Genomic DNA, 234,408 nt, shown 5'->3' on the forward strand with positions numbered 1-234,408 from the left:
TATGTTTAAATGTATTGTATTTGCGTCTAAAATTCGCAAGAAATAAAAGGCTTTTTTATTTTTATTTTTATTTTATTTTATTTATTCCTGCTCCATTCCTCCGAAAACTGTCGTGGCTCTTTTGGAGGTACATACCTTTGAAACGGTAGGTATAAGATTTTTAATTTGTGTTCTGTCTAATCTTAATCTTCAAAAATGAATAAAAAAGAAATTCGCGAAATTTACTGTATATTTTATAGTTTTTGTCCCCCTGTAATTTTTTTTTCCTAAACAATATTCAAACAGAAAAAACGCATCAATAAAATATATTTTTATCTCAACATATCCATTCATATATGCTGTCCTTGTTTGTTTAAATAATCGGCCACATTACAATATACTTTAGAGAACATTACTTTTGCCTACCTACATTATATTATTAAATTAACTTTGGAAACTTTAATCACTTTTAAGCTATACCACTTATTCTAGCTCTAGCGTATAAGTCAGGCAAACAATCAGTGTCAAACAGGATTGTACTAAGTAGATAGAATATGTACTAACGTGAACATTTCACGTAAATATAACCATCCAAAAATAGAAACATATTGCTCACGCGAAATATATTAATTTAGCAAAGTTACAGCTCTAACAGAAACGAAAAACAGAAAATAATCTCGAAACAGAATAACATTCAAGACACGTTCCTCTCACAACTATTAAACGTGTAGCCAGATGTACAGCGAGGATATAGGGTAGCGAAAACATGTATATTCTTTTACGAGTTGGTTTTAGAGCATACTAACTATCGAGTAAAAATAAATAAAGACAAAAACGTAGATCGTCCTAAAAGGCAAAAAAAAAATGTTACAGTTACGTACAACTAGTTGCGCGATTTCACTAATAACACGCATAATTTCCGATCTAGTGGAAGTGTCGGCATGAAAAGTTGGTAGCTCTCTACGTACCAAGCTTCATGACAATCAGCTTTTTGGGTGAGTATAAAAAACATTCATCTAAACAAACTTTTGCATTTATAATAATAGTAGAAAAAGATATTTTTAGTTCCATGCCCAAAAAATGTACTCATAAGTCATTTTAGACACAAGTAGGACCTAACTACTAAGGCTTCACTGCCGCTACCTGCTATATAGCCGCACTGCTGCTATTTCTCTAGCCATCTATAACAGCAACATGACTTGGAAACCATAATACGTATCAATGTGACTTTTCACTTTTATAGAATATGTAGGCATTGTAAAGCAGAACTGAAAACACTTAATGCAACACTTATTTTTTACTTCAAATCTATATTTATTAATTCACAATACATACTTTTAACTAGGTACATTGAATAAGTTATCATACTAATCACTTATACGCCACTTATTGAGTAACAACGTTAGCCACACAATTATTAAACAATAACTGCCTCTTCACTTACAAATTATCATATTTATAGGACAACAATCCCGCCAATAGATCACAAAGATAGCGAATATTAAATCAGATTATTAGTATTAACTAATTGAAAGATTGTGTCATCATCATCTTTATGCTCTTCCGGTACTTTAACAAAAAATAATAACAAGAACACTACAATCTTATAAAATGACAATCGATACAATCTTATAAAATTGTTAGAAACATAACTTTGAATAATATTAGTATTTATTGGGTAACTACCCTGCAAAACAGATAATGAAGATGGCGACTGACTAATCAAAATGAATATTAACTATCCGGTAGATGGTGTCGACATCTTTGGACTGTTCCGGTATAAAACGAATAAACAATAAGAATAGTATCGATACAAATACCAATATTTTGAAAATTGTTAGAATTACAAATTTAAATGCTAACATTCGCTTTTTTTTTTCAATCCCAACTAATGTGGTGACTCTCAGCGACCATAGACTAGTACCAATAACAGATCAAGGACTGATAGCACCCTGAGATACGCAATATTATGTTGTCATGGACATAATAATTATATTAGTTAATATTAATATATTACGTCCATGGTTGTGTTACAGTATAATTTATAAGTCGTCAAATAATAAAATTAAAAATAAAAAAGCTTATAAATTAAAGGTCCCACTTAAATAAACATCGTGGTAGTTCGGTGTTTAAAATTATATATTTTTAAAGACAGTTTATATAATAATTTAAGGTGTTTACACATTTAAATTATTTGTTCTGTTTATTTTATGCAATTAATCAGAATCGATCCGAAAATAAGAATTTATTTGGTTTTAGTTACACCTAGTTTTCATGCAGATGTATGTAGAATAAAATAATTTTGTAGGAAGGTTGTATAGGGTCGTTTGAAAAAAAAAAACAAAGTAATCATTAGTCCGAAACTTTTGAACTTTGAATCATTTTTATCCAACTTCAAAAAAAGGAGAAGGTCCTCAATTCGATTGTATTTTTTATACATATGTTATACCTCAAAACTTTTGACTGGGTGGACCGATTCGAGGTTTTTTTTAATCGAAAGGTGGTGCATGTCATGGTACCATTTAAATTTAATCGAGATCTAACAAGTACTTTTCGAGTTATAATGTAACGTATACACATGACTACTTTTTCATCGATTCCCGCTCGGGATGGATATTTGTATTTTTACAAATATTTCTTTCCGGTTTGGATGTCTGTCTGATGTGTGGGTTTCCCCAACGTACCTTGGAGAGCACGTTAAGCTGTCGGTTCCAATTGTTATCGCATACACCTGATAGCGATCTTTACTCATAGTATGGGACATATCCGCTAACCCGCAGAGGAGCAGAGAGATTAAGTTAAGATCCTTATCCTACATGGAGAATGAGGCCTATGCCAGTAGTGAGATATTACAGGCTAAATCTTATGAACATAATTATCTCCTAGGTAAGATCTTTTAGTCACATTTAGCGTAACTACATAATAATCCGGTATGAACTTCTAACAAATAGATATTATTACTGGATCCACACAATGTATAAACCGAGTCACTTCTGAGCACTTCTTCTTTGGAACAAACTGAATTAGGGACGTTTTTCTCCATCTAACACTCCCCCGCTCTAAGGAGCGACGAAGTGTTGAATTATTGGCGTTACTTTATTTTATAAAACGATTTCGCCTGAAAGAATGAGATTTCTGTTTTTTTTTTTTTTTTTTTGTAAGCATCTCTCATCCTTAGTATAGCTTTGTGTCGTATTGATGTAGATATATCGAACTTCGATTACTTCATTCGATAGTGTAGATAGAAGAATTAATCTTAAGACTTAACGTCATGTGTTGAATTAATTGATGAATGAAAATCTGTTGACATAACCAGTTAAACCAAACATGACCAGTTTAGCTTAAAATTTTCCAGTTTTAATTTTTAAAAAATTCACAAAAAAAGTTAATAGATATGTATATGTATACTCATTATATATTATACTAGCTGACCCGGCGAACTTCGTATCGCCTAACACAAACTTTATCGTATGGTATTAAAGTTCAAATTGACTTTTAAGTATTATCACAAATCTTTTGTATGAGAGTATAGAAAAGTGTTGTTTTTAGACTTTTTCAGGAAATTTAATTATTTTTTTTTAGAATTTTTCTCTCCGTAAGAACCATCCTCGTACTTCAAGGAATATTTAAAAAAAAGAATTAGCGAAATCGGTCTAACCGTTCTCGAGTTTTGCGCTTAGCAACACATTCAGCGACTCATTTTTATATTATAGATTATACATAAACAATAGTTATTATGATTTTGTGTGACTGATACAATCGTTAAAAGCCGAAATATGGATTGCTTTTTCATTTTTAACGAGGCGTAGTTTTCAACATTTTGAATGTAATACTATCAGTTCAGTTCAGCTCAGCCTATTGCAGTTCACTGCTGGACACAGGCCTCCCCAAGTTCGCGCCAGACATCCCGGTTTTCCGCAGTCCTCATCCAACCTACATCGGCAATCTTATAATTATGTCTTTATTTTAATTCAGATTATAGAGTACATAATTTTTATTTAATTGTATGTGATTTTTATATTGTATGTTTCCCAAATAAATAAATAAATAAATAAATATAATAAATTTTAGATACTGGATAACTTTTGGGAAAAAAATATTAAAAAAATTTATTGTAAGAAAAAGTAGGTACCTAGCAGCTATTTATTCATAGTTGACATACGGAATCCATCTTGAGCGATGTGTTTGTTTCCCTGATGGTTAATGATAATAGAAACCCTGCGTCTTCACTCACATAAAAACTTATTATTTTACAAAGAGATGCTAACCTCTAGTAGTACCAATTAACTAATGAGTCAAATTTGATTAGTATTCAAAAATGATAAACTTCCATACAATTTCATCCCTTGTTTCATGTCTCTGTAAGATCTGTAAGAGTAGAACAATCGCTGGAATACTTGTTTGCTCATTGTTAATCAGAAGACCAATAATACATTTTCATGTGTCTTACTTCAAAAATGATGGACTTTCCATACAAACTTGCAAGAGTCCTTAGACCTTGCAAGTTTGTTTTTATATTTGAATTCGTTTAAATAATTGAGCTAATTTGTTAGACTCATTCTGCATGAAACCTTTCGTGAGTACGCCTTTAATAATAAAATGATAACTAACTGACGAATATAACTAAAGAACTGCGTATTGAAAAGAGTTAGTTTCCCCGTAGAATGTTATTTATTGCAAATTATAGCCGTGCTTACACGCTCGTTGTACGGTCATGCAGTATAACCATTCCAGAGTACTTCATATATTAAGATATAGTTTTTCAAATTTCAAAAAGGCCTAGGATTTTTTTTTGACATGGAACCAGATCTATTACACCTACTGAATCCCCCATTTGAAGGAACGTAGTAGTCGAACGTCCTATATAATAATATTATATATATAATATTAAATATTAAATTATAGGTTATAACTATTTTTAGATATATATTTTATTTACTTAAATACGCTGCAATATGTGAAAAGTGAAATAAAAAAATTTATTACGATTTTACATAAATCAATTAACATTTACCTATAGGTACCTAATAACTAAAACAAAAAGTAGATGTTTTATCTTTTTTTTTCCAAAACTACACTTGTTTTTTCTTAACAAGGAACATTTATTTAGATAATAGCTCTGAGTCTATAAAATACACATTTAGGGACTTTGAGATTTTTTTAATAATATAAGATTATTTTTGACCTACTGGTTAGAAATAAATTACGCTTTTCAGCCTTTAGTGGAAATTCCACCATTAAGAAAACATAATGAGACTGAATTTTTAAAATTAAATTGGGAGCTCTGGCATTTTTTAAATAGAAGTGTAAAAGTTGTATATTTTTAGTCTTCGAAAGGAGAATGTATTCCGTTTTTTAGAAATCCGAAAATTGTTTGGCGGGTAATTTGTGAGTATTTCTTTTTCATTAGTTTCCTGCAAGTAATATTGAGGCAAATCGTAAATTCGGACGGCAAGCACTCACATAAACAGACATTGTACACATCCCTACCGGAATTAATAAAACCTTACTGAAACATCAAAGAGTGTTTGTTCAACGTCGAATTTAATTATGTCAAACTATACAATTACAGAATATTCTAACATGTATTGAGTGCATGAGAATGCTTATCTTTACTAGGTAAATAAAAAAATCTATTTCAAAAATAACTCTCAAAAATACAATAGGAAAAATAATGTCCAAAATAATATTTATAACTATCAAATAATCAGATATATAGAGAGATGATTTTTTGATATCATAATATAATAACTAAATTTAAAATGAGTTCTACATTCAAGGCCCAAATCTGAAATAATATCACTAAATAAATAAATGAATTCTAGCCCCAAAATATGTTCTATATTTTAAATCTAAATGTTTTTATTACACAAATTGTAGTGTGACGCCGCGTTGGCGCAACGGTTACAGCCATGGATCGTTCCACTATGTGGATTTTATTTTATATTTCGTTGTTTGTTTGTGTCAAAATTGAAACAGAACACCTGCTATGTAATGTTTAAAACAGAAAAATGCATTTAGAAGAATAGATTCATTTTTATGGTGTTTTGAACACACATGACCGTACCGTACCTGTTGCGCTGGCGGTTGTGGGTTCGATCTCCGCACATGACAAACATTTGTATTGGCCATACAGGTGTTTGCCGTGGTCTGGGTATTTGTGCAGTCCTTGTGGGTCTCCCCACCGTGCCTTGGAGAGCACGTTAAGTCGTCGTCCCGGTTGTTATCATGTACACCTGATAGCGATCGTTACTCATATTAGGGAACATATCCGCCAACCCGTATTGGAGCAGCGTGGTGGATTAAGCTCTGATCCTTCTCCTACATGGGGAAAGAGGCCTATGCCCAGTAGTGGGATATTACAGGCTGAAGCGAAAGCGTAAATTGTAGTAACTTATCTAACAAAAAACATTAAAAAATTATAATCAGTTTGTAAATAGGCAACATTTCAGTGCTGTAAAGCTTAGATGATTGTTATCGGCTACTACTATATAGGTAGGAATTTATACCTTACGTGTATTCTTATAGAAGTCCTAAGAATTTCTTCTACGCTCCATACTTACGTGATAATTGGTACGTTCCACTAAGCATCCGCAATAATTGTAACATTTGTAATCTCTGTATCGATCCATCTAAGGCCCATGATCGTCGCGAGTAGTATTGCAACACTTCAGGAAATGTGTCTAACGATTTTTGAGGGAGCTTAATTATAACAGCTTATAAAGGTCCATCCATAACAATGAAATAGTAGCTGATCATCAGCTGCTGATGATACGTGTTAGATACTAGATTAGATACTTCACTAGCTACTATCTCATTTTCAATTTGTAAATCTTCTTGATTTTCCGTTTCATCTTTATTCTTGAAATCGTAAATATTGTGATGGAATTTTTTTTAATAGTCATTTGTCACATTGAACTCAAAACAATTTTTAATATCTGATGTTGTGTGCAACCGGAGTGTTTTTACATTCGTTTGCTTTTTTCACACGAAATACGAAGATCAGAATTTGCAGTTTAACATCTTATGGTTCTGCTATCATACGATACATTATTTTAAGTATAAGCTTGGTTTATAATTAGTTATAAATTAATAATCCCTACTTTTTCTACATACGCATCAGAAAACAAAAAACAAAAATCAAAATGGTTTCGAAATATTGTATAGTAACCTTAAAAATAAACCTAAAATTATGTTTAATTATGAAAACATTAATAAAAACAATAACAAAATGTATCTTTGCAAAAAGAATTATCGAAATAATTAACAAAATGATAATGTATAAACTAAACAATTCCACGAAACGTCATTGTCATACGTCAATTCTGAAATTTCCTATATAGTTCTGTGTGACTGTTCTTCTGACAGAAGACTTCTGTTGACTAGTTTGTGTTCATGTGTTGTGTTTGTAAGAAACTTCGCCTCGAAATTTCAGGTAATAAAGTTTTAATAAATTTATTGACCATACAATATTCCTATTTATATACATTTCAAACAGTAACCATGATGTGCTATCTGTTTAAAAAATAATAAAGTGGTGCAAAACATATGAATTGTGAAAAACATACCTAATAGTCAAATTTCTTGAAATCCTTATATATTACCTATATATTTTATATTGAAGTTCTTTGTAGTAATAGTTATATTTCCCCTTTTTATAATTCAAGGTTAATCTAATTTTAAAAAATGTCTAACAATAAGCTTATTTTTAATTTCCTCTTCCTATCAAGGTATTTCCCTTAAACATGGCTTTACCATAGTATGACGCATGTCCATTTTTTTATTGCATTATACAATAACAAACAATTACACTGAGAGGGCTTTCATAAAATGATTAAATTTTTAGTGAAATTCTATATAAATTGTACAACATGGAACTATAACAAGGAGTTCAGGCAAGAAATTTGATAGAGTATGTTATTCTAATAAAATTTTCAAATTTTATTAGAATTTAAAAATAGTTCTTAAAACTCTAAATATTCCAATTGTAATGCTGGTGAAAACTTCTTAATTTCTGTCTTAGTTGTCACATTCCATTCTACTAATAGTTGCTAGGTACTAAAAAGGCAAACTGGAAATATTATTGGCACAAAATTTAATGTACCCTATATATTTAATAGAGAGGAGAAGACATAGGAACCAAAAATAGAACCTATATCTTATTCTGATATGTCTATTGGATTCCAAGTTGTGTAGTTATATTTGCAGATAATATGAATATTTTTGCTTTTCAAAAATAATTCCTATTCACTCTTACTGAAAGTTTATATAAAATAATACTTGCAGGTTATTGTTAAAATCAGAGACCCGTGCTATATATCTTAACTAATTTTATAATTATTTGTATGTGATAATATGTTGAAGTGGTCAGTCACAGCTACTGTCTGTTGCAATAAAATTTTGTATATTTAGTTCCTGCGTACAATTGATTGCTTTAATTTGAGTGTGTTTATGTTTCTATTATATTTTCCTGGACCGCTGCAGATCAGTACTGAGGACTGTTGAGTGTGAGGTATACTGTTTAATATTTTATTTCATATTGTGGAAAAGAAACTTATTATAAAATTTCTTTTTGAGTTAGTAAGACTCCTTGACTATTGTAATTTTTTTATGAATTTAAATTAATTTTCTGACATTTTTTCTTCAAATTAAAAGACAAACAGTAGTTTCCTATTTTTCCTAATCAAACGATGTAAACTATTAAGTAGTAATAAAATATAATTTTTAAATGCTTTCACACTATTTTAGTTGAGAATTAGTATTAAACAATGTGTTAACACAGAGAATACAAAAAAATTAGCTTATAGACTACAAGAGATCTTATCATTCAAAATCATATAAATATTTTTTTTTTTTTAGTGAAACAAAAATGTTCTAATCTCTACCCATTAAAAAATAGACACCTAGGCGAAGGCTTAATAATTATGTAAAGTTTCAATTCCCATTTTAACTTTAGTTTTTAATTTATCATAATCGTAAACCATTCGTTGTCTGTTGTGTATGTGAGCTTTTTACATGCACTAAAAATACATCCCGTCTTGCGCTTTGCTGAAATAGTTACTGCCTATGTGCTATCTATGCTACTTTTAATCAACTTCAAAAAAGACTGAGATTCAATTTGACTTCTTTTTAATATACATAATATTCGTGGATAACTTCGTTGTTTATGAACCGATTTTGATAAGTCTTTTTTTGTTGGAAAGAAGATATCCCAAGGGTGGTACCATGATAAGGAAACGAGGATCTGAATATTGAATTTCAGAGAAATCGAGGGGAACCCTCGAAAATCGTAGTGACGACTAGTGCGTTTGTTAATTTTTTCCGTCTACTTACATTATAGCCACATACACAATATAGCCACCCCCTCTCTTCCCGTGGGTGTCGTAAGAGGCGACTAAGGGATAACACAGTTTCACTACTACTTTGGAACTTACAAAGCTGACCGATGGCGGGATAACCATCCAACTGCTGGCTTTGAAATACACAGACCGAAGACAGGCAGCAGCGTCTTCGGTGTGACAAAGCCAGCCCTGCGGTCATCAACCCGCCTAACCAGCGTGGTGACTATGGGTAAAACGAGTTCACGCCATTTTTGGGGTGAACTTGTGGAGGCCTATGTCCAGCAGTGGACTGTGATAGGCTGAAATGATGATGATGATGACGATGACGACTTATCGATGTAATTGAAGTCGTTTTTTTTTTTTCGTTTGGTTGCAAACACAATTATTTTTGTATAAAGTACATTCTTTTATTTACGTTCAAGCCATAATCTTCGTAAAAAGTAGAAAATTGCCATTTAGATGACTACACATATTATTATAGATTATTCAACTTGTCATGATGTAACAGATTCAGGTGGTCCACCACGCTTCTCCAATGCGTGTTAGCGGATATATTCCCTACTATGAGTAACGATCGCTATCAGGTGTACACGATAACAACCGGGACCGACGACTTAACGTGCTCTCCGAGGCACGGTGGGGAGACCTACAAGAACTGCACAAACACCAAGACCACGGCAAACACCTGTATGGCCAATACAAATGTTTATCATGTGCGGGGATCGAACCCGCAACCGCCAGCGCAACAGATACAATCCATGGCTGTAACCGTTGCGCCAACGCGACGTCCCCTTAAGGAACATACAAAAAAATAAATTAGCCAAATTGGTCGAGCCATTCTCGAGTTATGCGCTTAGCAACATTCATTTTTATTTATATAGATCTTCTACCTTAATGGAAGATTCCCTCCTTACTTTTTAGAACCAAAGAAAATATACGAGTACGTTTATGCAAGTTGTAGAATTCTCGGTCCATCTCAACAAGACAGCGAATTACCGGTTATAAAAACGTCTGGCTTTGAGACGGGGCGCTTCCTTTTGAGTGCAGTTAAAGCCGACTGCCCGATACAATGATTGTGGCATTTTGCCAGCAACAGCTTGCTAATATCGTAGTAGAATCAAATAGATATAAGTTACGTTTTGCCAAAATGCTCAAAATGTTTTACAATGAAATAAGACTGCGTATGATTGAACGATGCGGAAGTTTCATGGAATTGGATGACGTAAACTCTTATATATATATTTATAGAGTTTGAAAACAATACATTGCATGTACAAATATGTTGATAATTATTGCTAATGAGTTTATGACTTAAGTGTTGATACATCTGTGAGGATTTATACGCAATTAATTAGCTACTATAATACATATAATATATAATAGAAAACGTCGTAAAGCCTTATTAAATCTTCTCAATAATTTCTAACATAATATTTAGTCATAAATTATCATATTTAATGAATAGAATTTTTAGTCAAATATAAAAAATCTATCCAGTAAGTATATTATTATCTTTTTCTTATTTTTTTCTTTCAAAATCTGGTCAGTTTTAACATACTGAAAAATAAATCAAAACAACGCTAAACACAGCAGCAACAATGTTTTATCTATTGGTTATTTAATATTTACAGATCTTGGTCGTTATCAGAAACAAAAAAAAAAGAAAACAATATAAAATTCTTCCAAGCCACATTACGTGTTACAATTATCGGTCTGCAGTTTCCTTATAAATCGTCGTTTCTCAAGGATGTTTACGTCCACATTGAACGAGTTAACCTAACAACCGGTTTAGTAATTCTTATCTTGTGATATAAATATAAATGCCAAAAAAAATTATTTCTTTCAATTTTGTGATGACAACATATAAAACAACCAAATGCCTTTTAAATCCGTTCTAATCTTAATTAGTTTCATTTTTCATATAATGTTTCAATGAATTTCTATTTGTGAACACAAAAAACAGAATATAACATTCTAAAGACTAGTTGGTTAGCATCAGTTCTTACTAATCCGTATTAGTTTTAAAATTAAAAGATTTCTTATCTATTAATCACAGTTCCATGTAAAGTACATCAAATAGTATAAATTATTCTTTCATCCCTCGTAAATTCGTTATATCAATATAGTTCTACTGTCTAAAAATAAAGTTTTACGATTTAATCAATATACTAGTATCTTGGTTTTTCAGTTTCTAAGATTGCGTCGTTAGGTTTACGATGTCATAAAATTCGAACTTGTAAACGAACTGAGTACAATGATCTCTTATTAAACGTTCTAATTTTTATGTTAAAGACATCTTTCAACCAATATACAAAGAAACTAGGTACTGTATTAATAGATGTAATACTTTTTAACCGACTTCCAAAAAAGGAGGAGGTTCTCAATTCGACTGTATTTTTTTTTTTTTTTTTTTTTTTTTTTTATGTATGTTACATCAGAACTTTTGACCGGGTAGACCGATTTCGACAAATTTTGTTTTAATCGAAAGGTGGTGTGTGCCAATTGGTCCCATTTAAATTTATTTGAGATCTAACAACTACTTTTCGAGTTATATCTAATAATGCGTTTTTACTTGACGCTTTTTTCGTCGACCTACGTTGTATTATACCGCATAACGTTCTACTGGATGTACCGATTTTGATAATTCTTTTTTCGTTGGAAAGGGGACATCCCTAGTTTAGTACCGTGATAAGGAAACCAGGATCTGATGATGGGATCCCAGAGAAATCGAGGGAAACTCTCGAAAATCCGTAATAACTTTTTACTGGGTGTACCGATTTTGATAACTTTTAATTTAATCGAAAGCTGGTGTTTATCATGTGGTCACCTATAAATTTTATCGAGATCTGATAACTACTTTTTGAGTAATCTTTGATAACGCGTAGTTGCTTGACTATTTTTTCGTCGATCTACGTTGTATTACTTGTCGATGTAATTGAAGTCGGTTTTTTTTTTCGTTTGCGAGCAAACACAATTATTTCGATAAAATTTTGATGTACTTATCCATTGATAAAAAGGAAGAATCCGTAAAATATAATGCTAGCTAAAAGCGTGTAAGTGGATTAATTAACGTGATACGAATTAGCAAAGTATTTATGTACCTACGCAGACGACATGATTGTTTCTATTATATTCGTCCAAAAACATTAACAATGCCCAAAATTATCTTCAAAAATATTTCGAAAATATAACTAAATGGGCACACGACCCGACCGATGGTAGAATAATAAGGTTTACAAAAACTAATATTACGCATTTTTGTTCACCATATAGCATATTTCATAAACATAATGATACGAACATTGTGGGGTATTCTTACGATTGCCTCCATAACAATAAAGTCGGAAGTCAGTGCACAAAATAGAAGAAATAGAAAAATAAAGGTACCTTGGCTAATTTGTGGTAAACTCAGATCGATTTTGGGTAGATTCTTTCATTTAAGCGGTTTTGTTAGTAAAAAGGTGTTGTATGTTCTTTATCATGCACCTGCTGACACATTGATTAGCTATGACATAAGTAGCTATGCACTTATATTTAAAACGTAATTGGACTATATAAAACAATTGCAAATTAGGCTTTGCTTCAGTCTGAAATATTCCACTGCTGGATATAGGCCTCTTTCCCCATGTAGGAGAAAGATCAGAGCTTAATCCAATAGGTACGGGTTGGCGGATAATTCCTTAGCATGAGTAACGATCGCTATCAGGTGTACATGATAACAACCGGGACCGACGGCTTAACGTGCTCTCCGAGGCACAGTGGGGAGACCCACAAGGACTGCACTAACACCCAGACCACGGTAAACACCTCTATAGCCAATACAAATGTTTGTCATGTGCGGGGATCAAACCCGCAACCGCCAGCGCAACAGCCGCAAACCAGTGCTGTGACCGTTGCTCCAACGCGGTATCTTAAAATTAGGCATATGAAATATTTAATAAGTAAAAAAATAAAACCTTACACTCAATAGTTATGAGAAACTATTTAATGTTTGTGAAATACTACCGGGCCATCTTAAAGTATCTTGTAGTTATTGAACAATTCCATAGAAAAGTATAGTAAAGTAGAAAGAGAGTAAATAATTATTATGGACAGAGAACTTGGCAATACATAACACCTTTAATATATAACATTGCACAAAACTATCTTCATTTTGACATTAGCTATGAATGTCTTGTTCACGAGGCTGAAGTTTGCGGGTAGATCTTGATGGTATTAGCAGTGTCCATACTGAACACAGCACAAAATTTAGTACACATAGTAATGTTGTTTTAGAAATATCAGAAACCTAAATACTTACCAAATAATTTGGATGTTGTTTTTAGAAACAACTTTTTTACATTTCGAGTAGCGTTTTCTTATTCTTATAAACAGTATTATTCGTAATGAAAACATATATTAACTGCTTATTTCTAAATATTTTTGATAATATTTATATAAAAGCAGCGAAGTAAGATAATATTTCATTCTTCCTTAAAACTCGTATTTTTAGGCATCGGTAATTAATAACCAGAAAATTTAAAAAATCACGTAATTTAATGACGTTGTTATCTAAATACGTCAACGGATAAGCGGAGCCCTGACTCACTTATTATTTTAAGAACATAGAAACAAAAACGCAACGTTTTTACTTGCCTTTTACATCTTCCATCTTATTTTATTGATTAGCTTTTCTTTTACCATCCCTTTATATTTTTCCCGGAAGTGTTGCTCTAATTACCAACATACAAAGAGAACTCTTTTAACTATTAAAGGTAGGAAAATATACAGGTCATTGACGCGACAAGAGGTATAGAGGAAGTAATATAGAGGGTGACAGACGGGCCGTTAACAGGGCCGTTACAGCTTCAAGTGATATATGAGCTGCGAAGTGGCTTGGTGCCTGTCACTTCAGTTCCGCTACCGCACCGCGCCTGCAAAAAGATAAAAAGGATTCCGAAATTCGTTTCACAAGTGGGCTGGCGGAAATGGATAGGAATTTACCGGGTACGGCTTTTTATGTCGGTCAATAGATCCAACGTTTCGCTATCCAATCTCAACTCTATATCGAGTAATGTCCCTCGCTTAATTTCTGCTATCTTAACTCATCAAGCGAAGTAAATGAAATAGGTACGGTTCTATGGTTGTCGGAAATGATGATAATATGTTTAGTTTGATAATAATGTGAACTGTCGATTCCTGAAATACTAGGTAGTACAAAAGTTTTTTTTTTCTGATAATAAAATGAAAATAAAAGGCTAAGGAAATGTTTTAGCTCGGAAAAGGAAAAAGGAAAAATAAAATATAATTTGTCAGCCAAGTGTCACGTTATAAATGACACCGCAGCATGTAGAGGCTTAAGTTGCCAAGATTTCATCCCTCAACCGACGTTCAACTTAATAGTTTGCGACTTTCTGATTTAACAATACTTTTAGATATATTTTTATGTAATTAAATTCTTAAATCTTTTATAAATTTATTTCGTTTTAGAACAAATTATGTAGAAATATATAGAGCTATAGATATATATTTTACGCATGACCACACCTCGCCGTACCTTCCATTGACCTACGACATGACCTCGCCCCAAGCGACCTAAACCCAACCCAATGATTTAAGTTTATATTACCGCTACTTCACGTTACAGAATAGATTTTCTTTCTACGAACTTGATTCTCATTTAACATTTTTATTACAGTCCTCACTAGTCGTACATTAACCTAAAAACCAATGAATGGATTAACCTCGAAACTTTCATCATTCATCATTACAGCCTATACAGTCCACTGCTGGACATAGGCCTCCACAAGTTTACGCCAAAAATAACATGAACTCATGTGTTTTGCCCATAGTCACCACGCTGGGCAGGCGGGTTGGTGACCGCAGTATTGGCTTTGTTGCACCGAAGACGCTGCTGCCCGTCTTCGGTCTGTGTATTTCAAAGCCAGCAGTTGGATGGTTATCCCGCCATCGGTCGGCTTCTTAAGTTCCAAGATGAAGATGAAGTGAAGAAACTTTAATTTTTGTATACTTTTTAAAACTAAATGAATTTTATGCAGGAAAAATAATATATACTACCAATGTTTTCTTGGTGCGATGGTATGGGAAGGTAGAAATGTAACTTTTTTTAAAATACTGGTCCAAATAATATAGCTCTCTAACAGACAAAAAAAAAACGAGTGTGCTTTAGACCACACGACTGAAGATATCCACCCAAACACGAATATCCACCCAAACACCCATCGATTTTTTTTAATTTTATATTTTTTATCAATATTTGAAAGCAATTACTCTAATACTGACATAAATGCTGTCTATACTTGCAATATTGTCCAACAGACTAAATTCCTCGGCGCGGATTATGAAATACTTTTCGTCTGGATTCAATAAAGAGAACTTGTACCATAATCCATGGAACGTTTACTTACGGGAACAGTAGTTGGTAACGAGGTTATATGGAACAGTTTCGAGGAAATTGCTCCGGAAATGTTGCTGGGTGTCATAAAGTTTCTAGCTGAGATGGACGTGTACAGAGTTGGAATACCTGCATATGTCGGACTATTCAGTCTTGTGTGTTCTTCCTCTAACTTTGTTAGAACTTTTTCTCCATTGTTATAAGTTTCTAAGCATACTACTAACAAAGGAACACGCTGTTCGTCTATTTGAGCGACATCTGTCTCTGATTGTAGTTTACTATGCAATTTATTGTCATTTGTTTGACAACAGTTGATGTACCTACACTATATGAACTTGTAAGTCTGTTTCACTAGTTGTGCATAACGCTATTTGACGTATGATGATGTCTAACAAATAAAAGTTTTTGATTTATTATTCTTTTTCACCATCGAATTCCACTATATTTATGAGATATTTCTATTTGCAATTATGTATCAAAAACTTGTATTTCATTAATTGAGGTGAAACAAGTCCTAATGTCCTATTCTACCTGCTGTAAAAGTTTAATCGTAACTTATTCGTAGGAACACCTTTAGACACATCTGATGTAACAAGCCCTAAACCTACTATACTTAATAATTATATAAATATATTGATTATTTGCCTAAATATGGCTCACTTTATCTTACACATAATTTGATATAAAAGAGAAGACATTAAATTTAAGTAAAACCGAAATCCTTTTAGCGACAACAAGTAGTCTACTTACCTTTATTTTCTTATAATGTTATTATACATTTATAGCCTGGGCGTACCCACGGTGGGGCAAGATGGAGCATTTGCCCCAACTTGACTCGACACTATAAAATAAGATTAGATGGCTTAGATTTTAATAAAAAAATTTTGGTAGATCTAGCCAACACCTCCACAAGCTTTTATTAAAGTAGAGTAGACAGTAAAAGTAAATAAAAAGTTGCAGTAAATAAACAGCATTTTTAATTTTCTACTACTTATCGAATTATGACATGTATTTGTTTTGTCCCACCAATACCCACGTGGCGCTAATCTACTTGGTATATTACATTTTTTAATATCATATCAAAAATCGACCGTTCCAGCGGGTATCAAACCTGCATCTCCAGCTGAACGTGTCGGTGCTCTAGCCAATTAAGCTATAGTACGATGTACCCGCAAGATAGAAATTTTTGATATGATGATTTTATATTCGGTTCTAAGCGACTGTGGCTGAAACGGTCGATTTTTGATATGATATTAAAATATGTTTTGAATTCCCTAATGTGTGGGTAACACAAAAATAAAATCTTACGAATAGTTTTACATGTTATTTGCCGGCAGTTTACTAAATTATAAATTGTATCTTGTTTTACAGATTAATATCCATGAACACAAATATGGACTGGGGGACGGTTTTACTAGTGCTCGCTGTAGCATTTCACGTAGACGGCTTCTCAAGTAAGTGTCAGGTAGTGAAACGAACGAAATATTTCATATGACAACAATGAGAAACTTCAAATTCGGTTTTATATTTTAAGTAAATTGACAATAGCGTACCATTTTTATTTTCAAAAACACTTAACATACTTATGTATACACACCCATATACTCTACAAAAGTATAATCTGACAACAGAATCTTAATAATGCTCACACTTATAATTTAAATTAATTATGGTCGAAATTCGATCACTAGCCGACTACTAGTTTTTATAAATACATACACAGAAGAAGCTCAGTTACAGAGCGGATGAAATATTTCCTGTTATTACCTTCCTTACATTGCGACGTAATTTTACTCGCTTGTGACCTCTGGCACGACCTTCACGATAAAATAGAATAGGACTCCCACAATCAAATATATCGTTCGCTTAATTAATAAATGATATAACTTACAACCTGCTGAGGGTGCTTTAATGAAATGAAATTACGTTCAATACAAATTAACTGATAAAATAACGTTATTATCGCGCTTACTAGAAACATATATTTTTCTTCGTCAAATGATATAAGGTCAATAGATTACCGAGAACATGACTCGATATCATTATTTCGATGATAGGTCTTTGTTTTGAACTAAATCATGCTTATTTATTGTTATGAATAAGTATAAACATCGTTTGTGTTATTGCTCAACTTGTTTTGATATTACTTCAATAATTTTATTAACAACTTCAATACAACTTTATATACTTATATTACTCTTATATACTTTGGATTTTACATGATATAAAATTTATAATAGCACACACCCATAGCCAACAATAGGAAACCTTTTTCAGGAGTCCAGAATCGCAAAACAAAAATAAACGATAATGAACTTATGGATGAAACATACAATAACTTGTCATAAACGGGTGTCGAACACGCAAACACTAGCGCAACAGTCAAATGTTTAGATCACTACGCCTATTTTTCACCTTATCTTATAAATAACAGCGTGACTCCATTAAAAACGTCTGAGAAGTGTAATTTTGATACTCGGTCACGTATTCATACATATTCCTATAAGATGTCACCGCCTAATGCTCTCGTAAACCACTACTATACTGCTCTTCAGTGATAACAAAACAATAAGCTATGATTTCATCTTATGGTGCTTTTTATACTCTTTTATTACCTCTAAAGTCGCACTCGCCGAGTCGCAAACATATCCTACCCTCACATACGACTTTTCATACATTTAGCTTAAAATATTTTCATGAGTGAATTTTATTTTTACTGATACAAATTTTACTGTCCATAACATTTTTAGGGCTCTCAACAAAAATGGTAAAAAGGAGTGCCATAGTACCGACTCAGTACTATAAATTTCGTTACGTGTATGTACTTACTGTATGTTTCAGATTTAAAAAAAAATAATTAAAAAACAAATAAACAAACGCCTCACACCTAACGGCCCCCACTAGTCTAGAATGCAAATCCCGTATCGAGGGTTTAGAGATACACATAATATTACAGGCACAATCGCCTAGACCACAACTAACGTTTACATGGCCTGTCCAATCTACGAATATATAAGAATGTCGTGTGTAAAGATAGAACCCACAACCGTTAGTGAATTAGGCAATTGTACTTACCACTTCGCCCACGCGTGATCAACAAAGACAAACAAACAATAGAAATAATAAATCGACTAAAAAGTTGTTGGAATAGATGCTAACGATTTACATGCATGACAAACTACGAACTGTTATCGCTATCTACATAATTATGTTATTTAAAATGATTTTCAAATAAAATACAATTTTATATTGTACAGTTCAATACACATAGGGCATTTGGAAGTTCAGCAAGCCTGCACAAGGAATTTATTCAATATCTGACTGTACGGCCACAACAATATTGCTTTTATAGAGTATCTCCATATGTAGCGTATTAAAGTGACAATGAAATAAATAAAACTGTTGTAAAAATTACATTAAGAAACCTTTTAAAGAAATTATATGCGACGGGATTAATAAAGAGTATAAATATACGTATATGCCACTAACTAATTATTATTTTTATTTATCTAATAATTTGCCTGTATAAATTTTATACCTCTCTATTTCCGTAGGTTTTATAGAAAACGAAGTTTTGTTATAGATTTTACTTCATTTGTATCCCACCTGCTTCTAGGTTAACTTTAGTTTACTGCGATTGGCCATTCTAAATTAGGCACTTTAAAATATGATATAACTTTTATATGTACGCATATGTATTTAGTAAAAAGCGGTTATTTTAATATTACAAACAGGCACTCCAATTTTATTTAATTGTATAGAAACTTTTTCTGTTGGGCTGTGCCGCTGTCAGGTGAAACATTAACTAATACTCCATGTTTTGCAATTCACAATTGTTATTCTATGTTGAATTAATGATATAACAAGATGTTTATCTAAGCGTTATTGAGACAATACCTAATATTTTGTGTTAATAATTCATTACGTTTATCGAGAGTTTCCTATTGTTTCGATACACGGTAATTATGTATTCACACTATAATATTGCCTAAACTAAGTGATCTCCATTGTACTTCAAGGTAACTCTACCTAAATTGGGACGTGTAAATATATAGACATATGGGAAATAGATTTGTTCATTTTGTAATTACGTGCGTATAAATTATCCAATTATACCTATATGACAAACATATTAGGTATAACATTTAGATTAACAAAAATTACTGGTTATTTCGTTCGGTTCAAGAATTTGTTACAGTTTCTATATAGTCTTTGCCATTTTGCATTCATTTTTCAATTAATCATGAAACAAAGATATTAAATATTTGAAAAAAGTAATTGCCCTATCATGAATAACGATCATGATTAATTGATTATTGTTCGTTACTACAGTACCATTATTATTATTATTTGATGGTGTTATTATAACAACTGATCTAGTAATATATATCTACTAGCAGAGCCGGTAGACGTTGCCCTACCGAAACCAACGCCACCTACCGGGTTCAATTGTATTTTTAAACTATCTATGAAAACATTGAAATGAACACAATGATTTCAACCAAAATCTAATCAAAATCAAAATTAAAATAACTTGATTCAAATGGGCTTCAAAAGCACCTTAGAAGCGTCATCTTACAAATTAAAATTTTAATTATCGTTTAAAGTGAAGGTAGAACCGAATCGGAATGTAGATTCTGCACAGAAGAATCGGCAAAAAAACTCAGCAGTTACTCTTTTTTTTAAAATAAACTGTGTTGTAAGACAAAATCGGTGCCGCTGCTTAAGAGAGATACGAGTAGATTAGCTAGATTTCACCTAGCAATCACTCGTACAGAAGAATTATATTATAATTATATATAGATAAAAATTTCTGGGAAAAATAAAAAATTCCAACCGTCACTAACCGTCCGTGAATCACCAGTGCTTTGACGTTAAGAGTTATATCACACACATCAGCCTATCGTAGTCCACAGCTGGACATAGGCTTCCACAAGTTCGCGCCAAAAATGGAGTGAACTCATGTGTTTTGCCCATAGTCAGACGCTGGGCAGGCGGGTTGGTGACCGCAGGGCTGTCTTTGTAGCACCGAAGACGCTGCTGCCCGTCTTCGGTCTGTGTATTTCAAAGCCAGCAGTTGGATGGTTGTCCCGCCATCGGTCGGTTTTTTAAGTTCCAAGGTGGTAGTGGAACTGTGTTATCCCTTAGTCGCCTCTTACGACACCCACGGAAAGGGAGGGGGTGGCTATATTCTTTGCTGCCGTAACCACACAGCCTTAAGTTATATGAGTGTTATATGTATATTTTAATATAGGCGCTGCGGGCACGCGGTTTCACCCGCGTTGATTTGAGGACAAAAAAGCCTTCCTTCTTCTTAAATCATACCTAACCTTCCTTTTTAAATAGTTTAAATTTTTTCATTGTGAATGCCTACTTATTTTATATATTTATTAAACTCACTACATTCAATTGATAAAAGATCATTAAATTTACCATGAATCTATATATTATACGATTACTGTATTTATATATTAGTGTGTATGTAAATGTTTATATTTATTTATTTTTTTATTGCGTACGTATGTGTATAATGTATATATAATTATTATATATTCTATTTTTTTTTTATTTTTTTATTTAAATCTATATACCACCAGCCCATCTGAAAAGCAATATCCCTTTCATTATCAGGTTGTCTGAAAGAGATTGCTTTTTAGCAATAAGATCGCCTGGTTGTACAATTTGTTACTATAATTGCTTATAATTTTAATTTTATTCTTTATTTAAATGTGCAATAAAGTATATTATTATTATTATTAATGCCGGTAGAGCAAGCAATTATCTATAAAATATAAATAATTTATGTGGACTAATTGTGAGGTTTTTTTTCTAAAAAGGGACACAAACATCTTAATCTGAGCGTATTAATATATATGATGAAAACGTCATCAAATCTATTGCAAGTATATAATCTTGTATATTCAAAAAATCTTTTCCTTTTAGAACCCTCTACATCCTTTCAAACAGTCACGTATTTCGGAATATAAAAGACGGGAAACAGAAAAAAAAAATTCTCACGAAAGTCCTTTTTCGGGTCCCGTAATTTTTACTTTATACTTTTATTTATATAAATTAATGTAGGTATATATAACTTTTTATTAACTTATATATAACTTTTACAAAATGTAAAGAAGCAGATCTCCCAAGTTCCACATTGTTTTGATTTGTAACATCGTAATATTTATTTTTTTCTCTTTTTTTCTGGCTTTTAAAAGGTAATAAAAGCTTAATACTATATATACCTATATTAATATTATTATTATACGAAATAGAGATCAAATGTCATACGGATCTGCAAACTTACAAAAAGCAGAAAACCTTGTAGTTTCTGGTTTAGTAATTATGGGTGTATTTATTATGATTAGTTAAAATGACATAAGTTATTTTTATTACTTTACTAGAGTACGGCCGAACATGTAAGGACATTGGATGCCTAAACAGTGAAGTGTGCGTGCTAGCCGAAGATCCCTGCTCATTCGGACGCAGTTCTAATTGTGGGACATACCCGACATGTAAAAAGAAGTCGCAGGTTGTTGCAAGTGAAGGTAATATATAAATTTATCGATTTAAATTTAACAAATGACTCGTTTTTTAACCGACTTCCAAAAAAGGAGGAGGTTCTCAATTCGACTATATATTTTTTTTTTTTTTTTATGTATGTTACATCAGAACTTTTGACTGGGTGGAGCGATTTCGACAAATTTTCTTTTAATCGAGAGGTGGTGTGTGCCAATTGGTCCCATTTAAATTTATTTGAGATCTAACAACTACTTTTCGAGCTATATCTAATAATGCGTTTTTACTTGACGCTTTTTTCGTCGACCTACGTTGTATTATACCGCATAACTTTCTACTGGATGTACCGATTTTGATAATTCTTTTTTTGTTGGAAAGGAGATATCCCAAGTTTAGTACCATGATAAGGAAACCAGGATTTGATGATGGGATCCCAGAGAAATTGAGGGAACTTCTTGAAAATCCGCAATAACTTTTTATTAGGTGTACTGATTTTAATGATTTTTAATTTAATCGAAAGCCGATGTTTATCATGTGGTCACATTTAAATTTCATCGAGATCTGATAACTACTTTTTGAGTAATCTTTGATAATGCGTTGTTACTTGACTATTTTTTCGTCGATCTACGTTGTATTACTCGTCGATGTAATTGAAGTCGGTTTTTTTTTTCGTTTGCAAGCAAACACAATTATTAATTGTCGTTATCAATATCCTATGGAAAAAAATCTCATCAAACATAGACAAATGCAGACCAAATTCTCATACAGGGTTATGAGAGTCTATGAGATCTGATAGATTAGTAATAGTAGTTTAGTAATACTAAACACATAGACGCCGCGTTGGCGCAACGGTTACAGCCATGGATTTACCTTGTTTGCGGGTTCGATCCCCGCACATGACAAACATTTTTATTGGCCATACAGGTGTTTGTCGTGGTCTGGGTGTTTGTGCAGTCCTTGTGGGTCTCCCCACCGTGCCTCGGAGAGCACGTTAAGCCGTCGGTCCCGGTTGTTGTCATGTACACCTGATAGCGATCGTTACTCGTAGTAGGGAATATATCCGCCGACTCGCATTGGAGCAGCGTGGTGAATTAAACTCTGATCCTTCTCCTACATGGGCGAAGAGGCCTATGCCCAGTTGTGGGATATTACAGGCTGAAGCGTAAACACATCGTACGTTTTATTTTTTCGTTTTAACTCAAAATAAAACTTTATGAAACCTTTTACGAAACTTATTTTTTTAATTAACATTCAAAATAGTTTTCACTGACTGAAACAATTCATTTCAAACAAAAAAAAATCTTTTTTACTTGACTATAAATTAGTTATTATTGATCACACTCGTATGATAAAAACTTAATTTCAAGAAATCTAAAAATATTTTTCAGGTTCACACTCAGAACCAGCACGACCATCCGTCCCCAAACCTGTACCAAACACTCCCACACGTGACTATGACTCAGCCCCTAATTACCCTGCGCCTGCACCCCCCACTAACACCCACAGCGGTTCTCCATATGGTAGTAGATCACCATACGACAACTCCCCCTATGGAAGCAATGGCGGAAGTTCTCCTTATGGCGGAAGCTCTCCTTATGGCGGAAATTCTCCATACGGCGGAAGCTCTTCCTACGGTGGAAACTCTCCTTATGGCGGAAGCTCTTCTCATGGCGGTTCAACTTTTGGTGGCAACTCTCCTTATGGCGGCTCCCCGTACGGTGGTGGAAATTCACCATACGGAGGAACACCTAGCAGAGGAAGCCCTTACGGAGGCGGCTCGAATCCTTACAGCCCAAGCACTAATGGTGGATTCGGAGGCTCTGGTGGAAAAAGTCCATTTGACAGCATTTTAAATACGTTGAACAACTTCGCTAACGGCCACGGCAGTGGAACAGGAACAGGCACAGGCACAAGCACAGGCACTTCTGGAAACAGTCTATCCAACATCTTCGGAAACCTTCTCGGTAATTTATCTAAAAGTGGAAGCCTTAATGGATTGTTCAACTCACGACCCATTATGGAAAATCCAAGTTATTCCTTATACAGCTCTAATTCGAGAAGTTCTAATTCTCAAAATTATCCATCAGGAAACAGCCCTCAACCTGCCTACCAACAGCCGAACTATAATAAGAATTATGGACAAAACTATGGTCGCAATGGAGCCACAACTCGAAAGCCAGTCCATTATGGCTGGAATGTTAGGTAAAAGCACTTCAACAAGTATTGCTTAGTGGTGTGGCTACGGGCTTCAAGTAGTTTTTATAACTTATTTAATGCTTGCATGTAATACTTCTTTAAGTGCACTGTCTTAAAGTACTCACCAAAAAACTTATAGTAATTTTACATTTGAATAAATGTTAGTTTTATTAATTTTAATTTGCTGCTATAACGCATATTATAATTTTCTTTTCAAAACTAACACATTAATAAGGCTGGTTTAAGACAAATAATGTTTCAACGTAATAAACATTTTATTTTAAATTATTCTTCTTAAGTTTCTTTTTTACTAACCGGCTATTTGTATTAAACGCCGTAGAATATATAAATAACTGTTTAAAATGTGATCAAACAAAGATTTTAACTATCTGAATTTTGTTTTAAGAATTGAGTTTGTAAATATTTGCATGCATCATTGTTCCGCATTTATAATTTTTTGCAATGTTTCCTGTTTACTTTTACTGTAATATTATTTTATTATTTTTTTAATCCTTGTATAGTGTAAAGTGTATCTTTTATTATTCCATAAAAAATTAGTTTGACAACTTTGCGAATGCTTTGAAACTTTTTTTATATATTTCGAAATGTTAGATGCTTATGTATTGTATAGATTTAATAGAGTTAACGTAATCAGAAACTACAGAAGCTAGTTTGTGATTTTTTTTAAAGTTTATTTGTAGTTATAATGCTTATAATGTAGCAACACAATACTTTGTAATAAAAACATGTTAATACTCAAAAGCAATGTAAACATACTCGAATGATTTCCTAATTTGTGCTATTATTTACTGTTTTATATTATTTCTCATTTCAGCATCACAGTGATTTTCACGTACCTGGTACAACTGTACGTCCAGAACATTATAAGGAATTAATATATAATTGTTATTAATGTTTTTTTTAAGGTGCTTTAACAGATGTAACTTTATTTATACGTTACCGCAAAACCATTATTGCTTAAATAAAATGTATTTCTTATGTCTTTCGTTTTTGTTCTATTTATTTTTATTATCTTATACTATTAAACGAGCAATTCTTGTATATATATATATATATAATCTGAATCTCGGAAACGGCTCCAACGATTTCCATAAAATTTAGTATATAGGAGGTTTCGGGGGAGATAAATCCATCTAACTAGGATTCATTTTTAGAAAATGACGTTTTATCCCTGTTTTTAGGGAGTGAAAAAATAGCTACAATATCGTTAGAATACGAAGGTAAATTTCGCAACTGTCATTAAAGTTGTAATAGCTCGGTGGGAAATCGGCCGGTCGGGATCAACCGAGGAGATCATGGTTCAAATCCCAATGTCCCTGATCAATTATTTTTTTCCTTTTTTTTAATTGCACTCGTTATTTTAAAAAAAAATATTATTCATATTTTATAAATATGTAATTCGAATTTAAATATGAATTCCAAAAAACACGATTTACTAAAAATACCGAGCTAGGCTCGGTCACCCAGGTACTTATTATTAAAGGACAAAAGGTTTAAATTATTAAAGCTTTATTAACTGAGCTAGGACACAACGAGAAACATCTTAATCAAAATCTGGAGCAGCCTGACTAGGGAAGTACATCGACTTTACAGAAGATCACAGTTAAATAATACTTCTTTCAAGCGGTGTTGTGTTCCTTTGGTGAGTAAAGTGACCAGAGCTCCTGGGGATGATTGGGGGTAGGGTCGGCAACACGCTTGTGATGCTTCTGGTATTGCAGGTGTCCATAAACTATGGTAACTGCTTGCCATCAGGTGAGCCGTAAGCTTGTTTGCCGACCTAGTAGTATAAAAAAAAGTTAGATTTCACTAGAAGTGTTTATTCAGATCCTTATAAAGTACCTAAGTGTAAAGTATGTGACAAACAATAAATACATACTATTAAACTTAGGGAGTCTTTTATAATATTACATTAATATTTTATAGACACATTAGGATACAATTTTTTTACATCCATGTAAAAACACATTACAAAGTACAATGGGTACATTTATAACAAACTATATTTATAAAAAATTTAAATAATTAAAAAAATAGTAAAAATTGACATTTTTATTATACTCTCGATAACAATAAATGCAAAACTTTAGTCAATAAATAAAATAACATTTACAATATCTAATGGAACAAGAACTGAGCATTATCAACAATACGTCTATATATACATAGTATCTAGCGTACAAGAGACAGTATATGCATGGAAATAAATGAGTTGAAATTTAAAACCTGAATTGTAATTTTATTCTCTATTTAAACAATATCTCCAATCGCTATTGGCAGTTACAGTGGACATGTACATCTATTACATCGAAAACGCTACTGTGCTAGAGGCTAGAGACTACAGGGAAATTTTGAAAAATTGTTGCTGTTACAAAAACCCTAGAAATATATCTATAAGTTCACGTTAAACGTATGACAGTAAAAATAATTTCAATGTACTAACTCTTAAAAAAGTTTCTGTCTGTATTTGACATAATATCATAAAAGCAGTTAAATAAAATTTCCCCTCTGGAATGATTTTTAAAATAAGATTAGTTTGTGACCTATTATCTTATTAGTTTTCTTTCATTTTTGACTCGATAACAATTTTAGTTCCTTCTAAAACCACTTATGGCGCTAGTGTAGCGCTTAAGATATATTTTATAATTTGAAGTCTTGAAGTTAAATGAATACTATAAAAATTATTGTCTTTTTAATCAGTTTGTCACAGTTAGTGACTAGAAAACCTTAGCCAATTTATGACACTCATAATCTCTAACCTCAACAAATATGATTAATCACACGTAACTTATTACAATCAGTTGAGTCTCTATGTGATATCATATACATAGAACGATTACCGCATTTTTCTACTTGTTTAGCAAAGTAGGATAATAAATATGACTTACACCCCAACCACAGACAATCCCTTCTAAAAATTACCTAACAAAATCAGTCCTCATTCCCAATAATAGTATCTAATTCTATTTAACGCAATTGAACTAATGTTAAATTGACCAACATAAATCATAATCTGTCTTCACTCCTTGACTTCTGTTCTTATAGCCTTTTGCGTTTTTGGCCTAAGCATTGCACGAACTTTACTTAATATCAATCCAGTTACCAAGAAAGCCAGCCATACTCCATACCAGTAGTGATAAACAGAGGAGTAATATATCCAAATACGGTCAAACGTTAATAGAAGGAATGCAGCTGCTTGGTAAGACTCAGAGTGCGATCGTAAGAACCACATTATAAAGCCAATAATCTTCTTTTTCTGTAATATTACATTAACAATGAACAAATTAATATTATTATCCTTTAGTCATGTTACAAAGTATAGCGCTAGAGGAAAATAAGAGTTAATACAAGATAGTATATATAATATAAGATAGGATTATTTTAATAGCTGTTAGTTTTAATTTTAAATTTCAAAAATGTTTCTTTTTAACTGACGCCAAGAAAAGAGGAGGTTCAAATCAACTGTATAGGTCGTTCGGCACCTAACTACAGTCCTTCAAGTGGGGAGTTCCAAAAAACCGATTTTGATGATAATGTTTTACTGGTGCTTGTCATGTGGTCTCATTCAAATTTGATCAAGATCTGACGAGCACTTTTGATCAACTTAAAGAATGTACATATGTTGCCCGAAGCTTATAATTTAACAATAGAAAATTATAAATTTAATAATGTGAACCTTGTTTCTCACACATACAATTAGTTTTACATATAAAGGCGAAAACTTACCAAACCAGTAGCCTCCTTATAATATAACTTGTAATATATATCCTCAGCCATTAAATAGAATGGGCAGAAATATATACAGAAGAAGTAACCAGCATGGAATCCATGCCATATTACTGATACAAACAGTGCAGCATGGACCCTAAAAAACAATATTATTTAAACTACTTTTATTTGCGTCATAATTGGTTTTGTCATGTTTAATTTTTTTTTTTTTTTTTTCATTACAAGATTATAAAAGGACATCATACTACAAGTAACTTATCAAAAAAGTCTTAATCAAAAGTAATTTAAGGTTATTAAAAAACATACACATAACATGAACTCAGACCACTGCTAATTTAAAAAGAAAAAGTAGACTTACTTCAAACTCTTTACAGGGAATCTCTTATAAACAACCATAGCAACCCAATATTGCACAGCCTTATTCCAAACTTTCATTGAATCCCTTAAAGTGACAACCGTCTCACAACCCCATACATCCATTGACTCAACAGTTTTAAAGTCGTATTCTGTCATTTTAGCTTCATCGTCAGACCTAAAAAGTACTTTTAAATTATGTCACAAAAATATACAGTACAAAATTTATTTACGTGCATTCATCAACAAAAATTACTATTAACCTTTCAGCACATAGTAACTTTTAAAATATGGGATTTAATATTTAATATTATAATAAAAACACTTATAAAACATGTAGTTTGTACATATCTGTATGTACAATGTTCATGTATATAATATGTGCTGGCTTAAACATATATATTATTTATTAAGGTATTAAAAATGTATTTGCATAATATCACTAACATCTTTTTTAATTTCAAGTAACCAACTGTAGGACCGTGACCAGTTCTATTTTTTCCCTGTACTGGATAAGCGCCAAGACCTGCCGATGTACACACACTCTCCGCAAGAGTCATGCCCGCGTAAATTCGTTGACGGAATGCAGCAAATAACACCCATGGATACATCATTCTGTACAAAAAGTGCCTGTTGTTGTGTTCTTCAGTCAAAATATACTAAAAATTTACATAAATTTTAATTAATTAATTTTCATATACTAAGCACTTTACTTGAAATAAAAAATATAATTTGCTAAGTATTACATATTTATTTATTAAAAAGTAATATACGCAAAAACGAGATAAAATTCTAGTTACAAAATTTTAATAATTAATTTTCATATACTAAACACTTTACTTGAAATAAAAAATATAATTAGCTAAGTATTACATATTTATTTATTAAAAAGTAATATACGCAAAAACGAGATAAAAGTCTAGTTACAAAATTAATAACACAAAATTTTATACATAAAAAAGTAATTTACCTCAAGAGGCCATATATTTGAAAATGCTAGATACAAAGATATATATAGTGGAACTATTTTCAATGTATTTATTGTGAAGCCGAAACAATCCACATGTTTATTAAAGGGCAAATAGAAGTAGTCATCAAAAGTACGGTATCTGTAATAGGGTCCTGTAAAAAAAATCTCGTCATTCATCATCATCATCATCATTTCAGCCTATTGCAGTCCGCTGCTGGACATAGGCCTCCACAAGAACTCATGTGTGTTGCCCATAGTCACCACGCTGGGCAGGCGGGTTGGTGACCGCAGGGCTAGCTTTGTCGCACCAAAGACGCTCTGCCCGTCTTCGGCCTGCGTATTTCAAAGCCAGCAGTTGGATGGTTATCCCGCCACCAGTCGGCTTTTTAAGTTCCAAGGTGGTAGCGGAACTGTGTTATCCCTTAGTCGCCTCTTACGACACCCCACAGGAAGAGAGGAGGTGGCTATATTCTTTGATGCCGTAGCCACACAGCATGAAGAAAATCTATTATGTTATTAATCCATACCATATATCAAATTATTTTCTTTTTCAGTTTACTGCCAATATTAGATAAAAGACATGCTATTAAATTTCTTTAATGTTTACAATTGTAAATATATTGTTATTATACAATTTGTTTAGTTCAAATAAATTGAAAACTTTGAATTCATTTTATTCAAATTTCAATATTTGTACTTTTACTGTTTTATGTAAGCACAACACGGTATCAAATTTAATTTTATATAAAATAAAATTTTGCAAATATCTTATAATATATGATCATTTAATTTTTATCATACAGAATTATATTTTATAGGAAATAGTTGACCTGTTAGCAAACCAATATAGTTGAATGTGTAATGAAACAGGTCAATAAATTCAGGATTAATCAGTTCAACAAACTCATCATCTCGTTCCATATCTGAATTAGTTTTTGTCTCAGAAGCTTCAGTTTCCTTTTTCTTAGCATTTGAAATCGCCAACCATGAACCATTAATTTCAAAGGCAACTCCGACCACTCTTAATACAATAATCATTTCAATTAAGTTTGTTTGGCCTGAAGGTGGTGGTAATCCAAACTTTTCTCCAATTCGAAATACAAAGAGATATCCAAACATAAAGAAAAATGTAGTGACATGACAACGTCTGTAAGAAAGAAATATTTTTAATAACATTAAAAGTAATAATAGCAATAGAGAAAGAAATCATTGTTATTACTTAATTAATACATAATTATAAAAATCTGATTTTTAACCGACTTCCAAAAAAGGAGGAGGTTCTCAATTCGACTGTATTTTTTTATTTTATTTTTTATGTATGTTACATCAGAACTTTTGACCGTGTGGACCGATTTCGATAATCGACAATTTTATTTTAATCGAAAGGTGGTGTGTGCCAATTGGTTCCATTTAAATTTATTTGAGATCTAACAACTACTTTTCGAGTTATATCTGATAATGCGTTTTTACTTGACACTTTTTTCGTCGACCTACATTGTATTATACCACATAACTTTCTACTGGATGTACCGATTTTGATAATTCTTTTTTTGTTGGAAAGGAGATATCCCAAGTTTAGTACCATGATAAGGAAACCAGGATCTGATGATGAGATCCCAGAGAAATCGAGGGAAACTCTTGAAAATGCGTAATAACTTTTTACTGGGTGTACCGATTTTGATAATTCTTTTATTGTTGGAAAGAAGATATCCATAGTTTAGTACCATGATAAGAAAACCAGGATCTAATGATGGGATCCCAGAAAAATCGAGGGAACTTCTTGAAAATCCGCAATAACTTTTTACTGGGTGTACCGATTTTGACAATTTTTAATTTAATCGAAAGCTCATGTTTGTCATGTGGTCACATATAAATTTTATTGAGATCTGATAACTACTTTTTGAGTAATTTTTGATAACGCGTAGTTACTCGACTATTTTTGCGTCGATCTACGTTGTATTACTCGTCGATGTAATTGAAGTCGGTTTTTTTTCCGTTTGCGAGTAAACACAATTATGTAGGATATTAAAGTATATTAAAACTACTACATACTTACTTAATAGTGTCTGATTTTATAATAGTTATTCCCAATAAACCTGACATAATAGGATGGAGAGCACTGTTGCCTGACACTATAATGATTAACAAAATACCCAGAACTGAGCCAGCCCATTTTTTCGCTTCGACAGTGTCCAATTTTCTATAATAAGGCCCTATGAAAACACTGAAGAGTAGTAAAGACAAGTATACAATGTCGTTTAAATTTTTAGTAATAAACGCCAACATTTTAAACGCAACCAAGTAACGTGACCGTAATATAATAAGTTTTCACGTCTCACAAGCGTTTTTTTTTTTAATAATTCATTTTAACATCAAATCAATAACACCTGTAACTCTTGTAGGGTTGTATTGTTATATATTATTGTATAATTGTATATTAGTTATCACAGGCATATATATTCCTCTTATATGCTGGGTTATAATTTCCTTATAATATTTATTCTACTCTATGGTTATAATAGTTATATTACTTTTCTCTATGGTTGTATCATTTGTATAACTCAAAGATAGGCTTGTTAAAAAAGTATCGATATATCGATATATTGATATTTTTATCTAATATATCGATATTTTTAGCCAATATATTTTGATCCGATAAATCGATACAAAGTATCCAATATCGAAAATTGTATCAAAAAATATATTTATTTCTTTTTATTTTTGTAACTAAATACCTTTTTATTCTCTTTGTAACTAAATACTGACAGCGGAGCATGTAAAGAGCAAAATTTTTCTATTTTCTCCACTGAACAAAGACCAGTTTGCCCAATACAAATTTTTTTTTTTAAATATTAGTTAGAACCTTTTTAGTTTTTAATATTTTTGTAATTATTGCCTAATAAAAAGGAATACTTATAAAAATACTTCATTTTTATTGCGACTTTTGTACATTCAAATAATTTACATTTTATATTAAAATTACTATAAATAATATTGCGCTAAATCACAGACATATAAGAGAAATACACTCTTATTTATTTTAAAAGCGCAAAAACTTTTGAAATTCGACCTATATATCGATATTTTTTTTCACTTCCGGCATCACTATTCAAAGATGAAATAGCTGACCAAAAAGTGTATAATAATAAAATACGGGAGTCGGGGCTGACTAACTGTAACTATTTAAATTAACTTAATATTTTGATTATTTCGACTAAGTTAAGGTTGCACATAACACTATGGAGCTATAATGTATAATACTTTGGTATAATAAAACAGTGCATCCATGAGTGCAGGCCTATTGCTAAAAAAGTTTTTCACTTCAGTCGTGTGGTCTAAACCTCTAAAGTACACTAGTTTTTTTTTTTTTTTTTTTTTAATGTATATCGTTAGCTGCTCCTTTTTTTACTTGATCTATGGTTAGCTGTGTACTGGAAAAAAACCTATATTTAAAAAAAAAATCAGAAGAAAAATAAAGTTACTTCAGACTTGGCTTCGGCCTTTTGATATATCAAAATGAAACTTACAAATTCAAACTAGGCTGTATGGATTATAATCCTTTGCCTTTCCCTATTGGGGATAAATTTTAAAACAACAACAACAACTATATTAAAAATTCAGGCTTCGGCCTGACTATTAAGAGCCATTTCACAATTTTACGCTCTGCAAGTTTAGGTAAATTTGGTCGCATCGCGCGAGTCGTACGAGCCGCGCGATCTTTGTGCTAGTACGTATAGTGTGACAACCAAAAGACCATCGTGATCATTTTCTGATGTATAATAAAAATTATAACTATGGTATAAAATGTTTTTTACATAATTAATTTGTTAAAAATTTCAAGTATGTTATATAACAACAGTCAATAAATTTAAAATAAAATTAAAAAAATCAATTTTATGAAACAATTTTTTTAAATTGATTTAGTTTTTTCAGTTTACGAATGAATCTAATATTTACGATATGAATATTTATTTATTTATTTTATTTTATACTTTATTGTACACCACAAATATATTACAAACAAAGCATAAAGATAGTTACAGACAGTGAAGTACAATGGGCGGACTTATGGCTAATTAGCCATTTCTTCCAGACAACCCATAAAATAAAATAGCATTTTATGACATCGACACCGACAAACATATTAATTAACAAATAACAAGACAAACAGATTGAAATGCCTATTTGTATTGATAGTGTGAGAAAAGAAAATTAAATTATACATTTGTTTACAGAAATTATCATTATATTATTTTACAGTCATTTTCGTAATATGTTTATTTTATTTATATTTTATTATGAAAGTATCAAATGCGTTTTATCCGCTATAACGACAGGCGCTTGGCGCGTGTGAGCGAAAGAGACGGCTGCGCAGAATTTGGCGTGGACCTTACCCTAGCGCTCGACTGATTTACCGGGCTTGATGCGTGGCAATATATACTATCTTTTTATTATTTAATATAAAATGTATTAAAAATAATTACGTCTTTTAATTATTTTTTTTGTATTCCTTAATGATGTAAGTTTACTTTGATGAAGATAGTTCGTTAAAATTTCTTAGTTTTCTAAGAGAAATATCGCTTTTAAAATTGTACTTATTTGGAAAATATTCGTAACTTTAAATTTTTTTTATCGTTTAATAGAGATACAAATGGAATAAAAATCTATGATAGTGGACAACAAAATTATATTCCACATATTATGATATTTTTTTAAAATGGTTTCAACGTAGAGGTTATTGAAAAGTAGGACTTCAAAGTATACATTGCGACCGGTTACCCAGGGAGGAGGCTGATGAAAAGGTTAATAATTTTATACACATAATATAAATCAAAATTCTGATCTGACTATGGACTACAACAAAGGTTGCTCTATTATATTTCAAGAATATAAATTACATTCTAAGATTTTTATTTTTGTGTTACCCAATATCGCTGGAGCGGTCAATTTTTGATATGATATTCAAAAAAAAAAAAAATGTTTAGAATTCCTAATGTGGGTAACACAAAAATAAAAATCTTAGATATTAAAAATAGCACGGTGTCGTCTCCTGTCAAAGATTTTCATTGTAATATGAAACTTTGAATAGTTACGGGTTTCTGTAAAGAGCTCACTATAGACGGCGCCACGGTTCGCTTAAACCGAAAATTAAAAATTATCATATCGAAAATTTCGCTCGAGCGGGTGCATCGTTCCATAGCTTAATTGGCTAGAGCGCCGACACGGCAAGTCGGAGACGCGGGTTCGAACCCCGCTGGAGCGGTCAATTTTTGATATGATATTCAAAAAAAAAAAAAAAATTACATTATTGCATCCAACACTGAGATTAACGACGTCAAAATATTACAATTTCGCGGATTGTTACCGATTTTTGTGAAATGGCTCTTAAAGACTTGGTTCGCCTATCATTTATAGACAAAGAAGAGTAGACGAAAATATAAAATTTCAGACTTGGCTTCGGCCTTACTTTACCAGTCATCGAATCAGAAGAAAAATAAAGTCACTTCAGACTTGGCTCCGGCCTTTTGATATGTCAGAACGAAACAAATTTAAATTAGGCTGTATGGATTATAGTCCTTTGCCTTTCCCTATTGGGGATAAATTTTAAAACAACAACAACAACTATATTAAAAAAAAATTCATGCAAAAAAATCAAAGAGTATATAAGTAAAGAGGTGTCACTCCATAGACACGGTCGAGCTCCGGGTTCAAGGTTTTGCTATACTTCAAGTACCAACTTTGTGGTTGAGCTCTATTTTTTTCGTTAAATTGGTAATAATGAAGCATAGTGTTGTTACTGTTATCCTACCGGAAATCGATAATAGTGTGGAAAAAGGTCGATAAATTAGTCGATAAAATTATCGATACTTTTTGAGTACAGGGTTCTTAATTTTATAAATTTTATTTAAAATAAAAGGTTTTTTGTATATATATAATGTATATTTAAAACTTCTTGGTATATACTACACTACTACTAAATTTCTTGGTACTACTACACTTAACCAGCGAAAAAAAATCTACATTTTAAACAAAAATGAAGGTAATTGTTACAATTAAACATTACAAACATATTATTTTGCCCTGATCACTAGTGTCTCGGTAGACATCACCTATCTATTATGTCATCGGCTTTATAAAATAAATATTACAACAAATTATTTAACCTAATGTTCCTAGTGTAGGCAGAGAGGAAAAAAAGCCGGACAAAACTCTCGGCAGTCTTTTCAAATTTAAAGTTGTTATACAAAAAAGTTACATTATTGAAGGCATGTCGATCACAACAGCTAACAAACAAATTTTATATTTTCGCAAGCATACTGCGATACATCCCACAGCTCTCAGCACATTCTAGGCCTCTTTCTTCAAGTAGAAGAAGGATCGGAGCTTAATCCACCATTACAAAACAAATTAAATAGTAATTATCAAACAATAACAAACACTTTTACAAAACAAATTAAATAATAACAACTATTAATTATCAAACAATAACAAACAAAATTATTTAAAACATAAAAACATGTTAACAAAACAAATTCTTAATTATTAAGATATTAATTAATATTTAATTATAACATAGATGATTTACAAACATAACATAAACTTCTTTATAAATCAAATTAAAATAAATAAATATAATATCTTATAACATAGATGATTTACAAGCATAAACTTATTTACAAAACAAATTAAAATAAATAAATATAATATAATATCTTATAACATAGATGATTTACAAGCATAACATAAACTTATTTATAAAACAAATTAAAATCAATAAATATGAATAAATATAATATAAATCTTATAACATAGATGATTTACAAACATAACATAAACTTCTTTATAAAACAAATTAAAATAAATAAATATAAATAAATAAATCTTTTTTTTTTCTTTTTCTTTGATATGTATTATTTCTGTTTTTGGTGTACAATAAAGTGTATTATTATTATTATTATTATCTTATAACATACACACAGTCATATATTCCTATGTTAAGCAACTTAATGCTTGTGTTACAGGTAACAACTGACTGTACATTTTTTGAAATAAATAAACAGAAATAATATATATATATAAATATATAAATACACGTAGTACATTCAATCTCAGGCGGGAATCGAACCTGCAACCCGTGGAACAGTAAGTAACAATAACAAAAAAGATGATTTAAAAGCATAACAAACATTTACAAAACAAATTAAATAGTTTCTAATAGTAATTGTCAGCCAATAACAAAAAAGATGATTTTAAAGCATAAAAAAAATATTAACAAAACAAATTAAATAGTAACAAATAGTAATTATCCAAAATTAACAAACAACATGATTTAACACTTAACGTAGCATAGTCACAAAAAAATCAACTCTTAAAAAGTGATACAAATGAAATGATCTCGCAAAACAGTAATTATCAATCAATAACAACCAAGACGATGAATTTGACCCATAACATATTCACAAAAATCTAAAATTTTTAATATACAGTAAATAACAAACAAACATAACATAAACATATTTACAGATATTATCTAAGTAAAAACAATTCTGAAAAGCATTATATAATGATCCTAGGCATACAGATAAAAAACATAACGATTTACAAACATAATAAGAACATATTTAGAGTAATCTTCTAAATTCTTATTTTTGTATTATTAAATGTTTGTAGTAGGTAATTCCATAAAGTACTACCGATTTTAAAAATTCTTTCACGGGATGCTACAATTCCATGTACGCCATTTAATGGTATGTGGATAAACGAACAGCGGATTATGGGAGAAAACGAAATAGCGAAAATCGCGTAATCTATGTGGGCGAAGCCACAGCGGAATTATTTTTTTTTGGTTCTAAGCTAAAATATACACATTTAAAAACTTGAAAAACAAAAAACATTGCAAAGACATTAGATGTCAAGAAGAACTGCCACTATGGATGTTTTCTACAAACATTGTTTTATAGTACTGACAATATAAATATTCAACAAGAATCATAAAAGTTGTTATCTAAGCTTTGTCTTGATCACATTATTCTAATTGTATATTTTTGTCTTTACATGATTTTCTAATGAATAATAAACAAAGATTATGAATTAATTGATTTGTTTTTTTCTATAAAATGCTCATTACTTAATTGCAAACTAGTCTACTGCTTTATATTTTTAATTTGTAAGTCCTGAGATATAATAGCTTTGAAATGAATTTGGCTCTTGTTTATGAAATGACATAAAGGTGTAGAAGGAAAGCACAATGAGCTCGAATCTTTCCACCATTCTTTAAAACTAATATAATTGTTTAAGTCGTCTACTGGTTTATCAACTTTTAACGAATCTTTACATTACTGACATTTCGTTCTATCTAATAATTTTGCAGCTAAATAAACACTAACATATACTACTGGCTGCTCCAAAAAGTTACATAAATCATTTTCATATAAAAAGAAATCAATTTCATTGGGCAGAGACAAAACAGGATAAACTATCTCATCAACAACTTGAATGTCATCATTATTATTTCTATTAGGCATGTCAGTGCGGACCCCGCTAATATTGTTATAAGCTACAAACAATTTATTAGTGTCTTCCTCACAGTTCGCATTTCGACTGCCAAAGGCTTTAAGCTTAATTTAGTTTGAGTCAAATGACTCAGCAGGATCTTCTCACGTTCAGTTAATGTAGAATCTGAAATTTAAAAAAAAATCCTGTTATTATATATACATTTTTTGTGTATGTACGTATTACGTACATACATACGTTGAAAGTATACAATATTATGTATAATGTGATTTATTCCTTTAATTTCATAAATTTTTACTTAAATATAATATTATAAAATAATTTATTGCTTTTATTATATTAAGATACATTTATTATTTTTATTTCAATATTAAACAATGCTAATATTGATATATTTTATTAGTGATCGTTACAGTTTAATATGTATTTAATTTTGGTTTAAATAATAACACAAGTATACGACAAAGGAATGCCCATTGCATGATACAATTGGAATCATTGAATGTAATTATTATTTTTTCCCTTTTTCTTCAATTTACTTGAAATATTATAACAATAAAATATTTTGGTCACGCAAAAAAGGCGCATCAAGACGTCGAGTTGCGGAAAATAGCCCGTGTACAACAACAACAATAAAATATACGTATTTGATTACTAAGGAAAGAGCTATATCAAATTATTTTGTCATTCTATTTTTTAAACTATACTATACTTTAATAGTATAATATCGAAATATATATATAAATGTATAAAATATAGATAAATGAAACTATGTTAAACATTAATGTTAATGCATATTTAACAAAACTAAGCAAACTTTTGATTTATAAAATGTAAATTATTCAAGCAGTATAATTAAAAATTTATTTGACTCTCATATGCTTGATATTAGTCAAATGTGTACCGGGCTATTCATAGGTATAATGAAATAAATAATTTTCCCATAGAAAGAGTGTGTGCTTCTATTAATAACTGGCCTCAACTTTTAAGGGTATTGCAGCCAATGGAGACCAAAAAATTAATACATAAAAATGTTTTAGTTGCTTGTAATTATCTATGTAGTAACATATACAGTTAGAGAAACATTTTATATAATAAAGTGAACTTGTGTCATAAAATTAAATGCTAATTAGCTATATGCTTATAGTAGACATGTTACTGGTTAATGTTTTATGTAATCAAAAATGTGAAATTTTCATTTGTTATTCTTACCTAGTGTTTTTTCAAAAGTAAGTCCTTGTGGTGCCTGCGAAGTAGAGGGCAAAGGGAGAAAGCTGTATTCAGCATCTGAAAAATAGTAGTACAATATCTAAATATATCTAGTATCTATTACTTGTTAATTTTTTTTACATTTTCCATTATTTACTCACACTTAAATTATCTGAATTTTATTTTCTACTAGCTTCTACCCGCAACTTTGTCCACGTGGAATAGTTCCTTTGGGCTAGCTGGGGAAGGTCTCAGAAGGAAAAAATCCGATTTTGAAACATTCTTCATTGGTGGTCCACTCTTATTGGTCTTTGCGTGATAATATATAGCCTATAGCCCTAGCCTTCCTTGATAAATGGGCTATCAAATACTGAAAAAAAATTCAAATTGGTCCAGTAAGTCCAGAGATTAGCGCGTTCAAGAAAACAAACTTCAGCTTTATAGTAATAGTATAGATTTGATATGAAATTATTTTTATTTTAAAATTAAAGTTAATGATTACTTATCTTGTTATATAGAAAATGAAAATGATTAGTTTCCGAAGGTTATTCATAATCATTTTATAGAAAATTATTATTATAATCATTTTATAAAACTAAAAATCTTATACTGCATTGGATCATTTGTATCATATGTTGTGAATCGTTGCATATATGTGTTAAAAGATATTAAAGATTCTCAGAAAGTGTTTTACATATATCTCTCATTTTATCAGTGATATGTATATCAATCAGCCTTAGATATCTGATATCTAAGGGCCAATATTATCTAGGTAAATGTATAAATAATAAATTAAATATATGTCAGATGATTTTTTAGAACATTGACTAACTATAATCTATTATATGATATTTATTACAACTGAGATTGTACTGCCATTATCAGTACAAAATATATTTAAAAATTATCTTTTTCTATACAGTACAATTGTGAACATTTGTATGACTTTTATATAATCTCATCTTTATTTCTTTTTAAATTTCCAGTACATACTTAGTAAGACAGAGTTTTTGAAACAACAAGACATTGTTTCCAAGAAAACTTTTTGTCACTTATTAAAAATGTATAAGACTTGCAACAGCAAGTTATTAAAATTATAAGTAAGTTCATTTAATTAACAATAAAAATCTTAATTTTATCCATCATTAAAAATATATTACATAACCAAACATGAACTAACAAGATGCTGTACCTCTTAAAAACACTTGTTACTTCTAACAACATAACATAAATAAATATAATATAATAAAGTAGTTTACTCACTTTTAGATAAAATATTTTCATTTCATTGCACATTCTCTGAATTTGTTATATCTTGAAAACTAGAAAATAAAAAAGAATTTATCATAAACATCAATTAGCATATTATCATCATTACAGCCTATACAGTCCACTGCTGGACATAGGCCTCCACAAGTTTACGCCAAAAATAACGTGAACTCATGTGTTTTGCCCATAGTCACCACGCTGGGCAGGCGGGTTGGTGACCGCAGTACTGGCTTTGTCGCACCGAAGACGCTGCTGCCCGTCTTCGGCCTGTGTATTTCAAAGCCAGCAGTTGGATGGTTATCCCGCCATCGGTCGGCTTCTTAAGTTCCAAGGTGGTAGTGGAACCTTGTTATCCCTTAGTAGCCTCTTACGACACCCACGGGAAGAGAGGGGGTGGCTAAATTCTTTAGTGCCGTAGCCACACAGCATATTATGAACCAGAAATAAGGCTAGACAAACAGCTAAACAAAAACATCGAGAAAAAATAATTGTAATGTAATTTATAATTATCATAAACATATAAAAAAAATTTGCACCTTTCAAGACTTGAGATTTTTCTTTTTCTTCACCATATAAAGGAAAATCTACCAAAAGACTGTCATCCAATGGTTGTGGCAAATTTAATGTTGGAATAGCATTTTTAATTAATCTATTGCCCTTTGTATTAAAATACTTTTTTTCAAAGTGATATCCACACAAATATTTAATTTCATGCAATTTTTTAACGGGTATGTAAGCAGTCTTCATTCCCAACTGCTTTGACCCAAGAACGACACCTGAGAGTAGAATTTTAATCGTCAATTTAAATTAAAAGTTTAAATTTTACATAGTCTACAACTAGTTTTCTAGTATACATAAGTATGTATAATACTTTAATGTTACTTTATTACTACAGTTAGCTATTTACTGTTATAAAGATTTTAAGTAGAATTTATTTAAATATTGTATTGTTCTATTGTTAACACCACAGAGCATAGAAATATTTACACTAACCGATCAAGTGGAAACTTCTTCAAAAATACATTGGCTCCAGTCCAGGGGTCCTCTTTAGACCACAAATAGTACATTTTTGATATCTCACATTACGTTTCACTGTATTTTCTAAAGGAATGAAAACAGAAAAATATAGTATAAGTAATAAAAATATAGGTATAACTATAAAATACTATTATTTTCTGTTGATATAGATATTAAGAACTTATTTTCAAAAGCAAAATTACTTCGTTCGACCAAAAAGACCAATGATTCAGGTTTAAATACAAACCCATAGTAAATCCCTAGAAGCGACGAATAATATTCTCACAATAAAGTATTAGGGCTCAGAAAATATATATGCAGAAAAAACTAAAAATCCGAAATTCCGGGCGTGGTTACTCGGTGGTTGCAATATAATATGGCGGTTAGGAAATAATTGTTCGAGTCAAAATTTGACAATTACGACGTTTCCGACGTTTAAATTTTTTCATTTTGACGTACAATTTTGCCAATTTATATAAAAATTCAAGTTTGGTATACAAAGTATAGCAAAAAAAGTGTCGCCCTACTGAAAAAAATAAGCATCTTAAATTGCAGACCTGGCTATGTGATTATGAACAATGTCTAATAATTCTATCAAGATGAAGTGCAATTTAAATGAGGATGTTAAAAAAGACATAATAAAAAATCTTAACATTAAAATTGGTAGTGATATAAATAACTTGGGGAATTTGAGTGAAATAGAAAATGATTTATTAAATAAAAGAGAACATCTTGAAAATTGCGTGAGTAATATTAAATTTATATTATTTGGACTCTATTCGATATCAGTGAATAATTTTGTAATTTAAATAATTTAGTTGCATGCTGCAAGTGATGAGGCGCCGAAAAATATAACTTCTGCTATCAGAACAGCTGAATTAAGCTTAATGCAAATAGAGAAATTAAAAGAAAAAAAATCATTACTAGTGGAGAAAGTAAACAGCTTTCTAATTAAAACAGATCCATTAATGGCAGAACTTGATAAAAGATTTTCAATCATTCATAGATTGGAGGATGTTAATGCATATTTTCAGTCATATGTTAAACTTGAAGAACTGAGGTGGGTATAAGCATATTAAATCAACAATATTTTTTTTTTACGCCATTGAAATACAAAATATATTCACATGTACTGTACAAAATAGTAAATATTGTTTTTGTTAAAATTTGAAAGATTTTGTTTGTGTATATAATTTTGTAATAAGAATTTAATTAGATGACTATGTTTCATTATTTTACCAAAAACTTCTTTCTAATGTTTTCAAAACAACTTTTTTATATCCTCTGTACTTTTCAGTTTACTGTTCTAGCCATAAAGATACTCGGTTAATCTTTCTTCTGTTATTTTTTCTTATTTACTTTCTGACTGGTTAATGATAAAGACAGTGCATGCCTCCAATTAAACTGTAAAAGGTTTATTTACAGAACTTTATAGAACTCATGAAAACCAATGTTTGTATTTACATTTAATATAATGTTATTTATTAACAGTAACCAAATGAGGCAATGCAAAGATGACGAAGAACTAGTATCGCTTTATGAAGAAATGGTGGAAATGTGCAAACAGCGATATAAACCGAATTGGACTGCTTATGTCAAATCGTACACACATTACTGGCACAATATTTTGAAAGATAATCTTATAAGGTGTGTTGCTTGTATGTATTTTTATTGGTTATTTCAAAAAAAAAATTAATTGCTTTCTTAAATACTTGAACTAATTACAAATAAAATAGAAAACTGCAATATAGAAACTTTCATCTATAAACAAGAATAATTAAGAATAATTTGATTTTACCTCTGTTCATTAAAACTTTAAAGTTTTTTATAACATAGCAGGTAACTGGTGTGTTATGATTTATTTTAAATATTTACTTTTAGACACTATGAAGACATACTTAAGGCATTAAAGTGGCCGTTCACTTCATCTGCAGAAAGTACACCAATTCCAAAAGAAGTATTAAATAAATTTAATAATCTCACAAGATATCTATTTTTAATACAGGAACCAATAGACGTTTGTAGTGAATCGGTTTCAGGTGATTCAACCCCAGGTATAGTCAATTTAAATAATTATATACACTTCATATCTTTTAAGAGCAATCTTTATAAGTAACTTTGGTAGCCTATTTTTTCTCTAACGAAGGCTGTTTGTCTCCTAACCTATTGGGAAGACATCTCCCTATTATGCTAACATACTCGTAATACATAATTAGTCCCTAAAATTTAAATTATAAAATCAAAATGTTTTGTTGTTTAGAACAAAATCCCTGTCTACCAGTAAAAGTCTTATTACAACCTTTGAAAAAACGATTTATATTCCACTTTACGGGGTCCCGACAGACTGCTAGAATTGATAGACCAGAGTGGTTTCTTACTCAGACTTTAACGTGGATAAAAGATCACCAGAAATTCATAATGAATAATGTTCAACTAATAGCCAAGAAGCTCGAGATGCGAAACATTAATGCTGTGGTGGGTTTTACTAAAACACTTTATATAAATTTTTATTTTGTAATTGTGTACTTATTTTATTTATTTATTGAACACTTATTTAGTTCTGTTAGCCACACTTTTGTAGCTAGTATATTACATTAGTAGTTAATATTCTTCTTCAGCCTATCACAGTCCACTGCTGGACATAAGCTTCCACAAGTCCGCGCCAAAAATAGCGTGGACTCGCGTGTTGCTCATAGTCACCATGCTGGGCAGGCGGGTTGGTGACCGCAGGGCTGGCTTTGTCGCACCGAAGATGCTATAATTAATATTATTACTAACATTTTATTTTATTAATAATACATTTATTTTTTAATTTTACTTAGTGCTTAAAAAGTTTAATATTATTTCCTTTAGACATGGAATTATGTGGTGTTTAAATTCTAAGAAAACAAAAATTTTAGGATCAGTTTAACGCAGGATTGATAGCTTTAGCAACTGAAAGACTTCACACTGTCTTAGCAATCTATCACACACAAGGTGCAAAAGGGGAAATAGTTGATGTGGACGCAGCGTTCGCACATGCTGTGGACGAGACTTTAGGTTTCCATAAAGAATTAAAGACAATCACTGACAATGAGGTTGACAATGTTTTATCTGTGTTGACCAAAGCTGAAACATTTGTACGGTGGTTAGCTGTGGAAAAGAAATGTAAGTTATGATTTAAAAGTATTTAAAAAAAATAGTATTTGAAAAATTTTAAGTAAACAATAAGTTTTTTGTTTCTTACCTTCACTATAAGAAATTTGTCTACAATTTTGGGGCATTCACCAAATTTAATTTGGAATGACCTGATTTTTTTGTACCCTACAAAAAATTTAAAATTATAGCCATGTTTTTAATTTTCATCAATAACTGACCCACATTTATTGAGTCATATTGAATTGCATTTTTACGTAAATATAATGTTTATTATAAACTTTAGATTAATATGATAGTGATAATAGTTTTAAATATAGTTATATAATTGTGTTTGCTCGCAAACGAAAAAAAAACCGACTTCAATTACATCGAAGAGTAATACAACGTAGATCGACGAAAAAATAGTAATACTTTGTTCGTATTCCATATAACGCGACATTATAAAATTGTAGAATTATATAATGTTCTACTGTTATTTCTAACATTTTGTTAGCGATTGTAGGCAGAAATTTCATAAAAGGCCCGTCGTCGATTCGCGCGAAGCGCTGACATCGCTTATTACGGCGGGTTTTTTAGTTGAAGCGGATTTTATTGAATTACGGTTTATGTCTTTTTTATTAAAAATATGTAATGTTCATGTTTTCACACAGCTCCGATGCACGACTGGAGTTTACCCCTTCAGATCAACTGTCTAAATAGGCACAAAAAGGCTTACTAGTCTAAGAAATATATTATTACTATATCAAATTGTAAATAAATGAATGCAATAACGCCATCTATCGGAACCTAATTGCGTTATTAGAAAACGTCTGAACGCCATCTCTAACAAGGTCGAATGACCTGTACGAATGTTCAGTAGATTTTACTGTTCAATTTTTTCATTCCGGGGCCTTAAATGAAAATCGATTCTTAAGGAGAAAACTCCAAAAACAGTCAAGTAAATACGCCATATCAGATATAGCTCAAAAAGTTCGAGTCAAATCTCAATTATATTTAAATGGGACCACATGACAAGCACCACCTATCGATTAAAAAAAGAATCATCGATATCGGTCCACCCAGTAAAATAGTAATGAGGTTAATATAACGTTGGTCGACGTAAAATAGCCCAGTAAATACCCAGTATTAGCGATAACTCAAAAATTAAAAGCTCAAATATATTTATAACGAATAAACTGCTACTCTCTACTCTAGTGGAATATTGTAATTTGATCGATAGTGAACGAAGTAATTTCATTACATTTTGATAGATGGCGTTGTGGCAAAGTATTGAACATGACCACAGTCGTCTTAACATCGTCATGTAAATACGCGTCATCAAAGATTACTCAAAAATTGCTCATTATATCTCAATCATATTTAAAACGGACGACATGACAAGTATTAGCTTTTGATTTATACAAAAAAGATCAAAATCAGTGCACCCAGTAAAAAGATATAACGTATAATACAACGTAGGGTGACGAAAAAACCGTCAAGTAAATACGCAATATTAGATATAACTCACAAATTACGAATCAAATCTCAATTAAATTTGAATGGGACCACGTGACGAATAGTAGCTTTTAATTTATATAAGAAACGTCAAAATCGGTGCACCCAGTAAAAAGTTATGAGGTTATAATACAACGTAAGGTGACGAAAATAATGTCAAGTAAATACGCGTTATCAAAGATTAATCAAAAAGTAGTTATCAGATCTCGATAAAATTTATATGAGACCACATGATAAACATCAGCTTTCGATTAAAGTAAAAATTATCAAAATCGATACACCCAGTAAGTTATTGCGGATTTTCAAGAGTTTCTCTCGATTTCTCTGGGATCCCATCATCAGATCCTGGTTTCCTTATCATGGTACCAAACTAGGGATATTCCCTTTCCAACAAAAAAAGAATTATCAAAATCGGTACACCCAGTAGAAAGTTATGTGGTATAATACAACGTAGGTCGACGAAAAAAGCGTCAAGTAAAAACGCATTATTAGATATAATTCGAAAAGTAGTTGTTAGATCTCAAATAAATTTAAATGGGACCAATCGGCACACACCATCTTTCGATTAAAACAAAATTTGTCGAAATCGGTCTACCTGGTCAAAAGTTCTGATGTAACATACATAAAAAAAAAAAAAAATACAGTCGAATTTTTTTTTTTTTTTTTTTTTTTTTTTTTTTTTTTTTTTTTTTTTTTTTAGTTATGTGATATATCCACAGGCTTATTATGCCCGTGCTTTTGTTATTCCATATATTGTTATTATTATTTTTTTTTTTAACATGCATCGGTACTTCACCGCAACTTAGAATCTAGAAGCCTTAATAACTAGTCTTAAAATTTCAAATTTCTAAAAGTCGACGCGAGTCCACTGACCAAGACTATTCTACATATTGCTTATTTTATATTCTTATATACTAATTATTTTTATTATATTTACACTTATTTGCTAACTAAAATATATGTACACTTATTTTCTAACTACAATATATGTACACTTATTTGCTACTTACAATGTACACTTAACCTATGTTATTGTTAGTAGTTAGGTACTTTTTTTTTTGTGGTTAGGAATCGTTTTGTCCATTTAAATTTAATTTTTTTTTTTTTAATTTTTTTTTTATTAATATATTATATGACTAATCCTATCTTATTAAGTAAATATATAAAGCCTTATCATTACAATTACATATTATTCATATACTATTACATTCAATTTTATTATTTATATTACTTACTTTACACTTTTATCTACGCATAATTTATACTTACAATACAATAATGTCTTCACACCTCTACATTTTTCAACATTTTGAGCACATTCTCAATGACGGCAGCATCTCTATGGTGAATGGCCATCTTGAGACTATGCTCAAGGATTTTCTTGTCCGTCATCTCCGCTGCCCTCGCCACAAAGCGACCAATTGCGTCGTCACGGTCGTCGGTGTAATAGACACAGGTGTTGGTGTGTCTAGTCACCGCGACTACAGCGTGCGAAACGCTGTCGTGGATCTTGAGCCTCCTTGTATTTGTCTGGAGGACGATGACGTCCTCATAGGTCTGGCCCTGCGCCTCATGAATGGTTAAGACGCGCGATCCCTCACCGGACCCGTATCCCTGGTCAGTCAGCAATCTCTTCTCCTCTTGCGTAAATACCAGGTACAGGGTTCGGTCCCTTCCTACAGGAATGCGCGCGCCTGTGAGACTCTCCACTCGCAAAGATCGGATCTTTGTGCTTGAGCTGTACACGGACTTGTAAACCTCACTGATGGCAAAGGCGACATCTTTGGGGTTACGATGCGTGCACGACAACTCGCACGAAATAGTCGTTATAAGGGTTGGTCTACAATACCGCATTTCGAACAGGTTATCCCTGTCGATGTACGGCAGTTGGTTTATGTCTCCGATGAGGACTACCTTCTCAGCTCCCGATAGTCGGGCGGCCATTACTATGGCTCCGAAATGGTTCATGAGGGCTTCGTCCACCGTTAGGCGGTTGATTTTTAAACCCTCACGGAAGCCATTTACCAGAACGGAGGCCATAGTACGTACCCTTTGCTTGACCTTGTTGCCATAGCGGTGCACCAGTTTTTCTTTTAGATCTTTAGCCGCCTCGACTGTGGTCGTAATCACGACTTCCGTGTCCCCATCGAAGTCCCTGACTATTCGGGTTGTCTTGCCGCATCCTGGTACCCCGTTTATCCACTCCAGTGATGGTAGTTCCCAGGTCACGTACGGTAAGCCGGCTTCGGCCCGGTCGCCCGTGATGGTTTTTGCCATCCGTAGCATCCGGTCGCCCAGCATTACTTTCGTGCATCTCGCCACTACCACCACCGGGTCCCCTTCGGGTGTTTCAAAGGTTTGTGACTCCTCGTCATTACCCTCAGACTCGACCGCGCTCACGAAGCCTGCTGTGATGTTATATGCGGCCATATACCTACCCGACATCTTGCCCTTGAGTATTTGTCGGGTATCACTGTTGTATATGGCTGCTTCGGCTTCTTCGAGTTCCACCTCCAGTAATCTTTGGTGATCGTACTGGTAGGCCTGCATGATCTTTTTGCAGGTGGCCAAGCTTACCTCGCGGTTTGCCTTAATAATGGCCAGGAACTCGATTAGGGCATTTTCCGCGTGTTGAAGCGGTGTGGACGCCGGTCGAAGTCTCGGTGGTGATACTTGTCCCATATCGGCCCTAGTTCGAGCGGCCGGTGACGCCGCTGGTTGCCTCGGACTATTGTCTTTGGTGAACCTGCTCAGCGCCTCCGATAGTCGCTCTCCCTGTCCAGCCTTTTTGGGAGAGGGGTGATGGGGAAGCTTACTTTGCTTCGGGGAGATGGTTGCCTGGATAAATGTCGCCAATGACATCGAGCTCGGCTTAGATTTGGGTGCGGCCGTTGCCCTACGTTGTTCCACCTTCTGGGCCTCGACCTTTAGTTGTAGGCGCTCCGAGTCGCTCGGTGCGGCTTCCCCGAGAGCCGGCGATGCAGAGGGTGAAGGTGATTTAATACAGTCGAATTGAGAACCTCCTCCTTTTTTGGAAGTCGGTTAAAAATATATCCTTGCTAATTAGTAATGAAATGGAAATAATATAATCATATCAATTATTTAAAGATGCCCTAGCAAAAATGGACGAGATGTTAGACAGCGAACAGTGGATAGAACCAGTGGCTGCAGGAGTGGGTGCAGCGGTGGGCTCAGTGGTGTGGGTGCCGCGTGGGGCGGACTGGTTCGTTTCCCTGCTGAAGACCATCGAGGATAGATATACCGTACTACCGCAGCCTGGACATCGGTATGTTAGGATACTCCATGTCCCTCAGTAGAATTTGATTTGGTCTAATGTTTGAATAAGTATTTTTAATTCTAATAAAAAAAAAATCTTTCATGTTAGTACAGATCATTGATTTCCAAAGCGGTCCAGGACGGCTGACACCCATCATTGGCCTAAAAAAGTGTCAACTGAAAAATTTCTTACCTTCTTTTAATTCATGGGGAGGTAAATTAAAATGGCCCAATGCACAGGGGTTCAGTGGAACTAGCAAAATTTTGAAAGTGGTCTATGAGAAAAAAATTAGGGAACCTCTGGTATGGGTCATACGTAGGTGACACAGCATTCGATTCTTATTTGGAGCCGTTGTGATAAACATTTATGTATTTATAATATTATTTAAGTGCTTAACGTGAGGCTGTTATAAGTTTGGTCTAACTATTTATTTTCGTAAATAATCTTTAAAACGTTTTTCACAGATTACAGTTTTTAGAGCTTCAGCTAGAACTAATCGAAGAATGGCGTATACGTCTAACACAGTTGATTAGTGCGGCCGCTTCCACACTGAAGCTCAATACGTTCCTCATATCTGGAACACACCCAATCATCGCGATCGTCAACACCGCTCATTACACTAGAACTGTGCTATTACAGTGGGCTCATTCTTTGGTAAGTTTGGTCGACAAATGACATATTTATTTATTTAGAACACCAGGGAAAGTAGACAACAATGTTATAAATAGGCAATCTAAGTATTGAGAAAACACGGCTTTGATTTAAACAAAAAAGTACATTAATTATTTAATAAGCAGCTACAAAATTTGATTGCTGACATACCGACAGTAGCGCCACCTACCGGGTCCAATTTTGTTTTCAAACCATCCATGAAGCCCTTTTAATGTACACGAAGTTTCAACCAAATAGGTCCAGCTGCTTAGGACAAACACACGTGCAGAAGAATTATATACATAATATATTAAATAGCTATGACTTCAATACTCACATAAATAACAAGGAAGAAACGTCACATTTTGCCATCAAAACGCTTTCACAGTCTAAAAGCACCGTTAGTTTCAACATTCAAATACCTCACGTCGGAACATCTTATGGTTTGATTACAGCATTACCTACAACTGCATTACTACAGGCGCCAATTCCAACATTTTACGCAGCAACAACACAGGGAAAATGAAAGCGAATCCTCGACCAGTTCTGAGGACGATGATGATTCTGACGATGAAAATACTAGACAAGATGGTAAGTGTACATAAAGGCTCAGCGGAAGTGTGGCTCAGTTCACAAAAAAAAAAAAAAAATGTACAATAACGATTTGAAAATGTCCAAATTGGTCCATTTGTGCAGGCACTTCTAGGCACGCTGATCAAACCACATTGTGATATTTGCCAAGTTTTTTTAACGATTATTTCCTTTATCGGCAAATACGAGATACAATAAAAAAATTCGACAGAAAATTCGTTGTTGACGTGTTTTATGTCACCCCCGATATTTAGTTAAATCATAATTTTAGGTCGTACTTTAAATATTTTTTTAATATATAAATTAAAGGAAAACACAAAATTTTATGTAGTAATAATACTAGAATTTACGTAGATTTACTAATGTAGAGATTTACTAATGTAATGTACTTCCGCTGAGAAGCTCAAATATAAAACTTTATTTTTATTTTATTTTTTTGTCCTCCAGTCAGTCATTGTATCATACAAACGTGTATGTAATGATCCTATATGGGTAGATTCATGAAATATACATCTTGAGTGAAAAAGCTTTAGAATTTTTTTCTAAGAAATGAACAAAAGTGTCTAGATTTTTACTACCTTCATTATAGATAGTCGAAAAATTTTCTTTTAAACACTATAGTTGTAATAATATGGTATACATTTGGTTTTTATTTATTTTAATAACAGATAAGTAAAATGCAAATATAATAAATGGAATAAAGATGAATGTAAAGAGGATGAAAATGATGGTGTTTGAAAGAGATGAAGCAGTGACAGACTGCAGTATCGTGATTGGAGATGAACAAATTGAACAGGTGAATGAGTTTGTGTATCGGGTTTAAAGTTTACAAGAGATGGAAAGTATGAGAGTGATATTGAAAGAGTGAATGCAGGAAACAGGGTGAATGGAGCTTTGCACTCCTTTATGAGCAGTCGGAAGGTGTCTATCAAGGCTCGTTTGGCTGTGCATGAGGGGGTGTTGGTTCCGACACTCATGTACGGAAGTGAAAGTTGGGTATGGCAGAAGAAACATAAAAGCAGAATAAATGCAGTTGAGATGAGAGCGTTAAGAAGTATGATAGGAATTAAACTGAGTGACAGGATAAGAAATAGTAAGATAAGGAAACATTGTGGTCTGAAAGAAGATTTAGTGACAAAAATTGAGAAAGGTATGCTCAGATGGTTTGGTCATGTTAAGAGAATGAGTGAAGAGCGGTTGACGAACAAAGTGTATAAGGCGAGTGTGAATGGAAGGGTTGAAAGGGGTAGACGTAGGCGGACGTTCCGAGACCAAATAAGGGACCTCTTGAAAAAAGGCCAGGTCAAGAGTACCCTAAACCGTAAAGCATCTTTGAAGGGAATAATGAAAGTGGACGAAGCAAAAGAAGTATGTAAGGATCATAGCAAATGGAAAGAAGTGGTCTCTGCCTACCCCTACGGGAAAGAAGCGTGATTATATGTATGTATGTATGTATTCTAACAAAAGTATATCGCTAATTTTTAGATGAAGAAGGCGATGAAACTTTCTCATTGAATGACGTCGAGCAACGCGCTAACAAGTTGGCCCTAAACGAGGTGACAAGAAGAAGTTCTTTAATGAATTCGAGTCAGTATGACATTGTAAGTATAATAAAGCACTAAAATTAATCAAAAAACTTGTACTTATGTACTTATATAATTATTATCTTATGCTTACATTATGTAGCGTAAGTATGATTTAACTTCAATTATATTTTTTGTCGTTTTGTAATGTTTCTTATTACAGACACCAATAACAAATTTAGCAGTGGCTGAACCTTTAGATGATGAAGATACAGAGGAGGCTGGAGTGTTTGGAGACGCTCCTGCGCTCCTCGCGCATCTTAGAGACTCGGGCATGGCCGTGATGACCGAATATGTCTTGCTCGAATTTAAAGCCAATAGTCGAAACTACAAGAACCAGAAGTAAGTGTAGTATAGAGAATTAGAAAAACCGCGTTTTCATACAAGTCGATGACGACTTTAATATTACAATTTTAATATATACGTATTTATGTTGAGTTTTTCGTATTTGCATTATTCATTAATAATTGACATAAAACTGAAGTAAAACTTCTGTAGCAATAAGCCTGCACTTTGTCTTATAGGTCGCGTCATGTAAAAAGAACGCTGGCCTTGAAGCTGCGCAGAAGCGATTTATCGGTCTATTTGGTGGTACGGGTAGGGGGACGGGAGTGTTTATCAGGTGTCGCATGCTTGCCGGTGTGCTATTGGTTGACAGCGGTTGACAGTTCGACGTCGACTCAAAATATTATCGCGCACAAAAGTTTTAAATTACAAAATTCTCCATTTACTATTTATTTCACTAAAAAACAATTATCAATTTATCATTTTAAACACATAAAAAAATTGTTATTGCTTTTGTTTAAAAAAAAATTGTGATTTTGTAAAGTGATAATTATTATACTTATTTATTCCGAATTATTCGCACTTGTATTTCTAGTATTTTTTAATGTACCTGCCAATAACCATTATACGAAGCCGCGAGTGAAAGCCTAATTAAAAAATAAAACAGTAGTACTTGTGCGCGAGTATACCCATGCGCAAACGCACCCCCTCCAGTTTCTTTCAGCGTTCTTTTTACATGACGCGAACTATACATATACGAAAAATGGCTATGAGCGAAAGAAAATTTGTGCTCGCATCTCTCTTGCTGTGTTCACCTTTCCCGATCACACTTGTGGTGACGCTCTCGACACGTGTCACTAGCTTACTCCTTAATAATTCTAACATATATACATTTTGTGCTGGTGATACCTCACTGAGGTCTTCGATTCTACCTCCTGGCCTCGTAGCTTGAGCTAGCGCAACGGCCTGGAGCCGCCGGTTAATAAGGCGGCCGTCTTCCCAACGTTGACGGCTATCCGCACTTGTACAGCCACTCCGGGAGTAAGTACAGCAGAAACTGCATTCCTTTGGTGGCGACGATCTGGTGACATGTCGACGCAAAGAACGCGCTATCGTCCACATGCAGGGCCAACAGCAGTTCCTCTCCCCCTTCTCGCTAATGGTTGTGGAGGGTGGGGATGTCGTCCGTGTACGCTTCGTAAAGTCGCGGCCGACGCGCGCCTGGCGTCTGTGGCACTGCGAAGGCGCCTTGTTGTCACGCCAGGCCTGCGAACAGGCCCCCGTTAAAACCCTCCGCGCACGGCTATCTGGAACTTGGTCTAATCCCACTTTTGTAATCCTGTATCCTGTGTATCTTTGGTCATCAAAGACGTACAGAATTCTCAAGCGTCCACTTCCCTGCGGGGACTGTGCACTACATAACTGCACCGGCCGCTTCCTCAAGTGAAGTCGGGGGAGTCCACGAGTACAACTTCCACCGGGGGCCTTGCTATAACTTATTGGCGCAATAACGACTAACTAGCGACTCGCCCCGGCTTCGCACGGGCGCAATGCTGATACTAAATATACTACAGAATGTCTTTATTTATAGTATGAAGCTAAGCTGATGGTTATTAATATAATAACAACAACATTCAAATATTTGTCGTTAGATAACACGTTGTTACAGAATGCGTTGAAGAAATAAAGGTTCACTGCTCGTTCCCCGTAGGTGATAGCGTGATAATATGTATCCTATATGTTGACCCGACTTTTTAATAATATTTGTGCCAAATTCGAAGTAAATCCATGCAGTACTTTTTGAGTTTATCCCGGACATACAGAAACAGACAAAAATTCAAAAAACTATATTTTTGGCTTCGGTGTCGATTGTAGAATTCCCAAGTATTCTTTTAAAAAAATATACAATGTACAGTTTTAACTTTCCTACCATTTTATTATATGTAAATAGATGAATGAGAATATATAACCCACAAACAATGATTGCTGCACCGTCAGATGGCACGCGATGCTGACGCTGGAGCAGGCGGCGCTGAGCGTGTCGGGCGCGCTGTGCGGGCCGCTGGCGGCGCTGTGCGCGCGCCTCGCCTGCGCCGCGCGCGCCCTGGCGCCGCCGCTCGCCGCGCAGCTGCGCGCGCACGTCGCCGCGCACCTCGACGTCTACGTCTACGAGGCGAGTGGCGCGCACACCTGCCCCTCACATCGCAACGCCGGGCCTACCCCCGGCGTCATCATCTAACAATCGACTCTTCTAACCAAAACTGAGTGCCTAGTGCGAGTTTTGTTTAATCCGTCTCGCAATAACGGCCGTAAATTTTAACTTCATTTTGTATGGGAATTTGGGATTTCAACCTAGTTCTCGCGTTTGCCGCTAGATGACTCTGTATCGATTGTATCGTATACTATTCTTTATCGTCTAGGCTGCAGTGTTTAAATTCCCATGCAAAATAATCTTCACGTATAAACGCGTTTCTCTCATGTTTCTGTGAATAAAACTCGCACTAGGCACTCAGAAAAAGTCACGACTAGTACAAAATTAAATTTTAACAAACGTCAGATCGAACCAGCAATTTCAGTTCAGTTCAGTTCGGTAACAGCCAGCTATGCCTTATAGCATACCATAATTATACTGTCTCAAACTCTCAGATTTCCTCGTAAGAATTTCTTCAGAATAATGAGACCTTTGTACGTGTATTTTCATTTGGGTGCAGTAAATTATTTTATAAATTATTTATTTTTTCTGTAATATTAATAGGAGGTGGTACTGGAAAGTTGGTTCAATACAGGCGGAACCATACAGTTCACTCATGACGTAAAGAGGAACCTTGTACCCGCGTTTGCGCCCCCTAACAAGAATGCGTCGCAACTTAATCAATTGCCAAGGTAAGATCACTTTGATCGTTTTACAGTCAACCGAAGTTACCGGAAAAGTAAAAAAAAAAACTTTTTCATATGGTTCAAAAGCAAAGTTATATCGTAATACATGTTACAATTCCATAATAAAAAATAATATAATAATATTTTAAAATATAACACTTAGGAGATAATGTTTGACTATCAGGCTTCTAGAGGCATGTAAACTCCTCAACTTGGACTACGAGGATGCTCATCGAATTCGTTCTCAACTGGCCAAACAGCCGAGCCAAGCCGTTATATCCCTGAACGAGCTGGGCATCTACCACATACCATCCAAAGAGGCTTTGAGGATCCTCAACCAGAGAACCGACCTCAGTGATTCCAGTTCTCCATCATCAGTGATGGAATTATTTTGAAGTTTCGAAGGAGGAGGCGTATAAACAAATTGGTTTTGATCGGCGCGCTTGAGCATTTTCGAATGGATTATTTTTTGGAGTTACAAAGACAACATTTTTGCTTAATAATTGCAGTTATTATAAAATTATAATACAACGAAGTTAACCCCAGACATATTTTCCTCAATACCAGTTTTAAATGATGCAGATGCCTATGCGATCTGAAGCTCCAAACGATTCTTTGAATTTAATCTTATTACCGTAATGATATATGTTGCATTATGTAACTCCTAGACATCATCAATTATAAAAAGAAAAAAAAAATACCATTACTTTTATTACTACTATCATACTATTATCTTAACTATTTTATAATCGAGTAATGGTTTTGAATCTTACTAGTCTTATCCAAGCCATCTCAGCAGTTGCTATATTACATACTAAATTACTTTGCAATAACAGAACACATGTTTATCTTGTTATACTTAATATTAGCATGTGTATCGATTATATATTACTAAATGGAATTTAACTGAACTGAGAAAATTGATTTGAATTCCTCGCACATGGTTAAAATCAATAAAAACATTTTACGTGTACCATTACACGTGCATGTGCATTCCCCCCCTCCCCCTTTCATCATCGTACAACCAGACGCTCTGCGTTACGCCAACCTTATATGGTTGACATACCCCCTATACGCATTAAGCGATTCGCTAGTACATTCTTGATCCGTACGGCCAAAGAATGGAACTCTCTACCAGCGTCAGTGTTTCCGGAAAGCTATAACCTGGGGATCTTTGAGTCGCGAGTGAATAGGTTACTTCTACGTAAGCGTGCTCCATCTTAAACCGCATTTTCACTTATCATCAGGGGAAATAGTGGTCAAACGCAAGCCTATCATTGTGTATATATATACAATATAGTCATTACATTTAAATTTTGGTAGATTTCTGCAGATTGCAATACTTTTTCGCTTAGCACCTCTGCTTAGTCTTAGTGACTTTAACTAAACATTTTGACTGAAAAATTATGCCATGTCATAATTATTAGTTTTGATATAGCTTTTTAGTATAAAATATGTAACATTTATTTAACACAAAACATATTTTAACAGTATTTTTAAATGTAGCACTTATTTAATATGTATTTAATGAAAGTGTTGCTCGCGTGCAAAGAGATCGGAATGTACGCCTCCTCCGTCTGTATATAGATTAATTAATGTTGTATGAATAAATTATGTAATACATTATTTATTTGATGTTGTTTATAATAAAGATAACAGGTGTGTGAATATTGTGTAAAATGTAAGTTAAATTTCAATCAACAACATTTATATAAAGATTGAAGAAATCATTTTAAAAAAAATAGCATTTGGTATCGTATTAAATGAATGTAAAGCCAAGAAGCATGATGTTTATATTGTTGTTCGTCTTAGTGATCAAAATGATATGATTATGATTTATGCTCAAATGTAATATTTTTGTCGATTAAAATTAATCTTTGTAAAATGTAAGTATATATTTATTTGACAGTTTTTAAGTCTAATGTGTTATATTTTCTTGAAAATAAGATCCAATGACAGGGCAATCGTGTGTAGGGGTGAGACATGGGTAGGCGAGCCCGGCCTTTTTTTTTTTTTTTTTTTTTTTTTTTTTGATATCGCAGGGTAACCCATTTACGGGTGATATCCAGGATGCCCGGGTAGGCATTCCTAGACCGTATGTCGGCTTAGCACTTGGGGGTGCACTACCGACCAAAACCCCTGCGGGAGCCTTCAGCCGCTTTAATTGGAGGGTCCCGGATCTGCAGGCAACAGGATCCCTCCAGCGACAGGCTGGCCTCGGCGAAAAGACCAGACTTCTCCTCCATGGGACTGTCCGGCTCACCTCTGAACAATCCCGACGACGCCATGTCTAGCAGGACCGGGTTCCCATCCCGGCCCGACATGGGCACAGGGGCGTTACTGGAAACGCATTAAGTAGCGCCTCCTACGCACCCCCGTTCGTCGCCTGCGGACGGAGGCCTCGTCGGCGGCCCCCTCTCTCATCCGCTCGTCGTTCTCCTTCTGGGACATTACTGTCTCGCAGAAGGAGACCATCGCCTTCCAGGACTCGTCGTCGCCGAGCATCGCGGTGATAACGCTCGGCAGTGACAAGTCCCCTCCGAGGACTGTCGTCAGATCGCGACGTAGCGCCGCCCATCTCGGGCACACCTCGAGGGTGTGCTGGGCAGAGTCCACCGCTGCGCCACAATCGTGACATTCAGTCGTCGGCTCCCTTTGGGCCGTCCGACACAAGTATTCACCAAAGCAGCCGTGCCCGGTGAGAACCTGCGTCAGACGGAAGGTGAGGGGTTTGCGCTTACGGCGCATCCACCGCTCAAGGACCGGGCGCAAGGCAGCCGTTACGCGTGTGCCATACGGCTGCTCCGCCAGGTCCTCCCCCCACCTCCGAGGCGAGCCCGGCCTGGATAAGCCTCTGCTGGCCGAATTTGTTAGTAACTTAGTAGCTTGAGACACGACTTTAAGGGTTGACGCGTGGTTTAATTTGTAAGCAACTAAAATGTTTCGTAATATATGTATGTGCGATGAGAGATTACACATCATCGTCCATATATTTGTGCAGAGAACTGATTTCGTCAATTTCCGCACACGGAAGAAAGCTAAATATATATATATATACATATATATAGCTTTCTTCCGTGTGCGGAAATTACCTATATTAAATATTATTTTATACTGTTTGTACAATTTGTCATATTTTTAATAATGCCAATGTACACAAAATGGCGGACAAAAAAAAAACCTTACACAAATCATTGAAATATTTAAAAAAAAAAAATCATACGAAACATTAGCCCTTTTACGTATTGTTTTCAAAGCTTTTATTTAACTTGCAATGTGTATAACTATAAGTAGTTAGTATATATGGACGTTGGTTAGTGTTGAATCTTTAATCTTTAATAATTATGTTCAATAACGGAAATTTTAAATTCAGTAAATCTAGAAACCGAAAATATTTGTCTGTTGCTCACTTATAATAGACGATTTGGATTTTTCATTATTATTCATTGATTACTTTAGATTATATAAAACATTGTAAAACTCTATTCTATCTTCTATAGTCTCTGCGAGATTTCTTTTTGTATTCGTTGCTATGAAGAACTTCAATAAATTACTAAATAATAATATTATATTTTAATTAAATTATAAAAGAAAAATACAGTGACAACCCTTCGTGCTACTAAGTACGAAATGCGGTGTCGGCTTGTCGTCAAAGATCAAAGGCCTTAGATCACTGTATTTATTTATACACTGTGGTTATGGTTTTCAAATTTTATTTGTTTTTGTTGTGCTTTTTATTTATTTATGTTTATAATGTCGACGTAAGGGTAAATGTTAAATTTTTGCTTTTCATTTTGTTTTTTTTTTATTCTATTTTGTTTTTTTTTTATTCTATTTTGTTTTTTAATCCAATATTGTTATTTAATACAAAGGTAATTTTAATGAAACCATGCACACTAATATTTCACATTTTTTATTTAACAATTAATATCAATAATGTTATTGTACAAAAGAGTAACCTAATATCTCAGATATACTCATAAATAGTTTGCACGACAGACTTAAAAATCATTTCAAAATAAATGTAATCTTATCTTTATATTTTTTTAACTTAATTATCATACAAAGATCTACCGAATGGCACAACTGCACATTGTCAGACATTAACCAAACACTTAACCATAGTTTGTTCACAGCCTTTCATCAAATTTTCACAATAAAATTCTACGTGAACAAAATGTGTTTCGATCGTGACCTTAAATAATATCAAATAAATATAAAATAATAACTTTCACTGAAATGTTTTGTATGCGTTTTAAAATTAACCTGGTACTTCTAGCTGAGTTTGAAGTGCTTTTTTTTTAATTTTTTTTGCTTCGTGACAAACGTGTTTAAACAAACTTATTATATTGTTTATGATATGATAAAACACTTTATAAACTTTTTATACAGTAAAATACAAGGATTCACTTTTAAATTAAATGCTTTTGAAGGCGGTTTTTATCTAAAAAATATTTTTTGACTGACAAGAATTTAGTTATAAAGATTTAATCAAGTCATTAACTACATTACAATTTTGTAGTATTATGCGTTTACTCACGACCTTGTAATGTAATCATTCAGGTTTATTGTTCTAATCTAAATCTTACATCTGTATTACAACTTTAATCCCACTAACAGAATGTTTTATTTCTGTCTACCGTCAATCACGGCTCCCAACTAACGAACGGTTTCTATATTACGGAAATATTCCAATTATTGCCCGTACAAATGAGGTTTTATACACACATTAATTAATAATACTGAATTGTAACTTTTGTCATATTTTTTCCCATAAAATATTTAGTATCTATGGTAAGAAAATAGGTACATTTAGAAATGCCCAGTTTCTATTTCCAGAAAACGACGAACCGTTAAATTTCGAATGTTAGCTCAAATTTTCTTAATATAAGAACTGGGCTTTAGAAGATTAATACAGAAACCGGTCGTAATACATACATTGTATTGCTTAGTTGTAGTTCAGTTAAAAATATTAAAAAAACTTAAGTACCTATTTCATCACCAATACACCCAATTTTCAACAATTCACAACACTATGTATATGTATATTGATTATACTATTATTATCACATAACACGGGATTAATTAATAGCCAATGTTTCAAACTTAGTTTTGTACTATGGACGCATCGTTTTTGTAGATTCGTATATCAAATCTACATTTTGTTAAATTATAAGCAAGATTTTTTCAGCGGGTATTACTAATAGGATTTTTTTCTGGTCGATTGCACATTTCTCGATTTTGATTCGATTTAAAATCGATAAACAATAGCCTCTATCAATCTTTCACGAACTACCCTTTTTTATACCCCTGTCAACCCTGTTTATCCAATAATGGCCTTTGGATAGACATCTATTATTAATTTTACAATTTCACTTCACTGTTAATTGACTGGTTCGTAGCTGCTTCAACTTCTTGTTGTTTCGTGTCTTGAGATGGAGAGTTCCACCACTGCTCATCGCCAGAGGCCCACGCAACAAACACTAGGTTGGTTACGATAAAAACGGCTAATGTTATCCAAAATACCAATCGCCATTGTGTTAAGGTACTCTGCAAAAAATCATGTTATTAGGTTAGAAAAACTTTACCATTCAGAAGGAAAGTGAAAGGTGATACATGACCATTTGCATCATTTAAATAAAGAAAAAGCAACCAGCTTGGAAAAAGCAAAACAAATTTAGGTTTACGTAATTTTTTTCCAATTATAAAATTTTCATCATCATCATCATCATTACAGCCTATACAGTCCACTGCTGGACATAGGCCTCCACAAGTTTACGCCAAAAATAACGTGAACTCATGTGTTTTGCCCATAGTCACCACGCTGGGCAGGCGGGTTGGTGACCGCAGTACTGGCTTTGTCGCACCGAAGACGCTGCTGCCCGTCTTCGGCCTGTGTATTTCAAAGCCAGCAGTTGGATGGTTATCCCGCCATCGGTCGGCTTCTTAAGTTCCAAGGTGGTTGTGGAACCTTGTTATCCCTTAGTCGCCTTTTACGACACCCACGGGAAGAGAGGGGGTGGCTAAATTCTTTAGTGCCGTAGCCACACAATACGCAGCAGCAATTATAAAATTTTATAGAGGCGCAATTGGTTGGACATTAGATGCTTCTTATTCTGAAGAATAACGTTTTGCAACCTTTTAATATTAACATACATTTTAATGTCAATACCAGATGATGTCTACAATAAGTAATATACATAGTCTGTACTGTGTCTAAAAGTGGTACACAGAGCAGAATAATTCTAATACTTACATCAGGTGTCAACAATCCCACTAAATAGGGCGCGATGATACCAGTAATTGCTCCAATACCGTTGACAATCGCCATTATCGTACCCGCGAAATTGCTGCTCAAATCCAATGCGTTTACTTTCATGCCGGGGTAGAAGGCTCCCATTAGACCCATAGATGCAGTGAAAAGAATTACGACAGCCTCTGTATTGCAGCCAGAATACGAGGCCAATATCATACATATTCCTGGACCAACGGAAGCTGAAAGGAGAATAAAAAGTTTTAGACTTTTAGGAATTATGTAGCTATAGTCAAGTTTAGACGTGATGTAATTTTAATTTTTATTAACTCAACTGAATATAGCGTAAGTAGGTATCTGTCTACTAAAATAAATATCTTGTCAGTAGTTATAATCAAATCAGATTTACAGATTAACATCGCACGCTAAATTTATAGCATTACTAATCTCATTACAATTAATGTGATTTAATCCAAGTGACGACCGCTCTGGTGTAATGGTCCTTGTGCTGTGTTTGCGGCGCCTAAACAGATAGTCGCCGGTTCGATTCCCGCTCGGAGTGGATATTTGTGTTTATACAAATATTTATTTCCGGTCTGGTTGTTAGTCCTTGTGGGTCTCCGTACCGTGCGACCAAGAGCACGTTAAACTGTCGGCCCGGGTTGTAATCACGTACACCTGATAGCGAGCGTTACTCCTAGAAGGGAATAATATCTTGAAGATTGAAGCGTAATCCAAGTGAGGACACATTAAGTATAACGAAAGAACTACGAGTATCGTGTTATAAATTTTCAAATGGTATTTTATACATAGCAATTATTTAAGTTTGTAATCCCGTCTACGACATTATAAGATACGATTATGTGTCTGTCTTGCAAAACCAAACCACATTTCACTTTTGCTGCCAGCAACGAACGTGCATTCTAATTATCGACCTTGTAGTGTCAATTAGCTCAATCTGCCGGAACACATCACAATACACCAGCTTAAGTATTATGACACGCTTTCTCAAGCGATACCATTAGTATTCTTCTTGTCCTCGTGGATCTTAATCACACAGTAAAATCTATGCAAAACTTTGTCAACGCTTAGGTTATTCATTCCAATTAATGCTGGCTATCTAATTTGTGGACCGGATTCTTACATTGTTTACGTTTTGAAAACAAGTCGGTAACTAAGTAACATAGTTGTGTATGCACTTGTATAAGTGCGGCTGTCATCGCTGAAATTTTATTTGCATTATAATGTTTTCCCTTATATGAATTTCTGCTTTTATTTTATTTTTGCGATTCTATAATACGAGTAATTTTTAAGGTACACCCTGCTAATAAAAATTTTGATTGAATTAATTATGTCCATACCTATTGTAGTAAAAGTCTTCCTCGCATTGGTCACAGTCAGCCATTGCCGCTTAACTATTTTATCACAGATCCATCCAAACAGTATCGAACTGATCCACATAACTGCATAGGGCAGAGCAGCAAGCGTTCCAGTCTCATGAATATCGAATTTTAATACTCCAGTCATGTACTTTGGAAGATCTGTCACCATCGTGAAATATCCGTAGTCGTGACCGATCTGTGACAAAATAAAATTATTGCTTCAATGAAGTAGAAAAGTATAACGGATAGTAAATTGCTCAAATAAATGTTATTCAAGGAATCTTGACTATAAATAGACATAGTATTGTATTATTTGCGCGAGGTCCGCAGTGCAAGAGGCGTAATTTATTGACAGCGTTCACGGTTGCATGCACAAATATAACCAATAAAATTGAATTTCCTTATCACTTAAACATCAGTCGATTTATAAATTTATTGTTAATCTAAAGGTGCTTTTAATAATATTAACTAGCTGACCGGGCAAACGTTGGTACCCAGTAAACGCTATTAAAAAATAGGGGGTTGGTGGAAAAAGTATGAACATTTAGGGTTGTATGTATTTTTCAATGCCAAATCATAATAAAATAAAAATAAAAAATTTTCAAAAAATATTTATCAAAATATATATATTTAAAAATATTTCCTTTTTTGTGAGTAAAATTAGAACAGTACAAAGAGCAATCCAAAGTAAGCTAGTAGTCATTACAATTAGTGTTGCCCAAATGCAAGAACAAGACGAGACTTAGCCAGTCTTGGTCTTGGTCTTGCGCCAATACACCTGGTCTTGGTCTTGGTCTTGGTCTTGCGCTCCCAGTCTTGGTCTTGGTCTTGGTCTTGCAGCAAGAGTCTTGCAAGTCTTGCAATTACCTATTAGTCTATTACTATTTATTAAAGTTTACTTTAAATCTTAGAAAAACGTATTAGAATTGGAACATTGTGAGCTTGAATTAACATAGCCATAGTAAAGATCAAGCAGATTAATAAATAACTGAAGATTTGATAAGAAATTCGAAAAATCAACTGACCTATATGTCGTTTTCCATGGAAGAACCTGTTTCTTAATAAACATTTATGATTTATAAGCTTACATTTGCTAAAACATGTAAAAAAACAAATTAATTACAATAACTTGACTGTATTTTAAAAACTCTTATCGCAGGCTTTTTATTTTATTAGTAGGTAAGTACCTACGCTTTTTATATTATTTTATTAGTTTTGTAGAATTTTTTTACACGTTTCAAGTATATTTAAAAGTGGCTACAATATTTATTAAACGGGTGATATTTGAACACTTTTTGCTATTTTTTCTTGTAAAAACTTAAGAAATATAATGACTAAATGTACAATAATAGTACCTAAGTAATTAGTTTAAAACCATATAAGTAATCAATATTATAATATATACTTACTAGAATGAATTAATATGACATCTACTACCTATCCTTACCATTTTATCCTAATCATAATACTACTTGCGTGATCAGTATAATGTATTCATTTTCATTCTAAGCACTCTGAAACTTATTTATTCTTTGGAACACCTGTAGGTACTCTTAAAATTCGAAATTATTTTGCATGAGTATACCTACGCCCTATGGCGGCAATCAAATAGTGTCAAATGTTATGATTTCGGCGTGGCGGCAACGATTGTTTTAGATTTCAAAAGAAGCCGCCGGCGCGTGTATCATAACCATGTACTTCCGAAAAGCGGCAAATTTCTTTGAGAAGTAAGTACAAAACCTTTGATGCCGCATTATCAAAGTGCCGATGGTTAAAACATAACTATGCATGCACTCAGTTTGATTTTAATAGATATTTTTTTATTCGCTATGTTTATGGTATTAGTCGTAATGCGCATAGGTCCAGTTTTTCATATTCTTTGATACAGTTTTTTGCGTCTCATAGAATTCCTAAGCGTACCTACCTATACACCGAACTGTTACACCTAACTACTCAGTGAAATAGCGCTAAGTCCTAGCTGCAAGACGCAAGAGTCTTGCAGGCTATGTCTTGTTCTTGCTCAAGTCTTGCACGGTCAGTCTTGGTCTTGGTCTTGCTAAAAATACGCGGTCTTGTTCTTGGTCTTGGTCTTGCAAAAACGCAAGAACAAGACCAAGACTGCAAGACCAAGACTGAATTTGGGCAACACTAATTACAATAGTAATACAAACCTGTGCGCAAACAAGAGCCCAAAGAGGAACAGACATAAAAATGGCTTTCCAAGGAATTGAAGATGGTTGACTGTTATTATGTCTGCCAAGAGCTTCTTCAAGATATTTTTTTTCTTTGTCAGAGATATAGGGATGAGATTCGGGGTCGTTGTAGCAAAGTAATGCCTGAAATAATTTTAAACAAAATTATTGTACTTTTCAAAAGCCAATTCATGTATTTGATTTTTTTGAAATAATTTTTATCCAATTCAATAACGTATTCAAAATCTTACCCATAAAATGAACCAGAGTATACCGATGCTACCAAATAGATAAAATACTGATTGCCATTCGCCAGTTTGTTTGATAACAAGTCCTGAGAAATATGTGCCTGCAATATTGCCAATTTGAGCTCCTCCAAATACTAAAGAACCCATACGTCCTCTTTCAGATACAGGTGCCCATCTGGCTAACATTGCGTTTAACGCCGGAAATGTTGTACCCTAAAGTATATAAACATATATCATAAGAGATAGATCAGACACCTCTAAATTTTGCGTTTAATCTAAAATATTTATAGTTTAATAATCATTACCTCGCCAAGTCCTTCAAGAACTCTTAAAATGATAAGCCCAGTGGCGCCTCCTAAGCTAACTGCCCAAGGTGTAAATAGTGTGAATACAGCTGTGCTAAGGACGCCGAAACCGAGGGAATACTTCCCACCAAACCTTTCAGCGAGCATACCGCCTGGTAAGTGAGTGACTATGTATCCATAGTAGAAAGCACTAAGAATTATGCCTTGTGTCTCTTCATCCCAGTTATATCCGTTTATTTCCTGAAAAAAAAACATTATTTAAGATACGAGAACACATACTTAGCTAGATATATGCGTTATCTGTTTTTCTATTATGATATTATACTAAGTATATAAAATAAAATGGTCCTGGTAATGGACTAAGTATACATTGCCTTATATTTACAGTTCTGATAATTTCCACTTCACTTTTTACTAAAGGAAAACTTGCAGTAAATAATCAAAACCATGAAAGATCGATGACAAGCATATGTATTTGTTTTTAAATTAATTACTTTAAGATCGCGTTAGCAATACTCGCTTCGGTTACGGATTAGTCACACTCGAGCATTGTGGGACAGGGTCAATCCGTGGCTTCTACTTTCGAATCAAACTATTAATGAATTACACATTTTTTTTATAGGAGCGAATGACCGAAATTGTTATTGAAAATAACGGGTTCAATTAAAAAGATAAAATTTTTAATAAAACCAGCCAAAATGCAGTTTTTTAATATAGTGACTTCAGAAGGCAAGTACTAATCATTATAAATGTGTTATTACTAACTAAACTTATATATTCTTTACTATACACAAAAATAGAAACAGTAGCAATTAAAAACAAAGATGCGTACAGCGGCGATCTTTTCTCTGAAGAGCGATTACTTCCTAAAAACCTTTGGGTACAGGACACGATATACCTACCTAGTAGCGACAGATAGAGAGTGTACAATATGAAGATTTAAAGGAAATATGAAGATTTAAAAATTTTAATAATAGTGTTTGATAAATTCAACATACAGGTATATAATATATTTATAGAACTGTATTTCATTACGCTATCTGGGTAACTAATTTTACTGTGGGTAAAGGGTAAAAGTTTGGATATGAAAAGTTAAAAAAACGAGTGTGCTGTAGACCACATGACTGAAGTAAAACTTCCATAGTTTATATCTCCTTCTCAACTTCCGTTCGCCTCGCCCGATCACTTTTTTCGTAACGTACCCGTCACGCATTCACCAGCTTATCCCCCATGTCAAGCGCGCGTAAAGAAGTTTTACTTCAAACACTTCTAAGAAGAGAACCATTTATTACACAAAATCTATTTGTGAAAATTCCCTATTACCCTAAAAGATCTATTTAGCCTAAAATAGCCTACTTTATGGCTGTCATTATATAACACGATAATTAAAGTTTCACGCTTTGTGTAAACGATGACATATCGATGGCTCCTAAGTATACTGAGTCAACTCTACTTTTAATAACTTTATTTTTTTCTTACATAGGTAGATAGGAAATCAAGTAAATGTTATTAATATCTTAAAAAATTAAATTATCAAAAGTTATTAGTTGACTCAGTATACTTAGGAGCCATCGATATGACAATATAAGAACGTAAAATGTACATATAAATTAATAATAATAAATACTTGTGAAATAGGAACATTCCTAACATAAATTTATTTGTAAATATCACGTTATGTTGACTTAAAAATAGAGTTACTTAGTAAGAACCTATTTATTACTTCCTAGTTTTGGATTTTACTATAAATCTTAGATATACTTATCCATAAACATTAACATCTATACTTATACATCTAAGCTTCACAGACTAGTAAATGTTCGAATTATTGAAAAAAATGTGTTAAACACACAAACGAACTCATTGATCTGATTGAAAATTTCTCGTTTATTCATTTAGGTTATTTCTTTCAGAAATATGTTTAGAAAAATGCAATTTAAGTGATTGAAGACGTAGACCTGATACTAATAATAATAATAATGTATAATTATGATTGATATATGATGATAATATATGAATATGATTTATTTTCCATCACAGTCATGTTAATACAATGAAACCTTATCTTATTAATGATATAACTACAATACAAAGATTGACAACACGATTAGCTAAGGACTGGTGCTCAAAAAAGGTATAAAATACCTGTACTATAAGTATAATAGCAAGATACTAACTGTATGATCAGCAACCACTTCATCCAGATCAGGAGCAGGACAGGAGCCGTCCTCATATGCTTGTGTAGGGGCGTGTCTTCTCACCATCTGTGTTATCGCAATGTTCAGACAGACCCGCATCGTGTATGCATTTGCAACTGCGAGGAATCCCATTATCGCCATAACCCATCGTTGCGGTATTATAAAAACTGTTCACAAAAGACAATCATAAATTAATAAATTAATATAAGAAATACTTGATACTGTTTAAATATCATATTCTATATCATGTGCTCGAAAACACTCACGAAACACTATCGAAAAACAAGCGCCCAGAATCCCAGATCAAGAAGTACATTCGTATGGCCTTCGAAAATATTTGCCATTGTTTACTCAGGATTCCAATTATTGTGTTAGTTTTCGGATAACGGACTATTTTTATAATATAATAATTTGAGTAAAGGAGCGATTAGTGTTTTAAAGAAAAAAGTGAAGTCACTATTTTTATCTTGTAAATATCTTCTTTAATTTTAATTCGTTTAAATTTCGCCATCCAATTTTGAATTTTTAACATGGTAGTCATTTTTAGATAATAGTTGAGGATAAAAGTTAAAAATATAAAGTTTTTACAACCTATGAGGTAGGTAGACCGTGTGAGATATGTCGTACGCAAAGAGAGGAATAGTAAGATTTTGAGAAATACTTACAATATAAAAAAAAAAACAAAATTTTCTTAGTTAACATGAATTCGCTAACTTCGTTATCTAATGTATCAAAAAACTTACTTTTAGTTTACGTTTCGTAATTTTTAGCATTTTCGATATGACATAATATACCTACTCAAATATATAAGTATAAATGAAAACTATCCAGTACTTAAGAAATGTTAGAAGTTATCTGCTAAAATAGCTCTATATTACTTATCCTATATACTGGATACCGAGCCGATACTGTAAACCGATAGGTTAGTGGTCACCCTCATTTAATAAATAAATAAATAATACACACAAGGTTGTCTGTTCCTATGGTAAGCAATTTAATGCTTGTGTAACAGGTAACAGCCGGCTGATATAGCTAGATACTTTTTTTTGATAAATGTACATAGAAATATTACATATATAAATATATAAATACAAATATTACACCCAGACTCGGGCGGGAATCAAAACCGCAACCCGCGGAAACAGGAAAGCAGGGTCACTTCAAACTGCGTCAATGAGCTAGTTACAAGACTACCTATAAAATTCTTAGAATTAGATTATGCAATAAAAATGTATGAAGTGTGCCTTACGAGGCATGGAAGAATTCTAATTATAGTTATTATGGGTAAGTATACTGCGGCGGCCACCTAAAAGTTTTTTAGTTTGCTAATTTCGAAGTTTGTCAGTCATATGTAATTATTTCTTATTTCCTTAAATTCAGCCTTTAAAATCCCACTACTGCATCCCATAGCACTCTTTTTCAATGTGGGAGAAGGATTGGAACTTTCCTATTATGAGTAAAGATCGCTATCAGCTATTTATGATAACAATAGGGACCGACTGCTTAACGTGCTCTTCGAAGCACGATGGGGAGACCCGCAAGGACATACATACATTCAAATCGGAAAAAAATATTTGTAAATATAAATATCCATCCCGAGCGGGAATCGAACCCCCAAATCGCCGGTGTGTAGGCACTGTCACGGCACACGGACCACTACACCAGTGCGGTTGTTATTATCTATTATTATCAAATGTATCATTTGAATCTATTGATTTCTAGATGCAATTATTAAGCGATCTATTTTTTAACCGGCTTCAAAAAAAGGAGGAGTTTCTCGATTCGATTGTATTTATTTATTTATCATAACTTTTTACTGGCCGGTCTGATTTCGATAGTTATTTTTTTAATCGAAAGCAGGTGCTTGTCACGTGGTTCCAATTTAATCGAGATCTGTCGCATATTACACATTTACTTGACAATATTTTCGTCTACCTACTTTGTATTATAGGTTCATGTAATTGAAATCGGTTTTTTTCGTTGCAAACAAATTATTTTTGATATATACTTATATCAACACAACCTTTAAACACAATTGTTATTGGTTTAAACCAGTGTGGTACTTTTGTAAACATTCCTAAATAAACGTTGACGACAAAAGAATTTTTACCAGAATACTGGATAATATAATTTATAACACATCTTACATATACAATACACTGCTGTGTGGTTACGGCAGCAAAGAATATAATAATATAATAATAATAATAAGTATAGAAGTGTGTGTGTATACAATACACAAATTTTAATAAATAAGAAATTGAATTAGTTAAAAAAACTAACTGCTATAACATTTGCATTTAGCTCGAACATAGAAAGTAAGAGTATCTGGTAAATAACGTTATTATAATTACATTCAAAGCTAAATTCATATTATTCAAGACTAAGCTGAATAGCGACATTCGTACTCGTAATGTTTCGACAAAGACATTATTAGTTTAGTTAGTAGTCATTAGCAGCTAAATTGTAGGACAGAAATTCACGTTTGTTTATTAAATTTCGATCGAAACGTGCATCTTCATTGACATTTATCAATTCCTTCTTCCTTTTACAAAAGATACAAATCAAGTCTTAATTGAATTTATAGAAACATCCTGTCGGTGAGTCATCCTGAGGTTAAGTATGTTTTAAAATCCACTCACATTTAATTTCAGCTTTGAACAAATTTTAGAACTGTTTCCTTATTTGAAAAGAAACTTTTTTTTTTGTAAAAAATCAATAAAATTATAATTCGTAGTCTTTTGATGAAATGTTTTTTAATTCTAGAATTCTAAATGTAGTTCTAAATGCAGGTAAATAAATAATAAATGTTTATTTTCCAAAGGTTGTGTTTATTTTACTATTTAGCAGAGATGACTGTTGCATATATCATAATATACTTAGGTATAGATGTAATTTTTTTAAGTATGTAAGTTGTAAGTAGTATTAGATAATTACAAAAGCAAAATTTATATACAATATAATTAAAAGGCTTCGATTGTTCTTGTAAGGACGCGATAATATCATAATCTCCCATTTTCGATATTTAACAATATGTAATTTTGTTTGTACGTTAGAACACTTGTCTATAAAAGATAACGCTATGATTAATAAGGTGAGCGAACTTGAAAACATGAAATTGTAAGTCTTCTAGCAATAATTATAAATATATACGAAACAGTTTTTTTTTTTAAGTTTAGTCTATTTCAGTCGATATTATTATTTAGCAGACAAAATCAATGTTAAGGTCATAATTATCATCATCATCATAGCGTTATTGACAATGAAAATTACCAACGACACAGCAGCAAAACATAATAATAGTTGTATTTTGCGATTTTACAAATGTATCACCTCATTCTATATGGTCGGTACCCTTAAAGGTCAGCGGAATTAGGATCAGATGCAGTGGAAGGCTTAACGTTTCACTAATAAAAGTTATTACTTTAGGTAGCTGCTTTATAAATAACAGTGATTTGTTCGAAACGACACATTCGTGTCTGTTTCTTAGTAATATTTTAATGTTTCATGTACCTGCTTATTTTTCCTCATAGTGTAACATCTCATTACCTTTCATTATATTGTGTCCGTAACTACATAAAACCTGAACAATAAACATTGCTAACAGGTAATTATTAAGAAGTTAATGCGATGGACCATAGGAAGGGAATAAGTCAAATCAAATGTTATTTTAATTAAACAACGGTTCGTGTATGACGTATTTATGTTAACTGTACTGTGACGGGGAAGTGCATACAAGATATTGTACAATGTATTGATCAACGTTGCGACCTGATTGACATACTTTTTGCTATTATGCTTCGTAAAAACCCGCTTAAATACCCTATTGAGGCTATATTTTTTGATACGTTATGTTGTTGTGTTTATGAAATGTGCATTTATTTGAATATAAATTATTATTATTTTTGTTAGAATCAATTATATAATACCGACTACTTGAGTATCTCGATAACATTCGCATTCAGCCCATAACATCCCACTGCTGAGCATAGACCTCTTACTCCATGTAGGAGAAGGATTATATCGATAACATTTTGTGGATATATAATTGTATATGTATTATATATAAGTATGTTTATCGAAAAAAAAAAATATGTAGCTATATACCAGTCGGCTGTTACCTATAACACAAGCATTAAGTTGCTTACTTTAGGAACAGACGACTGTGTGTGTATTGTGTAAATATTTATTATAAAAAAAAAAAAAAAAAAAAAAAAAAAAAAAAAAAAAATTGTGTAATATATAGGTAACTAGCGACCTCTGTCCGCCCATATTTTATTTTAAGTAATCACGGACATATCATATACTAAAAAACCTTCTCCGAAACACGCTGCATCTTATGGTATAAGTATTATTCCGATCGGTTGAGAAGTTTTCGCAGTAAGTATAACCGAACAAAAAACCGGTCAAGTGCGGTTCGGACTCGCGCACCGAGAGTTCCGTAAAACAAAATTATTAAAAATATTTTTATTATATGATGTTGCTAAAAATTTATGCTTTTCGCTATTTTTCCTTTATCTGTGCTATAAGACGTTGCTTCGTACCAAATATTAAGATTCTGAGTTCACGGGAAGTACCCTGTAAGTATTGATTCCCTTGCGAGCGTCGAAAATTTGCAGCATATGCGGCTCTGTCTTTTGACTGCGTTTGCTCAGAAGTTTGATTTTTTCACAACTCCAAGAGACAGTAGACCTGAGTACTTGATATGAATTTTAGCTTGACATCTCCACGCATTCCTGAGAAAAGGGGTCTTGAGACAGACGGACAAAAAAGTGATCCCTTATAGGGTTCCTTTGTCCTTTTGAGGTACGGAATCATAAAAACTGCTCTTCATTTATTAGTATAGATAGATAATGTTTCATTTTAATAGCAACTATTTTAGGGAATTAAATAAAGTGTAATGTTTTAAGTTTAAACATTGATGCTGTAAGCGACACAATATTATCTATGACCCATGTACAATATTATCTGTAATGTGGTACAAATTTGTGTGTTGGTAAAATGTTAATATAGTGTAAGGTAATAAGTCATTATTGTAGTCGTCCAGTAACCGTCGCTGCGATTGGCACGTTTTAATTAAGTCATTTGTAAAAGCTCATATCTAACCTCAATAAATATATCCTCAACACAATTGTTTTATATCCGTCCAAGATCGACCCTCTACAGATGCTATTGCAATATATTCCAATAAAGTGAAATTATTTATCATTTTCATTATATTTTGTTTAGAATAAAAATTTAAAACTACTTTAGATTAGGTAGTCCAAACATTACGTATAACAACACGAATTTACTTTTGAAATGAAATGGATTTTGAGTCCTTAAGTTCAAACAATGGCCACTTTATTTCAGCTATCGTCATCGGTTTACCGCAAAAATGGAGTTAATATTTCCGCTTTATTACAACTTTAGAATATTAAGAGCAGTGACAGGTGCGGCCGTTAAAATTTAAAATACCCGTTCAGAAAAACCAAATTGTTAACCGCTCGAATCGACCTGTAGTATGCCGCGTTTGTATAAAAAGTAGCAATATGAGGAAACCGGGCACGTTCCCGTCAACTCGATTACCCAAATTGGTATTGGAATTGAGAAACTCGTTAGAAGTGCTAGTTTTTGTAAACGTATCGCAGATTTCTATTGAAACGATGTTGCATTCCAGCGTCGTACGATCCCTGTCGGCCAATGGCAGGGATGAACCAGTTGCCGACGGTAGACAGACTGGCGGGTGTAATTTACGCCTCTACAAATTAACTACAGTCATGAAAATTATACCTTAAGCCATCATAACTTTAAAGTACAAATATAATGATGACGACATCGTTCATATATTATTTGTACAGATGGTATCTATATTACAAACATAACTACAGTTATTTATTCGATATAATTAAATATATTCTTAACAAGAACTTTAAGAAGAAGTCATGAGTAATAGAAAATCCACAAATGCGATGATAAAATATCTAAGAATAAGTTCAATCTGATGCGCGAAGACGCCGTAGGCTGCCGCTTAAGGTTGATAGTATTTAATTTATTTAAATGTAATGAAGTAGACACGTGTGTTTAATTAATGAAATACGTCAACATTACCATTAACAAGCCAGTTGCGTTAGTAGCATGCTATAGGCCCTTTCACTGCCTAGCAACTCTTTATTACCCGACTGCCAAGGAAGGGTTATGTTTTTCGCGCGTATCTTGTATGTATGTATATTTGTATGTAATATTCTTTACTACCTCATATTTCCAGAACCGCTGAACGGATTTACATAATTGAGGTATCGTTAGGTTCGTCTTAGCTGCCCAAGTGTTCTTAGATAGGTGACATTAAAAAACATCAAACATGGCGGCTGCGCGAAGCCATTGTATTTAATGAAAAAAAATTTTTTTTTCTCAAATACTACAATATGGGTATCAAATTAAAGGGCACAATACAAGGATTTTAAAAAGGTATATCATGATTATTATTACCGTAATACTAATACAGAAATACAATATTAAAGTTTAAAAAATGTGGACTTTGCTCTTTCCCACGCCTATGCCATGTCAAACTCGCCTCCTAGGCGACGATCAACTTCGGGGTGTAGCCTTTCTAATAAAATACAATGGTTAAAAAAAACATACAATTAAAATTACAAATAAAAATTAATAAATGTCACACCAATTTACAATTACATTAATAAAATCAATAACAAATACATTATACCAAATACAAACAAATAATTTTAATAATAATTTCATTATATTAAAACTAATAGTTGTTGACTTAAGCAGTCACCTATTTGCTAAAGGTCAGGCTTACGTTGCTTTGAGCATAGTGAGATCTTTCTCCGGGCTTGCTATCAGTTCTCTTGACCCTAAAAAAATAGTTAATCAACCACATGATGTAAACTGTTTTAATGAATTGAACCGATTACGTAATTTGTCTGACTAAAAAGACATAAATAAAATAATAATTAAAAATAAACAAAAAACCCGCCTGCGTGAAGAATAACTAATAGAAAATCAACTGAAAAAGCTGGAACAAGATAATAATTCAATATGCACACAAAGTCAGCGAAATAAATAGAAACAATATCAAATATTTTGTGCTGTACGCTTAAAATATATTAATACGGTAGTCCTTCGAAACTTTATGCAACGTCGTAGATAATATGCAGTCGGAGGCATGAAATTGAAGGATAAGTCAAATCATTCTCTCTTTGTGCATGTCTCCGACAGCATTTTATGTACGACGTTGCATAAAGTTTCGAAGGACTACCGTATTAATATATTTTAAATGTACAGCACAAAATGTTTGATATTGTTTCTATTTATTTCGCTGACTTTGTGTGCATATTGAATTATTATCTTGTTCCAGCTTTTTCAGTTGATTTTCTATTAGTTATTCTTCACGCAGGCGGGTTTTTTGTTTATTTTTAATTATTATTTTTTGAATAAAGATTCGATGTTTGCGTATATGCAAAAACATCGTTTACCGTAAAGTAATCACCTGAGACCTTCGGCGTTGGTAGGAATTGAACCAACGTTTATCTAACAACGAGTTGCACGAGAGCCGTTGAACAAGCCGCTCCCTTTCACCGTAATGCATTAAATCACCAGGCCTCTGTCGCGTTTATTACCGCGTAGGCGGTACAAATGATCGATTTTCCCGAAGACATCACAGAAGAAAGTTAATTAAATTCTTCATCATTATTATTTATGTATGTTACTTGTACCTTTAAATTGTCTACAAAGACAAATTCATTAAACCTCGCTCGCTTTTGCCTGTAATATCCCACAGCTGGACGTAGGCCTCTTTCCCCATGTAGGAGAAGAATAAGAGCTTAATCCACCATGCTGATCCAATGCGGGTTGGCAGGTTGCTGTATGAACAAATCTTAGTACGTATACATTTTGTATAATTTGTTTGAGATAAAAGCAAGAAAGTTTGAAAGACAACATTCTCTTAAAGTGTTGTGTGTGCTAAAATAAATTAGTAATTAAATAAGTACGTAGTGGTCGCTTGTGATGAAAGTAATTGTAGCTTCGTCATACTACTTTAACATTATGGAATAGATAAAACAATAAATGTTTAAAAAAAGTTGGTATATTTTTATAAATACGTAAAAACGTTATATTTCTCAAAAATAATTAATTTAGACTACTCAGTTAGCTCTTTGTATTAAAAATCGTTTAGTTACGTTAAAATATTTCAAATATTTAAATTTATACTTCCGACGTAACAAACGGTCTACTTCCTTTACTTGATCATAAAAGAGAAATAGCCTAGCAGTCTATTATTATTCAATCGAAAACAATGATATGACGTCACACTTACACATATTATTGTTATGAAGCGTGAACGATAGTTTATTGTACAAATTATTAAAAAAAACATTCTAATTTTACAATAGCATATTAACCTGAATAGTATCTGTATAATATATATACGGAACTGTTTAGTAATAAAAATAATAATATCGATTTATTACAATTTAAATGAAATATGTTTTAACTACTTATCGATTAAAATAAAAAAAAATCACTTACATTAACATAGCACGTTTAATATTTATGTATTTCTTAATAGGTTATATTATAATAATCACGCACATGTATTAATATTAATACTTTTATTAGTTTGACTGCTATTTGCTGTTGTTATAGTTGTCTGCTGTGTGACTACGGCATTAAATAATGTAGCCACCCCTCTAACCCACGGTGTTGTAAGAGGCGACTAAGGGATAACACAGTTCCACTACCACCTCGTTACTTAAAAAGCCGACCGATGGCGGGATAACCATCCAACTGCTGGCTTTGAAATACAGAGGACGAAGACGGGCAGCAGCGTCTTCGGTGCGACAAAGCCAGCCCTGCGGTTACCAACCCGTCTATCCAGCTTGGTGACTATGGGCAACACACATGAGTTCACGCTATTTTTGGCGCGAACTTGTGGAGGTCTATGTCCAGCAGTGGACTGCGATAGGCTGAAGTGGGAAGTGATATTTGCAATAGAAAATATTGCAATTGATATAGAAAATAAAGAAGTAAAGTGTAAGCATACAGTTGACTGGCAAGCAAAATATACGATAGAGTAATAGAAAGACCTATAGAGGTCTAAACTGTATAAGAAATTGGAAATATTTCAGGTTAAGTTTTTTGTAGGTATATACATTTATATTAAATCTATTCCAAATTTGTTATCTATACATATAATAAAATGGTAGGAAAGTCAAAACTGCACATTAAATATTTTTTTAAAACAATACTTGGGGTGTGATCTACAGTCGATACCGAAGCCAAAAATATAGTTTTTAGAATTTTTGTCTGTTTGTCAGTATATATGTCCGGGATAAACTCAAAAAGTACTGCATGGATTTACTTCAAAATTTGCACGAATATTATTAAGAAGTCGGGTCAACATATAGGCTACATATTATCACACTATAGCCTACGGGGAACGAGCAGTGAACCTTTATTTCTTCAACGCATTCTGTAACAACGTTTAATCTAACGACGCACATTTGAATGTTATTGTTATCATGTTAATAACCATTCTATAAGCTAGCTTCACACGATAAAAATCACGCAATATAAGTAACTTAGGCCGATAAACATAATTAAATGAGTATAAGTAGTATCAAGACAATTTTAAAGCAGCGCCATCTATTATTTTTTTAGCCACTTATATTCATTATTTTCTCCATCTGCTTCAGTCACAACTTATGGCTTAATTCAGCAGAATCACCATAAAGTTATTTATCTAGTCAAGAAACGGGTAAATTAATTTTATTTTAAAAGGTGTAATCGTAGGTATTTGGTGCTGTATAGCATTCACGCAGACGACGTCGCGGGCAGCAGCTAGTCGTCTATATTTTGACTCATCAGTCTAGCGGTTCTTACAACGTCTCAAATTTATCAATGACATTAATGCAAAAGTAACTCTTATTATAAAAGTACACGAATCTGACCGGTTATGATAATTCTAAGCAATGTCACACCAATTTTAACCGCTTAGAATTATTTAACCATTAAATAATTTTAAGCAATACAAACATTATAATAAAATAAAATAAAATAAAAATAAAAAAAAAATAAAAAAATAAAAAAGCCTTTTATTTCATGCATTTTTTTTTTTTTTTTTTTTGAACATTCGTTATTTACAATCTTTATTACAGTCATGAAAAAAAAATATATATATATAATGGATTATTTTATACAATAGTTAGACATGACCATTTTGATTTTTTCTTATAATAGTAATGTTAATTAATTATAGTTGCGTAAAATTAAGTAAAATAAAATTAGAAGTAAAATTATAAAACAAAATTTAAAAATAAAATTCGAAAATCATAATTAATATTTAAAAAAATTAACAAGCAAAAATAAAAAAATAAAAAATTAAACATTAACATTCAAAAGTACAATTTAAAATCAAACTTCATTCGACTAATATAATTTGTAAAGTTTAAAAAATTAGTATCAAAATCAAAATTAAAAGATAACAATTAAAAAAAATTAACAATTAAAATATACAAATTAAAATTAAATTTAATTTGATTGGAAAAAAAATTCAAAATTAAATTCAAAATTCAAAAAATCAAAACTAAAAATTTAAATTAGAAAATTCAAGTCAAAGTGAAAATTAAACATTAACAATCAAAAATAAATACAAATTAAAATCAAATTTCAATCGATCGAATAACTGTAACTTTTGAAATTAAAGAGAAAAAAAATTAAAAAATTTAGTTTTATTGATTGAACTATTGTAAAATATAAAAAAATCAGAATCAAAAAATTAAAATTAAAAATCTAAACTAAAAATTAAAATTTCACTGATTGAATAATTCCAAGATAAGAAAAATAAAAATTTAAAATATTCATATTATAAAATTATATTATATTATAAATAAATTCTAATAATAAATAAATTCTAATAATGATATTACAAACATTATATAATCCTTTAATGTCCGACGTAAACAAAATTGATAAATGAAACAGGTTTTGATTCTATCTTAAGAATCTTTATACAATAATTTATATTAAATTATTTTTGTTTGATCTACTTATTGTTTGTATATGTTAAGTCAGCTGCAGCAAAGCCCAAGCACGATTTTTTTATTTTCTTCATGAATACACTACCTTACACCACTTCATGAATATTATTTTCTTCGTAGCACAATATAGGTCCGAGTTACAAGACATCGTTAAATTTTACAACAGTAAATGACTCTACAAAATTTTAGAAGTTTTAAAAATAAAGGACATGCATACAAATTACAGTGACCAAATTTTAAATAGCTGTCTTTCTTTATACTGTAGGTGACTCTGACGTGTGATGAATACTAATCAGGAAAGGGCTCAGTTTGGTTTTTATACTATTAGTGTTGCTAACGAGCGTGCTATTCACCTGATGATAAGCGGTTATTATTATTATTATAAAATGCTTGTCTGTTTATATTTTGACCGAGATATTTCCGTTGTGCTTAATCACAATTATTGTGATGCAAGAAACAAAAGAAAAAAAAAACATCGTAAACTCTAATTACGAGGTTACTCGACGCAACTGAAGAGTTCGAGGTTTTGTTAAGGCTTTAAGTAATCAAATAAAAATTTGAAATAAACCTTTATTTGCAATTTGTATGTCTAACTAAATCGCCTTTTTTGCAGAGAGCGGTTAAACTCTTGCTAATTTTGATTAGTTATTATATATTTAGTTAAAAGGAATATATGATATAGTTTATTCTTCCATTTGATATTCCTTTATGTGTGAAACAATCATTTTAAACCTTTGGGTTAAAAATTGCAAAAATGTAGCACTTTGTATAGGAATAGACTGTGCTTGAATAATATCTTCATCTCTCAAATTTTTCAAATATCGCTTGTTCATTATTGTTATGTGAAGACAGGTTTATTTTAATTATTTTTTGGTTAAAGACCTCATAAAGTAGAAATCACAGAAATTGACACATTTTGTAACTCGACCTTCTCCGTTTTTACGTACAATTTTACACTAGTTTCTACACGCGACCTCGTTTACTAAATAAATTGATAACTTTTATTAAAATTAATATAATACAATAAGTTGAAGCCTGATCATAATTTTATAACGTTTTTGTCGTGATAAAATCTTACTTAATAAATTTATACATTTTTAAATTAATTTAATTTTTATTGCCAGCTATTAAATTCTTGATATTTAGGTACTTTAAGTACGTAAATGGGTAAATTTGCCGAAGTAAACTGGAAAGAACTCACTTTTGTAACTTTTTAAAAATAAAAATTAAATCTTGTTTGATTTTCCTATTATTATTATTGTTAATATTTGTTTTAGATATAATACCTATATATTTTAAATATAGTTGCTTACTTCAAAATTAAGTTACTAATAATTAAACTTAATTTTCAAAGTTAACTTTGAAAATTAAGTTTGCTATTAAGTGTCAAGTTTTAATTTCATATAAAAAAGAGAGAGGTTCTCAATTCGACGGTATTTTTTTTCTTACGTGGTGGTTAACTTTTTGTTGTGTGTACCGGTTTTGATGATTCTTTTTTTAATCGAAATCTGGTGCTTGTCGTGTAGACACATTTAAATAAGTTTTTTTTTTAATTAGCCTTAATAACGCGTATTTAACTGTCAATTTTTTGACTACTTGCGGTGTAAATTAAAGTGGGTTTTTTTTTGTTTGCGAACTATAATAATTATTTCAGTTTAAATCATATATTGATTATAATTGAAATAATCAAGATACGACAAATAATATTTATTTATTTTTACTCATTTATTCACACTTTCGCACATCAATATAAAGTTTTTGTGCTGAATTTTGTTTGCCATGTAAAATTTAGTTTCTAAGGAAATAATTTACTAATTTTGATCATTTGTGGTATCTTTATAAAAATACAATAAAAATGTGCTAAATGTAAAACAAAACTCCTTTCTATATTAAAACCAGTTACATTTTAATGAGACAAAAATTTTACTATAAAAACTGTAATCGTTAAATACTTTTTTATAGGTAGGTACAACTTCACCTATTGTTACAAAAATATTTATAGTCATATGCACCTGTTTTTTGTACTTATGTAGATACTTTTCGATCTACGTACATTGTCGTATACAAATATGTATAAATGTATACTATAGATGTAAACTAAAACAAGGACATTAATTAAATATTTTTTCTTATTTTCTTTTATTTATTTATAATATTTTAAAAACATGAAAATTACTTACGTTTCGAAAGAATTAACTGCCAACCACTCAACATTTTCGATAAAAATTATAAACACTTAACAGAAACACAATGTCAGTATCAGCTATCTGCCAGTTCTTATAAATAAATAAAAAAAAAACTTATAAAAATTGAGCGTAAACAATAATATCACGAGATTTTAAAACTGTACAGATGTGACATGTACTAAACGCGCGTCTGCATAGCGCCGTCAAGCGCGCTCGTACAGCAGCCTTACAATCGGCGTCCGCGCACTCACCTCGCCTCTATATACCTTTGCCGTCCTGCCACACACCACCAATTACCAGGATAGCATTAAAACAAAATAACTGTTGTATTATATTGAAAACAATCACTACAATAATCCATATGTTATATCAGTTATGTCACTGACACACTTCCGTGTTAATCGAACCTGTTCTTTCTTCGGTCAAGTTTAAGTGTGTAGAAATAAGCGCATTACATTAACTCGGACATAAGAAACATTCTACTTTCGTGGTATAATGTCTTATACGATTGAATAATCGAATCGTACAATACCATTATTATTACAGCATTTGAAAATGAATTTGAAATTAATGTTATTGTGCAAACACAGATTACCATTAATGGTAAGACGTATAAATAATCTGTTACTTTTATACATATGATATCTGTTAGTTATATCTTATAATATATTTAAACTAGCTGACCCCGCAAACGTTGTTTTGCCATATAATCCACCCCCTTATAACTTAGCCTTAGATCTTGGCCGATTCTGACTGACATCGCACACGTTGTTTTGCCCTGTATGTTATTAACCCCCTTAATCCCCCGCCCCCTTATAATTTAAGAGTATGAAAAATAGATGTTGGCCGATTCTCAGACCTACCCGATATGCACAGAAAATTTCATAAAAATCGGTCCAGCTGTTTCGGAGGAGTATGGTAACGAACATTGTGGCACGAGAATTTTATATAAAGTTAGATTACGCATCACGTTGTTTGTCCGCTATGGACCCCTGAGCTGCTTAGCCGATTTTAAAAATTTTCACACCGTATGTAGTTTGATCCAACTTAAAAGATAGGCTATATTTTATTTCGATATATATAATTATTATATTCAAGAAATAAGGCGATACGAAGTTCGCCAAGTCGGCTAGTATTATACAGTCGTCATCAATAATCTTTTAGATCGAAAGATATTAATTAAAATAGCTATTGCAATCTAGACTATTACACTACATTTTCTATACAAAAAAATTGGATCTGTTTCTGTTTTTATTACCTAGATCTTTTGTAATTTTCTGCGTGTAAAATTAACTTGACGTGATTATTAACGTAATTGATTCGATTATCTCATACATTAAAATAACTAATAATCTTCTTACGATTAACATGTATAAGATCGTGATTTTATAGTGTTATATAGTTTGAAGAACATCACCATGAAAATAAAAAATGGCCAGGTATTAAATATATAATATATATATATTTTTATATCTAGTTTCATAATTTGTATCACACTTTTGACAAACGATTGAAAACGATGGAACTATTGAACCGAAATACTTACTGAAATAAACTGGAAAAAAAATATTTAAATATTTCTACAAAATCTTATTAGACGAAGATAAAAAATGTTATTACACTACATACCTACTATGCAAAGTTATAGTACTTGATGACTTTTCTCGTAAAGTGGGTGGGAAGCTTCATTAACCCCGACGTTTTCGAATACTATCTCCCTATGGAACTCATATAAATGTTCATACATATTTCTGTATCCGGTCGTGATCATGCAGATTATTTTCTATTCCATCTTGCTTCAGAGAGTATGAGAATCTGTCGGTCCCGGTTGTTATTATAAATACCTATCTACCTAATAATTATCTTAACTTTTTCTGGTATGAATAATAATACTCATCATTACGATATAGGATTTATCTAATTATATTCAGATTATATATTTCAACTTAACTACATATACATACAAATATTAAATTAAATTATAGTAATGAATCGTCTATAGATATGGATCGTAATATACTTACTCGTAATATTAAGTAAATAAAATAACTATTTCCATTTACGTTCTCTTAACAAATCCGCACGTGTAATCTCGCGTTAGTATTGTAATTCAGGGCCTGTTTCCATACAACGATATTCAACGGATCAAAGTTTATGATATATTATTCTTTTTAACCGACTTCAAAAACGGAGAAGGTTACTCAATTCGACCGTATAATATTAAATATATATGTAATATATATCTGTATGTTCGGGGATAACTTCGTCGTTTATGAACCGATTTTGATAATTCTTTTTTTGTTGGAAAGGAGATATTCCAAGTGGAAGAAAACCAGGATCTTATAATGGAATACTAGAGAAATCGAGGGAAACCCTCGAAAATCGTAGTAACGACTAGTGGGTTTGTTAATTTTTTACCCGACTGCCAAGGAAGGGTTATGTTTTTCGCGCGTATCTTGTATGTATGTATATTTGTATGTAATATTCTTTACTACCTTATATTTCCTGAACCACTGAACGGATTTACATAATTGAGGTATCTTTAGGTTCGTCTTAGCTGCCCAAGTGTTCTTAGATAGGTGACATTAAACAAAAATCAAACATGGCGGCTGCGCGAAGCCATTGTATTTAATGAAAAAAAATTTTTTTTTCCCGAATACTACAATATGGGTATCAAATTGAAGGGCACAATACAAGAATTTTAAAAAGGTATATTATGTTTATTTCGTCTACTTACGTTGTATTACTTGTCGATATAATTTAAGTCGGTTTTTTTTCCGTTTGTGAGCAAACACAATTATTCACAATCGAATTCCACTACATTTATGACAAATTTCTATTCGAAATTGTGAATCTTAAAGTTGAAATTTTGTAACTGAGAGGAAATATGGTTATAAGACCTATTCTATCTTCTGCTGCCAAAGTATATTTGTATATCCGTCAAATAGCGTTATCCACAACTGGGGAAACAGACCCTTATGTCCCTAAATACGTGTGCTCTTGTTACTGTATTTACCTACGTGAGATCGTTTTTATAATGGTCTAAGATCCGAACCTAAATCGATCCTCAACGAGCCGATAAAAGAAGGAACAAACTTTATAATAAATTTAGTATATTAGATGATTAAATGATATTAAAAATGGGTATAAGTTTGTAATTATTAATATATATATATATATATATATATATATATATATATATATATATATATATATATATATATATATATATATATAATACAATAGTCAGTCCGGGTTTTTTTTAGGCAACCCATTTTTAATATATCATCTAATATACTAAATTTATTATAAAGTATATTTCATTCTATTATCAGCTCGGTGAGGATCGACTTAGGTTCGGAGTTTCTACTATAACATGTGAATGTTATTCAGATACGTTACAATTTAAATAAATGTCGAGCTGTTAAATATTTTTTATAAAATTTTCCTTAAATTTTAAACATATAATTTTACGTAATTATATCGAGGCAAAAAGTTTAAATAACTATTACCACGTTAAAGATGTCTAAAACGACAGTTGTGGTCGCAAATCGCACGGATCTTGGTCACGACAAGCAGTGTATTTTAAAACACTAAAATAAACCGACAGTTTTAAGCTCTAGCTCTGGAAAATTCCACTTATCAAGTAAAGATCGAACTATGCCACAACAGTGTGATATATTAACTTGTAGAAGTACCTATTTTATGTTTAAATTGCAACTGAAGTCTTTTGCGATGATGACATCTTTGCTGGCGGTTAACTGGCCATATATATAAATTTATAACAATACTATTAAAAGGAAAAAAGAAGTTACCTATATATAGTACCAACAAATATCCAATGTAGATAGATCACCACATCTAATAATCTTTTAACATTCAAGGTATGTTACATGTATGGTATGTACTTTATGTGCGTATTATAAGTGAGAGAAATTTTATAAAAAAAAACGATTTTATTATTTCTTTATATTTGTGAGGTTATACATTAAAAACTGTACTGTGTGGCTACGGTACTAAAGAATTTAGCCAACCCCTCTCTTCCCGTGGGTGTCGTAAGAGGCGACTAAGGGATAACACAGTTCCGCTACCACCTTGGAACTTAAAAAGCCGACCGGTGGCGGGATAACCATCCAACTGCTGGCTTTGAAATACACAGGCCGAAGACGGGCAGCAGCGTCTTCGGTGCGACAAAGCCAGCCCTGCGGTCACCAACCCGCCTGCCCAGCGTGGTGACTATGGGCAAAACACATAAGTTCACGTTATTTTTGGCGTAAACTTATGGAGGCCTATGTCCAGCAGTGGACTGTATAGGCTGTAATGATGATGATGACATTAAAAACTTCTCTTTTAAATATAATAAAGCTTGAAGCTTAATATTTGAAACTGATTTTAAAATTTTTGGAAAATGAGTAAAACCATTTCTTACTTAATATTTTGTTTAGCGAGTACTACGGCAACAACGCACACATCTGCTTCAGAATTATAATTGCATCTAATTTGTATAGTATAGGTTCAATATCTCTATATATATAAGGACCTCTTCCGGACAAGAAATTTGAATGTGTGACCATAGGGTCCTCGTTAGGCTGTCATGTTGGGTTTTGTTTCGGCTGACTCGTTAGACTCTGCCACGCAAAGCCCTGTTGTTCTTTGTTTATATCACAACGCTTAACTTTCCAAAATTAAATCAGATTATACCCGTATTTAAAGGTAATATTCTAAAAATTGCAATTTGGTTTGCATAAAAAAATACACATGATATTTTGGTACGTCTGTGTGGGGGAAGGGGAAGGGGGTATTCTAAAACTTCACAACATAATATATCATCAAAGGGAGGTTGGAAGTTAAAAATTTGCTGAAACACATCACGTTATTGATGGACGACATCGAATTCATCTGTAGTTCCCACTTCAGTTACTTTCGTTTTATATACCCTGCATAAATGGCCTCTCCTTACTACTCATTACATTGAATCATGATTTAAATCAAGTAGTACTGTAAATATAAATCATTAAAACTTCAACGACTTTATCTGAATTATTTTTTTAGTTGGGCACTTGGGCTCCATTAAGTAACTACTGCGAAACGAGAAAATACAATTATTTTTTTACGTTGGGGTTTCCCACTTAGATTCAACTTACAATTAGAGTCCAATTAGTAAATATACCGGTTACATTTTTTTTATTGGGGTTCCCCACAGCAGTTCCACTCAGTGCCAAGATAGAATATACCGACCTAACGTTAATTCATTTATGTGTTGGCTTTCTAGTCTGGGTTCTGAGTGGGTTCTCGTAGGAATCTTCTACTGATCAAAAGCCCTCTTGTTACACAACGAGGGCATACACTGGGCGATCCTCCAGTAATTACTAGTCGAGCTAATTCACTTAGAAAATACGCAAACTCTTAATAAATTTTATACAAGGCTTTAAGTATTACGCCAGTGCTGTAACTGCCTACTTACACATTTAATCAAGGACTTATGATCTATTTGAATATGATAGAATTATAAAAATATTCTTTATTTAATAACTTCCTTCCGAAGCAAATACTACAACAAAAACCGGACAACACGTTCATGAGATTTTTTTATGAGTAAATTTATTTTTGTTTTTGTTTTTTTTGAATGCACAACCGATTTATATGCAAATAAAATCTAGTTTAGTATTTTACAGTTACGCAAGTAATTTAATTAAAAACTCGATCAGTCATAGCGCATATGATATGACTATTGTAATAAATGATGTTATGTTACGTTATGATTTTGTAACACGCTTTAAAACCACATTATTTACGGCTCTCACATAATTAAAGAAAAACATTGTGTGTCTTATTGACCGTTTATCTGTTCCGAGGTTTTAGTTTCGATTCCATACTCGAATCATTTACATATGTATCATTGAAGTAAAAGTTCTTTACCCATGCTTGACGTGGTGAGTAAGCTGGTGAATGCGTGATGGGAACGTTACGAAAAGTGTTATAGGGCGAGGCGAACGGAAGTTGAGAGGGAAAATAAGTTAGTGAATATAGAATGAAAAAGAGTTACGTTTCTTAAGTTTAACTTCAGTCGTGTGGTCACTCAACACTCGTTTTTATTATTATTAATTTCGTTATGACGCAACTTTATTTTGCCAACTAATATTTCTGTCATAGTAAACTATCTCATAGTAAACTAACTTGTGCCCGATTTAGTTTTTAAAACAGAAAGTCTCAGAACAAAATCAATATAAAACATGATGATCAGTTGTACGAAATTTTATATTTAATTTAATCTCTTTTACGTAATAATTTGCAAAATTTCTTAAACGGGTAGTTTGTAATAGAAAATAAATGAGTTATTGTACCAAGGAGTAGTACCTATCCTTTAAATACACACCATATATCATTATACATTTACGTTTCGTCATTTAAAAAATCCCAATATTTAAAAATACATTATGAGCTAATTTTAAAACGTGACCTTTAAGCGTCACTTGAGGATAAAGTTTTCTTTATTTACAAATGGTAGAGTTAGTAGAAACTAGTCAAAGAAATTATTTACAAAAAAATGTTTTGTGTTTTAATCGCTTACAATGAACACAAGCGGCTTCAAGGAAGGGTTACTGGTATGGCTGCATAACCCAACCCACCGGAAAGGGAAATCGCCAAAGTTACAGACCAAGTGGGACGGTCCATACAAAGTGGTTACCCGACTGAATGATGTGACTTACAGGATTCAAAAGCAACCAAGAGGGACATTCAAAGTGGTACACATAGACCGTCTGGCGCGTTACCATGGCAGTAACAACGATGCTCGGGACGAGCATCTCTAAGAGGGGAGTTGTGTTACGAACACACAAAGAAACTAGCGCCATCTAGCGGCAACCATTGAAACCACGCAAAAACAGAGACCGCATGGAACTCTCTACTCAATACTAGATGGCGTTAGAGGAACAACTGTGGAACTATATAGAAGTATAGTCTCGAAAACCAGGTACATGCGCGAACTTTCCAGAATGGTCTGGGCCTCGTCTCCGCCGATATAAATAGCCGCAGCGAGGCGAGCGAGTTCAGTTCAGTTTGAGCGATCTTCGAGGCGACTTCAAGAGTGAAAACTAGTGATCAAGAGTGGTACCAGCGAAACCTACGACATTGGCTACGACATAGGACATTGTTAGTGCTTAGTGTTTAAACCTAGTGTTTTGTGTTGGACCTAGTGCTTGTGAATAAAGATTTGAAAAGAGTCAGCAGGTCTTTCTCTCCAAATCCTTCGAACCCTAACACGTAACAACTGGTGTCGGAAGTGAGATTTGGAGATGCCATTGACTCCGAGAGAAGACTTCAAGGACTTCAAGGGCGTCAGGACCAGGCACAACGAGCTGCGGAGGCCACACCTACTGGGGACCAAGCTCCGCCCACCGTGGACCAAGCCCCGCCCACTGGCCACGCCTATCAAGCCCCCGCACATTGACCACGCCCCTCTGACCCCACCCACTCGGGCTCAGGCCCCACCCACTCGGGCTCAGGCCCCGCCCACTCGGACGCAGGCCCCGCCTACTCAGGCTCAGGCCCCGCCCACTTTGTCTCAAGCCCCGCCCACTGGATCCGCCCACCTTACCACGCCCACCAGCGACACCGTAGCTTCTACAGACTCTCAAGTGGCTCTTCAATTAGGAAGTTTAATTAAATTAATGGAGCTGCAAAGGGCTGAAATTCGTGTTTTGCAAGAATCGCAAGAGCAACAAAAGGCTAAAATTCGTGGTGCTTTGCAAGAATTACAAGAGCAAACAAGTTTCAAATTGCAAGAATCACAAGAGCAACAAAAGGCTGAAATTCGTGGTGCTATGCAAGAATTACAAGAGCAAACAAGTTTAAAATTCCAAGAATTACAAGAGCAACAAAAAGAGCTCCAAGAAAAAACGCTTTGGGCTGTAAAAGATGTTAGTGACGCGGTGACTAAGCTTCGAAAAGATGTCGACGTAGTGGAAGAACGAGTTACCGGGTTAGGATTGGATGTTGAAAATGTGAAAACCGGCCTCACTGAATTACAGAACGTCAAGTAGCTCGATGGATTGAGCAGCTTCAGGAGTACGACTTCAAGGTGGAACACCGCAGCGGAAAGATGCATGGGAATGCCGATGCACTCTCACGAAGGCCGTGTTCGGAAGACTGCAAACATTGTGTTAAGCAAGAATCTAATGAAGTAACATTAAAGCTAACAAGAACAAGTCCTTTGGGTATCTGGGAGAGTGATGCTATGAGGGAAGCTCAAGAAAGAGATGACGACATTCGGCACATCATCACATGGAAGAAACGGGGTGACGTAAAACCAATCTGGAGTGAGGTTGCAGCCACTGGCGCTGTCACTAAGGCGTACTGGGCTCAATGGGATAGTCTGATACTTCAAAACGGAATACTCTACCGGAAATGGGAGAAGACTAACGGCAGAGAGTTCCACCTTCAGATAATTGTCCCAAGAACGAGAGCACCACATGTTCTCCGTGAAATACATGATGGCGTATCAGGAGGTCATCTAGGTGTCAAGAGGAGGTTAACAAAAGTGCGAGAACGATTCTACTGATTGCATTGTCGAGATGATGTACAGGATTGGTGCCGCTAATGTACTACTTGCGCTGCTGTAAAAGGACCACAGACCAGGAGCCGTGGGAATCTGCGGTTGTATAACGTCGGTGCACCGTGAGAACGAATTGCAGTTGACGTAGCGGGGCCATTTCCTGTAACGGAATCGGGAAACAAGTATTTTATGGTCGTCATGGACTACTTCACCAAATGGCTCGAAGTGTTCGCCATACCAAACCAAGAAGCTACAACAGTCGCTTCTAAGTTAGTCGAAGAAGTGATATGTCGCTTTGGCGTGCCTCTAGAAATCCATCCGATCAGGGCAGGAACTTCGAATCGCAAGTATTCCAGGAAGTGTGCAGAATTTTGGGCATGCATAAGACGAGGACCACCGCGTACCATCCACAGTCTGGTGGAATGGTTGAGAGATTTAACCAGACTCTTGAGAGGCATTTGGCGAAATTGGTAGACGACAAACAAAAAGATTGGGACAAGTATATACCACTCTTCCTTCTGTCGTACCGAACCGCAGAGCATGAGAGCATAAAAGCTACCCCGGCGTATGTCAATTACGGTAGAGAATTACGAAGACCAGTAGACCTATTGACTGGAGGGGCACCGGAGGGACCAAATACCGTACAAGACTATGTCAGCGATTTAAGGGAAAAAATGTGCTATATACACGCCTTGGTTCGGGAAAATGGGTTACATTCAAGTGAGAACATGAAAACCAGATACGACCGGAAATCGAACACGAGCGGAAGGGTCACTGGTGTGGCTGCATAACCCAACCCGCCGGAAAGGGAAATCGCCAAAGTTGCAGACCAAGTGGGCCGGTCCATACAAAGTGGTTACCCGACTGAATGATGTGACATACAGGATTCAAAAGCAACCAAGAGGGACATTCAAAGTGGTATACATAGACCGTCTGGCGCGTTATCATGGCAGTAACAACGATGCTCGGGACGAGCATCTCTAAGAGGGGAGTTGTGTTACGAACACACAAAGAAACTAGCGCCATATAGCGGCAACCATTGAAACCACGCAAAGACAGAGACCGCATGGAACTCTCTACTCAATACTAGATGGCGTTAGAGGAACAACTGTGGAACTATATAGAAGTATAGTCTCGAAAACCGGGTACATGCGCGAACTTTCTAGAATGGTCTGGGCCTCGTCTCGGCCGATATAAATAGGCGCAGCGAGGCGAGCGAGACAATTCAGTTTGAGCGATCTTCGAGGCGACTTCAAGAGTGAAAACTAGTGATCAAGAGTGGTACCAGCGAAACCTACGACATTGGCTACGACTGAGGACATCGTGAGTTCTTAGTTTTTTGAACTTAGTGCTTACAGAAGGAAGAGTGGTATATACTTGTCCCAATCTTTTTGTTTGTCGTCTACCAATTTCGCCAAATGCCTCTCAAGGGTCTGGTTAAATCTCTGAACCATTCCATCAGACTGTGGATGGTACGCGGTGGTCCTCGTCTTATGCATGCCCAAAATTCTGCACACTTCCTGGAATACTTACTTATTCGCAGAGCATGAAGGCCAAGAAGTTTTTAGAGCGCTACGCGAATATCTTCTCCAGTCACGAAGGGGACCCTGGAAGAACGTCGGTGGTCCAGCACAGGACACATACCGGAAGCGAGAGACCAATTCGTCAACGAGCAAGACGGATACCAATCGCGAAGGAAAAAGAAGTTGAAAGCCTTTTGGAGGACATAAGAAGGAATAAGATTATTGAACCGTCTGCAAGTCCGTGGTGCTCAACTGTTGTATTAGTGAAAAAGAAAGATGGTAGCACGAGATTTTGTGTGGACTATAGGCGTCTCAATGATGTCTCTAAGAAGGACAGTTACCCGTTACCTCGAATTGACGACACTTTGGATACCTTGAGTGGCATGAAATGGTTCTCAACCCTAGATCTAAAATCTGGATACTGGCAGGTGGAAATTCATCCAAAAGACAAGGAGAAGACAGCTTTCTCGACCGGTAAAGATAAAAAAAATCACAAAGATACCTCTAAACATATCTTTTAACGAATACAAAGCAATGATACGTATATATATATATATATATATATATATATATATATAACACGCAACATTTATACTCTTTCGTGTGTATTATCTTTTCAGATTATTTATTATGAATAAATTATCTTGACTAGCCCGCTGGCGCAGTTTGTAGTGACTCTCTATAGTGCTTTCTGCTCCGAGGATTGTGGGTTCGATTCCCTTCCCGAGTTTGGGTGTAATATAAATATTTATTTATATATTAAATATGTATTACGTATAAATATGTTTATCAAAAAAAATATATGTAGCTATACCAGTCGGCTGTTACCTATAACACATGCATTAAGTTGCTTACTTTAGAAACAGACCACCGTGTGTGTATTCTGTAGATACGAGTATATTCATTATTATAATATAGTGTACATTGTCGTTCGATCTTCGTTTTTACATTTCACGGTCACAATATATTCTTTGTAGTTTGTATTCTACAATATTTCTATAGGAAACCGAAAAACAATCACTTATTCCTATAAATATGGTGTTGCAAAACAATACCATTGTTTGTTGCAACGTGACGTTTCGTTACGAGTAAACCGATAATTCGAGAAAAAGGCTCTCATTATTTAATTATTTTCTTATGAAATAAATACTCAAAATTTAAGAATTAATTGGATCAATATCTAACAATATTAATTTGTATAATAAGCGGAAAGTAAATTAAGGCTACATATCATTAACTGCAGGTGTTTTTCCGATCTAAGGACTAAAGTATTACGACTCTATATTATGATAGTGTTTTATATATTGGTTAGTTTTCCACTACAAATTTTATATTTTATTAATCTTTATTGTTTATTTTCATGTACCTATTTACTGATTGATATTTTAATATGGTTTCTTAAATACTTTACCGATTAATATAATAGTTACAATATTATATCTTTTCCTAGTTATAATCTTTATCTATACATCTATACAAATAAATAAAATTGGAGTGTCTGTTTGAAATATTAAAATAACCGCTTTTTACTAAATGCATATGTATATATATATATTATACACGGTACATATACCATATACCAAAATAACATTTCTTTAGAATTTTTGTCTGTCTGTCTGTTTGTTCCGGATAATCTCGAAAATGGCTGAACCTATTTTAACGGGACTTTCATTGGCAGATAGCTGATGTAATAAGGAGTTACTTTAGGCTACTTTTATTTTAGAAATTTATTTATTTCGTAACTTTGCGAACTGAACAATATTTTTTTTAATTCCACGCTAGCTGTCCCTATTAACTAGCTGACCCAGTAAACATTATTCTATCATACAAATAGGGACACCATTATCACCTAGGGTCAAATAAAAAAAGAGGTTTCAATCAATTTTCAGACTTACCAAATAGGTACGGAAAAAAAATCACACGAGATTTTTATATAGGTATTAGATAAATGCCAATTACCTTTCGTCAAGTTGTAGCTTGAGGACGACTTAACCGATTTCATTCGTTTTTTTTAAGTTTTATAATAAGCTGTAGAATGTTGTTATGGAATAAAAAATTAAGTAAAGTGTAAAATTTGTTTTCACAAAGATTATTTCAACTTCACGCGTGTGACAATTTGCAAAAGGACAACGTCTGTCTGGTTAGGTAGCTAGTTATAAAATTACCTCGTTATTATAAATTTTTTTTACTACTCAACAATAAATTTCAAAATTGCTAACTCTATTGTTAAGTTATTAATGATTGGGTCGAATAATGGCTTGAGGATTTTCTATGTTAAATTACCAAATAAAACGTGTACTTGAATTTTTTGTTGACGTCAGATTGTGATTTATTTCAACGGTCTACTTTCATCCGTATCGCAATAACCTACATTTTCAATGCAGCGTCAATAAGAATCAAATATAATAGATAAAACAAAACGCCGAAATGTGTACGATAACTTCCAAACGACTGCACTTCAGCACTTCACAATTTAATAAATAAATAAATAAACACGTTAAACAGACCACGGTAAACATGTGTATGGCCAATACAAATGTATACCATGTACGGGGATCGAACCCGTAACCGCCAGCACAACAGCCGCAATTCAGCGCTGTGATCGCTGCGCCAGTCTTCTGTCAGTACAAACTTTGTATGAAATAATATTTAAAAAAAAATCGATGTATAAATATGCGGTAAGAAGTTTTAGTAGAACTTAATAAAAATAAAATCCTCTCCTACACAAACATCTAAAAACTTGACGCAAAATCGTAATAGTAGGTACCTTAAAACTATGCAAATATTTTAGATATTGAAATCTACTTTGAGTTTTTTGTGTAAAAGAATTAGATTATTAAAATAGTTAATTAAAAATTAAACTAAAAAATAATAATGTTTTTAAAAATTCCGCAATGTAGGTACTACATATAATAATATACTATTTTTTTATTGTAAAGGAGGATACATTCTAGGCTAGGGCAAGAATTGTATCGATTTTCATTTAAATATTTCAGTTTCTATTCTTTTAATAAATATGGCTTCTTTGATAGTTTAATAAAAATTTCAAGCAATACTTTATTGTAAATCCAATTTTCGATACTCAAAATTTTACGTAACATTTTACGTAAAATTCTATTTTAATATTATTAGTAACAAAATAATTATTAACGACCATCCCATGTATCCTATTACTCGATCATTACATTCCACTACCACGCGTCAAATAAAATTGTGTATGGAGAGAGGTCATTGACACGCGTACACAAGAAAAATATGATTTCCACGATACAACCCGAGTAGAAATTTTTTCGTCTTCCTTAGAAGGACCGGACCAGGCATGCCTGATCAGGACTAGATAAGGCATGTAACGCAGATGATTGGTCTGGACCTGATCAGAATGAGATGAGATTTCCTGATCTGGACCTGATCAGGAAATCTCATCTCATCCTGATCAGCGGGTTCGGTTCGGTACTTTTAAAAAACACGAATGTATATTTTTGAAAAAATTGTTTAACAAAAAAAAAGCGAATTGATATAAATATGTATTAACATAATTATTATAATATTTATTTCCGTTTATTTTTTCCAATGTATTATTTATTTATGTTTTTACTTTAAATATTAATTATTCTTATGTTATTAATTAATTAATATTATTAATTAAATTTTATTTATTAACTTCTAATGATTAACTACTAACTACTATTTCCTATTACTTACGACTGCTCCACTGTGTAGAAATGGACTCCCTGCTAGATTGTCCTGATAACTGTATATATACTAAGTGCGCTTAAAAACATTAATAGCGCGATTCAGGCTCAGTTCGCGTCATTTCTTTCAGGCCATCCTGATCTGGACCGGACCAGGTCCTGATCCAGTATGCCTTACCATACTTGGTAAGATTTTACATCAGGCTAGCCTTGTCTGGACCGGACCTGGTCCTGATTCAGTATGCCTTACCATACTTGATTATATTTTACATCAGGCTATCCTTGTCTGGACCGGACCTGGTCCTGATCCACTATGCCTTACCATACTTGATTATATTTTATATCAGGCTATCTTTGTCTGGACCGGACCTGGTCCTGATAGAGCTAGCCGGATCATCAATTTGTATAAATTATCTATTTAAAAATTAAGAATAAAATTGACATATATAAGTACATATATACCTATACCTATTATAAACATTGAATAGCTATTTTTTAAAATATTTTCCCTTAGTCCAATCTCTTCTCCTTGTATAATTTATATCTCTTTTTGCTAAAACAATTAATTTTGAAGGTACTTTTTATTAATATTACCTATTAATTTTATTATTTGTACGTTGTTTCGAACATATTATGTGTAAAAACTACGAATAAATAGTAAAATAATATTAAAATATATTTTAATGATAATCAAACAGGTATGCATTTAATTATAATAATAGTAATAATAATCCGAAAAATATTTACGCGCATAATTAAAATTGAGTTTAAAATATTTTTGTTTAACAGTTTATTATAAAAAATTTAACACAACGAATAAGCTACATGCATATGACTAGCACCATGAACAGTATTAAAAGAATGTTAATAAGTAATTAAAACTACTTAAGTAGGTAATTTGTATTGAAAATATTCGAATATATTTTTTCGTTTACTTATGTATTTATAAGTCCTTCTTGTATGTCCTAATGTTGTCCGATAGAGAATCTTTTTAGCGTTAAGTTATATTAAAAATGTATTCTTGCAATAAATAAATAAATTAAAATAAAGTAATCAGGTAATTTCAATTGTAAACACGAACTTTTTAGTATGCGTATATGAACGTAATAAAAATAGGTTAATTTTCAGTGTAAGTCGGCCACTAGCTCCGTTTACATAGTAAATAAGAAATAGTGTGGTGTTACTGTGGTGTTGGTTACACCCAACATAACGATAAATTTAAACTATTTAGATCAAATCGTTTAGGTATGGGCTTAGCCCGCATACGATTATACTGTTCGCTATGTATGCCTATGCCTGTGCTGTACGCCTTTCACTGGCGGATTTTTTAACGCTACTCTCATTTAATTAATAAAATAGAAAATAATTATAAATATAACAAAAATACATCATTATAAAATAGCTTTTATACGGAAATCTAATTACTTTAAATGATATGAATTTTTGCTTGAGTGATAGCGCCCGTGATTATTTTACTTTCAATTTTTAAACTGTATCGAAAGTGTCTCATGCTCACTGCAAACGCATCAAATTTGTATAAAATATTTTATTATTTTATCTCGCTGAGTAAATGCTCGCTAATTACTATTACAAAATATAATTAAAAACATGCTTATTATTGTTGTAAAAATATGTTGTTATCATGTACACTTGATAGCGATCGTTACTCATAGTAGGGAATATATCCGCCAACCCGCAATGGAGCAGCGTGGTGGATTAAGTTCTGATCCTTCTCCTACATGGGGAAAGAGGCCTATGCCCAGTAGTGGGATATTACAGGCTGAAGGGTATGCTTATTAAGTTGATATTTAGATATAACATGGGATTTAAAATAAAATTAAGATACAGTATTTTTTCACATACTATATATACGTATTAATTGTGCCCTGCGATTTTACCCGCGTTTATTTAGAAAAAGAAAGGTACTGAAATAATATAGCATATCCAACACAAAAAGAATTTTGCAATTCGAAACAGTAGTTCGACAAACAAACAAACTCTTCATCTTTATAATATTAGTATACATAAAATAATAATTACAATGTTTTCGTCTAAGGCTTATCAATCTAGGGTAACCTTGTTATTAATCAAAATGAAATGATAACGTCGTAACTAACACATGTAATTATGCATAACAGAAGTAAATCAATCGTCCGTAGGTTTCCATTATTTTATAGTAAATGACCCGCAGGAACGAAAGTAACCGACCATAGCCCATAGAATTAGCAAGTTGTAGTGGCAGTGGGCTGGTCATCTGTGTCGCAGGACCGATGGCCGTTGGAGTAGACGGGTCCTGGAGTGGAGACCGCGTCTTGTCTTGGCAAACGCAGTGTGGGACATCCTCCGGCCCGTTGGACCGACGATCTACGTAAGATTGCCGGTGTTGGATGAGGATTGCGGAAAACCGGGATGTCTGGCGCGAACTTGGGAAGGCCTGTGTCCAGCAGTGGACTGCCATAGGCTGAAGTGATGACCCGCAGGATTTGGTAGTAAGTAGTAACTGTAATCCTTTGTAATTTAAACTTCTTATACGTATACACATGCCAGACAGAAAAAAATATTTAAAAAAAGTAATCTAACTAACAGATTAAATAACAAGTAGAGTCTTCAAAAAACTTTTTTCGCTCTACTTTTTGAGTTAACTAGTCGACTTTTTATGTTTTAGAAACTATTTTTTGATTAAGTCTTCGGTGCAATCGCAATCTGTATGCAGTGGGTAATTGGTATTTCCATCAACTCTATAATGGCAGTAGGCGCGGCAGACAGCCTGGCTACCGCGCTCATACTTTACGACTACTACTAATGGCTCCGTAAGGTAACTTGAATGTAACGTTTTAGTTATTTCACTTAAGTTTTTGATTGTACAAGATTAATATTTTTATTTGCTAGTTTTTTTAATCAGTCAAAAGAATACAGTTTCATTCCTTAGAATTTCACTCGCAATTATATTTATATCTATTACATAATTAATATCTAATCATTTCTGCAATTCTGCCATTGTTAGTTGTTGTGGTCTGTAGAAAATATTACTAGTAAAAATTTACGTTTCTAATATTGTGATACAACTATTAAAATCTTTTATATAATTTACCAAGAGAAATATAATGCAAAGTATACATTAATATAAAAATTATAAATTTATAGATTAAACAAACAAAACCATTATAGGCAACACTTATCCTAACAATAGGTATTGGTACTGCGAGTTTAAAAAAGGAACATTTTATTTCCGTATTCTAAAATAAATTTGCCTTCGTCCATCGTTGCTTTTTTACACAAAGAAAAAAAATGAGGTCGCAACACTAAGGCACTATTTTTTATCTGTTAATGAATTATATTAATAAAAAAATAAGAATTGTTGAATAAGAAATATCAAGGAAGTGACTTATATAAAGACAGGATAATTATTGAGCTTATTGCAAGTCTCAACGTATCACAGAAGCCTTGATTTCTACGTGCTCCCAAAATCAATACAAATGACTAACAAAACCAATATAAAACTTTTATATTTATTTCCGTATTCGTAAATTTGGTATCGTTTGAGGAGTTTCCCTTTTATACTTACCTATACATTAAAATACTTCAAAGATATATTATATACCTATTGAGATTAAGATAAGAATATTGATGATTTTAAAGTAATTCCGTAAACATTATTTGTTTATTTTAAAAAGTTCAGTCTGTCAGTTCAGTCTCTTGCAGTCCACTGCTAGACATAGGCCTCCCCAATTTTTAAAAGTTAATATAGATATATTAGTACAGAATGGAATAAAGTAAAATAGAATACTACAACAGAATTTAAAAAGAAAAACAGGACGAGACAGAAAGAAACAAAACAGAATAGCATAGAATAAAAATAATATAAATTTTTGTTTCAGTTGCATACAGATACAAAGTCAAAAAGAATTTGTAAGAGAAAAAGGAATAAATATCACGTAGTAAGTGTGAGTAAAAAAATGGGTTCAAAATGATGTTAAGTTGGTGACAACTAAATTTGTCTTGAGTGTCTGTCTTTGCGGGTCTCCTTACTGTGCCTCAGAGAGTACGTTAAGCTGTCACCTAATAGCGATGATGATAAAGAATATATCCGCCAACATGCGGTGGGGCAGCGTTGTGGATTAAGCTACAAACCTTCTTCTACATAGAGGAAGAGGCATAAAAGGATATATATCTTGGAGTGTGATGTTATAGGCTGAATCAATTAAAAAATCTTAAAAACAAAAAGAGAAAAATATTATTTTTTAATGATAAAAAAACTTATTTACAAACAAATGGAATGCAATGATTACGTTGCGAAGGTCACAGTACGCTAGAGTATTTGCGATTGTGTTATAAAATAAAGTTTCTTTCATTTTTTGCGATAATATTCTATAAATTAAAACAAAGTCTGAATCATGATGATCAAGCGACTATTTTGGTTCAACATTAAAACTACTCGTATGTATATACTACCTACCTATATATATCGTATGATTCGACTTTCAGTTGCTATTACGAAAGTGCATTAACATGCACTTATATCTCATTGTTTTATCTATTTCTTAAGGTCAAGTGTATATCATATATTTTTAAATTATTATATCTACTTTTCTATAAAACTGAAATATTGTATAAATACTCTTTAACTACTGTACAAAGTGATTAAGTTTTTGTCTTAATAATTAATGAAATTAATATATTTTGTCTTAACTGAGGTAGGGCACAGCAGGTAATATCCTGGTCAAAATCTGGAGCAGCCCGACTGCAGCAGAATCTTGACCTTATGAAGGTCACAGCTAAATAATATTGCTTTAAAGCAAAGTTGTGTTCCTGTGGTGAATAAGGAGACCAGAGCTCCTGGGGGAGATTGGTGGTAAGGTCGGCAATACACTTGTGATGCTCCTTGAGTTGCAGGCGTCTATAGGCTATGGTAACCGCTTACCATTACGTGGGCCGTACGCTTGTGTGTCGACCGACAATAGGCATTATATCATACGTCATAGGTAACAATCGCTTTAACATTTCATATACACACTTACATATTACAGTACTTAACGAAATACGTAAACTGTAACGATGCAACATTATTATTTAAATTGTTAAAATTGTGTTTGCTCACAAACGAAAAAAACCGATTTCAATTACATCGACAAGTAATACAACGTAAGTAGACGAAATAACAAACGCACTAGTCGTCACTACGATTTTCGAGATTTTCCCTCGATATCTCTGGGATCCCATCATCAGATCCTGGTTTCCTTATCATGGTACCACACCTGGGATATCTCCTTTCCAACAAAAAAAGCACTATCAAAATTGGTTTATAAACGACGAAGTTATCCCCGAACATACATAATATATATACGGTCGAATTGAGTAACCTCCTTCTTTTTTGAAGTCGGTAAATAAATCATACCTAGGTAAAACAAAAATTTACTGTAAGTATAAATAAAATTTACTGGCTAGATTTTTATTGATAGTTTTTAACAGTAACGAAAAAATTTTTTTGCCTAATAGAATTCAATAGTATCTGTTCCTTTATAAAATGGGATGTTTTTTTTTTGGCACAAAGTTGTTTAATTTCTTGCTTTGCTCATATACAATAATAAATTTTAAAGAACCTCTTAAGTAAAAAGGCAGGACTTTGGGCCGCAAAATCATTTTTATATTAATAGCAGCACGACGAAAATATAAATTAGTGTAACAAAGTATTATATACCTACAAGGCATAAAAAGTAATCGTGAATCGCAACTAAAAGTGATTAATTTTTTAAGGTTTGACCAGAGCTCGGCCTTAATGAAGATACCTTAAAGTAAATCCGTTTATTGAAAGGGGGAAAAAGTCTGTGTTTCCGCAGTTGTTGACACTGTGCTGTAAGGAACCACTCAATTAGCATATTGATGCTATTCGCAATTACAAATTAACATAAAACCTTAATAAACCCACTTGATATTTCAATCTAATTATAGCTAACATATAATATGGATCTAAAAAGGTAAAGTAAGAAACGAATTTGAAGGTCGCTTCAGCCTGTAATATCCTACTACCGGGCATAGGCCTCTTTCCCCATGTAGGAGAAGGATCAGAGCTACATCCACCACGCTGCTCCAATGCGGGTTGGCGGATATATTCCCTACTATGATTAACGATCGCTATCAGGTGTACATGATAACAACCGGGACTGACGGCTTAACGTGCTCTCCGAGGCACGGTGGGGAGACCCACAAGGACTGCACAAACACCCAGACCACGGCAAACACCTGTATGGCCAATACAAATGTTTGTCATTTGAAGGTCATTTATTTATAATTTTAAAGCTATCGCATTGAGACCTTTAATGCTATCGCATTAAAATTTGTTTGTAGAATAATTGTATTTGCTCGCAAACGAAAAAAAAAAACCGACTTCAATTACATCGACAAGTAATACCTACAACGTAGGTAGACGAAATAATAGTCAAGTAAATACGCGTTATTAAAGATTACTCAAAAAGTTGTTATCAGATCTCGATGAAATTTAAATGTGACCACATGATGAATATCAGCTTTCGATTAAATTAAAATCATCAAAATCGGTACACCCAGTAAAAACTTATGCGGTATAATACAGCGTAGGTCGAAGAAAAAATAGTTAATTAAAAACGCATTATTAAGTATAACTCGAAAAGTAGATGTTAGATCACAAATAAATTTAAGTGGGACCAAGTGACACACACCACCTTTCGATTAAAAAAATTTCGTCGAAATCGACTCACCCAGTCAAAAGTTCTGAAATAATATACATAAAAAAATACAGTCGAATTGAGAACCTCCTCCTTTTTTGGAAGTCGGTTAAAAAAAGTATTTTTGATTTATATTATATATGTTACTTTAAATACGTGAACGTGCTATATATTTAAATAAGAATATGTTGTGCTGTATTTTTACGTAAAAAAAATATATATATCAAAAGAAAATACAAAAATATAACGACGTTGTTTTCGCGTATATCTACAAAATATTTTAATATCTTATTATTAAAGAAAACAATATGTAATATATCATTTCAATATTCATTATCATTCTATTGTTCCGGTTGTATGACATGGTATAGTAGGAACCAAGATAACATCACAGCAAAATTTCCTCTTTGCACTTGTCTTTCTATATTGAAATGTATGAAAATAAAATTTTTCAAAACTTACAAGATTTTCTTTCCTTTCCTAACAGTGGTGTCCATTCCGATATCGACGGGTTGTTATTTATTTTTACATTTGTTTCTACTGAACTACTGGGAAATATTAACCTCTCAATAAAATTCATATCCACTGTTCAGTTATAATATATAACAATATTGTTATTAGATTTGTATACATTTGTTTAAAACACAATCATACAAAATAATAAAATATCCTACATTGTACTTTATATAAATTATTAAATAAATTAAATAATAGTACAATAATAACAAACTCACAAACAAGACTGAACAGCACATAAAATGTTCATTATATTATATAATTTATTAATATACCAATGTATTTACTGATAAACGAATGGACAATGTTAGTAGTTCGACAATTGTTGGAAACTTTTCGATAATAATTTACGGAAAATTACCTTACTTATACCTTTTGTAAACGTAATTATGATAGCAACCATTTAAAATGTTAACGACCAAAAATTTCTTACTAATATTTACGTAAGTATTGTAAGCAATTACTCATAGGAAGATAACTGTGTCAGGGATGTCTTATCATATGCATAAATTGATTGATGGATGTTTTGACAGCTTTCAAACTTATTATTTTTTATTAGTCTCTTGCATTTCACTCCAGGGTTGTGGATTTCATTCCCGCTTCGGATTTCGGGTCTGCCTGTATACCTAAATGGATGTATATAAGAGTATATTATAAATTTTCATTTTAACTGCCCGCATATTATTGAGGTTGGACACAAGAGACAATCTTGCTCAAGATCTGGAGCAGGTCTGGGGAAATACTTCAATCTTGCAGAAGATCACAGTCAAATAAGTAGTGTTGTGTTTCTCTGGTAAGTAATGTGACCAGAGCTCCTGGGGAGGATCGGGGTAGGGTCGGCAACGCGCTTGCGACCTTCTAGTGTGTGTGTATTGACTACTGTGACCGCATACCGTCAGATGGGAACTACGCCTGTTTGCCAACCTAGTATAAAATAAATCTTCAAAAAACTTAAGTTACATCCATTAGTAGTATAACTTATTTTTTTTTTTATGTCACTAGGTCGGCAAACAAGCGTACGGCTCACCTGATGGTAAGCGATTACCGTAGCTTATAGACGCCTGCAACACCAGAAGCATCGCAAGCGCATTGCCGACCCAATCCCCAATCCCCCCAGGAGCTCTGGTCACCTTACTCACCAACAGGAACACAATACTGCTTGAAAACAGTATTATTTTGCTGTGATCTTCTGTAAGGTCGAGGTACTACCCCAGTCGGGCTGCTCCATATTTTGAGCAGGAAATTCCTGCTGTGCCCTACCTCAGTTAAGCTGTGCCCTACCTCAGTTATATTAATACTCTGCGTATATTAACTGAAGGAATTATTTTCTGACGGTTGAATTATGTTTCTTTTTATAATATTTAGTCGCTTTATCATACTATACACACACTACTATATACACATCTACTTTTATTTTATTGTGTGAGAAAGTATAACCTAAGTAGTAATAAATAATTATTTGCAATTTTACGTCCCTTGAGTGAATTTTATTTACATTATAAATTCTATTTTTAATATGAAAAATATGAAACTTACGTTAAATTCGTTCTCATGATCGAACACATTATTTATTAACTGCCTTTGAATTTCATAAAACGCCGAAGAAATCATCAAAATTGGCCAATTTATTGTGCAAACCTATTTTGATTATTTTAGGTATACGAGTATTGAGCATTCACCTATATAGCCTGGGAACTCAACGCATTTGGTATTTCATTTTAACATTACCTGAAACTTGTTTGGTCATTATGGAGAAAGTCAGTTTGTTTCTTTTTATCATATTTTTGCAATCTTCGTTTTGTTCAAAAGCGAATTTGGACGTAAACTTACTGGAGAGTGTTATAGCTAATTTAGAAAAGCCATTGTCTGTTCTTGTTGTTTCATGTTGGCCATCATGTAGGAAATGGACTACTTATTTTAAAATTAGTACGCTTTATAAATTATTCCTTTAATTCATTTTGATTATTTGACAGCTGTAAAAGTACGTCTGTATTCAGTTCTGGCTGGAAAAACCGGCGACCTACAAAACATGGTTGGATTTAGAAGACCTGACGACATATCCTTAAACTTTGTTCAAAAACAGCATCATACCTTGTTTTTAGCCGATTTAAACTGTCTTGAAGTTGTCGATTCATTAAAAAAGGTAGAACATAATATTCATTAAAGCAATTGTAGACGATGGTAAAAAAATCTAATCTTGCGAAATTTAAAAATTCAATCCTATTTAAATCAAGTGTGTCTTTTATAACTTTACAATAATAAAAAAATATGTTTTTATTTTTACTCGATAAATTTTACCTTTACCAGAACCTTTTTACTGAGTGGATCTATTTCGATGGTTGTTCGATGATTTTTAATCAAAAAGTAGTGCTTATCATATCCCATACTTTTACTCTGTGTACCGATTTTGATGATTCTTGATTCAATCGAAAACTGATATTAATTTTGTAGTCTAATTTAAATTTGATCGAGATATAGTGACTACTTTTTGAATCTTTGATAACGCGTATTTACTTAACTATTTTTACGTCTACCCGCATTGTATTATACATTGACGTATTTGAAGCGGTATTTTTTATTTGTGAGGAAAGACAAATATATCTACGTTTCATCAATATCATTCAATTAATTTTGTAGTAATAATAAATTCTAATCAATCAGAAGAATAATAACTATGATTAAAAACATAGTATTTCGACAGTTTGCTGTAAATTTAATAAACAATAACTATACCTTCGCAAAATAGACGAAACAATGTATGCTCTGTTGAAATGAGTTAATGGTGATGTAACATATTTTACAGTATGATGGTGCGAAATTATTTCGATCACCTTTTCGGTGGATATTCATCGATAAATATCGAAATACATTCCAAAATACTAGTATGATACCAGACGCCATTACTGATATGTATAATATTCTGATTGATTCTGAAGTTCTCGTTGTTCGACAAATTGAAAATGAAATTTATGAAATATACTATGGTAAGAACTTTTTTTTCAAAACACTAATAACGTTTAATTTTAACAGCAGGGCACAAATTCTTAGTCATTGTTAACTAATTTAAAACTGCTTTATTTTCTTTTCGCCATAAAAAGTAGGTAATTAAAGTAAAATTTAAATATATATTTATATAAATAATAGAGTTAATTGTTATCAGACATAATTGACATAACTATGCCAGTTAGTAACTGCGATGGTAACTGACCTATGCCTATATGGAATAGAATAACAATTGCTGAAGGTACTGATATAATTTAATTTTATAAACCGTTAATAGAAGAAAATAAAAACAATATGTCGTTTGACAAATTATAATAAGTAACTTTTCCGCAACTGCAACAGTTTTTAAAACATTTACTAAGAGTTTTATTACATGAATGTGTGTAGGTGACAGAAAGTAAGCTATGTCACAAAGACCATTGCATACAAAAACATATATTCTATCAAATAGACCATTTTATTAAGCATTGTTGAATCAACAGACTCAAATAACAAAACTGATTATGCTTAAAATATAAAAAATACCTTGCCATAATTAAAACTTAAAAAAGAAGTTGAGCTAGATCTACATCTACATTTATTATTTTATTTTTAGTTTACAAAATTGGTTTCGAAACTGAATGGAGGACAGAAATAATTGGTTACTGGAATAAAAACAGTGGTCTTCAAAAACCTGTTGCGCGTACCGAAGTAACATCGTTACGAAGAATTAATTTGGACGGTTATGAATTAAAAATTTGCTATGTGTTGACTGATAATGATAGTATCAATCATTTAGCAGATGAGGTGTAAGAAATAATTTATTATACACAACTTGATATAACAGACTTTTTTCTGTTTTGCGAAATAGTCAATACAGTTTCTGAAAATTTCTCCTTTTTTGCGTTACATTCTTAACTTTTTATTCCATAAAAACGTTTGACAAAATATACGAAAAGTAAAAACTAGAAATATACTTATTTATTGATAAAATATATTTCAAGGAACGACCACATAGATACCATAACAAAAGTTAATTTTCCCACATCAAATCAACTCTTAGATTTTCTAAACGCTAGTAGAAAATATATCTTCACTAGTACTTGGGGATATCGTAATAACAAGACTTGGAATGGGATGACGGGATATTTGGAAAGAGAAGAAGTTGACATAGGAGGTAAATATTATAGTTTTTAAAATAAATTAGAAATACCCTTACCATCATGTACATTTCTTTGATTTTAAAAACAATAATCCGCAATTTTTTTAAAGACGCCTTGTCTTAAATCCAGATAATATTTAAAAAAAAGAACATGTTTTCATTGTTTTAATTTTCAGGATCACCAATGTTTCTAACCTCAGAACGGCTATCAGTTGTTGAGTACATCTCAAGTCCGACACCAACACGCTCTAAATTCGTATTCCAAGAGCCGAAATTATCATACGAAAATAACTTGTTCATTCTGTCCTTTAAGTATTCTCTATGGTATGGCACCATTGCATTAGTATTTTTACTCTATTTGGTTATATTTTTGGTTACATTATGGGAATGGAAGAAGAGAGAACCATGTCAGAAGGTAATTTTAGCTATTATAATTAATTTAGGTTATTAATTATTAACCCAAATAAAGTTAATTTTTACGAGACCAAAAGCAGGATTTTTAATTTTCTTTATTTCAAAAATCAAATTTAACGTTATTTTTTACGTTTATTACGTTTTATTGCACAATACGTTATTGTATTGTAAATATTATATACAAATAATTTAACTGAGGTACAGCAGAGTGCTGAGTAACAGCAGGAAATATCCTGCTCAAAATCTGGAGCAGCCCGAGTGGGGAAGTACCTCGACCTCACAGAAGATCACAGTTAAATAATACAGCATTCAAGTAGTGTTGTGTTTCTGTGGTGAGTAAGGTGACCAGAGCTCTTGGAAAGATTGGAGGTAAGGGTCGACAACGATCTTGCGATACTTCTGGTGTTGAAGGCTTCTATAAGCTACGGTAATCGCCTACCGTTAGGTGAGCCATACGTTTGTTTGCTGACCTAGTTGTATAAAATATATAAAAAATAAATCAAAATTATTAATTATTAACTGATTAAATGAGTTACTGAATATTCCGATTATTAGCGTATAGAAAGTGCTGGAATTTTGAGACCAAATTTTATCGACGTTGCACTATTTACATTTGGCGCTTCTTGTCAACAAGGAAGCACGGTTGAACTAAAAGGTAAAATAAACTTTAAAACATAATGTTTAAGTATGGCAAAACATTAAAAACTTATTCAAGGATTAGAATTGACGACTAAAAGGAATTAATTCCGAGTTAAAATATGCTGAATTTTATATTGATTTTAATAATTTTTATTTTTATTACTCTTTTAACTTAATTAATTTTATCTCTATCTAGGAGCTCTTGGTCGAATGGTTCTACTGCTTCTCTTCGTGGCTTTAACCTTTCTATATATTTCATACTCAGCGAATATAGTTGCACTCCTACAGTCCAGCTCTTCACGAATTAGAACTTTGGAAGATCTATTGGGTTCAAGAATTAAATTTGGTGTTCACGATACTGTATTCAATAGATATTACTTTTCGGTAACTGTTTTTATATACATTTCTTACGTTTGTAATACTTTAAAATAATTACATATTTTTCCGATTCGTTGAAAAATATTATCATATCTCAAACGATCGAATTGAATTTAAAGAAAATAAAAATCCTATACAGACTGAAACGGAGCCAATACGTAAAGCAATCTATGAAACTAAAGTAGCTCCTCCTGGAATAACACCTAGATTCATAAGCATGGAAAAAGGAGTTAAAGAAATAAAAAAGGTATATTATGTTATTAAAGATCAGTAAGTTATTTACTTTTAATACTACGTATAATATGTGGAAACCAAAATAACAATTTGAACTAAATTTTATAATGGTTAGAATATTTAGTCCTCTGCCCAAAGGTTGCCTGGAAGAGATCGCTGTATTAGCGATAAGGCCACTTGTTGCGACTGATGCAAATTCTATTTTTATATATCATTTATAATACTGTTAAAACCTTGTATTTGCGTGCGAAAGTGTAAATAAATAAATAATTAAATATTCTGGATATTTTAACAATACCTTTTAACATCCAACTTGAGTAAATAAATTAACAGGAAGTGTTTCCTAAATACTCGTTGCTATTGAACAAATAAATTTTCGATAGTCATCCTTAAATAGTTTCCTTAATTGTTAACTAAGTACCTACGTTTATCGAATTGAAATTAATCTATTTCGTTTTACGCCAATTGGCCTTCATATAATTTAACATAAAAATTCCTTAAATAAATATATTTATCTCAATAGGGACTCTTCGCTTTTCACATGGAAACGGGTGTTGGATACAAATTCGTTGGAAAATATTTTGAAGAGGGAGAAAAATGTGGTCTTAAGGAAATACAATATTTGCGAGTGATCGACCCATGGCTTGCAGTCAGAAAGAATACACCGTTTATGGAAATGTTCAAAATCGGGTAAACAGCGAGAAATTTGAGCACCTATTATTTCTAATACTTCTATCTAAGAACTAAACATAGCTATATTATTCTTCATTGAGGTTGAAGACAGCAGGAAATATCTTGCGCAGATTTTGGAGCACACTGATTAGGAAGTACCACAACGTTACAGAAAATCGCACTTAGAAAGAAATAACAATTTACTCAAGTAGTGTTGTATTCCTGTGTTGAATAAGGTGGCTGTAGTTCTTGGGGAGGGTCATAGATAGGCTTGCAAGGGTCCATAGAGTAAGATAAACGTTTACCATCAGATGGGCCGTACCTATTCGTATATAGGTAGTATAAAAAACATTAATAATATTGTTAACACAAATTACTATAATTTCCTTGTATATTTTCAAGAACAAAACGTCTTCAAGAACATGGTCTTCAGCAGAGAGAGAATCATCTGTTGTACGAAAAACGTCCTAAGTGCATCGGAAGACAGGCTAATTTCGTGTCCGTCAGTATGGTTGACTGTTATCCGGCTTTATTATTATTAACGTATGGAGGTCTGATAGCTATTCTGCTAACTTTGCTGGAGATTTTACACCATAAAAGAATCCAAATAATAGCAACAATTAGTAGCAAAATTTTAAAAATTAAATGAACTTGGTAACATTGTTTAGAAACCGCTATATGCTTAAAATTAATATAATACGTACCTATGCACTAAGTTTTTTTAGAAATATTATTGATTAGGTAGGTAAAGAGAGGAAATTAAGTAAAATATTGATTGTTACGTAACTACATTGCATTTCTAAGTAATACACAAAAAGTAATCATATAGTGGTTGTAGTTTACGTTGTAGATGGGTTTTGCGTGTATAAAATATACACGCAAAACCTATATGATAGACATCTTTAAAACCATATTGCACATATCCGTTAATAATTTCTAAAGCCTAAATTTCGTTTGAACTTCGTTAGACAATTTGATTTTTGTTTTTTATTTTAAAGGTAGATACAAATAAATAAATGCAAAATTTATTATTTGTTTTACTAATTACCGCTTTGTATTATCTATTTTTACGCTTCAAGTATCAAAGCTTGCCTTTTGTTTCATCGTAATTATCTTCAGCGTCACGCTTAGTGATCTAATGTTGTAATTTTAGATTTTTTAAAACGAACTATACCTAGTACAGTCCAGTAAACCATTGTTTAACAAAACGATTAGCGGTGATTATATAAGGGCGACCGCCGCCTATGTCATTAGCGACTAACTTGATTATACCTGGTAAAGGCTTTAATTAAGTGTAATGTACAATAAAATAGAGTAACTTTAATAATGAGAGAAATATTTTATAACATTTCTCTGATATAAAAGACAAATGAAAGTACGTTATTCAATTACTTTTAATTTCGATGTTGAACATGAAGCAGTTTAAACTTTTTAACACAATTTTCACTCTTTGCTTTTTTAATGCAGAAGCATTATTTTTAAACAACGAAATTAAAATGATAGCTAGTGTAATCAAATCGTATCACAAGCCCTCTGTATTACTCAATGTTTGTTGGACGCCAAGTAAGATTTGAAATTGTTTTAACTATATCTGTAACAATGAAACCGTGCTAAATATATAATAAATTAAAACTGCATTTTACTTTATTTTAGCGCACTATTATAATTATATTTCTATTCCTTTACAATACTGAAACATTTTTCAGAGTTAGGAATTATTAGATTAGCGGATATCTATATCTCAGAATTTATTTTATAGAAAGAATTTTAATTAAAAAAAATATATGTAGTGCAGCTTAAACTGTACTATTTTTCATAAAACATCGATCCGTCCCTTCACCAAAAGCAACTTTACTGAATTCGGATATAAAAATATCAAATATGAAAGTAGTAGTTTCAAGTATATTATTGTAGTATGAACTCAAATTATGCCTAGTTTCATTTAGATGGATGCAATAGTTTTGCCGTGACGCACGGCCAAAATATAGACAGATAGATTTTTTTAATGTTTTTAATATTAATTAAAGCTGTTGCAGTTTTATTATAAGCATGGAATTGATACATCTTTACCATTTACAATTTAAAAAAATATTTTCTTATGTTACAAAAGAAAGGAAAAGAGAACTTATAAATGAATTAAATGACAACGGATGCCCAAAACTAATTCAGTTTACGCAGAATTTTGATGAGACGACTAGAAACGATAATAAACAACAGAATCTGATATTTGTAACTGATTTAAATTGTCCTGAAAGCAGTAAGTTAATAAAACGAGTAAGTTGGCTAATATATTTTAACTACTAAGGTATAACATTTGCAACTTATGTACATTTGCAAAACAACAAACCGAACGCGCAAATTAACAATCTCAATTAAAGTCATTTTATTCATGAGTCACTATCGCCAGGGGGACTTGTGTCATTCATTAATCAAAAAAAAAATGGCAACGTTGAATTTGAACGCTTATTGAAGAAATGCTGTCTCAACTCGTTTCTTTACACAACTGGATACTAAAGAAGCGTACGCCCTATCTAATGATAAGCAGATACCCTAACCTATGGACACTTGCAACATCAAAAGCATAGCAAGCGCGTTGCCAACCTCAATTATTATGATATTTCATGCTGCCCCGTACTTTGATAAAATTCGTTGCCAAGTTATGTCTCCGAACTAGTCTTATAACATTCCGTAATAATCAGATTTCCGAAAAAGGTAACAAGGTACAAAATTGCTTATACAACGGATACCAACGGTTACACAGAACTACAGAAGTAAAGGGTAATTGCTCACTTTGATTAGCAATTAGTTATTAGAATAACCAAATTATTATGTGAATTTCGCTAATAAGTAAGGGCGTAGGTTTCAGATACCTAAATCGAAATACAAAAACTTTACTATGTTTTACTATGAGCTCAGGCTACAGGCTGCCTTCCTCACCACAGGAACACAAAAATGCTTGAGAGCAGTATTATTTACCTGTAATCTTCTGTAAGGTTAAGGTACCCAGGGGTTGAGAGCAGTGTTATTTACCTGTAATCTTCTGTAAAGTTAAGATACCAGCTCCAGATTTGATCAGGATATTTCATTCTGATCCGTAAGTCAATAATTGAAATTTTATTTGGTGCTATCCAAGATAAGAGTGTTTAAATAAAGTAAAAAATAAATAATCCAACTGTTTCTCTTTTTAATATTAGTAAAGTCTTGCACAGTATAAAATTTAACTGTTACTGTTAATTTCTAGGCAAATCGTACCGAGATATTCCGCAGTCCGTACAGATGGCTTGTAATCGGCAATTATGACAAAAATAAGGAAGAAATTTTAAACTATCTTACACATTATCACATATTGATAGATTCACATTTCATTTTATCTATAAAAGAAGCCGATGTCTTCACGTTGTATTTACGTAAGTATTTCATATATTTTATTAAATTAATAATGTTGTGCCTATTCTATTACGTTGTTATTGCTTTTAATGATGCCACACAGACAATATTTTTCAATTTTTTTGTACCACAGAAACACTGTATGTGTTTTAATAATTGTGTTTGTTCTATACTATCACGGTAACAGAGTTTTTACTTACATAATAATTATATGCGACCGCGATCGAATAATCTTGGGGGGGTTCTAAAACTTGCTATTCAGTGGTTTTATCACTTTAAGTTTTACCAGGTTTTATGTACAGCAAAGATACTTCACATATATACTAACAATTGTGTATATTTACAAAGTTGAGGTACTATATACTCTTTGTAAGACGTCGAAATATGTGAGGATACCGATATGTCTTCACTTCCTTATTACTCTGATCTATTTTCATGCCGACTATATTCACTATTATCTTCAATTTTAGAAATATTTATTCGATACTAGGTATTTTCTATAAGCAAGTCATTCTCTGTTTCTTCTACAATAAGAAGAAAATAAGACAATATGTTCGTCTCAAGCAACAAAAACGGAAAGTAGAATACTTTAAAGACACCGATAGTTGCTAACGGGTAAAAAATACACATATGCGTCTAAAATGTCTGTTATTGATTAATACTGCATAAACAGTCGTCGGTCATTCAAATTGGTGGACCGTTGCACGTTTCTCAAAAGGTACTCAAAGCGGTGCGGGACAAAATTAAGCAGATACCTTTAATATTTTCAAATTTATGCACTATGTGGTAAATATTACCCGGTACGCCTCCTGCCTAACTTATCATGTTACACTACACTTTACTACGAAAACATAAAATATTGTCAAAATTCTATAATTGAAAATGGGTTATAACTGAAAATGGGTTTGAATATTCTAAACATTTTTAATATCATTTTAAAAATCGACCATTCCAGTGGTTCTACATATTCTATCTACAATATTTGCAGCTTACAAACAGACATCTAATAGCAGTGAATGGAAATTAGAAAGCTTCGGTACTTGGACTGCTCGACATGGATTAAATAAAACAAGCAATATGGCTGTTGAAACGTCAATTAGACGGAAAAATTTAGGTGGTCTACTGATCTCAACCTCTATAGTTATGGTGGGGTATGTGCAGTATGTTAGCTTTCATGTGATTTGTTTGCATTGTACTGGCGACGATGTTTAAAATTAATTTATTTTAAATGACAAACTCGTGTATTACATTAGTGATGGTTATGTTTTATTAGTTTTACTATTTGTTAATAGCAATCACTGTTCTGATCGGTAAAATTGTGTAAAAAAATTCATTTATATGAACGAAACGAAACACAAGCTCTAGTATTTAGCTTATTGTATGTTTTAAGAGGAAAGGGTACCGCAGAGACTTTTCAAAAATAGGTATTTGAATAAAATGTTTCTGTCGCGCTGCATGCCGCTACCGCGCCCCGCGCCATCTCCGCTCCGTTTTTTCTATGTGTGACTGTCGTGTTGTTAGTGTGCGTGCGCCGGCTATTCAGCTATTAATTGTTGACGATATTTTAGTATTCGCATCTTTCGTTTGTGATTGACTACGAATACATATAGCGCATAGTGTATTTTTCTGAATTTGGCTTGTTTTATTGAATTTGTTCTGCATCGTATTGCTGTGACTCGGCTTACTATTATTGAATTTCGTAAACTACTTATTATTATGATTTATTATTTTGACTTGGATACTCTTTGTGACTTGATACATGTCTATATTTTTGTGGGTAATTATCGAAATACTTAGGTACTTTATTTATGAATTAGGTATGTAATTACATGGTTGAGGTGTGTGTAAGAATGGGTAATGAAATACATACATAATTATAGTGTATACATGTAGTACATAGTATAAGTGTAAGTATAGTATAGATATGTAATGTAGTACATACATAGTATAAAATGTTTGTCTTAGTACCTATATAATTTGTAATGTCTCATGTTTGTCGCAGTTATTAATACATAGGTATAGGTTATATGTATTAATTAACATATAATTGCGGCGATATAACAATGATTATAAATAATATTATAATTTAAAAAAAAAAAACAAGAAAAGCCGCCTGCGTGAAGAACAACTACCTATTAGAAAGACAATTGAAAAGGCTGTCAATTACACAAAGATAGCTAAATAAATCACACCGATTTCACACATTATGTACTGTACACTTACAAAAATCATGAAGGCGACTTTTTCAATTATTATTTTATTTATGTTTTTTTAGTTAGGCAAATTACGTAATCGATTGAATTTTTTTAAAGAGTGGTTGATTAACATGACATAACATAACAATACACGTTATTGTACACCAACAGAAAATAATAATACGTATCAGGTTGATTTTTAGCCGACTTCCAAAAAAGGAGGAGGTTCTTAATTCGACTGTACTGTGTGTATGTTACTTCAGAACTTTTAACTGGGTGGACCGAGTTCGACTTGTACGCAAAGGAAAAAAAGCCGACTTCAATTACATCGACATGTAATACAACAAAGGTAGACGAAAATATAGTCAAGTAAATACGCGTTATTAAAGATTACTCAAAAAGTTGTTATCAGATCTCCATGAAATTTAAATATGGACTACACGATAAACATCAGCTTTCGATTAAATTAAAAATCATCAAAATCGGTACACCCAGTAAAAAGTTATGCGGTATATCTCAAATAAACTTAAGTGAGACCAAATGACACACACCACCTTTCGATTAAAAAAAATTGTTGAAATCGGTCCACTCAGTCAAAAGTTCTGAAGTAACATACATAAAAAATACAGTTAAATTGAGCTTCCTCCTTTTTTGGAAGTCGGTTAAAAATAGAAACCGATTTTACACGTCTATAGAATTCCTAAGTCGACAAGCTTGAACAGTGAAAGATTTAGTATAAAAGAAAGAGGAGTGAGAAGAAGTAAGCTTTCCTCAGAACGAAGACTACGTTCATTGGAATCACTAAGAAATTTAAATCGTCGTTTTAGATAAGCAGGTACAACAGGGTTAAAAAGAATAAAGTAAGTTGAGAATATACGTATTCCCGCAGTAGGGAATTGGGTGTGTAAGCAAAATTAGTAAAATGTTATCCACAATGTCACTTAATCTTGTGCTTCCTGGAAAAAAGAATAAAAAAACTGTCATAACTACCTATAGAGTTTTCACTTCAGAAATGACTGAAGTCTGAAAAGCAATCCCCTTTTATTCGAGTCAAGCGTGCGCCAAATTGTTGATAACATTCTGTATCGTTTATTTCGGGATTCAGTTAATCATTATGAACAATGAATTAATCTTTTTTTATATAAGAATGGGGCACACAAGCAGACGAAGCCATCTGATTTATAACAGCTACCGTCGCCCATGGCCTTTAGAGAAAACATGTAGACACTAGACGCTTGAAAACCCCCAAATTTTAGCAAGGTCATTCCACAGTTTGAATGTATGCGGAAATAATGCGCACGAAGCTCGCACATTGGTTGCAAACCACTGGTGGATACAATTAGCACCACTAGACTTCTTGACATCGAAAGAATGCAGACAAACGACACTGCTCATAGTGCACATTACGCACCGCGTGCTCGCTGCTCGATGGTGCTTTTCCCTCATCGTCAAGAGTTGAATTCGACGCAAAAAGAGTGCAAAGAATTTTCGCTTACTTTTTCGCATAATGTGCCAGAGAGCCTTCAGGTTCGCGCAATGATGGAAGTATAGACTAAAAAAAGTTACCTTCGACAGCTTTTGTAAGAAACAAAAGGCACGGGTTCCATTTGGAAAGCTCAATAGTCTCTCGCCAATTCTGCTGTGTTTGAACTTTGCCCTAGCGATTTACTACCTGTATGACCTGGAGGCAGCGTTGAATCTCTTCTTCAGGTTATGCACCTGTGAATCCCCCATATAGATGCGGGAGATTCATAGGAATTCACTAATAGTATTGGCCTCACAGGCTGAAGCGAACGATCCCCCGCATCTATTGCTGCAGGTCAAGGCTAATAACTCTCCAGCTTGGAACTACAAGCTCTTTAAATTAGCTTAAAATCCTAAATTCAAAACATTCATTCCATTAAAGAACTCACTGAATTATTACTGATAAAATTCAATAGCCTTGCATCCAGTTTTCCGGAGGTATTAACTTGATGTTTTTCAAAACTAAAACTGATAAAAAATTACCTAAGGATTTCGATGGAACAGGAACAGCTACAGCAGACTACACTCACTATTGTCTATTCTAGGAGGAAGTAATAACTTATAACCAATAAATATTTATTTTAATTCAATGCAAGCATTTTTTTGTGAGAAATCTTTACCCATCATTTGCCTGCCCCCCCCCCACTAATTTTGATACAGGGCTCCAAGGTTCCCGGGGTTCCAAGGAATGCTACGCCAGTGGTGCCACTTGAGTTTTTTACGCAATCCAGAAATATGATTCTATTTACGAAGTCTAAATACGAATCGCATAGGTACATACATAGATTTGACCAAATTTAATAATCTGCTCCTCAGTAATGTCAAGAAAACAACTAAACAATTTTTTACCGATGAAAAAAAAACAGAGGAGGTTCTAAAGTCGCCACGTACCTATATTTATTTATGTTTGACCATGCATAGCTTTTTACAGAGTATTCCGAAATTGTTAAAAAAAAAATATATTGGAAAGAGTAAACCCCGAAGTTGTTTTTCGCCTAGGAGGCGAGGAAGAAGCGCGCCTCGCAGCTTGCTTGGCATAGGCATGGGAAAGAGCAGAGTCCTAATTTTTTAAACTTATTGTATTTTTTATTAGTATTACGGTAATAATAATCATAATATACTTTTTTGAAATCCTTGTATTGAGCCCTTTAATTTGATACCAAAAACAAACAACACAGTTATTTACCATAATTATCATTGTTAATTGTTAGCGAAACCCTTCGTTAGCCCAGGTTTGCACAGTGTTACAATAAAAACCGCAAACAACAATACAAATACGGTTTTATTATAGTTATGAAAAAAGAAATTATTTAATTTTGTTAATACGAATTTTAGAAATTATCGACTAAAAATTACATCACTAGTGTATCGATATAATTATCGACTATGAGGCATCACTTCGCTGGCGTATATACGTATTGCTTTGACCCTTCCCTCCCCCAGACCTATCCCCCAAAAAGCAAGAAAGGGACAACTGCAGCTCAGACCGTTTTAGGTATATAATTTTTGACCAAAACAGTGTTTCGTAGTCGACTGTTTTCTCCTCAAAACATGGCAATTTTTTTTTAATTTTTTTTTACAAAAAAGAAGAAGCCTTCGGCTATGCCCCTATGTTTTCGGTTTTTTGAAAATATGCATATATTTTTTTTAATGAGTGTCTGAAAATGTACAAAAAATTATGCAATATTTCGAGTTTTTGAAGTCTCCTAATTCCTATGATAATAAGAATATGAAAAAAATCAAAACATAGGGGCATGGTCATGGCAGCAAAGAGTTCTATGTCACAAAAATATTTGATCTAGTGCCATTATCCAGGGAGAAAACAGTCGACTACGTTTGTATGGAGAAAGAGCCGGTACCCTTTCCTCTTAAGTACTCCTCATGTACTCAAGTACACACGATCTTGTACTCTCTCTAATTCTACCGTACTCCTACCTTAAGTGTCTATACTGAGAACATCGTAAAAAGAATAGATGCGTCAATGAAGAAACTAATCCCGCACGAACTATTTAACATCTCAAATATTCAGCAATCACGTGTAATAATGGCACGCAATTAGAGATTACATTCAGGATCAATATGACTAGTGCCTCGCAAGTGACTGTAGAGTGGAAAACGATCACTGGAAAAATTTTAGATTACGGAAGAACTAGCAGTAGAACTAGCATTTCTAGTAGAGGTAGCAGAACGACGCTTGGTTCAAACGTGCAGATTTATCGCGCAGGGAAGCGTGGGCGCAACAGCAGGTGCAAGAAATTTATTATATCCAACAGTACCTTTACGTGCGTTCTTTCAGCGTACATGCAAACTATGGAATGAAATTTTTGCTGAGGTTTTCCCTGAGCGCTATATGGGCGACAATAGCGGTATTTGATTCTTTTAAAAGGTTTAATGTACTCAAGGAATGAAAAATTAATTCACAGCATCCTTTTTTACCAAAATTTGTGAAGGTTAGAATTAGTTTTCATGTTTAAGATTACTATTATGTACCTATATCATATAATATGAGTACGAAGCGGCGATATGCGGTCTTAATACTTATTGGATGCATAATATCGGTCTTCTTATTTAAATAATGTTATCTTGCACCATCCGCCAAGCCGCATTGGAGCAGCATGGTGGATTAAGCTCTGATCCTTCTGCTACATGGAGAAAGAGGCCTAAGCTCAGTAGTGGGATATTACAGGCTGAAGCGTATCTTGCACCATGAATACTGTAGAATATTCATGGTGTAAGAGAGTAGGCTCAGCATTACTCTGTCAGCATCTCCAACTGAAGCACTCACTAGGTCTCAATATATAGTGTTGTGATATCATCCAAGTTGCTATTTGAGCATTGGAATGGCATGACAGCGATATACATGTCTTCGTGTTTTACCTCTAAAAGTATATACGAAGTGATCGCGTTTAAAAGTAGTGATTCAGTGGAAAAAGTTTAAAAAGCTAACATTTTATTATCAAGCGTTACGAGGGTATCGTCAGAGCAAAGACACAAGCATACTAATGATCTAAATCCATGGCATTAGATATATATAACAATTTCTTTAGATCAGAATATAGACTAAGTACTGTTTATTTTAATGCACACATAACGTCATAATAATAGCAAAACAGAATACAGCGTCGTGACAAAGAAATAATTAATAAGTCGTATGTGTTACGTACGGGGGACGGCTTAACCTATAATGCAGTGTGCAGTGTGGAGCTGTGTACCCGGGCGGGTGTTAGGGGGTGCCGAGAGTCGCATGCAAGGGTGCAAAGTATTTATGTATAAAATTGTCGAAAATAAAAAGTCAATGTCTAGATATCGTTGACATTTATAATAGACGAAATATCGATATTCTTCATTTATTTCCGAGTATCGAATTCTTTTTTTAATAATAATATATATGTTAATATGACTTGTTGCTGACCTTTTATTTTCTTTGCCTCAACAGGGCACCTCGGTACAAATTGCACCCGGACGCTACATGTGCTAGAGCCACTCTGGTTATACACAAAAATACACTTACGCATACCTATCATTTTTTTTATATGATTTTAAATACAAGAAACTTTTAAACATTTTCTCTTGTAATAAACTTTTAATTACTTAGTGGGTTCACAATTTTGTGTCGTTACATGTATTATTTTCTGGGTTACCCTTATTAAACAGTCTCAAATTGCAGAGATATACATATAAAGCTTATAGCAAAAGCTAGTATCAACCAATTGGATCCCTTATACAATTTTTTAAATGCGTCAGGACATTTTATTTATACGGATAATTGGGGATATTTTGTAAACGGATCATATAATGGTATGATCGGTGATGTCGTGCGTGGAGCTGCTGAGCTTACAGGTTAGTTCAAAAGAATTTCAAGTCGCACATAAGATCACCTAGGCCCGGTTGTTATTTCACGAAACGTTTCGTTTTACTCTCGTTTCGTCTTAATCGTTGTAATTATTGATAAAAAGACAAACTATCGACCATATCAGTAAACATTAATTTTTAAGAAACGTACATTTTAAATTACGGCTAACAGAGAAGTCTTAACACGTGTATAAAACATTTCAAATAAAAAAAAGGAGTTAAAATTTAGAAACAAATTAAAAATCAACACTAGAAGAATGCAATAAAAATTAGTAATTAAACAACTTCTTTGTAATATGAAACTTTGAATAGTTACGGGTTTCTGTAAAGAGCTCACTATAGACGGCGCCACGGTTCGCTTAAACCGAAATTAAAAATTATCATATCGAAAATTTCGCTCGAGCGGGTGCATCGTTCCATAGCTTAATTGGCTAGAGCGCCGACACGGTATGTCGGAGGCGCGGGTTCGAACCCCGCTGGAGCGGTCAATTTTTGATATGATATTCAAAAATGTTTAGAATTCCTAATGTGGGTAACACAAAAAAATAAAATCTTAGAAATTAAACAACTTTTAGAATCTTAAACACTAATCATTGGAGTAGCGCAAAGCCTAGTATTATACATTTTATTTTGAAAGGTCCTTCGCAGTCACTAAGGTATTCGATTTCATGATTTTTTAATGTTTTATTTTTATTTTTGTTTGTTATATTAGTTTTTAAAAATATTTAATCTTTATGCCTCAATTATTTTAATAACCTAATGTTAATTTTTTGTTAAAAAAAATTTAACATGTACATTGTTTTATAGGCACACCACTGTTCATAACGGAATCAAGAATAAGAGTTTTGGACTTCTTATCGTCCCCAACGAAATCAACAGTGAAATTCGTGTTTCGTCAGCCAAGTCTATCGTATCAGAACAACTTATTCATTCTTCCATTCAAACCTCAAGTGTGGTTATGTATTCTCGGGCTTACGATACTGATGACATTTATATTATTTGTAAACGCTCGATGGGAGAACATTAAATCTGATTCGCAAGAGGTAAGTAAAACTGTACAAGATGTGTGATGTCTTTTATACGTCTATTTTGTTAATTTTTTACACATTTCTAGTTGGAAAACGTAATTTAGGTAAGGCACAACAGGAAATATCCTGCTCAAAATCTCGAGTAGCCCGTGTGAGGAAGTACATCAATCTCACAGAAAATCAAACGAAAATAATATTACACTCAAGTACTGTTGAGTTCCTGTGGCAAGTAAGGTGGCCAGAGCTCCTAGATAGAGTTGGCGTTAGGGTCGTGAAAGCGTTTACGATGCTTCTAGTGTTGCAGGCGTCTATAAGCTTTGGTAACCGCTTACCATAAAGTAGTATCGTTTAACAAACCACCTAGGGCCATTACTTGTAGTGATTGTAATGTTTTGTATTACAATATTTTACTTAATTAAAAATAACGTAACAAGTTTATTCAAAACGGAATATTGTCTCCAATTTAAGTGTACCATAAAAAAATCTTTTCAATCTTCATAAATTAAAAAAACAGTAATTATTTTAAAAAGTTTTTTTTTGTTTGTATTTGTAAGTAAAAACAGACAAGACAATTGTCAGACATTTTGTATTGTTCACTGAGATTAATTAATGTTCATTGATCTGTTAAATTATGTTGCTATTTCATTGTAACTACTTTTATGTATACAAAAAATTTATTACCAAAATTATCCGTCTTAACCGAATACAAAAAGGAGGGGCTCATTATTCAACTTTTTTTATGTGTGCTACCTTATAAGTTTTACCGGGTGTAGCGATTTTGAGGACTCTTTTTTTAGTTGAATGCTGATAATTGTCATTATATAGGTCTTATTTCAATTGGATCGATATCTGACAAGTACTTATTGAGTGACCCCTCATAATTATTCATATTTAATTGATTGTTTTTTCGACATTTGAGACAGATCAGATCAGTAGTTTTTGAGTTGTCTCTAACAATGCGTACTTTGGAACAAACAAATATATTTTGTGTTTTATTGTAGTCTAAGTTAAAAGAAAATTTTAAATTTTATTCAAATAGTTATTTATCAATCAATTATTAAAACAACGACCACTGCTCTTGTGTAGTAATGCGGATACCTTGTAGGCGTCTAAACACAGGCGGTCGCGGGTTCGATTCTCGCTCGGAGTTGATATTTGTGTTTTTACAAGCATTTATTTCCGGTCTAGTTGTCTGTCCTCGTAGGTCTCCCCACCGTGCCTCGGAGAGTACGTTAATCTGTCGACCCGGTCGTTATCATATATACCTTAAAGCGATTGTTACTTATAATAGGGAATATATCCGCCAACCCACATTGGAGCGTAGTGGATTAAGATCCGATCCTTGTCCTACATGAAGGAAGGGGCCTATGTCAGTGCATCCTGCAGTGGAATATTATTGGCCGAATCGTCTTAAAACATTTTTTTAAATGGGTTACCACTTATAAAGAAACTTCTAGTAATTTAAGTAGCTAAGAAAAAAATCCCTGTTAATATATATTAATAAGGTTGAAAAGGATGTTTCATATAATATATAGTAAATTCAGATTGAGAAATATTTTAATAAAAATATTGATTTTTTTTTTCTTTTTTAATAATTATGTAAGTTTATCATATCGTAGTTTTTATCTATTTATAATTGATCCTTACTCCTTAATTTGCACACCTTAACCGCTGCTACTGTATCGTGTCCTGTACCCAAAGGTTATCTGGAAGAAATCGCTATTTAGCGGTAAGATTGCCTTTGTACATCTTCTATTGTATCTTTCTTTATATGTGTGTCTGTATTTCGGTGTACATTAAGAATAAATAAATAAAATAAAAAATATACAATACATTTTAATACCTACATTAAGCGATTACGTAAACTTGTTACGTTAACGCATACGTTAATTTCAATTTGGAATAGAATGTACAATCATTATTAATAATATTTACTTCTCGATAATACGAATTATGTCATGATTGTCCTCGTGGCGATTTTATTATGTAAAGAATTCGAATTGTTTATTTTACAAATATCTAAAAGATGAAAGTGGAATAATCTTCTAAAGACAGACTTAGGTAATGTATTCGGTGTCAATTTTATTAATTTTTATACTCTTTATGTAATCATTTTTCTTAACACTAACAAATAAAACAAATTAATATTTACACAGACGAAGAACATATTTTTAAAGAAAAAAGATAAAACATAATATCTAAACATCAAATAAAAATAGTTGTAATCAGATCTCGATGAAATTTAAATGTGACCACATGATAAACATCGGCTTTCGATTAAATTAAAAATCATCAAACCAACACCTAGTAAAAAGTTATGCGGATTTTCGAGAGTTTCTCTTGATTTCTCTGGGATCCCATCATCAGATTCTGGTTTCCTTATCATGGTACCACACTGGGGATATCTTCTATCCAACAAAAAAAGAATTATCAAAATTGGTTCATAAACGACGAAGTTATCCCCGAACATACATAAAAATATGTATAGATATATACGGTCGAATTGAGTAACCTCATCCTTTTTTGAAGTCGGTCAAAAAATGATTATAAAGATAAAGACATCAACACTTCTGATTCAGAAAAAAATTTACTACTAGTATGTTAATGTGCTACATATAAATAATATAAATATCTTGAAAAATACACCACACGGTCGTCTGTCCCTATGATAAGCAACTTAATGCTTGTGGTACATGTAACATCCGACTGTTATAACTATTTTTTTTTAATTATACATACATATAATACATATGTAAATATAAATAAGAATATACACACAGACCCAGGCGGGAATCGACCCGCAACCCGCGGAACAGAAAGCAGGGCCACTACAAACTTCGCCAACGGGCTAGTCAAAAAATATACGAAGTCGGTTCAGTAGTATCGTGAATTTTGAATTTTTTCAAAAACTATTTGTTTATTCATGAATATCTTTGCTATCGCCTACAAAAAAATAAATCCGATATCTGACATTTATGCCAAAGTTTTTCTAATCCTCGAAGCACTTTAAAACAATCACTTTATGAGATCTTGTTCAGCTCCTACTTCGATGGCGTCGATATCGTACCATTTCTTGTAATTGATAAGCAGGGTCTGGTGGAAAACATAATTATACTGAACAGTTGTTCCGTACAAGTAATTAGTATTTAACTATATAGGTATATTTTGTACGATCGAGTAAAAATATCAAAAATACTCATTCCTTTACGCTTCTGAATTTATTTATTTTTTCCGAATGTACCAATTTCAAGCGTTTATAGTAATACAAACAGTCTGTAAAACTAAAACGAAAAAAAAAAAACCGACTTCAATTACATCGACGAGTAATACAACGTAGATCGACGAAAAAATAGTCAAGTAACTACGCGTTATCAAAGATTACTCAAAAAGTAGTTATCAAATCTCGATAAAATTTATATATGACCACATGATAAATACCAGCTTTCGATTAAATTAAAATTTATCAAAATCGGTACACCCAGTAAAAAGTTATTGCGGATTTTCGAGAGTTTCCTTCGATTTCTCTGGGATCCCATCATCAGATCCTGGTTTCCTTATCATGGTACTAAACTAGGGATATCCCCTTTCCAACAAAAAAAGAATTATCAAAATCAGTACATCCAGTAGAAAGTTATGCGGTATAATACAACGTAGGTCGACGACAAAAGCGTCGAGTAAAAACGCATTATTAGATATAACTCGAAAAGTAGTTGTTACATTTCAAATGAATTTAAATGGGACCAATTGACACACACCACCTTTCGATTAAAAAAAAATTCGTCGATCTCGGTCCACCCGGTCAAAAGTTATGATGTAAAATACATTTAAAAAAAAATACAGTCGAATTGAGAACCTCCTCCTTTTTTGGAAGTCGGTTAACAACTATTCATTACATATCTGATACAAACTATTTCCAATTGATTTGCCTTTGTGTCTATTGTTTACAGAATTCAAACAAATATTTCTTTTCCATACGTGTAATGTGGTATACTAGCTTTCCACCCTCATCTACAACCTAATCGACATCCGCGTGGAGTACACGATTTTATCCCAGATTACTAAATAGTTCCAACGTAATTTTTAGCTGTTCCGTTGTATTCAGTAAAAGTGTATGTAGCCTATGTCACTCAGTGATATTATAGCATTTTACTAATAAAGGAATGTTTAATTAAATCAGTCCAGTAGTTTAATCAATCGATAATTAACTGTTTATTATAACAGAAATATCACAAATATAAGCCAACGAAACAAATATATGTATATGTGTAGTTATGCTGCTACAGATTTGAGAAGGATATGTCTAGCTGTGCTTAACCTCAATAAAATTGTACATAAAATATTAAATTGGTTGAAGTCCATTACAAACAAAAAAAAAATTAAATATATTCTTGTAAAAATATTCGTATAGACAATATTACCAAATTGATATTTAGACTTACAATTAGGTACTACTTTAGTAAAAGTATTGTACTGTTACACAATCATTGATTTGCAGTTCGATAAAACGTCTTTAACGCCGAAAATGAGCGAGATCTCTCTTATGATTATTGGCGCTATTACTCAACAAGGAAGCTATGCCGAACTTAAAGGTGATTTCATATATATTTTATAAGAGACTGTTCCAATTTAGCAAAACGTTGTTTTATCTTGGTAAAAAGTTTTTTACTCTTTCACGCAATTGATTGATTGTAATGAAACTGTGTACGTATATACCTGAAGAGAGACCTGGAGATCCATAAAAATACATGGGCTATTTATTGCTTTTTACGCTGTCGAATCCGCGACGCGCAGCTAGTATTATATTATTATATTATATGCAAAAAATAGATATCACTTCACTTCACTTCAGCCTATTGTACGAGTAGTCCACTGCTGGACGTACTCCACAAGTTCGCGCCAAAAATAGCGTAAACTCATGTGTTTTGCCCATAGTCATCACGTTGGGCAGACGGTTGGTGACCGCACGTCCACCACTAGCTTAATATAAAAAATAGATATAATATATTTTAATAGATAAACTATTTATTACAAATTCTATAAGGAATCACGCAATATACGTACATTTTTTACAAATTAATAGCTCAAATGAAAAATACAGTTATTTAGCTTGACTTTTATTACAATATTTCATTAACTTTTTACAGGAACTCTGGGACGAGTAGTGATGTTCCTAATGTTCTTATCTTTCTTATTCCTCTATACGTCGTATTCAGCCAACATTGTTGCGTTGTTGCAATCCAGCTCAAACCAAATAAAGACATTAGCTGACTTATTGAATTCTAAACTAGAAATGGGAACTGAAGACACTCCATATAATAGACATCACTTTACGGTAAGTCTTTTTCTTTTTTTTTTTTTTGTTTCAAACTTAAAGGTTTTATTGTTTTATGATAATATCAAAATAACGTTTAAATTACTTTAAATGTCAATGAAAATTTAAAAAATTAGCCTTTTCACACACAATCATAACATTTTTAGATTCTATTTATAATATGGCATATTAATTATTTGACGTCGCGTTGGCGCAACGGTCATAGCCATGGATTGTACCTATTGCGCTGGCGGTTGTGGGTTCGATCCCCGCAAATGACAAACATTTGTATTGGCCATACAGGTGTTTGCCGTGGTCTGGGTGTTTATGCAGTCCTTGTGGGTCTCCCCACCGTGCCTCGGAGAGCAGTTAAGCCGTCGGTCCCGGTTGTTATCATGTACGCCTGATAGCGATCGGTTCTTAAAGTAAGGAATATATCCGCCAACCCGCATCGGAGCAGCGTGGTGGATTAAGCTCTGATCCTTCTCCTACATGGGGAAAGAGGCCTATGCCCAGTAGTGGGATATTACAGGCTCAAGCGTATATTAATTATGTATCGTTAATATGTGCATTGAATAACAGTGAGATGTTGTAACAATTTCTAAACTACCCATCATTATATAAGGTCTTCTTCTTTGATAAAGGATAAGGTTGGGGCCAAAACCGCTAATATGTTCCACATATTTTCAACCATGAGAAAAACTTCATTAGCGAATTAAGCTCTAAAAACCTCTGCCTTACTAACCTTAATATAACTCACAACTACATCGATATCGAATCACGTTTTACATCTATACTAATGTTATAAAGAGGTAAGTTTATAACTTTGTTTGTATGTAGGGGGTAATCTTCGCAAATACTGATCCGATCATGAAAATTCTTTCACTAACAGAAAGCTACACTATTCAGGAGTGCTATAGGCTATATTTTATTGTAATTGAGCAAAAAATTCAGTGAATAAGGAAAAGATTAAAATATAATATCAAAATGGTAAATAAACTAGCGCCATCTATCGCTATTAGAAAACAATTTATAAGTCTTTCGACGTTATTAATTTAGTCTTATTTTAGTCTATCGACGACGTTTTCTCGATTTTTTGATAGATGGCGTTGGAGCAACATATTATTTATTTAAGTGCTATAAAATTTGTTTTGCGCGGGGGGACAATTGGACACTTCGCATCATGTACCGCGCATCACATGACCGTTTTATTGTTTTTTCATCTATACGATAGGATGCCGCGCGGCTTACTCGCGTGTTCGGCTCCCTACGTAGCAGACGTCGACGAAATTGAAACACAACATAATTACATCACAAAGAAAATAATTAACGCCCAACGAAGTGGGCACGGGTCGGCTAGTCTTGAAATATTTCGGTACGAAGCTGAAAATGGGCTACAAAATACTAATATTATAAGAATAATGATGCCTGTTAATTCTTTTAGACCGCCACTGAACCAGTTAAGAAAGCCATTTACGAGAAAAAAATAGCACCTCCCGGAACGAAACCAAATTTTATGGATTTGGAAGATGGTGTCAAGAAACTACAAAAAGTAAAAATTTATAGTATAGCACTAAATAACAATATACGTATAATCGTAACATGCTCAGTTTTAACTTTTGACTCGTAAAATATTTTTTTCAAGCCATTGAAGGATTAATTAATTACCTGCATATAATTAGACTATCGTTATTGAAATCAGATGACTATGATAAAGTTTTGCTTCCTTTTCTGATGTTATAATTGCTCAAATCTGTAATTGATTTCTATTGTTTTCATTATTTCCTTAAGGTTATTTATATTCATTTTAATTTACAGGAACCGTTCGCCTTTAATATGTTCGTTGGACTCGGGTACAAGTTAGTGGAGAAATATTTCCTAGAGCACGAGAAATGTGGTCTACAAGAAATTGAGTACATTGAAGAAAACAAGCCATGGTACACTTGTCGTAAAAACTCTCCATTTAAGGAAATGTATAAGATTGGGTAATAATGATACTAGTTAATATAATATGTAGGTACTGCTGCTGACTATCGTTGTATGATTTACTGTATACCTGTACATTGGCACGGATCTTGAACATTCAAGCAAAAACGAATTGAAATATGATATATCGATCACGAATTAAAATGTTTGCGGTGCACGATACACAAAGCGATCCCCACTCTGTCGCTAAGCATTTAAGATCATTGACAATACTTTTATCGTTAGTTTAAGTATAATAAATGGGAAGAGTAAGGTAGGTTGTAATAACCAACAAGTTCCAACACTAAATTTATTAAAGGATAAGGTCAAATGGACATCATAGTGCAAGCAAATTGTAAATATGCATTATAAACAAATAAAAACATTAAATATATTATCACCAACCAGAATTTCTAGTGTCGTATTTAATTACGTTATTTATAAAGTATATAATGATATTTATTAAAGACTTGAGGACGCGTTCGCGCACACTAGTTTGTGGCTGTTGCGCTGGCGGTTGTGGGTTCGATCCCCGCACATGACAAACATTTGTATTGGCCATACAGATGTTTGCCGTGGTCTTGGTGTTTGTGCAGTCCTTGTGGATCTCCCCACCGTCCCTCGAAGAGCACATTAAGCCACGGTCCCGGTTGTTATCATGTACACCTGATAACGATTGTTACTCATAATAGGAAACATATCTGCAAGCCCACATTGGAGCAACGTGATGGCTTAAGTTCTGATCACGGTGTATGAAATTTATAGCTTGACAGAAAGAAAATTAATTTCCACTCATTGTTAATTACCTACGTTAAAGAGGTGTAGTACCAAGATGTAAATCGTAATTAAAAAATGTATACATTATTGATTTATCTTGTGTATCCTTACAGGTTACTTAGAAATCATGAACATGGCATGATTTCACGAGAAAATAGATTAATCTACACCGAAAAACCAGTTTGTATTGTCCACGGTGGAACATTTGATTCCGTTAATATGACAGATTTCTATCCTGCTCTGTTGATGCTCGTTTACGGAATAGTATTATCTCTGGTTTTATTAATACTAGAAATATTACATTGGCGGCGTAGTCGAGTTACATCTACAAAATAAAATAATACCTGCTTTTTATTATTCTTAAAATACTATGTGATTATGTAATTGTAATCATGTTGCACTATAAAATCAAACATTTACTAAAAAAAATCACGATTTTTTTCACTAATGTTGTAGCGAACAGTAGGAATATTTAACACTATAAATAAAATATTACAGTTCAATCACTTCTTTTAATGCTGCTGATGTGTGGTTACGCATTATGAGTATAGCCACCCCCTCTCTTCCTGTGGGTGTCGTAAGAGGCGACTAAGAGATAACAGTTCCACTACCGCCTTTGAACTTAAAAAGCCAACCGATGGCGGGATAACCATCTAACTGCTGGGTTTGAAACACACAGGCCCAAGACGGGTAGCAGCGTCTTCGGTGCGATAAATCCAGCCTTGCGGTCACCAATCCGCCTGCGCAGCGTGGTGACTATGAGCAAAACACATAAGTTCACTCCATTTTTGGCGCGAACTTGTGGAGGCCTATGTCCAACAGTGGACTATATTAGGCTGAAGTGATAATGATGATGATGACTTCTTTTAATTACACTTATTATTACTGTTAGATGATATATATGTTACTATAAGATATTAAATAATCTTTATGTATGAAACAACCGACACTGACATTTAGTAACGCTGACGGCTGCTGGCGTAACAATGACACTTTATGTATTATAAGATATAGGTATAATGTATACCAGCATTTAACTATTGTACCGATATGAATAGTAAGCGTCAAGCTAACACACACATAGTTTTTAATTTCAATTATGTCGTTTTCTGTACCTATTTAAGCAACTAAGACGGGAAACAGGCGTACGGCTCACCTGATGGTAAGTGATTACCGTAGCTTACAGACACCTGTAACACCAGAAGCATCGAAAACATATTGCCGACCCTTCCTCCAATTCCAGGAGTTTACCAATTACCACAAAAACACAAACTCCTTGAAAGCAGTATTATTTAGATGTGATCTTCTTCTTCTGTAAGGTCGAGGTATTTCATTAGTCGAGCTGCTCCCGTACTTTGAATATAGATACCAGATCCACTATTCAAAATTTACAAAATAAATTGTTTTCGTTCCCATGAACGTCGTTCTAAAACACAAAACTTTTAAGCTAAGTAATATTAAAGTCAAAGAGGGTAAAACCGCACAAACTAGGTACCTACTCATTAATAAATATAAGTGTAGGTAAGTACATCAAGTAGATGTCTGTAGTAAAAGCTGTATTTATGAAAGAGGTAATCAATGCAATAGCAAGCGACTGTGTGGTCTCGCCGCAGCCAAGCAGTCTGCAATCAAGAGGGACCTATTTCATAAGCAAGAATTACGAGTTTAATAAACAAACCGTAGTGGTTTTTTTATATTATATGAAAAAAAATAAGTATTTAAATATAGAATGATTTTGTTTTATATATTCAATACTTAATGCAATAAACATTTTAACTGCACATGAGTGCACATGATTGCACATGAGTGCAAAAACTCCTTTTATGTAAAACTAAACGTGAAGATTATTAAAAAATCATGCCCTAATGGTGTTAATTGTCCAACTTTGAGGAGTGTTTTACAAAGTAGAGAAATAGGAAATATTTTGACCAAAATGTGGAAAAACCCTACTATGTTGAAATATCTCAACTTTACATGATCACATTGGGACAATACTGTCCTCGTAAAGTGTGATCCCATAGTGAGTAAGATAGCTAAAGCTTACAATAGTAAGTCCATAGGCTACAAACCATGAAGTAGATCGTTCGATTGTTTACAATCCTAGACTCCTAGTGGTACGAAGACAAAGCTTGTTTCAAATATCAATATTACAAAATCGTTGTGTTTTTTTACTCATTTGGTAGATATATTTTGACCCTGTTGGAATTATTAACAATATTTCGAATAGGATAAAAAAAGTATAATGCCTTCATTAAATATTCGTACCAATAAAAAATTTAATAAATAAGTAAGGTTGTACGAAAATACCGCAGTACATAATTCCGTTATCCGTTAGCAAGACGTCGGGCGGTAATTGCTTGGCAATCGATTACTCACTACAGATGGATGGACGGCAGTGAAATGGCTATTAAGATAAACACCGGCCAGTGCCCTAAAGGCTGCATATGTATCACAGGAACCGACATACTTAATTTACATTTTTACAACCCGATCTCGGCGACTAATTTAATCATAAAAGTAAGATGTCTAAGAAACAAAAAATGTCAGCCGTCACGTGACGGCTGGAAGATGTGAAACATCGAATTTATTTTTTGCAAGTAATAGGCATAAAAGTACAGGAACTAAATATGGCATGATGAAAAAATACAATATTACGAATTTTCTCCAGAAAATGATGCCAATTTTATTCAATAAGCATTTATTTCCTTTACATGCAAAATTTTTTAATTAAAAATTTCTACATAATCGTCACAACTCAATTATTATACAGTATAGTATATTACATATATTCCATCATATAGCGTAGCGATGTATCGCCACGGCCTGTATCGCCACGCGAACAATCAGGTTTACCCTCGCCTATAGATATGTTACACAACAATATAATATCTGCTTCATAAAATCTAAATCAGAGGTTTCCAAACTTTTTAATATATTAATATATTTCCGCTGACTTTTTTTTAAGTTAGTTATTCCATTCCATAATACCATAAAATATACCAATCAAGGGAAAATTTATTTCTGCTGAAGGTTGTGGGCATGCCCACCGTGCCCAATCAGATAAATTTTCATGGACCCCCGGTAACGAATTGTAAAGGCCCCATTTTTCGGCCATACCAACGTAAACCCCGTCGAGTTTCCCGTGGACCCCTGGAGCTCTACTTAGACCATTTTGGGAATCAGTGATCTAAATCAATCTAAATCATAATAATTCACTTAATTCAAAAGCACTTTTGATTAGACATTTCAGAAATTAAAATTATTGGATTGAGTTTGAGAGTTAATTAGTTAAGAATGTGTATAATAGTTAATAGTGAAGCTACCACCAATTCGGAATGTAGATACTGCAAAGAAAAATCATCAAGAAACTCCACAGTTACGCTTTAAAAAAACAACTAAAATTGGAACAACTAATACAATGATTTAGTTAATACTTCTTTTGCCTCGAATTAGGCTTAGGTTATTCTTATATTTTTAAATAAAAATATCGCGAAGAAACTCGACCCTAGAGAAATTCTAATATTACTATATATATTCCTAAATTATTTAAAATTATTGTTCTTACAGACTGTGTATTACTTGGTAATGAAACTGAGTAAATATTTTCCAATAAGGAAACCATTTTAGTATCTTAATTTACACTTACAGATTGGCTGAATGATTGCTTTTGTAATGTATAATTTTATTGCAAATATTTCTAAATTTCTTAAGCAAGTGTGAGTAATGAATATAGTTAGATTATGTGAACATTATCTGATTCGAATTATCTTTTTTAAGTGCCCATTTCTTTCACTCAATTCATAAACACAGAAATTAGTAGTTACTTTATATTTCCTTCACCGAAATAAAGACAAGACGATAATTATATCGTCTTGTCTTTAAAAGAAAGAAAGAAAGAAACAACACCATTATACAAAGAACCATTTCTTTAAATGCTAAAATTACTTCAAAATTTCAATACCTCGAATGAAGTTTGTATGTCTACCTGTTGAAATAAATGCCAATCCTTCTCAGTATGTTGTAAGGAAACAATAACCTGTTCCCAACTTTTTTTTTTAATTTTCTGCGATAAAAAGTAATTATATCATAATCAAAATACGTTATCGATTGTGAGATTTTATGACGAGTGTTAAACAAAAGAATAATTTGAATTGATAAGATTTAGATATAAAGTAATTACGAAAATATATTAAAAAGAAAAATTTAATCAAATAGCAGTGATAATTTACGTTTAGTGTTATACACCCATTTACAATGTTTAAGGAATTATTTTTGCTCGTAATTGCTTACTTAGTGGGAAGAACTGCAGGTTAGTAAATCATTTTGTTACATATCTGGGTCAACAGTTTCTTTTATTTAAATTTTAAATCCTTTTTGATCTAATTAATATTTCTATTATACCATATGATAGATACATGACTTTATGGCAAATATAAACACTAAACCAATCTGATATTGTTTTAATGAGAGCATTAGATAAGATTTTTTTTTCAAGGTAGTAGAATATTTCGGTCCTAGGGATTTATGAAAAATGAGAATCCTATGATTTTAACAAAATAATAATCCTATGACTTTTCTAATGTTTACGCGAATTTCGCCCATTATAATGAAACAACTTTTTCGGATTTTATCGCGATTAATTAAGTTATTTAAATGCCCGACGTTTCGGATACTTTACAGCAACCATGATCACGGGAGGACTCTAGTCTGCGGTTTTGACATGTTTAAAGAATGAATAAAAAAATTGTGTGTCAGTACTAACAATTTACCTGAGTGGAGTATACTATTTAAAAACGATTACGTTACGTTATATTTAAATTAAGAATTGATATATTTTTTCTTGCACGAGTCGTTGCGCAGTAAAACATCACTCAGGCAGGTCTCGTTGCTGTTTTACAAGACTTTTCTTTTTTTAAATATATAACTAGATCGGCAAACAAGCGTACATCTCATCTGATGGTAAGCAATTACCGTAGCTGATAGACGTCTTCAACGCCAGAAGCATTGCAAGAGCCTTGCTGACCCTATCCTCTATTTCCCCCGGAGCTCTGGTCGCCTTACTCACCAACAGGAACACAACAATAGTATTATTTAGTAGGAATCTTCTGAAAGGTCGAGGTATTACCCCAGTCGGGCTGCTCCATATTTTGGCCATGAAGTTTTCTGCTATGCCCTACTTCAGTTACCTACCTATTAAATTACATTGAGTTACTCCCCATACTTTTGTGATACAAAAAAATTACACTCAATTGATTGTATTTAGTAAACATAATAGCAGTTGAAAGACAATCACATTCACACAACAAAAATCTAAACAAAATGCATTTATTCAATCGCTCGACAACGCAAGACGCTCGAGTTGCTGTTTGATAAAAATGTGAAGGTTGACCAGCATGTTTCTTAAACAGTTTCATAAATATATTTTTAATTCCATAGTTTACCGTGTTAGTAGTTAAAGTAAAATTTAATTCGAAATATAAATTTTTAGGAAATATGCTGTGCTATGCCTGCAGCTTTTCAGCTGTAGACACTGACAGATCTTGTCTCACGATAAGCAATAGCACGCCAAGAGTGCAATGCTCAATGACGTATTGTACCATAATGAGACAGGAATATCGCGTAAGTTTTTTATTTAATAGTAGTGCATGATATTTAATCTATGCAGCAATTTTTATGAATCTATTTATTTATTTATAATAAGGTTAGCCAACAGTTGTTTACACTTACATATTTAACATTGAGAAGTAATATATCATATACAAATTCAACAACTGCTTATAGGCTAATGCAAAAATCACAGTTGCACTTAGTTAAAACACTAACGTTAACTAAAACTTTATCAAAAAGAACAATATCTAAATCAAAGAAAAGATTGCATAAAATCATTTACATAAAAAATAAAAAATCAATGAATTAGATTTAACGTATAATACATACGAATATACATGCATACATACATACGTGTATGTATGTATGATGTATATATGTGTATATTTCTTTATGTAAATATATTTACACTTTAAATGGTATATCACAATTTGTACACCTACACCTATACAATACCATCTCCTCTGCCCCTAGGTTGCCTGGAAGAGATTGCTTTTCAGCGATAAGGTCGCCCATTGTACCTTAATATGATACTTTATTAAAATCAATCTGCTGTGTATTATTTCTGTTTTAGTGTATAATAAAGTGTATTGTTGTTGCTGTCGATTTAACGTAGATATAATGCCTAACCACAGAGAACAAACGTGCAGCTTTTTTGTGCATAAATTTATAATAATAAAACAGAAATATTTTGCGTATCTATTAGTTCTACATTTTATTCACATCTTACTTTGTAATAATAACGACGTAGTAACATTTTTGTTGGATTTTAAATTGAAGATTTCTTAAAACTAAAAAGAAACATCTGAAGTAGCTGTACAGCAGGTTGATTGCTACTATGAGACTTTATGGACAAAATTAAGAAATCGAGAGAGCAGAAACTTTGACATTTTTTTATGTAATATAAACATAGTCAAATCTTCGAACATATCTGGTATTACATAGCTTTTCGCTCGCGTGGATTACACGATATTAGCTGTTCCGTTTTTGCCCTTAAAAATAGCCTATACATATGCCTAGTAATAAAGTAGCGTTTTCCTGGAGAAGGCATTTTTAACATGGGTTGAATAACTTTTGTCTTTATCAATTACAAATATTTAACAACACAAATCTTTCCTCTTTGTAATATTTTATAGTACCTACATATGACTTTTTTAATGTATAATTGATGTAGGTATATTAGCAAAATATTTTAGGATCCTGCGGGCGACATATCCAGTTTCACTCGAGGTTGTGAAAGTAATCCAGACTATTTAAATCATGACGTAATAGATCCAAACTTCGTAACGTATTACCGGGCTTGTACTTCCTCACTTTGTAATATTGGTAAGTATCATTTTATTTACTACTTAAATGACCGTTACGTTTTCTGAAAATTTTAAATTTTCTACTCTATTTTGTTCATTTATCTTTTCGTAAAAAACTTCTAGAAAAAAAAAAAAACATTAAAAGTTTTGTGCTTAGCGATTCGATTTTATTTACTTAGAATCACAATAAGATCCACGTAAAAACGATATGTGTATTCAGTGGACCTATAATTAGAACAACTGATTGTTGCGTTTTAGGTTGGGGTTTCGATTCTAATAAAGTATTAGTACTTATAGCTCACAAGATAAGAGCCTTTGTATTAGAAAATCTGCATACATAGCGGTCAAAGCCGTTATAATTATATTCTATGTATCTGTGAATGAGACAGAATGCAGAATCGTTACAGGATCTCTTTTTTTGGGCATAATGACATTAAACCTTTTTTTATTTCATATAGAATATAGTAGAAGTATCTTATAACTGCAGTAAAATGATTTCAACAATTGTTTATGTTAATGTCTTGGTTATTAATACATTATAATTATGTGTTTGTTACTAGGTGATGGGATAAGGGCCATTGGTGGATCACTTTTGAATCCTCGTCCTCAATATAACGGCTCGAACCTCCTTGTACCTGGGACGTAGGTAATTAAAGTAATAAAGTTTATTTGAAAGTTTTAAAGTGAAACGAAAAATTGACATTAAATTTAGCGTATTTTTAATAAATTATTATTAAAATCTAATTTATTTATTTCCAATTCACATAAATTATCCTATATGAATGATATATCATAATTCTTTTCTTTATACAATCAATATAAATATTGAAGCTATCATATTCAGTGTGAACATTGTTCTTCAATCTTCGTAAAAGTATTTCCTTAATATCACTACAACGATTTTTTTAAATTTATTTTACTAAAGTTTGTTTTTTACACAAATCTTGTAAAACCATGAAAAAAATCGACTATTTTTACCAATTACTCAGCTGATACAACAACGCACAAAAAACCATCATCATGGTAAATGAACAAATATTTTTCCGTTCAAAAGCCTGTTTATTAAAAATACAATGTACATGAAGCATCATCGACTCTAAGGAGTAACCAACTAACAATAATGCAACTCAACCGCCAGGAAGGGGAAAAAAAACCGCGATGAATCGAATAATAAAGATAAGGCTCCAATATCTAGATTATAAAAAAAGGTAGTTAGTTGCAAATAAAAAATTGCACTTAAATGATTATATACAACGTTTACCTTTAGTAGATTAGTTTTTTGGAATTGTTAAAGATTGATATTTAAATTATCTAATGAATTTTACTAACAAAGAAAAGGAATATATGTGACGTTTATATTGTTATAATATTGCTGAAACTAATGTGAAAAGTGAAGAGTATACGCATGAACCAGCGCATCTAAAGAAAAAAATGTGATTTAACAGTTTAACTAATAGGAGCTAAGGATTACCTAATTATTCTTTGCCCATACCATATCATAATTATCTTACGTTAGAAATTAGATTTTTATTTTGCGTGGAAATGCTTTTACGCACACCGCTGACGAGGCCAGCGGAAGTGTGGGACTTCTGGCCAACCCAGACTACCCACAAATCATACGTTATCTTTATACCAACCATACCATATACCACGACCATTTGTACCTGGAATCACGAAAATATACAGATATATTATAGGGCTTACAATACGACTTATTTACATTTTACTAGCGATTGGATGACAAACAATTAACCAGAAAACATACTTAAACTGATAAGATATATGTAGGTACATTACAATGACGGAGACAAAGATAATAATCAATAAGGGGAAATATCTAGTCAGCTTTTAGAAATCACTTATGTTAACGATCATAAACACATTTATAATGTTTGCTAAATTACTTCTACTTGCATTTGCTTGTTTCATCGTTAAAGTGGGTTAGTATTTTTTTTTCATTATATCTACGTAATATACCATTATTAAAATCTATATATATTATCTCATTTTGGTACCTTATCTACTAAATAGTTAACATCAAACGATTTGAATTTTAATTTGTCATTATAGATATTATGATAAAATATATATATATTCTTATACAGATATATAGCGTACATAAAATGATATTTTGTATGTTTTTTTTTGAGATTTAATAATAAATATCATAAAATGATACCAATTATTTACTTAAATTAAAGACATTTATCTTCTGTTATTAATTATGATACACATTTTTTTTCATATAAAATTGTACGCTCATAAATATATTATATCTTGTCCAGGAACATTAAAATGCTACATATGCGTTTTTTCATCAGCTGACATCGACAAGTCATGTCTAACCGTTACCAACTCCACGCAAATTGTAGAATGCACGTTAAAATATTGCACCATAATGAGGCAGGAACTTCAAGTGAGCTTTTTACTATATTTGATATTTTTGGAGTTTACTACTTAAAAAACGATATAAAGTCCGTAGCGTGAGAAAATAATGATGAGTTAAATCGTATGAAAAGGTAACGCTGAGAAGAGCCGCTGAGATTTGCTCTGAGAGTGACCTTTTAGCGCGCTACCTACATCTTTTGTGAGAAAGGAATAAATACATTTTTAAATATGACGGTAATCGTTTTTAAGGAGTAAGTTCCAGTCCTAAAACACGCACTATTTGTTATAGGTTGCAGTAAAGTCTACCAAAATGATTTTAATTATCCTTTTATAGTGATTACATAATTTTTTTCTTAATTAAATATTTACCATTTCACATTGGCTCTTAATATACAATTTTTTTTCATATCCAGAAATAAAAGCATTTTATTAACTAATCACCTATTTCTTTTTATCTCTAATATACAGTTGTATTTGTAATGCTAACTACACCTATCTCTATCTGCTCTCTTATGAGTTTTCTCTTTTCAACACGATATTATCTAAATCAAATTTGCTCCACTACCACATTTAAATGCCGTTAAACCTAGAATTCAATTGAATGTTAATTCAATGTTAGTTATTGTTTATACCTACGTTGCTCTACGCATTTTTTTTTTATGTCACTAGGTCGGCAAACAAGCGTACGGCTCACCTGATGGTAAGCGATTACTGTAGCTTATAGACGCCTGCAATACCAGAAGCATCGCAAGCGCGTTACCGACCCAATCCCCAATCCCCCCGGAGCTCTGGGCACCTTACTCACCAACAGGAACACAATACTGCTTGAAAACAGTATTATTTTGCTGTGATCTTCTGTAAGGTCGAGGTACTACCCCAGTCGGGCTGCTCCATATTTTGAGCAGGAAATTCCTGCTGTGCCCTACCTCAGTTATTTCGAAGTTGGTATCTACCGTTTATCTTTTACCAGGATTCAAAATATTACCATATTAACTTCCATCATAAACAGATTATATCTTCAAACTGAAGGTGTTACAATAACTATGTGAAAAAAATTATGAGTTAACACAGATAAAAAATACAGTCTACTCCTTTATAATAGCTTGTTAAAAAGAAAAGCAGACAGCACATTGTACATTTACATATACTTATCAAATAAAAATTTTAGGATCCTGCCGGCGTTGTACACACCTTTATTAGGGGATGTGAAGACTCTCCAGCGTATTTAAATCATTTAGTGACAGATGCAACGTTTAAAAGTTACTATCGTGCCTGTACCTACGATCTCTGTAACTCTGGTTAGTGTATACACTTTTTTTACACACAAAGAGTAGACAAGTATAACAATAAGGTATATGTATTCGTTTTTAAAATTTAAATTTAGTTATTAACAATTTTATCAAATAACAAATAATGATATTCAATATAATACTGCTTAAATCTTTATTACATACATTATAATTTTGCAATACCTGACTTTACTAGGCAGTCACAGGACTATATCGATCTGATGTCTTACGTAATAAATCGCTAGCAGGATAAGCGTCTTGCGTAATTTTGACAAAAAGTTGGGTGTCTAAAAGCAGTAAACATATTTTTTATGCATATAATTATGTTTATGTTTTCTTATATCGTAAACAGGTAATGGAATACAACGTGTAACAGGTTCAAACTTATTGCCGACCGGCGAACGCAACTATACTAACTTGCTTGTACCGGGAACTGGCAGTCGCCAATTAGACAAGATTTTTGATTACAGTCTGTATAATTAATTTAGTAATCAACGATATATATTACAACGACATAGATTATAAAATCGAATTTATGTTTATATATAAAGAAACGCAGGATATTATTTGCATGGTAAAGCTGAATCATGCATTCAGCCTGAATGCAAGATTGTTAACTTAGCATGCAAGAATATTATAACTATTCGATTCAGTTAATAACTTCACAAATTTTTAATATAAAAAAATATGTAGTTATATTAAATTAGTCATAAAAATAATTATGCCATAAAGCCTATTTTATTTCACTTTTCAATTTTTATAAGCTCAAAATTCAGAGTTCTTAATGAACTCATAAATTGGATGTAAATGTTTTGATGTCTAAATAAATATCTTTTTATCTCTTTATGTGTTCATTTTTGCAAGTTCAGAAAAAAAAGCTCTTTGAGAGCTCTCTTTGATTAAATCTAAAGGTCTAAGTTTGGTGACGCATTCAACTTCTGGAGGAGGTCTTAAAAACATCATTCAGACGTAGGGTCTGAAGTTCAAATCGTAAATGTGTGCTCATACGGACTGACCTAAAACGTAATTTTGCTATATGGAAGGGTCCTATCTCGTCGTATGAAATCAGATTATGCCAAGTGTTATTTAAATTTATTTTGTAGTTTTGGCACGATATAAATCGGGCCTTTATGCAGACAAAATCAAAATAACAATTTCCGTTATTAACTGCCAATAAAAAAAATCAAATTATTACTAGTTACATTTTTATTACATCAATAATTATCTACAGATACCTAAGTATGATGAGACCGGTGAGACCAAAAACAAACACTTGATTAGACAAAATCGTAACACCATCGGTTCGAACGGGAAACGTACCTGAAAGTGACTACCAAAAAATACATTTAAATTTATAGCATTTTAGGTTCTATGGGACTTAGACTACCATTATTATTTTGAAACTTTCATATTTCGACGACTTTTCATAATAACCGTGAAATGTATTCATAATGACCGTAAGAGTTTAAAAAGATATAATCGTAGTAGAATTTTTAGATACAAGGGTGATAAAAACATTTTATGAGTTGATTTCACCGTTTATAAATAAAGTTTATCCAGCATATAAATTACGAATAGTCTTTAACAGCAGGAGGTACTACTATATATGTATAACCCAAGTTTTTTAGTTAACTTTTTACGACTGATCATTTATAACTAGTCTTATGATATTATAATATAAAATCATTTTGCTATCGTGACAAATGCAGCGACGAATCGAATCGAATTTTGTTTCTAAGTTTGAATTAAATGCAAACCATATAAAAAAAGTCCAATATAAATAATTACAGAAATTTTACTCTCTAAAGATAATATGTTAGTAAAACAGTAAAATTTCTTCGTCACCAACAACCAAATATGTTACATTAAATTAATAAAATTCAAGTATTACAAATTGCACGAATTAAAAAATTATTGTATATTCATTGAGACTTCAAAAGTTCGCTTTTAATTTGAGTCGAGAGTGGTAAGAGTTAGGTTATATAATATCTTAGATACTTATAAGAATTAATTAATATATTTATTTTTATTTCTCGTATTTCTCGCGAAAAAAAATCTACGTATCATTTGGTACGAACCGTCCAAGATCCTTTTATTAATCTGCCAATATTGCCAATTGCTATGACAACAAACGTAATACAAACAGTATTTTACGATGCTTTTGCATAATAAAATAGAAGTAATGTTATTTTTTAATTTTATTTAACAATGCTATGAACGACGTAATTTTAGTGTTTGTACAAGTAGTTTTGTGGACGTACCTACTTGAGAAGGCTTATCAATAGTAAGATAAACTGACACTTAGTTCTGAAAATGACATATTGACACAGAAATGTTATTATAGGTTATGTTGCTCTATATTTAGTAAAAATGTAATTAGTAACTTAAATTAATTGTTTGATTGGTTTTAAACCAAACATGACAACATCACCTACTAGAACAAAACAAAAATTGTCGTTGCGAAAACGTCTATTTGTGAAAAAATCGCCAAAAGTTGGTTGCTATGTAGACACAGATTCCAATGAAGAATGTAGCCAGTCTACCTCACGTCCTATATCCCCTGCAGATCCTTTTATAGCACAAAGTGCGTATAACTCTGAACCTAATGTTAATTATCTTCACAATCGTTCAAACTACAATGCGGGCCATGTTAGTGATAACACTAATCAAACCTCTCATCAGAACACCTACGACGATGATAGTAACTCTAAATGTTGTAAGACATTCTTCAGAAGATCTCGACCTAAAAGTTTAGTAGAAGGCCATGGGTCAAAAGATGATTCAAATTCTAGAACAAACAGCCCTACGAATAATTCTATTAATAGTTTAAGTGACCATACAGCATCTCAAACGAAAAGTGACGAAATACCCAAAGTGACCGTTAATTTCCCGAAAAATGAAGATACGAAAAAATATTTTGAGCATTCAGGTTCATTTGAAGGTATTAAACCAAAGAGTAAGTTATTTGTTAAGAGGTTATCAGCTGATCACTTAATTTCCAATGAGTCGAAACCTTTGTATCATTCATCGTCGCCAGAAAGTGATAGGAGCAGTTCTTTAGATCGTAAAAAAAGGTGAGTAACGCTTTAATTTCATCTACTATAAATGCCTTTTCATTTGTTAATGTCCACGTTTGTGTCATGCCTCATAAGGAGTAAGTCGACAATAACAAGATCAGCTTCTCGCGCCGGGAGCACTGACAGCTTGGCTCGTAATTCCCTGCTTGCTGCACAGGTGTTACGCCTCATACCCACACAGGAGGCAAGGCAAAGGTACAGGCAATGTGCATGTTTGTTAATAGTGTTGTGTTGCTTTTAGTTGTTGCTTAACTTTCTCAATATTGCTTTTCTATATGTGATTGCCTTTAGAAAAATGTTGAATTTAGCCTGACAACAGCGTTTATGGATATAAAACTGTTTTCTTATCATCTTTTAGAAACTACTTGTATGGTAGACTGGCGTCACACTCCTTGCTCGGAGCAGTTGAGTTAGAACATGTATTTCCAGATAGAGAAGTAACAATATTTGTTGGAACCTGGAATATGAATGGACAGGCACCACCAAGGTATATTTCTCTCCAAAATAAACCATTTATAAAAAAAGCTTATGCTGTAAAACAACTTAAAATTTGTATTTTGTTTTATTAATAGAATTAGATGAAGATTTGGCTTAATTCACTGTCTTCTAAAAGTGTCAAAAAATATTCATTTTTATTATACCCTTTTCAAAAAGGTACATACAAAATTTTCTATTATATTATATGGGTAATACAAGGTTTTAGTTATTGTCATATCATCTCAACAGTTTATTTGTTTATGTTAAATTAACACTGAACAGTTAAGATTAAAACACTTCTATAATATATTTATAATTTTTTCACAGAAAATCAATTAATATTAAGTATATTTTTAGGGAGTTAGCAGATTTCATATTTCCAAATCAAGTAAAACATGTACCAGATGTTTTCGCCATTGGCACTCAAGAATCCTATTCTGAGCGCACGGAATGGGAAATTACTATACAAGAAGTATTGGGACCATCTCATTTATTACTACACTCTTATTATTTAGGTAAGTGTATATGTTCAGCTATGTTTTAGTCCAAATGTTTCTTATTGCTTTCAAAGTATTTATTTAATATATTTCTATATTATTAATAATAGGATCAAATATGCAACTGTCATTATTCAAGATAAAAATATATGCATATTTTAATGAACATCATTTTTTTCAAAATAAGTATTATATTTTACAAAATAAAAATCAGTAAAGTCATAAATATCACAAACTATTTTCGTCTCTTGACTTTTAGATAATTTCTAATTCATAAAATAATAAAGCTACAAAGAAGTACATGTTTGATTACAGTTATTGCAGTACTTTTGTGTCATAATTGAAAATAAAACCTTATTGCATTAACAATAACTAACAATAAATTACATAAACAAATTTAATGCAGGTGAAACCACGATAATCCTCTTATTGAAATATTTATACTAGGTTATTAAGTTGCCCGGCGAACTTCATACCTCCATTTTTTTTGTGAATATATTATTTTTAATTTTCCTGTATACAAATCATGTCCTGATAAAAACAAACACAAAAAAATTTATTCGATTGGTGCATTAATTTGGAACTTTACGCATACATGAATACTCATAAATTACTTTAGTTTAAAAATTAAGGTTAGGATTATCCGTCAAATAACTTTATTCACAACTGGTGAAACAGGCTCTAACTGTACTAATCTGATTATTTAGTTTATAAGATTATGCAAGGTCTATAATGACGTCATTTTCTAGGGATATGTATGCAGATAGCAGAACACGGAATAATTAAATAAGGATTATGATGTAATAAAAGCTAATGTTTTGTAAAATAATTCTCTAAGCATAAGATCGTATCCTCTATGTATTCTGTTTAATTATTACAACGTGTTTTCCTATAACTGGAAACCACAACTGTGTCTTGAATCAAAAATGATTAATTGAGTATAATGTATGCCTTGCACTTCCATGATGTAGTTAACATTTGCAGACAGATGATTTTGTTATATCAATATTAAAAAATATATATTTAAAAATTACATAAATTCCATTTTAAAATGCTGTAAAACATGAACACATAATTGATATATGAATGTTACTCTATTTAAAATTCTCGTGTCACATGTTAGTTAAAATACTCCTCTGAAAGGGCTGGACCGATTTTTATGATATTTTGTGTGGATATCGGGTAGGTCTGAGAATCGGCCAACATCTATTTTTCATACCCCTAAGTTATAAGGGAGGGGGTTTAAGGGGTTAATAACATATATGGCAAAATAACGTTTGTGGGGTTAGCTAGTTTAAAATAAAATTTTATTATATGCCAAAACTGTTAGTCTTGCTGATAAAGATAAACAAATAAAAAGTTACGACCTGCTGTGTCACTGCTAGTAAATAGATGTGCAAGTCTCGGAAATTCTCCTATTCTCCTTCTTTAAATAGACGTGGGTGACATTTATCCCGACTCTTTGTCGCCAAAAACCAGATTAGTACAAAAACACATTTTTATGTTTTATGTACAGTAAAATACAATGTATTGACCTTATTTTTGTTATCTACTACATACTCTGCCAATCTTAGGTACATGACTGTGTCCAACCTTAAATAATACCTTAGTTGTCTATAACGAAATCCTTTATCAACTTTATTGAAGTAAAACTTATTTGCATAACTTGGGAAGTAATCTGGTGAATTCGTGACGAGAGAGTTACGAAAAGTGTGATCGGACGAGGCGAACGGAATTTGAGAGGGAGATGTAAGTTAGTGCAGATAGAAAGAGAGAGAGTTACGTTTCGTATATTACTGTAGGAGCTAAAGAAGCTTTACTTCAGTCGTTTAGTCTAAAGCACACACTTTTTTTCTTTTCTTTTAGGTACAATACACTTGACTGTATTTATACGAAGAGATCTTATATGGTTCTGTTCACTACCCGAAGACGCTAGTTTATCTGTCCGTCCTGGAACTGCATTTCGAACTAAGGGTGCTGTAGCTATATCTTTTGCTCTGTTTGGATCAACATTTCTCTTTGTAACCGCCCATCTTACAGCTCACCAGGAGAAGGTTAAGGAAAGACTATCAGATATTAAGAGAATTATAAGATCGATTGATTTGCCTAAAAATTTGCCTTGTAGGCATAGGAGTAAAGGTATGTTTGAATAGTATATTCAGTAGTTCTAACAAACTTAATTAGGGCACTTCATTTAAATAGGATTAATTGCATATATTATTTTGAAATTCGATATAATCCTGAAACATTTGTTTCATCTGATCATAGCGTCTGGGACGTCACAAAATAATGGAAACCTCCAAATATTAATGGCAGAATGTATCGTTATAATGAAAATTTGAAAGTTAAAACCTTTATTTCGAAAATTTTAAATTTCTCAATAAGTCGTACAGTAGATTTCCGTTTACAATGAATTAAGAATGGAAGTTATAATTAGATTTCTGTTTGAAAAAGACCTTGGTATAATTTTCCTAATTACCATAAATTTCGTAAACGACAATTACTGCTAAATTTAAGTGTGAAATACTATTGTTTGTATACCATTATTGATTTTCAATTTCTATTACAGATGTAACAAATAATTTCGACTATGTGTTTTGGTGTGGCGACTTAAATTTTAGACTGGGTGAGCCGAGGGCTGCTGTTTTAAGATGGATTGAACAAACACAAGTATGTAAAATGAGTTTGACTATATATGAACTGATGCAAGTATTCTCCCAATAATAAAAAGATAATTATGTAACTTATCCTGTTAAATATCTGATAGATAAAAAAAGCGATTAGTACTTCAATGAGATATTGTAGACTATACTTTTTACCCTGTTGTAAACGGAAAAGAACATTTATATATCCATTATAGATTGTCAACTACTTTTGAACGATCTTGAAACTGTGTGATAATTATATTTTGTTGCAACTGTAAAAAGAAAATGGGTATTGTAATAGCTTTTTTTAATTTTCTATGATTTATTAAATAAAAAATGATATATGAAAAAGTGTATGCGTGTATGTGCTTGCGTACTTGCGTGTTTGTATGCGTGGGTGGGTGCTTGTGGCCTTGATGCGATTATAAGCCCGTTCTTAAAAGTTTCTCATCATTTGTTACGGTGAAAATTTACTAAAAAACTGTAAATAAAGTTTAGTTACATTTAGAAACATAGCGTGCTTATATAATATTGTTTAATTTGTAGTATCATATTTCACTTGTTCCGATCACGATCACAGATTTAGCCTGTAACATCCCATTGCTGGGTAATTGGGTATATGCCTTTTTCTCCACGTAGGAGAAGAATCGGAGCTTAATCCACCATGCTTCTCTGCTTGGCGGATATTTTCCCTACTATAAATAACGATCGCTATCAGGTATATAACCGGGACCGTGAGCTTAACGTTCCCTCCGAGGCACAGCGGGGAGACCTAGAAGGACGGACATCCAAACCGGAAATAAATATTTGTACAAATACAAAATATCCATCCCGAAAGGGAATCAAACCCGCAAACCGCCAGTGTTTAGGCGCGTACATGGCACACGCACCACTACACCAATATATTTGTTATATGTTTGTTATACAAAAAATATCTTGTTGTCAGTTTCCCCTCCCTCCCCACTTGCCGCATGGCCTTCTACACGCGGATCAGCTGACTGTTGTTTTGGAAGATGGGGCCGCCTTTAGAGATTTTCGAGAAGCACCTATTACTTTTCCACCTACTTATAAGGTAATTTATATTATTATTGTAGTAAAAGAGATGAGTTAACCCTTTATTAAAAAAAAAGTTTTGCGATTATTTTTTTCGCTTCATTTTATTTGTCAAATAACAACTCAAATGCAGATGGGATAGTTCAAATCTTGTACAGTTAAATTATATTGGTTATTAAAATGTTAAATTTTATACCTTACTATCTGTGTGTTATTTTTTTTTGTATGTATATCGATATGTATTTGATTTTTATATGAACTTTTTCCTGGTAATAATGAATACAAAAAGTATCTTATTTAGTGCAATAGTTTGGAAGCGACAAAGCCAGTACTGCGTACCCAGCGTGGTGACTATGGGCAAAACACATGAGTTCACGTTATTTTTGGCAAAACTTGTGGAGGCCTATGTCCAGCAGTGGACTGTATAGGCTGTAATGATGATGTAATGATTGGAAGTTACATGCGTGCATACATTTCGGGGATTTATTTTTTTTATTATATATACATTAAAATTTAATAAATAATGTTTATTTTAGTATGACCCTGGCAGCCAACAGTTCGACACGTCCAGTAAACAAAGAGCTCCGGCCTATACTGATCGAATATTGTATAAAGCTAGATCAATGGGAACAAATTCATCATCTGCTTTTTCTGGTAACTATTACATCTTAATAATAAAAAAATAAAAATGTTTGATTCTGTACACAAACTAATGTTAGGCTCCATTGGTCTGATAAATATATCCAGAACTTAGATAGAGCGTTCGATCGCACGATGATGACGCGTTTATCGTCGTATATTACTTAGTTTTTGGGAATTAGCTACTTTTTAATCTATTAGACTAACGGCAATAGCAAAATTATGGTCCAGACAAATACTAAGCTGGCTTACTTGATGGATGATTTCGCTTACAAGATACTTTTACGAATTCTTTCTTAAGACGGCTACATAGTGAAAGAAACTTGGTCACTCGGAGACCGCAGTTGCTTTGCCTGATATTAGAACAAGATCAAAAAAAATCGAAGTGTATTTTTCTACATAACAGAGATAGCTGACGTGCCTAAAATCAAAATGGGGATATCATTTCTTCTAAATCTGAAATTATGAATATGAACCCAGAAGTTTCAGTACATATACTTTGGCCAATGAATCTCCTACAACTAAAAATCACGAAAATTATATTAAAACCTTAGTCTCTTAAGGTACAGCAGGATATATCCTTCTCAAAATCTGGAGCAGCCCGTTTGGGGAAGTACCTCAACCTTACAGAATATCTCAACTAAATGACACTACTCTCAAGTATTGTGTTCCTGTGGTGAGTAAGGTGGCCAGAGCTCCTGGGGAGTATCGGGGGTAGGGTTGACCACGCGATTACCAGGTGGACCGTAAGCTTGCATAGGTGGACCGTGGGTGGTTGTTTACAGGATGAATGCGTTTACACGTTAATGAAAATGGTATCGATATTTCCAGGTCTCCGGCGCATAAGCAGCGCGGCCGCGCCGCCGGGCCTGCGGTGCGTGGCGTACAACTCGGTGCCGTCCGTGCTCACGAGCGACCACAAGCCCGTGTGGGCGCTCTTCTCCTGCGCCCTTCGACCTGGCACTGACGTGTGCGTACTATGAATATATATATATATATACTAGTTAACCCCGCAAACGTTTCTTTGCCATATATGTTATTAACCCCGCTTAATCCCCCCCCCACTTATAACTAAGGGGTATGAAAAATAGATGTTGGCCGATTCTCAGACCTACCCGATATGCCCACAAAATTTTATTAAAATCGGTCGAGCCGTTTCGGAGGAGTTCAGTGTTTAACACCATGACACGAGAATTTTATATATTAAGATATATATATATTTAAAACTTTATTTGTATATTATACGTCTGTTTTCTTCTTGCGAATTGTGTGCAACACCAACACCTATAGTTAAGGCAACACTTATACTTAATATTGTAAAATTTATTCTTTTTCTGTTCTTGTTAGTGTATGTCATGTTGGTGTTAATGATAAATAAATAAATAAATACACGAATCGAATCGATTCAGCCTGTAAAATCCAACTGCTGGAAATAGGCCTATTTCTTCATGTAGGAGAAGACTCGGTGTCATGCCTATGTGTGTTATATTTACTTTTTCTTATATGACCAAATCGGCAAACAATCTTGTAGCGTACCTGATGGTGAGCGGTTACCGTAGCCTATAGACGCCTGCAACACCAGAAGCATCGCAAGCGCGTTGCTGACCCTAAACTCCGACCGTCCCCAGGAGCTCTGGCTGCCTTACTCACTACAGGGACACAACCTACTTAAGAGTAGTGTTATTTATCTGTGATCTTCTGTAAGGTTGAGGTACTTCCTCGGATGGGTTGCTCCAGATTTCGAGCAGAATACATCCTGTTGTGACCTACCTCAATGAAATTATGCGTAAATAACGACGACCAATAGGAACTCTTCCGACTTAAACTAGCCCGTTGACGCAGTTTGCGGTGAGCCTGCTTTTTTTTTTGCTCCATGGGATTTTCGTGTTTAATATAAATTTATTTAAACATGTGTTCTATATAGGACGGTTGTGATGCCTTTCTTAGAAACAGACGACCGTGTGTGTATGCTAATCGTATGTATTATTATTTCCTTTGTTACAGTGTACCCCTAGCGGCCGGTTTATTTAACCGAGATGTTTATTTAGAAGGAATAAAACGTCGAAGAGCGCTTCTCGACCACGCACCCGGTACGTCCGCCATTTGCACTATACAGTAACTTATAACTAACTATATTATCTCAAATTCATCCTTGTAATGAATTCTTTTTTTTTTTATTATTAATATCAAAATTCACGTCAGTCTTATTATATATTAATCTACATTTGATGTAGTTATTATATTCGTGTTTGAAATTTTATATTTAAAACAATTGACTAATCCAAAGTTGTGTTGTGATTTTTTTTTGTCTGTTGCTTATTTATATTAGTTTTTTGTTACGTTATTTTATCGTTTGTGAAATTCTTCTAACGTATCTTTCTATACAGTATCAGTATAAATATATTATTATTGATTTTTAAACACAAAAAAATCGTTATTAGTTTTTAAATGTAACGTTATGTATTAATATACCAAAGAATATTATTTTGCTATTAGTTATTGTCAATTTGTTTTTTACATTTTTAATGAATGACTGCAAACTATAGATGTAGAATATGTTACTAACGAACTGTACTGGTTAGCTTTATAGTATATCTTTAATATTAGCATACTATATAAAAATAATTATTTAAATAAATAATTAAAGTGAAAACTATTTAAAATGAAAAACAATTCTAGTCAAGGAACAACGTGTTTTTTAAATTATCAGTATTCAGTGTTTTATCTATGTAAAATCCTTATAATACATATTACATTTATGAAATGTTTTTAATTATATAACCTGTGGCAGAGTGTAAATTTAGAGTAGATTGTAAAATTTCAAAAAATAACTCTTGTGTAAGAAAAATTAGGTGGAATATATAATTTTTTTTTAATACTTATAGTAGTATTAAGTTACAATATATTTGTGCCAACATTGGTAATAAGTATTTTTCATGTACATTCATTTCTTACAATTCGCTCGCTCTGTCACATAAATAATTATATTGAAATAAAATAAAAATGTAGTAAGATAATAAATACATCGTTGGTTCAAAATATTGGTTCAAACATCTGATACAATGTTTGAAAGTGTGTAATTTGAACCAATATTTTCATAACTTGAAAGTAATTCTTAAGTGGGTCCAATGTATCGACTTTCCACATTTTTATCACTTTTATATTTAAGATTTTATTTTTATTAATTTAACCAAGAATACAGTATACATGAAATGTAACACTTGTTAAATGTTTAATTTTCGTTTATCATATCATTAGTAAAAAAAAAAAACATTGATATAGATGCCTCTGCCAAGTAGTGAAATATTTTTAAGTATATTTTATGTAATTTGCAATACTATTACTTGTTTTGTGTGTATCTTTAAAAATAGGACAACAAACAAGTAAATGAATCCAACGTTTGGAATTTTATTGAAAAAAGGCGTTATATTAATATATTTTGTAGTGTGAAAGTTACTAGTGCTAATTTTTCTATAATAATATTTCAAATGAATGTAGGTTTGTCAGAAACTATTTCGTTTCTTTAATTCATATGAAGTTATAATTTTGTTTATATGTGTATTTGCTTATATAAAAATTTCTTGTCATGAAAACGGGCGAAATTAGTAGCGACTATTATTGTAAGGAGAAGTGCAGTGGGGATTAAAATTCCTTTATCATCTTTCGATATTGTAAAGTATTGAAGTTAGTTTTTCGTTGAAAAAAATCATAATTCGGAAGCACGTAATAGAGTCAAGATATAAGAATTATTAGCTTCTTGTATTATTTTAAATGTCTTTTTGTCTTTTACTTTTTTACTATTGCCGCCACAACATCCTCTGTATAAATAAATCCCGTATCGCTCGAATTTTCACACTATCAACATTTTCAACGCCAGTCGATGCCTACTATGAAATAACCTGTCAACAATTTTTAGAGCTTATTTGTACTTACCTATGTAGAAAATTAGATGAGTATAAAATATTTAGATTTTCATTAAAACTAAAAAAAACTAGAAACTACATGTATGTAGTTTATGTAAATAAAAGATTTATAAAAAACAACACACGTTTGATAATCGTGTAGTTTTTCCTGCCTTACTATAATAATTAACTGCTGCATTGCTGTGATCAACATTGAGTCGACATATGAACTGTTGCTATATTCAGAAAACGATTCGCTTGCCTTACCATCCTTTAAATTTAGATCATATATGTTCGAACAATAAATCGCAAGTAAAATTAAACCTTTTCTGAATATAGAAACCGGACTTTAATGTTTAAATTACAGATAATACTAAAACGAATCAAATGATTGAAAAAAGACATCGCTTTTAAAGCAAAATATAATTTATGTTAAACATTAAGTAATATATATATATATTGCATTACTTTTTCTTTCTTTACTTAATTTATAATTGGCGTAAGCCAATAAATCTTAAGTACCTTTTAATAAGTCAATAATACCAACTGCTGATCTTAATTATTAATTATTCTAGTCTGTATCCCATTCCACAACATATTTATTTGTTTGTAACTTAAAAGTGAAAGTAATAAATAAAAAGCATAAAGTCAGCTAGAATTTTAGAAAACCTATAGATTAATTACTTAAGTACAAATGTTATTTAAAGTTATAATGCAACGGTTATGCAAATTAACTTTGCCATTTATATGATTGAGAAAATTAATTATTAATCTTAATAATTAAGTTAAATAATGTAACAGTTTTGAGTTAAATTTATGATAAAAATGGTCCAAGAATATAATTCGTAAAGTTGTTACACGAAAATGTAAGCATGAAATGGCATAACTTACATACTTAGTAAAGACTTTATTATTGTTTACTTAAATGGCGTTTTGCTTGAATTTTAAAAAGCAAAATTCAATAACCAATGAATAAAAAGTATATAAAATTAATCGCTTTTTAAATAAAAATGCTTATAAACTTTAATGCGTATTATTAATGTTTTATTTATTTAATTATTCGTATTAAAGGAAATTGAAATGATTAAATAAAAAAGACAAAAATTGTAACAGTGAAATATTTCAGTGAACGTTGAAAGTAAAATAAAGTTAAATAAAAATAAACAATCTATTTAATATCTTGTATTTTATGTGTGTTGTGATGTAGCCACTTAGTTATATTTTTGTTAATTTAAATGACATGTGGTAATTAGTAAGTATTAGCCTTCTTAAAAATACCTCACATTCATGGAATTGTCGGGAAAATTCTGTCAATTTGAATTTAAAATTTTACTAAAAAGCGATACCGTGATAACTCGTAGATACGGAATCAAAAAAAAATGAGCGTTGTGCAATTGTAAATTGTATTTCATTAAAAGTGAAAATTTGCCTAACAAGTAATTTTTACACGTACACTTTTCAGTAGAACTGTTGTTTGAAACTTAATTTTATTCCAAGATATTTCAAATTGATACTTTCGTAAAGAAATCAATTTGTCTTCCATAATAATTATTTAACATAATAAATTTAAGATTCCTTATATTTGCTATGATACTGTAAAATATCCGTTTTTGAAGTTATACTTTTTTTGGCGCGATAGGGAAAAATGATGAGACTAATTTTTTACGATGCGCGCGCACCTTCACAAATAAACCGACACCCTGAAGTTAGCTAGTCAACGAAAAAGAAGTTAACAACGTGAAGTTAGCCAGCCAATGAAGTATAACTACTTACGTGCGAACATTAGTATTTTTTTAAAATTATTAACTATAAATAATCATGCTCATTTCATTTAGCCCTATAAAGTACTTATTAATGGGTTTTGTGTATTAATACCTACGTATCGATCACAAATTTTAAAAATAGTTAAAAATTCATTCTCGATATTAAAACAACCTTAATCTTCTTGTTACATAATGAAAATAAATAACTTAAATTATTATCACAGACAGAAGAACTCATTGGCCTTAGTCCGTCTATTGCAGACGATTTAGACAGTGTCAGACAGACACAGTGTCGCTTAGGATACTCTTCAGGAAAACGCAGGGAGAGGAGAGTAGAGCTTAGGCAACACAGAAGAACAAACAGCAATTTATTAAAATACTAAACTAAGTAAAGAAATACGTACATAACGTATACTTCAGTATGTAAGGTGTTCGACTCTTAACTACGTTCTTTTAAATGGAGGGTTCCGTAGGTGTTATAGATCACGTTCCATGAGAAAAAAAAATTCTAGCTCTTTTCTAAATTCTAATTTGTATTAATATACAAGATACTCGGGTAACTTACTTCTGCATAATTGTCCAATACTATTTTTCTTAGCTCTCAAAACGTCGATAATGTAAAATAACAATAGTAACTGCCGCATACCAATAAAGAAACGCATATAGAAACGAATTATTTTTCTCGTAGAATGTTTTTCATTGTAAATTATAACCGTGCTTACGCGCTCACGAATGTTATCATTAAACAAAGTAAAATTTAAAAATCGGTTACGCGGAACGTGATCTAGGAATCGAACATTAAGTATAGTTAGTTGAAAGGTAAAATTTCCTATACTTATTTTTACACATATTAAAATTTTATTATAGCAAATAAAGAAGGCATAAAACTGTATGTCATTTTATTAACATTAATGACACAGGTTGTTATCCCCATAGCCTGTGTGATGATAGTATAATTATATAACCTACAATTTTTAGGATGATTTCACGAATTCCTTTTTTATGTCACCGATGAGAATGTATCAACATAATCAGTTTTCAATATAGTTTTATAAATTGTGTCTTTTTATTAATTTGGTTTATAATATTTTAAATATTTAAGAATGTACAATAGTTATATATATTATTTTGAATCGTAGAAATGGATTAGCCAAAAATTATATTATTAATATTAATCCACTAAATTACGTTACTTTTCTGTGTAATTTTTTGAAAAATATGATATTTAATATTTTAATACTTAATTGTTTTATTGTAAAATAAAAATTTAATTGCGTCGTAAGTAAATTATGCTAAACACTACGCCAATTCAAAGTATCAAGACTATATTCGGAAGACTATAATTTCCTAATGATTAAAAATATTTAATTATAAATAACCTTAACAAATGGAACTGAGTTCTTGCTATGGACTAGAATGTAGGATTGTTCCCAATTGTAATAATGAAAAGTAAAGTGATTCCAGTGATACATACCGTTGTCATTAAATTTCAAAATGACACTATAATTTGCTAGTCTTTATTCGTGTAATAATATAAAATATGTCTATTCTGTAATAGTGTAATGCTAAATATACCTAATATTTCTCGCAAAAATGTGTTTCATTTCTATAAAATTATTAAAAATTACCGCTCTGGTATAGATGTGTCATGTCGGCGGCGCCTAAATATCGGCGGTCGCAGGTTCGATTCCCGCTCGGAGTGGATATGTTTTTATGCTTATGCTAATATTTATTTTCGGTCTGGTTGGTTGGTAGTTTTTATGTCTGTCCTTGTGGGTCTCCCCACCGTATCTCGGAGAGCACGTTAAGCTGTCGATCCCAGTTGTTATCATGATAGCGATCTTTACGCATAGTAGGGAATATATCCGCCAACTCGCAGTGGATAAGCGTGGTGGATTAAGCTGCAATCCTTCTTTTACATGGAGAAGCCTATGCCCAGAAGTGTTACAGGCTGAATGCAACAAAATTTGTTTATAATTTTTTTTCTCAGTTATAAATCGTTAGAAAATATTCTAACCCTTAAAATTGTATTTTTTACAGTAAACGATATATATTGAACGATGGAGAATTTTTGAATTTCTTATCGTTTAAAGTGTGGAAAAGGTTCATTGACTTGTAAAAAGATTTTTTATATATCAATAAAATTATAATAAGGTTATAATATAATATTGAGCTGGGTGTAATGTAATAATAAAACCGTTAAACATTACAAAATATTTAATTTTAAATACATTTACATTTATTTCCGAACATTATTATAATGCCATTCCACACAAGCTTTTCCTTTAACACCGTTTACTTCTACGTTACTCCATCTTTCATAGAACTTCGCTTCTTTATCTTTCCCAATGTAAAAGTAATCTTCATCGTACACTTTAACCTGTACACTATAGGATTTCCCTCCTAAAAGAAAATTAAAATAGTTTACTAGTTCAATGCAGTGTTTTTGTTACAAATAAAGCAAAGTTATGAATTATTTTTTACAGTTTAACATACTGTAAAAAATATGTAATATGGAAGTAATCATAAAACTTTTGGAATAAAATTCGTCTTCATCAGAATTGTTCTATCTACTAAAACTACATAGCTAAGACATGTGGTACTATGTACCTCCTTTACCTAAGTAAAATTATGGAAAGCAATTTAAATATATTGACGATGTGTTGCTGTTGACACAGTCGTAACAGGTGACTGTTTGTGTTTTGTGTGTTTCCCGACCCTAGACAGATTTTTACCTTCCTAGCTGGGGCTTCGTAAATGTAAAGTGATTACTTTATTTAATTATTATCATTTCTTATTTATCATCCTTACCGGCGGAAAATGTAAAACCATAATCCTTTGGAAGAATTTGATTTTCAGCGTGTTGATAAAGTTGATAATCGGATGAATCTACTGCAACTACACTTTCATCCACCTTCTTACACAGGTATCCAATAGTCAGACTGAAAAACAAATTGTCAATATAATAATCATAATAAAACAGTTTTTATCACCATATTATTTAGAGACAAAAATTGTACGTAAAAACAATACTTACCAGGATTTTAGGTCTATGTGTCAGAAACATAGAATAAAATATGATAAATATTTTTTGTTTAATAAGTCTGTGGTTACGGTAGTAAAGAATATAGCCACCCCCTATCTTCCCGTGGGTGTCGTAAGAGGTGACTTAGAGATAACACAGTTCCACTACCACCTTGGAACTTAAAAAGCCGACCGATAGTGGGATAACCATCTAGCTGCTGGCTTTGAAATACACAGGCCGAAGACGGGCAGCAGCGTCTTCGGTGCGACAAAGCCAGACCTGGTCACCAACCCGCCTGCCCAGCGTGGTGACTATGGGCACATGAGGTAGGGCACATCAGGAATTTTCTGCTCAAAATATGGAGCAGCCCGACTGGGGTAGTACCTCGACCTTACAGAAGATCACAGCAAAATAATACTGTTTTCAAGCAGTATTGTGTTCCTGTTGGTGAGTAAGGTGACCAGAGCTCCTGGGGGGGATTGGAGATTTGGTCGGCAACGCGCTTGCGATGCTTCTGGTGTTGCAGGCGTCTATAAGCTACGGTAATCTCTTACCATCAGGTGACCCGTACGCTTGTTTGCCGACCTAGTGATATAAAAAAAAAAATATGAGTTCACGCCATTTTTGACGCGAACTTGTGGGAGGCCTGTGTCCAGCAGTGTACTGCGATTGGCTGAAGTGATGATGAGTGAATTTTATTTTTTTTAAATAAGTAGGTATTATTTTATTTTATATATATTAAGACTATTATATTAATGAATTTCTTACTGTGATAGAATAGCGGGCTGTGAAACACTTCCTATAGCCATACAGTCTCCGTTTTCAAGAAACATAAAATGATAAACGTAGCGGTGGAAGTTACGCCAATCTCGACACGGCCCTGTATAAATTAATAATTTATTACTAAGCCATAATTACATACAATATCTACTGCTACATATTATGTCAAAATCTGTCATAAATAAATCCGTCTTTGAAGGAGTAGGTATCTAATAAAAAATTTACAAGAAGTAATTGACAAACACAAAAAATCTTGCAGCATACAGAGATACCAAACAATAAGAATAAGATATAAACAATTAATCATAGGTATAAAATAAATCATATATGGACGGTCGATTCCTACCCACCACTTCATCTACGTTAAAATTTTACTAAAATTGTAAGCAATTTCGTTTATGACTTGTATTACTTATTCGCCACTAACTAACTGACCGATTTTATATCCAGGGGACAAAACTATAACATTTATTTTGTCTATTTTCATATGTCTACCTCGTTGACACAGACAATTTTGCGTAGACGCCTTTTTAACCGACTTCCAAAAAAGGAGGAGGTTCTCAATTCGACTGTATTTTTTTTTATGTATGTTACATCAGAACTTTTGACCGTGTGGACCGATTACAAATTTTTTTTTAATCGAAAGGTGGTGTGTGTCAATTGGTCCCATTTAAATTGATTTGAGATCTAACAACTACTTTTCGAGTTATATCTAATAATGCGTTTTTACTTGACGCTTTTTTCGTCGACCTACGTTGTATTATACCGCATAACTTTCTACTGGATGTACCGATTTTGATAATTCTTTTTTTGTTCGAAAGGAGATATCCCAAGTTTAGTACCATGATAAGGAAACCAGGATCCGATGATGGGATCCCAGAGAAATCGAGGGAAACTCTTGAAAATCCGCAATAACTTTTTTCTGGGTGTACCGATTTTAATAATTTTTAATTTAATCGAAAGCTGATGTTTGTCATGTGGTCACATATAAATTTTATTGAGATCTGATAACTACTTTTTGAGTAATCTTTGATAACGCGTAGTTACTTGACTATTTTTTCGTCGATCTACGTTGTATAACTCGTCGATGTAATTGAAGTCGGTTTTTTTTTCGTTTGCGAGCAAACACAATTATTTGAAGTAAAACTTCTTTACGCACGCTTTGACTTGTGTGGGGTAAGCCGGTGAATGCGTGACGAGAGCGATACGAAAAGTGTGATCGGGCGAGGCGAACGCAGCAATAGGGAGAGGTGTGAGTACATATTTTCTTTCTCTCATAACCAGTTACGTTCGTTTATCTAAGACACGATGCAGACCTTATTGTGCGGAAGTTTTACTTCAGTCGTGTGATCTAAAGCACACTCGTTTTTTTTTTTTTTTAAATCTTTCTCAATGCTGACTCATTATACTGAAATTATTGACAATTCTTCTTCAGACAAAGTGATATATTTATTGGAGATAAAATTGTTTAATGTAATAATAATAAAAGTTTTAAATACCAAAACTTCTGTCTCTGACACAAGGCATATCCAAATTGAATGTTTCACCGTCGATGGTCACAGTACCGGCTATATATCCCATTTGTTCATAATGTGTTTGGTGAAGTCTGAAAAAATTAATTGACTTCAAATGGAACAAAAGTTTATTCATATACCCATCGTTATAAAGCTTTGACATTGTTTTTTTAATCAAACTAATTTCTAATAACACAGTTCCACTACTACCTTTGAACTTCAAAAACCGACCGATGGCGGGATAACCATCCAACTGCTTGCTTTGAAATGCACAGGCCGAAGACGAGCAGCAACGTCTCGGTACAACAAAGCCAGCCCTGCGGTCACCAACCCGCCAACCCAGCGTGATTTTTTTTTTTTTTTATAACGATATATATCCACGGGCTTATAATGCCCGTGCTCTTGTTATTCCAATTATTTGTTTGTTACTCTCGATACCTTGGCACCTACATATGCAACTTAGAGACTAATTAAACTAAGCTTAGTATCACTAATCCCACGTGAGTCCACCGACCAAAATTTAAAGTTATGCTATCTTAATTTACTTATATATATAATTACTACTATTTATTATTACTTTTTCCTTTTCTTCACTTTTATCTTACAACTGTCCAGGGGTAGAAGCTGTGTACATTTCTTGAAATTTTTGTATTTATACTGTTATTTTTATTATCTAAGTTTATATTTACACTTATATGCTAGTTATCATATATGTACACTTATTTCCTAGTTACCTTATATATACACTTATGGCCTACTGGCCTACTTACAATATACACTTAGCCTAGGTTACTGTTAGTAAGTTTTTTTTTTTTTTTTTTCGTTTTTTGTTTTTTTTTATATATTCTTATATATTTATCACCATATATGTATTTTTTTTTTAAATTAATATTATATAATTAATCTTAATTAATTTGTTACACATGTTAAGTATAAATAATTTGTACACGTTATGTTATATGTAATTAATCCTATTTAATTTAGTAATTATTATTTATATTTATATAATTAATCGTATTTAATTTAGCACTTAGTACTTATGTTTATATACACACTATTTATTTATTCAACAAGTGTCTTCACACGTCAATAGTTTTCAACATGTCGAGCACACTCTCAGTGACGGCGGCATCTCTGTGATGAATCGCCATCTTGAGACTGTGCTCGAGTATTTTCTTATCCGCGGTCTCCGCTGCCCTCGCCACAAAGCGACCAATTGCGTCGTCACGGTCGTCGGTGTAATAGACACAGGTGTTGGTGTGTCTAGTCACCGCGACTACAGCGTGCGAAACGCTGTCGTGGATCCTGAGCCTCCTCGCCTTCGTCTGGAGGACAATGACGTCCTCGTAGGTCTGGCCCAGCGCCTCGTGGATGGTTAAGACGCGCGATCCCTCCCCGGATCCGTATCCCTGGTCAGTCAGCAACCTCTTCTCCTCTTGCGTAAAGACCAGGTATAAGGTTCGGTCTCTTCTTGCAGGAATACGCGCGCCCGTGAGGCTCTCCACTCGCAAAGATCGGATCTTTGGACTTGAGCTGTATACGTCTTTATAAACTTCGCTGATGGCAAGGGCTACGTCTTTGGGATTTCGATGCGTGCATGACAACTCGCACGAGATGGTTGTTATCCGGGTTGGTCTGCAGTACCGCATTTCGAACAGGTTGTCCCTGTCGATGTACGGCAGCTGGTTTATGTCTCCGATAAGGACTACCTTCTGAGCTCCCGATAGTCGGGCGGCCATTACTATGGCTCCGAAGTGGTTCATAAGGGCCTCGTCCACCGTTAGGCGGTTGATTTTTGAGCCCTCGTTGAACCCATTAACTAGAACGGAGGCCATAGTGCGCACCTTTTGCTTGGCTTTGTTGCCGTAGCGGTGCGCCAGTTTTTCTTTTAAGTCTTTGGCCGCCTCGACTGTGGTCGTAATCACGACCTCCGTGTCCTCATCGAAGTCCCCGACTATGCGAGTTGTCTTGCCGCATCCCGGTGCCCCGTTTATCCACTCCAGTGATGGTAGTTCCCAGGGCACGGTCGGTAAGCCGTCCCGGTCGCCCGAGATGGTTTTCGCCATCCGTAGCATCCGGTCCCCCAGCATTACTTTCGTGCATCTGGCCACTACCACCACTGGGTCCCCTTCAGGTGTTTCGAAGGTTTGTGGCTCCTCGTCATTCCCCTCCGACTCGACTGCGCTCACGAAGCCTGCTGTGCTGTTATATGCTGCCATATACCTACCCGACATCTTGCCCTTGAGTATTTGTCGGGTTTCACTGTTGTATATGGCCGCTTCGGCTTCCTCGAGTTCCACCTCCAGTAATCTTTGGTGATCGTACTGGTAGGCCTGCATGATCTTTTTGCAGGTGGCCAGGCTTACCTCGCGGTTTGCCTTTATTATCGCCAGGAACTCGATTAGGGCGTTCTCCGCATGTTGTAGCGGTGTGGAGGCAGGTCGAAGTCTCGGCGGTGTTACATGTCCCATGTCGGCCTTAGTACGAGCGGCCGGTGACGCCTCCGGGTGCCTCGGACTATTGTCTCTGGTGAACCGGCTCAGCGCCGCCGATTGCCGCTCACCCTGTCCAGCCTTTTTGGGAGAGAGGTGATGCGGGAGCTTGCCTGGTTTTGGGGAGATGGTTGCGTGGATAAAGGTCGCCAATGGCATCGAGCTCGGCTTAGGTTCAGGTGTGGCTTTTGCCTTAATTCGCTCTGCCTTCTGGGTCTCGATCCGTTGTTGTAGGCGCTCCGAGCCGCAGAGCGTGGACTCGTCGTCGGCCGGAGATGCAGGAGGTGTTGGTGTTATGGATTTCGGTCTTAGATATCCGAGATCCTCCCCCCTGTCTTCGTAGACTATGACCTCACTGTACTTGGAGGCCATTAGGCAACCGTACCTATCAGATACGTCACCTCTATCATATCCGACCCTCATCGAATCCACGCTAATTCTTTTGGGGATTCCACCGGGGGTCTCGCTCAACCGGCGTAGCCACACACTAGACTGCGTAAAGGGGGACGTCTCTCCCCACTCGAACAGCACGATGGATTTGTTATTCAAACGCACCAGACGGTAGGTCGAGTCGCCCTTCTGTTCTTGCGATAGCGCTGTGATTTTAGTGCGCTTTATACTTGTCTTTTGCGTGCTACCCTTTAACAGTAAAGCGAGCCCCGGCGAAATCGCCAGCCGATCGCGTCCTTCGGAACGACAGAAACTTATTCCCATCCTCTCTACTTCGCTGTCCATGAACAGAGCCACGCATCTGGTTTTAATTCCCACTACTTCGCTTCCGTTCCCTTCGCTAAGCGAGGATTGTGTCATCCCGCTGTGGGTCGGTTGCGGAGGTGCGTTTTGGTCGGCTCTATTCCTGAACAGTTTCTGCAGCGAGGAGGGCATGACCTTTGTTATTTGACCCAGAAGGGTGCGGCCAGGAGAAATCCGCGGAGCCGTTGAGCTGTTTCTCTGAGTGGCTTGTTGGACACAGTTTTGTTGTGTTTGTAGTTGTGCGTTGTGTGTTTGGGTGTGTGTTGCGTGGAAGACGGTGTTAGCGCTCTGCGTGGGTATTACAGCAGGTGGTGGAGCGGTCGTGCTGTTCCTTTTTGCGGCTATATTGACGGCCTTTCTCGCGAATGTGAGGAAGGCAGTTCTGTTTTTTTCACTCTCCAGGATGGTATGGAGCGATGTCTGCTCAAGTTTGATCTGGAGTTTGAGTTCTAGATCTAGCCTATCCTTACTGAATCTCGGGCAGTCCAGTATAACATGCAGAACTGTCTCCTCACAATTCGGATCGCAGATACATGAAGGACTGTCAGTGAGGTGGAATCTGTGGAGATACGCCGCAAATCCTCCGTGGCCGGTCAGAATTTTTGTGTCGACAGCTGTTGGTGCCGATTTCCTTACCAGCCTGCAAGCGGTCTTTACATCCGGTAGGAATATTTTCGTGACCGAGCCCGTCTCCGAAGAATTATATCTTTCCTGCCACATCCTGACAGTCTCTTCCCTGATCTGCCTTCTGACATACGAGATGGGTACTCTGTCGTAGTCAGGTGCCGTCTTTTTTGTTAAGGCCGCCTTTTTGGCCAACCCATCCGCTCTCTCATTGCCCGGTGTTCCAACATGGGCCCTCAACCAAAAGAACCGCACTGTCTTATTCTCCTCCCGGAGCTGTCTGATTCGACTCTTCATTTCCAGGGCCAGAGGGTGAGTCACTGAGGGGCTCCTCAGCAGATCTAAAGATGACCTCGAGTCGCTCAAGATGTTAATGGAGCATGACTTTGAGGTTTTTGCCATGTCCACGGCTCTGAAGAGTGCGTACATCTCCGATTGAAAGACAGTGTTGTGCGGCTCTAACCGGAAAGTAGAGTATCTTACTTCCCTGCCTTGGTCCCAGCATGTGAGGGCGGCTCCTACTTTACCCTCTATTTTGCTTCCGTCGGTAAAGATGAAAGGCCCGACGATGTTGTGTTCTTCAAGGACTTCGGGGTTCAGATTCTCTAAGCGCTCGTACTCTGTTGTCATGAATAGGGAAGGGTGGGGATTTTGCATTGGTCCCACCCTGCGCTCTAGCTCTCTTCCCGGTGGAAGAAGATCCGTGCTGTGACCTTTTTTGGTTTTGAATAGTATGGCCGCCTCTCGGACGCGAAGGTCTAACGGGAGCAAGCCAGTGAGGACTAGTGCCGATGTCAGAGACACCGTTCTGTACGCCCTGCACATTTTTTGTGCAAATCCTCTCTGCAGTGAGTCTAGCTGCTTTCTTATCGACAGTTTCTCTGCTGCAGGGGACCATACGCTCGCTGCGTACAGAACGATGGGCTCTATCACCGCCACATATATGATCCGTACGATCTCCCCATTCAGACCCCAACTCACTCTCGCCGCGCGCGCGAGCTGTTTATAGATGTCCGCCACTTTTTTACACACGGCGGATACGTGCGCGTTGAAAGTGAGCTTCGAGTCCAAAATGAGCCCCAGCAGTTTTATTTCATCTACAAGCCTCAGTCGAGTGCCGGACATATGGATTATGGGGGTGTCGTATTTGAGTTTTTTAGTGAGCACCATCGCGTTGGTTTTGTGCGCGGCGAAGCTCAGCTTGTTACGTATACCCCACTCTTGTACGGCCGCTAAGGTGGTTTCGGCTGAGGTCTGTAGGTTGCTGGTTTTTTGGCTGGAGAAAACGAGGACAACGTCGTCCGCAAAGGCCTGGCAGTATACCCCCATCGCGCTGATCTCTCTCAGAAGCGAATCCAGTATGAGGTTCCAGAAGGTCGGCCCGCCAATGGATCCTTGGACACAACCCTTCGTGGTCTCCTTTTCACTGGTCGCTCTGGCGTAATTTACGATGACCTTTCGGTCCTGGAGGTATGAGGCGACCATAGCGTATAGGTTTCTCGGGCAATGCTTGTCCACTAGCTGTTTTTTGAGAGCCGGCCACCATGCATTGTCGAAAGCGCCCTCTATGTCAAGCGATACCAGAAGTACTATCTTCTTGGACTTAATTTCCTGCCTGATATGCTCGACGAGATCGTAGAGGGCGTCTTCCGTTCCCCTCTGTGAATGAATCCGTACTGGCTTCGGTGCAGCGTGGGGAAGAGTCTCCACTGAAGTCTACCTATAAGCATTTTCTCAACTGTCTTTCCTAGGATTGACAGGAGTCCTATAGGTCTATAGGACTTCGGGTGGGTGTAGTCCTCTTTGGCTGGTTTGCGGAGGATGCGTACGTGGGCGACTTTCCACAGCTTGGGGAAGTGGGACAGCGATAGGCATTTGTTCGCCAACGCTAGGAATAACTCCCTGTTGCAGTTTATTGCCGCCGCGCATATATCCGACGTTAACCCGTCTGGGGCTGGAGCTTTTTTGGGATTTTGGCTCAAAAGAACCTGTTCCAGCTCCACGGCCGTAAACGGCGGGTCGTCATCGGACAGATCTTCTAACTCCGCGGGAGTTCTGCCTTCTACGGCCTCTCGGATCTGTTTGTGATGGGCGGTTTCGGTCTCTACAGAGTCATCAGGGTAGAACGTTTTTGCTAGGAGTTTTGCCGACTGTTCTGGTGACAGTGTTTCGCCTGATTCGTTCCTTAGCAATGCGTCCTCGTGTCTACGAGAGGTCTTCCTGATGACTCTGTAGATACCGTCCCACACGCTTTCGCGGTCCTGTGCCGTGCAGAACTCTTTCCAGCTCTGAGTGGCTGCTTTGTCTGCCACTTGTTTATATTTTTCCTTGGCCCGTACGTATTCTTCGATGACGCCAGCCCTTCTGCAGGGTGCAGCATTTCTGATGCGACGTTTGGCTCTTAGTTGTTCCCTTTTCAGGGAATCTAGCTCTACCGACCACCAGGGCGGTCGGGGGTCGCCTTCCCCCCTAACCCAGCGTGATGACTATGGGCAACACACATGAGTTCACGCTATTTTTGGCGCGAACTTGTGGAGGCCTACGCCCAGCAGTGGACTGCGATAGGTTGAAGTGATGAATTACTAATATATCATCAGTTAAGTATTATACTCATATCCAACTACTGAAAGTCGATACAAATTAATGTCAAAATGCTTTCCTGTAGTGCGAGTAAAATTTTAAATAATTTATGTAGACTGGGCGTTTTTATATACTTATTTAGTTCAGGTGTGGCAACGGTGAGGCGATTATTAAACCAGGATTTCTTTTTAAAATATTAGTTTTTTTTTCTGGCTTGTAACTTGTTATATACATATATGTTATATTGTTGTGTATATATATAATTGGGTATTGTATTCGTTATTCATAAATTCAAGTAAAATCTCCACTTGTGTTATTTATATTGGTACCTATATGTCTACTAGTTTTTATATGTGAAGACCTATCATTAGCCAAATATTGTTTAGTATTATTGCTATGTATTGTTATTTGTGCTGTTTCTTTCCAAATATTAAATAAATAAATATATTTATATTGAATGCAACAACAACCAGTCTGTTTTAGTGCGTGTTCCATGTGTTCCTTAACACAGGCAGCTTCGATTTTCGAGCGAGTTCGATTCTCGCTCGGGATGAATATTTTTATCTGTACAAATATTTCGTTCCGGTTTGGATGTCTGTCCTGTGGTGTCTTGTGGTGCTCCAGAGAGCACACTAATCTGTCTGTCCCGGTTGTTATCATATACACCTGATAGCGATCGTTACTCACGCACTGGTGCAGCGTGGTGGATTAAGCTCTGATCCTTATATACATGAAGAAAGAGACATATGCCCAGCAGTGGAATGTTACTCCCTGAAACGTGACGTATCGTATACTTAATATATAGAAACGTATCAACCGTGCGACTGCAGTTTCAACTAACACAAAGTAGTTCAAATCGAAGGCATATTATATAGTGTTGGAAAATGTTGAATAATGAACTATATTTCGTACAAGATCTTTTATCCACAACTCACCTTTTAACAATTTTGAAATAATCTGTAGACCAAGGTTCCCTCGCCATGTCGTCTGCGACACTCATTGGCGACATTTGGGTGTCGTATTCGAAATGAGCCCAAATGGCGCTCCAAGTGAGATTAGCTGACACTTTTATTCTTTTGCTAGGATTATTTCTTGATCTAAATACACAAGAAAAGATTTTTTTTAATAAGAACTTACAATTAGTAATTTTACCAGAATCTGATGACTTCTACTCATGTTCGTACGGTAATTTTTTTTTCTACACTTATAAAGTAATCTTGAATTAGAAGCAAGATAGCTAGGTAACAATTATAATGTTAACAAATGCCAGGTCCTTAATTTTATTAATCCTTATTAATTTTATTTACCTTTTACAAATCGACACAACCATGTTTAGGATAACGTAGAGTCAATAATTATTACAGTGATTAATCATTAGTATAGTTTTATGTCCACTGGGACTATCCATTGGACTTAGAAAGAGTATTTCGTATTCTAAATAAAAGTGTAAATATATATATAGCTACTGATATGATAAAATTGGTATTTACGATTTACGATCTCCAAAATTGATAGTTATTGGTAACATTCTCAAAAAATCATAACTATAACTTTACGTACCCACTTATTAGTTAAACTTACTTCATTTCCCCATCATAACATAAATTCCAAGCTCGCATCGGTACGAAGTTTTGAATGCGAATCCCTTGTACACTGTATTCATCTTTATCATCATCAGATTGCTTCAAATAAGTATCAGGAAGTTCAGGGGATAAGAGAAGGTCTTCATTTTTTATCTACAAAAGCATAATTTTACTAGACTTTTTCAGGGGCTGACATTTAAAATTAGTCCTGTGATATGCCATAAAATGTGAAGTTTTGTGTTCTATTTTTTTCGTGATAATAGGCTCTTTAAAAGATATATTAAAGTCGGTCATTTATTTGAAATTTTAACAATTAAAGGGAAACAATTCAATTCTTTTATTGTATTAGTATAAGTATTTAGTTATACAGGAATCTAGTAATAAGTAAATTAATCTAACGGTAGTTAGATCTAAATAAAAAATACTAGGGACCGACCGAAATTCCGGTTTCGGTTTCGGTTTCGGCCAGTTTCGGCCAGTTTCGGCCAAAAATGGTGCGAAACTTTTGGCTCTGCCAAAACTCTGAGTTTGTGGATAGTCGTGGGCGTTCGACTAACTTAATCGTCAAGCAGCCTCAAAAAGTAAATATTATTATCTTAAGAATAATGTAAACACAAGCACTATGATATAAAAGTTAATGTTGTTTTTTTTTGTATGCATGTGTAAATAAATGCTTAAAATACACTTTACGTACATACTATACATAGTATATTTACACTGTCACATTGTCCACGTGAATTTCGGTTTCGGTTTCGGCCGAAACTTCGGTTTTAGTTTCGGCTTCGGTTAAAAAATCTGTTTTAGTCGGACAGTATAAAATACCCCTCTAACTAAATTATGCTTTCTTAATATATATTACAAATATATGATAAATACAAATATATTAAATTATAATGTATACCTTTAAATATAAGAATGAGTCGCAAATTTGATTCGGCCTTCTTGCTAGTCCACAAACTATTGCCTGTCCATTCTCAGATATTCCATTAAAATAAACGCCATCTATTGACTAAAATAAAAACGAAATACATGTATTTCTTTTCTAGACGCCGCGTTGGCGCAGCGGTCACAGCCATGGATTGTACCCGTTGTGCTGGCGGTTGCGGGTTCGATCCCCGCACATGACAAACATTTGTATTGGCCATACAGGTGTTTGCCGTGGTCTGGGTGTTTGTGCAGTCCTTGTGGGTCTCCCCACCGTGCCTCGGAGAGCACGTTAAGCCCTCGGTCCCGGTTGTTATCATATACACCTGATAGCGATCGTTACTCATAGTAGGAAATATATCCGCCAACCCGCATCGGAGCAGCGTGGTGGATTAAGCTCTGATCCTTCTCCTACATGGGGAAAGAGGCCTATGCCCAACAGTGGGATATTACAGGCTGAAGCGCTATGTATTTTCTACTAGCCGACCCGTGCGATTTAGACTTCCTGATTCTTAGTACGATATGCATAGAGACGGAGACCAGCAAATAATAGTTTTTAATTGTAACTTTTGGTCTCTAAATTCGGCTTTTGTAGTTCTCTGAAGAAAGACGCCTACAATTCGTTTTTTTTTTCTTTTTCTTCTAACTAACCGAATTCAACTTATGGATTTCGACTTATGTATGCTACTTCAGAACTTTTGATTGGGTGGACCGATTTCGATGATCTTTTTAATCGAAAGCTGGTGGGTGTCGTGTGATCCCATTTGCGATCTGACAAGTACTTTTCGTGTTATATCTAATAATGCATAATAACGTGGTTATTTTTATCTAAGTACGTTGTTTTACTTGTCGATGTAATTGAAGTCGGTTTTTTTTTTCGTTTGCGAGCAAATACAATTATTATCTATCATGTCGTCGGCCAGTTAACATCTTATTAAATGGTAGAGAAAAAAATCGAAATTGGTCAATAGATGGAAAAGATGAATGTTCTGTTAATTTTGTAGCCACGATGTACACGATTCCTTTTCAAGTGTCAAAGCGTTTTAAGTCTATATGGAATGAAACTTTTCAAGAGAACAAAATTGCAGACAGTAACTTGTTATTAAAATGTCCCAAAAACTTACCTTCTCGTGACTACCCAAATCATATTTTTGTTCTAAGTTAGCCTCATATTCTTGGACACGTATCGTTCCACTAGCATTACCTGAATATATAGCTATAAGTTTTTTCACATAAGCTATTACCTAAAAGTATAAAACATTTCGACACATTACATTTAAATCAAAGAATGTGGTAGAAGGTTCACTGAATATATTTTTACTATACACAGAATACTTATACAGTTAAATTATGCGTATACTAAATTAATTATACTTTATTACCTTATACTATGAAACAACTCGATGTATTTATTAAATGATTAGTTTATGATTTTTTTCAACAAGAATAGTATGTATTTATTAATTATATACCAACAGGCAGATACACTGTAGGTACACACGTACCTATACCTATACCTATGTACCATAATTATATACCTGTAAATTATAATCGTAACTCTGAACTTTTTAGACGTTATCATGATAAAAGTAACGATTATTAAGATATTTCATTTTGTTACCTGTTTCGCACTTAAAATAGTAAACATAAATAAAAATTTAAACCAATAAGTTTTGTTTCTCTGCTGATAAATTCCAAGTATTGGTGGCTTGTATTTTTTATTGATGAATCGAAAGGTTAATACTAAGCCCACTGATATGAACAATGAAGTTAAGCACGTTAACATTTTAAAAATTAAATTACTTTATATTATAAGTATAATAAATAAAAAATGTATATCGACCAATGTTCTTACTGCTAATGGAATACTGGACATCGATAATGACATTAGGTAAATAATTTTAATACGTTTGTTATCTTATCGCTACTCGATTAATTAAACTCGAAATTATGTCAGAATTTTATACATTGTACCTTCAGATTTCACAATCAAGGTCTATTTAAAGAATGGATTAGTCAAATGTTATATCACTTATTGGTGGTTTTATTTGATTAATGACCTGGTGTCGCCTCGCGGTCTTACTTAATTTTAAATAACTAGATTTTCAGCTAATCGTTTTTTTTGCCCAATATTTACTAACCCAATATCGGCGCAGCTTACACGATTTTGGATTTGGATTCATTTGTGGCAGATTTCTGCCATTTCGGTAGATTTTGCAGTTAAGTTTTGTCTGTGGCAGATCATGCTGACGATTTACAAAGTGGCAGATTTAAAAGATTTCGGGAAAATGCACATGACCTACTTAAAATTTTGATAAATAATGAACACTATTCTCCTTTATTGATTTTTTTACGTCTTTATCATTTGGTGTGTAACGTATATGGTTCTCTGTAACGAATCATACATAAATTATGATGAGAAAATACGAGCATGCTTATCGACTTGAGTGGGACAAGATCCCTTGCTTTCTTCATGAAATAACATTTAAAAAGTAGATGATGAACTTCGACAAATTAAATTTGACATAAGTGTAAGAGATTTGTTAGAATCAGGTGAAAGTAGCAACACAAGCACAATTTTTAGTGTAAACAAATTTTGGGGAACAATTGCAAAAATGCTGGACGCGAATGGGGCTACCGATTTTCAAAAATGTCTAAATATTGAAAATTTCGCGAAAGCTTTATTAAGTTTGTCTATGTCAATCGCTTCGTGCAAGAGAATATTCTTGCATATAAACCTGAACAAAACCAAAATAAGGAATAGGTTCTTAAACAAACGTGTATCGGCTATAATTATCAATAAAGGAACACGAAGATTGTGTCTCCATTAAACAAAGTAAAAATATGTTAAAAAAACATGTCGTTCAAAACTCGGATCTTCATCACGGAGAATGAAGAAGAAAATTTGGAGGCAAATGTTGATACAAACTAATAGTAGTATGTATATAGTAGATGTAATACCGCTTATTGAAATTGTAATTTTTTTGGGTTGATTAAAGAAATTAGGTTCTATTCATTATGTTTTTTTAGAGCCCATGATGGCATATTTTGGCATTTTTGTCGTCAAGTGTGGCAGAATTTGGCAGATTTTTTATCCAGTCTGTGGCAGATATGCCACTTTTGAGACGGTCACACTGATTCTCACCCCGAATCCGGGTGTGATATAATTATGTATTTTTCAAATTTATTTATATACTAGCTGATCCCGCAAACGTTGTTTTGCCATATCTGTTATTAGCCCCCTTAATCCCCCCCCCCTTATAACTTAGGGATGTGAAAAATAGATGTTGGACGATTCTCAGACCTACCCAATACTGCACACAAAATTTCATAAAATTTCTGTAACCTTCTCTTAGGATTATCGTAATAATGTTACTACATTGTTACACGAGAATTTTATAGATAAGAGACCTATTATGTGATATATAATTATAATTGTCGAAAAAGAAACATACACTTTATCACCCGGCGGGTTACCTATAAAACAGACGTAATGTTGCCTATCTTTATCGTGCGTGTATGATAATGTGTATTTATTTATAGCATGATTTTATAAGGACACGATATAATTATACATCTTATCACTAAAATCCATCCATCCATCGGATGTTTAACGCAGAAAGAAGTAATGTTAATTTTCGTAAGACATCCATCCATCGGATGTTTAACGGAGAAAGAAGTAATGTTAATTTTCGTAAGACATTAAAACTGTCTAACCGACTATAAAAATACTGTTAATACTTTGCAGTCACTAATGATCCTAGATGTTAAAAGCGGCTTGAAATAAATAAACTAAAAAATGGACACGATATGACAGCAGCATCTATCATAGATGTACTAACATTTAAATGTTTAGTGATTTCCATCACGACAAATTAAAAAATAAGTTTAATATTTTAGACATATTAGAAAAGTTTTTAAAAAATTATTGAAATAAAAACAATTTTGTGTTTATTTAGTATTTATTTTAATACCAATTTTGAACATCATCAAATCAGAAGTTTATAATATTCCAAAAAAGAAAAATGTTACCAGCTTTTTAGTACAAGACGTATTATTTATTATCTATTTATAACTAATCTGACGTAGCTAATAAATGCTTATGAACGCACTCTTCTTTGTTTATCAGATGTGTTGTTTTGTTGACGAGTTGCATCAAAGTGTTCAGGTTACTGGACCACTCATTCAATCGGTCGGACGCATCCATGTTCAACCTATAAGAAAAGATAGGATCAACATTTTTATTTTTATTTCATATATATTACCTTATATTGTTAATATTTTTTTATTAGTATGGCTAAAAATGTTTTGCATCACATCACGATAAGTGTCTAATTGCAAGAACAAAAATAAACTGGTTAAACCAAACTAATAGAGTTTTACGCCGTATGGCAAGCCTGTTAGCGTAGTTTACAAGTATTACTGTTAAAACAAAAAGATCTTAACTTTCGATAAAAGAGATTATCGCAATACTCGTAGTAAATTAACGTATATTATACCAAAAGACGTAGCAACAAAATATTAAAAACGTAAAATAAAAATCCTTTTGTAAATAAATCTAGTTAAATTTAAAGAATAAATTGATTGGAGATATTTTTGCTCTCAGTAAATTCACACTAAATTTCACTGTTCCATTTGTTTAATATATTAAGATTAATATACTTTTTTAACTTTAATAGTACACATATAGACATACAAACATTAGAAAGATGACGTATTTTGCTGCACATACTATTTTGTCTCAACTATTGATGCTTACACACCACCAGTTTCTTAGTTATCTATCAATATCAATTTGATGTTCAGTGATGACAAAATATAAGAAATGTTCGCAAAATCTACTGTGATTGTTATTGCAACACTTTTCAAGTAATTTTTTTTTTTTATGTTTTACTCAGTCTTCATCACACTCAGGTGAGAAGTTCCACCAAAAATACAAACTCGTAAACTATTTATGTGCATTATATTCAAATGATTCATATAAATTTTTATTACCTAAAGTGAACCACTCCAGCTGGTCTGTCAATCTTAGCTCGGACTACGCCGTTCACGACGAGTTGACTCAATGCTTCCTCCGTCTCTGTCACACTCAAACCAAGGAGTTCACTCATCCTCTGTAGTGTGATGCGTGTGTAATACATTGACATGATACGGATGTTCTGTTGACAGTAGAATATTAATTACCTTGAAACTATTATTAACAACATATGTAAAAAATACTACTACTTTGATCCTTTCATTATTAAATAATAGTAAAACTGGAACAATAGAAGACAAAGACAATTTAATTTATTTGGAGATAAAGTAAAGTGAATTTAGCTATTTAACCAACTTCGAATAACGAAAAAGAGGTTTTCAATTCGACTTCTTTTAATGGTTATACAGATTCTGATGTTTATTTTTTTAAAGCCAATGCTTGTCATATGATCCCATTTAAATTTGTGCGAAATCATAATAGTAGTTTTTCTGTTTTGTTTTTATTTATATAAACAAGTATAGTACAATTTTTGGGCTGCAAAAATTATCAACAAACATTGGAAATATTTATTCATACAAATAAAATGTTTCAAGTCAAGATTAATTAATTGTTTAAATTCTTACATGTTCTACAACCCTATTCTTTAAGTCATTCCAACGTTCTTGCCCCTTCTCATCATTAGCATTAAAGTATGGTGTTTTTCTCAGCATCTTTTCATATGTTGGGCAGAGAATACTCCATCTGATTATTTCAGGGTTGATGAACAACCCTAACAACTGTCTGTAACAAGGGAGGTAATGTAAATAAAAAATGCTGTTTTTAAAAAAAAATTACACATATAATACAAATATACTATGATTTATGTGTCAAACAAAATATGTTAGCTACACTGCAACCATAGTATTTGCAATGGTATCAATAAGTAAGGTAAGTAATGGTGTTATTAATCATTTTGATATTTTATGGGGGTATGAGGATACCCCCATAAAATATCAAAATGATTAATAACACACATGATAAATACTGTGTTCTACGTATATACCATAGTGTTTAGTGAGGATTGAAGTTTAATAAGTGATATAATACTTTGTTGTAGATACTTGTTCAATGTTCAGTCTCTATAATGCATTAAAACAACTTTCTTCTCCTTTATTATTATAAATACATGTACATTGCTTTTATAAGTTCTGAATGATGCTCAAATTGGATAATTGTTTTTTTTTATTATGTTATTTGTTAAGGTGGTAAAAAGTTTGTCAGATCAGGATGTATGAAATAAATGGTTTAGTCTTGTTTCTTTTTTTTTGGCTTATGCATAATAACAATTTATTCTTATTTATCATAAATACATTAATATTACTTTATTCTAACCATTATCCTATTTATATTAATAAAAATTTCTTACTTGTATTCAGGCAATTTATCCAAATCCTTGTCTTCATTTAGCCTATGTGTAAGATCAGCTTGTTCGTTATCATATGGAGCTAAGATGAGAAATACAACACTGCCAATAAGTGCTTCGGAGCCACCGGCCTGGCCCAGGGCTCGGAAGTGACGGCAAACTGATAAATATGATCCATTATGTTGATCCACTGCTATCATTAATCTATAAAATTTCTCTTTTAATTCCTGTAAAAAAACTCGATTAAATTCAATTAGTATGGGTTAAACAATTTAAAATTACGTAACATTGTCATAAAGAAATTTAAGTCAATATATTTTTATTAATTTAATAAATATATTTTTACAATCTTATTGGTTTAAAACAGTATTTGCTTTTGGCAAACAAAATTACACAGGGTGATGGAACACAACAATATGCGGTATAGTATGATTGCATATACCAACCAAATGCTTTTAGCGACGTATATATAGGCATGTTTGTTTTTAATATAATAAAAATAACTTTATGTACTAGATATTTTGTTGTTAGTTAAGATATATAAAGAGGTAAAATATGTACGTGCAAATTATGCAATACACTTTTTTTGCTTTGATGGTAATATACATATTACTACATAGACACATTATGTACAGTCAGTCAGTCATGATTATTACATGATTATTTAAATAAAAAAAATAATCAAATTGTCAGTTTATTTAGTATGACTTCCAGTTAGTACAGTGTATTATCAACAATCCCTTTACCATCGGTAATTCATTACAAGAGGATTCTACTGTATATAGAAATGCAAGCTATATATTTTTTTGTACATTTCTAATCATAATTATCATTTCCCTATTATTTTTCAATTGTGTTCACTATACATCTTGCTAAAATTACTATTATTAATAATTAATAAAATATTTTTATTGATTTCAAAATTCTACAGTTTAATTATATAGTATCTATCCAAATAGGTTGTGAGAAAGAATATCAGTCAGAGAAGTGTAAGAGAAATGTTAAAAATAATAATCTTAAGTATTATAAACAGACAATACTGAAGTAAGAGATGCCAGATGTCAATGGAAATTTATAAGTCCTACTTACTTGTGTATTGTCTTCTTCAAAGAACTTAGTATTGATCTTCTTAGATATAATATGAGTACGAATATAATCTTTGATAGCTAGACAAAGCCTCATTTGTTCTAAGATCAATTCAACTTTCTCCCTCTTGTCCATAGATCCATACGTCTCCACTTGTAATTCTTGTATAATCTTAGCAGCCTCGGCGACATTCCCTTCGTCCTCTCTTATTTTAGCAAGAATATGAGTGAGTCTAGCTCTTTCAACTTCAACATATATTTTACCCTCGGTTATTGTTCGTAGTGTCTCAATAAGCTTTATTTTGGTCTCTTTGTCTGGTGTTTTGTCCACATAGGTGCAGCATTCTTGCACCATCTTGACAACTGCTTGTTTTAGTTGTGATCTTTAAGAATTAAAGATGAACTTATTAATATACGAGTTATAAATTACTTTTTAGGTTATTATGTACAATATAGGTAGATTTTTTTTTTATCGGAGGTTAAATTTTAGTTTTGAGGTTAAAATTAACCTACCACCTTTAAGGTTAGAGTAACGCTTGGCTCCGGCGCTGCGGGAAGTGCAGCCCTTCCACCCTTGCGTGCGAAAGCACGCTCACTCATGCTCCGTTCCGCAGCGGAGGCGAGGGCGAGGCATCCCTCCACGCCTCCAGCTTAAAAAAAAACACTAGGGGTAGGGCAGACCAAGACCACGTGGACAGTGGGGTGCTCCGATTCGGTTTTGGGTATTTTTCGAATTTCTAAACCTATATTCTAGCACGCAATGTTACTAATTTTATTAGAATATTATGTCTGACGCGTTATTTTGTTTAAAAGTGTCGATTTGTCAGTCGTTAAAAGTCAGTTTACTAGTACTGTGTGGCTACGGTACTAAAGAATTTAGCCAACCCCTCTCTTCCCGTGGGTGTCGTAAGAGGCGACTAAGGGATAACACAGTTCCGCTACCACCTTGGAACTTAAAAAGCCGACCGGTGGCGGGATAACCATCCAACTGCTGGCTTTGAAATACACAGGCCGAAGACGGGCAGCAGCGTCTTCGGTGCGACAAAGCCAGCCCTGCGGTCACCAACCCGCCTGCCCAGCGTGGTGACTATGGGCAAAACACATAAGTTCACGTTATTTTTGGCGTAAACTTATGGAGGCCTATGTCCAGCAGTGGACTGTATAGGCTGTAATGATGATGAAAAGTCAGTTTAGTATTTTGATCTTGCAGTAAAGATCGTTTTTACGTAAATTTGTTCGAAAATAACGCGTGATATTCGCAGTACGGAGCATGAGTACACTTACCCCAGCACCGGAATTAAGGTAAAGTCAGAAATAACAAAAATTTAACCTCCGATAAAAAAATCTACCTATATTGTACACAATAGCCCTTTTTATTTAATTTATTAATTAATTATAGCTCCTTGTTTATTTTATTAATGTGAAAAAGTGTTATTTAGAAAAACTATATAAATTGATGTAATATGTACCTTCTTTTTGAGAGAAGAACAATATGATCATTAAGTGCAGACCAGTTTTTGGCTTCAAAACAAATTTGTACAATGGTCACCAAGATTCTTGCAGTAGAAGCCATATCTGCACCCTATAATTAATATACAAAAGAAGTATTGTATTTAGAAATGTTTAAAACCTAATTTAAAAAGTGAAGTTGAGTGAAGTGTGAAATAACTACATCAATTGAAAAGTAGAATCTACTAAGTTCTATTACAATGAAAGGAAAACTTACCGTTCTTGTTTGTTTTTCCAACGCTAGTAGCTGATCTATAGCTTCTTGAACTCTTCCACTTAACGCCCATGATTTCCACAAAGGTATTTTTTCGTCGCAAGTGGCACTGTAATCCACCTATAAATGATACGTGTATAGTTCTATTTTGGAACACAAAACAAAGTTTATCTCTCCAATAAAATAGGTTTGTCAAACTTACTTCCATTTTAATTATTTTCCCACTAGCATCCAAGCTTCCTATATCACCGTTTGAAGTCATCTTGCTATCTAAAACAACCGCTTTTAATATTTAATTTGTATGACATAAATGTTATGTATCATTTTTTATGTTAAAAGACTGTAACAAGATACTCACTAAATAGTTGTAGCTGTTTTTATTCGAATAAGGTTATTGAAATCAGAAAGTTATTTCTTCGAGTTTTGTTGAATATTGGTTGAATAGGTACTGAATTCTTGTAAATGCAATATCACTACGAGTGACAGTTGAAGCTACTGTCAAAAATTTTCAACGACAATAATTGATATAACCGTGGCTCCACACATGGCTATTTGTATTTGCGTATTTGCCATATTTGACAAATAACTTCCATGTGTGGAGAGTGTATTTGCCTTTATTGCCGTATTTGCCTATCCTGCAAAATAATGATATTTGTAATAAAAAAAAATACTAATCGACAGATTTTCAATTGCTCAATTCAACTACGTTGTCCTTTTAAATTGCTCAACTTAAATTATTTAATTAAAAAACAATAAAGTTGTTGAAAAATATTCATTTATCAATATTTTCAAACTCCTATATCTTTTGATGTATACAATATTTTGAATTGCTCAGTGTTAAAAAACTGCTCAAGTTGCATTTATAATTGCTCAAGTATAGTTTGAAACAGAACCACTTGCCTTAATTTTTAAATAAATATAAATAAATTGAACAGATAAAATAATGATATTTGTAAAAAAAAAAATACTAATCGATACATTTTCAATAGCTCAATTCAACTACGTTGTCCTTTTAAATTGCTCACCTTAAATTATTTAATTAAAAATCAATAAAGTCGTTAAAAAAAAATCATTTATCAATATTTTCAAAGTCCTATATCTTTTGATGTATACAATATTTTAAATTGCTCAAATTGTGAAAAAACTGCTCAAGTTGCATTTATAATTGCTCAAGTATAGTTTGAAACAGAACCACTTGCCTTAATTTCTAAAAGGACAACGTAATAAATATATATATAATAAAGGACAACGTAGTTGAATTGAGCTATTGAAAATGTATCGATTAGTATTTTTTTTTTACAAATATCATTATTTTATCTGTTCAATTTATTTATATTTATTTAAAAATTAAGGCAAGTGGTTCTGTTTCAAACTATACTTGAGCAATTATAAATGCAACTTGAGCAGTTTTTTAACACTTTGAGCAATTCAAAATATTGTATACATCAAAAGATATAGGAGTTTGAAAATATTGATAAATGAATATTTTTCAACAACTTTATTGTTTTTTAATTAAATAATTTAAGTTGAGCAATTTAAAAGGACAACGTAGTTGAATTGAGCAATTGAAAATCTGTCGATTAGTATTTTTTTTTATTACAAATATCATTATTTTGCAGGCTGGGGTGGGGTAGGTTTATATAAGTGGATAAATTTTAAAACAACATCAACAGTATATAAGTGTTTAATCTATGGTCTTAATTCATACCATAGTGTAAGTGTACTGACTTTCCATGACTGACTTTGTTTTGTAATGATTTAGTCTGTGGAAAGTGGAAATGGCGTAACGAAGTGTAAATTTGTTTTTACATTTTGTATATACCTAGTTGTTTTATTAGACGCAAATCCTTAAGATTTAGGCACCTTATGTAGTAATTTAAGTGTTTATATTATTTTTCGTGTTTCGTTTACTTGTTATTTAAGGCACAAATAGCCTAATTTTTGTTTGAGGCTTTGTTCACATCTATGAATAATAATAAAATTTGTGGTAACATTTTTCGTCGACGATTACAATGAGTTTTATAAAAAGTATTGAAAAGAAGGTTATGGAAGCGAGAAGTCATTCTGTTCAAGGGCTCACCAGTAAGGTCACTAGCCCTGCGATGAAAATACCTTTACCTCCTCGTTTGTGGATTACAGGTTTGTTTTATTATGCAACGAACATATGTGTTACATCGGTGAAACGTATCTCGTCAGCTATCTTAGTTCTATTATTATGATAAATGTAATGAAAAACTGTTGTTTTTAGACGTAGAAGATGAATCGTCAGACGGTATGGATGGTAGTTTAAGAGACGATGGGGTTGTTCCCGTAGAAAGGGTCCCGAGGGTTCGATCTCGTTTCCGACATTATAAACAGCGAACAACTGTTACTATTCCGATCGGAATCTTTTGGGACATTGAGAACTGTCAGGTGAATAGGTTTATCAAACACAATATTGTTGTTAACTATTAAAACAAAACAAATTATAGTAAAATATTAAAATGAAAGATTTCTTTGTGTAATTTTTACATTATTGTTTTGTTAGGTACCCCGGGGTTGTTCAGCTATTGATGTGGTTGCAGCGATTCGAAATAAGTTTCTAACAGGAAGACGTGAAGCAGATTTTGTTGTTGTCTGTGATGTAAAAAAGGAAGCTCCAAATAGACTGCAGGAACTTAATGATGCTCAAGTATGTATATTTTCTATGTTTTATAAATTCACTATTAATATTTTGTAAAATATATTATAGAAAAAATTATTATTCAAGATTATAATTTACACACACACATATCACAATAGTATCTTTTTTATCTGATTACAGTTACTTAATGGTCTGTTTTACCATTGTTGTTTTTGTTTGGATCTTAGGGCTAAATTATAATCATACAAAATTAAAACTCGTTTATATTATTAAAAACAAAATTTAGTTGACAATCTATACTTATATTTTTCTGATTATTTTATTATGTATAACAAATATGGATTTTCTTATACATACACATGGAATATATAAAAAATATATTTAAGCTTAATGTAATTAGTAATTATATCTATAAAAAAACTGTGAATAGCTTAGCTTCTATATAGGAGATATTCGAGAGAAAATATATGCTGCTAAGAACCTGATATATTTTTAAATTTTGTATGTGATCAAAAGCAGTTTGTTACACCACAATTAATTTATGTGGATGATTTAACATCTTAGTGCATAATATAAATTTTTTTATTAAACAGGTTAATTTAATTCATGTGTGTGGAACTCAAAAGAATGCAGCGGATGAAAAGTTGAGACAGTGCATGAGGAGATTTGGGGAGCTGCATTCAGCTCCTGCTGCTTTATTGTTAATTTCAGGAGATATAAATTTTGCTGCAGATTTGAGTGATTTTAGGCATAGGTTTGTATATCGGATAAGAATTCTCGTTTATATTGATCAAATTAATGTTATTTCGTTTTAATGAATATTACAGGTAATGTCAGTTATTTAATTTTGTGTATTTTGTTTAGGAAAAATATGGAAGTGATATTGGTGCATAAACAGAATACGTCATCTGCTTTGATTGCTTGTGCTTCGTCTCATTTTTCTTATAATGATCTGACAGCAAAACTTCCGAGGAAACCTAAGGTACATGTGATGACTAATATTTTTTATAAATTTTCTTTATATAAAACATTCAAGGAGAATTTATATGAAAGGCTTTTCTAAACCTTTCTTTATTAGGTGAATATAATAAACTATGTGTCAATTAGTAAATTTAAAATATATTTTTATTCTCACTAAATTAATTTATTAAGTACAGAAAAGGAAATTTTTCTGACAAGACAAAGAAAGTTAAACACTAAACCTGCTTATGACAAAAAAAATTAGTACAACACTTTCTTTTAGAGGGCGCCACATTTAAAATCATTTGACACCATATAGCCTATAACCAGCGGACCATTAAGATGCTTCTAATGATATCTAATTTGTTTCAATATGACAAATATATAAATAGATGCTAAAATTATAACCCTCCTTTTGACTTTGCAGTAGTTGGGTAAAAATCCTATAAAAATTGCATCTGTCTACTAAGAATACTGCTAAAATTATACATTTAAATGCAGTGTTATTTTTTACAAATATTTGTTTAGTGTTTTGGATATCTGTTCATGTGGGTCTCCCCACCGTGCTTTGGAAAGCATGTTAGCTGTCGGGTGTGGTGTATCACCTGATACTTCTTTACTTATAGTAGGGAATATATCCACCAACCCGCAATAGAGCACCGTAGTTTGTTTAGCTCTGATCCTTACACGGAGAAAGAGGTCAATGCACAGCTGTGGGATATTACAGGCCAAATTGGTAATATTATCTTTTATTAGGTGTGTCAAGCGGAGGAAGAAGAGCCAACCTGTATAATGGAAGTAGGGAATCTACCGCTGGACCAGGCACCTGAACGTGTGTCCAGACGTCTTAGGAGGCTAGCCGACAATTGTGGGGGGAAGGTGCTTCGTGTCACAGCTTCTACGGCTAAGTTGAAGTTTCCTACCCCTGATCATGCATCTAGGTGAGTTGATTGCATTGTGTCTGTTTTTATTTACATTCTTATGTTACTACAAACGTTTGATATTTGTGTTACTCATAATATTAGAAATGTACCTTATTTCTGGTTTTGTATTACATAGTATACACATTTATGAATTTCTTTTAAAATCAGTATGAAACCATGGTTTCCGTGTTGTCATGCTTAATTTCTGAACATGTGATACTCTATATATAAATATGTGAAGCGAAATCTTTGTACCCCTTTTTATAAAAAATTAAATAAAAAAAATACATTAAATCATTAAAAAAACATTACACATGCTACCATGTATTTGACATACATACATGTACTGTGTGGCGCCACGGTTCGCTTAAACCGAAAATAAAAAATCATCATATCAAAAATTTCGATCTAGCGGGTACATCGTTCCATAGCTTAATTGGCTAGAGCGCCGACACGGTCAGTCGGAGACGCGGGTTCGATCCCCGCTGGAGCGGTCAATTTTTGATTTGATATTCAAAAATGTTTAGAATTCCTAATGTGTGGGTAACACAAAAATAAAATCGTACATATACATCCATGTTTAATGTACTACGCTCTTAGAAGTAAGGTCCATGCCAAATTCTGCGCAGCCGTCTCTTTCGCTCACACGCGCCAAGCGCCTGTTGTTATAGCGGATAAACCGCATTTGATACTTTTATAATAAAATATAAATAAAATTACGAAATGACTGTAAAATAATATAATGATAATTTCTGTAAACAAATGTATAATTTAATTTTCTTTTCTCACATTATCAATACAAATAGGCTTTTCAATCTGTTTGTCTTGTTATTTATTAATTCATATGTTTGTCGGTGTCATTGAGTTAAATAATTGTATTTGCTCGCAAACGAAAAAAACCGACTTCAATTACATCGACAAGTAATCCAACGTAGGTAGACGAAAAAATAGTCAAGTAAATAGGCGTTATCAAAAATAACACAAAAAGTTGTTATCAGATCTCGATGAAAATTTAAATGTAACCTCATAATAAACATCAGCTTTCAATTAAAATAAAAATCGTCAAAATTGGTACACCCAGTAAAAAGTTATGCGCTATAATACAACGTAGGTCGACAAAAAATAGTCGAGTAAAAACGCATTATTAGATATAACTCAAAAGTAGTTGTTCGATCTCAAATAAATTTAAGTGGGACCAAATGACACGCACAACCTTGTCGTGTTTTTTGTCGAAATCGGTCCACCCAGTCAAAAGTTCTGAAGTAACATACATTAAATAATTGTGTTTGCTCGCAAACGAAAAAAAAACCGACTTCAATTACATCGACAAGTAATACAACGTAGATCGACGAAAAAATAGTCAAGCAACTACACGTTATCAAAGATTACTCAAAGAGTAGTTATCAGATCTCAATAAAATTTATATGTGACCACATGATAAACATCAGCTTTCGATTAAATTAAAAATTATCAAAATCGGTACACCCGGTAAAAAGTTATTACGGATTTTCGAGAGTTTCCCTCGATGTCTCTGGGATCCCATCATCAGATCCTGGTTTCCTTATCACGGTACCAAACTAGGGATGTCCTCTTTCTAACAAAAAAAGAATTATCAAAATCGGTGCATCCAGTAGAAAGTTATGCGGTATAATACAACGTAGGTCGACGAAAAAAGCGTCAAGTAAAAACGCATTATTAGATATAACTCGAAAAGTAGTTGTTAGATCTCAAATAAATTTAAATGGGACCAATTGGCACACACCACCTTTCGATTAAAATAAAATTTGTCGAAATCGGTCTACCCAGTCAAAAGTTCTGATGTAACATATATAAAAAAAAAAAAAAAAAAAAAAAAAAAAATACAGTCGAATTGAGAACCTCCTCCTTTTTTGGAAGTCGGTTAAAAAAATACAGTCGAATTGAGAACCTCCTCCTTTTTTGGATGTTGGTTAAAAAAAATTAAAACCGCTAAAATTTGATGGTCTACTTTCATCCAAAACTATATTATAACAACTCACATTCACACACAGATTTTTTGGGGCATAATAAAATGCTATTTTATTCATATCGTAAATATTAGATTCACTCGTAAACTGAAAAAACTAAATCAATTTAAAAAAAAATTGTTAAATAAAATTGATTTTTTATTTTTATTTTAAATTTATTTTTTATTAAATTAACTAATTAAATTTTGTTTATTAATTATTATATTAAATTAACTGAGGTAGGGCACAGCAGGAATTTCCTGCTCAAAATATGGAGCAGCCCGACTGGGGTAGTACCTCGACCTTACAGAAGATCACAGCAAAATAATACTGTTTTCAAGTAGTATTGTGTTCCTGTTGGTGAGTAAGGTGACCATCCTGGGGGGATTGGGGATTGGGTCGGCAACGCGCTTGCGATGCTTCTGGTGTTGCAGGTGTCTATAAGCTACGGTAATCGCTTACCATCAGGTGAGCCGTACGCTTGTTTGTCGACCTACGCCGAGTTGCACGAAAAGAAATTAAAATTTAAGTAGTGATTAAACTAATTTAATCGCAAGAATTGTATGAAATTGTTGTGATTAAATTAGTTTAATCTCTACTTAAATTTTAATTTTGTTTCGTGCAACTCGGCGCTAAAAAAAAAAAAATATTGACTGTTGTTATATAACATACTTGAAATTTTTAACAAATTAATTATGCAAAAAACATTTTATACCATAGTTTTTAATTTTTATTATACATTAGAAAATGATCAAGATGGTCTTTTGGTTGTCACACTATACTTACATACTTACTAGCACAAAGATCGCGCGGTTCGTACGACTCGCGCGATGCGACCAAATTTACCTAAACTTGCAGAGCGTAAAATTGTGAAATGACTCTTCATTATTATCCATGTTTTCTATACCATATTGGTATTCATGTTTATTGAGAACAGAATAGATTAATCTATTGAGTAAACTGAATTAAAACAAAAAATAGAAAAAGAGCTGGAGCATAAATTATTACACCAGTATTCAGTACTCTGTTACTGGATTGTATAATTAGTTTGCTCTATTTTTTTTTTAAATGATAATACTTACATAGATTTATCTTATCTTGTTTGTTCTATATTTTGTGTCTTTTTGTTCCATATCTCTTTCATATTCAACTTGTCAAATGTTTACACATTCGTTAAATTTACTATAATGTATTATTGAATAAAGGAGGCGGGCGAACGTCCATAGAAAGTTGGGCCTGAACGTTACATTGATGATTTTAGTGTCATTGTATAGAAACTATAGTCCTTTATCGAATACAGAACATTTTACATAAATCCTTCATGGGAGAAAAAAGTTACAAGATGACTTTGGTTAGTAAAAAAATAACCTCAAATCGTTATAACCACTCAGTACTTGTATTATTTAAAGTACAATTACACGATTGTGGACACCTACGGTTCAATGATAAAGCATGTTTATTACAATTGAATCTATGTATTTGTTATTTTTCATTTGTCAATAATAAAAGGAAGAGTTAAATAAAAAATGGTTAATTATTTTAACATTTATTTATTCATCATCATAAATTATTAGAGCGTTATCTAAGAATTGTGCAGGTGTTACTAGATTTTCTTGATGTCTTGCCCAGCCTAGGTACCATATTACGGACATTACATGGCAACAGCAACCTACTGTTCGTCTCCCTACAACACAATTACAATAATAAGCTCGGATGGCGTCCCTTCCTCTGCGAGAATTGTCAACTAATATGTAAAAAACGTCGTTGTGTTGTTGTTGTTAAACGTAGCGAAAGTCGTGAAAGAAAACCAAAAGATCAAACGAAATGCACAAAACACAAAAATATTCACTGTCGCCATCTGCCGCAAGCTGAAAACTTGTATAAGCAAGTTATTTTACTCTTTGCTGAGAACAAAACGAGTGAATGGCTTTGACACTTGACTTACACCTGACATAATGTTTTTACGCCTTCGATTGCCACCTTAAAAAATAAAGGTAGTCGTTTTTTTATACTTAGAATATCTTTTTTTTAGATAAAACCATTATACCCATTGCAAATCACGATAGCATTGCATACTCTTATTATGCAACATAAGTACATAATAAAAAACCTTAAAAATAAAGACAAATAAAACGAATCGGTAATCCAATAATTCGTTTTTCTCAGCTAGCAACATTTGAAGTATCTCTCTCCATAGGACAGAAAAATATACTAGGGCACAGGAAAACAAAAGTGTTTCAATTTATTAATCAATTTACTATCCCATGGTAAAATAACGAATCGTTTCGCCATTGGGAATGAAAAAACTTGAAACGAATATTAATGAATATTTCAATGATGTAACGGACCGTAAAGTTCAGGCCCATTTTCGCCCGTCGCCTTTACTATGATGATTTAAATTCTCTTTATCTTTAATTGATGAAACACTTAAGTAATTCATTAAATGTATTTTTTTATCCGCTTAAAGATGAGTACGATTTTTTAATTCTATAGAATTTTAAGAAAAAATTCTGTTCGAAACTTTATGATAATAATAAAATAATTTTCTAAAAATTTTCAACGACTGAATACGTACGGCAGTTTTATGAAAATAATACGTCATATACTTAATGCAATTTAACAATATTTACTTTGTTATTAGAACCTTAATACTAACAACTGTAAGAAATAGCACCATACATACCTATATACGAAAAATATAACGCAAAAAAATCTAAATAATGAAAGTGAATTTAGATTTACAAAGGAGGACATCACTTCAGCCTATCGCAGTACACTGCTGGACATAGGCCTCCACAAGTAAACTCATGTGAGCGTGAACGTGAACTCATGTGTGTTGCCAAAGGAATACAACATGTGTTAAATCTTTTGACCTACAACATCAACTAACGGGATATTTAATTATTTTTTTTTTGTAAAACCGCGCGTTTTTAGTGCTTATAAAAGAAAAACCGAAAAAAATCTTTAAAAATTATTTATTACTAAACATTTTTGAATATCATATCAAAAATTGACCGCTCCAGCGGGGTTCGAACCCGCGTCTCCGACTGACCGTGTCGGCGCTCTAGCCAATTCAGCTATGGAACGATGTACCCGCTAGAGCGAAGTTTTTGATATGATGATTTTTATTTTCGGTTTAAGCGAACCGTGGCGCCGTCTATAGTGAGTTCTTTACAGAGACCCGTAACTATTCAAAGTGTCATATTACAATGAAAATCTTTGACAGGAGTCGACACCATGCTATTTTTAATTTGTACGATTTTTATTTTTCGATCGTGAACTTACTCGGCTCGACGTCGATGACACACGTGAAGCTTATCCATTCTGTAATGCGATGTCGTCGATACAAGAAGCTTTATTTAAGAATTTTATCGTATTACATTTAAAAACCAAAAAAAGACGAAGTTCTGAAAATAATTCATTTTGAGTAATTTCTCAATCTAAAGTTATAAAAATTACATACCTACACTACAAGCGTTGCGCTTTCACGGACTAGCGAAAAATAATTGTGATTTAAAAAAAAACGACTTCAATTACATCGACATACTAACACATCGTAGGTAGACGAAAAAACATTCAAGTAAATACGCATTATTAGATATAACCCAAAAATGATTATTAGATCGCAATCAAATTTAAATGGGACCACACGACACACACTACCTTTTGATTAAAATAAAAATCATGAAAATCGGTCCACCCAGTCAAAAGTTCTAAGGTTCTGAATCGAATTGAGAACCTCTTCCTTTTTTGGAAGTCAGTTAAAATTGGTGGCTCGCGGCTTGCAGTGCTGTCACATGCACGAGCGCAGGCGGGTTACGAGCAAAATTTCAAACTTGTTGGATCGCCAACGAACTTACTCGGCGGTTTTGAACTACGCGTACTTAGGGTGACACACTAGCGAAAAAGGTCGTCGAGCCACAAGTTCGCGGACTTACTCGCACGTCTATCACCCCCTTTATAGCGGCGTTTACGCTAACGACGCCATTGAAATTGGGCTTGGTGACCGTAAATTTAGAATACATAAATTGAAGATTTTTCGTTCAGTAACATTTAAGAAAAAAAAAAGTTGTTTCCTAACGATTTATTAACTTTTGATATTTTAAATTAAAAACTTTCTTAAAATTATATATTACGAATCTTCTGTTTAATTTTTAACGGTTTTTTAGGTAATGGATGACAGAATAGATAAAGGTCAAATATAATCGAATAAATATAGGTATGTAGGCATAAACTTTTTTTCGTTTGTATAATATGCTATATTTTTGAAGCATTAAATTGTTTAACGGCCTATAAACATTCACCAATCTAAAAAGTAAACGCGGTAGGCAGATATACAAAAGATGACGTATCGATGGTTCCTCCCCTCCACATTTTAAATAGTTTTTCTGATAATTGAGGTTATTTATTCCTCAAGGCACATCATAGCGTCTAGAGTACAGTGTTATTAGGTAATATAATGCATATATGACGTTTTATATAATAGACTTTATAATACAGTTTTTTTTTAATTTAGAGTAACATTTCAATCGTAATGTAGCACTCCCGGCTGCTAACTATGGTTTTCAATATTAGTAGCCAAAATGGTTTCACATTGCAATTATATATCTTTGAAAATGTAACATCTATCAAGCTTGTTTTTGTTGTTTTATATATATAAATTTTATATTTTAACACTGCTTAAGGTTATATAAACTATTTAATTTTAATATACAAATGTTTAAAAATATGAACATTATAAAAAAAAGTATTAGAAAGATGTTATGGATGATCAAATTCAATATTTTTTTTAAATGGAAAAAATATCTGATATATAAAACCTTGCGCGTTGCGAACCTTGTGCCGATGATTCTTGTACCTTTTTATGCGTTTGACAAAGGGGTCAATGAACTTTATGAGTCAGATCAGCTGACTACAAGAAAAATTATTATGAGGGTAGATAAACAAAAATTCATTTATCACATTATGCTGCAACCACATAAAACCTACTTAGATTTTTATCATAAAATTATATTTATTATTTATTATACTATCAAATATATATTTTATAGAAGTAAATAAAAGTTATGAAGAAGAATCGTTCCTGGTTGACTTTGACTTTTTTCTTCTTCAGAGACAACTTCTCTCCGGAAGAAAATAAATAGAACTAAAATTGAAATGATAAGTTACGAGCAATGTAGGTACTTAAAACTCAGATTATATCAGAGATAAATTATATGCATTATGTGATGTCATGGGACACCAGGTAGGAACGAAGTTCCTTCGGATAGTATAAAAGCAACACAATTTGAAAAAAAAAATGTTGAATTTTATATATAGCTTCTAGTTCTTGATTTCTTTTTAATTTTGTTGATTGGTTATTAATTAAGTACATAAAAGTATTTAGGACATTTATTTTAAAAAATAACAAATACCGTAAAATAAAATAAATCATACAAAATAATAATAATAATATAATAATAATTCAAACTATTAAGTGAAATAAAAAACACGGCTTTATTTATTTTTGTCTACAGTATAAAATTACACAAATAATTTAAAAAAAGTTTACTAGGAATATTTTAGTTTTACTAACGTCATATTATACAGTCATGTGACTGACAAGCCTGCCGTAAGGAACTTCGTTCCGAAAACCTTGATTACCAAATAGTTGCAGTGACCATTACCCCAGTCCAGCACCATGTCACGCCGTATATCTAGTCGTTGCATTATATTCCGTTAAATTTTTGTTTTATAATTACCCTCAAATATATATTACTTAATACATAAATGAGCTAAAAATTCAATCCGCCATTGCACCACCAGGCACAAGCAAGAACAGTTAAAATAATTAAATTAATCGCATTTAAAATTATATAAAGTAACATTGAAGTAAATAATTGTTAAGCTTTTGGAAGTGTTTCATGAAGTCGCCCTAAAACAAGCATAACATGTTACTTACGGGGTAAGTAATAATTTTTTAAATTTTCGTTTTAGCATTTAGTTCGGAGTAAGAGGTTAAAATGTTTTGATAAAACTGGTGTAGTTTGTTTTTTAAACAATTTCTCGACAATTTTTCTCTGCGGAATCTTACTTTCTGAATCGGTGGTAATTTCATATTAAGCGTAATTTTTTTTAAAGATTAAATTTTAAAATGATGCTTCGAAAGTGATTTTGAAACTTCTTGCGTAAAGAGATTTTTGATTACGTGAAATACTTTTGATTTGTACGTTATTTAACGTTACGTACAGCGTGAATATGTATTTTTTTAATATTAAAGCAAAATAAATGATTTAGTGTAGTTGAATGTTTACTATAAAGGCCAAATCAACTAAATCGATTTTATAAAAAGAAGTTTACATTAAACAAAGACCTTCAAGATCAGATTACTTTCCTGATTAAAGGGTAGGAAGTTAGATGGAAGGAAAAAAATGCGTCGTTTTCCACGATACTGTTAATACATGTTTCAATACATGGCAATTAATTTTTACGTTATTTGAATTTTTTTTTTTGCAACGTAACGTCGAGGTGTATCAATATTAGGTATAAATTTACACTATTACTATCAAATTATTGTATAGTATATGATTAGGTATAATTTTACATTATAATTATTAAATTATTACGCAGAAGTATTGCATATCATAAAAATATATTTCTTTGTTATCTTCCAATTGAGGAACGTGATTTAAATTCACTTTAAATTTTAGATTGGAAATCTTGATATATCTGACGACTATGACTAACGACTACGACTTTATTAATAATAAACGTGTAATACGAGATATTTATCGTGTTTATCTATTTATTCGTAAATATATCGCTTGCAACACGTAATATTGGAAACTTTAGAAGAATCGACGATAAATTCCTATGGTAGGTATATATATTCTAAACTTTTACGGTTATAATTAACACTTTTGATTCTAAAGAACTTGCACCGATTATTATTCTGAAACTCCCGATAATTGATATTTCGGTGACGTTGCAGGTGCCATGGTCACGTCGACACAAGTTGCCAAAATATCGGACAATATTCAAAATAGTAATCGTCGAGTTTGCGAACCGTTAATTTTAAAATAAAATCATTACTTACTCTAATTAGACTTTAACGTTAGTGACGTGACTACCGAAGTTTCAAAAGTTATATTATCGGCATATTTATCTTTGAAATTCATTACAACATATTATATTTATATCTATTTAATGTCATAAAAAAAATGATTAAATTTTAATTAGTTTCAATCAAGCTATTTGTGCTTTAATCGACGGGGCGCGACGTTGTTCCTATTTATTTAGGTTGAACGAATTGATATTTACAGCCCGCTGAACTTGGCTGAAGGCTCTTTAGTGCCCACTGAACCGTATACCCGGATTAATCTAATCCGTTACTCGAAAAGCTTTCTTACATTATAATGCAGTTTTTTAAATACCTATCATATTTTAATCATGTTAAGCCTGACTACTGTATTTTTATTATTATTTTTATTTTTGACGATTTTTAATGACCCGCAGAAAATATTAATCGAAATTATTTCTGTTTTTTTGTTTTTAAATAATTTTTTCTTTAATAGTGTCAAATTATTGTCATTTTTGAATATCATATCAAAAATTGACCGCTCCAGCGGGGTTCGAACCCGCGTCTCCGGCTGACCGTGTCGGCGCTCTAGCCAATTAAACTATGGAACGATGTACCCGCTAGAGCGAAATTTTTGATATGATGATTTTTATTTTCGGTTTAAGCGAACCGTGGTATTGTCATTATTTTAATTTTTAACTCTTATACACAATTAAGAGATTTGAATCGATTTGCGATATTATTGTTAACTAGCTGCTGCCCGCGACGTCGTCTGCGTGAACGCTATACAGCACCAAAAATACTAACGATTACCTTTTAAAATAACATTCATTTACCCGTTTCTTCTTTACATTTCATATCTACAGAAAAATCTCATAGATGGCGTTGCTTTAAAATTGTCTTGTCTACTTATATTGATTTAATTATGTTTATCGGCTTAGTTACTTATATTGTGTGATTTTTATAGTGTGAAGCTAGCTTATATAGCATGGTTATTAACATAATAACAACAATATTCAAATATATGCGTCGTTAGATTACACGTTGTTACAAAATGCGTTGAGGAAATAAGATGTTCACTGCTCGTTCCCGGTAGGTGATAGCATGATAATATGTAGCCTATGTGTTGACCCGACTTCTTAATAATATTCAAGCCAAATTTGAAGTAAATCCATGCGGTACGTTTTGAGTTAATCCCGGACATACATACAGACAAACAGACAAAAATTCTAAAAACTATATTTTTGGCTTCGGTATCGATTGTAGATCACACCCCAAGTATTCTTTTAAAAAAATATTCAATGTACAGTTTTGACTTCCTACCATTTTATTATATGTATAGATAAAGTTCCATTTCATTAAGTTTTATTATTGTTATTTATAAAAGGAAATTTTTCGTCTTCAAAATCTTTGATATTTTTGTATTAATGTTGTCCTATCGATTACTAGCTGATCCAGCGAACTACACTCACCGGCACGGAAACTTGGCCAAGTATAAAATTTGTGATAACTTTATTTTTTTTCAGTTTACACTGCAAATTTAAGCCAATTTTGATCGTTGTTCATCCAATTAACGTCTTTAATACGTAATTAAACATAAATAATGTTTTTTTTTAGTTTATAATGAAGTTTAAGCGCAAAATCACATTTACACAAAATTAAACACTGCAGTTTTGAGCACTAGTAATAAAAACTGTTTGAACTGTTTGATCTTTGGTGAGCTTTTTAATATTGCGTGTTTCCTTCTCTAGCCCTTATGACCGCCTGCATTCGGTCTGGCATGCTTTAGATGACATTTTTGATGTCCACTTGCGACAAGTCGCGCCAGGCAATCAATGCAGCATCTTGAAGCTGGTTAAGAGTTTGTGGTGGGTTCGATGCTGTTTTAATTGTCTTTTTTAGCTTATCCCAAATATGCTCTATTGGATTTAAGTCGGGGCTGCGAGCTGGCCACTGCAATTTTTGAATACCAACCTCTTGAAGGTACTCATTTATGATTTGAGCGACGTGACGATGTGCATTATAATGCATTAAAATGAATTGGTCATATCCAATAAACCCTCCAAAGGGTAAAACATGTTCTTGAAGGATATCCTCGACATATCGTGTTGCAGTTAGAGCGTTATTGACGATGACCAATTCTGTACATGCATCAGAACTAACGCCACCCCATACCATTATAGAGCCTCTACCAAAACTCACTGTTGGAGTGCTACTAATCGCCAGATATCGTTCACCTTTCCTTCTCCACACACGTTGTCTACCATCAGATGCACTTAAAGCGATCCTGCACTCATCCTTTAATAAAACCCCTGCCCTTTGTTCATGAGACCGTTAGCATGTTCGCGAGCAAATTAAAGTCGAGGTGCTCTATGATGTGGGAGAAGCTGTGGGCCACGGGCTAGTCTTCTTGCCCTTAAATTAACTTCCTCTATACATCTTCTCACCGTACGCTCACTAACATTTACGTTCCTGGAGATTTGAAGCCGCTGCTGGATCTCGACAGCAGTAAGGAAGCGATTTCTTAAAATCTCTAACACAATAAAGCGGTCGTCATGAGCTGACGTCCAACGTAAACCACCACTACCTGATCTGCGTGTGCAGAGGCTAGTCTCTTGCTACCGTTTTAGTGCATATTGGATCGAAGAACGCGGTACATTAAGGGTAGTAGCCACTTCACGATGGGTTATCCCTTGTTCGAGTAATTTCACTGCTTGTGCTATCTGACTTGGTGACAAAGGCATTTTTATGGATTCTTAGGCGCCTTTAGATGTTTATTTATCACAACAAAACCAAAGAACTTCGACAACTTAACACTCGCAAATTCCACAACACAATCCAAAACGTAGAGTTCGTCGGATAAATGACACGATTCAACTAAACTTCAGAATCCAAACCAATATGCCCTTCAACTCAGTTAAATATCCTCTTAGGAATAACGGAAACATTATTTCTACCCACTTATACACTAAGAAAAAAGTTAGACACACTTAAAAATTTGTTATCGCATGTTATGAGTTTGGCCAAGATTCCGTGCCGCTGAGAGTATGTACAGTCTTTTATTTTTAACCGACTTCCAAAAAAGGAGGAGGTTCTCAATTCGACTGTATTTTTTTTTTTTTTTTTTTTTTTTTTATGTATGTTACATCAGAACTTTCGACTGGGTGGACCGATTTCGACAAATTTTATTTTAATCGAAAGGTGGTGTGTGCCAATTGGTCCCATTTAAATTTATTTGAGATCTAACAACTACTTTTCGAGTTATATCTAATAATGCGTTTTTACTTGACGCTTTTTTCGTCGACCTACGTTGTATTATACCGCATAACTTTCTACTGGATGTACCGATTTTGATTATTCTTTTTTTGTTGGAAAGGGGATATCCCTAGTTTGGTACCGTGATAAGGAAACCAGGATCTGATGATGGAATCCCAGAGAAATCGAGGGAAACTCTCGAAAATCCGTAATAAATTTTTACTGGGTGTACCGATTTTGATAATTTTTAATTTAATCGAAAGCTGATGTTTATCATGTGGTCACATATAAATTTTATTGAGATCTGATAACTACTTTTTGAGTAATCTTTGATAACGCGTAGTTGCTTGACTATTTTTTCGTCGATCTACGTTGTATTACTTGTCGATGTAATTGAAGTCGGTTTTTTTTTCGTTTGCGAGCAAACACAATTATTCGACTATATTCCTGACAATATGAACACGACAAAAAAAAAAAAAAAAAACAATGGTGTAGTCATACATACATACATTACATTTGTACTTTACATTTACTATTGTTGTCGTGCTGTGTGGCTACGGCACCAAAAAACAATATAGCCACGCCCTCTCTTCCCGTGGGTGTCGTAAGAGGCGACTAAGGGATAACAAGGTTCCACCACCACCTTGTAACTTAAGAAGCCGACCGATGGCGGGATAACCATCTAACCGCTGGCTTTGAAACACACAGGCCGAAGACGGGCAGCAGCGTCTTAGGTGCGAAAAAGCCAGCCCAGCGGTCACCAACTCGCCTGCCCAGCGTGGTGACTATGGGCAACACACATAAGTTCACGCATTTTTGGCGCGAACTTGTGGAGGCCTATGACCGGCTATGGACTGCAATGGAATGGATGACTGGAATGATGATGATGATGATTTACTATTGTTATTGTACATTTTGGAGATATATTTTTGTTTATATATATTGACGAATAATTCAATTACTAATACTTTATCAATTTTCGAAACGTATGTTTAAAGGTATTTGGTGAAGTATAATCAATTAATAACTGCGTTTTATAAACACCCTTCTTTTCAATTAAAATTTACTACCGCTACTTGTGTTTGATGACTTAATGACCAATTTAATATCTCAATATTTGTTTTCTATGTAATATTATATAAAAATATATGTATTTATATGTTTTTTCGTAGAGCGTTAAAACGTATGGACGGCGAGGATGTGTTCGGAAGAAAGATAAGCACTCGGTATGTGCGCAGTGCGTTCCAACCGACGTATTCAAGTGATGAGGGGTATAGTACCGCGCCGACGCAACCGAGGGAGCAACCGCAATTTGTGCAACCAGTGGCACAGGTCAGTTATTGTATTCGTTTTATTTTTTATTTTATATATCGACGCCCCCGTGCAATAAGTCGGTAATGTGCTATTATGGACTTTTTACTGTTATGTTAAAATCGTAATCTATGGGTCGGAATACACATTGTGAATTTTTTTTATAATTTTCCTACTTACATTTTCGGAGATATTTGGAATAGCCACTTTGTTGTAGGGAAATTGTAAATACATTTATGACGAGAAAAACATCATTACACATTAATACATAAGTGTTTTTCTTTTCGGTATTCGGTAAGTTGCTATTACTGGATTATTATAGTGAATAATTTGCAGTAATTTCCTTTAAATGCATATGCCATATTTATTTCGTGTTTAATTTGTAAAAAAATAATCAGTAATAGCAAATAACGAAGTTTTTAGAAAGGAAAATGTTTTGTAACATTAACATACCTACTATTCGTTTCAAATTCGACCATGTCGATATCTGTATTCAACATTATTATGTTTACTTCATCATCAGATAATTTGTAATATACATTTCTCTCTTTCTTTTTATGGTATTTTGATTATTATAAGTGTATTTATGTGTAAGTGTGAATGAGGATTGTATAGGATACTGTTGTTTACCACTTGAATTAGTATTTTATGATGGAATTGAGAAAACCTAGAGAATTAAAAAATTCTCGTGTAAGACGAATGCTGTTCTTGGTGAACAAATTAGATGACTTTGAGAGTAAGTACTTCATTCTACCTATTAAAACTATTTTGTTGTTTTATGTTGTAATAATTTCATTTCTGTGATAATGTTTAAGTAAGAGAATGTTTAAATAAGGAAGACGTTTAACTTCCTATTTCTTATATTTCAATTTATAATTTTAGGTGAAGATCTATAATCAAATAAATATTTGAATACTCCAAAAACAAAAAAAAGGAATTATGCGATCAAATGATGTAACATTTGTAGACAGTAATATAGCATCAATACATACTTTATGTAAAAAATCTACTATAGATCTAGATGAAACATTAAAACCAGACCAAAACATAGAAACCGAAAGCTGCAACAAAACTGATGTGACACTAACAGGAAACATACCAAGGAATTGTCCTGAGGGTGATGACAAGATTGAAATGGAACATAATTTGTCTGAGGCAAGATGCACAGATGATGAAGAAAACGTTACAAGTAACCAGGATAACCCAGCTAAATCAAACAAAGAAAAAAAAACTAACTAGGAAACGCAAACTGGATAAAAATGAGTGGCGTTGTAAGAAAAATAAAAAACAGAACAATAGCGGCGAGGCCTACGAAAGATGTAACTAAAAAAGGGTATCCTAAAAAATCTTTAGATCCCTCGTGCGCGTGTAAAAGGGGTTGTGGTGAAAAATTTATTTCGTCTGAGAGGCAACGCATATTCGATAACTTTTATAGTCTCGTTGATCGGGAACTTCAGTGGTTGTATTTAAGTAAACATCTAAAGACTGATACCAGTAAACGTATGTCATTAGAACGCAAAAACAATCGCTTTTAAACATTAAAATACCATTTTTCCTTAAATAACGAGGACGTATTAGTTTGTAAAAAAAAATTCTTAATACATTACAAATTGGGGAACAAATGGTGTATACAGCATTAAAGAAGGTAAAATCAGATGAGGGCTTTAAAGATAACAGGGGAGTTCACAATAACAGACCTCGGAAAATGAGTACTGCTACAGAGTTAAGTATTAAAACGCATATTGGACTGTTTCCAAAAGTAGACTCCCATTACACTCGGAAAACATCTGAGCGGGAATATCTTTCAGAAAATTTAAATATTTCAAAAATGTATCGCTTTTACACTGAGTGGTTTGCAAATTTAAATTACAATGTTGTAACAATGGCTACAAAACGCCTATATGAAACTGTGTTTAATACAAATTACAACTACTCATTTTTAAAACCAAAAAAGGATCAATGCCCTTCGTGTTCTTTATTTGATCAAGCTGATCCTTTGGTTAAAGCGTCTCTAGAGGAAAAACATAGATACCATTTAGAAAGAAAAGATATTATTAGAAAAATTAAGAAAGACAAAATAGATACTGCTGATAAAAATAGTTCTATGACAGCAATTTTTGATTTACAATAAGTTTTAAGTATACCAAAATCTGAAGTGAGTATATTTCACTACAAGCGTAAATATACTGTATATAATTTTATAGTTTTTGACGCTCTTAGAAAAAGAGGCTACTGTTATGTATGGCACTTCCAAATAGCAAAAAGAGGTAGTACGGAAATAGGTAGCTAATAGCTTTGCTAATTTTTTTTAAAACTAACCACGAAGATGGCATTACCACATTTCACTTTATTCTGCTGGATGTTATGGGCAAAATAAAAATAGATATATTTTTGCTCTATATCTTTATGCTGCCAAATTACTAGGCATTTCTATTACCCACAGGCTTTTCGAAACGGGACATAGCCAGAATGAGAGAGATTCCATGTATGCACACATTGAAAGAAACTTAAAGAATAAAGTGGTATTCCCTCCCGACCATAACTTTATTTTGAACTCTAAAGTAACTGGCGAAAAGTATTGTGTTGAAAAACTTGAACAATCCGATATCTATGATATTAAACAACTTATAGAACCTAATAATTGGCGGCGAGATAAAAATGGAGAGATAATCCACTGGGCGGACGTAATGGAGGTTAAAGCGATACATTTGCGGGAAAATAAACTGTTTTAGATACAATTTTAAAGACGTATATTTCGAACTTGATACTAATCTACAATCTACTTTAAATATTAGACGGCGAGGACGTTAACGAACACAAGTTACACCTATAGTTCCAGGTATCATTGAATTGCAGCGAGTATACCACCAGCCCATTCCATTCGCCAAAGCTTCACACGCAGATCTAATGAGTTTATGTAAAAGTGGCACTATCTCGTGATTTTTTCATTCCTTTTATAAGTCGTTATCATTTACTGAAAATGAGGATGCACAGACAGAAATGAAAAGGATAGTTGTTGATTTTTTAAATTTATATTTGTATTGCTTTTTATTTAGAATTTCACACTGATTTTGTTAATCGTCTTATTCAATATGTGTTTCTTATATTCTATTTATATCGTTGATTCTGGCTATAATTTATGTAAATTGTATTTAAATATAATAAAAATGATTAAATTCATAATTATAAATTTATTTCAAATAAAAAGCTTGGTTTAATATTCTTCAAAGGTTTTTTGTTATGAACGGTAATATGAAAAAATTGTTGTTAAATTTTCTATTTAGTACTGTATTTTATTTATACGGTATTTCTTGCATATAGAAAATTACTAGAATAACTTGGTTAAGATATATTATGTTCACCAGCTATAATAATAATAAACGTTATAAAAGTCGATAGTATGCTGTTACAAATCAACACTATTCATAAATTTTCCACAATAATCCCGTTAGTTACTATTGCAGAACAATGAAACTTTTCTCGATACTGTAAAAATTTATTTTTCATATTGCAGCCGACAGGGTGCATTTAATTTAAATCAGGTGATAAAATAACATTTCATAAAAAATTAGCTTTCATTTGATGTATCAATGACCGTAATACTCCCAGAGGTTAGAAAGTTATTCAAGAAAAACAGTAAATTATTTTTCCTGTAAAATTTGCTTTTTTCGATTACCGACTTATTGCACGGGGGCGTCGATATATATATATTTCATAAAATAAAAAAATATTAACAGTATAATATACAATAAAAATAATCGAAAAATATAAATATATCCGCCATCCCTTTACACCGTTTACTCAGGTTCGATATACCACGTATTAAAAATAAATTGAATGCTTATTTTCTATGACCAAAAAAATCGTTTTTTTATATTTTCGTAATTGATTATAAGATAAAAATAATAATCGATTATTGTGAAAATCGATTATTTTCCCACCCTTATTTTAAAGTGTTTAAAAAAGGGAGCGTGCTTTAGAAACCTAATTCTCACTCTTTCTATCTTAAGTTGGTGAAGCTATATAGGTGTCACAAAAGTCAACGTCAAGCCGAAAACTGCAGGTAGGGTAAGTAGTGACAGTTACCAGAAAATATAAAAAAAATCTTAGTTCTGTACTTTTCTGTACCTTTACGATTCTAGAATAAATGCGCCAACTTTTTAATTAACTTACCATAGTACCGTAATACATTTTTTTTCAGTACACACACTAAAAGTTAGGTTACGTAATAATTTCGAGTGCATGCTTGAGCAAAAAAACTATATTTTATTTAAAGTTGACTCAGCAATGATTAAATTTTAGTTTGTAATTTACAAATGGAATTATTTAGGATTACAATAAATATAAAAAAAAACTAAGAAAAATAAAATATTATAGTCGCAATACTTGAAAGTTTATCACAGGTTGTCACTACTTTCGTTATTTTTTTTGAAGGCTTATAATATGACTTAAGATTTTTTTTTATATTTTTCTGTTAACTGTCACTACTTCCAGTTTTCGGCTGGACGTTGATTTTTGGGACATTTTGTATATCTACATACTTTATAATGGTTTAATCCGGCAACATACATTAAATGCAAGTTAGACAACATTTTCAACATAAATGTAATACATATACTATAATAATAATAATAAGATAAATTACATTAAACTAAAAAACCAAGCAACCTATATATATATGTTACAGTCAGAACTCTTAACCAGTCAAAAGTACTATTGACTAGCGAAATCAGTCAAAAGTACTTTTGACTGGACAAGTTGGTCAAAAGTGGTTTTGACTGAAAATTATTGGTTATTAGTACTTTTGACTGCTAAATCGCGGTTAAAAATACTTTTGACTGACGCTCTCCGTCAAAAGTATTTTTAACTGCAAAAAAGCGTCAATCAAAAGCACTATTAACTCGTTAGATGTGAATAAATTTAGTCAAATGATCCTGATAAACCATAATAAATTTATGCCCGCGATCTTCTTGCGACTGCATGTCAATCAGATCGACTTGGCAGCGGCAGTTCATTTCAGTGTGCAGGATCGTTTTCTAAACCTGACCCATCCTTTTCTTGCTTTTCTTACTTTGTCATACTTCGCACATTGATAAATATATATTAATCATTTCTTTTGTAACATTAGCGTATTTTTTTTTGCCGTTTCATTCTTAAGTCTATCGCGACTACCATGTCCTATAGAAATATGAGCAGCATCAATAATGTCGTAGATTTCCTCAGCCGGCCAAAATATTTGACAGGTTCTGTGTTTGTAACTAATTTTTTTATACCACAAACTTCAATGTGTTAAAGCGTTGTAGTCTACTGTACTGTAATGGTGTTTCCTTTTCATTAAATTTCGCGTCTTCCACATCCATTGCAAACTTTTTAAATTTTTCTTTTGTCATCACATTGAAATGACTATCTTTCATATCTTCCATCGCTAAAATTCTTTGCAAAAAGCCTTCTTTCTTTTCGTAGTCACTCATTAACCGACTTCCAAAAAAGGAGGAGGTTCTCAATTCGACTGTATTTTTTTTTTTTTTATGTATGTTACATCAGAACTTTTGACTGGGTGGAGCGATTTCGACAAATTTTCTTTTAATCGAAAGATGGTGTGTGCCGATTGGTCCCATTTAAATTTATTTGAGATCTAACAACTACTTTTCGAGCTATATCTAATAATGCGTTTTTACTTGACGCTGTTTTCGTCGACCTACGTTGTATTATAATACACACATAACTTTCTATTGGTATACCACATAACTTTCTATTGGATATACCGATTTTAATAATTCTTTTTTTGTTGGAAAGGAGATATCCCAAGTTTAGTACCATGATAAGGAAACCAGGATCTGATGATGGGAGCCCAGAGTAATCGAGGGAACTTCTTGAAAATCCGCAATAACTTTTTACTGGGTGTACCGATTTTATTAGTTTTTAATTTAATCGAAAGCTGGTGTTTGTCATGTGGTCACATATAAATTTTATTGAGATTTGATAACTACTTTTTGAGTAATCTTTGATAACGCGCAGTTACTTGACTATTTTTTCGTCGATCTACGTTGTACTACTCGTCGATGTAATTGAAGTCGGTTTTTTTTTCGTTTGCGAGCAAACACAATTATTTTTGTTCTAATATCAGCACGTTCTCCACTAATAATGAGTAATATAAAAGTTTATATGTGCGTTTGTCGTTATTTTTATAGACCACCTTAACTTTTTAAGAGTTTTGACTGATACAACCAGTCAAAACCACTTTTGACGGAATCATTTAGTCAAAAGTACTTTTAACCAGCTCCATCGGGCAAAAGTACTTTTAACTGTTATTTTAGTCAAAAGTATTATTGACTAAAGCAAACGGTCAAAAGTACTTTTGACTGATTTTGCTAGTCAATAGTGCTTTTGACTGGTTAAGAGTTTTGACTGCAACATATATACATAATATAATAACTAAAAAATATTATTAAAAGGAGTCCCTTTAGGCAAGGTTCCGAAGATACTGGCAGCGTTCCCCCTTTGAATTGCTAGACTAATTCTTTGTCCGAAGTAGTTGCCAGCTCTTCGGTCTCCTGTGACGTCGAATAACCTTTTTGCTATTTCCTTAAAAAGTCTTATAGCGCTGCTTTTGTATATCTCCATTTCAACTTCCGTTCGCGTCGCTCGATCACACTGTTCGTAACGCTCTCATTACGCATTCACCAGCTTACTTTGACTAGCCCGTTGGCGCAGTTTATAGTGGCCCTGCTTTCTGTTCCGTAGTTTCGATTCCCGCCTAAGTCTGGGTGTAATATGTATTTATTTATATATACACATATGTATTATTTATATGTATATTAAAAAAAAATTGTTATAACAGTCGATGTTACCTGTAACACAAGCATTAAGTTGCTTATCATAGGAACAGACGACCGTGTGTGTATGTTATAAGATATTTATTTATTTATTTACTCCCCAAGTCAAGTGTGCATAAAGAAGTTAGAAAAAAAGCAGTTATACATCAAAAATTTGAAATGAAACCACGTAATTATAACTCCAGCATCTCTCGGCGGCGCCGGAGCGGCCCCGGAGCGTATCGAGCGAGTGGGCGCTCGCGCTGCAACAGCTGCCGACGCCCACCCCGCCGCCTCTGGACTTCTGCCCGCCGCCCGCGCCGCGCCCGCGCAAGATACGCGGCACGCACGGTGAGCGGGACAACTGTACATATTATTTTCTATGTTTACGCGAATTTCACTCATTATAATGAAACAACGCTTCGAATACTTTACAGCGACCATGTTCACGGGAGAGTATAACTAAAATAAAGCATGTTTTTATATCGTTTTGTGTTTGGTTAAACAGGTTCGGTGAATCTAGACCGGTCTGGCTGTTCATCCAGCAACAGCGGTGATGATAGCCGTCGTGCCGGGTCGCCTTGGAACTCTTCTAGCTTCAGTGAGCATAGTGAAGTTGAGGTGGACAGTGCCGAGCTCACTGTTTCCAACCTACCTCCGTACGAGCCAAATATCTTGCAGGTAATATATGACTATATGAGTTAATTGCTACAATGTTTTACTTGTAGGTTCTAAAGAAATACCATAAATATATTGAGGTAGGGCACAAAATGTCTTGCTCAAAATCTGGAGCAGCCCGACTGGTTACCTCAACATTGCATGTTATAACATTTTTATGGAAATAGGCATGTTTGGGAGGACAATTGGTTTGTATAAATAACTTAAGTTGGATCCTACAAGTTTCAGTTCAGTTTAAGTGTATGATAGACACATCAACGCTTATAATATATATTTTGGAATGGAATGCATGCTAGAAAATATATTTTATATTCAAAGCATGAAATGAATGACATGCTACTGTAGCTACACTGTGCTTGTGTCGTCCTGCTGCAAAACTGAAAAAGAGACGGGTTGGAACATATAACGCGCTCGTTAGTTTTGCAGATATACAAGTACATTGTCTGTTTTCGTAATGCAGGTCCTCGTATTGCTTTCCTTCACTGCCGACAACGAGAAGAATTTGTAAAGCAAATTTAGGACCTAGCCTACGCAAATTTCCACGTCTTCTGTTCATTGGCATCGGCTGTTATACCTGTATGTAAATTATTATTAAAGTTTACTCCTTAAGAAACGATATAAAGCCCGTGGTATGACAAAAACGTGAGGAGTGTAATCGTGTGAAACAGTACCGTTGAGCAGTGACGTCTCTTACGAGAAAGGGATAAATATATTTTTACATATCACGGCAATCGTTCTAAAGGAGTAAATTCCTGTCGCGTACATTTCAGTAGGCTACAATCCTAAAAACTGGTCACTAAATTACTTTTTCTCTACAGGAAATGTTAACGAAGCTGTTCAATCAGTACGTGCCCGTAGTCCGCGTGTCGATCTGGGCGGCGGGCGAGGGTCCGCTGGCCAGCGTCGCCTTCCGCTCGGAGTGGGACGCGCGCCTCGCCATCGCTAGAGTACACAAACGACGCCTCGACAACCAATGGGCGGGCCGACGATTAGAACTATCCCTCGGCAGGCCCTCCCCTGCCCCTAACCTAGACATACTGAGAATACGCCTCCGAGCCATCCTGCTCGACCAGAAGAACTACACCCTACCACTTCTCCGCCTGAGAGACGCTTACGCGAGTCGCCACTGTTGCGCCCTCACCACGTCCGATATAGCCAAAGTCAAAGATACGGTTATAATACACGAAGGCTTCGGTCGAATGGTCCAACTGGTAGATCATACTCCTGTATCGACTTCGGAGACGGAGGAGGCGCCGTGGAAGTGTCACATTCATGCGGCTATGAATACGGGTCACGAGGACGGTAGTCGCATTTTGCAGCCGGTTTTTATGGAGATAGCCGTTTTGGCTAAGAACACGCAGATGTTGCTGGAAAGTCATGGCGGGATTTTGCCGTTACTTAGGTACATTTATCATCGATTTTTATCGATTTTAAATGAATAAAATGATAGTTTTGTCAATCCTTATAATTCTAATAAATAAATGAGAAAGTGAAAAAAATAAATGAATGTAAAGATTGATGAATTTTACTCTTTCACGCAAAAACTACTGAACAGATTGTAATAAAACTTGGTATTCAACTAAAACACATAACCTTACTTCCTTCGTATCCCGATATTTTCACGAGATTAGAATTGAAGAGGGCGATAAAGCGACGCGGAGCTACTATACTCATTTTTAACTTTGACCACTTGAAAAATAAACAGTGCAGCCGGAATCAACCGTGACTATAAAATCACGTCTTCCATTTTCTCGCCTATTCTGCTCCTTAATCTTATATTTATTATACTCCAAACAAAATTTCTAATAATGTCAACTTTTTATAGCTTTGTGGACTGCTACGAAGCAGTATTTCCTCCGTTAGTGGCGGATACCCGACGCGGTGTTGCGTTAGAGTTGCTTCTTCGCAGCATCCCTAATGTAGAAGTCAAGGATAGTCCATCGAGACATCTCACATGGCGTCTTACTCGAGCTGATTCGCCGCCTTCTTTTAGCTACCTGAGTGAGTCAAGAAAAGTTATAATTTCTTTTTTAACCGACTTCGAAAAAGGAGGTCACTCAATTCGACCATATATATATATGTTCGGGGATAACTTCGTCTTTTATGAACCGATTTTAATAATTCTTTATAATCTTTTTCATTCATTACAGCCTATACAGTCCACTGCTGGACATAGGCCTCCACAAGTTCGCGCCAAAAATGCGTGAACTCATGTGTGTTGCCCATAGTCACCACGCTGGGCAGGCGGGTTGGTGACCGCAGGGCTGGCTTTGTCGCACCGAAGATGCTGCTGCCCGTCTTCGGCCTGTGTATTTCAAAGCCAGCAGTCGGATGGCTATCCCGCCACCGGTCGGCTTTTTAAGTTCCAAGGTGGTAGCGGAACCGTGTTATCCCTCAGTCGCCTCTTACGACACCCACGGGAAGAGAGGTGGTGGCCATATTCTTTAGTACCGTAGCCACACAGTTCAGTAGTTTATAATCTAAATTCTTTTAATAATTTTTGTTTTAAAGTAGATATCCCAGGTGTGGTACCATGATAAGGAAACCAGGATCTAATGATGGAATCCCAGAGAAATCGAGGGAAACTCTCGAAAATCCGCATAACTTTTTACTGGGTGTACCGATTTTGATGATTTTTAATTTAATCGAAAGCCAATGTTTATCATTTGGTCACATTTAAATTTCATCGAGAGCTGATTACTTCTATTGGAGTAATGTTTGATAATGCGTATTTACTGGAATATTTTTTCGTCTACCTACGTTGTATTACTGACGATGTAATTGAAGTCGGTTTTTTTCGTTTGCCAGCAAACACAATTATATAGTTTTATTGTACTCCACAAATACATTACAAACAAAGCTTAAATATAGTTAATATAAAGTACAACCCAAACATAAAAAGTAAATTCAAGCAACAATATAATTTGACTCGTTTCAATATAGGTAATAACTTTTATGGTTTACCAAGATGTACCACAATTCTGCATGAATTTGGTATGTAAATAAAGCTGAGCGTAGTGTTATAATTTGGTGAAATCTACCGTTGACTCAAGTCTTGTTCATATATTTTGTTTCGATAAGTTTTGTGAATAAAAAGAACCGGATTTGCATTCAAAACCAATTTGGCCGATTGGCTATATTATTTCGTTTTGCTTACAAACGGTTAAGTTTCTTATATATTGTGTTCAAAAATTTTACGGTTCTTTAGTAAAACGAATCGTTTCTGAATATTAATTAGTTACTTATGCAACTGCTGTATAATAAAACGAGACGAAGCCGAGTGTGATAATAGTATCACATGAGTTATGGTTAGTAGGTAATTATGAGTCTTGTATTGCCACCCGGCACATGTCGGAAAAAAGTTGTCCGGCTATTTCGAAATACAATGTGCCGTTGACAAAGAAAATAGTAATAAATCTTTAGGGTTAGGACCGAATACAAATTTTGAAGCAGGTTGGAAAAAGATTTAAATAATAAACCAACTAGTAGTTCAACAATAAGTTAGTTTTATTCCAATTATCACACTCACCCTCAAATAAAAAATAAATAAATAAAAAAAACTACCTAGCTAACCCCAAAAACCATCACTTCAGAAATTACAGTCTAAACAATGTCTAATATTGCTCAGTCGTAGAGAGAAGGTTCTTTAACATTTTTCTAACATTTAAAAATATATGATGAGTATAATGAGCTTAACGAGTATACCACCAGAACCCAAATAACCTTGCAAAAAAAAATATCGATAAAACTAAGTAGTGTTAAAGTCTGTACCTCTTCTTTATTAATTCACTACCAATCATTTATGTCAATTTGCTTTGGACATCCACCGGGTATTAAGATTCTCCACAGGAAGTATCGAGAAGCAGGATCTCCAGTCCACAGGGTTTTCACTTTAATACAGGACAGGTTTTTCAGTGCTCTGGTGATCCACAGTAGACTCAGCTTTCAAAATATTAAGATCCGCACTGGTGGTATTTAAATTCCAAATTCAAATATCCAGGCTTCGATGATTAAAGATTAACGAAAATGACAGAATGAAATCGAAATATAATTTTAAGTTTGAGTTTTGGTTTGTAACTCATGTAATTCCATTTTAATTTCAAGTTATAATTTTTCATATTTAAATTTTCCTTTTCCTACATCAAGGTAACCCAAGTGTATTTTTTTTAAAGTAAATAAATTTATTAATTAGTTACATAAAATTAAATAAGCGAAAACTCAAAAACCCTGAAACAAAGGAAACACGTTGTCAAAATGGCGGAATCGTAACCTATGCAAATTTAAGAGAATTGTTTGAAATCTTACCAGAGTAGATTGCATATGTGAAATCTCTCGTTCCCACCATCCCCGAAATCAGATAAAAATCAATTTCATATTAAACGAAACAAAAGAAGCTGTAACAAAAGTAAATCACGAGTTAATATGACACCCATAGGTTATCACAAACCACAAAGGAAAAGGTCCCACCAAAATATCGAAATTACTCACCATTATTGTTGAGATAAATATTTAAGGTTAATCTCTCTAAGAGAGATAATTTTGATGTTACAGGAGAACCTGGCCAAAAAAAAAACAACGAAAACGTGAAATCTAAAACTTTCTCTCGCCTTCTCCAATCATGGTCGAAGCGAAAATCCTTCAACCTGGCAGTGTTGCCACTCAAAATTAAAAATCCATCCATTACAGCAAACCGAAAGAAATATATATATACATATATATTATTATTTATAAAACAATTTGAACAAAAAAAACCCTATGCAATTAAATAAATATTTAAATATGAAACGATATAAAAAAAAACCGTGCAAACACATAGCAACTCTCTAAGCACGCCATCTAGTGAGCCCGCAAGCTTCGCTAGGCAAACCTTAATACTAGGATCTATAGTAATTCTGCCGTCAGATCCAGATGTCGCTATGCAAAACATTTTTAACACTCGTGAGATACTATTATCCAAAACCCACATTCGTGTTTTAATACTCCTTATCATACAACAGTTGCATAAATAACTATTATATGTGTTATATGTGTGCCAGGTGAGACTTCCCGTTCGAGTGGCGATCGTCCTCGCACCGCGCCCGCTCTCGAACCGATGTTGGCGTTGTTCGAACGCGAGATCATTGACTTGCTACGGACTGCTCCACGTTGCTCTATACCCTTCAGCAAGTGAGTCTCGAGTACTCCCTCTCTTTTTTTTTCATATATAAGTTAGGAAATAACCTTACAGTCCATCTGATGCGTAGCGGTTACATATATGTATAGACGCTTATAGTAACAAAATCGTCGCAAGCGCGTAGCTGACCCTACCCTTACACTTCCCAGAAGCTTTAGCAATGTTACTCACAACAGGAACACTATTTGAGAGTAGCATCATTTAGCCGTGACCTTCTGTAAGTTTGTAGCGGGATATATGCTGCTGTTCCCTACCTCAATGAAAATATCCTCTCGAAATCTCACTTCTTTTTCTAGTACTCTTATAAACCAATAATGAAAATACACTCGCGTGCAACTGAATTGACTCAAGCCGTATATTGGTATAAAAGTTTGATTCGGAAAATGGCTTATCCGATTTTTGTAAAAGTTTTTTGTTTCAAATAAATAATGACAAAACTTTTTTAAGTACGGTTAAACATGAGCGTTATAGAAATTGCTCATTGCGGTACCCACGAGTTGCGGGACTAAATCACATATGCAGTTCACGTGACCCATATTTTTTATCAGTTACTCATCAGACGTTGACAGGTACACATGTCCTTAAGTTATAAGTATTTGAATCATAATGCAATGGACACTACTCAGAAGTAGCGGCCCAAATTGTATCTTTGTTGCAAGAGGGCCATAACCAATGGAAAGACGCTCGTGAACTTAATATGAGCCAATCAGCAGTTTCACGAGTATACAAAAAGTTTCAAGAAACTAGTGGCTTCATTCGGAGACCACAAACTAATAGCCACCGGAGCACATCTGAGACGGATGACCCCTTCATTGTCACAACTTCGTTGAGAAATCTCATATCACGGGCGTTGGTGTGCAACAGGAGTTCAGAAGGGTTCGAGGGGTGGCTGTCAGTCAGTGGACAATTGGGAGACGCCTGAAAAAAGCCAATTTAACTCCAAAACGACCAGCCAGAGGCCTGAAACTGACCGCAGCTTACCGTTAAGCCCAACTTCAAATTGTTCGTGAACATCTCAATTGAACTAATGACCAATGGCGCTCCATCCTGTTCACTCGCGAGAGCTGAATATCTCCATGGCACCGACATAAGAGGCCGAGTATACAGGCGTCCAGGGGAACGGTTCTTGCAATACTGTTTCGCCAAAACAGTATCATATGGCGGTGGTTCAGACATGATGTGGGCTGGAATATCAGATGAAGGGAAGAACGAGCTTGTTTTTGTGCCTGGTGGCGGTTGGAGAGGGGGCCTGACAGCTTAAAAGTGCGTGGAAGACATTCTCCTCGAGCATGTTGTACCTTATACAGAGTACATAGGAGAAAATTTTGTATTGATGCATGATAATGCTCGGTGCCATACAACAATTGTTACTCGCCAGTTTCTTGAGGAGGTGAATTGAGACGATGATGTAGCCAGCACTTAGTCCTGACCAGAATTGCATTGAGCATTTATGGGACAAACTCAAACGTAGGGTTCGAGCTAGGGATACAGTTCCATCAAGCATCGTCGAGCTCATAATTGCGCTAGAAGAAAAATGGGATACAATCAATAGTCAAGATTCTATCAAAAAAATTATAAAATCCATGAGTAATCGCAAACAAGCCGTTATAAAAGCTAGGGGAGGCAATACATTCATTGGCCGTAGTCTGTCTATTGCAGACGATTTAGACAGTGTCGACAGACACTGTGCCGCCTAGGACACTGTTCAGGAAAACGCAGAGTTGACTAAGCTCTGCGCCACCCTCTCGACCTCACTGGCTAGGCCCACAGGAACGACGTGTAGATATGTGCCACGCATGCTTGACGGAGACCCCATTCCGGGTTACAAATGAAGTTTTCCTTCTCCAGGATTCTGACGATTTTGAGCCAGGTTTATCCCTCGGTCGCCTTTTACGACCCCCACGGGAAAAAAGGGGTGGCGCTATTCTACTCGGCCGATACCACACGGCATACATTATTCATTATGTTGTTGTTATCATTTTTCTTAATTTTTTACGCATATCTGTCTAAATTAAATTTCATCAATAAATACTCAATTGATTTTTCTCAATAATTAATAAATTATAAAAAATTAATACAATTTAGGATTTCATTTTTAGAGAAAAGATTAGGCTTTCAAAAAAAAAAAAAAAACAAAAACAAGAAAATCGGATAAGCCATTTTCCAACAAATCAAACTTTTATACCAATACTTTTATTCCTTCGCTGATGACACTGCTCTTACCTTCTTTGGTAATAATTGGTCTCAACTTCAATCTACAGCTCAAGCTGGCATAAATCTAGTTTCTGAATGGTTGTTCTCTCACTATCTGACCCTAAATATCTCTAAAACTTATTTTCTAACTTTCTCAATTCGATCCGCAACTCAGCCTACTACTCCATTGATTATTAAAGTCCATTCTTGCGCAAACAGTTCAAATCTAAGTTGTGACTGCCCAACCATTAATTCCACTAGCAAAATTAAATATCTAGGTGTTTTTTTGGACCAACACTTAAACTTCAAGGAACACGTTGAGTTATTGTGTGGTAGGATTCGTAAAATTTTATTTATCTTCAAACATTTACGATATATAGCCGGTTCTGCTGTTATTCGTCAGGTATATTATGCCTTATGTCAGTCAATCATTTCCTATTGCATTACTTCTTGGGGTGGTGCTGCAAAGACATCTATCAAGGCTCTTGAAGTTGCCCAACGTGCCATTCTGAAGGTGGCTACATGTCGACCTATCACATTTCCCACGGAGACATTATATAGGGATTGCAACGTCCTCAGTGTCAGAAAATTGTTTATTTTGAATGTTATTCTATACCAGCATAAAAGGATTTCCTATGTTCCTATTTCAAGTAGGCGTAAAAATAGAATATGTAATGTAATAAAACCTAAACATAATTTCATCAAAAGATTCTGTTGCTACCTAGGACCTTTTTAACCGACTTCCAAAAAAGGAGGAGGTTCTCAATTCGACTGTATTTTTTTTTTTTTTTTTTTTTTTTTTTTTTTATGTATGTTACCTCAGAACTTTTGACCGGGTAGACCGATTTCGACAAATTTTGTTTTAATCGAAAGGTGGTGTGTGCCAATTGGTCCCATTTAAATTTATTTGAGATCTAACAACTACTTTTCGAGTTATATCTAATAATGCGTTTTTACTTGACGCTTTTTTCGTCGACCTACGTTGTATTATACCGCATAACTTTCTACTAGATGTACCGATTTTGATATTTCTTTTTTTGTTGGAAAGGGGATATCCCTAGTTTGGTGCCATGATAAGGAAACCAGGATCTGATGATGGGATCCTAGAGAAATCGAGGGAAACTCTCGAAAACCCGCAATAACTTTTTACTGGGTGTACCGATTTTGATAATTTTTAATTTAATCGAAAGCTGATGTTTATCATGTGGTCACATATAAATTTTATTGAGATCTAATAACTACTTTTTGAGTAATCTTTGATAACGCGTAGTTGCTTGACTATTTTTTCGTCGATCTATGTTGTATTACTTGTCGATGTAATTGAAGTCGGTTTTTTTTCGTTTGTGAGCAAACACAATTATCTTTATAACAAGATCAATTCCGCGATTTCTATTCATGGGTTGGCGAGAGTTAAGTGCAAGCAGGCTGTGATTACTTATTTACAGGATAAAAATTACGATGAGACAGAAGAATTATTAAAAATACAATCATAGTTACTTATTGTATTTACGTATTATAAAATATATTTATTTACAAATTATACGAGTTACATATACTTATATTATTTTATTTTAGTACCTACATTATTTAAATTGACAAAGCTGTAGACTTTTGTCTACTTAAACTGATACATGTACTAGCTTAGGCACTTTCGCACACTCACTCATACACACATTTACATACATACACTTACACTCACACATACACTTACACTCACTCATACACTTACACTCACACATACACTTACACTCACACATACACTTACACTCACACATACACTAACTAACTCAAATATACTTGATTTCTTATTCAGCATCTTATGCTTTATTACTTTTTAAGATTGTATCAGTTGTAAATATGTCTACCCCTTCTTATAGAACTTGTGCCAAAATTATATTGTAGCATAGGGGAGGTTGGCTGATCATCCTTAACACAGATTATATCTATAATCCATATAGGATGATCAGTCTGAACTCAAAAAAATTTTGTGTATTTAACCTTATGCATAAGTGAACTTTTGTAATTGTTACCATTTGTTTAAAATGTTTATTTTTAAATAAAGCTATTATTATTATTATTATTATTAATATACTTGCTTGAGTCTATTCAGTTGCACGCGAGTGTAGATGAATCTCACATAATATGTTTCACTTAATTACCCACTGATCTTTTAAAGTCAGGACCTAATCGCAAGCATGCTTTATTGATAAAACGTAATTGTTTTGTTACCATTATAGCGCAACTGTGACTGTTTAAATGTAAACATTTTTGAATATCATATCAAAAATTGACCGCTCCAGCGGGGTTCGAACCCGCGTCTCCGACTGACCGTGTCGGAGACGCGGTGTGTTTAAATGTATTCAGTACATAAATTTTATTTTTGTTTCTGCAGACTCATACCTGCTTTTCATCATCATTTTGGTCGTCAGTGCCGTGTCGCTGACTATGGATTCACAAAACTTCCAGACTTACTTGCGGCGCTTGGCAACACTATTGTGGTTAGCAATAACAGATAGATAAAGAACTTTTGTCTAACAAAAAATAAAACTAACTAAACTAAATATTGACATTCATATTGCAGGTTTTAGGGTCCGGATCATACAGGGTGATAACTATATCTGCGACAGCGCAAGGAAGACGTTGGACATCAGATCTCTTGAAACTATTGAAAGCTCAACCCGGTCGAACGGTCATGCTTCAAGATATACCAGCGCTATATCAAGCTACTATTGGACGTCCTTTTTCAACAGTAGACTATGGAGTTTGTACTATCGAAGAACTCATGGAAAGAGTGACACCGCAAAGTGTAATAATTGGTCCAGACGGAACCATATCTCTGCCCCGTCGGACTCCAACGCCGGAAGAACGCGCAAGGACAGTCCAATTCGCAGTCCAAGCCGTCGAACTCCTCTGCTATACGCCCAATCTAAGAATGGAGTTCTCTCGCTTTGTTCCGGCGTATCATGCACATTTCGGGAGGCAGCTTCGCGTTGCTCATTACGGTTGTGTCAAACTAGTGGAACTGTTTGAGTTGATACCAGAAGCGGTGACTATATATTGCGAACCATCGGGTGAGAGGAGCGTGCGACTGACAAATCGCGCTGCCAGGGCTGTGATGGCGCAGAGATTAAAGACTCTGGTTCCGGTACCGCTGTCGGCCCTCGCTTCTCGCTATGCGGCGCAGTATGGAGCACCCCCTCTACCTGATATCTTAGATCAGATGACGATTGAAGGGCTAGTGTACGCCGCAGGCGGCTATATAGAGGGAGGGATCGTGCAAATAGCGGAAAATACATCGCGCTGGGCGAATGAAGCGCTTGCTGCCTGTGCGGTTCTTTCTGCAGATCGGAGCGTAGCTCGCGGTTCCACCGAGGAGTATTTCGTTACCGCATTCCGAAGCCACTGCGGCACCGACCCGGATTTGAAAGGTTTAACCGCATCCGGTGTTCTAGAAACGTCCGAGCGCCACGTTTGCCTGACCCCGACTTGGCGCACCGTGTGGCGCATCGCACAGATACTCTCGGATCGCTCGGGATCGCTTTCTGTTATGGAAATCTTCATCGAGTATTCGAATCGCTACGGTTCGTCGTTTCCTAATGCGGAGTTGTGTGAGTATTACATACTTTGTTAGTTTATTATATCTTTGCAAATAAATGTAATTATTTTAATGTTACTTTTTCTTAAGTATTTCACGTCCTTTTTGCCTGACTTCCAAAAAAGGAGGAATTTCTCAATCCTATTGTTTTTTTTTTTTTTAGCTATATTACCTCAGAACTTGATTGATCTTCTCGTGAATACCCAAAATATTCACAGCCACGATCGATTATGATCATGATTTCGCCTGTAACATCCCACTACTGGGCGTAGGCCTCATTCTCCGTGTAGGAGAAGGATCAGAGTTTAATCCTCCACCACGCTGCTCTACTGCGGTTGTATTTCCTACTATGAGTAACGATCGCTATTAGGTGTAACAACCGGGACCGACGGCTTAACGTGCACTCCGAGATACAGTGGGATCTCACAAGGACGTCTATCTTTCAAATCGAAACCGAAAACAAATATTTTTCTGCAAATACAAATATTAATTTGGGATAAAAGTTTCTTCGTATTTAATATAGAAATTCATGGTAAGATTTTACAGAATTTATTTACATTATTTATAATATATATTGTCCCATTTTGATCGATAACTTGCCGCCATTTCTTAGATAGTGATAAAATTTCGTCGCTTTAGACATTTTAGGTCTTCTCATTAAAAAAAACCGCGACAAATGGTTTGACAGTCCTCTCTTGATGTTAACTTTACATTACTTTAGAATTTTGAAAAGACCGAAACAGGTGGAAACTGTAAAAATTGTAAAGAAATAATGGTGATGATGACTAGAAAATACGAAAAGATTTTTTCCCCGACCTATTTACATTCCGAGTGGGATATATCATCATCATCATTTCAGCTTAATAAAGCCTACAGCTTTACATAGTCCTCCAACTCATGTGTTTTGCCCACCACGCTGGGCAGGCGGGTTGGTGACTGCAGGGCTGGCTTTGTTGCACCGAAGACGCTGCTGCCCTTCTCCGGCCTGTGTATTTCAAAGCCAGCTGTTGGATGGTTATCCCGCCATCAGTCTGCTTTTTAAGTTCCAAGGTGGTAGTGGAACTGTGTTATGCCTTAGTCGCCTCTTACGACACCCACGGGAAGAGGGGGTGGCTATATTCTTACTGCCGTAACCACACAGCGTGAGTGGGATATAGTAAGACTAAAATAAGTAAACATCTCACTCTACCCACTCATAAAATAAATGTTCTCCAGGTGTAGACGCGGTGGCTATGTTCCTACGACAACACCGCGCGGTGTTCTCGGAGGAGCGCGAGGCGCGCTGGCGGCTGGCGGCGGGCGTGGCGCCCCCGCAGCACCGCGACCTGACTCCGGTCCTCTGCGCACAGGAGGACTACTCCGTGTACGACACGCCGCCGGGGCAGAAGGTAGGACATGCTCTATCTAGTGCTATCTAGTTCTCGGAGGAGTTCGTTTTAACAATTAGACAAAACAAATTATACCAAATCCAAATCCAATCAACCAACACCAAAATCAAAATCAATATACTAAAATTCGATTAAACCCAAAATTAAAATCATCACCAAATTCAATACTAAAATTCAATCAATATTACAATAATTAATATTAAAAATTAATAATAATAATAATAAAAACTATTGTACACCAAGAGTGAGCAAAATTACAAAAATAAAAACAGGAGATAAGTACAAAAGGGATAATTAAAATAAATACTAAAGTTCAAAATTACAATAGTTACAATTAAAAACAAAATCAATATTAAAATTCAATCAAAACTAGAATTAAAATCAAATAATTGTGTTTGCTCGCAAACGAAAAAAAAACCGACTTCAATTACATCGACAAGTAATATAACGTAGATCGACGAAAAAATAGTCAAGCAACTACGCGTTATTAAAGATTACTCAAAAAGTAGTTATCAGATCTCGATAAAATTTATATGTGACCACATGATAAACATCAGCTTTCGATTAAATTAAAAATTATCAAAATCGGTACACCCAGTAAAAAGTTATTACGGATTTTCGAGAGTTTCCCTCGATTCCTCTGGGATCCCATCATCAGATCCTAGTTTCCTTATCACGGTACCAAACTAGGAATATCCCCTTTCCAACAAAAAAAGAATTATCAAAATCGATATATCCAGTAGAAAGTTGTGTGGTATAATACAACGTAGGTCGACGAAAAAAGCGTCAAGTAAAAACACATTATTAGATATAACTCGAAAAGTAGTTGTTAGATCTCAAATAAATTTAAATGGGACCAATTGGCACACACCATCTTTCGATAAAAACAAAATTTGTCGAAATCGGTCCACACGGGCAAAAGTTCTGATGTAACATACATAAAAAAAAAAAAATACAGTCGAATTGAGAACCTCCTCCTTTTTTGGAAGTCGGTTAAAAAGAAACAAAAATCAATATTAAAATTAAAACAAAATTAAAATTAAAACAAATCAAAATTCAATCATTTAAAAGGTTTAAAATAATGACTTATTCAATTTAAATTCAAATTAAAAAATTACAATACATTAAATTATCACAAATTATCACCGTATTAAATATAAATTCAAAATTAAAACCAAAATCAAAACTAAAATCAAGACTAGAATCAAAAATCAAAATCGAAATTGAAATCAAAATTAAAATTAAATGTCAGTTACAATAATTCTTAACGACTATGTTAAAAAAATAAATAAAATAAAAGCTATCAAAATGTATTATTTATGCTTCCCTCGCAGCTACGTAAATAGGTAAGTTATTCCTAAAGTCAACAAAAGAAAGCTTACGACAATTTGTCAATGTGAACACGTCTTTCTAGTTTCCTTTGATCTAATTGGTAAACGGGCTTGGCTAAGTGACCACGGTGTGTTACTTTTTTTTAACACGTATGAATTACACAAGATTGCATTATTTATGATCCTTGTAGAATCACAATAATAAACCGTTTTTAATAAAACATCAAATAGTTTGTCGAGTACCAAGATTAATGAAATATGTTAAAGGAAGTACATATATTTATAAAAGTATTGTTTTCAGGGATCTCGCGTCTTCGAGTCGCCTAATATAAATATATGGTGTTCACCTCCCGCGAGTGCACTGCCTACTCCTACGGCTTTGCTGGGTCAAGATAATAAACGTAAGATTTTTTCCCTTTTTTTTTAAGCAATTATTTGAAAACGATTTCGCCTATTTGACAGGTCAAAAGGAATCTACAACTTAAAATGCAACCTACTTCTTAATTTTGCTTACTAATCTATACATGTATAGAAAAAAATAAAATTGGAGTGTCTGTTTGTAATATTAAAATAATCGCTTTTTACTAAATGCGTATGAATACACGGTACATATACCAAAATAACATTTTTTACAATTTTTGTCTGTCTGTCTGTCTGTCCTTTTTTTCGACTAATCTCTGAAATGGCTGGATCGATTTTGACGGGACTTTTACTGGCACATAGCTGGTGTAATAAAGAGTAACTTAGGGCTACTTTTATTTTAGAAATTTATTTAATTTGTAACTGCAAACTAAACGATATTTATTTTTTAAATTCCTAGCGGACGAAGTCGCAGGCGCCGCTAGTATTCATTATTTATACAGTAGTACACAATTGGTACAATTTTATTAAGCGGATAATATAAAACTTAACAAACACATTTCGATTATAGAAAGTTTGAGTTCGTTTCGCTCGTGTCGAGAAATTTTTTTTTCTAACTATTATAAATGCTCTAAATAAATGAATACGATATGCACACACTATTTTACAAGTTATAAATTACAAGAGAATATTTGCATTAAGATTTATTGTATAAATTAGTATTGTACCCATTATAATGGTATAGAAAACTAGGTAGCGATTTCGTGCTGAAAATAGCCTTGTATAAAACGAGTCATTTAAATATCTTTACTTGTTATAATTAAACCATTAAGTGGAACCAGTTGTGATACGCCACTGAATGAATAAAATATACTTTATTGTACTCGAAGGATTACAAAGGTTAAGAACGAAAAAACGATTCAGTCTGTAACGTTCCAATGCTGGGCATAGGCTTCGTTCTCCACGTAGAAGGCTTGGAGTTTAATACACCGCGCTGATTCACTGCGGATTGACGGATTAGGTTACACAAAAAATAAAAATAGTAAAGACTATATAACAAATATTGATACTTACAAGGGTTGAATGTGACTATTATTATGATAATTGTGTTTGCGGGCAAACGAAAAAAAACCGACTTCAATTATATCGACAAGTAATACAACGTAGGTAGACGAAAAAATAGTCAAGTAAATATGCATTGTCAAAGATTACTCCAAAAGTTGTAATCAAATCTCGATGAAATTTAAATGTGACCAAATGATAAATAAACATCGGCTTTCGATTAAATTAAAAATCATCAAAATCACCCAGTAAAAAGTTATGCGGATTTTCGAGAGTTTCCCTCGATTTCTCTGGGATTCCATCATCAGATCCGGGTTTCCTTATCATGGTACCAAACTAGGGTTATTTCCTTTCCAACAAAAAAAAAGGAATTATCAAAATCGGTTCATAAACGACGGAGTTATCCCCGAACATAAACCGACTTCATAAAAGGAGGAGGTTAATCAATTCGACCGTGTATATATATAACGTATGTTAAATTAGAACTCAACTTTTTAGTTATTCATTATTATCCATGTATTACCATGGCGGTAGTCATGTTTATTGAGAACAGAATAGATTAATCTATTGGGAAAACTGAATAAAAACAAAAAATAGGAAAATAACACTAGTTTTATTAATTATACCAGTTGTGCCCGCGACTTCGCTAGATCCAGCCGTTTCAGAGATTGGCCGGAACAAACAGACAGACAGACAAACAAAAATTGTAAAAAAAATGTTATTTTGGTATATGTACCGTGTATAAATTCATATGCATTTAGTTAAAAGCGGTTATTTTAATATTACAAACAGATACTCCAATTTTAGTTATGTGTATAAATGTTGTTCTGGTATATGTACCATGTACTCGTTATACATACCTATGAATTTAGTAAAAAGTGATTATTTTAATATTACAAACAGACTTCAAATTTATTTATTTGTATGTATATAGCCGCGTTGGTGCAACGGTTACAGCCATAGATTGGACCCGTTGCGCTGGCGGTTGCGGGTTCGATCCCCGCACATGACAAACATTTGTATTGGCCATACAGGTGTTTGCCGTGGTCTGGGTGTTTGTGCAGTCCTTGTGGGTCTCCCCACCGTGCCTCGGAGAGCACGTTAAGCCGTCGGTCCCGGTTGTTATCATGTACACCTGATAGCGATCGTTACTCATAGTAGGGAATATATCTGCCAACCCGCATTGGAGCAGCGTGGTGAATTAAGCTCTGATCATTCTCCTACATGGGGAAAGAGGCCTATGCCCAGTAGTGGGATATTACAGGCTGAAGCGTATGTATATAGATAAATAATTTTGTAAGTGCAAAAATTATTACAAACAATTTTCTTTTCTTCACCAGGTCGCACACGCTTAGCTGCTCAATTTGATGCAGCATAAAAATATTCCCACCTAAAAATCATTCCACTATATGAATATAAAAGTGAAAAGGTAATGCATGTTATGTGTTCGTATCCGAAGCTGTCAACGCGGAACCGCAACGAATTTTATCTCAAGACAAAGTAAGTGTCCTAATAAATGTGATGTCTATAACAATAATGTTTTAGATGGCGTATATTTTTGTGTGTTTATTTAGGTTAAGAAAATCTTTTAGCGTTCGTAAAATGTTATCAAGTGCAAGCGAGGTTAATTATAATAAAATTGCCCTTAAAGACTACAAATCTTGTGTGCAAACAAAATATATTTTTTATTTAAACTGCTATTATGCTTCTAGGTTTATTATTACTTGATATATGTTTTTTTTATATTAAGGTTGGTTAAAATTTACGATTGCATCCTAAATTCTATCCAATCTTTTTTAATGTTTTGACTCAATATAAAGCTATATAACTAACAAAACCGTATCGCCAATTTTTTAAATAAAAACAAGTCAAGTATTTAATATGTGTTCAACTGACTTGAAGCATAATTAGAGTAAAAACAGTTGATGTTTTAACTGTCTAAAATATTTGCAATATATTTATAGGTTACGTTATTTTATTTTATTCAAAGAAATTAAATTAAGAGATAGTAAATTTTGTTATAGGTGTCTGCATTATAAATCGTTTTATGAAGTATTTCTGTTATAAAATATCTGATCAAAGATCTCTTACATATCATGCAGTTTAAGCCTAATGAAAGTTTTTTATTGTTAATATAAGGCGCTTATAACATTTTTCGAATGCTCCTTTAAAGTACAATAATAATCTTTAAAAATGTTAATTTTTTAGAATTTTATCCTTTGATATGTGATCTCCGGTGATTGTACGAGTACATATATATATATAATATAACTTTTTAATTGGGCTTTGTATGACTTACTTTAAATTGATATTGTAATTATGCATAAGAATTGTCAAAATGTCGGAAAATCGAATTTATTATTTAAGACATTTTTATTATTTTTATGTTGGATTTAATGTTTTGCAATTACATTTTTGAGACTTATTTGCAATAATTCTTACAAATACCCGTCAAACTTACAATGTAAGAGTCAATTATAAATGTTCAAATGTTTTATAAAAGTATTGTAATATAGTCATATTGCTTCGAAAGAAATACCCCTAAACTTGATGTGCAATGATGGTTTCATTATGGACATTAAAAAAAAAAATTGTCGTTCCACATTAGCCATTAGAATACGTACATATATTTTTATAAGAATTTCGATAATATTTTTAGAATAGTAATAATTTTATTTTTTTATAATGGTCAATCTAAAATTTGTTTCAAATGATTGCCATTATTTTATTTTAAAAACCCTAGTATTATATAGTAGTAATATTATTATAATGACTTGAAACAAAAATGTAAAAAAAAAGAAAGTAAATTATATTATCAAAAATATAAGTTTTTTTTAAGAAATAAGAGAAATTTTCAAATGAAGTGAATGTGAATAAATGTGCTATCATTTTCTTTTATTCATCAAAATAATTGTGATATTCACGTACCAATAAATATATCATTTAAATAATGAAAACAATCATGCAAAGAAATGTTTATGTATACTATGTACATATCTTATTGATTGGTAATAAAAATCAATAAGCACATTTATTTACAAGGTTATTGTTACTCCAATCTTCGTGTAGGATAATTAATGTGGAACGACCTTTCAGCTTTATATGCTTGTACATGTTTATGATTAAATAATTAGTTATTTATTAGTCGTATGTAAGCAGGCCCTTGCATATGTTATGGAGTTTATTGATTTCATTCAATTATATTTATTGTAACACTGCCAGTCTGCATTTCAAATGAAAACTTAACAGCCACCAGTCCAATAATTATAGTACTATAAATTATGATTAAGACAAAACCTATGTAATATATTTCTGCTGCAGATTTTATTTAATTAATTTTACCTTTGTGACAATGTATAAAAGTTTATCTTATTTAAATGGAATTCGATAAACAACATCTCTAGTGAATCGAATTTCATGAGACTGTAGCAGCTAAGTTAGATACTCTTAATTAAGCCAGTGTTTTTATTTTTGTGACCAATAACAAAGTTTTAAATTTATAAGGGTAAGGTAGAGTTAAGATTTTCGAGTACAGTAATTGAAGATGTTAGTATTATTTTCTACATCTTCGTCGTTCTGTGATCTTTAATTTCTTGTTATAGTTTCCAACTAGTAAATCGGTGTTTGTATGGAAATTGTATCTCGTCATAATTGCATGAAATGAATGTAGCGTTGGAAAATAAATGTTATTTTTTGAAGAATGTCTTTCATTGTATGAAATAATAAAGAACATGTTTTTTCTTTTTTCAACTTGGTTTTTTTATACAATTAGGCCCACAGCGGAGCTCCAGAGTATGAGTAGTATATTTCCTACTGTGCCCTACCTCAGTTTAATGTTGAACGTAGGCTGTGTCAAATATTTGTTATACCGAACTCTGACACACAGAGTACACACTCCTTACAAGTAGACGATCCGTTAATAGTACTTTTGTATTTTGCAAACTTGTATCTTACCTTTTATTTCGACATTAATAAATGAGCATTACGTTAAATATGAATCAAATTGTATTTATGCACTACTTATTATTCTATTTATGCACTGCGTACAGACTTCGTTTTATCAAAAGATAATAGTAAAAATATATTTTTTTGTATTAACACTTTCCGTGGGCCTTAAGGAACATACAAAAAAATAAATTAGCCAAATTGGTCGAGCTATTCTCGAGTTATGCGCTCATACAGCAACATTCATTTTCAATTATATGAATATCCGCCAACCTACATTGGAGCAGCGTGGTGTATTAAGCTCTGATCCTGCTCCTACATGGGGAAAGGCCTACGCCCAGCAATGGGACTTCTACTCCTATAAATTAAAAAGGTTCTACAGGATAGAGTAATCTCACACAGACCAGAGAAAACAAGAGCAAGGTCAGTAAGTATTAAATATAATCACAAAACAAGCTTCCATTCTTTATTTTAAGATTTATTTCAAACTTTACTTATATCCGTTTTTTATACAAAGTTTACTTTTATGGGAATCATCAATGATTTTGACTATTGAAGATATAAAAACAAACCAAGAAGCAAGCAAAAGTCCAAATAATTTCAACTAGATACTTAAAGTAAATAAGGTTACAATATTTACTAAAATTTTTATTGCAAGAACATGTTATCTACTTATATATTAACATTTCATTTTTTTTTTCACTTTGTATGCTCAGAGAGAGGACCGTGACGTCTCTCCCAGATCATACGATGCTTTTGTTTCATGTAGGCTTTTCTAGCATCAGCGTATGCACCGAGGTCACCATCTAAAATTATATGCAAAATTATGTTAATATCAGGAGCTACTATATATTTATTTGCAAAGCAACTTTATATACTCTATGCCTTTTATAATATAAATGATTCACATAAATATACTTTATGTATAAACTTGGAAATTTGAGATCATATAGATTTAAAAATAACATTTTTATTTAAGTATATTTTACGTCATCATAATTTACTTTTTTCCTATCAACTTTAAATATTAGAGAAGTGTCATCATCATATATTTTATTTTCATATATTTTGACATATGCTCATGGTTTCTTATGAAAATAAAGTGAAATACACTGTCTACCTATTTTTTTTTTATATGTCTAGGTCAGCAAACAGGGGTACGGCTTACCTGATGGTAAGTGGTTACTGTAGTTTATATATGTCTGCAACACCAGAAGCGTTACAACCGTGTTGCCGACCCTATCCACAATTCCCCTCAGGAGCTCTGCTCACCTTACTCTCTAACAGGAACACAACACTGCTTGAAAACAGTTTTATTTAGCTGTGATAATCTGTAAGGTTGAGGTACTACGCCAGTTAGTCTGCTTCATATTTTGAGTAGAATTGTTTTTAATGAAAAAAGGTAAAATAATAACAAAAAAAAATTTAAATTATTTTATTTAAAAATAGTGGTCGCTTATGCTCAGGTTTAAAAAAATATAGATTTTAAACTGTAATAAATGTTATTTATATATAGTAGGTACCATTGAGATAGGACACAACAAGATATACCCTGCTAAAAACCTTAAGCAGCTCTCTGGGGAAATACCTCAACCTTACATAAGATCACAGCTAATTAATACTGTTCTTGAGTAGTCAGTGGCTTGATCGGAAATGTGCTTGCAATACTTCTTGTGTTGCATATATAAGCCTATATATGGCAATAGGCTATGGTAACCGCTCACCATCAGGTGGGCCATAAGTTTGTCTGCTGACTTAGTCATATAAAAGAAAAATATTTACAATATAAAATTATATTATTAAACAATAGTAAAATAGGTAAATAAGAAATTCAACTCACATTTGATAAACCAAGCTTCCTCAGCAGCTTTGTATTTTTCCCAAAATGGTTTGCATACAGTCAAATGGTCAGGATTTTCATACAACATGCAGTCCTCATAGCGCATACGCAGTATATTCAAAATCTCAGAATCCACCGCTCTAAAAAAATTAAATAAAAATTCGCTTAATACATTAATAAATAAAATTTTCATTAAATATTGGAAAATGTACATTAGGTAAGTAAAATTGAATGTTGTTTGTTAAAAAAAATATTTTATACAGAGCTTAACCCAACACGCTGTTTCAATGCGGGATGGAAGAGAAATTGATTGTAAAAAAGACAATTTTGTAAACAGCAAAAACTAACCTATCACGTTTAAACTGCAAATTTGCTTCGTAGTCGCAGAGTACATCGTCAGTATAACATTGGTCGATGGTAGGAACTCGACGATACTGCCTGTGGTACCACGGATATTTCTTCTGGTTTGGCTCCACGACCTTCTCTGCAGCACAACATTTTCTATTAGTAACCAACTTACATAACAGTAACGAATGTCACGTTAGTGTTTCCTACCTCGTATCCATGTTACAGGAGCATCTATAGTATTGTATACCGCGCTTATAAAGGCTCTAAATAAATTATCATCTGGAGGGTGGTCGCCTTGTACCATTTTGCTAAAATTTTATCAATATTCCTACCATACAGAGCATACAATAGTGATCATTTGACAGGTTGACACTTTTTTGGCGAATGACATTGACAGTTTTGAAACCAACGTAGGGAATGTAGGGATGTAGCAAATGAATCATGTATTTGTAACTAGATATAAATAAATAAATAAATATCTTATAACATACCACACATGGTCATCTATTCCTATGGTAAGCAACGCAATGCTTGCGTTCAGGTAACAGCCGACTGTTATAACTAGATTTTTTATATATATACATAGAAATAATATATATATAAATAAATTACATACAAATATTACACCGAGACTCGGGCGGTAATCGAACCCGCAACCCGCGGCATAGAAAGCAAAGCCACTACAAACTACCCCAACGGGCTAGTAAAAACTGCTGCCTAGCCGAAATTAATAAATTCTTTAAATTAATGTACATAAGATCTAAGAAAGCATATTATTGCAAGCGATATGGTTGTCTATACATACTTATATAAATATATACTTTTGTTTTAGATTACACTTTTTCATGTGTGTAAATTTATTTAAAAAATCTGCGTGTATGACAACAAAATCATTGTGTCAGTGACATATTCGTAGAAAAATAATTTGGGGTTGAATTCAACTCCGCGGTAAACAAGTCATTAATAACAGAAACTATTATATTCTAAACTCTTTTAAAGTTGAGTTTAAGAAATGTCTCAGAAATCTTAACGTATTCCTAAATCTCTGTTACACCTAATTATATTATTTGGCAACTTTGTACTGAATTTTTAAAAATTAGATTTCCTCCACTAAATGTATTTACATGTAATGGACACAAATCATGGTGAATATCAATTTTAAATACTTATAAAATCTCATTCGAATGAAATATAACTATTGAATAAGTTACGTATATCTAAATAAGTTTTAGTAACTTCAACGAGCACACTGATAAGTGATTTGAAGATTTTTGATCTTTATCATAACATTTCAACGTGGTCATGAAAGAAGAACTGAATAAAAGAAGAAATACCTAAATAAAACTGCCGTTGATGTTCTTATGTTACTAAGTTTTTTTTTAAATATCAGATATAAAATCTATATATATAAATGAATGTTGCTAAGCGCATAAGTCGAGAATAGCTCGATCAATTCGGCAAATTTATTTTTTGTATGTTCCTGCTTAAAGTACTGAACTGTTCACGTTTCCATTGCTTACTTATTGATTATCACATCAGTTTTTCATTTATAATTCCAAAGGTGAGCTTTTGAAATGAACTGGTTGTGTTATTTCTACTTAGCCTACTTTTCGCTCCCCTAGTGACACGGTAAAGTTATTAAACTTTCATCGTTCATTTTCATGGTATCATTTATAATCGAAGAACGATTCATTTCAAAAATATTTATATTACTGTTACAAAAGTTTGTAACTTAAGCTAAAGAAGCGAGGTGTAAGCAAAGTTAATAAATAACATTAATACGTAAAATGCTATATGAACGACGTGTTGGCGCAGCGGTCACAGCGCTGTCTATTGTGCTAGCAGTGCAGGTTCGATTACCGCACTTGATACTGAACATATATTTAAAATAAGCTTCGTTTACGGTAAACGCCATAGAAGCAAATGCTTCTATGGCGATATTTTGGGGTATTGCTGAGTAAATACTCAGCAATACCCCAATAATAGGCTGGAGATACTTGTTGTAAACAGCACTTTAAGAAATAAGTATTATTATCATATTTATTAATACGCTGAGACTTAAAATGTTTGTCTCCCTTTTTAGAAAAAGCCTCACAATTATTCCACATAAATTTTATAATATATCATTTTATAGATAATTGTTTGCTCTACCGGCGACTACAGATATGAAATGTAATGTCTATAATCTAAGGGGGGTGATAGACGTGCGAGTAACTTTTGGCTCGACGACTTTTTTCGCTCGTGTGTCACTCTAAGTACGCGTACTTTAAAACCGCCGAGTAAGTTCGTTGGCGATCCAACAAGTTTGAAATTTTGCTTGTAACCCGCCTCCGCCAATTTTAACTGACTTTCAAAAAAGGAGGAGGTTCTCAATTCAATTAAGAACATTAGAACTTTTTACTGGGTGGACCGATTTGATGATTTTTGTTTTAATCAAAAGGTTTTGTATTCATTTAAATTTGATTGCGATCTAATAAGTAGTTTTTGGGTTATATCTAATAATGAGTATTTACGTAACGGTTTTTTCGTCTACCTACGATGTGTTATTTGTCGATGTAATTGAAGTCGGTTTTTTTAAGCACAATTATGTTTCGCTAGTCCGTGGATACGGAACGCTTGTAGTGTAGGTATTTGTAATTTTTATTACTTTTGATTGAGAAATTACTCAAAATGAATTATTTCAGAACTTCGTCTTTTTTTTGTTTTTAAAATGTAATAACAATAATAATAATAATAATAATAATTGTTTATTTGCAAGAACATGGTGTTGCAGTTGTACAAGATTAACATTAGTATAGTCCAAATATGTTCTACCTTACGGTGTGCAAATATTAAATATTAATGTGGTTCGATACAATATTTTTAACATAAACTGTAGATTATTTATCATTGAATTATTTATACATTATTAAATTATTTATAGATTATTAATATATGATATAATTTCTAGCTAAAACTATACAACCAATATTAATATAATTGAGAAAGAAAAAATTATTGGAACGAAGTTCCTTACGGCAGGCTTGACATTTGGCTGGGCGAGCGAACTGAAAAAAATGTGATATTAACACCGTAAGAAAAATATATAACGGAAGTGACGTAATATCAGTCACACGACTGTATAAGATGACGTTTGTAAAACTAAAATATTACTAGTAAACTTTTTTTAAATTATTTATGTAACTAGCCGACCCGTGCCCACTTCGTTGGGCGTTAATTATTATCTTTATGATGCAATTATGTTTCAATTTCGTCGACGTCTGCTACGTAGGGAGCCACCCGCGCGAGTGAGCCGCGCGGCATCCTATCGTTTAGATGAAAAAACAATAAAACGCTCATGCGATGCGCGGTAAATGATGCGCAGTAAATGATGCGCAGTGTCCAATTGTCCCCCCGAGTAACAGCGGCTTACGAGTTACGGCAGCGGGTGCCTACAGCGATGAATAAAATCGTAATAATATCGTGTATTTATTATTTTAAATTACAGAAACAAATAAACAAATTTTATAGCACTTAAATAAATAATATTTTGCTCCCGTGTATTTATTATTTTGAATTACAGAACCAAATAACATACATACTTTAAAGAACAAATTTTATAGCACCTTAGATAAATAATATGTTGCTCCAACGTCATCTATCAAAAATCGAGAAAACGTCGTCGATAGACTAAAATAAGACTAAATTAATAACGTCGAAAGACTAATAAATTGTTTTCAATAGATGGCGCTAGTTTCTACCATTTTGATATTATATTTTAATCTTTTTCTTATTTACTGAATTTTTTGTTTAATTACAATAAAATATAGCCTATAGCACTCTTGAATAGTGTAGCTTTCTGTTAGTGAAAGAATTTTCATGGTCGGATCAGTATTTGCGAAGATTACCCCCTACATACAAACAACGTTATAAACTTTACCTCTTTATAATTTTAGTATAGATTTTGTACTGTCGACAAAAATAAATATAGACATGTTTTTTTATTTCACTTAATAGTTTGAATTATTATTATTATTATTATTATTATTATTATTATTATTTTGTTTATTTTATTTTACGGTATTTGTTATTTTCTAAAATACTAAATTTCCTAAATACTTTTATGTACTTAATTAAAATACCAATCAACAAAATTAAAAAAAAAAAAAATCAAGAACTAGAAAATATATATGAAATTCAACATTTTTTTTTCAAATTGTGTTGTTCAATTATTTATACACTATTATTAATATATGTTATAATCTCTTCCTAAATATTTATTCATTATTAATATGTGATATTATTTCTTCCTCAAATTATATAATTATTATTACCATAATTGAAATGTTTCTTAGATGTCACGTTCAATTAACTATCTCTAAGGTCATTAAATTAATATCTTAAATTCCGTAATACGATACAATTCGATAAGTGATACGATATAATTCCTAAATAACACAAAGCTTCACGTGTGTCACCGTCGTCGAGCCGAGTAAGTACGCGATCTTTATAACCGCGTACTTTAAGTTCGCACGTCTATCAGCCCCTTTACATACGCTTCAGCCTTTAATATGCCACTACTGGGCATAGGCCTCTTTCCTCATGTAGGAGAAGGATCAGAGCTTAATCCACCACGCTGCTCCAATGCGGGTTGGCGGATATTTTTAGCTGTGCCTGCGGCTTCGCCCGCGTTGAAATTAGTGTCACAAAGTTTTCCCGGCAAACTTCCAGTGAAACTTATCAAAGTCGATACCTACGATTTTATTTTTGTGTTACCCCCACATTAGGAATTCTAAACATTTTTGAATATCATATCAAAAATTTCAAAAAAAAAGTCAAAGATTTTCATTGTAATATGAAACTTTGAATAGTTACGGGTCTCTGTAAAGAACTCACTATAGACGGCGCCACGGTTCGCTTAAACCGAAAATAAAAATCATCATATCGAAAATTTCGCTCTAGCGGGTACATCGTTCCATAGCTTAATTGGCTAGAGCGCCGACACGGTCAGTCGGAGACGCGGGTTCGAATCCCGCTGGAGCGGTCAATTTTTGATATGATATTCAAAAATGTTTAGAATTCCTAATATGGGGGTAACACAAAAATAAAATCGTAGGTATTAATAATAGCATGGTGTCGTCTCCTGTCAAAGATTTTCATTGTAATATGAAACTTTGAATAGTTACGGGTCTCTGTAAAGAACTCACTATAGACGGCGCCACGGTTCGCTTAAACCGAAAATAAAAATCATCATATCGAAAATTTCGCTCTAGCGGGTACATCGTTCCATAGCTTAATTGGCTAGAGCGCCGACACGGTCAGTCGGAGACCCGGGTTCGAATCCCGCTGGAGCGGTCAATTTTTGATATGATATTCAAAAATGTTTAGAATTCCTAATGTGGGGGTAACACAAAAATAAAATCGTAGGTATTAATAATAGCATGGTGTCGTCTCCTGTCAAAGATTTTCATTGTAATATGAAACTTTGAATAGTTACGGGTCTCTGTAAAGAACTCACTATAGACGGCGCCACGGTTCGCTTAAACCGAAAATAAAAATCATCATATCGAAAATTTCGCTCTAGCGGGTACATCGCTCCATAGCTTAATTGGCTAGAGCGCCGACACGGTCAGTCGGAGACGCGGGTTCGAATCCCGCTGGAGCGGTCAATTTTTGATATGATATTCAAAAATGTTTATCAAAGTCGGCTTAGCCGTTCCGTAAACCTTCCTCTTGAAGTCCTTTCTCCACGTTAGAAACATGAAGAAGAAGAAGAAGAAGAAGAAGAAGAAGAAGAAGAAGAACAAGAAGAAGAACAAGAAGAAGAACAAGAAGAAGAACAAGAAGAAGAACAAGAAGAAGAACAAGAAGAAGAACAAGAAGAAGAACAAGAAGAAGAACAAGAAGAAGAACAAGAAGAAGAACAAGAAGAAGAACAAGAAGAAGAACAAGAAGAAGAACAAGAAGAAGAACAAGAAGAAGAACAAGAAGAAGAACAAGAAGAAGAATAAGAAGAAGAACAAGAAGAAGAAGAAGAAGAACAAGAAGAAGAAAAAGAAGAACAAGAAGAAGAAGAAGAAGAACAACAAGAAGAAGAAGAAGAACAAGAAGAAGAAGAAGAACAAGAAGAAGAAGAAGAACAAGAAGAAGAAGAAGAACAAGAAGAAGAACAAGAAGAAGAAGAAGAACAAGAAGAAGAAGAAGAAGAACAAGAAGAAGAAGAAGAAGAACAAGAAGAAGAACAAGAAGAAGAAGAAGAACAAGAAGAAGAACAAGAAGAAGAAGAAGAACAAGAAGAAGAAGAAGAAGAACAACAACAAGAAGAAGAAGAACAAGAAGAAGAAGAAGAAGAACAAGAAGAAGAAGAAGAACAAGAAGAAGAAGAAGAAGAACAAGAAGAAGAAGAAGAAGAACAAGAAGAAGAAGAAGAAGAAGAACAAGAAGAAGAAGAAGAAGAACAAGAAGAAGAAGAAGAAGAACAAGAAGAAGAAGAAGAAGAAGAACAACAACAAGAAGAAGAAGAACAAGAAGAAGAAGAAGAAGAACAAGACGAAGAAGAAGAACAAGAAGAAGAAGAAGAAGAACAAGAAGAAGAAGAAGAAGAACAAGAAGAAGAAGAAGAAGAACAAGAAGAAGAAGAAGAAGAACAAGAAGAAGAAGAAGAAGAAGAACAAGAAGAAGAAGAAGAAGAACAAGAAGAAGAAGAAGAAGAACAAGAAGAAGAAGAAGAAGAACAAGAAGAAGAAGAAGAACAAGAAGAAGAAGAAGAACAAGAAGAAGAAGAAGAACAAGAAGAAGAACAAGAAGAAGAACAAGAAGAAGAACAAGAAGAAGAACAAGAAGAAGAACAAGAAGAAGAACAAGAAGAAGAACAAGAAGAAGAACAAGAAGAAGAATAAGAAGAAGAATAAGAAGAAGAATAAGAAGAAGAATAAGAAGAAGAATAAGAAGAAGAATAAGAAGAAGAATAAGAAGAATAAGGAGAAGAAGGAGAAGGAGAAGGAGAAGAAGAACAAGAAGAAGAACAAGAAGAAGAAGAAGAAGAAGAAGAAGAAGAAGAAGAAGAAGAAGAAGAACAAGAAGAAGAACAAGAAGAAGAACAAGAAGAAGAACAAGAAGAAGAACAAGAAGAAGAAGAAGAAGAAGAAGAGTTAGTAGTAGTGCAGTAGTTTTTAATTTACTTGCATATTACTTTTTATTCTAAATTTACTTAATAAATTAAATTTAATGTTTTATATTACTAGTTTATCCGCTTCAGATTTTTATTTCTTTACTTCAAGGTGTCACACCAATACAAATGTTTTCCATACATTATTACAATTGTTTATTCAATTCTCGTCTCTTGTCACGTTCCGGGACGGTCGTGGATCCACGACAGCATTAAATTAATAGCCATGCGTTTATCTTACAAATTCCTCTCTAATGGAATGTTTTAACTATTTCATATATCCCTTGAAAATTTCTGAATTGATTTTCTTTTTATTAACCATAGAATAAAGCGCAAGATAATTTTAGCTGCTGCTCTCCGCTTACACAAATTGGATCTTTAGGTCTACTTACAGTTAGCTCGAGACATTTAGCTAGAGACTACGACGACTGCGACTGCGACTGCGACTGCAACTGTGACTGCGACTGCGACTACGACTACGACTACGACTACGATTACGACTACGCCTAAGACTACGACTACGACTACGACTACGACTACGACTACGACTACGACTACGACACCGCACCGCACCGCACCGCGCCGGAACGCACCGTACCGCACCGCACCGCACCGCACCGCACCACACCGCACCGTTCTGGTTCCGCGACAGCAGATAACATTAATATGCGTTTATTTCGAACATGGCATGTGTTTGCTATATAGGTGTTTACTGTGGTCTGCATGTTCGTGCTTGTGTATTTTTCACAGGACTTAATCCTGAAGGGGCTGATTAGTGTGCGGTGTTTATTTAACTGTTAAATAACACACAACAAAAAATTGGCTCCCTACTTATTACTACTTAAAATACGGACAATTTTGTCTGTTAAAATCAAAGATTAAACAAACTTCGTTCTAAGGTGTTTTTATTTGAATTTCATTTTTTTTTGGATAAACAACATATTATAAATTATAAAGAATATAACTGCATATTAAACATATAAAATATATGTCACCTTCGCTATCATTAAATTAATTAAATATAATATTAATATTAATATATAATAAAAATGTAACGGGCCGCTTTATGTACCGCGTAGATATCCGCAACTCGCCCCGGCTTCGCACGGGTGCAATGCTGATACTAAATATACTACAGAATGTCTTTATTTATAGCATGAAGCTAGCTTAAAGCATGGTTATTATAAACATAATAACAACATTCAAATATGCGTCGTTAGATTACACGTTGTTACAGAATGCGTTGAAGAAATAAAGGTTCACTGCTCGTTCCCGTAGGTGATAATTTGTAGCCTATATTATGTTGACCCGACTTCTTAATAATATTCGTGCCAAATTTGAAGTAAATCCATGCAGTACTTTTTGAGTTTATCCCGGACATACATACAGACAAACAGACTAACAGACAAACAGACAAAAATTCTAAAAACTATATTTTTGGGTTCGGTATCGATTGTAGATCACACCCCAAGTATTCTTTAAAAAAATATTCAATGTACAGTTTTGACTTTCCTACCATTTTATTATATGTACAGATTGTGACCTTTATCAATGCAAATAGCACCCGAAACAATGATTTTTAGAATTTTTGTCTGTTTGTCTGTGCGTTTGTGCAAGCTAATCTCAGAAACGGCTTATCCGATTCAGATGTGGTTTTTACTTATATATTGTGGTAAGCTTAGTTTATAACATTTAGTGTTTGTTTCATGTCAATCGGTTCATATATAAAAAAAGTTATGCCAATTAAAAGAATCACGTTGAACATGCAGTCACTGTTCCACGCGGACGAAGTCGCGACAACTCTCGTAGTCGCGTATAAATCAAATGTATATTAAGTGTATTTTTTATTTTACCATAGTACAAAGATTATAATTATGTAATCTCTATAAGTTCTATAACATTGCACAAATAAAAACAACATTTCTCCTATTTTTGGCAATAGAGAAAAAATATGCTATCTGCATATTTTAACTTACCGACCTCAGATTGCCCGTAATTTATTTTTTTTCTTTTATTTTCGTAGTATTCTCTTCCTTTTATAATGGGTTTCATCCTACTATAAGTTTTTTTTCACTTTTTACCATTATTAAAGGCTAAAAGCACTTGTCTTTTGATTAGTAAACGAAAAATACATTAATGATATTTAAATGGGCATTAATATTATCAATTTCCGCAATTTAAGTTTAGTAGAATCGGTAGTACTACTAAAGGATGATAGACGTGCGAGTAAGCGAACTTGTGGCTCGACGACCTTTTCCGCCCGTGTGTCACCCTAAGTACGCGTACTTTAAAACCGCCGAGTAAGTTCGTTGGCGATCCAACAAGTTTGAAATTTTGCTCGTAACCCGCCTCCGCTCGTGCGTGTCTAGCACTGCAAGCCGCGAGCCGCCAATTTTAACCGACTTCCAAAAAAGGAGGATGTTCTTAATTCGATTGTACATGTATGTGTATGTACCTCAAAACTTTTGACTGGGTGGACCGATTTCCATGATTTTTGTTTTAATCAAAAGGTGGTGTCTGTCTTGTGTACCCATTTAAATTTAATTGCGATCTAACAAGTAGTTTTTGGGTTATATCTAATAATGCGTATTTACTTGACTCTTTTTTCGTCTACCTACGATGTGTTACTTCATGCAATTGAAGTCGGTTTTTTTACACACGATTATGTTTCGCCAGTCCGTGGAAGTGCAACGCTTGTAGTGTAGGTTTTTATTATTTTTATTTTTGATTGAGAAATTACTCAAAATGAATTATTTCCGAACTTCGTCTTTTTTGGTTTTTAAATGTAATATGATACAATTCTTAAATAACACAATTAGCTTCTTGTATCGACGACATCGCATTACAGAATGGGTAAGCTTCACGTGTGTCACCGACGTCGAGCCGAGTAAGTTCGCGATCTTAAAAACCGCGTTCTTTAAGTTCGTACGTCTATCACCCCCTTAAAATTCTTGACTTGTAAGATATTATAATACAATATTTTTGGATTTACACGCTTTTAGGTCCTAATATACTCATTATTGAAAAAGTACTTTGTGTTTGGTATTTTGCAGATTTTTAAAGGCTATTTTGTTAAAAATAAATTATTTGAAATTTTAGTTAAAATTACATTTTTAGTTTGCCTTTCAAAATCGAACGATTACTAAAATATTTCTCATAATATCATCTCTTAGTCAAAAATATTATCTCTTACTAGCTGACCCCGCAAATGTTTCTTTGCCATAGATGTTATTAACTCACTTAATCTCCCCCCCCCCCTTATAACTCAGGGGTATGAAAAATAGATGTTGGCCGATTCTCAGACCTACCCGATATGCCCACAAAATTTTATTAAAATCGGTCGAGCCGTTTCGGTGGACTTCAATGTTTAACACCATGACACGAGAATTTTATATATAAGATATACAATAATAAAAAATATAATGAGAAGGTAAACAATAATTTAGCAAAATAACCTAAAAATAGATTATTACCATATACCTATTACTTATTCGCAAGACGCTGCCTCGTAGCAATATAATTAGCATAAACTATTTTGGTCAGATTTTAGCATGATATCAAATATGCTGACCTACATACGTTGTTCATATTTTATTAC

The 234,408-nt window shown here is 33.3% G+C and overlaps 13 protein-coding genes and 2 long non-coding RNA genes across 18 annotated transcripts; 8 read left to right on the forward strand and 7 right to left on the reverse strand.

Moving 5' to 3' along the window:
* Window positions 1–7,326: 7,326 nt before the first annotated feature.
* LOC123657344 (keratin, type I cytoskeletal 9) lies at window positions 7,327–25,425 on the forward strand. Its single transcript, XM_045592910.1, has 6 exons — window positions 7,327–7,414; window positions 17,086–17,168; window positions 22,116–22,259; window positions 23,619–24,194; window positions 24,318–24,432; window positions 25,262–25,425. Exons 2-6 carry the CDS (start codon window positions 17,096–17,098, stop codon window positions 25,320–25,322), a joined length of 969 nt encoding a protein of 322 aa, XP_045448866.1. The 5' UTR covers window positions 7,327–7,414; window positions 17,086–17,095; the 3' UTR covers window positions 25,323–25,425.
* An 826-nt stretch (window positions 25,426–26,251) lies between these two features.
* On the reverse strand, window positions 26,252–30,635 carry LOC123656900 (lysophospholipid acyltransferase 7-like). The gene is made up of 6 exons (XM_045592514.1): window positions 30,331–30,635; window positions 29,501–29,652; window positions 28,978–29,189; window positions 28,535–28,708; window positions 28,174–28,312; window positions 26,252–27,703 (listed from the first exon to the last, which is right to left on the reverse strand). Exons 1-6 carry the CDS (start codon window positions 30,617–30,619, stop codon window positions 27,467–27,469), a joined length of 1,203 nt encoding a protein of 400 aa, XP_045448470.1. The 5' UTR covers window positions 30,620–30,635; the 3' UTR covers window positions 26,252–27,466.
* Window positions 30,636–35,120: 4,485 nt separating this feature from the next.
* LOC123657356 (RAD50-interacting protein 1) lies at window positions 35,121–56,243 on the forward strand. Its single transcript, XM_045592918.1, has 16 exons — window positions 35,121–35,150; window positions 37,553–37,558; window positions 42,059–42,252; window positions 42,328–42,569; window positions 43,001–43,156; window positions 43,391–43,563; window positions 43,770–43,984; window positions 44,410–44,656; window positions 49,250–49,427; window positions 49,883–50,072; window positions 50,525–50,666; window positions 52,146–52,261; window positions 52,407–52,585; window positions 54,527–54,701; window positions 55,284–55,411; window positions 55,590–56,243. The coding sequence occupies exons 3-16, from the start codon at window positions 42,088–42,090 to the stop codon at window positions 55,798–55,800; spliced, it is 2,517 nt and encodes an 838-aa protein (XP_045448874.1). The 5' UTR covers window positions 35,121–35,150; window positions 37,553–37,558; window positions 42,059–42,087; the 3' UTR covers window positions 55,801–56,243.
* Window positions 37,755–41,278, reverse strand: LOC123657359. Of its 2 annotated transcripts, XR_006743697.1 has the most exons (4): window positions 41,029–41,278; window positions 40,487–40,545; window positions 39,227–39,301; window positions 37,755–38,179 (listed from the first exon to the last, which is right to left on the reverse strand). It is a non-coding gene; the product is annotated as an uncharacterized LOC123657359 (long non-coding RNA). The 2 variants fall into 2 exon arrangements; XR_006743696.1 differs by lacking the exon at window positions 41,029–41,278 and having other exon boundaries at window positions 40,487–40,580.
* On the reverse strand, window positions 41,494–59,526 carry LOC123657358. Its single transcript, XR_006743695.1, has 4 exons — window positions 59,514–59,526; window positions 42,067–42,070; window positions 41,757–42,035; window positions 41,494–41,593 (listed from the first exon to the last, which is right to left on the reverse strand). It is a non-coding gene; the product is annotated as an uncharacterized LOC123657358 (long non-coding RNA).
* Window positions 59,527–59,936: 410 nt separating this feature from the next.
* LOC123657419 (putative inorganic phosphate cotransporter) lies at window positions 59,937–103,941 on the reverse strand. The gene is made up of 8 exons (XM_045592966.1): window positions 103,923–103,941; window positions 67,963–68,150; window positions 65,786–66,025; window positions 65,484–65,693; window positions 65,212–65,376; window positions 63,020–63,236; window positions 61,662–61,900; window positions 59,937–60,955 (listed from the first exon to the last, which is right to left on the reverse strand). Exons 1-8 carry the CDS (start codon window positions 103,939–103,941, stop codon window positions 60,770–60,772), a joined length of 1,464 nt encoding a protein of 487 aa, XP_045448922.1. The 3' UTR covers window positions 59,937–60,769.
* A 1-nt stretch (window position 103,942) lies between these two features.
* Window positions 103,943–109,324, forward strand: LOC123657420 (ionotropic receptor 75a-like). Its single transcript, XM_045592967.1, has 11 exons — window positions 103,943–104,090; window positions 104,168–104,337; window positions 104,998–105,178; window positions 105,793–105,985; window positions 106,181–106,353; window positions 106,515–106,753; window positions 107,308–107,407; window positions 107,588–107,775; window positions 107,909–108,016; window positions 108,527–108,693; window positions 109,078–109,324. Exons 1-11 carry the CDS (start codon window positions 103,943–103,945, stop codon window positions 109,322–109,324), a joined length of 1,914 nt encoding a protein of 637 aa, XP_045448923.1.
* A 1,400-nt stretch (window positions 109,325–110,724) lies between these two features.
* LOC123657421 (ionotropic receptor 75a-like) lies at window positions 110,725–129,217 on the forward strand. The gene is made up of 10 exons (XM_045592968.1): window positions 110,725–110,949; window positions 111,917–112,082; window positions 113,051–113,213; window positions 119,449–119,621; window positions 120,441–120,688; window positions 125,157–125,250; window positions 125,806–125,993; window positions 127,417–127,524; window positions 127,791–127,957; window positions 128,828–129,217. The coding sequence occupies exons 1-10, from the start codon at window positions 110,725–110,727 to the stop codon at window positions 129,048–129,050; spliced, it is 1,755 nt and encodes a 584-aa protein (XP_045448924.1). The 3' UTR covers window positions 129,051–129,217.
* A 3,751-nt stretch (window positions 129,218–132,968) lies between these two features.
* Window positions 132,969–136,372, forward strand: LOC123657422. Its single transcript, XM_045592969.1, has 4 exons — window positions 132,969–133,023; window positions 134,203–134,333; window positions 135,518–135,647; window positions 136,189–136,372. The coding sequence occupies exons 1-4, from the start codon at window positions 132,969–132,971 to the stop codon at window positions 136,272–136,274; spliced, it is 402 nt and encodes a 133-aa protein (XP_045448925.1). The 3' UTR covers window positions 136,275–136,372.
* Window positions 136,373–137,477: 1,105 nt separating this feature from the next.
* LOC123657294 lies at window positions 137,478–140,147 on the forward strand. Its single transcript, XM_045592870.1, has 4 exons — window positions 137,478–137,568; window positions 137,914–138,044; window positions 139,185–139,314; window positions 139,658–140,147. Exons 1-4 carry the CDS (start codon window positions 137,490–137,492, stop codon window positions 139,786–139,788), a joined length of 471 nt encoding a protein of 156 aa, XP_045448826.1. The 5' UTR covers window positions 137,478–137,489; the 3' UTR covers window positions 139,789–140,147.
* Window positions 140,148–141,600: 1,453 nt separating this feature from the next.
* On the forward strand, window positions 141,601–149,812 carry LOC123657298 (inositol polyphosphate 5-phosphatase E). The gene is made up of 10 exons (XM_045592872.1): window positions 141,601–142,379; window positions 142,458–142,577; window positions 142,741–142,869; window positions 143,217–143,374; window positions 145,223–145,495; window positions 145,926–146,026; window positions 146,948–147,073; window positions 147,591–147,708; window positions 148,525–148,663; window positions 149,698–149,812. Exons 1-10 carry the CDS (start codon window positions 141,724–141,726, stop codon window positions 149,810–149,812), a joined length of 1,935 nt encoding a protein of 644 aa, XP_045448828.1. The 5' UTR covers window positions 141,601–141,723.
* A 5,748-nt stretch (window positions 149,813–155,560) lies between these two features.
* Window positions 155,561–169,422, reverse strand: LOC123657079. The gene is made up of 9 exons (XM_045592669.1): window positions 169,255–169,422; window positions 168,758–168,877; window positions 167,611–167,718; window positions 166,708–166,862; window positions 166,062–166,223; window positions 158,663–158,769; window positions 157,152–157,263; window positions 156,170–156,300; window positions 155,561–155,761 (listed from the first exon to the last, which is right to left on the reverse strand). Exons 1-9 carry the CDS (start codon window positions 169,417–169,419, stop codon window positions 155,598–155,600), a joined length of 1,224 nt encoding a protein of 407 aa, XP_045448625.1. The 5' UTR covers window positions 169,420–169,422; the 3' UTR covers window positions 155,561–155,597.
* A 2,154-nt stretch (window positions 169,423–171,576) lies between these two features.
* Window positions 171,577–177,332, reverse strand: LOC123657368 (26S proteasome non-ATPase regulatory subunit 12). Of its 3 annotated transcripts, none has more exons than XM_045592926.1 (9): window positions 177,180–177,332; window positions 177,024–177,087; window positions 176,825–176,941; window positions 176,568–176,680; window positions 175,103–175,481; window positions 174,017–174,240; window positions 173,235–173,391; window positions 172,629–172,792; window positions 171,577–171,847 (listed from the first exon to the last, which is right to left on the reverse strand). In XM_045592926.1, exons 2-9 carry the CDS (start codon window positions 177,081–177,083, stop codon window positions 171,709–171,711), a joined length of 1,353 nt encoding a protein of 450 aa, XP_045448882.1. In that variant the 5' UTR covers window positions 177,084–177,087; window positions 177,180–177,332; the 3' UTR covers window positions 171,577–171,708. The 3 variants fall into 3 exon arrangements, with proteins under 3 accessions (XP_045448882.1, XP_045448880.1, XP_045448881.1); XM_045592924.1 differs by having other exon boundaries at window positions 177,024–177,091; XM_045592925.1 differs by having other exon boundaries at window positions 177,024–177,103.
* A 1,240-nt stretch (window positions 177,333–178,572) lies between these two features.
* On the forward strand, window positions 178,573–219,085 carry LOC123657366 (meiosis regulator and mRNA stability factor 1). The gene is made up of 17 exons (XM_045592923.1): window positions 178,573–178,960; window positions 179,070–179,233; window positions 179,349–179,521; window positions 180,070–180,198; window positions 180,309–180,426; window positions 181,161–181,345; window positions 194,797–194,956; window positions 201,957–202,101; window positions 202,259–202,431; window positions 203,247–203,830; window positions 204,254–204,429; window positions 207,465–207,594; window positions 212,187–212,292; window positions 212,376–213,402; window positions 214,605–214,777; window positions 216,410–216,509; window positions 218,871–219,085. Exons 1-17 carry the CDS (start codon window positions 178,834–178,836, stop codon window positions 218,906–218,908), a joined length of 3,708 nt encoding a protein of 1,235 aa, XP_045448879.1. The 5' UTR covers window positions 178,573–178,833; the 3' UTR covers window positions 218,909–219,085.
* Window positions 219,086–222,105: 3,020 nt separating this feature from the next.
* Window positions 222,106–224,063, reverse strand: LOC123657329 (NADH dehydrogenase [ubiquinone] 1 beta subcomplex subunit 10). Its single transcript, XM_045592897.1, has 4 exons — window positions 223,871–224,063; window positions 223,664–223,799; window positions 223,316–223,455; window positions 222,106–222,281 (listed from the first exon to the last, which is right to left on the reverse strand). Exons 1-4 carry the CDS (start codon window positions 223,965–223,967, stop codon window positions 222,175–222,177), a joined length of 480 nt encoding a protein of 159 aa, XP_045448853.1. The 5' UTR covers window positions 223,968–224,063; the 3' UTR covers window positions 222,106–222,174.
* Between the last annotated feature and the right edge of the window lie 10,345 nt (window positions 224,064–234,408).

This window comes from Melitaea cinxia, chromosome 10, assembly GCF_905220565.1.
Source record: "Melitaea cinxia chromosome 10, ilMelCinx1.1, whole genome shotgun sequence".
NCBI classification, from domain to species: Eukaryota; Metazoa; Arthropoda; class Insecta; order Lepidoptera; family Nymphalidae; genus Melitaea; species Melitaea cinxia.

Bases quoted from the DNA above. Each gene is read 5' to 3' on its own strand.
- LOC123657294 (XM_045592870.1), top strand. From the start codon at position 137,490: ATGTTAACGATCATAAACACATTTATAATGTTTGCTAAATTACTTCTA. The intron at 138,045-139,184 runs GTGAGCTTTTTA...TAAAAATTTTAG, and splicing joins TAATGAGGCAGGAACTTCAA to GATCCTGCCGGCGTTGTACA. The intron at 139,315-139,657 runs GTTAGTGTATAC...TATCGTAAACAG, and splicing joins CTACGATCTCTGTAACTCTG to GTAATGGAATACAACGTGTA.
- LOC123657356 (XM_045592918.1), top strand. From the start codon at position 42,088: ATGTCTAATAATTCTATCAAGATGAAGTGCAATTTAAATGAGGATGTT. The intron at 42,570-43,000 runs GTGGGTATAAGC...ATTTATTAACAG, and splicing joins GTTAAACTTGAAGAACTGAG to TAACCAAATGAGGCAATGCA. The intron at 55,412-55,589 runs GTAAGATCACTT...TTTGACTATCAG, and splicing joins CAACTTAATCAATTGCCAAG to GCTTCTAGAGGCATGTAAAC.
- LOC123657298 (XM_045592872.1), top strand. From the start codon at position 141,724: ATGACAACATCACCTACTAGAACAAAACAAAAATTGTCGTTGCGAAAA. The intron at 143,375-145,222 runs GTAAGTGTATAT...CTTTTCTTTTAG, and splicing joins ACTACACTCTTATTATTTAG to GTACAATACACTTGACTGTA. The intron at 147,074-147,590 runs GTAATTTATATT...TGTTTATTTTAG, and splicing joins CTTTTCCACCTACTTATAAG to TATGACCCTGGCAGCCAACA.
- LOC123657329 (XM_045592897.1), bottom strand. From the start codon at position 223,967: ATGGTACAAGGCGACCACCCTCCAGATGATAATTTATTTAGAGCCTTT. The intron at 223,456-223,663 runs GTTAGTTTTTGC...TAATTTTTTTAG, and splicing joins TTGCAGTTTAAACGTGATAG to AGCGGTGGATTCTGAGATTT. The intron at 222,282-223,315 runs GTGAGTTGAATT...ATATAATTTTAG, and splicing joins GGAAGCTTGGTTTATCAAAT to ATGGTGACCTCGGTGCATAC.
- LOC123657419 (XM_045592966.1), bottom strand. The intron at 66,026-67,962 runs GTTAGTATCTTG...TTTTTTTTTCAG, and splicing joins AAGTGGTTGCTGATCATACA to GAAATAAACGGATATAACTG. The intron at 65,694-65,785 runs GTAATGATTATT...TATATACTTTAG, and splicing joins TTCTTGAAGGACTTGGCGAG to GGTACAACATTTCCGGCGTT.
- LOC123657079 (XM_045592669.1), bottom strand. From the start codon at position 169,419: ATGTTAACGTGCTTAACTTCATTGTTCATATCAGTGGGCTTAGTATTA. The intron at 158,770-166,061 runs GTGAGTTGTGGA...TAATTTTTTCAG, and splicing joins TATTTCAAAATTGTTAAAAG to ACTTCACCAAACACATTATG. The intron at 155,762-156,169 runs GTAAGGATGATA...ATTTTCTTTTAG, and splicing joins TGGTTTTACATTTTCCGCCG to GAGGGAAATCCTATAGTGTA.
- LOC123657368 (XM_045592926.1), bottom strand. From the start codon at position 177,083: ATGACTTCAAACGGTGATATAGGAAGCTTGGATGCTAGTGGGAAAATA. The intron at 176,942-177,023 runs GTAAGTTTGACA...TATCATTTATAG, and splicing joins GGAAAATAATTAAAATGGAA to GTGGATTACAGTGCCACTTG. The intron at 173,392-174,016 runs GTAAGAAATTTT...CCCTTGTTACAG, and splicing joins GATAAATTGCCTGAATACAA to ACAGTTGTTAGGGTTGTTCA.
- LOC123657421 (XM_045592968.1), top strand. From the start codon at position 110,725: ATGGAATTGATACATCTTTACCATTTACAATTTAAAAAAATATTTTCT. The intron at 110,950-111,916 runs GTAAGTTGGCTA...GTTAATTTCTAG, and splicing joins GCAGTAAGTTAATAAAACGA to GCAAATCGTACCGAGATATT. The intron at 125,251-125,805 runs GTGATTTCATAT...AACTTTTTACAG, and splicing joins AAGCTATGCCGAACTTAAAG to GAACTCTGGGACGAGTAGTG.
- LOC123657366 (XM_045592923.1), top strand. From the start codon at position 178,834: ATGAGTTTTATAAAAAGTATTGAAAAGAAGGTTATGGAAGCGAGAAGT. The intron at 212,293-212,375 runs GTTAGCAATAAC...TTCATATTGCAG, and splicing joins CGCTTGGCAACACTATTGTG to GTTTTAGGGTCCGGATCATA. The intron at 213,403-214,604 runs GTGAGTATTACA...AATGTTCTCCAG, and splicing joins GTTTCCTAATGCGGAGTTGT to GTGTAGACGCGGTGGCTATG.
- LOC123657344 (XM_045592910.1), top strand. From the start codon at position 17,096: ATGAACACAAATATGGACTGGGGGACGGTTTTACTAGTGCTCGCTGTA. The intron at 17,169-22,115 runs GTAAGTGTCAGG...TTACTTTACTAG, and splicing joins TCACGTAGACGGCTTCTCAA to AGTACGGCCGAACATGTAAG. The intron at 24,433-25,261 runs GTAAAAGCACTT...TTCTCATTTCAG, and splicing joins CATTATGGCTGGAATGTTAG to CATCACAGTGATTTTCACGT.
- LOC123656900 (XM_045592514.1), bottom strand. From the start codon at position 30,619: ATGTTTGGATATCTCTTTGTATTTCGAATTGGAGAAAAGTTTGGATTA. The intron at 29,190-29,500 runs GTAAATTACTTT...GTAAATTTTTAG, and splicing joins CAAATATATGGCCTCTTGAG to TATATTTTGACTGAAGAACA. The intron at 27,704-28,173 runs GTAAGTTTTCGC...GTAATATTACAG, and splicing joins ATAAGGAGGCTACTGGTTTG to AAAAAGAAGATTATTGGCTT.
- LOC123657422 (XM_045592969.1), top strand. From the start codon at position 132,969: ATGTTTAAGGAATTATTTTTGCTCGTAATTGCTTACTTAGTGGGAAGA. The intron at 134,334-135,517 runs GTAAGTTTTTTA...AAAATATTTTAG, and splicing joins TAATGAGACAGGAATATCGC to GATCCTGCGGGCGACATATC. The intron at 135,648-136,188 runs GTAAGTATCATT...GTTTGTTACTAG, and splicing joins TTCCTCACTTTGTAATATTG to GTGATGGGATAAGGGCCATT.
- LOC123657420 (XM_045592967.1), top strand. From the start codon at position 103,943: ATGGAGAAAGTCAGTTTGTTTCTTTTTATCATATTTTTGCAATCTTCG. The intron at 104,338-104,997 runs GTAGAACATAAT...CATATTTTACAG, and splicing joins TTGTCGATTCATTAAAAAAG to TATGATGGTGCGAAATTATT. The intron at 107,408-107,587 runs GTAAAATAAACT...ATCTCTATCTAG, and splicing joins AAGCACGGTTGAACTAAAAG to GAGCTCTTGGTCGAATGGTT.